Consider the following 288358-nt stretch of genomic DNA (forward strand, 5'->3'; position numbering starts at 1 on the left):
ATTGGCACCAAAGACGATTTTATCAGCTAGTTAAATGGGAAAAATGTAAAGGTTGAACAGGCAGACCGGTTATCCTGCTGCTGCCCCCCCGGGGTCAGACCGTACCAAATGAGATAGCTCGTCCACGGTGCAGTAAGGGTTAAAGCAGAGGCAGCTTCCCTTTTCCATTCTCGCACCCGCAACCTTCCTCCTGACTGTTCAGTCAAGGGCGTGCCAACAACTTGGCTCAAGCCACAGAAGAGACCCTCCACCTTCCCCACCCAACTTCCTTTCATTCCCGCACGAGCCGTCTTTCTGGCCTCTTTGAACGAGATTGTCTCAGTGAAGTCAAATTATGGGCTTCAAATCCCTAGGCGGTAGAGCTGGGTCGAGGCTGCCCAAACACATTTCACTTGGGACACTTAACAACCATCAAACACCAGGCTTCATTTCGCTTAGTCTATTGTAATTATAAACTAATAATGCGCAGTTACATTTTTACTTGTTAACTACGACCATACTTTATACCCCAATCATCAAGAATAATTTACAAAAGTACCTTTTTTTTCCCCTTGTACAAGAACATAAGAATTAGGAGCAGGAGTCGGCCATTCGGCCCCTCGAACCTGCTCCGCCATTCAATAAGATCATGGCTGATCTTCGACCTCAACTCCACTTTCCTGCCCGATCCCCATATCCCTTGATTCCCTTAGTGTATAAATCTTCTCCAAGTAATCCAGAGCACCACACATTTTGTATTGTCACCTAGAGTAAGACCTGCACCCCATCCCTAACCCTCCCCATGCCCCAGAGTCCACTCTAAGATTCTCGACCTCTTTCAAATTCCTCCATGGTCTCACCCCCCCTCCCAACCTAACGGCACCTCCTCCGGCCATATGCCCCTGCAGGCACCCTCCAATCCTCTGACACCGCCTTACTTCTTATGCCTCGCTCCCTCTGCCCCATTTACAGACACTCCTTCATGTCAGCCGTGTTTCAGTGGGTATCACTCTCTCGCCTCTGAGTCAGAAGGTCATGGGTTCAAGCCCCACTCCAGAGATTTGAGCTCATAGTCCTGGCTGACACTCCCAGTGCAGTACTGAGGGAGCGCCGGACTGTCGGAGATGCCGTCTTTCGGATGAGACTTTAAATCGAGGCCCCGTCTGCTCTCTCGGGTGAAAGTAAAAGATCTCATGTCACTATTTCGAAGAAGAGCAGGGGGAGTTCGCCCCAGTGTCCTGGCCAATAGTTATCCCTCAACCAACATCACTAAAACAGATTATCTGGTCAGTTATCACATTGCTGTTTGTGGGAGCTTGCTGTGCTCAAATCGGCTGCCACGTTTTCCTACATTACCACAGTGACTACACTCCAAAAAGTGCTTCGCTGGCTGTTAAGTACTTTGGGGACGTCCTAAGATTGTGAAGGGCGCTATAGAAATGCAAGTTCTTCCTTTATTCTATCGTTTGGGCACTTGCTCAAACTCCCTTTGTCAGCATCGTTGACTGGTTACCCCCTCCCTGCCTTCACAAGCCTCCAGAGACCCTTTATTTGACTGTGTTTTCACCTCCTCCTAACCATTCTCTTTGCTTTATCCTTCCTACTCGATGCCCACTCATCCACTGTTCTGTAAAGTGCTCAGAGACATTCTACCTGAGCAGTACCGTTGGAATTTACGTTACTGTTGTATAAATCCCATGTTAATGTGATAATCTCTCCGTGTGAATTTGGGCAGGATAACCAGCTAGCAGATATTTTACACCATAGGAGCATAGGAACAGGAGGAGGCCATTCAGCCCCTCGAGCCTGTTCCGCCATTCAATGAGACCATGGCTGATCTGCGACCTAACTCCATATACCCGCCTTTGGTCCATATCCCTTAATACCTTTGGTTAACAAAAAGCATTCAATCTCAGATTTAAAATTAACAACTGTTCCACCATTCAATGAGATCATGGGTGATCTGCGACCTAACTCAACTTGGCCCATATCCCTTAATACCTTCGGTTAACAGAAATCTATCAATTTCAGATTTAAAATTAACAATTGATCCAGCATCAATCGCCGTTTGCGGAAGAGAGTTCCAAACTTCTACCACCCTTTGTGTGTAGAAGTGTTTCCTAACTTCACTCCGGAAAGGTCTGGCTCTAATTTTTAGACTATGTCCCCTAGTCCTAGAATCCCCAACCAGCGGAAATAGTTTCTCTCTATCGATCCTATCTGTTCCCCTTAATATCTTGAAAACTTCGATCAGATCACCCCTTAACCTTCTAAATTCTGGGGAATAATTTGTGTAATCTCCCCATGTAACTTAACCCTTGGAGTCTGGGTATCATTCTGGTAAACCTACGCTGCACTCCCTCCAAGGCCAGTACAGGTTGAGCGCCCCGAATCCGGCAACCTCGGGACTGAGGCCGAGCCGGTTTTCGGGTTTTTCCAGACTTCGGAACGTGTTTCCGATGTCCGAAGTCTGGAATGCCCAAGCCCAGGTTGCGATATTTCCGCACTTCGGACATCAGAAACACGTGCCGAGTCCGGAAATGCCTGGGCCCAAGTTGCGCTATTTTCGGTTTTTGATAAGCCTCCCTCAGGGTGGCCGGATTCCGGAACATTTTACGGATTCCGGACACCTGCCACCAATCGTCCCGGAGTCTGGATTCCGGATTTGGGACGCTCAACCTGTATATCCTTCCTAAGGTGTGGTGCCCAGAACTGCTCACGGTACTCCAGGTGTGGTCTAACCAGGGCTTTGTATAGCTGAAGCATAACTTCGACCAAATGTACATTTGGCTTCTTTCTGATCTCCTGATAAGACTTTCTTCCTAATAAGACCTGTTAGAGTATTGTATGCAGTATTGGTCTCCACACAATAGGAGGGATATTGAGGCTTTAGAGAAGGTCCAGCATGGATTCACTAAGATGCTGCCTTTTACATGGAAATACAAAGACGGAGAAAGAGTTGAAAGATTGGGTCTTTTTGATTAACACAATGGGCTGAATTTTGATACTGGAGGCATGATGGAGGCGGGACTACAACTTTCAAGGTTGTAGTCCCGTCTCCATCGAGTTGTGGCCAACCCACGCAATTTTCACTTGATTGACCTTGTTGAGCCTGCCCAGCGGGCTCAGCAGGCCAATTAAGGGCCACCAGGGAACAGGTGACGTCACAGATTGACATTTCATCTGTTGGCAGATGAAATATCAGCATTTGACAGCTCTTTGAAGCTGTCAAACACTGACATTCTGTACTCCAAGTTAATTCCTTCCTCTCAGGCTGATTTAGAGATCTCTCCAGAACAGAAAGCTGAATGCTGCAACTTTTGACAGCTCGCGGCCATTCTGCTTTCTGTGCCGGTGAGATGAGGGACTCCCGAGACCTGAAGGAAGGCTGTAAAGGTTAGTAGAACTTCTTTAAACACTTTACACACACCAAACACACTTACCTCTGCACTCATGCACCCATCACTCACCTGAACACCGGACATCTCGAACCCTCCAAGCCCTTCAGCCCGACGGTCCGCCTCGCTAACTTGGCGTGGTTTGGAGCCATCGGGAATCCCACACTTCAGCAATAAAAATAGGGATTAGGCTAAAAACTGCCTGTTAACTACCTGTTAACAGGCAGTTAATTGGCACTAATCCCCTTCCCGCCTCGGGGAGGCGGGTCCCAGCACGGGTCGGGTACCCGCCTCCTTTGAAACTGGCATGGAGGCGGGTTGGGGCAGGATGGGTTCATGCCCCCAGATTTTAAGATTTTAACCCCCCACACGCCTCCAATCCCGCCTCCACGGCCCAATGAAAATCCTGCCCAATGTACTTTATCGGGTAATATGACAGAAATATTTAAAATGATGAAAGGATGAGACAGGGTGGAAAGATGCATGTAGTTTCTAGTAGCTGAGGGGTCGCGAACGATGGGCCACAGATATAAGATTAAATCGAAGTGTTCAGCTAATTCAGCACAGACTGGATCACGTCTCAGACCTTTGCAGTCAGCATGACTCAGTGCACTTACTACCCACGCTCTTGGGACAGCTCCTGAAATTGACTTTCTACAAAACATCTAAAGCCAAGGTGCACCGAATTATGATAGCAAAATACTGCGGATGCTGGAAATCCGAAATAACAACAGAAAACGCTGGAAAAACTCAGCAGGCCAGGGCAACATCCGTGGAGAGAGAAACAGAGTCGACGTTTCAGGTCGAAACCCTTCTTCAGAACTGGAAAAAAGCAGGAAATGAAACAGATTAAAAGGCAAGTTTGGGGGCTGGGAAATGGGGGAAGGGATGAAAGAACAAAAAGGAAGGTCAGTGAGAGGTGAGGAGACATTAAGAGACATTCAAGGCGAGACGAGATGGTAATGGGACAGGTAAAGAGACAAAGGATGGCTCGAGATGAAGTGTGAAATGCGCTGGCAGAGTGAGAGACAGCTGCCATGTGGGAGAGAGAAATAAAGGAAAAGGCACAAACCAAAAGTGTGGATAAAAAATATATAAAAATATGATAGGGGCCGAGGTTATGATCTGAAATTGTTGAACTCGATGTTGAGTCTGGAAGTGCACCAGTTGAGAGGGATTCAGCCATGCAGTATGGGCCAGAGTCACATGTAGGCCAGGCCAGAGAGGGTTGGGCAGGTTCCCTTCCCCTGAAGGACAGTACTGAACAATGGGGGCGATTTTGCCGGCGCTCAGGGGTCGGGATTGGAGGCGGGACTGCTGGCAAAATCGAAAAGATTGGCAGCGGGTCCTGAACCCGCTTCCAACCCGCCTCCAATCAATCTTCCCGGGAGTCAGGTCCCCGATTTGTGCAGGGGCCTGACTCCTAGCGGCAGGAAGAGGATTATAGCCACTTAACTGCTTATTAACAGGCAGTTAAGAGGCTTTTTCCAATTTTGACACTTCTACTGCGGGCTTCCCGACATCAGGAAACCCCGCCAGGGTAAGTGTGGCGTGCTGTGGGTCTACTGTAATGTTTGTGTATGGATGACAGCTGCAGAAGTGATGGGAAGTATCCAATGGGCCACTGGTGAGTTGCAGAGGTAAGAAAATGTTGGGAAAGTCATTTTTAATGTGTTTACAATTTTCTGTACGTGACAAGCTTTGAACTGTTTGTGCAGTCCCACCTCATTGGGAGAACCTCTCTCACCAGTGACAGATCGCTTCTGTAACCTCACCTGCAGCTGCCATCTGTTTTAGCCTAAGGAGAGGGTCAGTGGAGAGCCTGGGTGTAAGGGCTCACCTTTGTACAGTGATTGTCAGTGTTTGCAGCACCTCAATGCCGTCAAACACTGAAAAAATCATCTGTCAAAAAGATATGGTGGTGGCCCCTTTCAGAAAACCGGCAGATGACGCGTCATCAACTGACATCATCTGACACCGGCTTTCTCTTAATTGGCCGGCAAGTCTACAAGGCGGGCTTAACAAGACCAATTGGCGCAAAATAGCGTCTGTGCGTCGGACGTCGCTGGGGGCGGGACTAGAACCCGAAAGGCAGCAGTCCCACCCCCAACACAACTCTTCAGGTAAGATCCCGGCCATTGTGTTTTTTATGATGCTCCGACAGCTTTCACGATCCTTTCATCTGATGCCAGTCCACAAATGGCCAGATTTATTGAATTCGATTCACAGCTTGCCAAGAGGCGATCTGAGCTCATGACAACAGGATTGTCCGTCCAGGGCGGTAACAAAAATAATAATTCCGCACAGCGCAGCTTTTCAGTTTTTGAATAATCCCCGCTTCGTCCCAACCTTCAGTTCAGTTTCTTGAGCAGCAGCACGAGTGGCACAAGACAGGAAGCCACGTTAAGGCCTTGCCTTGGATCCCACTGCGGATTCGACCCGTTGCTTCCATAAGTGACCTTGTGCGGCCGTTTCTTTTTCCTTTTCCACCTTCGCTCCCACGCCCTCGCCGGTTTCTTTCTCGAGCTCCTTTCGCCCGCTTGCCGAATTTTGTGGCAAGGCACGGTGGGTTTAGGGGGAAGTCCAACAGGAAAGAAGGGCCTCCCCGCCAAGATGGTGCTTCTTTCGATCCAGTTAATGTAGCGCGAGAACCTTGTGAAAAGGGCGGTGTAGTTGCAGGAGTGTTTGCAGAAGCTCGCGGCCCCAGCTGCAATCCAAATCTTTGTGCGTTTGTCCTGACATTCAAGTGGGGCTCCGTAACCTCCCTAGAAAAAAAAGAGCTGAAACCAATATTACTGAGAAAGACAACAAAGAAAGGTTGCGATTACAGTGGAAACCTCTCTGGTGTTGACTCTATTGAGTACGATTCAACAGATTCCTGGGATGAGGGCGTTGTCCTGTGAGTAGAGATTGAGTAGATTGGGCCTATACTCTCTGGAATTTAGAAGAATGAGAGGCGATCTCATTGAAACATACAAGATTCTGAGAGGGATTGACAGGGTAGATGCTGAGAGGTTGTTTCCCCCTGGCTGGAGAGTCTAAAACTAGAGGGCATAGTCTCAGGATAAGGGGTCGGCCTTTTAGGACTGAGATGAGGAGGAATTTCTTCCCTCATCTTTGGAATTCTCTACCCTAAAGGGTTGTGGATGCTGAGTCATTGAGTATATTCAAGGCTGAGATAGATGGATTTTTGGACTCTAGGGGAATCAAGGGATATGGAGATCGGAGGGGAAAGTGGAGTTGAGGTCGATGATCAGCCATGATCTTATTGAATGGCGGAGCAGGCTCGAGGGGCCGTATGGCCTACCCCTGCTCCTAATTCTTATATTATGTAGATAACCTCCAATACCGCACACCTATGGTCATCCGGCACACGAGTCTACACAGTGAACACCGGCAAGATATCCAACTGTGTGGGGCAATACGAGTCCAATCCCATCCTTGCCCAACATGAATATGAATGCTCTTGAATTTTCCTCGATTATCTTGGGGATCAGTGAATATCTATGTCGAACTTTCCTTCAGGAGATCCATGGTAAGGAATAGTGTACATGGTCTGTGGAAGGAACGGGCTTTTCTTGTCCCATGCTTTTTTATGTTCTGTACCTAAGATGTTGACAAGTTCCTTTAACCCAACATTTGCTGGGCTGTCGTGAAAGTATGGTTGCTACAATCAGCCTCAGTGTCCCTGGGGTAGGTCTGAAAGAAAAGAAAATCAAATAGGGTATTAGCTCCTGATGGCTTCCCCTGCTGAAACATAGGACCAGGAGGAGGCCATTCAGCCCTTTGAGCCTATTCCACCAGTCAATGAGATCATGGCTGATCTGTGACCTAACTCCATGTACCCACTTTTCTTTTTATTCATTCACGGGATGAGGGCGTCGCCGGCAAGGCCAGCATTTACCGCCCATCCCTAATTGCGCTCGAGAAAGTGGTGGTGAGTGGTGTGGGCTGGAGTCACATATAGGCCAGACCAGGTAAGGACGGCAGATTTCCTTCCCTAAAGGACATTAGTGAACCAGATGGGTTTTTATGACAATCATGGTCACCATTAGTGATGATTTACGGGGGTGCTAAGTTTATAATATAAATAATAATGTTTGCTAACAGACATTACGGTAGTTTCATGGTCACCATTACGGACACTAGCTTTTCCTTATTCCAGATTTATTTAATTAACTGAATTTAAATTCCCCAGCTGCTGTGGTGGGATTTGGATCCCGTCTCTGGATCATTAGGCCAGGCCCCTGGATTACTAGCGCAGTGACATTACCACTACGCTACCGTACCCCGTTGTAACATAACCCCATATATCTATCTTTACCCCATATCCCTGAATACTTTTGGTTAACAGAGATCTATCAGCCTCAGATTTTAAATTAACAATTGACCCAGCATTAATTGTCGTTTGTGAAAGAAAGTACATGTGAATATCAAGTGCGGACAAGATTGGCCTCAGATGCCTCCACTAATTGCGCTCGAGAAAGTGGTGGTGAGTGGTGTGGGCTGGAGTCACATATAGGCCAGACCGGGTAAGGACGGCAGATTTCCTTCCCTAAAGGGCATTAGTGAACCAGGTGAACCCCATTTCTCAAATACCCTGCCAAAACTCCCTATCCTAGGCTCACACATACCAAATTGCCACTTGGATAAGGTACTACTGGGATCTGTAGCACGGTGATAATGAGAAAGAGGGTGTAGAAAAGGCTGCTTATATTGTCTGAGACTAAATGTGGAGTGCGCTGAGGGTCATGTTACAGAAAACTCTTGTTTAAACGGCATCTAAAATATCCGGAATTCTCTATTAACCGGCAAAATTCTCACTCCAAAAACAACACCTCAATAACCGGCAATGTTGCCGAGTCTGAGTCCGAGTCTCCCGCGGTGGCCGAGTTAGTCAGTGGGGGTAGTCCTCCAAACTGCCCCTGTAACAGGAGTCTGACTCTCCCGCGCTGCCGGTAGTCTCTTCTGATCCACCATTTTACAGGGGTACTGTGTCTCTCCCACGCTGCTGGTAGTCACTGCATTGCATTACCCTCAACTGGCAGTACTGTACTTAATCGAGCATCTTCCACCATCTATTTAACAGAACATTCTGTAGGTGAGTACCCAATTACTGTATACTGTGCATTTCTTGATTTTTTAATTTTTCTTTGTTAAAAATAACCTCGGTAGATAACCCTCTCCGTCACCCGCAATTTTTGATCAACCGGCAACACGCCGGTCCCGTCGGTGCCGGATACCAAAGAGTTTCCTGTATATGGAGGGTCCTTCCTGCAGCTCCCAGAGTTCATAGAATGACTTGCATCCGGGGGGGGGGGGGGGGGGGGGGGGGAAATAATCACCATGCAGAGAGACTGTTTCTTGTCAAGGTTCATCACGCAAATCACGTTCTTCCTCAGGGTTTCAGGGTAGAATTTCTCGCAAGTCGCCAGCTTCTCATAATCTACGTTCTGCTTTACCACGTGGTAAATTGGAGGCATGGGACCTCGAGCTGCACACACAAAGCAAACAGCGTCAAAAACCCGCAAGAAAATCCCCTGCGGTTAACCGAGAGCCCGACCTTTCGAAGCCGATGAGTTCAAACGAGGGAGAAGAAAAATCATAATGTTGTAATAATTATATTCTTAAGAACGAAGGATCTAATTTACACAAACATACATTTCATTGGCCCTGAATTCAGGCTGATTTTACACCGTCCCATTTTTCCGGTTCTCCCCCCCATACCTTTTTATAATTTACTTTTTCGCGGAATTAACTAGTGCCTTTTTCAATGGTGCAGGAAACTCTTTTTTATCCGGCACCGACGGGACCGGCGTGGTGCCAGTTTATCAAAAAGTCCGGATTACAGAGAGTTATAGTTAAAAGGTACGAGAGCTCCGTACACAGCAACAAATCCAGGCTTCCCTGTTGCTTAGCAACAGCTGCAAGCACCCCACCACAGACCAAGCGTCCCTGTTGCTTAGCAACAAGCGCAGAAACATCCGATTACACAGCCAAGAATCAAGAAACGGCCACTAATATGAAGAAAAACTTAACTGAACCTACTCCTGAATTTTGCCGGTTAACCGAGATTTCCGGTTGTTTGGGTGCCGGTAAATCGAGAGATTCCTGTATTCGATTTGGCATCGATTACCTCATCACCGCGTTGTTCTGATAACCGAGTCAAAACCTGATTGGCCATCGTGGTCTCCCGCGATGGGGCGTTGGGAGTATTAACTTATACCAGCAGGCAATGAGCTGCAGGGTTCATTTTTCACATTCTGCCCCGGTCCCCGGCCCGAGTGGTATTGTAGGGGGGAGAGGTGTCTCCGTATGTGTTGAGGTGAAGGAAATGGAGGGTGCGTAACCGAACCACTGTTCCTCTCACCTCCTCAAACACAACACTGGTGACCAATGTTCCCTTCAATTTTTTTATGTGGCTGTGTGGCCCCTTTAAGGGTCTGCGCGGCCCATTCAAAACACCGCGCCTGCGCAGTTTTTCCTATTTAAAAGCCGGTGAGCCGGCTGCGCTGGAGCGGCAGAGCGCCGCGCAGCCGTGCCGCTTAAAGGGGGCATTGCTGGTGGGTATGCTTATCTAGAAAGACCCCTCGTTGGAATAATGTACTGTCCACCAATGTCAGAAGGTTCAAGTCCCCACTCCAGAGGCTTGAGCACATAATCCAGGCTGACGCTCCGGTGCAGCGCCGAGGGAGTGCCGCACTGTTGGAGGTGCCGTCTTTCGGACGAGACGTTAAACCCAGGCCCCGTCTGCTTCTCCCAGTGGATGTTCAAAGCTGTAATGAGAAGACACTGGGTTGGTATTCTGGAAGGATGAGATCAAATGGCCCAAAGGGTCTTCTTTATCCAAATCTGCTTGGTTTGAAATTGTTCCCCTCATTTTTCAAGTGCACAACTTACTTTCCCCAAAAAACACATAGGAACAGGAGGAGGCCATTCAGCCCTTTGAGCCTGTTCCGCCATTCAATGAGATCATGGGTGGCCTGCATCTTAACTCCATCTACCCGCCTTGGTTCCATATCCCTTAATACCCTTGCCTAACAAAAGTCTATCCATCTCACTTTCGAAATGTTCAATTGACCCCCCTGGCCTCAACAGCTTTTTGGGGGAGAGAGTTCCGGATTTCCACCACCCTTTGTGTGGAGAAGTGCTTCCTGAGCGGCCTAGCTCTAATTTTAAGGTAATGCCCCCTTGTGTCAGGGGAAATAGTTTCTCACTCTCTACCCTATCAAAGCCTCTACTCGTCTTAAATAGATCAACTCAGGTGAGGCAGTGGCATACAGCAATACCGTTTCCTGCACATGATATGGCCTAGAAGGCACTGGGAGACAGGACATTCTGCTATTAAAAGACAGAGGGATGTTTGGTAGGAACATTACTACACACCACCATTGCGTATTTCCTGCACGTACAGCACTGGATGTGAGGAGAGCCTAAGATGCCAATGGTGTTTAAAAAAAAAATGTATTCGTGCATGGGATGTGGGCGTCGCTGGCAAGACCAGCGTTTATTGCCCATCCCTAATTAGAAACATAGAAGATAGGAGCAGGAGTAGGCCATTCGGCCCTTCGAGCCTGCTCCGCCATTCAATGAGATCATGGCTGATCGCCCAAACTCAGTATCCGGTCCCTGCTTTCTCCCCATACCCCTTGATCCCTTTAGCCTTAAGAAATATATCCAACTCCTTCTTGAATATATTTAATGAATTGGCCTCTACTGCCTTCTGTGGTAGAGAATTACACAGGTTCACCACTCTCTGGGTGAAGAAATTCCTCCTCATTTCTGTCCTAAAAGGCCTATCGCTTATCCTTAGACTGTGACCCCTGGTTCTGGATTCCCCAACCATCGGGAACATCCTCCCTGCATCTAGTCTGTCCAGCCCTGCCAGAATTTTATAAGTTTCAATGAGATCCCCTCTCATTCTTCTAAACTCCAGCGAGTACAAGCCCAATCGACCCAATCTCTCCTCATACATCATTCCTGCCATCCCAGGCATCAGCCTGGTGAATCTTCGCTGAACTCCTTCCATGGCAAGAATATCCTTCCTCAGATAAGGCGACCAAAACTGCACACAATACTCAAGATGTGGTCTCACCAAGGCCCTGTACAACTGCAGCAAGACATCCTTGTTCTTGTACTCAAACCCTCTCGCTATGAAGGCCAACATACCATTTGCCGCCTTAACCGCCTGCTGCACCTGCATGCTTACCTTCAGCGACTGGTGCACAAGCACACCCAGGTCTCGTTGCACTTCCCCTTCTCCCAATCTATTGCCATTCAGATAATAATCTACCTTCCTGTTTTTGACACCAAAGTGGATAACCTCACATTTATCCACGTTATATTGCATCTGCCATGCTTCTGCCCAATCACCCAACCTGTCCAAACCATCTGTAGTTTCTCGGCATCCTCCTCACAGCACACACGCCCACCCAGCTTTGTGTTGTCTGCAAATTTGGAGATATTACATCTAGTTCCCTTGTCTAGATCACTACTATATATTGTGAATAGCTGGGGTCCAAGGACCGATCCCTGCGGTACCCCACTAGTCACTGCCTGCCACTCGGAAAAAGACCTGTTTATTCCAACTCTTTGCTTTCTATCTGCCAACCAGTTCTCTATCCAAGTCAATACCTTGCCCCCAATCCCATGTGCCTTACCTTTACACGCTAATCTCTTATGCGGGACCTTATCGAAAGCCTTCTGAAAGTCCAAATACACTACATCCACTGGTTCTCCCTTATCTATTTTACTAGTTACATCTTTAAAAAATTCTAGTAGATTAGTCAAGCACAATTTACCTTTTGTAAATCCATGTTGACTTTGTCCGATCCTGTCACTGTTTTCCAAGTGCTCTGCTATTACATCTTTTATAATGGACTGTAGCATTTTCCCCACTACCGACATCAGGCTTACCGGTCTGTAATTCCCCGTTTTCTCTCTACCACCTTTTTAGAATAGTGGGGTAACATTAGCTGCCCTCCAATCCATGGGTACTGTTCCAGATTCCATCGAATGTTGGAAGATGATCAGCAATGCATCTACTATTTCTAGGGCCACTTCCTTAAGTACCCTAGGATGTAGATTATCAGGCCCTGGGGATTTATCGGCCTTCAATCCCATCAATTGAACTCATTATGAACTCATGTTCCTTACCAGATCATTGGTCCAGGCCTCTGGCTTACTAGTCCAGTAACATAACCACTATGCTACCTTATGGGTCTAAAAGATGGCACACAAACATAGACATCATTGAAAGAAAACTCAAATTAATTACCTACACTTTTCAGTTGCCATCCGGTAACCCAACAGTTTTCCACAGTGTCCATGGCAAAGTGACGGTCATCCGGGAGGCAGATTGGTGACACCAGATTGTTGAACATAAATGGCTCTCTCACCATAATGAGGGCAATATCGTTGTCTGGGATTTTAATCCCGGACAGGTCGTACATAAAAAATTCGTGCAAAATGATTTTGTGAACGTTATAAATAACTTGTACGTCGTCCAGCTGAAGAGTCCCAGCGATGATGGCCACATTTTGATACAGTTCCTCGGAGCTGTTGACCAATGAAATGAAATAGGGTTTCAGTACAGGATGTAATAGAACAGACCCCAGGCACTGGAAATCGGAAATAAGATGAAACGTGCTAGAGACCCACAGCAGGTCCATCGGCATCTGACTTTAACAATCTCAGACCAACACCGTTTCCCATCTACAGGAAACTCTTTGGTAACCGGCACCGACGTGTTGCCAGTTGATCAAAAATTCCGGATGACGGAGAGGGTTATCTACCGAGGTTATTTTTAACAAAGAAAAATAAAAAAAATCAAGAAATGTGCAGTATACAGTAATTGGGTACTCACCTACAGAATGTTGTGTTAAATGGATGGTGGAAGATGCTTGATTAAGTACAGTGCTGCCAGTTGAGGGTAATGCAATGCAATGACTACCAGCAGCGTGGGAGACACACAGTACCCCTGTAAAATGGCGGATCAGAAGAGACTACCGGCAGCGCGGGAGAGTCAGACTCCTGTTATTGAGGTGTTCTGACTTCCAACAGCGCCAAGAAGCCGAGTAGTGGCAGTTTGGAGAACTACCCCCACTGACTAACTCGGCCACCGCGGGAGACTTGGACTCGGACTCGGCAACATTGCCGGTTATTGAGGTGTTGTTTTCGGAGTGAGAATTTTGCCGGTTAATACCACTTCAGTCCCTTCCATTTGCGAGCGCTGTTTCTTCCTCTATGGTCGGCTTCTACCAGCGTAAGAGTTTAAATGAACATAAAAATATATTTTTTCAAACATTAACAAACCCACGCCATAAGGTAAGGTCATTTTTAGCCCCTTTTAAAACATTATAATTTATTTTTCAAAAAATTACATTTTTGTTTTAAATATTTAATTACATGGCATTTAAATATGTAATTTTTTGATTTATTTGATGTATTTTTTGGGGGGTATTCCCATTCATGCTTATGGGGTTTCCGTACAAAAAGAATCCCCTTAAGTATGAATGGGGATTCCACTTCTTTTATTCGTTGGGCCGGCCCACGTGATCCCAGGGGCGCTCGCGAACCACCTGCGCCCCTGGAGTACGCGGGCCTCTACCCGTGGGTAGCCGGAGGGGCCCAGGACCGCGAGTCTCCATTTTATTTGCGGATCGGAGGTATTTCCCCGCGGGAAGCCTCCGACCACAAATTCAGGGTCATTGTAATTAAAAAAAAAATTAGTTTATGGGAGTGGAGTCCATGCATCTTTTGGAAAAAACGTGAAGGTTTCCATTCATAGAAACATAGAAGATAGGAGCAGGAGTCGGCCATTCGGCCCCTCGAGCCTGCTCCGCCATTTAATGAGATCATGGCTGATCATCCAAATTCAGTACCCTGTCCCTGCTTTCTCCCCATATCCCTTGATCCCTTAAGGAATTGGCCTCAACTGTCTTCTGTGGTAGGGAATTCCACAGGTTCACCACTCTCTGGGTGAAGAAATTCCTCATCTCAGTCCTAAATGGCTTACCCCTTATCCTTAGACTGTGACCCCTGGTTCTGGACTCCCCGGCCATCGGGAACATCCTTCCTGCATCTAGTCTGTCCAGTCCTGTCAGAATTTCATATTCAAGCTGCAAGAACATTCACTGCATGGAGTGAAGAAGAGGCGCTTGAATGGTGGTGGAGAGCCTGGTGTTGCTGTTCCAGGTTACACCTCTGTAGCAGTCAGCGGGATGTCCATACCGCAGTAGTCATTTGGTAATAAATAAATGAGGCAATAAGCGTATAATGGACAAGTTGACAATCTTCACAGTAGCCAAAGAACTATGAAAGTCCCAAAATACGACGATACTTACAACATGAAAATGCAATGTGCGGTCGTCAGAACCCACCATCTGTCCAATATAATACCGCCGCATAAATACTTCCAGTTGAACTGCAATTGGACTTGCCATGGGAACTCTCCAGGACGCATCACTCTAGCATAGTTGTTTTCATACTTTATGCTTGGTACACCACAACCTGTAAAAATTTAGCAAAGATTTGATAGGTTCAGGACCCGAGCCATTGGGTCTTGTCGCCTTGTGTTCCCTTTATACGTTTTTTTTTCTCAGCCACAAAAATGTTCACAGCTACCACAATGGCTGAATTGTTGTGCACACTGACTGCCTAGTGTGAAACTAAGTTGCACAGACTTGGGAAGGTCCCAGCAGTATTAGTTAATCTGTCAGGATAGTGGTAGGGTTTCTACAACTAACACAAACTAGTGCCTCTAGGCAGGGGGGCAAGGAGGATGAGGGTTGTGGTGGTGGTGGGCGTTAGGGGAGCACAAGCAGTTTGGGTGTCAAACTCCCACCAGAAGGTCACTGTGGATGTCAAAAGGGAATCGGATTAGGCTTGGCCGCGATACCTGGTGTTGGTGTAATGTGATGGGCATGTTATTTGTACACAAGTACCACAGAGCCAAAGCACGCTCATTCTAAAGAGGAAACTGCTGCTCAATGTGAGAATATTTTCTTCAGAAAGAAAAGGTGGTCTCTTTTCACCTTCACAGCAAACTTGGGTAACAAGCATTGCAAGGGCAGCAGGGGTCATCTCCCCTTCACAATAAGTTCAAGTCTCGAAACACACTGCATCTACATTTCTGGGTTTTATTATTTTCAGCATGTTTTTTTGGAGGGGGTGGGTGGCTGGTTGATAACCACAGATAATTTGGCAGGCCTGATTAAACTGTGTGACTTGACCTGAAGGAATATTGGGCTTCATTTTGCTGCAGGTTGGAAAGGAATAGAAACATAAAAAAATAGGAGCAGGAGTCGGCCATGCGGCCCTTCGAGCCTGCTCTGCCATTCAATATCATGGCTGATCCTCTATCTCAATACCATATTCCCACTCTCTCCCCATACCCCTTGATGCCTTTTGTGTCTAGAAATCTATCTATCTCCTTCTTAAATATATTCAGTGACTTGGCCTCCACAGCCTTCTGTGGTAGAGAATTCCACAGGTTCACCACCCTCTGAGTGAAGACATTTCTCCTCATCTCTGTCCTAAATGTCCTATCCTACCCTGTATCCTGAGACTGTGACCCCCTCGTTCTAGACCAACACCCTCTCCCTGCATCCAGTCTGTCTAGCCCTGTCAGAATTTTATACGTTTCAATGAGGTCCCCTCTAATAGTATACCCTAGGCACAGAATAGAGAAACGGCGCAGGTTCAGGGCATAGTACTGCTCCAGAACCAGGGGTCACAATCTAAGGATAAGGGGTAAGCCATTTAGGACAGAGATCATCAAGGGATATGGGGAGAAAGCAGGGACAGGGTACTGAGTTTGGATGATCAGCCATGATCTCATTGAATGGCGTAACAGGCTCGAGGGGCTGAATGGCCTACTCCTGCTCCCAGCTGCTATGCAGCGAACTATAAGCCCCACCACACATTCTAAGCTGAAACAATCAGAACTCAGACTTACCAGAGTAGCACCAACAATCTAGCAGGTTCAAAATAAATATATAAATATAAGCTAATTTCATTCTTTTTTCATACCATTAACAAAAATACGTGGACAGCCATTTTGCAAACCACTGCACGATCTCCATTCCTCTATTGCAGTCCGATGTAACTGCTTATCCTACTGTGACATCACCGCTCTCCTTCATAGCATGAGGTCATTGTTTAGCAAGTAATAATAGCATGACCATTATTCTCCCCGCATTGTCATTGGCCTTTTGCACCTTTTTTGTGCACGGACATTACTGCAAGAAAAGAAATTAAATGGTGTTTGCTATGCATGTATCCCAAACTTAGGATTTGATTGTAGCACAAGTTTGAGGTTTATAGGATCCCTTTTATTTATTTTTTAAAAAGTCCGACATCATTAAAACACAAGGCAGGTAGAGAGAGATGGCCAAAGCTCACAATGTCGGCTGTGGCTCCACTGGCAGCACGCTCTGCCTCGGAGTCAGACCAGGAGGTTGCGGTGGGTTCAAGTTCCACTCACTCCAGAGGCTTGTGCAGTAATCTAAGGCCGACACTCCAGCGCAGTACTGAGGGGGCACTGCACTGCTGGAGGTGCCGTCTTTCGGACAAGATGTTAAGCAGAGGCATCTGCCCTTTCAGGTGGGACTTAGAAGATCCCACGGCACTGGTTGGGGAGTTCTCAAGTCAACCCAGACACACTTCGTGCAATCAGCATCTGGCTCTGCTCCTTTCTTCTCCCCCACCCCCGTCCTACCTAATTTTCTGGACACACAGCTCATGTCCAGTGTGTTTTATCTAGTGTTTCCTAGCCTGTAAACAATCGAATGCCAAAAGTAATTTAACTGGACCAGCCACATAAATACTGTGGCTACAAGAGCAGGTCAGAGGCTGGGTATTCTGCGGCGAGTGTCTCACCTCCTGACTTCCCAAAGCCTTTCCACCACCTACAAGGCACAAGTAACGAGTGTGATGGAATACTCTCCACTTGCCTGGATGAGTGCAGCTCCAACAACACGCAAGAAGCTTGATACCATCCAGGACAAAGCAGCCCGCTTGATTGGCACCCCATCTACCACCTTAAACATTCACTCCCTCCACCACCGGCGTACCGTGGCTGCAGTGTGTGGACCATCTACAAGATGCACTGCAGCAACTCGCCAAGGCTTCTTCGACAGCACCTCCCAAACCCGTGACCTCTACCACCTAGAAGGACAAGAGCAGCAGGCGCGTGGGAACACCACCACCTCCAAATCACACACCATTGACTTGGACAGACATCGCCGTTCCTTCATCGTAACTGGGTCGAAATCCTGGAACCCCCGCCTTAGTAGTACTGTGGGAGCACCTTTACCACACGGACTGCAGCGGTTCAAGAAGACGACTCACCCCCACCTTCTCAAGAGCAACAAATGCTGGCCTTGCCAGCGACACCCACATCTGTGAATACATTAAAAAAATTCTATAGTGCTCCTCGTGTAGAGATGTTTCAGGCCACTTTACAGAGCATCAGACAACAAATGGACACAGGACAAGACAGGAGAAAGGACAACAAGGAGTTTCAGGGTGGGAAGGGTCTTTTAGGTCCTCAAAGCAAGGAAGGAGGTGCTGAGAAAGGGAGCCCCAAACAACAGGGGCACAATGGCTGCCAAAAGTGGAGTGTGAGTGTAGAATGAGAAATAGGCCAGCATTATAGAATTCACAAAAAGATACACAGCCAAAGGAGGTTTTAAAATATGAGCTTTGCAAGAATATCCGATGCTCAAGGTGTGGTATGTGTATCGGAATGACTCCCATATGCCCGCATCCCTTGACCTGCTAGGTGGCGGAGGTCGCATTCCAGAGGCCACTAGACAAATTCCTTGCAGCACAAGAACGGAAGGCACAGGCGATTTCACACAAGTTGCTCTACTCCATCAATCATACTTTTCGGTTCACAATTCCTTTCCACAAGATACGAACATCCGAATTAGGAACAGGAGTCGGCCACTCGAGCCTGCTCCGCCGTTCAATAAGATCATGGCTAATCTGATTACTCCACATTCCCACCCACCCCCCAATAACTTTTCACCCCCTTGCTTACCAAGAATCTATCTACCTCGGCCTTAAAAATATTCAAAGACTCTGCTTCCACCACCCTCTGAAGAGTTCCAAAGACTCACGACCCTCTGTGAAAAAATTTCTCATCTGTCTTAAATGGGCGACCCCTTCTTGTTAAACAGTGACCCCGCGTTCTAGATTCTCCCACAAGAGGAAACATCCTCTCCCCATCCACCCTGTTCAGACCCCTTAGGATCTTATGTTTCAATCAAGTCACCTCTTACTCTTCTAAACTCCAGCGGATACAAGCCTAGCCTGTCCAACCTTTCCTCATAAGACAACCCGCCCATTCCAGGTATTAGTCTAGTAAACCTTCTCTGAACTGCTTCCAGCGCATTTACATCCTTCCTTAAATAAGGAGACCAATACTGTACAGTACTCCAGATATGGTCTCACCAATGCCCTGTATAGCTGAAGCATAACCTCCCTACTTTTGTATTCAATTCCCCTCGCAATAAACAGTAACATTCTACTAGCTTTCCTAATTACTTGCTGTACCTGCATAGTAACCTTTTGCGATTAATGCACTAGGACACCCAGATCCCTCTGCATCTCAGAGCTCTGCAATCTCTCACCATTTAGATGCTTCTTTTTTATTCTTCCTGCCAAAATGGACAACTTCACATTTTCCCACATTATACTCCATTTGCCAGATCTTTGCCCACTCACTTAACCTATCTATACCCCTTTGAGCAAGTTTTAAAGGCGTTGGCCATGGCTCAATGGCAGCACTCTTGCCTCGGAGTCAGAAGGTACCGGGTTCAACTCCCTCTCCAGAGACTAGAGAGTGCACAATCTCGGCTGACCCGAGGCCCCATCGGCCCTCTCAGGTGGGCGTAAAAGATCCCCTGGCACTATTCGAAGAAAGGCAGGGGAGATCTCCCCGGTGTCCTGGTCAATATTGATCCCTCAACCAACATCACTGAAACAGTATCTGGCCATCTATCTGCGGTTTGCAGATTTGCTGCTGCATTTCCATATACAGGAAACTTTCGATTAACCGGCCCCTAAATAACGAGAACGCTCTATCCACCGGCAAAATTCAGGAGTCGGTTCAGGTAACTTTTATTACTCCATTTGTTGCTGTGCAAGGGTGTGGCTGCAGCTGTTGCTAAGCTACAGAGACGCTTGCAACTTGTGGCCATTGTTCTGAAGCACAGGGTTTGTTGCTTTATACGGAGCTCTGAGCTCCGTATCTTTTACTATAGCGTTCGGTTATCCGGAATTGTTGATGAACCGGCACGACGTCGGTCCCGTCCGTGCCGGATACCAGAAAGTTTCCTGTATTACAACAGCGGCGACACTTCAAATGTAGTTAATTAGATATGGAGTGCTTGGAGACATCCTGAGGTCGTGAAACCACAATATAAATGCAAGGTATTTCTTAAAACAATTATAAATATATAACATACGGCAGATGAATTCAAGTAAGTAAATACCAAACAGGTACCTTCATTACATATATACAGATTACACACATATATACAACATAAACCATATGAGTTTATAGGACTTTAATTATTAAATGCACATACATACAAATATGATTCTGGCTACTACTACTAAAGAGGAAATATTTACATCAACTTTTGCCGTTTAGATAAATCATGAACACAATGCAATTAAACCCACTGAAATGGTCATCTACAGGCAGATTACATGGTGGGGCACAGAAGATTAATAGATCAGAGGATAGAGTTATCTAACCCCCTCCTCAATCAAGGTGTGTGATTAACTGCTCCATGGCAAGAGTGAGCATGTGATTATATATACACCCCCCCCCACTTCATAAAGGATGAGCGACCTCCGTTCAATTGGTGAAGGGGGAGGTCTAGGAACAGAAACCGCGGCCAATATTAAGGCTGTATTTATACCGTGTACACCACCGTAAAGTGGTAGTGGGACCACGGAGAGTGAAGTACTGATAGGCTTCAGTACATCCCCAAATCCAAATGGTGCGAGACAGCCTCTTGGGGAAGGAGGGGAGGGGTGGGGGGTGGGGAAGAAGAGTACCGCAGGACATGGCACTGTATGGAATACAAACACCAGTGCAGTGTGAAGCTGGAGCTTAAAAAGTGCACAGGGGTCCTGGTAAGCCTATAAACTCACTGCAGAACCCGTTTAATATGAGGAGAAAGTGGACCATCCTGCCTATCCTTTTGAGCATCCCCCTCAGAACAGTGGAGTCTGCGAGTCAGCACACGCGTGGAAGAGCTTCCCCCTTGGCGGGCAGAGCGCGATCTACAGCCAGACGGAGTACGGCCTGGGCATTGCCAGCCAGGCTTTGTATTCTACAGCTACTGGTGTTAAAATTGGCAGCTTAGTGTAAATGTACAGCCCCAAACAGAACAAAAAAACGCCACTAAAAATATTATCCCGTATTTGCCCAGTCACGAGAGATCTGCCTGTGTGTGTGTGTCTGGAGCTGTAAATGGTGTGCAAACCACACCAGGTGCTTACTACAGGGCCCGGCTTCTTAAATGCCCCCAATGTAAAACACATGTAAAACTCAGGTTTCGGGAGTTTCTTTAACTGCACTCTGAGCCCAGCGAGCATGCGTCACCCTCACTCAACATTCCTTTCAAAACTGGTGTGCGGGGGAGGGCAGGTGGGGAATTCTGCATTTCAAACGTACATTTTAACTAAACTGAATACAAATCATGAGCACACAGGTCAAGGCACAAATATTAAAACAGTAGCAGGCAAGATATCCTCAGGTGAATAGTTTAAACAAAGATTGGATTGTAATGCTATCCATGACCAGATGGATCCACCCAAAGTGTCTACATGTCATTTGCAAAAAACCCCACGAAATCTCAATGTAGACAGATGAATTAACACATGGTACGGGGTCTTCATTTAAACCAAATTTATAAACGTCTGATGCATTGAAAAAAATTAATTCAAAAAATTTCCCATATACAGTCTGGTGACAAACGAACTTGTGCACAGAGTGGCCGCAATGCATTTCGTTAGTGCAATAAAGCTTCAAAAGTGAACACATGCAATCTACACCGATACACTCGGAATTAAGAGCTGGCCTTGGGTCAAAGGGTGCTGTCGCTCTCCTGAGGGAGCTCCTGGGGGGGGGGGGGGGGGGGGGCGGAGTTCTTTTGAAAACGCTTTGCCAGATATAGTCTTGCGCTGCGACAGTCGCGACATCTCCTTTGGCGTGAAGTTCGGCAACAAGGGAGCTCGCCTTCCTGCCAGGCGAGAGAAAGAAAAAAAGCAAGGTTGTGCAACACCCCCGGCCGCTACGGCTGGTTTGAGAACACAAGACAGTTACTTATATCTCGGAGAAAATCTGGATTCAACTTTGAGGATAGGGGAAGAGCCACATTCTCTAGTCTAGCGAGCTTACTAACAAATAAACTCAAATTAAAATACTCCCAAAAGGCAAGCGTTCATTCTAGCAATAGAATTTCCTCCATTTCTCCACTAATAGTTGTCCTGAGGTAAGAAGTGTTCAGATGTAAAATATAAATGCTTTTAAAATATCATCTTTGGATATACTAGTGAGCATTACTAGGTTATATGATCTAGTAATTGATTCGGCATCTCTTATTTTACATAGATGGGATGCTGTGCTTTTGCCAGCTGCTACAATGCATGAGGCCATCCAGCGGTAGGATGGAGGTTCAAGCCATGATTCCAAAGACATTGAGCTCCTGGGTTCGGCAGTGCTAGTGGGGTGGTGGGAGGGGGACGGGAGAAGTTGCACCCTTCCCCCGCAGGGGAGGGAAGAGAAGGAAAAGTCGGAGAGCAAGTCAGTCGGGCCCCCCTCATGCATTTCCTTCAAGCGGTCTCCAGTGCAGCAGTACTGGCAGATGCCCTGCTCGTCGCAAAAGGGTCAGGGGAATGGCGAGGACCTGTTCGAAAAGGAGGGGAGGGAGGGGGGGAAAGACAATACACAAAAAAAAACTCCTGAATAGGTCACAGGGGACCCAACACTGCAACGTGCCATCAACACCAGAGTAAATCAGCATAATCTAACAGGCCGTCGATTTAAGGAGGGTTACTTGTGGTGGAAAATATTACAGACATGAAACGCGTTACGTAATAATCTGCAATATTATTTTTCTGGCCTCAGATCAACATCTGCTTATTGCGATTGCGATGTCCAAACTCAACATCTGTCCCATCGAGCCTTGATCTTAAAAACATCATTTTGTCCTAAATTTGATTTTTTATTATTTTAATTTTTTTTATTTTTAAATGTTAAACGGCGGTCACGTGTGCCTATATGAAAAAAAAAAATCAACGATGGGACGGCTGTAGGGTTGGTATTCTGCAAGGATCCGATCAAATGGATCTGAAGGGCCTTCTACATCTGAACCTATCGAATCTAAATAACTGAAAACACAAGTTTAAATTGCCTGTTCAGATTACAAAGAGGTGAAGTAAAAGATTATGCAACACACCACAAATATACAATCCTTTATGATTTGGTCCCTGCTTCCAGTTACAGAGAATGCAAAGTGCATTAAAATGTGTATACACGGGTAGTTCCATTGGTCAAGAGGCACGCTATGTAATTATACATTAATAGAAAGGTTTTTTAACCTTAGTTGTAACAGAAAACAACTAACCAGATGGCAAGTTGCTTACCAGCTTTGGTTAAGCTTAGCATCAAAGCACTTCACAAGCTAGTAGGTAGCATCAGTGCATCTTATCCTTCCACCTCTGATCGTTCATTGCCCCCTGGCTCTTTCCAACTCATTCCCTGCCCAATGGACCAGCTCCTCGTCTATACCAGAGGTGTGTGCTGTGGTTCTTCTCGGGATTAATTTCTGCTGGTCAAAAGGTTTTACTGACAATGGAGGAGGGGAGGGAAGTTAACTTCAACAGGTTTGTTATGATACAGAGGCATACAGACCAGGAAAAGGGGTGCGGTTCAATCCCTAGCCTGTGCCGAATCTGGCTGACCTCGGCTTGAATGAGAAGAGGGGGGTCGCTACAGCCAACCCTCAAGCGACCGTGGGCTAGGGAGGAAATAATAAGGCTGGGTCCTCAGTCCTAAAGAAAGACTTGTATTTCTATAGCGCCTTTCATGACCACCGGACGTCCCAAAGCGCTTTACAGCCAATGAAGTACTTTTTGAAGTGTAATCACTGTTGTAAGGCGAGGGTGCTGCCCACTGAGCCACGGCTAACATTAGGCCATGTGTTGAGGCCAATTGTAGCACCTCCAGCATGCTACCCAGGCGGAGGTCAGCAAACTGGATACAGGCCAGGCACTGACGGCTGCACCTCCCTGACCTGTATGCCTCAGCACCACAACAAACTTGTCAAAGTTAACTTGCCACTCGTTTAAAAAAAAAATGAACTGATTTTTGTTGGAAGGATGTATGACTGACACACACAACACACAGCACACAGCACACAGCACACAACACACAACACACAACACACAACACACAACACACAACACACCAGCAAGAATTGGCATCTTCAGGAGAGAAGGGGGGGGGGGGGGGGAAATAAGAACAAAAGTCCAATTCACGAAGTGGCAAGTAAACTAGCACTGATGGTACCCATGCGCGACAATTAAAAAAGGGATACAACTGTAAACTTCAATTTAAAAGATAAATAAATAATTACATCTAATTCCATGAGCTTAACAAAAAAAACAGTTGATTTAGAGTCACTCTTTCACTTTTCTGCGGGTTTAATCACAGTCGGAAAATTACAAGTTGTCGGAAGGGCTTGGGAACATCCAACTGTAGTTTCAGCTTTGAGCCTCCAGAGGCTTGTCCAAGTTCTTCAGGCTGTCCAGGAATTTTTCAGGAGTCAGGATGTGAGTGGAACCTAGGGAGGAGACAAAAGGCAGGCACTGTTGCTCTGGAGTTGATCAAACTATACAATGTTTTACCACCTATAGAAAGTTTTAGGTAAAGGAAAAAAAAACACATTAGCCCCACAAGCCATTAATAGATCAGCATGCCCCTACTAGGTTTGCATCGTATCCCTCAATCCCTCCTCTCCCGAATTCACCCAGTTGCTGTTGATCCATTGCCAGCATCCATTACAGTGGGATTCCCAAGTCATTTATTACCACTTGGTGAAACAGTTCCTTTCTTACGCTTAACGTCTTAAGTGTTTAACTTGTCTCTCCCATCAGGAATGCCGCTTCCATATTCTAAAATGGTTCCCGCAGGTTATTCCAAGTTCTCTCTGGATAAATTTAAACCATCTAGGATGTCCAACAACAACTTGCATTTATATAGCGCCTTTAACGTAGTAAAACGTCCCAAGGTGCTTCACAGGAGTATTTAAAGATGAAAAATTTGACACCGAGCTACAGGAGGATAAATTAGGGCAGGTGACCAAAAGCTTGGTCAAAGAGGTAGGTTTTAAGGAGCATCTTAAAAAGGAGGAAAGAGAGGTAGAGAGGTTTAGGCATGGAATTCCAGAGCTTAGGGCCTAGGCAACAGAAGGCACGGCCATCAAAGGTTGAGCGATTAATCGGGGATGCTCAAGAGGGCAGAATTAGAGGAGCGCAGATATCTCGGGGGGGGGGGGGGGGGGAGAAAGAGGCTGAAGGAGATTACAGAGGTAGGGAGGGGCGAGGCCATGGAGGGATTTGAAAACAAGGATGAGAATTTTGAAATCGGGCGCTGCTTAACCAGGAGCCAATGTAGGTCAGTGAGCACAGGGGAGGTGGGTGAACGGGACTTGGTGCGAGTTAGGACACGGGCAGCCGAGTTTTGGATGACCTCAAGTTTACGTAGAGTGGAATGTGGGACGCCAGCCAGGAGTGCGTTGGAATAGTCAAGTCAGTTAGTTATTCTGCACTCCTAACCCTACCAATGTTAAATCTTGCATGGTCGTATCTGCACGTATGATCAAGCGCTAAACAGTATTAAAATTAAAAGAAAAACTAAAGGGGGGGGGGGGGGTTTACCATTTTAAACAGGCTGCATATAGTGACAAGCCCCGGCCAGAATGGAGTGGATTGGGTAATTCCCCCATCAATCACTGCTGGCAGTGACTGGGATTGGTTTTATGCACATCATTTGTGTTATTTAACTATCCTCCACTCACTGCATTTTGCTGGAGAAATAATCCCGCTGTTATCGGGAGACTCTGCTGTAGTTTCGGAGGCTCTGTTTGCTGTCGTTTATAAATAAATTAGAACCACAACTCCCACAGCCCGCCTCCAACTCATTGGCCGACACAGCAGTGTCAATACAATAGCAAAATACTGCGGATGCTGGAAACCTGAAACAACTGAAAATACTGGAAACACTCAGCATCCAGGGAGAAAGAAACAGAGTTAACGTTTCAGGTCTAGACGTGAACTCTGTTTCTCTCTCCATAGCGGAGTCAATATTCGCTCCGCTTTAAACACTGTCCGATAGATTAGGTCAGAAGTCAAAAGGTTTGGCACGGGTGGGGGGGTTCAGTGAGTTTCCAATGGGGCCAACGATGGTTGGAACTCAGTAGAGAGAGAATAAGAGAGCGGTCAGACTTACCAATCAACACCTCCCATTTGTTGTCGGTGGCCTTTGTTACTTCGTATGCGCAGCGCATCTCGGACATGGAGATACCTCCGATGACAAAAACAATGAGCCGGGGCCCGGTTCGGTACTCTGTCGGAGTCTTGTTCTTGTGCCAATGACCAAAGCGGGCGCTTGAGGGAGCAACAAAAGTTCACCTTATTATAGTTAAAGCTAATGTGCTATTAACAAAAGGGTTGGAGAATCTCAGCATTGGAATACATGCAAACAACCTAATCTTCAGAAATGCAAGAATAAGCCATTACTTTGGGCTGCGGGCATTGCTGGCAAGGTTGGCATTTATTGCCCATCCCTAGTTGCCTGGAGTAATGATTTGATACAGCTGACTGGCATTGCTCGGCCACTTCAGAGAATCAACCACGTTGGTGTGGGACTGGAGTCACATCGGCTGGACCGAGTAAGGACCAATGTTCCCCATTACTTGTTTTTCCAATTTGAAACATAGAAACATAGAAGATAGGAGCAGGAGTAGGCCATTCGGCCCCTTGAGCCTGCTCCGCCATTTAATGAGATCATGGCTGATCATCCAAATTCAGTACCCTGTCCCTACTTTCTCCCCATATCCCTTTAGCCTCAAGAAATATATCTAACTCCTTCTTGAATATATTTAATGAATTGGCCTCAACTGCCTTGTGTGGTAGAGAATTCCACAGGTTCACCACTCTCTGGGTGAAGAAAGTCCTCCTCATCTCAGTCCTAAATAGCCTACCCCTTATCCTTAGACTGTGAGCCCTGGTTCTAGACTCCCCCGCCATCGGGAACATCCTTCCTGCATCTAGTCTGTCTAGTCCTGTTAGAATTTTATAAGTTTCAATGAGATCCCCTCTCATTCTTCTAAACTCCAGCGAGTATAAGCCCAATTGACCCAATCTCTCATGCGCCAAGCCTGCCATCCCAGTCTGGTGAATCTTCGCTGCACTCCCTCCAGGGCAAGAACATCCTTCCTCAGATAAGGCGACCAAAACTGCACACAATACTCAAGGTGCGGTCTCACCAAGGCACTGTACAACTGCAGCAAGGCATCCTTGCTCCTGTACTCGAATCCTCTCGCTACGAAGGCCAACATACCATTTGCGGCTCATGGGCTGCGCGGGACCCCTGGAGCGCTGTGCGGCCACGCAGCTCAAAAGGAACACTGGCAAGAGCGGCAGTTTACCTCCCCTGAAAGGACATTAGTGAACCAGCTGGGTTAGACGAGAATCGGATGCTTCATGCTCAGTTTTGGTGAGATCTGCTTTTAATTTACAGATTTTATAAAAATGTTATTTCAAATTTTCAAACTGCCAGGGTGGAATTTGAACTCGCGTACTCTGGATTATTTGTCCAGTCCGCTGCATTACGTACTCAAACATAATCACTACACTATCCATACCCTCTCTGTGGTGATTATTCTTTATGTTAGTAAGAAGTATTGTGATTGGTTGTTTGTTTCCTGCCTTGGGATATATGCTGTAATCTCATTGGTAGTTGATGTCATGTGATTTGTGGTGGCCATCTTAAATTCAGTTCTTTCTAGCTTTGGTTGGGACTGGGTGTGGAAAGATGTGCTACAGGATTTTAAAGTTAATAAAGCCTAGATTAGAAAGGCAAATCTATTCTTTATTTCACTCTCTAATATGTACAATGACTCTATGCAGCAGCGCCGCGACAGAAAGAACATGCCCATTTTCTTGTCTTCAATCAATGCAACAAATCCCACAAATGACTCGAGAGCTTCCAGCTCCAAGCAGGCTGGACGCAGGGAGCTCATCGTTCACGTACCTCACTGCTGTCTGAGCGGCTGTAGTTGGGGCAGGGTCTGACACAAACGGCCACTGCTTTTTGCAAAGCTTTTCTTCTGTGGCATCCTGTGAGAATTACAAGTCATTACGTGAAAAATACACGCCGTCGCAACACAATAGTTTCGGGTGGAGGCCCAATTTGCAAGGCGGAATAATTCATCTTGCAGACGAGCTGTTGCCAATACATAAACTACATTTATTAGTGTAACAATCAACATCACTAAAACAGGATGATCTGGTCATTATCACATTGCTGTTTGTGGGAGCTTGTTGTGAGCAAATTGGCTGCCGCAACTCCCAAATTACAACAGTGACTACACTCCAAAAGTACTTCATTGGCTGTAAAAGCGCTTTGAGACATCCGGTGGTTGTGAAAGGCGCTATATATCCAAGCCATCGTCCATACCTTCACCGAAGCGTACGAGAGCATGGGCCTTACACTAAACATCCGTAAGACAAAGGTCCTCTACCAACCTGCCCCCGCCACACAGTACTGTCCCCCGATTATCAAAATCCACGACAAAGCCTTGGATAACGTGGACCACTTTCCATACCTCGGGAGCCTACTGTCAACAAGCGCAGACGTTGATGACGAAGTCCAACACTGCCTTCAGTGTGCCAGTGCAGCCTTCGGTCGCCTGAGGAAGAGAGTGTTTGAAGACCAGGACCGCAAACCCGGCACTAAGCTCATGGTCTACAGGGCAGCAGTGATACCCGCCCTGCTGTATGCCTCAGAGACATGGACCATGTACAGCAGGCACCTCAAAGCACTGGAGAGGTACCGCCAACGCTGCCTCCGCAAGATCCTGCAAATCCATCGGCAGGATAGGCACACCAATGTCGGTGTTCTTGCTCAGGCGAACATCCCCAGCATCGAAGCTTTGACCACGCTCGATCAGCTCCGATGGACGGGCCACATTGTCCGCATGCCTGATACGAGACTCCCAAAACAAGCGCTCTACTCGGAGCTCCGGCACGGCAAGAGAGCCCCAGGTGGGCCGAGGAAATGCTTCAAGGATACCCTCAAAGCCTCCCTGAAAAAGTGTAACATCCCCACCGACACCTGGGGATCCCTGGCCCAAGACCACACAAAGTGGAGGAGAAGCATCCGGGAAGGTGCCAAACACCTCAAGTCTCTTCACCGGGAGCAAGCGGAAGCCAAGCGCAGGCAGCGCACGTCAACCCAAGCACCCCACCCACACGCCCCTTCAACCACCGTCTGCCCCACCTGTGACAGAGACTGTAGGTCCCGCATTGGACTCATCAGTCACCTGAGAACTCATTCTTAATGTGGAAGCAAGTCATCCTCGGTTCCGAGGGACTGCCTAAGAAGGAAGATATAAATGCAAGACTTTCTTTTCTTTTAAGTGTGCTCCATATCCAACACACAGGGACATTATGAGCTGCCGCATCACTTTTGCCATCACCCATGGCCATTGAGTGTTTGACAGCTGCAACATACCCAAGAATCGTTTTATTCTCCATTTCATATTATACACAAGTTTAACACTGTATTCTCTACCTCTAATTTTGCTAGACACAAAAGAAATATACCCCATGCTTCTTGGTGAAACCCGAGGCATCAGCAAGGAATAAGATGGAAACACACTGCTCACTTTCCACCATCAGTGAATATACAGCAGCCACAAAGTAGCATACAGCTCCCCCTGCAAGTGGGAGGCCCACATTTAATCACACTTCAACCACCGTACCTCCATAATATCTTTGATGACTGGAGTCCACCTGGAGAGCTGGTAGGTGGATTCTGTTCGTAATTTTCTTTCTGGGTTTGGCTTCGAAGATGATCCGGTCTTAAAATGAAGTCCAAAAAAAATATAAGTACAAAATAACAACAGAAAATGTTGGAAAAACTCAGCGGGCCAGGCAACATCCGTGGAGAGAAAATAGAGTCAACGTTTCGGGTCAAAACCCTTTGTCAAGACTGAAAAAGCCACAGGAAATGAAACAAATTACAGGAAACTTTCTGGTACCCGGCACTGACGGGACTGAGCTGGTGCCGTTAGATCAAAATTGCTGTATAAACCAGCGGCAATGTTAAAACATAGAGCTTTTCAGCTCCATGAGAATCAACAAACCCTGTTGCTTAGCAACAGCTTCAAAACAGTCGGCTGCAGCTGCAAGTGTCTCTAGCTGAAGCTGTTGCTTAGCTACAGACCTTGCAGAGCCTGACTGGGGAAAGAAAAAGCAACGAGAAGTAAAAAAACTTATAGAAAACGGCTCCTGAATTTTGCCGGTAGAGAGAGCTTTCTGGACGAAAGTTTCCTGTAAAAGGCCAGTTTGGGGGCTGGGAGAGAACAAAAGGGAAGTGAAGAGACATTAAGAGGTATTCAAAACCAGACGAGATGGTGATAGGACTAGTGGAGACAAAAGACGGCTCTAGATTAGGTGTGAATTGCGCTGGCAGAGTGGGAGACAGCTGCCATGTGGGAGAGAAAAAAGGGGGGGGGGGGGGGTGGAAAAAGGCCAAAACAAAGGTGTGGATAAAAAATATAAGTAAAAATGTAATGGTGGCCGAGGTTATGATCTGAAATTGTTGAACTCGATATTGAGTCCGGAAGGCTGTAAAGTGCCTCATCGGAAGATGAGGTGCTGTTCCTCGAGCTTACGCTGAGCTTCTGTGGAACAATGCAAAAGCCCGAGTACGTTGAGGTCTGAGTGGGAATGGGGCAGTGAATTAAAATGACAGGCGACCAGAAACTCGGGTCATCCTTACGGACTGAACGGAGGTGTTCCGCAAAATATAAGTACAGGTTAACTTCTCTAATTTCAGATACCCAACATTTGGCCGTCTTTTCCCATTTTCAAAATCTCTCAACAGCCTGCCGATGGAGTTGGTCAACTTTACTTTGAAGGGGATACACCCAAGATGTTACCACACTTGCATTCCCCCTAACCTAGGTTTCTTTGCCTCTTCCAAATCAAAGCAGAACACGATGATCTTTTCTGGTCTTCGACTAGACTGCGCAAAACCCTGGCGCCCTGTCCGACTCAAGACCTGCATTCCAAATCCCAGATCCTATCCATCGCCAAATGTGCTCATGTCCATCTGGGCAGCATCACCCACCTCCATTCTTACCTCATACCCAAGTCAACAGATAACCTTATTCATGCTTTTAACACCTCTAACCTCATTTCCAATGCCCCACTCGCTGACCTCTCAACTTCCACAAATAACTGATGCGCTGTAAATTAACACCATCACAGTGAAGCTAGAATAGAAGAGTTTTTTATCTGCGGCACAACACTTGCAATCGCATTTTAAAAATGTCTACATTGTGGCTGAACTTGGGATGGAGCCAAGTAGGGAAATCAAATCTGGTGCGACCAGTTGAACATATTTCTAGGCCCATCTTTTGTTTCTTTACTTGTCCCATTATCGCCCCCTTTTGCCTCGCACCATCATCCCTTTCCTCATTTAATCTCTCCTGCCTTTCACCCCATCACAGACCTTCCCTTCTGTTCTTTCCTCCCCCCACACCTCTGCACTTGCTTAAAACCGGTTATATCTCTCGGTCATCGACCCGAAACGTTAACTCTCTCTCCCCCCACCCCCCACAGATGCTGCCTGGCCTGCTGAGTGTTTGCAGCATTTTCTGTTTCTAAGAACATATATTGTTATATAAACCCATATCGTATCATTTAGGAACACACTGGTTACAGCTAGACTGGGACGGTGATAATTTACAGTGCTTTACAGTTATTACATATATTGAACAAAAGCATGAGAAGTTAGTTTAAGAAAATGGAATATTACTCGCTAGGTTGTTGCACACATTTGAAGTGACCTAAAAACTGGACTGAGTCAATTCAGGTGATACATACCCCAGCAGTTACGATGGTCGTGCCCAAGTTCTGAACGTTTCGGATGATATTGCTGTCTTCCTGGATGTTTGCGTGCTGTATAAGCTTGGTGAGGTTCTCCTCCGTGATCCCTGAAATAACCAAGCACAGCAGAAAATGAGATAATATAAGTAACTTCTAATAATAAAGAAAATATTTCTTCTAACTTTCTCCCCGCTTAGCTCGTGACGGGTTACGCTTCCACAAGAACCAATAGCCCTCTGGTATCTCGCTCAACCGGCCATTCTTCATTTTGGTCCTACGATAGTGGACTTTGGCAGGCTGTTTGCATGTGGAACAATGCTCTCTTTAAGCTGCGTGGTTGCGCAGCGCTCTAGGGGTCCCGCGCAGCTGGTGAGCCGGCTTTTAAATTGGAAAAAACCACGCACGCATGGAATTTTGAATGGGCTGCGCGGCCTCCAAAAAAGAAATGACAATGAACATTAGTGTGGCAGACACCCCAACTGAGCTCGCACCTGTCCTTACCCAAACGGCCACACAACACTACTTTCCAGCAACAGTAACTGGACAGTGATCAGCAGCTAATGTTTTTCTCCTCCCAAGCGCACAAGGCTCTGAGGCCAACTGCAACCTTGGCCGAGGCTGGTTAACTCGGCACAGAGATCGAACTTTGTACCTTCCTGTGTGTGCTGCCGAGTAACCACATTACAGCAAGAGCAGGCCAGAGGCTGGGTATTCTGCAGCGAGTGTCTCACCTCCTGGCTCCCCAAAGCCTTTCCGCCATCTACAAGGCACAAGTCAGGAGCGTGATGGAATACTCTCCACTTGCCTGGATGAGTGCAGCTCCAACAACACTCAAGAAGTTCGACACCATCCAGGGCAAAGCAGCCCGCTTGATTGGCACCCCATCCACCACCTTAAACATTCACTCCCTCCACCACCAGCGCACCGTGGCTGCAGTGTGCACCATCTACAAGATGCACTGCAGCAACTCGCCAAGGCTTCTTCGACAGCACCTCGCAAACCCGCGACCTCTTCCACCTAGAAGGACAAGGGCAGCAGGCGCATGGGAACACCACCACCTCCAAGTTCCCCTCCAAGTCACACACCACCCTGACTTAGAAGTATACCGGCCGATCCTTCATCGTCGCTGGGTCAAAATCCTGGAACTCCCTCCCTAACAGCACCTGTGGGAGCACCTTCACCAGCAGCAGTTCAAGAAGGTGGCTCACCACTACCTTCTCAGGGGCAATTAGGGATGGGCAATAAATGCTGGCCTTGCCAGCGTCACCCACATCCCATAATCGAATAAAAAAGTGACTACACTTCAAAAGTACTGCATTGGCTGTAAAGTGCTTTGAGACGTCCGGTGGTCGTGAAAGGCGCTATATAAATGCAAGTCTTTCTTTTACCATACAACAAAGTTTGTGTTTAAAGAGACTTCGACTAGTCAAGTTTTTGAAGAAACGTTCTACTTCCAATGCTCCAAGCGCCACTTTACTCAAGCTATCAAACATTTGTCAAATTACTTCAGTTGCTCATGTTTTATTTAAAAATGCTTCTATAATAATTAAAAAGGTAAATGTTTGTGCTCAAGGTAAGGGATGATCATGCTACAGAAAGAAATGTTTTCCATTTCAGACAGCCAGTGTTAGCATCAAGCACTCCCAGATTAGGTATGGCTCAGCTTAATGTGTATGGGTCCACCTATTCTGCCCCAACATTGCGCCTCAGTCCCAACCTCAGAAGACCACCCATAATGTATCAAAGTGGCCTTTTTGCCCCATTTCCTACATCAACACTGTTGGAAAGACATATGAACATAAGGAATAGGAGCAGGAGTCGGCCATATGGCCCCTCGAGCCTGCTCCGCCATTCAATAAGATCATGGCTGATCTTCGACGACCGATCCCCATATCCCTCGAGTCCCTTAGTGTCCAAAAATCTATTGATCTCAGCCTTGAATATACTCAACGACTATTGCCAATTAGCAGAGAATTAGGGCCGGTTTTATGGTATAGGCTCATGCCCAGAGAGGATTTTGACTGCCCCAATCCCATTTCACACTGGACCTGCACAACCAGAAGAGGCTTTCATCCAGTCAGTCAGGATTTAAACCCACATTGCAGAGGGGAAGAGGCCAGTTCTAAGCCACCCAGTTCCCCGTCCCATTTCTTAAATTGTGTTGCGATTACACGGCAGTCGGCGTGAAGCCGAACCACCTCACTGAAGTGGTCTCGACACTTGCCAGAATGCTATGGGGTCAGCAACTCAACGACTTTACTTCAAAGTTATACGGCAGTTTTACACTGAGGCAACGCGGAGAGCTCATCACACCGATGCTAAAACTATAGTATGACTGGGCCACGCGTCCTGGTCTGTTGTGTGCCGGGGTGAAAACTGGTGACCACTATAAAAGGTGAGCATTGGGCAATGCACTCTGTTTAAATTAAATATAAAAATATGTGGTTTTGTGAAAGTTATACTGCACCGTGTTTGAGGAAGATGTACAGAAGGATAATCCTGATCTTGTCATAGGATTTGATGCTAGTATCCAGTAAAATCGGCACAATTATTTTCATGGGATCCTTGACCTTCTCTCCCTCGGAGTCAGTCCCCATGGCAAGGTCCTGTTTATAGGCCACAAGGTTATGTTATTAATCTGATGTACAAATATTCTTTACAATTACAGGTTTCTACACAGAACAATTACAAAGAAGACTAGTTTATCATATATCCCAGAAATGTCCAAATACAATGAGAGCTACTTCAAAAGGCATTGTCTAAAAAGACTTCAGGCACCGCTGCTACTGTCGCAGTGACCAAAGCTACTTAACGACCACAAATATTGACTCCAGGTTAGCACACACTCTCAACGTACTGACCTGCTCCACTTTACACATCTTATCAACTGAACCCTTGAAGTGCTTCATACAGTCTTCAACCAAGTGCAAGTGCGTGGAGTACTGGAAGGAAACACAAAGAAGGGACATTATCGCAAGGAGAGCTACACACCTCGACACGGGGGAGGGGGTTGCAAATAACGGAGCAATCAGCGAATGGCGGGCCTGCTCTACACAAAACAGGGGTACACCAATCCTTACCCTTAACTTAGAATGAAGTGGTTTAGAGGCAAACAGATCCTGACTAGTAGAAGTTCAATTGTAAAGAGAGTTTGAAGCTCTCGAGTGGCACTCTTCCTTCCTCCCCACCCACTGTTTAGTGCTCACTCACGGATTCACATTCTTCTCTACAGCACAGCCCCTAATCATAACTATGTGTGCTACTTCCTGGAGAGTCTGGTGTACATTTACTAAATTTAAAAGAGAGATGAAGGGGTTGTCTTATGAAGAAAGGTTGAGCAGGTTGGGCCTATACTCATTGGAGTTTAGAAGAATGAGAGGGGATCTTATTGAAACATATAAGATTCTGAAGGGGCTTGACAGGGTAGATGCGGAGAGGATGTTTCCCCTCATGGGGGAATCTAGAACTAGGGGGCAGAGTTTCAGAATAAAGGGGCACCCTTTTAGAACTAAGATGAGGAGAAATTTCTTCTCAGAGGGTTGTGAATCTTTGGAATTCTCTTCCCCAGAGAGCTGTGGAGGCGGAGTCATTGAATATATTCAAGGCGGAGATAGACAGATATTTGAAAGGTAAGGGAGTCGAGGGTTATGGGGAGCGGGCAGGGAAGTGGAGTTGAGGCCAAGATCAGATCAGCCATGATCTTATTGAATAGCGGAGCAGGCTCGAGGGGCCGAATCCTATTTCTTATGTTCTTATGATAGCTGGTGCAGCTTATTAAATATTTTAACTGGTTATTTTTCATTAAAGACTTCAGCTCTGCAGTGACAGATTGTTATTTGAACTACATATGCAGGTGCTCATTCATTGCCTACCCCTCCATATAGAGATAGAAAGCTAGTGGTACTCACTTTGCTGAGCTCCTTCTGGTATTGAGGCATCTTCTTTAGTATTTGAGAAAGATCCCGCAGATTAGCCTGAAAAAAAAGCAAAGTTCTTTGGGTCACTATTTTTTTACACCAATTCTCTCCCCTTCTCTTCTCAAGCTGTTTGCCTCTTGCTGAGGCACTCCAATAGCTCGAGGCCCAAGTAGCCAATCTTCACGGTGTGAGCCTAGACAGCAAGTGCCGGACTGCTCAGTCATATGGCTGGGTGGGCTTCTGCAGGCGGAATCGGATCCTGTCCAAGTCTGACAACCACTTTCCTGCGGGGATCATGGGTCGCGAGTGCAGCGGCGGCCGATTTCTCTCTCTTTCCACCCCCCCCCCCCCCCCATCCCCGTGGGTCCCGAGGCCAATGGAACCCCTCCCTCCCCCCTCCAGCTGAAGTCAGCTAACTAAGCAGAGATTGGGGAACTGAACCCATGACTTTCTGGTTTGACTCTGGACGGTGTACTTGCTCAGTGATCCGCCAGCTTGCTATAATTACACACAAATGTCCTTCAAGGTCAGTGACATAAGTCTTTCTTTTCATGAATGACTGATTCATGAAATAATACTGAGCGGCCTACGGGTGCCGCTGCCCAGGGAGTGTATAAATACTCGGGCACGGGCCCAGCTTATGCAGGACATTCTTAACAGGAACTAGTGAAGGACACAACTAGACCTCCATGTTGTAAAACAGTTGATTAAAGCTTTGTTTAACGCTTAGACCAAGTGCCTAGTAGTTTTCTTACGTCAATCAGTACATAGAAATAGGCACCGATGCTCAAGTGACTCACCTTGAGCCCAATGCAATTACTCCAGTAATTGCCCCTCTACTGAAAGAAAGCTAACATTTTTTTGGCGTTGTAATGCTGAAATTTACGCATCAGTCAGATATCCATAAAACAAGAGGGCATGAAAACAAATTCAATAATTAAAATGTGAAAAGTTAAAAACAGTACAATTTTAATTCCAAAATGGAATTTTGCACCATAGCATTTGTTTAAAGAGGGGTGTGTGTGAGTGCGTGTGGGGGGAGGGGGTTGCCAGGTTTATATTGGGCGCAATTGGACTCCGCATTCATTCACAACCAAAGGTCTGAATCCCACGGAGAGGCGTACTCAGACGTTGCAAAGTCAGTTCTCCGCTCTTCCAAGGCTTCTTCGGCAAACCCCAAACCCACCACCTAGAAGGACAAGGGCAGCGGGCGCACGGGAACACCACCAGCTCCAAGTTCCCCATCAAGAGTCACACCATCCTGACTTGGAAGTATATTGGCTGATCCTTCATCGTCGCTGGGTCAAAATCCTGGAACTCCCTCCCTAGCTGCACTCTGGGAGTACCTTCACCACACGGACTGCAGCGGTGGCTCACCACCACCTTCTCGAGGGCAATTAGGGATGGGCAATAAATGCTGGCCTTGCCAGCGACACCCACATCCCATGAACGAATAAAAGAAAAAATCCCAACGACCGTAGATAGAGGCTGCTGAAGCAGCGAAGAGTCAAGTCTCTTTTCACTTACTTATATTCAGTTGAATTTCCCCAATTTTAATGTCGAAAAGCCTGGGAGAATGGCCAAGACTAACAGAGCAAGACATCATCAGCACAGCTGAGAAGAGGAGGAGGAAGAAGTAAATCGAGAGTGTGTAGGTGAGGCAGGGAACAAGTTCCACAGTTTTGAGGTCCTGGTAAAGAATGAGTTAGTGCAATGATCTTTATTCAACACAGTGAAGATGAAACGTTCAAGTTATGAGGAAAGCCAGGAGAAATTTGGGTTTTCATTTGGAAAGGAGGTATCAGAAGATAATTAAGGGAATGAAAAAGATCATTCCAAGATATTATTTAAAATCTACTGCAAGAGCAAGAGACACTGGTTCAAATCAGTACACGGTAAATTTAAGATAGATGTCAGGACGATCTTCACAAAGAGTGATCGATATATGGAATGGACTTCTGGATAGAATAGTGGAAGCAAAAATTCCTGAACAACAAACAATTAGATGTTGCAACGGGGTTTTGGGTGGTGGGCGGGGGAAATGTAGGGTCTTTCTGGATGAATGAAAAAAAAATAGGCCGAACGGCCTTCCTCATCCATAATTAGCTTGTGATCTTATGTAGGGGGGAGGAATTTTATAACTTCTCAATACTAAAGCTACAGATACTGTAATTGTTCATGTAGTGATGTTGCGCTGAGCAGGCAACAACAACTTGTATTTATATAGCGCCTTTAATGTAGTAAAATGTCCCACGGCGCTGCACAGGAGTATTTTAAGACAAAAAATGACACCGATCCACATAAGGATAAATTAGGGCAGGTGACCAAAAGCTTGGTCAAAGAGGTAGGTTTGAAGGAGCGTTTTAAAGGAGGAGAGGGGCGCTGAGAGGTTTAGGCAGGGAATTCCAGAGCTTAGGGCCTAGGCAACAGAAGGCACGGCCGCCAATGGTTGAGCGATTATAATCAGGGATGCTCAAGAGGGCAGAATTAGAGGAGTGCAGATATCTCAGGGGGGTTGTGGGGCTGAAGGAGATTACAGAGATAGGGAGGGGCGAGGCCATGGAGGGATTTGAAAACCAGGATGAGAATTTTGAAATTGAGGCGCTGCTTAAACGGGAGCCGATGTAGGTCAGCGAGCACAGGGGAGATGGGCGAACGGGACTTGGTGCGAGTTAGGACATGGGCAGCTGAGTTCTGGATGACCTCAAGTTTACGTAGGGTGGAATGTGGGAGGCCAGTCAGACGACCAGGCAGAGAGAAATGGGTCTGGCAGCAGTGTCACTTTGACCGTGGGTAGAATGTCACAGGACAAATATCACGGCACGTGCAGTCAGGACACTGGCGTGTCAACACCTGTTGTCCAGCGCTGCCGCCTCCATTATTCCAGTAACGAGCTTTCTTTGCTTGGTGAAAACAAGAAACCCCAAAACATTTCGACGCGGCCGATTGCTTCATGATGTCACCACATTCAGATGCTGCGGTGACGCGTCTGAACAGAAACATATCTGACTGCACGTGGATGGGCGGTCATCAGGGTCAATACTGCAGTGTCAATAATCAGGCTTTAAAAAAAAAATGCAGAGTAATGTTGAGACAGTAAAGAATTAAGTTTAAAATTAGATACTCTTCTGCATAGATTATAAGAGTTTGAAAGGTGTAAAAAAAAAGCCCAGTCAGTCAAAAAAGGGACTGTAGCTCATACATAAAATACACCCCACAAAAGTAGGCCATTTGGCCCAACTGGTCTGTGCTGCTATTTATACTCCACACGAGTCTCCGCCCACTCCACCTACCTCATTCTCAGCCTTTCAGCATATCTTTCTATTCCCTTTTCTCTCATGTACAGATGCAAGAGTTTTCACTATGGGTGGCTCCTTTCTTTCTGTCGCTGCTGTTGCCTGCTTTGTGTGTTACTACCTTAAAACCTAACTGCTCCCACCTTACCAGTCCCCTCAACAAAAAGGTGAAAGAGGGATTTTAAAATTGGATTTGCATTTCTGAAACGGTGTTTGCGCAGGTGTGAACGTTCAAGAAAATGGCTGCTCACCTTATCAGTCGTCAACCTTTTGCTTTCACAGAATGTCTTTAATAACTCGGTTACTTCTCTATATGTTAGGAGGAAAAAAAACAAACAAGGCAGACATAAGCGTGTGGGCTCCTGCATGGAAATAAGCAATCTACTCATCAGGACAACAGAATAGGGTTAAATGCCGCACTTATATTCTAAGCCTCGGCTAATAAAGGCAAATATAAGAGCACGGAGGTCATGCTTGAACTGTATAAAACACTAGTTAGGCCACAGCTAGAATACTGTGTGCAGTTCTGGTCACCACATTACAGGAAGGATGTGACTGCACTAGAGGGTACAGAGGAGATTTACAAGGATGTTGCCTGGGCTGGGGAATTTTAGCTATGAGGAAAGATCGGATAGGCTGGGGTTGTTCCCTTTGGAACAGAGGAGACTGAGGGGAGACCTAATTGAGGTGTATAAAATTGAGAGGCCCAGATAGCGTGGATAGGAAGGACCTATTTCCCTTAGCGGAGGGGTCGATAACCAGGGAGTATAGATTTAAAGATATTGGTAGGAGGTTGGAGGTTTAGAGGGGAGTTGAGGAGAAATGTTTTCACCCAGAGGGTGGTGGGGGTCTGGAACTCACTGCCTGAAAGGGTGGTAGAGGCAGAAACCCTCATCACATTTAAAAAGTACTCGGATATGCACTTGAAGTGCCGTAACCTACAGGGCTATGGACCAAGAGCTGGAAAGTGGGATTAGGATGGATAGCTCTTTGTCGGCCGGCACGGACACGATGGGCCGAATGGCCTCCTTCTGTGCTGTAAATTTCTGTGATACCAATGGCCCAGCCTGGCTACAAATCAAACTCTCAGGAGAGCGCTTTGTACACGTGCATTTATATGAGGCATTGAGCTGTAACATTTTTAATTTACTCAGCATAACAGGGCATCGACAATCAAAACAGTATAAAATGCCCACCGTTTTAGAAGTGCTCAGTGGATGCAGTGTAAGCAGTCTGCAATAATCTGTTACCACATTGTATACAGAATAGATCTGGAGTATCTTTCAATCCTCCAACTCTGGCCTTCTGTGCATTCCATCTTTCTCTTCACCTCAGCACTAGTGGCAGAGCCTATTCTCTGGACCCTACTCACTCAGAGTCCTCCTCTTCTCTAAACCTGTGTGCTTTGTCCCTGCCTTTAAAAGCCTTCTTACAGCCTAGCTATCGGTCATTTAATTCTCCCATTATGGCTATTTTTAAATAACGCTGGAGCGTCTAGTTAGCTTCTCTCTACATTAAAGCGGTTTTATAATTAAAAGTTCTTGACGTTTATATTAATTTATGCATAATGGCACCACCCATGATCTGCCAAAATGGAGGGGTCCCCACCTCGGAGTGAAGGGTTATAGGGAAGTGGCTTTGAGCCCAAGATCAGCCATGATCTTATTGAATGGCAGAGCAGGCTCGAGGGGCCGAGTGGCCTATTCCTGCTCCTATTGCTTATGTTTCTCAGAATAATCACGAGTCCTCAAAGTTTGACCTTTCATGTACAGGAAACTTTGGTTTATCCGGAAGTTGTATGTCCGGAAACCTTGATCTAACGGCAGAAATCAGCAGCCGTTTTGGTTAGGTTTTTTTTCCTTCTCCTAGCATTTTTTTCCTTAACAGTCAGGCTCTGGAAAGCGTCTCTGTAGCTTAGCAACAGCTTCAGAGACGCTTCCAAGGTACGGGCCGAGTGTTTACAAGCTGTTGCTAAGCAACAGTGTTTGTTGTCAGATACGGAGATGAAAACCTCCGTATCCTTCAACATTAGCGCTGGTCTATCCGGAAGTTTTGATAGATCGGCAGCAGCTCGGTCCCGTCGGTGCCGGATATCGAGAAGTTTCCTGTATTAGGCATGGGAAAGGCAGCAAGTGCAATACAAATTACAGAAGAGACATTATGTAGTTTTATTCACCAAAGGAAGGTGATGATACACAGACGACACAGGAAGGTGCCAATCAAAATGTCCGCCACAAGGCTTTGTCCTGGGAAATTGTGGTGAATAATCAAAATGGGGGATAAGCTGAGGTTGCACTGCAATTGGAGATTGAGGATTCCCTGGCGCAAACCGAATTTTTGCGTGACTGATCTGATCGGTGATCGAAAAATAAAGCATTAGGCTAAATTTAAGAATCTGAATTAAGGATTCAATGACAACCTCCTGTACTTCCCAACTTAATAACAAACTATTCCCCCTCCCCCCCCATTCCTCCATGCCAGTGAACACCAGGAGGCACACAAAGGAGAAGACCCGCCTTTCAGTGTGTTCATGTGTAGAATTAATGAATTGCGATTTGATTGCCAATTCTTTTACCATTGTATTCTCCATGGGGAGAGCAACTCTAAATGGGCGAGCATAATTAGGCTACGTGAATTAGGTTACAGTTTCGCTGGTGCGAGCCGACAGATGTAGAAAACCTCTTTACTACAATTATTTTTTTACACACTGGAGGAGTGTGCTAATTGCAGGTAATTACTACTTGCTACTCTAGGTTACATTCTCTGGAGGCTAAAGGAGACGGTTGCTGTGTGCAGAAAATCTGATTGGTTGACATCAGATATTGTCAGGACTAGGCTGGAAACAATGATAATGCTTGCAAATCTGCTATCCCGAGCCGAAGAAATACACATCTTGTTCTAAACGTTTTATAACCATCACACTTTTCACCCGAGAATGAAAAGACAGACAGACTTGAAACAACTTACATTTCTATAGCGCCTTTCATGACCTCAGGATGTCCCAAAGCACTTTACAGCCAATGAAGTACTTTTGAAGCGTAGTCACGGTTGCAATGTAGGAAACGCGGCAGCCAATTTGCTCACAGCAAGCTCCCACAAACAGCAATGTGATAATAACCAGATACAGGAAACTCTTTTATCCGGCACCGACGTGCTGCCGGTTGATCAAAAAGTCCGGATTACAGAGAGGTATACTTACCAAGGTATGAGAGCCCCGTACACGGCCACAGATCCAGGCGTCCCTGTTGCATGGCAACAGGTGCAGGAACCCCGGTTACACGGCCACAGATCCAGGCGTCCCCGTTGCATGGCAACAGGTGCAGGAACCCCGGTTACACGGCCACCAATATGAAGTAAAACTTACCCGAATCTACTCCTGAATTTTGCCGGTTAAGAGAGATTTCCGGTTATTTAGGTGCCAGTAAAAAAAAAAGTTTCCTGTAATCTGTTTAGTGATGTTGGCTGTGGCGATAAATATTGGCCAGAACACCAGGTAGAAATCCCCTGCGCTTCTTCAAAATAATGCCATGGGATCTTTTACGTCCACCCGAGAGCACAGATGGGGCCTCGGTTTAACCGAAAGTTCATCCGAAAGACAGCGCAGCACTCCCCTCAGTTGTGCCCTGGAGTGGCAGCCTGGATTTTGTGCTCAAGTCTCAGGAGTGTGGTTTGAACCCACAAACCTTCTGGCTCAGAGGCGAGAGAGAGCGCTACCCACTGAGCCACGGCTGGCGCCTGAAGATAAATGTGTCAATTTGCTCATTAACACACACTTACTTGGAGACGTCAGCAATGTGCAGGTGACGCAGCTTCAGCCAGAGCTCATCATCCTCGTCAAGAAGGGTATCTTTAACTCGCGACTCTGCAACGCCCGCGGTTTCGTACCTGAGGAACAAAGCGACAAGGTCTCTAAACATGTATCCAAGAATACAGTGAAGAAATTGTAAGTTGGGTCCCCCTCGAAGATCCATTTCATTCTCTTGCTTTCCCACCTCCCACCCAACAAAATCGCTCTTCAATAGCATCTCTGCTATTCTTACGTTTGAAATACTAAAATCAGTAACTAAAGCCGAAAGAAATTTTAGTTTACAAAGGAGTCCTGAATAGCTACCATCAACAGTCCTGACAAAAGCTACGACCTCTAAAATCTACAATGAGCTGGGAATAAAATGTCTCCCAGGATCTCGAGTGGAATTCCCGAATACTGTGGAAAGATTTCTCTTTTTGTAGCCTGGTTTTAAATACTCGGCTCAAATTGGTCTTTACTGTAGACCAATCATCCTCAATTTTTTACAGAGATCTTTTACAACATCCGTTACAACTCTTAACATATTGTGCCACAGAAACAGGCTAATAATGGAAGGCTTTGGATCAAGAGTGAATGTGATCTTTTTCTTGAAGGTGTTAAAAAAAAAAAAAATGCAAACAAAAAACTTACGAATAAATATCTTGATCAATCGGAAGCAGATCATAGGCCATTGCCTGGAGGGTCAGCTCATGCAGGATCGGTGACACAGGATCATAGCCCCGGTCAACTATCAGCAGTTGCGAACGCGCTTTTTCAGGGCCCTGGACAAAAGATTTCAGTATGAGTGAACTATAAAGTAGACGCAAGATTAAGGCCCATTTTGATTCATCTATTCAAAACAGAATATGCAATGGCATGAAGCCAAAATGTTATTACATAAACGTGTCCTTATGGTTTGCAAACAGAGAAGGGATGTTAGGATCAGAGTTATTGATATCATAAGTACATAAGAAATAGGAGCAGGCGTAGGCCATTCAGCCCGTCGAGCCTGCTCCGCCATTCAACAAGATCACGGCTGATCTTCTACCTCAACTCCACCTCCCCGCACTATCCCCATATCCCTCGATTCCAAAAAATTTAATCGACCTCCGTCTTGAATATACTCAACGACTGAGCATCCACAGCTCTCTGGGGTCGAGAATTCCAAAAGATTCACCACCCTGAGTGAAAAAAGTTCTCATCTCAGTCCTAAATGGCCAAACTCTTATTCTGAGACAGTGACCCCGTGTTCTAGATTCCCCAGCCAGGGGAAACATTTTCTCAGCATTAACCCTGTCAAGCCCCTTAAGATTATTTATATGTTTCAATTAGATCACCTCTCATTCTTCTAAAATCTAGGGAATATAGGCCCAGTCTACTCAATCTCACCTCATAGGACAATCCCCTCATCCCAGGAACCAGTCTAGTGAACCTTCGCTGCACTCCCTCTATGGCAAGTATGTCTTTCCTTAGGTAAGGAGACCAGAGCTGTACACAGTACTCCAGGTGTGGTCTCACCAATGCCCTCTATAATTGTAGTAAGACTTCTTTACTCTTGTACTCTAATCCCTTTGTAACAAAAGCTAACATATCTGCTCACGATGCGGTCTCCTCTACATTGGGGAGACCAAACGCAGATTGGGTGACCGTTTTGCGGAACACCTCCGTTCAGTCCGTAAGGGTGACCCCGAGCTTCCGGTCGCCTGTCATTTTAATTCACCGCTCCATTCCCACTCAGACCTCACCGTCCTTGGCCTCTTGCATTGTTCCACGGAAGCTCAGCGTAAGCTCGAGGAACAGCACCTCATCTTCTGATTAGGCACTTTGCAGCCTTCCGGACTCAATATCGAGTTCAACAATTTCAGATCATAACCTCGGCCTCTATTACATTTTTACTTATATATTTCTTTTCCACCCCTTTGTTTTGGGTCTTCCCTTCACCCCCCCCCTTTCCTTTTTTTTCTCTCTCCCACATGGCAGCTGTCTCTCATCCTGCCAGTACACGTCACACCTAATCTGAGCCGTCTTTGTCTCCTCTGTCCTATTACCATCTCGTCTGGTTTTGAATACCTCTTAACGTCTCTTTACTTCTCTTTTGTTCTATCACAGCCCTGACTTCGATCTATTTTATTTCCTCTCCAGTTTTGAAAAAGGGTTCACCCGAAACGTCGACTTTTAATTTCTCTCCACGGATGTTGCCTGGCCTGCTGAGTTTTTCCAGCATTTTCTGTTGTTATTTCGAACATATCATTTGCTTTCCTAATTGCGTGCTGTACCTGCGAGTTAACTTTCTGTGATTCATGTACAAAGACACCCAGGTCCCTCTGAGTGCAAACATTTCCCAGTCTCTCACCATTCAAAAAATATTCTGCTTTTTTGTTTTTCCTACCAAAGTGAATAATTTCACACTTCCCCACGTTGTATTCCATTTGCCGTGTCCTTGCCCAGTCAGCCTGTCTATATCTCTCTGCAGCCTCTTTGCGTCCTCCTCACAGCTTACTTTCCCACCTAACCTTGTATCATCAGCAAACTTGAATGCGTTACACTCAGTCCCTTCTTCTGTCATTGATAGAGATTGCAAATACAGGTAGACTACCTTTTATCCGAACTTCCGAAAACCGAAACCCTCTAAAAACCGAAGGTTTTTTCGTTCAGCGTAAGTCGTGCGCACGACATGACCAGAGTGGCGCACGACCCCGACCCCGACTCCCGCCGACCCCTGCGGACCCCCGCCAACGACCCCCGCCGACCCACCCCCGACAAATTTCCCAGTCTTATAAAATACCTTCCGAAATCCGAAATTTTCCGAAAACCGAAACACGGCTGGTCCCGAGGTTTTCGGATAAAGGATAGTCTACCTGTACTTGAACAAATTAGTATTGAGGGAGGAGGTACTAGTGGCATGCAAACTAATCACTTAATTCATTATTTCAAATGCCCTCCCACCCACCCTCGTGTTGTACAGCTCGAGTCACTAACCAAGTTTGAATGGAAAAAGTTTATAATTGAAGTGTTGGGTGTTTTGACACAGTTTGAGTGGGCACAGTTTCACAGGCTCAACATTACACCTGACTGAAATCCTGGCGGCAGCATGATCAGTAGCAGAGGAGAAGTTGGGACTGTTCTCCTTGGAAGAGAGATGGTTAAGAGGTGACCTAATAGGAGGTTTTCAAGATGATGAGGGGTTTTGAGAAGAGTAAATGGGGAAAAAATATTCCCTCTGGCGAGGGGGTCAATAACTAGAGGTCGCAGAATCAAAATCATTGGAAAAAGATCTCGAGAGGAGATGAGGAGAATTTTTTTCCCTACTCAGTTGTTAGGATCTGAAACACTCTACCTGAAAAGGTGGTGGAAGCCGATACCATAAATAATTTTTACAACAGTTGGACGGGTACTGGAGGATGAGGAACTTAGAGGGTTACGGACAAAGAGCGGAGGTGTGGGACCGAGCGCGACTGCGCTTTCAAAGAGCCGGCACAGGCACAACAGGCCGAATGGCCTCCTGCTGCACTGTAAGCGTCTATGATTCTTTAAGAGGACAACTGGGGAACGATTCCTTTAAACTAAGACTCCACTGCAAATAGGACCGCACCCACAAGATTGCACTAGGGAATGCCATTAAACAAAATGGAAAAGCAGTCGAGGAAAATAAGTGTCACTTTACAAGGAGAGCTGTATAGAATACAAGTGGATATGCAAGCAATGATCAAGATGGGGCTCAGTAAAACAAAGAAATCTCTAATGTCCGGATTTTTGTAGAGTCAATATTACTACAGCAGAGGACCATTTGTGGTAGACTACTGACTGCCCTTATGGGTTGGAGAAGTGACTGATTTTTGCAATGCTCAAAACTTGCAGGTGGAGGGAGCTATTGCACAGCAAGTCATCTCTGCAACCATAGAGGGAAAAGTCGAATCACTACCTCATACTCTGCAATTTATTTAATCACCTTTACTCCCGTTTAAACTACATTAATTTGTGACCTCAGCAGGCAAGAGTCGGTTTCTTCTAAAGTGGAAGATTGGGAAAATATAAAGATATTGGTTGTGCTTCCCAAAAGCACCAAGGCGTGGCTTTTAGCCTATGGTAGAGTAGCAATAAATGTAAAGCAGTATGTGAAAATGTTTCAGGAACATTTCTAACAAACATCTTTACCAGATTGCAAACACCAAATCCAAGGAATGTTTATTTGGAAATACCAGAATCTGTGGAAGGAGGTAATACCAGACTATTCAGCCTGCGTAAACTGGATGTTAAATTTAGCAGAGAATGGACTGTGGAAGTAAGTTACACGTAATGACAATTGGGTTAGAAAACATATTTAAAGCGCAAACTGAAATACAGGAAACTTTGGTTTATCCGGAGGTTAACTGTCCAGAATGCTCGAGCCACCGGCAAAAATCAGGAGCCGTTTCGTTAGGTTTTTTTTCTTTTCATTGCTTTTATTTCACCAGTCAGGCTCTGCAAGGTCTCGCTGAAGCTGTTGCTAAGCTACAGAGACGCTTGCAAGGTACGGCCGACTGTTTAGAAGCTGTTGGGTTTGTTGCCAGATACGGAGCTCGAGCTCTGTATGTTTTAACATTAGCGCTGGTTTGTCCGGCAGTTTCGATGGGACGGCAACAGCTCGGTCCCGTCGGTGCCGGATAGCACAAAGTTTCCTGTAGATGGAATCTCATGGTGCTGTGCCCTTATATATTTCAAATAAAGTATAGTTCTGGGTAGGTACACAACTTTTTTCCCCCAGGTAAGATCAGATTGGGACCGGAACGCAACACGACCTCCAGGTATGTAGTTTGCCCTGTGGCAGATTCCAGTTAATAGCATTAAATTACCAGCCTAACAAACATGTACTGAAGGCTTCACAGACACAAAATTGAAGATTTACATCAGCTGCCTCCGCCAGTCTGAACCGATTCTTCTGCTTCATATCGTACCTCACGTTCACCTCCCTCAGGTGGAAGCCTGCACTCTGAACCAAGATCAGTGTAAAACGTTCGGTACTGGCCAGATTCAGGAATTCAGTAAAACCCCATTATTGTCAATGTGAACGACATTTTCCCTCTCCTCTCCATCTACCATGCCAAGCTTATGTTGGAACACCAGATGGAGCCAAGTGCACAATTTATTATAAAGCTGTACAAGTTTTAATAAATACAGGTTTGTAAAGATAGGGGTTTCTTTGAGGATTAAAAAAAAATGTACAGTAACGTGCAACTACATTAACAATGTGCACTTGTAATTCAACTAATATGGGAATATTCCAACCCCCCCCCCCCCACCCCCGGCCACCCAACATTTTACCGTCCTCAAGATGTTGATTCCCTCACTGGGGATAGTTTCATAGTTTACAGATGTTCTACTGTACTTCAATCACGACACCATTATTCGTTTGTGAGCCTCAAACAGCCAGTGCTGCCAGGCTATTTAGGAAAGTAAGACTTGCACTGCTAAAGTGCCTTTCACGACCGCAGGACGTCCCAAAGCGCTTTCCAGCCAATGAAGTATTTTTGAAGTGTAGTCACTGTTGTAATGTAGGAAACAGGTTATCCATATTTTCGCAGAGGAGGCTCCCACAAACAGCAATGAGCTAAATCACCAGATAATCTGTTTATGTTTTTGGAAATATTGGCTCGGCACCGGGGTAAAATCCCCTGCTCTTCTTCAAAATAGCGCCTTATGACCCTTTAAATCCACCTAGAGAGGGCAGATGGAGTCTCGGTTTAACGCCTCATCCAAAAGATGGCATCTCCGACAGTGCAGCGCTCCCTCAGTACTGCACATCCTCAGTACTGCATGGAGCATCAGCCTAGATTTTGTGCTCAAGTCTCTGGAGTGGGACTCGAACCCACGATCTTCTGACTCAGAGGCAAGACTGCTACCCACTGAACTAAGGCAGACACCTATAACTGGGAGGCTATCACAGCCAAACTATCCTCAATGCAATTCCAGTAAAGAGGAGGAAAAAGGATGTGGAGGAGGAAAAAGGATGGGGGGGGGGGGGAAGGGAGGGGCTGCTGTACGATCAGGCACAGGAGCTCTGACGCGTTTTCCCTTCTCTGACCCAGGGGTGCTGCTGCCAACTGTACCACCATCCCTGCCCCCCCCCCCCCTGAAAATTTATACTGTTACCAGTTTTTAATCTCCATCATTAAAAAAATGCAAGAACTGGGGCAACAAAAGAATGGAAGGGGGTTGTAATACTCTATAGTTTAACCTTTATTAATGAACAGGAACTACAAATATTAGGAATTTGGGGAGGTGGAAAACTCTTTAAAGTAAACTCCTCTGCAGTGTGCAGCCTACAATTCAGCCTGAATATAAAGACCTTTAACAGGAGCTGCTGAGGTACAGATGACCGAACAAACTCTATGAGGGAATTACGGATTCTCCGAGGAGACATTCCCAGGGACACAGACATGGAATTCTTCAGATCATGCGAAAAAAAGGCACAGAACAAATAAAACTTGAAAAATAGTTCTCATGTAAGAACATAAGAAATAGGAGCAGGAGTCGGCCATTTGGCCCCTCGAGCCTGCTCCGCCATTCAATAAGGTCATGGCTGATCTGATCTTGGCTTCAGCGCCAATTTCCCGCCCGCTCCCCATAACCCTTGACTCCCCTGTAGCTCACATATCTGTCTCTCTCCGCCTTGAATATATTCAGTGACTCCGCCTCCACAGCTCTCTGGGGTAGAGAATTTCAAAGATTCACGACCCTCAGAAGAAATTCCTCCTCACCTCCGCTTTAAATGGGCGACCCCTTATTCTGAAACTGTGCCCCCTAGTTCTAGATTCCCCCACGAGGGGAAACATCCTCCCTGCCAATCCCCCTCAGAATCTTGTGTTTCAATAAGATCACCTCTCATTCTTCTAAAGGAAGCGGCTGAGATGAAAGAAACCATTCCTAAAGCATTCTAAGTGAGATGGGTGAAAAGCACAAACTGCATTAAGCTAACAAGATTTAGTTTGAACACATAACTTCAAAAACTTAAAAGTAAAACAGAAAGATGCAAGCTATTCCTGCTACCAGAAACATCTTTTCATTAAAAAAAAAAATATGAACAGATGCTGCATCAACACTTCACCTCACTCCCTTCAATTTGCCCACAAAAACAGCTGTGACTATACTTCGATTAACTTGTTGCCCTTTTAGCAGTTTGGGACAGCCTGCGGATGGGAAAGATGCTATATAAATGCAAGTTTTTCCTTGCAATGCAAATCTCACCGATATTGTACATTTTATTATTGGAGCCACTGTCCCCTTGCGGGAACATCATGTCTCCCCTCTCCCATATATATATTGATCTGTCTCCCCTCTCCTATATATATTGATGATGATCTGTCTCCCCTCTCCCATATATTGATCTGTCTCCCCTCTCCCATATATTGATCTGTCTCCCCTCTCCCATATATTGATCCGTCTCTCAATGCTTCAACTTCTACTTTGAGACTGGTGAAAAAGCTTTCAAATAAGCTGAAAAAATAAATTACATTCATGCCAGCAGAATATATATATATTTTTAAGTAGCACAGCACATTTAAAGAAATAGGTGTCTCCAATTTTGCTAGCATTTCTTTGCAATTTCTTGCCCAATCTGAGAGACACAAATCAGTACAGTGCGCGCCTGTCAGTTTTACAATTTGCTAACATTTGCGAGAGCGAGTTTTTGCAGCATGTATTATGTATATGCCACTTTCATTTAAAGTAGCACGGCATGTAGAAAGCTACTACCAAGAACCGGCTCGGTCTCTGTTGGGAAACCCCCCCCCCCCCAGCGACACACGGCAACGCTCACAGAAATAAATGCACGGTTATTTACCCTTGGCTGAAATGTAGTGACTGTTCATATTCTGGAAGAAAATAACAGGAAACTGGAGGTGGAGAAGGAAGGGACAGAAGGAAAGAGAGAAAGGAAAACAAGAGTTTAAAAAAAAAAGTAAGAAAGTAATGCAGATGCATAAACCGAGCCTCTGTCCAGTCATGTTCACTTCATACAGACTTTCCCAGCGAGCGCTCATTTTTAATCATCACATTTATACATCGCCTTGTCCGCTGTGTTACAAGGGCATTTCTACTTTCTAAAAATTACTAGCTTATCTCTTGTGGTGTTGCTCACAGGTAGTCTGGGATCTGGAGCATGATTGCGGTGTTTAGCGGTTAACTTAGTCGAACATTGCTTAAGTGCTCTCCAATGTTCCCTTTAAGCGGCACGGCACTCTAGGGGCCCCACGCACCCGGTGAGCTGGCTTTTAAATTGGGAAAAAAAAACGTGCACGCGTGGACTTTTAAATGGGCCGCTCAGCGCCACCCCCCCCCCCCCCAACAAAAAATTATGGGAAACAATAGTGTTCTCTCTCTGGGCAAATCTGGGTGATTGAAGCGGACCTGTAATCATAACTACTTGCACCTTTCAGGTTCCAGGTCAATGTCCTGGCTTTCTTTATTTTTTAAGTAAAGACGATTCTCCAGCTGTAACGAGCTCTTAATAATATTCACCCTTCCTTTTCATTTATGTTTATATTTTAAAAAATGGAATACTTAAAAAAAAAAATCTCCGCAGGAAGATAGGGGGTTGGGTCAAACTGGTTCATCATCAAAATGGCCAATTATTCGTCACGTTTAAAGATTTTGCAGCAACAGCTGTGAATGGGGAAAACCCACAATCAGTAAATGTTCATGAAGAAAGAATCAGAGTCCAACAGCAGTGGGAGGAGTATAAAAAAAAAATCAAACACTCCCGACTACCGGAGGGCGCGGACTCTTGTTGGGTTACGTTTCCCAGGTGAAAGCCCTCCGCTAAGTGGCCATTCTCCATTTGGGAGACAGGCGAGTACCGACAGACTATTCAACCACCGAGGGCATCATATCGCAACCCAATCCTGTTGCCGCCTAATGCCCATAGGTTTCGAACAGGTATTTCTGGAAAGCAATCAGTAGCCAGAGCCTTGGCTGATTTCCCTCCTCCTTGGGGAGAGGGTACTTTAAACTCAGCACTTTGAAGGAGACAGGGGAAGGAGGAGATATATACTTCGAGGTACCAGACATTTCCATTTTAATTCTGCTTCACCCTCCTTATCCAGGTATTTTAATTTCTGGGAACTTTTCCCACTGAAACCAGCCAGTGGATGCAGGTCAAATCTCACGGGCACTGGGCACAACTGCCCACGGTGGCAAGTGGGAGTTGGGAAAAACTCAGCACTGCCTTTGCAAAGGCTGTGGAATTTAGCATCACAGATCATGACGAAGCGATCTGGTAATTCCAACCTCTGCTCGTTTTAAAATTCTGTCGATTTATTTAAAAACAAAAATCGCAAGCGCCAGTAACATTCGAGGGAAAAGGCACTGGCGCAGAGCAGCTGCTGAACGTGCGTAGGTGACGAGAATAGCGAGTTACAAACAGAGCTCAAAAGCAAAAAAAAATAATTGCTTTGGCCTCTTGAGTCAATAGCTTTATAATGCTAGTTCAGCTCCTGCACACCGGGGGCACAGCAATGCCCTCTCAGCAAGCTGCTCCATTATGGTTATTGAGAATCCCCTCGAGATGTGACTTTTCAGTGCCTTGTTTTCCCCTACAACCACCCCTCCGCTATTCAATGCCAGCAATGAGGCATCTCCCAGCCACAGAAGAGACGCGCTTCATCATGCGCAGCTTTTAAAAGAACTTCAAAAAAGAAAAATAGACCGAAACATACCAAGGAGGAGGATTTAATTTATAAGCAATGATTTTAAAAGCCCACAGCCTCCAAAAAAAGATAAACGGTTGATGCATCAGCAGAAGGACTACTCAAGTAGAAAGCCACACTTTAAAGACTAATTCTGAAGCATTCTTTCAAACCTGACATTTGCACTGCTGTGTCGTCAGCGGGAATGACACTTGTCCCCACCCGTGCTGTTGACTTTTCAAATAATTTCATGCAAAAAGGCAGAAAGCGAAAATTAAAATGACAGAGTGGATGATAATCAGTTGCATACATCAATGAGATTACTCACCTCCCCCATGCTGGGATTATCAGCTTTGTATGCGTTGAGTTTGTCATGAATTAGATTCGCCAGTGTCGAATTGATTTCTGGGCCCCTAAAAACACGACAAAATTAGAAAAAGGTCAAATTCACACCTCAAGTGACGTGCTTTTTCCACGTTTTAGAAGCGAGTGACTGTGAAAAGGGGGGGGGGGGGCGGAAAAGGGGTAACGTTAGACCCGAACCCTTCAGTTAGTCAAAAATGGAGTGGAATTCAGAAGGCTATAGTACTTTTGTCACACAACATTGTTAAATGTCAATATTCCATCCCCAGTATTTAACTTGGGAAATAACTGTTCCAATTTTTAGTGCACTCAAGCAAAGGAATATCGTTCCCGAGAAATAATTTTGACATGACAAGACAGTAAACACGCCCAAGCTAAAACAGAGCAAGGTCAAGTGTAAAGCTTTCTCTGCTCTTCCAACCTTTAGAGCGCATCCCCTCCCACCCCTCCCCCACTGATTGCATCGGTGCACATTTTTCAATTTCCCCCACACTGCCTGTCTTCCTGCGCATGATTTATTTACCAATTTACTTGGAAAGCCTTTGTACTGTCAGCTTGCAGCTACCAGAAGCTGGCTAACGACTCAATTCACAACAGAGCTCGAGCGGAGACTGTCGCTGCAGCAGTCTTGGCTCGATTTGAAGGTAGGTCCCAAAAGAAGAAAGGACACTGCATAAAATTCACTGCCCTAACAAGCTCCTCAAATTGTGGTTTGTTATTGTAAAGATATACTATTTAAAAAAAAAAGCATATTTGTTGGGAGCAAATGAAATCCCATTGTATTTATATTTCATGCTCCCATAAACGAATATTAAAAACAATTATTTTTAGGTTAGGAAGCTAGGACTGCTCAACAGGAGAGAGACTACAACTACTACACGATCAAGTAGCATTTATATAGCAGCCGTAACACAGAAAACTTTTCCAGAGCACTAGAAGCACGAGGGAAATGGATACCTAGCCAAAGGAGGAGAGGTTAGATGGGGTGACCAAAAGCTTGGTCAAAGAACTGGTGTTTAAGGAGTGCCTTAAAAGGAGGAGGGTGGAGAGGGAATTTCAGAGAGTGGCTGAAGGCACAACCACCGATTGTGGGGCAAGGGTGTGGTGGGGGCAGGTGAATGCACAAAGCCAAAGTTAGAGAAACAGATGAATTCGGGGGGGGGGGGGGGGGTGCTGGTGGAAGGGCTAGAGAAGGTTAGAGGCAGGAAGGGGTGAAGCTATCAAAAGATTTAAAGACGTGAAGAATTTTTAATTCGAGGCACTGGAGGGCTAGAAGCCAATATAGGTGAGCAAGAAGGGAGCGAGTAGGCTTGGTGTGGGGTAGGATTTGAGCAGTCGAATTTCAGATGAGCTGTAATTTATGGAGGTGGGTGGATGAGAGGCTGGACAGAGGGTACTGGAGTAGTCGAGCCTGAAGGCGATGTAGCTACGTATGAGGGTCTCGGCGAAGCTAGAGCAGGTGGTGATATGGAGGTGGAAGTAGGTGGTCTTTGTAATGAAGCTGATACGGGGTCAGCTCAGAACTAGTTTCCTTATTTCCTACATCAGCTGCAGTTAACAAAACCTATTGTAATTCAGGCTGATAAAGCATCCTGGGGCTTAACCTGAAGCCTCTGCACTGTGAAATAATAGTACACACCATTATAGCAGTAACTGATGTGCCAACATCTATCATGGAACTGCCATCATCCAGCATAATGCAGGGCACTACTGGCAAATAATTGGGAGCCTGGATAATTGAGGGAGGACTGGAAATACTCCTGGTCAAATGGTTCTTTAAGTTTAAGTTTACCTCCAAAAACATTTTCAAAAGTAAATCTTCCAAGGTAAGTTATCAAATATGAAATAACAACAGAAAATGCTGGAAAAACTCAGCAGGTCAGGCAACATCCGTGGAGAGAAATTTGAGTTGACGTTTTGGGTTGGACCCTTCTTCAAAACTGGAAAGAAAAGAAACTAGATCGGAGGCAGGGCTGCGATCAGACAAAAGAATAAAAGAAACAAAAGAAGTAAAAGAGATTAGAAGCTAGACGAGACGGTGATAGGCTGGGATTAGGTGTAAAGTGTACTGGCAGGGCAAAAGATAGCTGCCAGGTGTGAGAGAGAAACAAAAAGGGGGGGGGGGGGGGGGGGGAAAGGAGTGGAACAATTACAAGAGAAAATGAAATGGGGGCCGAGCTTATGATCTGAAATTGTTGAACTCGATATTGAGTCCGGAAGGCTGCAGACTGCCTAATCGGAAGCTCGTAAGATCATAAGCTCGGCCCCCATTTCATTTTCTCTTGTAATTGTTCCACTCCTTTCCCCCCCCCCCCCATTCCTTTTGTTTCTCTCTCACACCTGGCAGCTATCTTTTGCCCTGCCAGTACACTTTACACCTAATCCCAGCCTATCACCATCTCGTCTAGCTTCTAATCTCTTTTACTTCTTTTGTTTCTTTTATTCTTTTGTCCGATCGCAGCCCTGCCTCCGATCTAGTTTCTTTTCTTTCCAGTTTTGAAGAAGGGTCCAACCCGAAACGTCAACTCAAATTTCTCTCCACGGATGTTGCCTGACCTGCTGAGTTTTTCCAGCATTTTCTGTTGTTATTTCGGATTTCCAACATCTGCAGTATTTTGTTATCAAATATGAAACCTGACCCCCCCGACACTATAATGGCGCTGCCAATTTTTCTAGTCAAGTTACTGAATTAATTGTCTTCTACTCCTAGAAAATTCATTCTGTCCCAGAACATCAAAATTGTGCTTCATCTGACCTCCATCAATATCCCCTTCCTCGTACAATCTACAGGCTTTTTAAATCTGAACTCAGTGTAACCTAATCATCCCTTCTCGATCTACCTCATCATCTCTCCTGCTCTTTTCAACCTTTGTGATAGGAACAGGAGGAGGCCATTCAGCCCCTCAAGCCTGTTCCGCCATTCAATTAGAGCATGACTGATCTGTATCTTAACTCCAACTACCTGCCTTGGTTCCATATCCTTCAATACAAAAACCCATCAAGCACAGTTTTGAAATTTTCAATTGACCCCCGAGCTCAACAGCTTTTTTTGGGGGGTGGGGTGGGGGGGGAAAAAAGAGAGAAAGAGTTCCAGATTTCCATTGGCCTTTCACAGAATCACAGAAACCCCACAGTGCAGATAGAGGCCATTTCGGCCCATCGAGCCTGCACCGACACATATCCCACCCGATCCCTGTAACCCCTACACCAACACATATCCCACCCTATCCCCGTAACCCCACGTATTTAATCCCCCTAACGCTAAGGGTCAATTTATCATAGCCAATCAACCTAACCCGCACATCTTTGGACTGTGGGAGGAAACCGGAGCACCCGGAGGAAACCCACACAAACACGGGGAGAATGTGCAAACTCCACACAGACAGTCGCCCGAGGCCGGGGCCTTTGTGTGAAGATGTCCTGAGCTATGGGCCTTGTCTCGTCACTTGGGTTCGTCAATTAAAAGGAGAAACGGTACACTGACAACATCGGGACTTGCGAACAGACTTACTTTCTGTATCTCACAGCTGGATACTCCTTCAGTGTTTCACATAACGTTGCTATCTGCTCAGCCAGATCCTCGATGAGAGTATTGTTGCCGTTTGCGGTGTGAGAGCTGAAGAAGTGGTGGAACGAATCGGTAGAATCCAGCGAGAACACCTTTATGGAGATCACACACACAGAACATGGATCAGTCACTGCGCAGCTGTCTGGGGGCCCCGCGCAGCCGGCTCACGCGTGGGGGGGAAAAAAAAACGCGCGTGCGTGGAAATTTGAAGGGGGCTGCGCACCCTCCCAAAGTTAAAAGCGCTGTCAAAATTGTGCTGATCAACTTTATGAAAAAAAACTTATTGGCCCAGAAATTCAGGCCGGGGGCTTCCCGCGGGTGCAAGCCTCCGACCTGCACTTACCTAGCGCGCCGGCCGTTGTGCAGTGGGCCCGCGTGGGATTCCGATCCTGGGCCTCCTCCAACTGCCAGCGCGCAGTGTTTGCGTATCCCAGGGGCGCAGTTAGTTCGAAGCGTCCCCTGGGATCACGTGGGCCATGGGGAGCCAATGGTAGCAGGGAATCTGTATTCATAGATTTGACAGGAAGAGCCGTCAAATCTATGAATACAATTCAGCCCCAAAACAATGGAAGTGGTGGAAGCGGAGACACTCAATGTTTTCAAGGGGAGACTGGATAGGCACTTGAGGGAAATAAACTTGCAGGGCTACGGGGATAGAGCGGGGAATGGGACTGACTGGATCGCTCTACAGAGAGCCGGCACGGACTCGATGGGCTGAGTGGCCTCCTTCTGTGCCGTTATGACTATGAGAGGGAACATTGAATGCCATAGGCAAGGACTCTCTGTGAACCAAGTGGAGTTTTATTCAAGAAAAATGTGACGCATGCCAGAACACGACATTTTGCGCTTCTTTTAAATGAAAATTAAAGCCAAAAAAAATACTTACATTTGTGCAGAGCCTCAGAAATACACATTCATTTTCTCAGGGTCTTATTTTAATAACATGCTATTACAGTAATAAAGCTGTTCAGGAAATGAGATTCATCATGTCAAAGGGCACATGTTTGATGACCACTTAAAAAAAAAAAAAAACGGGTTGTCCCCACGGGTGAGTACGCGCTGGGTACTCACGCGTAGGCCCAACGAAAGTGCCGGTTTCGTGCACGCACTGCACATGCGCGGGAAACCGGAACTTCCGTTCCCTTAAAGGATGGGGTTCACAGGTCGAACGCGTGCGCTGGAGAGGCAGCGCGTGCGCCTGGAACTTCCGTTTTTTTTTTTTTTTTTTTTTTGCAGGTTTTCCCGGGAGGGCAAGTCTCCAGGAGCTACGCTTTTAAAAAGCAGGCGCAAGGCCTGCTTTTAACAAGGTAAGTGGTGAATTAAGTTAAATTAAAAAAATTTTTCCCCCACAGGTTTATTATTTTTAAATACTTTAAAGGTAAGTTTATTTTTAGCCCCGTTAGAAACTGTAATTCATTTTTTCAAAAATGTTAATTATTGTTTAAAAGTTATTTTATGTAATTTATAGTTATTTTAAAAATGTGAGTTAAAAAAAAATGTATTTGAAGTTTTAGTGATGTTTTGGGGCTGAATTGTATTCATAGATTTGACGGGTCTTCCTGTCAAATCTATGAACACAGATTCCCTGCTACCATTGGCTCTCCATGGCCCACGTGATCCCAGGGGACGCTGCGAACTAACTGCGCCCCTGGGATACGCAAGCACTGCGCGCCAGCAGCTGGAGGCGGCCCAGGATCGGAATCCCACGCGGGCCCACAGCTCAACGGCCGGCGCGCTAGGTAAGTGCAGGTCGGAGGCTTGCACCCGCGGGAAGCCCCCGGCCCGAATTTCTGGGCCATTAAGTTTTTTTTCATAAAGTTGATCAGCACAATTTTGACAGCGCTTTTAACTTTGTTACAAAAGAACCTGAAAACGCACTTCTTAATCAGAAAGCAATGCCAGATTTTTAAATTTACCTTGAATTGAAAAGGCATTTGCATCATTAGTGTGGTAAATGGCGAGTGCCACTCAGCCATACTTCTTGCAGCATCACAAAGGCTGTACAAGGTTCAAACGATGCATTGTTAAAGCAGGGGTGCTGCAATTACTCACTTGGGATTCGAGAGGAAGAAAAGACGCGTGGATTTCTTTGAGGGTTTTGACGACTTTTGTGCATCGTGATTTTCCAAGCTCGGTAAACAGCGACTCGGGGCAGGCTGAGGAGAGCACAAATTGGGATTGAAACCAAACCAAACATAAATGATCAATGCCCAGTGACGTAAGAAAACTACTAGGCACTTGGTCTAAGCGTTAAACAAAGCTTTAATCAACTGTTTTACAACATGGAGGTCTAGTTGTGTCCTTCACTAGTTCCTGTTAAGAATGTCCTGCGCAAGCTGGGCCCGTGCCCGAGTATTTATACTCTCCCTGGACAGCGCCACCCGTAGGCCGCTCAGTATTATTTCCTAAGTCTTGCTTTCATGAATGACTGATTCATGTCACCCAGCTAACTTTTTAGATAGATCAACTGTCCTTGCAACAGTTGACTTATTAGAAGATAATGGCCAGTTGCAGAGAGTACACAATGATGCTAGCTCTACCAAACTATTAAACATGAAAATGTACAAAAACATGGGCATCCTACTTTAAAAGTTACATTTTGTCACACTTTAAAATAAGTTCTGCCTTCTTTAGCTTTATCTTCTCTCCGCCACCCACTCCACCTCACCAACAGAGCCCCTCTCTCTGTGCTATGTACAATCCCAGAATGAGACGCCAGTGCCAATTCCACCTTTATGTCAGGAGTTAAGGAAAATGTTTGGGCGAATCATTCCTGGATCTTTCCTCTTGTGGGTGAAGATCTGTTGGCTTAACCAAGAGCGCCTATTTCCACCTCCGTTACATCGCCTGTCTTCGCCCCGCCTCAGCTCATCTGCTGAATCCCTCATCCAAGCCTTTCATAGAATCATAGAAATTTACAGCACAGGAGGCCGCCATTTGGCCCATCTTGTCCATGCCGGCCGACAAAGAGCTATCCACCCTAATCCCACTTTCCAGCTCTTGGTCCGTAGCCTTGTAGGTTACAGCATTTCAAGTGCATATCCAAGTACTTTTTAAATGTGAGGGGGGTCTCTGCCTCTACCACCCTTTGTTACCTCTAGACTTGACTATTCCAACGCACTCCTGGCTGGCCTCCCACATTCCACCCTACATAAACTTGAGGTCATCCAAAACTTGGCTGTCCGTGTCCTAACTCGCACCAAGTCCCTTTCGTCCATCACCCGTGCTCGCTGACCTACATTGGTTCCTGGTTAAGCAACGTCTCGATTTTAAAATTCTCATTCTTGTTTTCAAATCCCTCCATGGCCCTCGCCCCTTCCTATCTCTGTAATCTCCTCTAGCCCCACAACCCCCAGAGATCTCTGCGCTCCTCTAATTCTAGCCTCGAGCATCCCTGATTTTAATCGCTCCACCATTGGCGGCCGTGCCTTCAGCTGCCTGGGCCCCGAGCTCTGGAACTCTCTCCCTAAACCTCTCTGCCTCTCTCTCCTCCTTTAAGACGCTCCTTAAAACCTACCTTTTTGACCAAGCTTCTCATTATGCGGCTCGGTGTCAAATTTTGTGAAGCTCCTTGGGATGTTATACAGGAAACTGAGTTATCCGGAGGCGAACCGTCCGGCAAGCTCGAGCCACCGGCAAAAATCAGGAGCCGTTTTTTATTCTTTCGTTTCTTTTCTTTGCTTTTTTTGAACAGTCAAGCTCTGCAAGGTCTGTAGCTAAGCACCAGCTTCAGCTAGGGACGCTACAGAGATGCTTGTCGACTGTTTAGTGGTGGTTGCTAAACAACAGGGTTTGTTGATTCATACGGAGATGAAAATCTCCGTATGTTTCAACATTAACTTGAGTGTCCGGCAGTTGAGGGAACGGCAGCAGCTCGGTCCCGTCGGTGCCGGATAGCATAAAGTTTCCTGTACTATGTTAAAGATGCTATATAAATGCAAGTTGTTGTTGGTGGAAAAGTAGGACCTTAAATGCCTCGTGGCACTGCACACCGTGCCAAAATGTGCGGTCACCTACGTTTTTTTCCAATTTCTAATCTCCCCCATATAAAATATTCAAGCAGGAGAACTTGAAACAAACACAGTACTTGCGGTCTTCGGCAAGGCGAAAAAAAAAAACAGATGACATGCAATTTTTAGTGTGTACAAAGGTAACGCACGGTAGTCTAACTGGAGAATTCTGCACCTCCATGAAGGCCTGGAGAGAAGCAAGCTGGCCCAAACAGGTACCGTGTAATGGGAAAATGTCAGCACTCAAAGCAGCATCAGGCTGGATACTGTACATGAAGCTGGCCGATTCTTAATTACAAGGGGTACAAAGAATACATTTTATATCATAGGAGTTTTAGCACAGAACGAGACTGTCCAGCCAAGCCCACCTTTACAGGTGGCAGCACTTGAACAGAAACCATCTACTTGAATCCCATACCCCTACCTTTCCCCCCTCTTTGCCATTTACAGGAAACTCTCGATTTACCGGCACCTAAATAACCGGAAATCTCTGTTAACCGGCAAAATTCAGGAGTAGGTTCAGGTAAGTTTTACTTCATATTAGTGGCCGTTCCTGGATCTGTGGCCGTGTAACCTGGGTTCCTGCACCTGTTGCTATGCAACAGGGACGCTTGGTCTGCGGCCGGGGTTTCTGCACCTGCTGCTATGCAACAGGGACACCTGGATCCGTGGCCGTGTACGGGGCTCTCGTACCTTTTAACTATACCTCTCTGTAAGCTGGACTTATTGATAAACCGGCACCACGGCAGAGCGGGGTATACAAGTCCCCAGAGACCAGGTAAGGCCTCACAGCGTCGGCGGGAATCCTGAGCGAGGTATAAAAGTCCCCAGAGACCAGGTAAGGCCTCACAGCGTCAGCGGAAATCCTGAGCGAGGTATAAAAGTCCCCAGAGACCAGGTAAGGCCTCACAGCGTCAGCGGGAATCCTGAGCGGGGTATAAAAGTCCCCAGAGACCAGGTAAGGCCTCAGTGCTTCGGCGGGAATCCTGAGCGGCAGAGCGGGGTATAAAAGTCCCCAGAGACCAGGTAAGGCCTCAGTGCTTCGGCGGGAATCCTGAGCGGCAGAGCGGGGTATAAAAGTCCCCAGAGACCAGGTAAGGCGTACCAGTCTCTGAACTCGGAGGGAAGGAGAGAGGTAAAAAGTAATCCAAGTGTGACGTCACCAGAAAGCGGGTGAGTGATTGGTTGGTGAGTATTTCTCCCTTTTAAGCTTCAATCTCTTTGGTTTATAGTTTCTAAGGTGTGATATACACCATCTAGAATCGGGGCAGAGGATATTTAAGAATAATATTAATAAATTTAATTAATTACATAGAATGGGAGATCAGGCGATGTGTTGCTGCTGCAATATGTGGGAGCTGGTGAACACCATTGATGCTCACGGTGATCACATTTGCAGTAAGTGTTGGCTGCTCGAGGAACTCCGGCTCCGTGTTGAAGAACTGGAGACCGAGCTTCAAACACTGAGACACATCAGGGAGGGGGAGAGTTACCTGGACTCTGTGTATCACGAGGTAGTCACACCAATTAGATTAATTAATTCAGATGTAGTCCGTGGCCAGGGTCAGGATGGTGTGACTAGAAGTGAGGCAGGTACGAGGATCCAGGAGGTAGTGTTGGAGGAGCCGCAGCCCTTGCACTTGTCCAACAGGTTCGAGGCTCTTACTCCCTGTGGGGACAGGAGCAGGGACTGCAGGGAGGATGAGCAACCTGGCCACAGCACCGTGGAGCAGGGGGCCATTCAAGTGGGGGGAGTTAAAAGAAATGTTGTAGTGGTAGGGGATAGTATCGTTAGGGGGATAGATAGAGTTCTTTGCAGCCGAGAGCAAGAGTCCCGAAGGCTGTGTTGCCTGCCCGGTGCCAGGGTTAAGGACATCTCCTCTGGACTGGAGAGAAACTTGGAGTGGGAGGGGGAGGATCCAGTTGTCGTGGTCCATGTTGGTACCAACGACATAGATAGGACAAGGAAGGAGGTTCTGCTGAGGGAGTTTGAGCAGCTAGGGGCCAAATTAAAAAGCAGAACCACAAGGGTAATAATCTCTGGATTATTACCTGAGCCACGAGCGAATTTGGCTAGGACAAAATGCGTGGCTCAAAGACTGGTGTGGGAGAAATGGGTTTTGCTTCCTGGGACACTGGCACCAGTACTGGGGCAGGAGGGAGCTGTTCCGTTGGGACGGGCTTCACTTGGCCAGTGCTGGGACTAGAGTCCTGGCGGATCATATAACTAGGGCTGTAGAGAGGGCTTTAAACTAACTAGTTGGGGGGGGGGGGGGGGAGGTTCCTAGAGAGCAAATAATAAAAATGACAACAGAGAAGGTAATAGACTTAGGTAGCAGTGGGGAAATTAAAAACCAGAGCGTGTCAGGAAGGGGCAGAAGGTATGGAGTAAAAGGTAAAAGTAATAAAAAGGGCAAAAGCAGGAACTAAGTGTCACAAAACATCTTTGAAAGTTCTCTATCTGCATGCACGTAGCATTCGTAACAAAATAGATGAGTTAATGGCACAAATAACTACATATGGGTATGATCTTGTGGCCATTACAGAAACATGGCTGCAGGGTGACAATGCCTGGGAATTAAACATACCAGGTTATTTAACAATCAGGAAGGACAGGCAGGAAGGAAGGGGAGGTGGGGTGGCTATGTTAATAAAGGAAGGAATCACTGTAATACAGAGAAATGATATTGGGTCAAAAGATCAGGATAATGAAACAGTTTGGGTGGAGGTAAGGAATAATAAAGGGGAAAAAAACACTAGTGGGCGTAGTCTATAGGCCTCCGAACAGTGGCAACTCTGTTGGACGGAGTATCAATCAGGAAATAGTTGAGGCTTGTAATAAGGGAATATTTATAATTATGGGGGATTTCAACTATCATATTAATTGGACAAATCAAATTGGGCAGAGCAGCCTTGAGGATGAGTTCATTGCGTGTATTAGGGATGGGTTTCTTGAGCAGTATGTAACTGAACCGACCAGGGGGCAAGCAACCTTAGATCTGGTCCTGTGTAACGAGACGGGATTAATTAAAAATGTCCTAGTAAAGGATCCCCTTGGAATGAGTGACCATAACATGGTTGAATTCCATATTCAATTAGAGGGTGAGAAGGTTGGATCTCAAACAAGCGTGCTAAGCTTGAATAAAGGAGACTATGAAGGTATGAGAGCGGAATTGAGTAGAGTGGATTGGGAAAATAGATTAAAGGGTAAGACGATACATGATCAGTGGTGTACATTCAAGGAGTTATTTTACAACTTCCAAAAAAAATATATTCCACTGAGAAGAAAAGGGTGTAAAAGAAAAGACAGCCATCCGTGGCTAAGTAAAGAAATTAAGGATAGTATTCGACTAAAAACAAGGGCATATAAGGTAGCCAAATCTAGTGGGAGGATAGAGGATTGGGAAAACTTTAAAAGACAGCAAAAAATAACAAAAAGATTGATTAAGAAAGGGAAGATAGATTATGAAAGTAAATTAGCAAAAAATATAAAAAAAGATAGTAAGAGTTTTTATAGTTATATAAAAAGAAAAAGGGTGGCTAAAGTAAATGTTGGTCCCTTAGAGGATGAGACCGGGAAATTAATGGTGGGAAATAGAGATGGCAAAAACACTGAATGAATATTTTACATCAGTCTTTACAGTAGAAGACACTAAGAATATCCCAACACTGGACAAACAGGGGGCTAAAGGGGGGGGGGGGGAGGAGCTAAACACGATCAAAATCACTAAGGAAGTGGTACTCGGTAAAATAATGGGACTCAAGGCGGATAAATCACCTGGACCTGATGGCTTACATCCTAGGGTCTTGAGGGAAGTGGCGGTAGGGATTGTGGATGCATTGGTAATAATTTTCCAAAACTCCCTGGACTCGGCAAAGGTCCCGGCAGACTGGAAAACTGCTAATGTAACACCCTTATTTAAAAAGGGCAGTAGACAGAAGGCTGGAAACTATAGACCGGTTAGCCTAACATCTGTGGTAGGTAAAATTTTGGAGTCCATTATTAAGGAGACAGTAACAGGACATTTGGATAATCATAATTTAATAGGACAAAGTCAGCATGGTTTTATGAAGGGGAAGTAATGTTTGACAAATTTGCTGGAGTTCTTTGAGGAAGTAACGTATAGGGTGGATAAAGGGGAACCAGTGGACGTAGTGTATTTAGACTTCTAAAAGGCATTTGACAAGGTGCCACACAAAAGATTATTGCTTAAGATAAAAAATCACGGGATTGGGGGTAATATTCTGGCATGGATAGAGGATTGGCTATCTAACAGAAGGCAGAGAGTTGGGATAAATGGTTCATTCTCAGACTGGCAATCAGTAACTAGTGGTGTTCCGCAGGGGTCAGTGCTGGGTCCCCAACTCTTTACAATCTATATTAACGATTTGGAGGAGGGGACCAAGTGTAACATATCAAAGTTTGCAGATGATACTAAGATGGGAGGGAAAGTAGTGAGTGAGGAGGACATAAAAAACCTTCAAGGGGACATAGACAGGCTAAGTAAGTGGGCAGAGATTTGGCAGATGGAATACAATACTGGAAAGTGTGAGGTTATGCAATTTGGCAGGAAAAATCGTAGAGCAAGTTATTATCTTAATGGCAAGAAACTGGAAAGTACTGAAGTACAAAGGGATCTGGGGGTCCTGGTGCACGAAACTCAAAAGGTTAGTATGCAGGTGCAGCAAGTGATTAAGAAGGCCAATGGAATGTTGGCTTTCATTGCTAGGGGGATAGAATATAAAAAATAGGGAGGTATTGCTTCAGTTGTACAAGGTATTGGTGAGGCCGCACCTGGAATACTGCGTACAGTTTTGGTGTCCATACTTAAGAAAGGACATACTTGCTCTCGAGTCAGTACAAAGAAGGTTCACTCGGTTAATCCCGGGGATGAGGGGATGGACATATGAGGAGAGGTTGAGTAGATTGGGACTCTACTTATTGGAGTTCAGAAGAATGAGAGGCGATCTTATTGAAACATATAAGATTGTGAAGGGGTCGGATCGGGTGGATGCGGGGAGGATGTTCCCGATGATGGGTGAAACTAGAACTCGGGGCATAGTCTTAGAATAAGGGGCTGCTCTTTCAAAACTGAGATGAGAAGGAACTACTTCACTCAGAGGGTGGTAGGTCCATGGAATATGCTGCCCCAAAAAGCTGTAGAAGCTACATCATTACATAAATTTAAAACAGAAATAGACAGTTTCCTAGAAGTAAAGGGAATTAAGGGTTACAGGGAGCAGGCAGGAATTTGGACATGAGTCTAGGTTCGGATCGGTCATGGCCCTGTGGGTAGCGGAGCGGGCCCAGGGGCCGTGTAGCCTGATCCTGCTCCTATTTCGTGTGTCTAATTCTGTTAGATTCAGGAGATGGTTCTGTGATAGTGGATTGGCGGTTAGGATCAGATCAGCCATGATCTTATTGAATGGCGGAGCAGGCTCGAGGGGCCGATTGGCCTACTCCTGCTCCTATTTCTTATGTTCTTATGCCGGTCCCGTCGGTGCCGGATAAAAAAGAGTTTCCTGTATATTCTTCCTCTTCAAATACTTATCCAATTCCCTTATAAATGATGTTAGTCTCTGCCTCAACTGCCACTTATGGTAAGCATTCCAATTTCTAATAGCCCTATAATATAAATTAAACTATAGAATATACATTGAATGGATCTCAAAATCATGCAGCAACATGGAAAACATGCGTGTCTTATCAAAAAGGGCCCAACCTTGTAAAAAATAAAGAGAGAGCAGCATTCGGAACGGCACAGGTTGTCCCAGTACTCCAGCGTGATGAGAGACATCCCACCAACACACATTTCCCGGTTGCTATTTGCTCAGGCGATTAGGGAAAGGAACAAAACCAGTAACTAACACTTACTGTCAATGAAGAATACGTGGGCTGCTTTGTACATAAATGTCGGCGTGTCTTTGAAGTCATTAATCAGGGCACGCACAGACTGGAAGAAAAAAAATTAAAATAAATAGCACCCAGGACTGAAAGAAACCCAGAAACACGCATGCATGCATACTTGGCTCATGTTGTAACTTACAACTCCTGCACATGTAATGGGAAACAATTCCACTGTTGATCGTGCAGCATAAGGCACTGTAGCTAGTGGTTACAGTACTAGGCCAGCAACCCAGAGCTTAGGATTTAATTCCACTTATCTTTCAGTTCGGAACCCGAAATATTAAACTTATCTTTCCCCTAAACAGATGTGGACTGACCTCTGGATTTCCAGCATTTTTGGCTTTTATTTCAGAGTGTTGGCATTTGCAGTTTGCTCTTTTTACCCGTACTGCAAGATAAGTGATCTGCTAACCGGGACTGAAATAAAGCCGGGGGGGGGTGGAAAGAGCTGGCCAGAGAAAGGAAACAGCAGCTAGGAATCACGAATCAGGAATGCCGACTCCTCTTGGAGAGGAAATAATAAGTTGAATGCCCAGCACGGCTTGCGACAACCCAAAACGCTTGGAGCTGGAAGCAGCCCTGAATTCTCATCCTTGTTTTCAAATCCATCCATGGCCTCGCCCCTTCCTATCTCTGTAGTCTCCTTCAGCACCACAACACCCCCCACCGAGATATCTGCCCTCTTGAGCATCCCTGATTATAATCGCTCAACCTTTGGTGGCCGTGCCTTCTGTTGCCTGGGCCCTAAGCTCTGGAATTCCCTGCCTAAACCTCTCCGCCTCGCTACCTCTCTTTCCTCCTTTAAGACGCTCCTTAAAACCTACCTCTTTGACCAAGCTTTTGGTCACCTGCCCTAATTTACCCTTATGTGGCTCGGTGTTAAATTTTTTGTCTTAAAATACTCCTGTGCAGCGCCTTGGGACGTTTTACTACATTAAAGGCGCTATATAAATACAAGTTGTTGTTGTTGAATCCCCAGTAAATCTGACTACACCAAACACTTGGCCAAGACGTCACCCTCTCATTTAAAAATCAGTTGCAAGGTTTGCTATAGAAGTGTAGAGGCTTCCCAGTCAGGCGATCATGATTTAAACCCAGTCTGGTTAATCACTTACAAGGCATTTTTACATTGTTTATGGGATGCATGCAGCATAAAGAACCAACTCCTCATCACTGACCCAACACCCTGGCTTCGACCTCCCTCGAAGACAGTGGGCAGTGCTCAACCGAATCCCCACAGGCACGGACGGTGCAGCCGCCTGCTCCACCAGTGGAAGGTGAGGGACGACCCGAAGTGTGACTGTGACCATGGAACACATCGCGTCAACCTGCCCACTGAGATCTGCTGCGGGAGGCAGCTCATTTCTCCTCTCACCAGGAGGCCATCGAATGGACAGCCAAACTAGACATCCCATCATAAGTTTTTCCCGTCAAACAAAAGTAGTAGTTTACACTGTTGCCTTGGCAGGGATGGGTCCTGGGAGTGCAATGTCTCCCCCTCGCTCCCATTTTTAGATTTGGTCTGAGAACTGGCCCCCGTCAGTCCAGCTAGGTCCATGGAGGAGACAGTTCTACTGGAGGCAAATACAGAGACCCAGGAAAAGTGGATCTCCACTGCAACCAGAACAAGGTAGGGCAGGCAATTTACACTGGGAAGTACCAGCGAAGGTGCAAGACCCACCATTGGAAGTTGACAACATCACAGTATAAAAATAAACTCGCTGGACAGGTTTTTAATCAGCTCCCAGTAAAGATCACAAAGCAAGATTGTTGTACACAGTGCAAAAAATGAAAAACTAGCAGGGCTGGTACATACCTTGCAAAATTACACTTCTAGTCAGTTAATCTGCACCGCACCATTAGTGGGAGTACAGAACCAATAAAGTGCACCCAGGCCTTCAAGCCTGGTCCTGTCAGAGAAGTGCGCACAATTTGCACTGATTAGCTCCACCCCAATTACTTGAGGGCATTGAAGAGCTGATAATGGTTCTTTTACACTGAGGGACACTGTGGAGGCAGGAATATAATATTCCTGCTGGCGATGGCATTCACTAACAAAAAGCAGGGGACATCTGGAGACTAGATGGTGTCAGAGACCCACAGTTTCACGGGCCCCACAAGCTGCAGGGAGACAGATTTCTATTGCCTCCTACCCACGACCGACATGTTTCGACGACTCAGAGCTGAAACGAAGGACAGGTAAAAGATGGGAGCACATCGCACGGGTCTACCGCTGAACACCGGTTACATGGGACACGCAACTGAAAGATAGAAACCGCTGGAAACTTTCACGAAAGGCGGCCATCAAGTTTCTTTGAGCCTGATCAAGCGAGAGCTCCAAGAAATCAAATACTGCAATCTACATTATTCAGACTTGACTTGCTGCATTCCTAAAATCCCAACTGGTCTGTAAGCCATACTGTTCTGTGGAGTATTTGATTCTCTGCAACTACATTTAACCTTCAATCTGTTCATAGCCAGATATTTGACCATCGCTTTTCCAAGAAACAAAGCTAAATCGGCAGATTAACTACTTCTGATGCGGCAAATTCCACATACAAGTGTGCAGGACAAACACCATTAAGCCTATTTTTATATTGCGCAAGGCCCATGATAATGGAGTTGGCTCCGGATATGCAGGTCCCACACAACCAGCAGCAACCCGAGAGCAATCACACCAGAATCTGCTAAAACTAGGGAGGCCTGTCTTTACGGGTCTCTCCAACAATACCAAAGCAGATTTACTACCAATACAAATTGCATTTATTTAGCGCCTTTAAGAACATAATAGGAGCAGCAGTAGGCCATTCGGCCCTTCGTGCTGGCTCTGCCATTCAATACGATCATGGCTGATCTTCCACATCAACTGCACCTTCCCGCTCTATCCCCAGATTCCCTTAGTATCCAAAGTTCTATCGATCTCTGCTTTGAATATACTCAACAACTGAGCGCTCACTGGGGTCGAGAATTCCAAAGATTCTCAACCCTTTTTGAGTGAAGAAATTTCTCCTCATCCCAGTCCTAAATGGCCGACCCTTTATTCTGAGGCTCTGACCCCTGGTTCTAGACTCCGCACCCAGGGGGGACATCCTTAACGTAGGAAAACATCTCGAGGCACGTCGAAGCAGCATAATTAGACAAAAGTCGACATTGCGCCAAAGGAGATATTAGGAGGGGTGACTAAACGATTGGTCAGAAGGGTCTTAAAGGAAGAGAGGAGGTAGAGGGGGGATGCGATTTAGGGAGGGAATAGCATCACATGGGGCCAGTCTCCAGTTTCGCTTGTAGAGTGTGTCAACTTTCTAGTCTGGGATTACCAGGTTAATTTAATAGCAAAATACTGCGGATGCTGGAAATCTGAAATAACAGAAAATGCTGGAAATACTCAGCAGGCCAGGCAGCATCCGTGGAGAGAGAAACAGTCAACGTTTCAGAACTGGAAATAGTTGGAGATGTAACAGACATTAAGCAGGCGCAGAGACGGGGGGGGGGGGGGGGGGGGGTTAGGAGGGGAGGAAGGAATTGAAAGAACATCCTGTACTTTTGTAAGAGGCAGGAAAGATAAAATGTTGCAAATGGGAATGGCAAAAATCATACTGCATGAAAAATGGGGGCAGGGATAATTATCTGAAATTGTTGAACTCAATGTTGAGTCCGGCAGACTGTAAAGTGCCCAATCGAAAGATGAGGTGCTGTTCCTCGAGCTTACGTTGAGCTTCATTGGAACAATGCAATAGCCCGAGGACAGAGAGATCAGAGTGGGAGTGAAGCGGTGAATTAAAGTGACAGGCGACCGGAAGCTCAGGGTCACCCTTACGGACTGAACGGAGGTGTTCCGCAAAGCGGTCGCCCAATCTGCGTTTGGTCTCCCCAATGTAGAGGAGACCGCATCGTGAGCAGCGAATATAGTATATTAAATTGCAAGAAGTACAAGTAAATTGCTGTTTCACCTGGAAGGGGTGTTTGGGGCCCTGGACAGTGGGAAGGGAGGAGGTGAAAGGGCATGTGTTGCATCTCCTGCGCTTGCACGGGAAGGTGCCAGGTGAAGGAGCAGGGCTGTTGGGGGTGATTGAGGAGTGGACCAGGGTGTCGCGGAGGGAGCGGTCCCTTCGGAATGCTGAAAGCGGAGGTGAGGGGAAGACGTGTTTGGTGGTGGGATCACGTTGGAGGCGGCAGAAATGGCGGAGGATGATCCGTTGAATGTGGAGGCTGGTGGGGTGAAAGGTGAGGACAAGGGGAACCCTATCATGGTTCTGGGAGGGAGGGGCAGGGGTGAGAGCAGAAGTGTGGGAAATAGAACGGACACGGTCAAGGGCCATGTCAACCACGGTAGAGGGGAATCCTCGGTTGAGGAAAAAGGAAGACATGTCAGAAGCACTGGTGTGGAAGGTGGCATCGTCAGAACAGACGCAGCGGAGACGGAGAAACTGGGAGAATGGAATAGAGTCCTTACAGGAAGCGGGGTGGGAGGAAGTGTAGTCCAGGTAGCTGTGGGAGTCGGTGGGCTTGTAGTGGATGTTTGTTGAAAGCCGATCGCCAGAAATGGAGACGGAGAAGTCAAGGATACCTGGTTATAGCCACCAACTGCAGCCCGGGTGGTCCTTCCTCTGGCTACTAAACAGGTAACAGAAGTGGCTCACATAACAATACATCATTTATAACCAGGGCTACAGATAAGGTTGGATTGCCCTGTATGTTGGAATGTTATCCTTTTCACTTCTGAAATTTTGGTTTAAAAAGGGGTTTAGGGACGCCACTCTTACAGCCCCATCATGTTTAAATAGTTGGACAGCAACATAAAATAAACCTTTGTGCACTTTTTCCCTACACTTGCACTGCCAGTTACCTCTGTTCTTTGTATTTTTACTCTGATGGTGGTGATTGCATTCTAAGCAGTGGGGGGGGTGGGGGGAGGTGAAACAACCCAAAAATAGAGGTAAAATGTTAGGTGGATATGGAGTTATGAAGGCAGGCTGTGAGATACAGCCTTCTCACACCCATCGTGTTCTGTTCTGTGCGCACACAGTTGAGACAGGTAATGATATCAGAATCGCACGACACACACAGCAAGGCTGGGAATTGATGCCGAGCTGGTTACATGGACTGCATTGTTGTGCCATTTTGCACTGCACTGCTGAATCAGGTTTCCCATTTGGCGGGACGAGAGAGAAAATGGCAATCTAACGGCAGAATGCAAGTCCTACGAAAATCTCAGGTCTGCATCGGCATCAGTTCAACAGATGTCGGGTCATTTAAGTTTGGGAGTGCCGCAGAAAGGGGACAGAACTGGACTTTGGCAGTTCTTCAACAAGGCAAAAGCTACTGTAGAGAATGGGAAGGAGCCCTAAATTAGTATCCACAGAGCAGGCACGAAACAATGCACGTGCTCAAGAACAGGGGTCCGGGGGAGAAATGTACATCACACAGCCTAGCATACTACCCTGTTTCAAGACCTACGTTTAATTTTTATTTTGTGTTTTATTACTTTGAAGAACCCCAAGTAATCATGCTGCAGCACAGAACCGAATAAGGGCGGCCTTCGTACCTCCAGCTGCACCAAGTTACAGGAAACTTTGTGCTATCCGGCACCGACGGGACCGAGCTGTTGCCGTCCCATCAAAACTGCCGGACAAACCAGCGCTAATGTTGAAACATACGGAGATTTTGAGCTCCGTATCTGGCAACAAACCCTGTTGCTTAGCAACAGCTTCTAAACAGTCGGCCGTACCTTGCAAGCGTCTCTGTAGCTTCGCAACAGTTTCAGCGAGACCTTGCAGAGCCTGACTGGTGAAAAAAAAGCAATGAAAAGAAAAAAAAACTAATGAAACGGCTCCTGATTTTTGCCGGTGGCTCGAGCATTCCGGGCAGTTAACCTCCGGATAAACCAAAGTTTCCTGTACAACTGAGGAGGCACGATTCCCCCCTGCACTGATGGCGAAACACTGCCAGCAAACAAACAGCTGCTGCTGTTGCTAACACAGCTGGACGTTGCCAGCCTCCACTTTATCCCCTTGGCCATAGATGAGCTCGGTCAGCCTGCCTGCCCATGACCAACCATCTTTTGAGATATATTCCAAACTAGCAGGGAAGGCCCCACCGCCTTCGCACTGCCTCAGCTCATCCGCTGCTGAAACCCTCATTCACGCCTTTGTTACCTCGAGACTCGATTATTCCAATGCCCTCTCCTGGCCAGCCTCCCACTTTGCACCCTCCGTAAACTTCAGCTCATCCAAAGCTCTGCTGCCCGTATCCTAACTCGCACCGAGTCCCGTTCACCCATCGTCCTGTGCTCGCGGACCTACGCTATCTCCCGGTCTGGCAACACCTAGATTAAAAAATTCTCATCCTGGTTTTCAAATCCCTCCTTGGCCTTGCCCCTCCCTATCTCGGCAACTTCCTCCAGCCCTACAACCCTCCGAGATCATGGTGGTCTGATTCTGGACTCTTGCGCACCCCGATTTTCTTCGCCCCACCACTGGCGGCCGTACCTTCAGCTGCCTAGGCCAAAATCTCTGGCATTCCCTCCCTAAACCTCTTCACCTCCCTCCTCCTTTAAGATACTCCTCAAAACCTCTCTCTTTGCTGTCCTAATATATTGGCCCAGAAATTCGGGTCTCCACGGGTGAGTACGCATGGGGTACTCACCCATAAGCCCAATGGAAGTGCCGGTTTCGTGCATGCGCTGCACATGCGCGGGAAACCGGCACTTCCGTTCCCCTGAAAGAAGGGGTTTAGAAGTCGAACGCGTGCGCAGGAGAGGCAGCGCGTGCACATTGAACTTACGTTTTTTTTTGCAGGTTTTCCCGGGAAGGTAAGTCTCCAGAAGTTAGACATTTAAAAAGCAGTGGCAAGGCCTGCTTTTCACAAGGTAAGTGGTGAATTAATTAAAATTAAAACATTTTTTCCACAGGTTTATTATTTTTAAATACTTTAAAGAAAGGTAAGTTTATTTTTAGCCCTGTTAGAAAATAAAATTATTTTTTTCAAAAATTTAAATTAATTTAAAATAGTTATTTCATGTAATTTATAGTTTATTTTATAAATGTGATTTAAAAAAAAAATTATTTGAAGATTTAGTGATGTTTTGGGGCTTATAGTATTTATAAGTTTGACAGGTCTTTCTGTCAAACTTATGAATAGAAACATAGAAGATAGGAGCAGGAGTAGGCCATTCGGCCCTTCGAGCCTGCTCCGCCATTCAATGAGATCATGGCTGATCATTCAAATTCAGTACCCTGTCCCTGCCTTCTCCCCATATCCCTTGATCCCTTTAGCCTTAAGAAATATATCCAACTCTTTCTTGAATATATTTAATGAACTGGCCTCCACTGCCCTCTGTGGCAGAGAATTCCACAGGTTCACCACTCTCTCGGTGAAGAAATTCCTCCTCATTTCAGTCCTAAATGTCCTACCCCTTATCCTTAGACTATGACCCCTGGTTCTGGACTCCACGACCATTGGGAACATCCTTCCAGCATCTAGTCTGTCCAGGCCTGACAGAATTTTATAGGTTTCAATGAGATCCCCTCTCAATCTTCTAAACTCCAGTGAGTATAAGCCCAATCGACACAATCTCTCCTCATACGTCATTCCTGCCATCCCAGGTATCAGCCTGGTGAATCTTCGCTGCACTCCTTCCATGGCAAGAACGTCCTTCCTCAGATAATGCGACCAAAACTGCACACAGTACTCAAGGTGCGGTCTCACCAAGGCCCTGTACAACTGTAGCAAGACATCCTTGTTCCTGTACTTCAACCCTCTTGCTACGAAGGCCAACATACCATTTGCCTTCTTAACCGCCTGCTGCACCTGCATGCTTACCTTCAGCGACTGGTGCACAAGAACACCCAGGTCTCTTTGCACTTCCCCTTCTCCCAATCTATTGCCATTCAAATAATAATGTGCCTTCCTGTTTTTGCTACCAAAGTGGATAACCTCACATTTATCCACATTATAGTGCATTTGCCATGTTTCTGCCCAATCATCCAACCTGTCCAAATCGTACTGGAGTTTCACAACACCCTCCTCACAGCTTTGTGTCGTCTGCAAAATTTGGAGATATTACATCCAATTCCCTCGTCCAGATCATTAATATATATTGTGAACAGCTGGGGTCCTAGGACCGATCCTTGCGGTACCCCACTAGTCACTGCCTGCCACTCGGAAAACGACCCGACCAGTTTTCTATCCAAGTCAATACCTTGCCCCCAATCCCATGTGCCTTAATTTTGCACGCTAATCTCTTATGCGGGACCTTATCGAAAGCCTTCTGAAAGTCCAAATACACCACATCCACTGGTTCTCCCTTATCTATTTTACCAGTTACATCCTCAAAAAATTCCAGTAATTAGTCAAGCATGATTTACCTTTTGTAAATCCATGTTGACTTTGTCCGATCCTGTCACCGCTTTCCAAGTGCTCTGCTATTACATCTTTTATAATGGACTCTAGCATTTTCCCCACTACCGATGTCAGGCTTACCGGTCTATAATTCCCCGCTTTTTCTCTACCACCTTTTTTGAATAGTGGGGTAACATTAGCTACCCTCCAATACATGGGTACTGTTCCAGAGTCTATCGAGTTCTGGAAGATGAACAGCAATGCATCTACTATTTCTAGGGCCACTTCCTTAAGTACCCTGGGATGTAGATTATCAGGCCCTGGGGATTTATCGGCCTTCAGTCCCATCAATTTTCCTAACACCATTTCCCTACAAATACTGATTTCTTTCAGTTCCACCCTTTCATCAGACCCTATGTTCCCCGGCATCTCTGGGAGGTTATTTGTGTCCTCCTTTGTGAAGACAGAACCAAAATATGTATTTAGTTGGTCTGCCATTTCTTTGTTCCCCATTATAAATTCCCCCGATTCTGACTGCAAGGGACCTACGCTTGACTTCACCAATCTTTTTCTCTTCACATATCTATAAAAGCTTTTACAGTCAGTTTTTATGTTCCCTGAAAGCTTACTCTCATATTCTATTTTCCCTTTCTTAATTAATCCCTTTGTCCTCCTTTGTTGACTCCTGAACTGCTCCCAATTCTCAGGATTATTGCTTTTTCTGGCCAATTTGTAAGTCCTCTCCTTGGATCTTATGCTATCCCTAATTTCCCTTGTTAGCCACAGTTGAGTCACCTTTTTTGTTTTATTTTTATGCCAAACTGGGATGAACAACTTCTGTAGTTCATCCATTCGGTCTTTGAATGTTTGCCATTGCCTATCCACCGTCACCCCTTTGAGTGCCATTCTCCAATCAATCCTACCCAACTCGCTCCTCAGACCATCGTAGTTTCCTTTATTTAAATTGAGGACCCTTGTTTCTGAGTCAACTACTTCATTCGCCATCTTAATGAAAAATTCGATCATATTACGATCGCTCCGACCCAAGGGGCCTCGTACAACAAGATTGCTAATTAATGAAGCATTCCCTGGCTCTCCATGGCCGTGATCCCAGGGGACGCTTCGAACTAACTGCGCCCCTGGGATACGCAAGCGCTGCGCGCCGGCAGTTGGAGGCGGCCCAGGATCGCAATTCCACGCGGGCCCACAGCACAACAGCCGGCATGGTAGGCAAGTGCAGGTCGGGGGCTTACACCCGCAGGAAGCCCCCGGCCTGAATTTCTGGGCCCTTATGTGGATCAGTGTCAAATTTTGTGACGTACCTTGGTACATTTTACCATGTTAAAGGCACCATATAAATGTAAGCTGTTGTTGTGCATGCGCTGTTATCAGCATTGCTGGTGGTGCTATGGAATTTGCCTCTCAATAGAAATGGCGCAGGTTCCACAGCAGCAGCAGCCAACACAAACAGAATCTCTTTTACTTGAATAGTTGCAGTACAAATTAAACCTAGTATTAGATGCCCTCAATCCAGTTACTAGGAGACCAGTGTGGCTTTTCTTCAATTGGGGTGGAGATGAATTCTTAGGTAATGTAGGAGATCTGCACTGCAATAAATCTGCACCACACCCAGTATCAAAATGAAGATTACCGAGCACATTGACAAACACAACCCATAATGGGCCCAGTGGCGATACTGAAACAGTGTCTATACTTGCAATTTGCATTCAGCACATGCCTTTTCTGATGGTGTAATCAAATAGATGGCTTCCAAACTGGGAATTGGCTCCCGCCGCTTATTGATATCTTCAACAACTGGAACAAAAGAGATCAATGTGGTAACGGGGCTTCACGCATCGCTGTATGTTAATTAACACTGCAGTAGACAGGAGACAGACATATTAATCTGCTATGCAAAAATATCATGCAAGTTGTGAAAGCCCTGTACAATAGGGTGACCATATTTTCTAAACCAAACCGGGGACACACTGGGTTGGATCACAGCAAAGTAGCCAGGACGGAAATTGTAGGTTGCGCAGTGTAGCGAGGCAACATTTAAAAATTTTTTTTTTTATAAAAACAGTTGAACATATGCACTACAAATGCAAAACAAATGTGCATATAATTACCGCGGATGTGACGTCACACTATTGAAGCACATTCAGACACCGCTTATAAATAATACAACGACACTGTTCAGTCCATTGACCTGAAACTGTGATTCTGTCCAACGGTATATGATGCATATATCCCATTGATTGTGGCTCCAATCTATTCGGTGATGAGTTTCGTGAAGCGCGGACAGTGTTTGCCCGGGGATGTATGGTCACCCTACTGTACAACACTATAGGCAAGGGACAGATCACTCAATCCAACTAGGGATGGAATTTTTAAATCAATCATTCACAGCAACGTAACATTTATTTCTGCAAAAAACTGATCCTGATATTTTTCTCTGCACATTGGCTTTAATAAATGCATACAATACACTTAGAGCCTTGTTCAAAATAAGGCAGAGAGGAAAAGATCAGGATTAATTACATCTTTCCAGGGCTTTTTTTTGATACCCATACAAGATCCTAAATTGAAAACTGCAGTCATCTATATTAATATTTTCATCAAACTTAATTTAACAATTCCGCTACTTTTTAAGCACAAATTCTTACACTGCACTCCCAAACCGGCAGAAATCCTGCTTTCCCATTTCCCACCATGATTGCTTTCTCTCTATCCAATTATTGCCAGCACCACTGATTGTTTGATATTTAAAACAAAAAACATTTTTTCAGGATTTGGTGACTTGCCACAAAAAAAAATGGAAACCAGCAGCCTGCCTACAACATACGGAGGGGATTCGTTCCCTATAAATCAGGACCACTGGATTATGGTGGCTGAATAACAAGCTTAGATTGTTATTACGTGGGATTCTAGCATTGTCACCAGCGTTCTACGATTCCTCCCGCGAATGCCTTGATACGGCCATTTCATTATCTCTTACACCGATGCCAATAATGCTCTTCACAACACACAAAGAAGCATTCTGCAGGAGGACAGCATGTCTTTTTGTCTCACAGAAGCTCAACCCAATTACAGGAAACTCTTGATTTACCAGCACCCAAACAACCGGAAATCTCGGTTAACCGGCAAAATTCAGGAGTAGGTTCAGTTAAGTTTTTCTTCATATTAGTGGCCGTTTCTTGATTCTTGGCTGTGTAATCGGGGGGTTCCTGCACTTGTTGCTAAGCAACAGGGACGCTTGATCTGTGGCCGGGCTTCTTGCACCTGTTGCTAAGCAACAGGGAAGCCTGGATTTGTTGCTGTGTACGGAGCTCTCGTACCTTTTAACTATAACTCTCTGTAATCCGGACTTTTTGATAAACCGGCACCACGCCGGTCCCAGATAAAAATAAGAGTTTCCTGTAGTCACTTGCAGACGCTTCCCAGGCAGGCTGCTTTATTCACTTAAAACTACATCTCCGTGCTTATCTTGCAACGTAAAAGATGGCTAAGGAAATGCCGAACATGAGCTTCTCCTGCTGAGGTATTTCCAAGTTTATATTGGAGACTCCTCTACAGCTCCAGTGACGTGTCCTTCAGGTCAAACGCGATCAACTCCCGAAGCGCCCCATGATTGCAGGAGCTCCCTTTCCAATCCACGGGTCTGTGCGTTCTACATTTCATTAGTCTACGGCCGCCCGCCAATACCCTCCCCCCGGGTAGGAATTCAAACAAATGGCCCTGTTGAAGCTCAGTTTTACTTACTGGTTATGCCTTCCGCCATAATGTCCGACATCTTGCAGCAGGAAGACAAGATCTTCATGCTCAGGTGATCTACAAGCAGCACCTAGTAAAGGTCGAGACAAAGTTGCATCAAATTGAATTTTTATACTGTACTGTAGGTTCCTTTGGGAAATCTGGGTGAAGGACCAAGGCTGATGGAGTTGGAGAGAAAAAAATCAAAAAGTAATGTTAGGTGATGCCAAAGTCGGGTGTTCAAAAAACCTGTAGTTAAAATGTTTTAAGTGCAGGACAATGGGACATGGGCAACCTTCCCTGCAATTTTTTTTACCGGGCCGCGCAGCACCCCTGGAGCGGCCGGGCAGGACCCCTGGAGCGGCCGGGCAGCACCCCTGGAGCGGCCGGGCAGGACCCCTGGAGCGGCCGGGCAGGACCCCTGGAGCGGCCGGGCAGGACCCCTGGAGCGGCCGGGCAGGACCCCTGGAGCGGCCGGGCAGGACCCCTGGAGCGGCCGGGCAGGACCCCTGGAGCGGCCGCGCAGGACCCCTGGAGCGGCCGCGCAGGACCCCTGGAGCGGCCGGGCAGGACCCCTGGAGCGGCCGGGCAGCACCCCTGGAGCGGCCGGGCAGCACCCCTGGAGCGGCCGGGCAGGACCCCTGGAGCGGCCGGGCAGGACCCCTGGAGCGGCCGGGCAGGACCCCTGGAGCGGCCGGGCAAGACCCCTGGAGCGGCCGGGCAGCACCCCTGGAGCGGCCGGGCAGGACCCCTGGAGCGGCCGGGCAGGACCCCTGGAGCGGCCGGGCAGCACCCCTGGAGCGGCCGGGCAGCACCCCTGGAGCGGCCGGGCAGCACCCCTGGAGCGGCCGGGCAGCACCCCTGGAGCGGCCGGGCAGCACCCCTGGAGCGGCCGGGCAGCACCCCTGGAGCGGCCGGGCAGGACCCCTGGAGCGGCCGGGCAGGACCCCTGGAGCGGCCGGGCAGGACCCCTGGAACGGCCGGGCAGGACCCCTGGAACGGCCGGGCAGCTTACAGGGATCATTAGACATGGGTTCAAACTGGCAAAGGACAAAATAAACATCATGAATCAGTTTACACGGTGATTAATCTTTGGAATGGTCTTCTGCGTAGGGTAGCAAGGGAAAGCCCCTGATGTTTTTATCCCCGGTATGCTGCCTTACGCCAAACATTTTATTATCCTTTCCTTAAAAAGGAGTCCTTCCTAAAATCAGTTTTAAAATTACTTTCAACTAATTTAATTTGATATTCTCTGTCCTGCTGGCCCAACTCGACTTCAAAGTAATTTTCTGAGGTTACCTTGCCTACATCAGTTAATATTTTATATGCTTCATTAAGTTCCCCCCTTAACTCTTTTCTCCCCCCCCCCCCAGTCTGGGCTGTAAAGATTCAGCTCCTCTCATCTTTCCAAACAAGTTCCTGATCGTTTTCAAATACTGCACGATCACCAGCTTATGCACGAGGAATCGCCAGAGTGAACTCCAATCACCAAGATCAGCGAGAATGAGGGAGGTCATTTGGTCCATTTAGTTTATTCTTCCAATAAAACCTACAGTCCTCATCACATCAGGGGTTTTCCCTCGCTACCCTACACAGACCATTTCAAAAATTAATCAGTGTAAACTGCTTCATAATGTTTATTTTGTCCTTTGCTAGCTTGTACCCATGTTCCATTGTCCTACACTTAAAAGCTTAACTTAAAAAAAGTGTAACGGATTTAATTTTTCTATTCCACTTAGTATTTATCGAACCTCTAGCGTCCCCCCTCATTTATCTCCTCGCGAGGCTGAAGAATGAGAGGTTTTCTTGCGTGTCCTCATTAATTAGTCTGCTGGCACTAGAGTTTAGGGTGGGTGAGGGGGCTCCTCTGCACCAATTCCTGGGCTTGGAGGCTTCCTTTGTATCATGCTGATCAGAACACACTACAATTTCAGCAGTGATACAAAAGCAAAATACTGCGGATGCTGGAAATCTGAAATAAAAACAGAAAATGCTGGAAATACTCAGCAGGTCAGGCAGCATCTGTGGAGAGAGAAAGAGAGTCAACGTTTCAGGTCGATCATCGACCTGAAACGTTAACTCTGTTTCTCTCTCCACAGATGCTGCCTTACCTGCTGAGTATTTCCAGCTTTCTCTGTTTTTATTTCACAATTTCAGCAGCATTGCCTCAGACATAGACCTAGCAGTGTAGCTCAGCATGTATCGCCTTACCGAGTACTGTCTGCATTGATTGGGTAAGCCAAGTACACCTGCCTAGTTCAAAACAATCCATTGAGTGAGTGTTTCCCATTCTTTCTTCTAACACGTAATACCTTGCAACTGTCCACGTTGAATTTTATCTACTTCAATTCTGCCCGCTTGCAATTTTGCCCGGGTCCTCCTGGGGTTTCTGGGCTCCCTAACTAGGACCTGGTCCTTTCTCTGCTAAGCAACTCATCTACATCCAGTTTTTTTTCTTACACCATGGACGCCTTAAGCTTATGCAGCAGCATTTCAAGCAGAACATGATCACAAGCTTTTCACAGAAACCCCGCAGTGCAGATAGAGGCCATTTCAGCCCATCGAGCCTGCACCGACACATATCCCACCCTATCCCCGTAACCCCATGTATTTAATCCTCCTAACGCTAAGGGTCAATTTATCATAGCCAATCAACCTAACCCGCACATCTTTGGACTGTGGGAGGAAACCGGAGCACCCGGAGGAAACCCACGCAAACACGGGGAGAATGTGCAAACTCCACACAGACAGTCACCCGAGGCCGGATTCGAACCCGGGTCTCTGGCGCTGTGAGGCAACAGTGCTAACCACTATGCCACCGTGCTTTTGGATGTGCAAGTACCATAAATCATTAGGGTTTAAACATTCTGTATGGCACACCAAGGGAGTTCTCCCCAGTGTCCTGGGGCCAATATTTATCCCTCAATCAACATCACTAAACAGATTATCTGCTCATTATCACATTGCTGTTTGTGGGAGCTTGCTGTGCACAAATTGGCTGCCGCATTTCCTACATTGCAACAGTGGCTACGCTTCAAAAAGTACCTCATTGGCTGTAAAACGTTTTGGGACATCTGGTAGTTGCGAAAGGCGCTATAGAAATGCAACTTTCTTTTAAAAGTTTTTTTTAATAAAAACTGTCCTGCCACCTGTATGCAACATTAAATAAATTTAAAACGGAGATAGACAGTTTCCTAGCTGATAAGGGAATTAGGGGTTACGGGGAGCAGGCAGGGAAGTGGACGCGAGTCTAGGTTCAGATCAGCCATGATCCTATTGAATGACGGAGCAGGCCCGAGGGGCCGTATGGCCTACTCCTGCTTCTTATGTATGTGCAAGCTAAGGGGGCATACATTTTATTTAACTTCAGCCACTAGCATTTATCAGATTAGAAAGTCCCCTTCTTCGGAGTAGAATTCAAGCTCATTCTCCAGAAGTAAAAAAAATAAAGAGGGGCTGACCACAGCCAGCACACTAACCCGTTTTGTCACCAAGAATCTCTTGGAAGGCTTTGCATTTTAAAAAAGAATGAACAAATTCAGTTATGTGGCGTATAATCCCAGTAGAAATGTTACTGTAATTCAAGGAGTGAATTTCCCAAAGGAAGGCATTGCAGGACTGCCACAGGAAAAGGCACTTTAAGGCAACTGCCTACCATCACCCACAAGGATTAACCCATTATTGTATCAGCTCCAAAATCTGTGGCATTTGAACCATCGGAGACGGCCAAAGACACAACAAAAACTGCTGGGTGAAGACAAACATTTTCCCATGCTGAAGTATTCACGCTATTCAGATCCAAACAGTGGTCACGTACCTTCCATTCTCCGTCCTTCTTCAGGTTCTTGATGACTCCAGTTAAAATTTCTGTGGAGAGAGAGAAGAAAAAACTCCAGTTAGGTTATGATAAAGTTGAGGTTATGGGTGACCGTTTATTTTGCTGACTTTACTTTGTCCTGCAACAGAGGACCTGCGAGATATAAAACAGAAAGAAACAAGGCAGGGCCCATGAGCAGTTAATGTCAAAATATAAAAATAGCAAGTTGCACAAATAGATTGAACAACAGGAGACCCGGCGAGAACCGCTGACCCAAAGAAACTAATGTGCAAAAAAAAAACAACAAATTGTAAACTAGGTGCACTCAAGTTTATCTGAAAAAGTAAATATTTCTCCAATAGTTATTACTTGAAACTCAGTAATTGGCAAGACTATGGCTGGATGTATGTAGCATGTGTGCGCACTATAATCCGTATTACACACATGGTGGAGCCTCCGAGGGTTCTTGCTAGCTTCAGTACATTGATCTGTCATATAGAGCTACAAGAGAGCCCCAGGTGTGCAGAGGAAACGCTTCAAGGACACCCTCAAAGCCTCTTTGGAAAAGTGCAACATCCCCACCGACACCTGGGAATCCCTGGCCCAAGACCCCACAAAGTGGAGGAGAAGCATCCGGGAAGGCGCCGAACACAGAGTCTCTCCGCCGGGAGCAAGCGGAAGCCAAGCGCAGGCAGCGCAAGTCAACCCAAGCACCCCACCCACCCACCCCTTCAACCACCGTCTGCCCCACCTGTGACAGAGACTGTAGGTCCCGCATTGGACTCATCAGTCACCTGAGAACTCATTTTTAGTGTGGAAGCAAGTCATCCTCGAGTCCGAGGGGCTGCCCGAGAGAAGAGGAGCTGTAATGCTACATAAATCATCGGGACGTTACCATTTATTCACACTTGCGAGTTTAATATACAAAGGCTAATTTAGCAACTAAAAGGGTAATGAAGGAGGAAGCATTGCAGCCAAGTGGTCAATTGAGGGCAAAATGTTATTTTCAAAATACAGGATGAATTTCTCTCTCTTTTCAGTGTGGAGAGATACAGGCTAAACCTTCTTACTCTGTCTCAACATGCCCACCGAAATGACCCACTACTACTAACCACCCACATTCAGCGTTTCCACTTTCCAGATCAGCTTTCTTGGCGATCTGAATTCAGGCTAATCTTGTGCAAGTTGGTTTTACACTGCGAACAGTTTGGGAGCCTGTCCAAGCCTATTTATGCTTGTGTTTTTATTCTAGGTATTTTTTCTTGGCTACAGGGTCACTGGCCACTTCCACAAGTGGGCCTCCTATTCCTTACAAATCAAAGTGCACCTTTACCTGCCCAATGCCCACGGAAATGTAGTGGAATGGAGAACCCTGCACACTGCATCCGGCTCACTGGAGTACATCATGTGCCATGTGATCTTGGGTAGTTAGAAGAATATACACCATCAGACTGTACCCGCAGGCTATAAACCGCCAGACCAATTTAGTGAACGTTAGCAGAAAAGGGAACATCACAAACAGGATAGTTACAGTATTTACAAACAACAAACACGTCTCCTGCGCTAACCCTCAAAATTAAATTGACTCGTCAAATGCGGTGCTTTACTTATGTGGCAATTGCCACCATGGAGGCTTCCGACTTGCCACGTACCCCTGATTGTTCCAGAATGTCTTCCATCTTGGAGCTATATTTTGGGCAGTATTGCTCCAAGTTCTTTCGAAGAGACAGAATGGACGTTAAAATGGTATTTCTCCCGACCTTTTGGTGGTCAGATAGTCACAAAATTCAAAACTCTGTTTGCCCAAACATCGCTGCCAAAACACGCATAGAAACATAGAAGATAGGAGCAAGAGTAGGCCATTCGGCCCTTCGAGCCTGCTCCGCCATTCAATGAGATCATGGCTGATCATCCAAATTCAGTACCCTGTCCTTGCCTTCTCCCCATATCCCTTGATCCCTTTAGCCTTAAGAAATATATCCAACTCTTTCTTGAATATATTTAATGAACTGGCCTCCACCGCCCTCTGTGGCAGAGAATTCCACAGGTTCACCACTCTCTCGGTGAAGAAATTCCTCCTCATTTCAGTCCTAAATGTCCTACCCCTTATCCTTAGACTATGACCCCTGGTTCTGGACTCCCCGGCCATCAGAAACATCCTTCCTGCATCTAGTCTGTCCAGGCCTGACAGAATTTTATAGGTTTCGATGAGATCCCCTCTCAATCTTCTAAACCCCAGTGAGTATAAGCCCAATCGACACAATCTCTCCTCATACGTCATTCCTGCCATCCCAGGTATCAGCCTGGTGAATCTTCGCTGCACTCCCTCCATGGCAAGAACGTCCTTCCTCAGGTAAGGCGACCAAAACTGCACGCAATACTCAAGGTGTGGTCTCACCAAGGCCCTGTACAACTGCAGCAAGACATCCTTGTTCTTGTACTCGAACCCTCTTGCTACGAAGGCCAACACACCATTTGCCTTCTTAACCGCCTGCTGCACCTGCATGCTTACCTTCAGCGACTGGTGCACAAGAACACCCAGGTCTCTTTGCACTTCCCCTTCTCCCAATCTATTGCCATTCAAATAATAATCTGCCTTCCTGTTTTTGCCACCAAAGTGGATAACCTCACATTTATCCACATTATAGTGCATTTGCCATGTTTCTGCCCAATCACCCAACCTGTCCAAATCGTACTGGAGTTTCACGACATCCTCCTCACAGCAAACCCTCCCACCCAGCTTTGTGTCGTCTGCAAATTTGGAGATATTACATTCAATTCCTTCGTCCAGATCATTAATATATATTGTGAACAGCTGGGGTCCTAGGACCGATCCTTGCGGTACCCCACTAGTCACTGCCTGCCACTCAGAAAACGACCCGTTTATTCCAACTCTTTGCTTTCTGTCCGCCAACCAGTTCTCTATCCAAGTCAATACCTTGCCCCCAATCCTATGTGCCTTAATTTTGCACGCTAATCTCTTATGCGGGACCTTATCGAAAGCCTTCTGAAAGTCCAAATACACCACATCCACTGGTTCTCCCTTATCTATTTTACCAGTTACATCCTCAAAAAATTCCAGTAGATTAGTCAAGCATGATTTACCTTTTGTAAATCCATGTTGACTTTGTCCGATCCAGTCACTGCTTTCCAAGTGCTCTGCTATTACATCTTTTATAATGGACTCTAGCATTTTCCCCACTACCGATATCAAGCTTACCAGTCTATAATTCCCCGCCTTTTCTCTACCACCTTTTTTGAATAGTGGGGTAACATTAGCTACCCGCCAATCCATGGGTACCGTTCCAGAGTCTATCGAGTTCTGGAAGATGACCAGCAATGCATCTACTATCTCTAGGGCCACTTCCTTAAGTACCCTAGGATGTAGATTATCAGGCCCTGGGGATTTATCAGCCTTCAGTCCCATCAATTTTCCTAACACCATTTCCCTACAAATACTGATTTCTTTCAGTTCCACCCTTTCATCAGACCCTATGTTCCCCGGCATCTCTGGGAGGTTATTTGTGTCCTCCTTTGTGAAGACAGAACCAAAATATGTATTTAGTTGGTCTGCCATTTCTTTGTTCCCCATTATAAATTCCCCCGATTCTGACTGCAAGGGACCTACGCTTGACTTCACCAATCTTTTTCTCTGCACATATCTATAAAAGCTTTTAAACAACCCCATAGGATGCTTGTATTTGAATTATAAATGGCTTGACCCATTGATTAGTGCCAAACACGTTGAACAACCTGTTAAAATGGGTTGCTGGGCAAGAAACATAGCAACAATTAACTTGCGACTTACTGAACTCGGCTATGCCACTGCCTCTGCCTTCCCTGGAGACGTGCAGTCAGTCCGGGTTGTGTATTCTATGCCGCCTGCGGCAACAGCTAGCAGTAGCCAAGTGCACCGCGTTGTGCTGTGACCCACAAGTAAATAACCCGCCGGAGATAAAAATGCACCAAGAACAGTCAAAGGCAATCCTGAATGACTCCATGCCAGTCGGAGGCAGCAAAACCCGACTTGGGAGGTAGGGTCAGTGGGTGCCCCCAACTGCAAATTAGCAATGGCAGAAAAGGTAAGGGCCTGCCATCAGCAGCACTTGCACGGTGTCTGCTAGTTTGATTCAGGGCACAGGTAGACTGAGCTTAGGCACTTCCATACGGGTCAGCCATGTATTATTGCCTTTCCCCCCATCCCAAATCAGGATAGGTGTGGGGTTAGAATGACAATCACAGTTGTTCCACCAGTCCCAACTCTACCTTCAGTATAAAAAAAGACTTGCATTTATACGGCGCCTTTCACAACCTCAGGACGTCCCAAAGCTTTTTACAGCCAATGAAGTACTTTTGAAGAGTAGTCACTCTAGGAAACGCAGTAGCCAATTTGCGCACAGCAAGCTCCCACGGACAGCAACGTGATAATGACCGGATATTTTAGTGATGTTGATTGAGGGGTAAATATTGGCCAGGACACCGGGGAGAACTCCCCTGCTCTTCTTCGAAATAGTGCCATGGGTTCTTTTACATCCACCCGAGAGAGCAGTCAGGCCTCGGTTTAACATCTCATCTGAAAGGCGGCACCTCCGACAGTGCGGCACTCCCTCAGCACTGCACTGGAGTGTCAGCCTAGATTTTTGTGCTCAAGTCTCTGGAGTGGGAACTGACCCCACAACCTTCTGACTCCGAGGTGAGGGTGCTGCCCACTGAGCCACAGCTGATACGGCATAAGAGATGGGTCTGAAACGATGGGGCTGCTTCCACTGAAGGTGGTTTACTCGATACAAAAAGGGCAAAACAAAAGTTTTTCATCCCGCTGGTCTGTATTGGTCCCAGAAATAGATTTCGCAGATCACTGGAAGTACAACACAGGAGACTATTTGGCTTATCGTGCCCATGCAGATAGTTCCAGCTCCTTGACTGCCCGTTCCCCATTTATATGCTTCCTTTTCAAATAATTAGCCAATTCCCTTCGAAGTGATGTTAGAATCGCCACCTAAGCAGCCACATGGTAAAGCAATAATCCTCTGTGTAAAAAAAATCTTCGTTTAATTTCCCCCTTTGTTCATCTAATGATAATTCTGGTGCTTTTTTCATATCTTTAAGCTCTCAATCCTGGTATTATTTTGGTAATAAAAAGGGGAAGCTAAGTAAGTACATGAGGGAGAAAGGAATAGAAGGATATGCAGATATCATCTACAAGATACGCTGCAGCAACTCGCCGAGGCTTCTTCAGCAGCACCTCCCAAACCCGCGACTTCTTCCACCTAGAAGGACAAGGGCAGCAGGCGCATGGGAACACCACCACCTCCAACCTCCTCTCCAAGTCACACACCATCCTGACTTGGAAATATATCGGCCGTTCCTTCATCGTCGCTGGGTCAGAATCCTGGAACTCCCTCCCTAACAGCGCTGTGGGAGCACCTTCACCACACGGACTGCAGCTCACCATCACCTTCTCAAGGGCAACTAGGGATGGGCAATAAATGCTGGCCTTACCAGCGACGCCCACATCCCATAAGCAAATAAAAAAAAGATCGGGTTAGATGAAGCAGGGCACGAGCAGCAGAAACCTGTGTAGACCTGTGGGCCCAATGGCCTGTTTCCACACTGCAAGTTTCTATGAGTTTTCACCATATCCTCTCCAAGGCTCTGCTTTCCTTCCTGTAACACAGACAACAACCCGCCTCCTCTGCAGATGCTCCACATTTCAACAGTTCCATTAAAAGATGATGGTGTCAGACTGTCTTAAATACAGGCAGATTATCAGTATTAAGATGCAATTATCCAGATGCGTACTGGAAATGCCTGACATTTTAAAACTGTTGCTCATACCAGAGCAATCTTCAGCAATCACAGAAACATTCAAGTGATTAAGGTAATTGTGCCAGTTACCACAGGAATGTAACCATAGTGTGCTGGAACTGAAAATATCTGTCAGTATCAGTAGAGTGAGAACTGTAAGCCTAAAAAGCTCAATTTCAACACCCAACTACAGGAAACTCTTTTTTATCCGGCACCGATGGGGTGCCGGTTGGGCAAAAAGTCTGGATTACAGAGAGGTATACTTACCAAGGTAAGAGTGCCCCGGTTGCGCGGCCACGGGGGCAGGAGCCCCGGTTGCGCGGCCACTAATATATAGTAAAACTTACCTGAACCTACTCCTGAATTTTGCCAGTTAAGAGAGAGTTTCCTGTAGTTCAGTTTAGTACATTAGGAACCTAGCCAAGTGCATTGGAAAGTTATTTTGCCCTGCCTAGATTAGGGAAGAATTTGCCTCAAGCTGCTCTTATACTGTCAAAGACCAGTCCGAGTGGCACTGACTTCCAACACACGGCCCTCACACAGCTAGCTAACTCCCAAAAGTAACCTTGCCAGGGACTTGCTGAGCAGGAAACACCTGTTTAAAAACGCAGATTCACCAAGGCTAGCGGCTGGGAAATTTCTCAGGTTTGCAGACGGTTGCACAAAGGCCCACGTGTCGCGGACCAGCGGCAGGTCCTGGCAGCAGATAAAAGCAACTTTTCGGTGCAGATACAACTCGCCTTGTGTCGAGCCAGCAGGGAGTGCAGTTTAGGCACTACAGTTGGCCTCAATATCCCTGGGTGGGGAATGAAATCAGTTCGGATTCCCACTCCCGATATCTATCCAGCGCTCTTGGTCGAACTACGCCAGCGCATGGGAATTGTTTGCAAGGATCGCAGGAGGCTCGGCTGCAACACTTTCCAAATAGCCTACTGTTGGAAGATGCCTCCAACCTTAGCGTTTTCATGGGCTGCTTAGGTGAATAACCATGACGGCCTGTATATATAATAGGCCACGTTTTAAAAGTGAAATCATTGTTCCCATTAATTTGCATATGTATTAAGTGTAGGTCCCAACAATTCAAGGTATTCCGACTGCAGACTTGCCCACCAATGAAGCAATATTGGCAAGACCAACCTTTTCAATCCTCCTGGTCCACAAAACTCAAAAAACAGGACAAACTAGCTGGGAAGAACTAGAAGACCAGGTTTGCTTGGGCTTCATGGGTTGGACAGCTCTGGCCTACCGAGACTCACGAGCTAGGCCCACACAGGACGAATGGCCAGTGGATGACATTGGATTACATCGGATATATGGCCTAGAAACAGGTCATTTGGCCCAACCAGTCCATGCCGGCGTTTATGCTCCACTCGAGCCTCCTCCCGTCTTTCCTCATCTAACTCTATCAGCGTAACCCTCTATTCCCTTCTCCCTCATCTGCTTGTCCAGCCTCCCCTTAAATGTATCTATACTATTCGCTTCAACCTCTCCCTGTGGGAGCGAGTTCCACATTCTCACCACTCTCTGGGTAAAGACGTTTCTCCTGAATTCCCTATTGGATTTCTTGGTGACTATCTTATATTGATGGCCTCTAGTTATGCTCTTCCCCACAAGTGGAAACATTCTCTCTGTATCCACTCTCTCAAAACCTTTCATAATTTTATAGACCTCTATTAGGTCACCCTTCAGCCTTCTTTTTTCAAGAGAAAAGAGACCCAGCCTGTTCATCCTTTCCTGGTTATGTATACCCTCGCATTTCTGGTATCATCCTTGTAAATCTTCTCTGCACTCCCTCCAGTGCCTCTATATCCTTTTTATAATATGGCGACCAGAATTGTACACAGTCCCAAAGGGATTTTCAGCCAATGAAGTACTTTTGAAGTGTAGTCACTGTTGTAATGTGGGAAATGTGGCAGCCAATTTGCACACAGCAAGCTCCCACAAACAGCAATGTGATAATGACCCGATAATCTGTTTTAGTGAGGTTGATTTAGGGATAAATAAATATTGGCCAGAAGAACAGGAAGAGCTCCCCATCTCTTCTTCAAAATAGTGCCATGGGACCTTTTACATCTACCCGAGAGGGCAGACGGGGCCTCAGTTGAACGTCTCATCTGAAAGATGGCACCTCCCTCAGCACTGCACTGGAGTGTCAGCCTAGATTGTGTGCTCAAGTCTCTGGAGTGGGACTTGAACCCACAACCATCTGACTCAAAGGCGAGGCTGCTGCCAACTGAGCCACGACTGACACGTTAACACCCCCTTAAAAGTAACGGGTACTGACCTATACCACCACCCGACACCTTAAAAAAGATTGCTCCCAAAATTGTAACCTCACTATTTCAGAAATAAAAGTACACATCCTCCAGTGACCTCCTGTTTTAAAAACACAACTGTGGGTTAATTATTAAGGGGAAGAAAAAAAAGATGACAAATGATTAGCAGGACATTAGCATTAAGCCCTGAATACCAGCAAAAGGCTTTAAAAACAGCATTAGTGCTACAAAAACAACTTTAGCAGCACACACCCAAGATATGTGGCACGCAGCCACGTCAGAACCCGCTGACTTGGACGTGCTAATGCGGCTAAACTTACTGTTGCAACTTCCTGTGCCATGTGACCACAGTCCAAGAGGCTAACATACTCAGGATGTTAACTGCACACAAGTGCAGATCTGTGGAAGCGCATGAATCAATATTCACTTAGGCTAAACGTCCTTTAATTAGCAGAGCATTTCACCGAGTCCAACTGACCCTTTGTTTCTCAAATCAAAGACGAGACTCCTGCGTAGTCCAGGTACTGTACGTCATTAGTAATCCCAAATAAACATTGTCACAATGGACTATTGTCCTGTTTCTCTTACATCAAAGTCCCTGAACACATTTCAAATCACCCGGATCCAATTTAATTCTCCGCTCCACTCCTACTCTGTCCTCGGCCTCCTACACGGTTCCAATGAAGTTCAACGTAAGCCCGAGGAACAACACCTCGCCTTTCGATTACACTCTGGACTCAACATGGAGTTCAACTATTTCAGTTCATAACCTCTGTCCCCATTTTTTCGGACGGCAGCTGTTGACGAATCTGCTATTCCCGTTTACGCCTCTTCGAGACCCACCTTTTGTTTCTTTACTTGTTCCATTCCCATCTCCTTTTGCCTTGCACCATCCTCCCTTTTGTCATTTAATCTCTCCTGCCTTCCACCCTATCACAGACCTTCCCTTGTGTTCTTTCCCCCCCTCCCTGCCTCTGCACTTGCTTAAAGCCGGTTATATCGCCAACTTTTTCCAGTTCGGACAACAAGTCATTGACCCGAAATGTTAACTATTTCTCGGTCTACAGATGCTGCCTGACCTGCTGAATGTTCACAGTATTTTCTGTTTTTATTTCAGATTTCTAGCATCCACAGTATTTTGCTTTTGTCCAATTGTTTGTGAACTTGTTTATTTTTTCCAAAGTTTATAGAATCATAGACTAGCACAGCAGGAGGCCATTCGGCCCATCGAGTCTGCGCCGGCTCTTTCGAAGAGCAATCCAGTCAGTCCCACTCCCCCGCTCTTTCCCCATATCCCTGCAATTTTTTCTCCTTCAAGTATTTATCCAATTCCCTTTTGAAGGCGACTATTGAATCTGTATCCACCGCCCCATCAGGCAGCGCGTTCCAAATCCTAACCACTCGTTGAGTAAAAGAGTTTCTCCTCATGTCGCCTCTGGTTCTTTTGCCAATCACCTTAAATCTGTGCCCTCTGGTGATCGACCCTTCAGCCATTGGAAACAGTTTCTCTTTATTTACTCTATCTAAACCCTTCATGATTTTAAACACCTCCATCAAATCTCCTCTTCTCTACTCCAAGGAGAACACACCCAGCTTCTCCAGTCTATCCACGTAACTGTATTCCCTTCTCCCCTTCACGTTTCAACCTTGGTGACGCCTTATACTCCAGTATATTATACAATAGCCTTGGCTATTGATCTAGGTTTCCCAGTTAAAGAAACACATTAGGCAGCAAACCCAAAACACCTCACTGGATGAGTGAAAGTCAAAATTATTAGGTGTCAGTCTTGGCTCGGAGTCAGAAGGTTGTGGGTTCAAGTCCCATTCCAGAGACTTGAACACATACGGTGGCATAGTGGTTAGCACTGTTGCCTCACAGCGCCAGGGACCCGGGTTCGAATCCGGCCTCGGGCGACTGTCTGTGTGGAGTTTGCACATTCTCCCCGTGTTTGCGTGGGTTTACTCCGGGTGCTCCGGTTTCCTCCCACAGTCCAAAGATGTGCGGGTTAGGTTGATTGGCTATGATAAATTGACCCTTAGTGTTAGGGGGATTAAATACGTGGGGTTACGGGGATAGGGTGGGATATGTGTTGGTGTAGGGGTTACGGGGATCGGGTGGGATATGTGTCGGTGCAGGCTCAATGGGCCGAAATGGCCTCTATCTGCACTGTGTGGTTTCTGTGATTTCTGTGATAATCCAGGCTGACACGCCAGTGCAGTGCTGAGGGAGTGCAACAGGACCAGGGTAGTAGTTATGTGGAACAGATGCCATCAAAAGCAGCAATTGCCATGCCAATCAACTTCTTTAAAGAGGTGCCGTCTTTCAGAGGAGATGTTAAACCGAGGACATTTCTGCCCTCTTGTGTGGACACGAAAGATCCCATGGCACTATTTTGAAGAAGCGCAGAAGAATTCTCCCTGGTGTCCTGGCCAAGTTATCCCTCCACCAACACCTAAAACAGATTATCTGGTCATCATCCCACCGCTGTCCACGGGATCCTGCTGTGCGCAAGATGCCCGCTATATCTCCCAAATTACAACAGTACCTACACTTCAAAAGTATTTCATTGGTTGGAAAGCGCTTTGGGGCTTTGAAGTGGTGAAAGGTGCTATCTTTCTATTCCAGTTACATAGTACACCTGGTTCCTAATAGATCAGAAAGCACTGAATAAAAAAGAATCATATCTCATATTATAGCACTATATCACATCAGCAAGTTATTTCAAAGATCTCACAATGGATTACTTTTTGAGTCAAGTGACAATTAAGTGGGCAAACGAGGCAGCCATTGAGTACTGGCCGTGTCCAACATACAAATAGCGATATAACAACAGAAAATGCTGGAAAAACTCAGCAGGCCAGGCAACATCCGTGGAGAGAAATTAGAGTCGACGTTTCGGGTCGAAACCCTTTTTCAAAACTGGAAAGGAAATGAAATAGATCGAAGGCAGGGCTGCGATAGAACAAAAGTAGTAAAGAGACATTAAGAGGTATTCAAAACCAGACGAGATGGTAATAGGACAGTGGAGACAAAAGATGGCTCAGATTAGGTGTGAAGTGTACTGGCAGGATGAGAGACAGCTGCCATGTAGGAGAGAGAGGGGAAAAAAAAGGGGCGGGAGGGAAAACCCAAAACAAAGGGGTGGAAAAAAAATATAAGTAAAATGTAATAGGGGCCGAGGTTATGATCTGAAATTGTTGAACTCGATATGGAGTCCGGAAGGCTGCAAAGTGCCTGGCCTGCTGAGTTTTTCCAGCATTTTCTGTTGTTATTTCGGATTTCCAGCATCTGCAGTATTTTGCTATCATACAAATAGCGACTGACTAGTTAATCTTTTTTGATGGTATGAGATAGAACAAATAAAAAAAGACAAATCGCATTCATTTTATGGCTCAACGTGGGTGCCAGTTCCGACGGAGGTTATCAAATTAATAACTTGCCGTTGGGTTTGATGAGGTGAGCTGGTTGATAAGGAGACAGAAGGTTGACGTGTTAAAGGACAATCTTTAACATTTGAATATTTCTCTCTTAAAATTAGCACTCTGACCCAGGATAAAAGGCAGACACCATCAATTAACCCGCTTACTGTTGAAAATAGACCGATTACACTGCCTGGCCTAGCTCGAAGGTGTACAGTCCAGAATGCCCCAGGTTAGAGTCCCAGTGCAGCGTTACTGGATTTCATCTGGGCAGCAGTTGAAAAAAAAAAGTCCTCGTTCTTGATTGCTGCGATTTTCAGTGGTCGCTGCTGCAAAGTGTTTGTGAGCCTGTCCAATGAGAACAGGATCAGGTTTGGTTAGAAGGTCCTCTATGGTCAAGTCACACACTGATGCCCACCGTTTGGGCTCACAAATGAAGACTGGTTGTTTGGGGCAAGGAACTGTACTCCAGATACTGTCTACTTTTTCGGGGGGGGGGGGAAATTGAAGGGACCAAAATTCAATTTAACGTGGTACCGTCAAAGTGAAACTGAATGCAATACCAAAGATGCAGTGTTACTTGAAAACCGCACGCCGTCTAATAGTAGAGGTACCCAAATTTAGTATCTACAGGAAACTTTTTTTTATCCGGCACCGACGGGGTGCCGGTTCATCAAAAATTCCAGATAATCGAAAGCTACAGTAAAAGATACGGAGCTGAGAGCTCCGTATAAAGCAACAAACCCTGTTGCTTAGCAACAGGTTCAGAACAATGGCCACAAGTTCCAAGCGTCTCTGTAGCTTAGCAACAGCTGCAGCCACACCCTTACACAGCAACAGATCGAGGAAGGCAAGTAATAAAACTTACCTGAACCTACTCCTGAATTTTGCCGGTTAACCGAGATTTGTTATTTAGGTGCCGGTAAATCGACAGTTTCCTGTAATTATTTTAACCAATTGAATGTTACATTTAAAGTCTCACCATCTGCACAATGTACAAAATAAAGCCCACATACAGCAATAAAGGGTGAAGGAAGGGGAGTAGTAATAACATGGTTTAGATGAGCACGACAGTGAGGGAGAAGCTGAATTCAGTATCGGCACGGACACAGTCATTAAGATGCTTCAATTATTTGCATAATACCAACAGCATCAGCTGTGACTCAGTGGGTAGCACTCGCTCGCCTCAGAGTCAGAGGGTTGTGGGTTCAAGTCCCATTCCCTGAGCACAAAAATCCAGGCCGACACTCCAGTGTAGTACTGAGGGAGTGCTGCACTGTCAGGGGTGCCGTCTTTCGGATGAGACGTTAAACCGAGGCCCCGTCTGCTCTCTCAGGTGGATGCAAGAGACCCCATGGCACTATTTGGAAGAAGAGCAGGGGAGTTCTCCCCGGTGTCCTGGGGCCAATATTTATCCCTCAATCAACATCACTAAAAACAGATGATCTGGTCATTATCACATTGCTGCTTGTGGGAGCTTGCTGTGTGCAAATTGGCTGCCGCGTTTCCTACATTACAACAGTGAATCCCCCCACTTCAAAAAAGTACTTCATTGGCTGTAAAGCGCTTTGGGACGTCCGGTGGCCGTGCAAGGCGCTGTTGAAATGCAAGTCTATCTTTTTCTTTTTAATTCAACTCCCTTGCAGTGTTGGGCTCCGCAACATCCCCAAGCCCATTTCCCTAATAAAATCGTCAACGAAGCAAACATAAAAGTAGCTGTAAACCACATTAGATTCACTGCAATTCTTTTAGAACAGTCTCAACTGCTTCACACACAAGCAATACCAGCGGTTCCTTGGATACTGGATTTGTGAAGCTGGTGGTTCTTAGTAGGGACCCTGGGTGGCAACTCTTCTTGTATCCCATCTGCATCTAACCTGGTGATCAGCAACTCCTCGAATGAGAGAGAGTAGGTAGGCTAAGGCATAATAATAATGATATACAGGAAACTCTTTTTTTTAAAATCCGGCATCGACGGGACCGGCGTGGTGCCGGTTTATCAAAAAGTCCGGATTACAGAGAGGTATAGTAAAAGTTACGAGAGCCCCGTACACAGCAACAGATGCAGGCTTCCCTGTTGCTTAGCAACAGGTGCAGGAACCCCAGCCACAAGATCCAGGCATCCCTGTTGCTTAGCAACAGGTTCAGGAACCCCGGTTACACGGCCACAGATCCAGGAACGGCCACTAATGTGAAGTAAAACTTACCTGAACCTACTCCTGCATTTTGCCGGTTAACAGAGATTTCCGGTTATTTAGGTGCCAGTAAATCGAGAGTTTCCTGTACTGGGTGTGGAAGCCTCCCCCCACCTCCGACTACACCCAGCTCATCAACCCAGTTGTCGAGAAGACCTCACTATAATTTCACTAATACCCTGTCTGCACTATATCCTTATGTTACATTCAAGTTGAGATGAACGGAGTGCGATCTCTTGTGGTTTATACAGTTTCTGTCCAGGTAGCAGCAGGAATGAGAACATCTGCACGATACTCTGGTTTTAATAGAAATGGTAGGAAATTATACCAGCCCAATTCAAACCGCCTGCCTCCAAGTACAGGCTGACTCCCGATTTTCAGCAAAATGATGTTTTGACTTTGAATTACAGCCATCCATAACAGTACCCCTTATAACAGATTCCAGTTTTTGCAAACTCCAACAGGGCGGATATGGAAAACAACACAAAAGCAACCATTCTGCCCGTGCAAGCCCAGACAAAATGTGTTGGCGGGACAGTCAGTCATGGGGGTCAACACAGCAAAGCTCAATCCTGTCCTCACCTGACATCCAGGGGCCGATTTTCCTGATCTTTCCCCCCCCTGGATCGCCCATTCCCCAGGTGCAAAGGTCAGGTGCGGGAGGAGGGGGGGGGGGGGGGGGAAGAAAGAAAGTAGAGATCAGCCATGACGCCCCCGTTACGTTTCTAGTTCTGGCGCTCCTGGCTGGAGGCAGAGCTGGGTCGAAAGGTCTGTCCACGAAACGCAGGTGAAGTGGGAGAGGACGATCCTGGCTTCCTCCCTCTTTCTCCTGTTGTTGCACCAATGGGGCTTCTAAATGCAGCGGCTGCTGGGCTACTCCTGGAACACCCAGTACCCCTCGTGACAGAATCCAACTTCTGCAGGCGCCAATGGGGTGGGTATGGAAAACATACAACACAAAAGCAACTACTCAGCAACCAGTCATGTGCAAGCCATACTGGAGGGTGTGAAGAGCAGTCCAAAAGCAAGTTTTACCATTTTAATCTATTTACCAAGCAAATCTTCAGGCTTTGGGGGAGGAGAGGGGGCTTTCTTGCTGCTGCTCTGTACCTAGGATTATCGAGGCCAAGTACAGCCCCATAGCTAATGTCAAACTTAGACCAGCGAACTCAGGTCAGATGAGGGGTCAAGCCTGGGGCCTTCTGATCTGTACAATGTAGTCACACTTATTTTTAAATTATATAAACTACCACCAGTAGCTTTAGTGCGACTGCACAGAAATAAAAGTTATGCTGGTTACCCAGTTATTTTTAGATCATATTTTTTTTAAGGGGATTCCTCACCCAGATCCTAGACGCTGAAATACTTTTCAAAAAGGACTACCATCGAAAGGGAAATTATCGTAACTGAGCGAAGAGCTGTTGATGCTGGTTACAACAGCAGCTAACGTAGTGTAAATCTGAAAATACTTCTATTTTTACATTAATATAAAATAAAACTCATACTACCTCACAGCACGGTGGCATAGTGGTTAGCACTGTTGCCTCACAGCACCAGGGACCCGGGTTCAAATCTGGCCTCGGGCGACTGTCTGTGTGGAGTTTGCACATTCTCCCTGTGTCTGCGTGGGTTTCCTCCGGGTGCTCCGGTTTCCTCCCACAGTCCAAAGATGTGCGGGTTAGGTTGATTTGGCTATGATAAATTGACCCTTAGTGTTAGGGGATTAAATACGTGGGGTTACGGGGATAGGGTGGGATATGTGTCGGTGCAGGCTCGATGGGCCGAAATGGCCTCTATCTGCATTGTAGATTCTGTGAAATCCAACTCTAAGCTCTAAAATCAGAAAGAGCGAGTTACAATATTAAGCCTTAATTCTGTCATGGTTGTTCTCCCAGGGACGCAGGGAGAGGCTGACAAGTGGCAAGAATGCATACAATGCAGAACAGCCGCTTTCAAGAATGCAGGTCTTGGCAAGGTTTTTAAATTCTTTTTTTTTTATGGGATGTGGGCGTCGCTGGCAAAGCCAGCATTTATTGCCCATCCCTAATTGCCCTCGAGAAGGTGGTGGTGAACCGCTGCAGTCCCGTGTGGTGAAGGTACTCCCACAGTGCTGTTAGGGACGGAGTTCCAGGATTTTGACCCAGCGACGATGAAGGAACGGCCGATATACTACCAAGTCAGGATGGTGTGTGACTTGGAGGGGAACTTGGAGCTGGTGGTGTTCCCCATGCGCCTGCTGCCCTTGTCCTTCTAGGTGGTAGAGATCGCAGGTTTGGGTGGTGCTGCCGAAGAAGCCTTGGCGAGTTGCTGCAGTACATCTAGTAGATGGTCCACACTGCAGCCACGGTGCGCCGGTGGTGGAGGGAGTGAATGTTTAAGGTGGTGGATGGGGTGATCAAGCGGGCTGCTTTGTCCTGGATGGTGTCGAGCTTCGAGTGTTGTTGGAGCTGCACTCATCCAGGCAAGTGGAGAGTTTTCCATCACATTCCTGACTTGTGCCTGAGGCTGCGTTAAACAAAAGTAGAAAAATACTTCGACTGGCAAAAATATCAATTAAAACACCGTACTACTCGAAGGCACTTGCCTCGCCCGAGTTTAGCAAGCTCCGCCAGCCCTACATACCAGCGCCTATACACCAATCGCCTATGGCTTTCTTTACGTTTGTCCACACTCGCTGCTCCACCATTGATAGCAAAGCTTCATGTGGGCTCTGCACTGGAACTCTCGCCCTAAACTCCTTCGCCTTGCTACATCTCACTTTCAAACGCTTCCTCAAACTACTACCTCTTTGGCAGTTACTTGCCTGAATATATCTATTACTGCTCATCTATAGAACGTTTACTAAATAAACGCATGGAACTGGTCTTGTAGTGTAGCATTTTGTTCCCTCCACTCCATTTCCCTGCAGCATGTTACCAACTGGACCATTAGGGAGGCTGAAAATAAAATTAACAGGTCATTTCTACCAGCTCTAGAACATAAGAGGAGTAGGCCATTCGGCCCTTCGAGCCGGTTTCCCCTGTTCAATAAGATCAGGGCTGATCTTCCACCTCAACTCCACCTTCCCACACTATCCCCATATCTCTTGGTTCCCTTAGTCTCCAAGTCTATCGATCTTGGTCTTGAGTATGCTCAATGACTCCGCACCCACAGCTCCGAGTGAAGAAATTTCTCCTCATCTCAGTCCTTATTCTGAGGATGCAGGAAGGATGTTCCCGATGGCGGGGGAGTCCAGAACCAGGGGTCACAGTCTAAAGATAAGGGGTAAACCATTTAGGACAGAGATGAGGAGGAATTTCTTCACCCAGAGAGTGGTGAACCTGTGGAATTCTCTACCACAGAAGGCAGTAGAGACCAATTCATTAAATATATTCAAGAAGGAGTTGGATATATTTCTTGAGGCTAAAGGGATCAAGGGGTATGGGGAGAAAGCAGGGACAGGGTACTGAATTTGGATGATCAGCCATGATCTCATTAAATGGCGGAGCAGGCTCGAGGGGCCGAATGGCCTACTCCTGCTCCTATCTTCTATGAGACTGTGTCCCCTGGTTCTAGGCTCCACCAGCCAGGGGAAACAACCTCCCAGCATCCACCCCGTCAAGACCCTTAAGAATTTTATACATTTCAATGAAATCACCTCTCATTTTTCTAAACTCTAGGGAATATAGGCCTAGTCTACTCAATCTCTCCTCATAGGACAATCCCCCCCCCAAACACAGGAATCAGTCTAGTGAACCGTTGTTGCCCTCTCTAGTCATACTCAAACTCCTTAGCACTCAGCAAGCAGAAGTAAGGATAGGTCGCCTGATCAATTGCTTGGCTTGGGGAAGGGGAGACAATTCAAGATTTCTGCGATTTACATGTTGAATCTTTACCTGTAAGAACATCACAAATGCAAACATTTAGCAATGGTGTCTTTTACAGTTCATTGCACACCACTATTACCAAGATCTTAGTGACAACATTGATGGTAATTGGCTTGATGAGTGGAAGAGCTAAACGTGATATTTTCAGGAAGTTGGGAAGACTTTATTACGTTAAAATCTTGTCACAAGAATGGTAGACACCATTGGAAGGCTGCAAGATATTTAAGCTTTAATGAAGATGCCAGATATTACTGTACCAACAATGAATGTTATTATAACAGAGACATGGGTTAAACATTACAATAAAATAGCAGACAAAGCAATTTCAAGTAACGTGTTACAACTGCATCGTAATATTGCAGTGCAATATCTAGGCTTTAGCACTCACTATGATCTAGAAAAGTGAAAAAACCCCACAAATGGCCATGTCCATGTTGGACTGAAATAAAGTGTCTTAGCTCTGTAATATGTGACAGGGGCAGCATACCGCAGGGATAAACTAATTGATACTGCTTAATGTTGTGGATTCCATCTTCACAAATTGTCATAACTGAATTTAAAAATAAAATCAGGTTCATTTTTCTTCCCTGCTCATTCATTGCAAAGCAACAAGGGGAAACAATGTCAAATGTACAATAGTACCCAATTGATCGACTCACTAAAGAGTCAACCGGTATGTAGACAGCGCTGTTGAATAGAACTGACCCGGCCAGTTATTTTGCACAAATGATTGGCGTTGGAATGGTCACAGAATCTTTAGCATCTCTAAACTGCGTTCCAGCGACTTGAATTACTATCTTGCGAAGAAGTGAAGAAACAGGAAACAGATTTCTGTGACAAGATTTTAATGTAAAACCATCTCTGCAACTTCCTGAAAATATCATTATCATCTCTCCCACAAGTTAAGTCAGTGTTTTCACCAAGATCTTCGTAATGATGGTGAAATGTTCATAAAACACCCACTCGAACTGCAAAAAAAACACCACGTAGGACATCGGTGAACATAAGAAACAGGAGCAGGAATAGGCCATTGGCCCCTCGAGCCTGCTCCGCCATTCAATGAGATCATGGCTGATCTTGGGCTCAAAGCCACTTCCCCGCCCGCTCCCCGCAAGACTTTGTCTGAAACATTGAGCTCCAGAGAACATGAGTGTGAAATATTGGTGGTGACGGGCAATGTTCCCTCCAATATTGTTTTTGGGCGCGCAATCCCATTCGAAATTTCACACACGCGCGAAATCTCCCATTCAAAAGCCAGTAAGCGGCTTGCACGGGACCACCAGGCAGCTGTGCGGCCATGCAGCTTACCGGGAACGTCGGTGACAGGTCTGCCGCTGGTACCGGTGGTAGCAAAGGGAGTCATCTGAAGTGATAAATTGAGTAGCACACAACAGCCAGACTACACAACATTAAAGCATATTCGTTTAAGTGGGATTTTTCCGATAGCACATCAAAGACAAAGACACCAAAGTGCCAACTTGGGTCATTTATTGAAGCAGGAGGATCCCGAATTGGGTGATGATACTAACCGCTATGCAATTGCAAGACCCCAGCTTGTAGGGTTTTTGATTACATTTCCAGCACTACAACACTCCTATTACTCTGCTTTTTAGAAACATAGAAGATAGGAGGAGTCGGCCATTCGGCCCCTCGAGCCTGCTCCGCCATTCAATGCGATCATGGCTGATCATCCAAATTCAGTACCCTGTCCCTGCTTTCTCCCCATATCCCTTTAGCCTTAAGAAATATATCTAACTCCTTCTTGAATATATTTAATGAATTCGCCTCAACTGCCTTGTGTGGTAGAGAATTCCACAGGTTCACCACTCCCTGGGTGAAGAAATTCCTCATCTCAGTCCTAAATGGCTTACCCCTTATCCTTAGACTGTGACCCCTGGTTCTGGACTCCCCCGCCATCAGGAACATCCTTCCTGCATCTAGTCTGTCTAGTCCTGTTAGAATTTTATAAGTTTCAATGAGATCCCCTCTCATTCTTCTAAACTCCAGCGAGTACAAGCCCAATCGATCCAATCTCTCCTCATACGTCATCCCTGCCATCCCAGGTATCAGTCTGGTGAATCTTTGCTGCACTCCCTCCATGGCAAGATCATTCTTCCTCAGATAAGGCGACCAAAACTGCACACAATACTCAAGATGTGGTCTCACCAAGGCCCTGTACAACTACAGCAAGACATCCTTGTTCCTGTACTCGAACCCTCTCGCTACGAAGGCCAACATACCATTTGCGGCTCACGGGCTGCGTGGGTTTTAGGTCAGCTTATGATTCCTATTTTTTTTCCCTCTGCCCGTGAGAGATCTTCTCCCCTTCTCTCAGGGCTAAGAAGGTGCCTAGTTTTACGTTAAATCGATCTCCTGTTTCTTCACTTCTGAGAGTGGAGAGATAGCAAATCAAGTCCCTGAAACACAGTTTGGGGATGCTGATTACCGTGCCATCATCTTCCTTCTGTGCAAGATAAATGACCCTTACAAAATTGCTTTGACATTTTTCATGCGTAAAATGTCAGATGCTATCCTGAAGAAGGGCATCGTGAAACACCCAGCCGTACATGGTCATCAGAGGAAATCAGAATAGATTTGGTAGGTGGCGGTGGAAGGGACTGCAACTGACAAATCTGTTTGCGCATGTGGATAAAAGGGAACTCTATCGATACGGTTTATCTTGGCTTTAGCACGGCTTTTGAAACAGTACTGCATAGCAGATTGGTCTATAGGAAGAAAAGCAGAGAATAGCTGGCCAGTAAACAAAATGGACTCATAACTGGCTGCAAAGAGGCAGATGATGGCCATTCATGCAGCTGCACTGAAGTGTTGGGAAGTGTCGAGTGAGGTGCCTGAAGGATTAGTGCTGGGACTGCTGTTCAAGCTATATACCAATGACTTTGAAGTAGAGTTAAGAGACAAAACCGTTACCATTTGTCAATGAGAAATGGGGGACGGGTTTCACACAATTGGGAGCAGGCTGATCAGGTGCAGAGAAATCTAGATAGATTGGGAAGTTGGGCTGAGAAATGGCACTGGTGATGAAAAATAAACAGTAGAACGACAGTTAGCCTACAGGGATACATCACAGGAATTTAAAAAAAAGAGATATCATAAAACACAGAGGGAGGTCATGCGGCACATCGAGTCTGTGCTGGTGAACAGAGTTTTAAAACCATCTATGGGACCTACACTGGCTCCCGGACCAGTAACACCTCAATTTTAAAATTCTCACCCTTGTTTTCAAATCACTCCATGGCCTCGCCCCTTCCCGAGCTCTGTAACCTCCTCCAGCCCTACAACCCTCCACAAGCTCTGCGCTCCTCTAATTCTGGCCTCTTGAACATCCCTGGTTTTAAACCGCTCCACCGCTGGCGGCCGTGCTGGGCCCCAAGCGCGAATTCCCTCCCTGAACCTCTCCGCCTCTTGCTCCTCCTAAGCTACCTCTTTGACCAAGCTTTTGGTCACCTGTCCTAATATCTCGTGTGTCAAATTTTGTTTGCCAACGCTCCTGTGAAGTGCCTCGGGGTGGTTCACTTGGTTAAAGGCGCTATATAAATGCGAGAAGTTGTTGTTCTAATCTGCACAACAATAAATAAGGCAAACAGGGCATGGAATAGAACACAAATCACAGTACTGTACATGATACTGTACTGGGCATTAAATCGCTCCCATCAGGAGGAACGTGTTCATTTCTGGTTACCATATTACAGGAAGGACGTTATACCAGAAAAGATGCATAGAACTGCTCACCCTGCTACCTTCCAACCTGGCCAAAGCCCCATACAGCCTGGCCCACCGGTCCTGTCCACGGCCAACTACAGCACAACTGGAAAGCCAATCCCTGCAATAACTACCAAGTAAACTGGAGAACTTGAGTGGGAAGAGATCAGGAACAGGGCTGGCGTGGACGGAACTTTTCCTAAAGCGTTTTCCCACCTGACATTCAGTTTGCCCTGATGCTGGAGTCGAGGCTGGGTTGCTAATTTACATTGCAAAGTGTAATAACGATTTAAAACTGAAACCTTTATTTTCCAAAAGAGCCATTTGTTGCCCTTTCTGAGTCTCTACACTTAGCCGATTAAAAATTTTAAACTATAAAACAAAATGTCGAACAAGGTTATGATGCATGCCATCAAAATATGGGAAAGAGTGAATAGGAAAGGGAAAACTGGAAAAAGCGAAAGAAAAGGGTGTTCACAGGTAAAGTGTTTAAAATTTGTGTCAAAATTGCATTACAGGTATTTGATTTAGTGCGTTAAGATTAATATTAATTAAACTACTCCTAAAGCTTCAGAAGCTTTACTATATTACTGCATCGGCATCACAGCATGCAAAGTAGAAAAAGAAATCAGTTGGCCTGGGTAGTTTCCTTGCACCTCTGCAGATTGCCTAAGGCTGCAATTATACGGTATTACCACCTGAGGCCAGTAACTGCAGGGTACCAAGTTCAGGTGACAAGGTCCCGTTATACTGTGGGCTGTCTGTAGCTAGGAATCATACTCTGCCTGCCAGGTGACAGCTCTGCAGGTGTGTGCTAGTATGTCATAGTCATAACGGCACAGAAGGAGGCCATTCGGCCCATCGAGTCCGTGCCGGCTCTCTGCGGAGCAATCCAGTCAGTCCCATTCCCCCGCTCTATCCCCGTAGCCCTGCAAGTTTATTTCCCTCAAGTGCCTATCCAGTCTCCCCTTGAAAACATTGAGTGTCTCCGCTTCCACCACTTCCGTCGGCAGCGAGTTCCAGGTCCTCACCACTCGCTGCGTAAAAAAGTTTTTCCTCACATCCCCCCTGTATCTCTTGCCCAAAACCTTAAATCTGTGTCCCCTAGTCCTTGTACCATCAACTGGTGGGAACAGCCTTTCCCTGTCTAGCCTATCCAAACCAGTCATAATCTTGTACACCTCTACCAAATCACCCCTCAACCTCCTTTGCTCTAATGAAAACAAATCCAGCTTCTCCAACCTGTCCTTGTGGCTAAGATCCCCCATCCCCGGAACCATTCTGGTAAATCTCCTCTGCATCCTCTCAAGGGCCTTCACATCCTTCCTAAAGTGTGGTGACCAGAACTGGACGCAATACTCCAGTTGTGGCCTAACCAGCGCTTTATAAAGGTTCAGCATAACTTCTCTACATAGAAGATAGGAGGAGTCGGCCATTCGGCCCCTCGAGCCTGCTCCGCCATTCAATGCGATCATGGCTGATCATCCAAATTCAGTACCCTGTCCCTGCTTTCTCCCCATATCCCTTTAGCCTTAAGAAATATATCTAACTCCTTCTTGAATATATTTAATGAATTCGCCTCAACTGCCTTGTGTGGTAGAGAATTCCACAGGTTCACCACTCCCTGGGTGAAGAAATTCCTCATCTCAGTCCTAAATGGCTTACCCCTTATCCTTAGACTGTGACCCCTGGTTCTGGACTCCCCCGCCATCAGGAACATCCTTCCTGCATCTAGTCTGTCTAGTCCTGTTAGAATTTTATAAGTTTCAATGAGATCCCCTCTCATTCTTCTAAACTCCAGCGAGTACAAGCCCAATCGATCCAATCTCTCCTCATACGTCATCCCTGCCATCCCAGGTATCAGTCTGGTGAATCTTTGCTGCACTCCCTCCATGGCAAGATCATTCTTCCTCAGATAAGGCGACCAAAACTGCACACAATACTCAAGATGTGGTCTCACCAAGGCCCTGTACAACTACAGCAAGACATCCTTGTTCCTGTACTCGAACCCTCTCGCTACGAAGGCCAACATACCATTTGCGGCTCACGGGCTGCGTGGGTTTTAGGTCAGCTTATGATTCCTATTTTTTTTCCCTCTGCCCGTGAGAGATCTTCTCCCCTTCTCTCAGGGCTAAGAAGGTGCCTAGTTTTACGTTAAATCGATCTCCTGTTTCTTCACTTCTGAGAGTGGAGAGATAGCAAATCAAGTCCCTGAAACACAGTTTGGGGATGCTGATTACCGTGCCATCATCTTCCTTCTGTGCAAGATAAATGACCCTTACAAAATTGCTTTGACATTTTTCATGCGTAAAATGTCAGATGCTATCCTGAAGAAGGGCATCGTGAAACACCCAGCCGTACATGGTCATCAGAGGAAATCAGAATAGATTTGGTAGGTGGCGGTGGAAGGGACTGCAACTGACAAATCTGTTTGCGCATGTGGATAAAAGGGAACTCTATCGATACGGTTTATCTTGGCTTTAGCACGGCTTTTGAAACAGTACTGCATAGCAGATTGGTCTATAGGAAGAAAAGCAGAGAATAGCTGGCCAGTAAACAAAATGGACTCATAACTGGCTGCAAAGAGGCAGATGATGGCCATTCATGCAGCTGCACTGAAGTGTTGGGAAGTGTCGAGTGAGGTGCCTGAAGGATTAGTGCTGGGACTGCTGTTCAAGCTATATACCAATGACTTTGAAGTAGAGTTAAGAGACAAAACCGTTACCATTTGTCAATGAGAAATGGGGGACGGGTTTCACACAATTGGGAGCAGGCTGATCAGGTGCAGAGAAATCTAGATAGATTGGGAAGTTGGGCTGAGAAATGGCACTGGTGATGAAAAATAAACAGTAGAACGACAGTTAGCCTACAGGGATACATCACAGGAATTTAAAAAAAAGAGATATCATAAAACACAGAGGGAGGTCATGCGGCACATCGAGTCTGTGCTGGTGAACAGAGTTTTAAAACCATCTATGGGACCTACACTGGCTCCCGGACCAGTAACACCTCAATTTTAAAATTCTCACCCTTGTTTTCAAATCACTCCATGGCCTCGCCCCTTCCCGAGCTCTGTAACCTCCTCCAGCCCTACAACCCTCCACAAGCTCTGCGCTCCTCTAATTCTGGCCTCTTGAACATCCCTGGTTTTAAACCGCTCCACCGCTGGCGGCCGTGCTGGGCCCCAAGCGCGAATTCCCTCCCTGAACCTCTCCGCCTCTTGCTCCTCCTAAGCTACCTCTTTGACCAAGCTTTTGGTCACCTGTCCTAATATCTCGTGTGTCAAATTTTGTTTGCCAACGCTCCTGTGAAGTGCCTCGGGGTGGTTCACTTGGTTAAAGGCGCTATATAAATGCGAGAAGTTGTTGTTCTAATCTGCACAACAATAAATAAGGCAAACAGGGCATGGAATAGAACACAAATCACAGTACTGTACATGATACTGTACTGGGCATTAAATCGCTCCCATCAGGAGGAACGTGTTCATTTCTGGTTACCATATTACAGGAAGGACGTTATACCAGAAAAGATGCATAGAACTGCTCACCCTGCTACCTTCCAACCTGGCCAAAGCCCCATACAGCCTGGCCCACCGGTCCTGTCCACGGCCAACTACAGCACAACTGGAAAGCCAATCCCTGCAATAACTACCAAGTAAACTGGAGAACTTGAGTGGGAAGAGATCAGGAACAGGGCTGGCGTGGACGGAACTTTTCCTAAAGCGTTTTCCCACCTGACATTCAGTTTGCCCTGATGCTGGAGTCGAGGCTGGGTTGCTAATTTACATTGCAAAGTGTAATAACGATTTAAAACTGAAACCTTTATTTTCCAAAAGAGCCATTTGTTGCCCTTTCTGAGTCTCTACACTTAGCCGATTAAAAATTTTAAACTATAAAACAAAATGTCGAACAAGGTTATGATGCATGCCATCAAAATATGGGAAAGAGTGAATAGGAAAGGGAAAACTGGAAAAAGCGAAAGAAAAGGGTGTTCACAGGTAAAGTGTTTAAAATTTGTGTCAAAATTGCATTACAGGTATTTGATTTAGTGCGTTAAGATTAATATTAATTAAACTACTCCTAAAGCTTCAGAAGCTTTACTATATTACTGCATCGGCATCACAGCATGCAAAGTAGAAAAAGAAATCAGTTGGCCTGGGTAGTTTCCTTGCACCTCTGCAGATTGCCTAAGGCTGCAATTATACGGTATTACCACCTGAGGCCAGTAACTGCAGGGTACCAAGTTCAGGTGACAAGGTCCCGTTATACTGTGGGCTGTCTGTAGCTAGGAATCATACTCTGCCTGCCAGGTGACAGCTCTGCAGGTGTGTGCTAGTATGTCATAGTCATAACGGCACAGAAGGAGGCCATTCGGCCCATCGAGTCCGTGCCGGCTCTCTGCGGAGCAATCCAGTCAGTCCCATTCCCCCGCTCTATCCCCGTAGCCCTGCAAGTTTATTTCCCTCAAGTGCCTATCCAGTCTCCCCTTGAAAACATTGAGTGTCTCCGCTTCCACCACTTCCGTCGGCAGCGAGTTCCAGGTCCTCACCACTCGCTGCGTAAAAAAGTTTTTCCTCACATCCCCCCTGTATCTCTTGCCCAAAACCTTAAATCTGTGTCCCCTAGTCCTTGTACCATCAACTGGTGGGAACAGCCTTTCCCTGTCTAGCCTATCCAAACCAGTCATAATCTTGTACACCTCTACCAAATCACCCCTCAACCTCCTTTGCTCTAATGAAAACAAATCCAGCTTCTCCAACCTGTCCTTGTGGCTAAGATCCCCCATCCCCGGAACCATTCTGGTAAATCTCCTCTGCATCCTCTCAAGGGCCTTCACATCCTTCCTAAAGTGTGGTGACCAGAACTGGACGCAATACTCCAGTTGTGGCCTAACCAGCGCTTTATAAAGGTTCAGCATAATTTCTCTACTTTTCTACTCAATACCTCTATTTATGAAACCCAAGATCCCATATGCTTTGTTAACCACTCTCTCAATATGTCCTGCCACCTTCAGGGACCTATGCACATTAACTCCCAGGTCCCTCTGTCCCTGCACACTCTTTAAAACTGTGCCATTAAGTGTATATTGCCTCTCCCTTGTGTGTGAACACATACTCCGCTCTCTGACCTGTATTGAATTTTTGAAAGCGTGGGTAGGACTGTCTGCTTAATGTGGAGTCTGGAGTAAGTTTATAAAATGCTTAGGAGGTCCTTAAATGTCTGAGCACTTGTTTAACATACTCCAGGAGGTGCAAGACCAAGTGGTGCAGGATAATCTCCCTCAGGGATCATACATCACTTCACTTTAGTGCATTCAGGACCCGACTTGGAGTTGTACTGCCACTTTCACTTCAAGGGTGCTTTGAATTGATCGATAAGTGGCTGTTCGACCGCACCTGAAGATGCTTAATGCCTACGGATAAAAGTTTCACAATAATGTGAAGTATAGGGCCACTATATCTTTTTTGAACAGTTCACTTTATGAAGAGCGCACTTAAGGAGGGGGGAGAAGCAAATGACAGTTCTTTGGGAAACTCTTGTTAATCACATCTTCAACATGATTGGTTAAAGCATTTCCCTCCTTGCCAGAACACACCAACCGATGGTACAAAGATAGCACTGGTGCTACCTGTGATTCATGTGTGGAGACACATCTCAGAAGGTGGTAGGCAAAGGTGATACATGCCAAGCTGAAAGGAGGAAAGGAAAAAGAGGGGTGGGAGCAAGAGGAAAGAGCATGGTCAAATAGAAGGATCTTAAGGTGACTTTAGAAGGCAAGGAAGGGGTCGGGTGTCAATAAAAGGTCCCAGGGGAGTTCCAGAGGGCAGGGGATAATGGCTAAAGGACGTTCTGCCAATGCCACAGAGGAAAGCACATGGAATGAAACGTAACCTGGTGTCTGAGGAGCGAAGAGCGCATGAAGGAGTGCATGGCTGGAGGAGATCACCGAGGTAGGGCTGGATGAGTTCGCACCAAGGTCGGGTGGGATGAGGTCAAGGACTGATGTGAAAGGACAAGGATCTTAATGTCAATTTGCTGAGCGAGGACGAGCTAGCAGAGTCTGGTGAGGACGGCAGGCCCGAGGCACCATATTTGCATGAGTTGTAGTTTGTGGAGGCTGGCAATCCCTCAGGGAACTGTTTCAGCCTTCAGACATCAAGGGTTTTGAAGCACCTAATCCCATGATGCAATCATACCAAACACTCAGAAGGCTTGGGCACTCAACAAAAAAGTGTGCAGTCCAAAATAAAATAAAAAAAGTGTGCATTTAATAAGCAATGTAAGCATGCTGAAATTATTACATCAGTAATCTTACCATACACGGGTACGATAGTGTAGAGGACGAGCAATGCAGGGGTCGCGGGTTCAAATCCCACCTTCGCAAGCTGCGAAACTGTATTTAATAAAATCTGGTCTAATCCTTCAGGGAAGAGAACCTGCTCACACGTGACTCTATTCCACAGTACATGGCTGACTCCATGCCCTCTGAAGTGGCCTAACCAAGTCACTCATTTGTGCTTATGATGGGCAATAAATCAGCCTCGCCAGCCAGTGTCATCCGCATCACGAGAACAAATAAAGCCCTTGGCCTGGGCTGCTTGAAAAACTGCAGCATCACCAGCAGCAAATATTCACCCACCTCCAGCTTTACATTTTCTTCTGTGCTATTTTCTTGTGCATAAAACATATACATCACTTTTCCAAAAACACACTGTTTTAGTCCTTCATTTTCTAGCTTCGCAAATAAAAAAAATGTTCTTACAAAAGCAACAGTGACTAGAACAAGAAATGAATCAGCTGTAAAGCACTTTGGGATGTCTGGAAAGGTGCTATATAAATGCAAGTCTTTCTTCTATTTCTCTTTCCTCCACCCCCACCTCCCCCGCAACTTCTTTCTATCGGAAAACTGCTAATGTAACACCCTTATTTAAGAAGGGAAGTAGACAAAAAGCTGGAAACTATAGACCAGTTAGCCTAACATCTGTGGTTGGCAAAATGTTTGGAGTCCATTATTAAGGAAACAGTAACAGAGCATTTGGATAAACATAATTTAATAGGACAGAGTCAGCATGGTTTTACGAAGGGGAAGTCATGTTTGACAAATTTGCTCGAATTCTTTGAGGATGTAACATACAGGGTGGATAAAGGGGAACCAGTGAATGTAGTGTATTTGGACTTCCAAAAGGCATTTGACAAGGTGCCACACAAAAGATTACTGATCAAGATAAAAAAAATTAAAAAAAAAATCACAGGATTGGGGGTAATATACTGGCATGGGTGGAAGATTGGCTATCTAACAGAAAACAAAGAGTTGGGATAAATGGTTCGTTCTCAGACTGGCAATCAGTAACTAGTGGTGTTCTGCAGGGGTCAGTGCTGGGACCCCAACTCTTTACAATCTATATTAACGATTTGGAGGAAGGGACCGAGTGCAACATATCCAAGTTTGCTGATGATACAAAGATGGGAGGGAAAGCAGACATAAAAAACCTGCAAAAGGACATAGACAGGCTAAGTGAGTGGGCAGAGATTTGGCAGATGCAATATAATGTTGGAAAGTGTGAGGTTATGCACTTTGGCAGAAAAAATCAAAGAGCAAGTTATTATCTAAATGGAGAGAAACTGCAAAGTGCTACAGTACAAAGGGATCTGGGGGTCCTGGTGCATGAAACACAAAAAGTTAGTATGCAGGTGCAGCAGGTGATCAGGAAGGCCAATGGAATCTTGGCTTTTATTGCAAGGGGGATGGAGTATAAAAACAGGGAAGTCTTGCTGCAGTTACACAGGGTATTGGTGAGGCCACACCTGGAATACTGCGTACAGTTTTGGTTTCCATATTTAAGAAAAGATATACTTGCTCTCGAGGCGGTTCAGAGAAGGTTCACTCGGTTGATTCCAGAGATGAGGGGGTTGACGTATGAGGAAAGGTTGAGTAGGTTGGGACTCTACTCATTGGAGTTCAGAAGAATGAGGGGGCGATCTTATCGAAACATAAGATTGTGAGGGGGCTTGATCGGGTGGATGTGGGGATGATGTTTCCACTGATGGGTGAGACTAGAACTAGGGGGCATAATCTTAGAATAAGGGGCTGCCCTTTCAAAACTGAGATGAGGAGAAACTTCTTCACTCAGAGGGTAGTAAATCTATGGAATTTGCTACCCCAGAGAGCTGTGGAAGCTGCAACATTAAATAAATTTAAAATGGAGATAGACATTTTCCTAGCAGATAAGGGAATTAGGGGTTACGGGGAGAGGGCAGGGAAGTGGACGGGAGTCTAGATTCAGATCAGCCATGATCCTATTGAATGGCGGAGCAGGCCCGAGGGGCCGTATGGCCTACTCCTGCTCCTATTTCTTATGTCTTATGTTCTTATAACTACTGAATTTCCCCCCCCTACATGTTCTGCTCAAAACAATTTTCTTTGCCGTGTCTGAATGGCACCAGCTCCCTTTTGTAACTGGTTAGATTACAGCAGTTTATTGCGATTGCAGGTCACAGGAAGCTTACAATTGCCATTTGAATGTAGAGGATGCTAAAAGTTTCCCGGCACGCAGCTAATGTTTTTCAATGTCACAAACTGGTCACACATGGTCAAGACAAGGTCTTGCGTTGGACCTCAAAACCAAGCATCAAAGTCTCTGACCTCACAATCACATATCGGGAGTGATCCTGACTGAGCAGCAACACCAGCCGTTGTCGGGCTCTCCTGCTGGCAATTAATTACAGTAGCTATACCACTAACCAAGGCGTCGACTACGCTCAGATGAACTTGTCTGAAACCATCCACAGGTGTCAGCTTGTGGAGTTGAACACATTCTACGCAAAACTGAAGGAACAGCCAATCCACAAACAAAATACAACAGCAGGAGAGTCAAGTTCGCCCACTCCAAATAGCTCAAACCAAGATGTGAACCAACAGATCTGGCAGCTTTTGTCAAAGACGGAGCCAAAATGACAGAGCAGCGATCAAGCAGTAAAAACGGGGCATAAGGATAATTCAAGCCATAATTGTTCATTTTAACCACACACACAGCAGAAAAGTTTCACCAACGTTAAATCACCGCTATTGAATACAGGAAACCATTTCAACTGGCTTCACGAGAAAGCATTTTGTGTAATGAGTACCATTACAAAACTTCCATTACTAGTTTGAAACAACTGTACTGTATCAAACAAACGTACCAAGCTTTCTTTATAAATATAGTCGGCTTTGTGGTGTTGGGCTCAGTGATGTTTAACCCTTGAATGATTGAGTTTACTGCCACTGACTCACCTCGTCAGACATTTGGTTCATTTGAGATGCTGAATGGCTGCTCACTTTTCACAACATAGTTTGACTTGGTTGCTCCAACCAGGTGAAACTACACTGTTCAATCTCCTGAATTGTTTAGGGAGTCCTTTGCAGTAGATTTTTTCCCTATTTTTTTTTTTTTTTAAAAAGCTAGGTTCTTAAGTACATTCACATTCTACGTAACTGTTATACATACATTGATTAAAAATCAGCTCCCTTCTAAATCAGAGACTATATTAAACTTACATACGCCTAGATTTATATGAAACATGCATGATGAGAGGCACGGTTATTTAAGCACAAATACATTAAAGGAAAAACATCTAAAAACAATTTATCTTTTACACGTCTTTATTAGTATTGCGATTTTTAAAATAAGATTTCAGTAATAAAGCTGCTCGACATTGGAGTAGCAATAAGCCCGAGGAACAGCATCTCATCTTTCGATTAGGCACTTTACAACCTTCCGGACTCAACACTGAGTTCAATCATTTCAGACTATAACCTCTGTCCCATTTTTTCGGATGGCAGCTGTTCCGATATTCCCGTTTACACCTCCTCTAGAGCCATCTTTTGTTTCTTTGCTTGTCCCATTACCATCTCCTTTTGCCTCGCACCATCACTCCTTTTATCATTTAATCTCTCCTGCCCTCCACCCCATCACCGATCTTCCCTTTTGTTCTTTCCTCCCCTCCCTCCCTCTGAATTTGCTTAAAACCGGTTATATCTCCAACTTTTTTCAGTTCGGACAAAAGGTCATCGACCTGAAACGTTAACTGTTTCTCTCTCCACGGATGTTGCCTGACCTGCTGAGTGTTTCCAGCATTTTCTGTTTTTGTTACTAGGAGGACTTGTTTCATCACCCAAAAAAAGCCAACCCACAATAAAACAGAATCCTTTGGATCTGCCAACTGGGTAACAGTTAGAGAAAATAAAGATACACACACACTTTGGCTGTGGTTTTTACTAAGCTTACATCAGGAGGGCACCTTATCCTTTCCACTGTGGCCCCCAAAAGACCAATGCCTCCTTTACCCTTGTGAATCAGAATGTTCTTAAAAGAAATTAACATCTAAATTTGTATTTCACAAGTTCTGCTAAAACAGGAAACTTCTTGAGCGATGTTAGACCAACAGCTCCGATAGACCAAATAATCAAATAAATTATCAGGAACTACAGTAGAGCAACTCAAACACCTTCCTCTTTTTAAAAAAAAAAATCCCTTTAGCCTCAATTCATGGTGTGCGCACATAATTTTTTTAAATCCACTAAGTCACAGAATCACAGAAACCCCACAGTGCAGATAGAGGCCATTTTGGCCCATCGAGCCTGCACCGACACATATCCCACCCGATCCCCGTAACCCCTACATCAACACATATCCCACCCTATCCCCGTAACCCCACGTATTTAATCCCCCTAACGCTAAGGGTCAATTTATCATAGCCAATCAACCTAACCCGCACATCTTTGGACTGTGGGAGGAAACCGGAGCACCCGGAGGAAACCCACGCAAACACGGGGAGAATGTGCAAACTCCACACAGACAGTCACCCGAGGCCGAAGTCATAGGGTATGTGTGTAAAAAAAAACTTTACGAGTACAGAATTCCAGCACCACACCCCTTGAGCTGTTTTAAAGCCCACCAATTGTTGCCTCCAGTCAGATCCAGCACCACACCCCCTGAGCTTAGTTTTAAAGCCCACCAATTGTTGTCTCCCGTCAGATCCAGCACCACACCCCTTGAGCTTAGTTTTAAAGCCCACCAATTGTTGTCTCCCGTCAGATCCAGCACCACACCCCTTGAGCTTAGTTTTAAAGCCCACCAATTGTTGCCTCCAGTCAGATCCAGCACCACACCCCTTGAGCTTAGTTTTAAAGCCCACCAATTGTTGCCTCCAGTCAGCTCCCAACCCTCAAAACAGGCAGGGCGATAGGAAGCACTGCGCAGAGCTTTGACCGACAGCGCCAACAGCCAATCAGGAGAGGAGGGCGGGCCAATCAGGAGAGAGGAGGGGGCGGGACCTGCCCTGTCAGAATCGGCCCGTTGTCCCTGGGACGCTAAAGAAACAACGGCGTCAGGGTTTTGTTTTTTGGACTCCTTCTGTACCTGGAAGAAAAGTATTTCGACCGGCGTAGAAAAGAATAAACAAAAGAGAGAAGGATAAACGCCAACGAAAAGCTTACTTTCCCCGACCACCGCCTTCAGCCCCATCGGCGCCATTTTGATCTCTCTGGCGGAGCCGTGCGTCACTTCCCCTTATTACGTAATCGCGCGGGGTGGGGGCTAAGCCTATGACGTCACCGCCCAGTTAAAGGTGACGTCATGTTCATCCTGCTGGGATGGTTGTGACGTATTCCTGCCAGCCTTAAACCTGGCCCTGGAGGCACTGCAGAGGGTGCAGAGCAGATTTGCAAGGAGTGAAACCAGAAATGCAAGGGTTATACCTGTGGAAAGAAAGACTTGCATTCATGTAGCGCCTTTCATGACAACTGGACGTCCCAAAGCGCTTTACAGCCAATGAAGTGCTTTTTGAAGTGTGGTCGCTGTTGTAATGTAGGAAACGCGGCCGCCAATTTCGCACAGCAAGCTCCCACAAACGGCACTGTGATAATGACCAGATAATCTGTTTTAGTGATGTGGATTGAGGATAAATATTGGCCCCAGGACATAAGAACATAAGAAATAAGATCAGGAGTAGGCCATATGGCCCCTCGAGCCTGCTTCACCATTCAATAAGATCATGGCTGATCATTGACCTCAACTCCACTTTCCCGTCTGATCTCCATACCCCTTGATTCCCCTAGAGTCCAAAAAATCTATCTATCTCAGCCTTGAATATACTCAACGACTCAGCATTCACAGCCCTCTGGGGCAGAGAATTCCAAAGATTCACAACGCTTTGAATGAAGAAATTCCTCCTCATCTCAGCCTTAAATGGCCGACCCCTTATCCTGAGACTATGCCCCCTACTTCTAGACACTCCAGCCAGGGGGAAACAACCTCTCAGAGTCTACTCTGTCAATCCCCTTCAGAATCTTGTATGTTTCAATGAGAGGACACCAGGGGTAACTCCCCTGCTCTTCTTTGAAATAGTGGCCATGGGATCTTTTACGTCCACCTGAGAGGGCAGATGGGTCCTCGGTTTAACGTCTCATCCGAAAGGCGGCACCTCCGACAGTGCAGCACTCCCTCAGTACTGGCACTGGGAGTGTCAGCCTAGATTATTGTGCTCAAGTCTCTATCAGCAAAGGATGTACAGGCTGGGTCTCTTTTCTCTTGAAAAGAAAAGGCTGAGGGGTGACCAAATAGAGGTCTTTACAATTCTGAAAGGTTTTGATAGAGTCCCAGCTTGTGGGGAAGAGCAAAACTAGAGGCCATCAATATAAGATAGTCACCAAGAAACCCAATAGGGAATTCAGGAGAAACGTCTTTACCCAGAGAGTGGTGAGAATGTGGAACTCGCTACCACAGGGAGTGGTTGAAGCGAATAGCATAAACTTGAACCCACAACCTTCATGAACTTAGAGGTGAGTGTGCTACCCACTGAGCCACAGCTGACACTAGTAACATCCTTAAACATACACTCAGGAATTTTTGAAGTGTAGTCACTGTTTATTTGTAGGTAAATAAGGCAGCAAGATCCCAGAAACAACAATGAGATTATGACCAGATCATTTTTTTTTGGTTGAGGGATGAATGTTGCCTAGTTGCCGGGGTATGGTAGCGTAGTGGTCATGTTACTGGACCAGTAATCCAGAGGCCTGGACTAATGATCCGGAGACAAGTATTCACAATCCCAACACGGCAGCCGGGGAATTTAAATTCAGTTCATTAAATAAATCTGGAATAAAAAGCTAGTATCAGTAATGGTGACCATGAAACGACCGGATTGTCATTAAAAAAAACCCATCTGGTTCACTAATGTCCTTTAGGGAAGGAAATCTACCACCCTTACCCGGTCTGGCTTATATGTGACTCCAGACCCCACAGCAATGTGGTTCACTCTTAGCTGCCCACAGCTCACCACCATCTTTTTAAGAGCTATTAGGGATGGACAATAAATGCTGGCTTTGCCAGCGACGCCCACATCCAGTGAATGAATAAACTTAAAACATTGGCTATTTTTAAGGGCCTTGGTATCTCTCTCTCTCTAAGTTTAACACACTATACTTCATTATTCATACTTTAGCCTCCAAACATTAAAAGGAGGTATACTCAGTCCTGATATTGGGTGGTAAATGGGAGTGTGCTATTCCACGTTTGACGCCCAATATCAGTACACTTCAAATCACGGGCTACAATACCATGTATTTTTTTATTCATTTATGGGATGTGGGCGCTGCTGGCAATGCCAGCATTTATTGCCCATCCCTAGTTGCCCTTGTTGTAGGAAAAATGATTCCTCGGAAACTAGACTTTGAGTAAGAGAGACAACTTTATTAAATGACAGAGCTCTGGGAGAAGAGTCTGCAACCACGCGGTCTGCGAGAGCACCTTCTCCCCGACTGTAGTACGTGCCGAGCTTATATACAATTCCAAGAAGTTGGTTTTAGATCATTTACATTCATCCAATCAATTCGTTTATTAGCGCATTTCGTTATTTTCCTCCAGTCAGGAGTTTACACACTTGTGTTGCCAATTCTGCCTCTTCAGGTCTTCGTTCCGTCTTGTTCCCTGGCGGAATGTGATTAGTTCGATAATAGGATACAAGTGATTAGTTCGATGATAGGATACCAGTGAACCTTGTTAGTCCTCAGTGATCCAATTAGTCCCAGTCAGGACACGAGATGAACTTTGTTCCAGCCATGCGTAAGCGTGGCATGTCTCACTGTGCAGTGATTCAATTAGTCCCAGTCAGCGAATTTGTTGTTTGTGTCTTTTCCAGCAAAATCTTGTCCAGCAATCTTGTCCAGCAAAATTTTATTCTAACACCCTTGAGAAGGTGGTGGTGAGCCACCTTCTTGAACCGCTGCAGTCCGTGTGGTGAAGGTGCTCCCACAGTGCTGTTAGGGAGGGAGTTCCAGGATTTTGAACCAGCGACGATGAAGGAATGGCCGATATACTTCTAACTCAGGATGGTGTGTGACTTGGAGGGGACTTGGAGGTGGTGGTGTTCCCATGCACCTGCTGCCCTTGTCCTTCTAAGTGGAAGAGGTCGCGGGTTTTGGAGGTGCTGCCGAAGAAGCCTTGGCGAGTTGCTGCAGTGCATCTTGTAGATGGTACACACTGCAGCCACGGTGCACCGGTGGTGGAGGGAGTGAATGTTTAAGGTGGTGGATGGGGTGCCAATCAAGCGGGCTGCTTTGTCCTGGGTGGTGTCGAGCTTCTTGAGTGTTGTTGGAGCTACACTCATCCAGGCAAGTGGAGAGTATTCCATCACACTCCTGACTTGTGCCTTGTAGATGGTGGAAAGGCTTTGGGGAGTCAGGAGGTGAGACACTCGCCGCAGAATACCCAGCCTCTGACCTGCTCTTGGTGCCCCTGTATTTATGTGGCTGGTCCAGTTAAGTTTCTGGTTAATGGTGACCCCCAGGATGTTGATGGTGGGGGATTCGGCGATGGTAATGTCAGTTCAACCAGATGATTTAATTGTGACAGCCTGCTCTCTCTCACTACCTGCTGTGACATATATGTCTGGCAACAGAAATTCTTGATAAAAACTGGATTAAATCTGCCTGGCAATTATTTTGAATGACAGGCGTTTAGGTCAAAAAACAGTTTGGGTTTGGGCCAATGTTGATAAACAATTTGAACTTTGTTTTCATGATTTAAACCTTACACTGCTAACAGTTAAGCATTGAAAACAGTGATTTTCAGCTCATGTTATAGTAATACAGAGAGCTCTATTATTGTACTATTAGCTTTATAATACCCCCAAAAATATTTAAAGACTATTTTTAACTTATTTCCCACTTTTTCTTCATGTCCCACTCCAGGGAATTGAGCACAACAATGTAGGCTGACACTCCCAGTGCCAGTGCTGAGGGAGTGCTGCACCGTCAGAGGTACCGCCTTTCGGATGAGACGTTAAAACCGAAGCCCCGTCTGCCCTCTCGGGTGGACACAAAAGATCCCGCGGCACTATTTTGAAGAAGAGCAGGGGAGTCCTGGGCCAATATTTATCAATCAATCAACATCACTAAAACACATTATCTTGTCGTTATCACATTGCTGTTTGTGGGATCTTGCTGTGCGCCAATTGGCTACCGCGTTTTCTACAATACAACAGTGACTACGCTTCAAAAAGCACTTCATTGGCTGTAAAGCGCTTTGGGACGTCCGGTGCTTGTCAAAGGCGCTATATAAATGCAAGTCCCGGCACGGACTCAATGGGCCGAATGGCCTCCTTCAGTGCCGTTATGACTCTATCACTAAGTCTTTTTGACTTTCTTTTCTATAAATTTCAGTAAATGCCACCGCCAACAAGGGGTATGACATGTAGTCCAGCAGCTGTGCCCTCCTGTGACACGACGGACCAAAATATTGTCACGTGTGAAAGGAGAGGAGGGGTTAAGGCTGCCTGGCTGTCTCCTGTGGTGAATATAACAGATGAAGCTTCCTGCGTTTTGACACGTGTTAGGTGCAAGTTGACAGCACAGGCATATGGCTTGTGACCAGAAATCGCACGCCTGGGCCTTGTAAAACACAAACACCTCTGATGGATATTTAATATCTTGTGTCGGGTGCGGTAACGGTAGTGTTTGTGTTGCTGGTCTAATAATCCAGAGAACATGAGTTCAAACCCCACCATCACAGTTTGAGAATTTGAATTAGTTTTTTAAATCAAATCTAGAAATAAAAAGCTGGCATCAGTAAATGTGAGCATGAAGCTGTCGGACTGTCGCATAAACCCAACTGGTTCACTAAAGCGTCTTTCGGATGAGACGTTAAACCGAGGCCCCGTCTGCCCTCTCAGGTGGATGTAAAAAATCCTGCGGCACTATTTCGAAGAAAAGCAGGGGGGAGTTCGCCCCGGTGTCCGGGGCTAATATTTATCCCTCAACCAACATCACTACAGCAGATTATCTGGCCAGTATCACATTGCTGTTTGTGGGAGCTTGCTGTGTGCAAATTGGCTGCCACGTTTCCCACATTACAACAGTGACTCCACTTCAAAAAAAAGTTACTTCATTGACTGTAAAGTGCTTTGAGACGTCCGGTGGTCGTGAAAGGCGCTATAGAAATTTTCTTATGCGGAGGAAAACCTGCTGCCCTTACTCGGTCGGGTCTATATGTGACTCCATTCCCACACCAACGTGGTGTCTGAACTGCCCTCTGAAGTGGTCTAGCGATCCGCTTAGTTTTATCAAACTGCTACAAAGAAGGACTGCAGCGGTTCAAGAAGGACCACTATCACCTTCTCAGAGCATCTAGGGATGGGCAATAAATGCCGGCCTTGCCAGTGATGCCCATGTCCCAAAAATGAAGAATAATTAAAAATATAAAACAACAACAGAAAATGCTGGAAATACTCAGCGGGTCAGGCAGCTTCGTGGAGAGAGAAACAGAGTTAACGTTTCAGGTCCGTGACCCTTCGTCAGAACTGGTTTAAGTGAGTGTGGGGTAGAGAAAGGGAGGAGGGGAGGAAGGAATAAAGGGAAGGTCTGTGATAGGATGGAAGGCAGGAGAGATTAAAGGACAAAAGGGATGATGGTGCGAGGCAAAAGGAGATGGTAATGGGACAAGTTAAGAAGCAAAAGATGACTAGATGAGGTGTAAATGGCGATGGCAGAATCAACTGCTGCCGTGTGAGAGAAAAAAGAAAACATGGGGGCCGAGGTTACCGTCTGAAATCGTTGAACTCGAGGTTGAGTCCAGAGGGCTGTAAAGTGCCTAATCGAAAGATGAGCTGCTGTTCCTCGAGCTTGCGTTGAGCTTCAGTGGGACAATGTAAGAGGCCGAGGACAGAGAGATCAGAGTGGGAGTGAAGCGGTGAATTAAAGTGACAGGCGACCGGAAACTCAGGGTCACCCTTACGGACTGAATGGAGGTGTTTTGCAAAGCGGTCACCCAATCTGCGTTTGGTCTCCCCAGTGTAGAGGAGACCGCATCGTGAGCAGCGAATACAGTATATTAAATTGCAAGAAGTACAAGTAAATTGCTGTTTCACCTGGAAGGAATGTTTGGGGCCCTGGACAGTGGGAAGGGAGGAGGTAAAAGGGCAGGTGTTGCATCTCCTGCACTTGCACGGGAAGGTGCCGTGGGAAAGGGAAGGGGTGATAGAGGAGTGGACCAGCATGTCGCGGAGGGAGCGGTCCCTTCGGAATGCTGAAAGGGGGGGAGGGGAAGATGTGTTTGGTGGTGGGATCACGCTGGAGGTGGCGGAAATGGCAGAGGATGATATGTTGAATGTGGAGGCTGGTGGGGTGAAAGGTGGGGACAAGGGGAACCCTATCGTGGTTCCGGGAGGGAGGGGAAGGGATGAGAGCAGAAGTGCGGGAAATGGAATGGACACGGTCGAGGGCCGTGTCAACCACGGTAGAGGGGAATCCTCGGTTGAGGAAAAAGGAAGACATGTCGGAAGCACTGGTATGGAAGGTGGCATCGTCGGAGCAGATGTGGCGGATGTTGTTCCAGATTTCCACCATCCGCAGTATTTTGCTATTGAATAAAAAAATAGAATTGTGCTCACGCATTTGTTGGAGCATCCTCTACTGACACAGCCTGTTTAGCAGTTGCACGTGACATTATAAAGCAATAGTTATATATTGGTGCCATTACTTATAGTGAAAAGGACTGCAGTGGCTGGAACCCATTCTTGTCACCCATTACTCTTCTCTACAGGAGCATATAGGGGAAGATTACCTCAGATAGTTTAATTGCAATGGGGTTACGGCCTTGCTAATCAAAATGCGAAAACTTGACCATTTCGTCGCTGGTGAGGCAATGACCTCTTTTGCATCCTTCACATTATAGCACTGGTTCTTGTCGTGGTCGTCCACTTTGGGCCTAAAAAGGATAGAGCAGAGTACTTTCTAAATGGTGAAAAGCTCAAAACAGTGGAGGTCCAAAGAGACTCGGGGGGCCCAGGTACATTGATCATTAAAATGTCATGAACACGTACAGAAAATAGTCAAAGGCTAATGGAATGCTGGCCTTTATATCTAGAGGACTTCAATACAAGGGGGTAGAAGTTATGCTCCAGCTGTACAAAACCCTGGTTAGACCACACCTGGAGCACTGAGAGCAGTTCTGGGCACCACACCTTAGGAAGGATATACTGGCCTTGGAGGGAGTGCAGCGTAGGTTTACCAGAATGACTCCCAGGGTTAAATTACAAAGAGAGATTACACAAACTAGGGTTGTATTCCCTAGAATTTAGAGGGTTAAGGGGTGATTAGTTTATATGTCCTCTCCTCATTCTTTCTACCAAAATGTATCGCTTCGCACTTTTCTGCGTTAAATTTCATCTGCCATGTGTCCGCCCATTCCACCAGTCTGTCTCTGTCTTCCTGAAGTCTATCACTTTCCTCCTCACTGTTCACTATACTTCCAAGTTTTGTGTCATTTGCAAATTTTGAAATTGTGTCCTGTACACCCACGTCCAAGTCATTAATATATATCAAGAAAAGCAGTGGTCCTAGAACCGTCCCCTGGGGAACACCACTGTATACCTTCCTCCAGTGCAAAAAACAACCGTTCACCACTACTCTCTGTTTCCTGTCACTTAACCAATTTCGTATCCATGCTGCCACTGTCCCTTTTATTCCATGGGTTTCAACTTTGCTGGCAAGCCTATTATGTGGCACTTCGTCGAACGCCTTTTGAAAATCCATGTACACCACGTCAACCGCATTACCCTCATCAACCCTCTCTGTTACCTCATCAAAAAACTCGATCAAGTTGGTTAAACATGATTTGCCTTTAACAAATCCGTGTTGGCTTTCCTTAATTAATCCACACTTCTCCAAGTGACTGTTAATTTTGTCGCTGATTATTGTTTCTAAAAGCTTCCCCACTACCGAGGTTAAACTGACTGACCTGTAGTTGCTGGGTTTATCTTTAGAAACATAGAAACATAGAAGATAGGAGCAGGAGTAGGCTATTCGGCCCCTCGAGCCTGCTCCGCCATTCAATGAGATCATGGCTGATCATCCAAATTCAGTACCCGGTCCCTGCCTTCTCCCCATATCCCTTGATCCCTTTAGCCTTAAGAAATATATCCAACTCCTTCTTGAATATATTTAATGAATTGGCCTCAACTGCCTTCTGTGGTAGAGAATTCCACAGGTTCACCACTCTCTGGGTGAAGAAATTCCTCATTTCTGTCCTAAATGGCTTACCCCCCTTATCCTTAGACTGTGACCCCTGGTTCTGGACTCCCCGACCATCGGGAACATCTTCCCTGCAACTAGTCTGTCCAGTCCTGCCAGAATTTTATAAGTTTCAATGAGATCCCCTCTCATTTTTCTAAACTCCAGCGAGTATAAGCCCAATCGACCCAATCTCTCTTCATTCGTCATTCCTGCCATCCCAGGTACCCGTTTACTATTTATATGCCCGTAGAAAACTTTTGGATTACCTTTTATGTTGACTTTAAATCTGAGATTGCTAGCTTTTTGTGAACCAAAGGTATTAAGGGATGTGGAGCCAAGGCAGGTGTATGGAGTTAGGTCGCAGATCAGCCACGGTCTCAGTGAATGGCGGAACAGGCTCGAGGGACTGAATGGCCTCCTCCAATTCCTATGTTTCAGACCGTTAAACAATTATACATCTGCCCACCAGAGGGAGCAGAGTCCTGGAGGTAATGATACAAAAAAATCATTTGGTAAAGTTCTGGTTGAGGGAAAAAAAAGCGTCAATAAGTTTGAACACGCTGATGATTAAAGATCCACAAGCATTGATCTTGTAAAAGGAGTGATTTTAGTTAAACATTAGTCAAATCCAACTGTACATAAACACGAGGAAAGCTCGAGGAACAGCACCTCATCTTTCGATTAGGCACTCTACATCCTTCTGGACTCAACATCGAGTTCAACAATTTCAGATCATAACCTCGGCCCCTATCACATATATATATATATTTTTTTTATCCACACTTTTTGTTTGGCCCTTTTCTTCTTCCCTCCCACGTGGCAGCTGTCCTTCATTCTGCCAGCGCAATTCACACCCCATCTAGAGCCATCCTTTATTCCTTAACCTGTCCCATTACCATCTCCTCTCACCTTGAATATCTCTTAATGTCTCTCAATGTCTCTCAATCTCTCCGGCTTTCTATCCTATCACTGACCTTCCCTTTTGTTCTTTCATCCCCTCCCCCTTTTCCCAGCCCCTAAACCTGCTTTCCATTTCCTGCTTTTTTCCAGTTCTGACGAAAGGTCATCGACCTGAAACGTTAACTCTGTTTCTCTCTCCACGGATGCTGCCTGACCTGCTGAGTTTTTCCAGCGTTTTCTGTTGTTATTTCAGATTTCCAGCATCCGCAGTATTTTGCTATTGGACATAAACACAACTAAGAAACAAAAGTGTTCGAAGCCAATGAATAAAAAGCACTATGTTTTATTTGATGCCACCATCCCGCACTATCCCCATTTCTCGCCCAGGCCAACATCCCCAGCATCGAAGCTTTGACCACGCTCGATCAGCTCCGATGGACGGGCCACATTGTCCGCATGCCCAATACGAGACTCCCAAGACAAGCGCTCTACTCGGAGCTCCGACACAGCAAGAGGGCCCCAGGTAGGCAGAGGAAACGCTTCAAGGACACCCTTAAAGCCTCCTTGGGAAAAGTACAACATCCCCACCGACACCTGGGAATCCCTGGCCCAAAACCGCACAAAGTGGAGGAGAAGCATCCGGGATGTTCTTTAACCGCGGGTTACGATGTCGCCTGGACTTGCTCAAACCAAACATAAGACGAGATGTTGAGAATAAGCAATTCCAGCACATCAATGAAAGGCCAACCAGGAGCTTCAAGATAGGGCAACCAGTCTTGGCCCGCGACTACCGAACAGAAAAAAGCCAGCCAGGAACGATATGCACACAGCAGGGACCACTAATGTACACAGTGGACGTTGGAGAGAGCATCGTGAGACGCCATGCTGACCAGATTCTAGAGTCACAGGAACAAGTCAAACCCATACCACGAGCATGCGCACCTGGTGATGAACCCAAAGTACAGATTGCGTCTACCTCAGAAGCAGTGGTATTGGAAGCTGACGAACCAACCAATGACAATGAGCCAGAATCGACTCCGCCGCAAGAACAGGATACTCGAGAAAGGCGCTATCCAGACAGGATCAGGAAGCCTCCTCAAAGACTGAATTTATAAATGATTACTTTCAGCTGATGTATATAGTACAAAGAAAATTGTAATTGTAATTAGTTATTATTCAATTGTTAAATGAATGTTATGTACTGTTTATCTAAAAGGGGAGGAATTGTTGTGTATGTACCTTTAAGAGAGAACTGCTTTTATGCTGTAGTACCGGCAGTGACCACACCTGTATATAAAGCAGTAGCAGGCTTCTGTACTTTCAGTTCTAGCATACCCTCTGTTCAGTAAACACCTCTTATTATCGTTCTCCTGCAGCCCGAAAACATAACTAAAACTTCAAATAAATTTAAAAAAACACATTTTTAAAATAACTATAAATTACATAAAATAACTATTTTAAACAATATTAACATTTTTGAAAAAATTAATTACAGTTTCTAACGGGGCTAAAAATAAACTTACCTTTCTTTAAAGTATTTAAAAATAATAAACCTGTGGAAAAAATGTTTTAATTTTATTTAATTCGCCACTTACCTTGTTAAAAGCAGGCCTTGCGCCTGCTTTTTAAAAGTGTAACTGCTGGAGACTTAACCCTCCCGGAGAAACCTGGAAAAAAATCGGAAATCCAGGCGCACGCGCTGCCTCTCCGACGCACGCGTTCCACCTCTCAACCCCTTCTTTCAGGGGAACGGAAGCGCCGGTTTCCTGCGCATGCGCAGTGCGTGCATGAAACCGGCACTTTCGTTGGGCCTACGGGTGAGTACCCAGCGCGTACTCACCCGTGGGGACCCGAATTTCAGGCCCATTGTCAAGCTGGGTTTAGCGGGAGAATCAAACAGGGAGATGATAAAATGTCAACCGAGCAGTCGCCACTGCTTATACACAGATCCCAGCAGATGGCGCTACAGACTCTGCTGTATGAGACACTCATTAGTGAAGCTGGTGGCCGGGCACAGTTAAACCAAAGGCATTAGAGACCTCTTCTCTTGAAAGGACAGTGGCATGCTTTTGCAGTTGTACAGGGCCTTGGTGAGACCACATCTTGGGGGAGAAATTCAGTAGGTTGCGCCACCCGTTAACGCCTTAAGAGGGCGCTAAGTGGGTCGCAAGCCAACTGGCGCCCGGGCGCGGCACTGCCCACGCCTCCCGCTAAATTCCGCAGGATGCTAGTGGTGGCGCTAACTGTTAGCGCTGCACCGCTGCCGACGACGTCATCGGTGTGCGCAGTGCCCCGCTGACGCCCCGGCCGCGATATTCGGCAGCGCCCCCTGATTTACCGCCGGACGCTATGTCCGACCGGTTCAGGGGGGCCTACCTGCGGCCGGGGAGGCGCAAATTAAAGGCGAGGTGCTGGGCGGCCATTTTGTTGTTGGCCACCTGCCTGTGCTCCCGTCCCCGGCCTCCTGAACCCCCCATCCCCCGTGGAGTGCCGGCTGCGTTCCAAGAGCCCGGCACTTCTCTTCGGTGCCGGGCTCTTTTGCCTGCACTCCCGATCCCCGGGGGCCCAGCTGGGCCCCAGATCGCACTGCACAAGGCCCCTCCCCTTTAAGAAGGGGAGGAAGGCCTGCAATACCGCAGCGCGACGTGCCACAGCGTGTGGCGCTGCGGCACGTAGCGCCACGATATTCACTCACAGCGCCCCAAGAGGGATGCGGGGCACCTCCAGTAGCGCCACGCTTCCCTTTGGGGCGCAACAGCTCAATTTCCGGTGCGGGGGTGCGAATGTTTCCAGGGCGCTACTTTTAGCGCCCTGGCGAGGCTGGCGCCCCAAATGGGGCTATACTCAATTTCTCCCCCCTTGAGTATTGTGTGCAGTTTTGGTCGCCTTATCTGAGGAAGGATGTTCTTGCCATGGAGGGAGTTCAGCGAAGATTCACCAGGCTGATACCTGGGATGGCAGGAATGACGTATGAGGAGAGATTGGGTCGATTGGGCTTGTACTCGCTGGAGTTTAGAAGACTGAGGGGATCTCACTGAAACTTATAAAATTCTAACAGGACTAGACAGACTAGATGCAGGAAGGATGTTCCCGATGGCGGGGGAGTCCAGAACCAGGGGTCACAGTCTAAGGATAAGGGGTAAGCCATTTAGGACAGAGATGAGGAGGAATTTCTTCACCCAGAGAGTGGTGAACCTGTGGAATTCTCTACCACAGAAGGCAGTTGAGGCCAATTCATTAAATATATTCAAGAAGGAGTTACATATATTTCTTAAGGCTAAAGGGATCAAGGGATATGGGGAGAAAGCAGGGACAGGGTACTGAGTTTGGATGATCAGCCATGATCGCATTGAATGGCGGAGCAGGCTCGAGGAGCCGAATGGCCTACTCCTGCTCCTATCTTCTATGTTTCTATGTTTCACCATGAATAATGATTGATCGCTTGACATAAAAGAGAATGGACAGGTCTGTAAGCAAGAGTCACTGATACCCAATTACATTGCAAAGCTACTTGAAAGATATATGTACGATAGCAAAATACTGCGGATGCTGGAAATCCGAAATAACAACAGAAAACGCTGGAAAAACTCAGCAGGCCAGGGCAACATCTGTGGAGAGAGAAACAGAGTGAACTTTTTGGGTCGAAGACCCTTCGTCAGAACTGAGAAAAAAGCAGGAAATGAAACAGATTAAAAAGCAAGTTTGGGGGCTGGGAAATGGGGGAGGGGATGAAAGAACAAAAGGGAAGGTCTGGGAGGTGAAGAGACATTAAGAGATATTCAAGGCGAGACGAGATGGTAATAGGACAGGTAAAGAAACAAAGGATGGCTCTAGATGAAGTGGAATGAAGATGTAATTTGTCTTCATCCCGGTTACACAGCGGGACTTTCGAAGACGGATGGGATAAGCTCGGGATCTTCAGCTTTTGAAAGGAGGCGTGACTGAGAGAACCTTCTAGGAGCGTTACAGATACTAATAGTGGATGGAAAAAGGAAATCCGTTAGGATGTTTTCAGATAGGCCATGGCAACAGGACAAGAGGGCCCAGGTCCAAGGTGGTGAAGGGGAAGTTTCGGGCAGAGGTCAGGAAGTAGACTGATGGTGATCAATATCTTGAATGAGCTACCAGGGAAAGAGGCAAAAGTCAGGACATTGCACTCATTCAAGAAACAGGCAGTGATGAGAAGACAGGAGGGTCGCTGTTCTGGAACATAACAACAAAACAACAACAACTTGTATTTATACAGCGCCTTGTTAAAGGCGCTTCACAGGGGTATTATAAGACAAAAAAAAAATGACACTGAGCCAGATAAGGAGAAATTAGGGCAGGTGACCAAAAGCTTGGTCAAAGAGGTAGGTTTTAAGGAGCGTCTTAAAGGAGGAAAGAGAGGTAGCGAGGCGGAGAGGTTTAGGCAGGGAATTCCAGAGCTTAGGGCCCAGGCAGCTGAAGGCACGGCCACCAATGGCTGTGTGATTATAATCAGGGATGCTCAAGAGGCCAGAATTAGAGGAGCGCAGAGATCTCGGGGGGGTTGTGGGGCTGGAGGAGATTACAGAGATAGGGAGGGGTGAGGCCATGGAGGGATTTGAAAACAAGGATGAGAATTTTGAAATCGAGGCATTGCTTAACCTGGAGCCAATGTAGGTCAGCGAGCACATTGATAAGAACATAAGAATTAGGAGCAGGAGTCGGCCACACGGCCCCTCGAGCCTGCTCCGCCATTCAATAAGATCATGGCTGATCTTTGACATCAACTCCACTTTTCGCCTGATCCCCATATCCCTTGATTCCCCTAGAGTCCAGAAATCTATCTCCCTCGGCCTTGAATATACTCAACGATTCAGCATCCACAGCCCTCTGGGGTAGAGAATTCTGAAGATTCACAACCCTCTGAGTGAAGAAATTCCTCCTCATCTCAGTCTTAAATGGCCGACCCCTTATCCTGAGACTGTGACCCCTAGTTCTAGACCCTCCAGCCAGGGGAAACATCCTCTCAGCATCTACCCTGTCAATCCCCCTCAGAATCTTATATGTTTCAATGAGATCACCTCTCATTCTTCTAAACTCCAGTGAGTATCGGCCCAATCTACTCAATGTCTCTTCTTAGGACAACTCATTGGAAGGAAGAAGTCAAACAGAAGTGAAGGCCTTCTTGGTCCCAACCTATCTTGTGATCTGGTGAGCTGAGAAACGATCCTGGAGGCATATCTGCTTCCAAGATACAATCATGACTTTCTGGCTAAAGTCCCTCCACAGTGGTTTTGACTTTGTTGGTCTATGATACACTCAGCGGGCAGGATTTTCATTGGGCCGTGGAGGCGGGATTGGAGGCGTGTGGGGGGTTAAAATCTCGATATCGGGGGGGCACAAACCCATCCCGCCCCCAACCCACCTCCATGCCAGTTTCAAAGGAATCGGATACCCGACCTGTGCTGGGAGCCGCCTCCCCGAGGCGGGAAGGGGATTAGTGCCAATTAACTGCCTGTCAACAGGTAGTTAACAGGCAGTTTTTAGCCTAATCCCTATTTTTATTGCTGAAGTGTGGGATTCCCGACGGCTCCAAACCACGCCAAGTTAGTGAGGCGCGCTGTCGGGTTGTAGGTCTTGGAGGGTTCGAGATGTCCGGTGTTCAGGTGAGTGATGGGTGCATGAGTGCAGAGGTAAATGTGTTTGGTGTGTGTAAAGTGTTTAAAGAAGTTTTACTTACCTTTACTTACTTTTACAGCCTCCCTTCCTTCAGGTCTCGGGAGTCCCTCATCTCACCGGCACAGAAAGCAGAATGACCGCGAGCTGTCAAAATCAAATCAAATCAAATCAACTTTTATTGTCATTGTTAGTGCACAAGTGCAGTACAACGAAATGTAGGCTTGCGGCTCCCGAGAGTGTACATTTAGATTAAGACATTTAAACATTCGACATACATTTGGCTTGCAATACATTAACATTACCATAATAAAGTGCACTGGCAGATGTGCAGGCTTTAGAGTTTATTTGTGGAGTTCAGTAGGATGACAGCCCTGGGAAAGAAGCTGTTCCTAAATCTGGTCGTACGGGTGCGAATGCATCTGTAGCGTCTCCCAGATGGCAGGAGGGCGAACAGACTGTGGCTGGGGTGGGTAGGGTCTTTGATGATGGACCGTGACCTCCGTAGACAGCGTTTCTGGTATATGTGCTCTATGGTCGTCAGCATTCAACTTTCTGTTCTGGAGAGATCTCTAAATCAGCCTGAGAGGAAGGAATTAACTTAGTGTACAGATTGTCAGTGTTTGACAGCTTCAAAGAGCTGTCAAACGCTGATATTTCATCTGTCAAAAGTGCTTGACAGATGAAATGTTAATCAGTGACATCACCTGTTGCCGGGTGGCCCTCAATTGGCCTGCTGAGCCCGCTGGGCAGGCTCAACAAGGTCAATCAGGGGAAAATCACGTGGGTTGGCCACAACTCGATGGAGGCGGGACTACAACCCCAAAGTTGTAGTCCCGCCTCCTACACGCCTCCAGTATCAAAATCCAGCCCAGCTTGTCTGCAGCCAGAAACAAATGGCAGTCAATGACAACTTGCCCCACTGGAGGTGGCCGTTAATGTTTGTAGATAAAGTGAAATCACTTCATTCATGAGGTGTTGTCGGTGCCTCAGGAGTCACGTCCCCCATCGTGTTCATACCACGCAGACCCCGACAGTGGTGGTCTTCCCGGTGGTCAAGGTGAACGAGGCTTATGTAAAGCAATTTGCAGTTGATAACCAGGATGTTTTAAGACTTATATTCTGGTCGCAAGGGCTCTAAGAAGCAAAGATAGAAACATAGAAGATAGGAGCAGGAGTAGGCCATTCGGCCCCTCGAGCCTGCTCCGCCATTCAATGCGATCATGGCTGATCATCCAAATTCAGTACCCTGTCCCTGCCTTCTCCCCATATCCCTTGATCCCTTTAGCCTTAAGAAATATATCTAACTCCTTTTTGAATATATTTAATGAATTGGCCTCAACTGCCTTGTGTGGTAGAGAATTCCACAGGTTCACCACTCTCTGGGTGAAGAAATTCCTCCTCATCTCTGTCCTAAATGGCTTACCCCTTATCCTTAGACTGTGACCCCTGGTTCTGGACTCCCCTGCCATCGGGAACGTCCTTCCTGCATCTAGTCTGTCTAGTCCTGTCAGAATTTTATAAGTTTCAATGAGATCCCCTCTCATTCTTCTAAACTCCAGTGAGTATAAGCCCAATCGACACAATCTCTCCTCATACGTCATTTCTGCCATCCCAGGTATCAGCCTGGTGAATCTTCGCTGAACTCCTTCCATGGCAAGAACATCCTTCTTCAGATAAGGCGACCAAAACTGCACACAATACTCAAGATGTGGTCTCACCAAGGCCCTGTACAACTGCAGCAAGACATCCTTGTTCCTGTACTCAAACCCTCTCGCTACGAAGGCCAACATATCATTTGCCTTCTTAACCGCCTGCTGCACCTGCATGCTTACCTTCAGCGACTGGTGCACAAGGACAGAATCATAAAGCACAGAAGGAGGCCATTCGGACTGTCGCGCCTGCGCCAGCTCTTTGAAAGAACTGTCCAATTAATCCGACTCGCCCAGCCCTTTCCCCATAGCCCTGCAATTTTTTGAGGAAGAAGTATGAATCTCAGACTAGGATCAGCCATGATCATATTGAATGGCGGAGCAGGCTCGAGGGGCCGAATGGCCTACTCCTGCTCCTATTTTTCTATGTTTCAGGAAATTTAACTTACCAAAGATCACTCTGATTCAAATTGATTGGGATCTCTTAAGGGACTCGAATATATATGGGTAATTTGGAGCCAGTACTGCAGTATGAGAGGTCCTGCTTAGCGGACCAGCTGAGAATAGATAGGGCATATGCCACGTTATCTCGAGATACTTCTTCAAAATGACTACAGTGCTCCTTTAAACTCACCCGACACTGGGGAAACCCAGAATGGAGACAGCACATAAAGGGCTGGGAGGAAGACAGATGGTGGTACTGTTTGTGAGAGGTGGGATTGTCCAGCGAGGAGGCTCGTTCATGGACTGGGCCTCCCAGATTAATTTGTTCTTGCCGCCAACCACGTTGGTGTGCGACTGGAGTCACATAGAGGCCAGACCGCCTCAAAGGGCAAGGGCGGCAGGCACATGGGAACACCACCACCTGCAAGTTCCCCTCCAAGTCACACACCATCCTGACTTGGAAATATATCGGCCGTTCCTTCATCGTCGCTGGGTCAAAATCCTGGAACTCCCTCCCTAACAGCACTGTAGCAGTACCTTCACCACACGGACTGCAGCGGTTCAAGGCGGCGGCTCACCACCACCTTCTCAAGGGCAACTAGGGATGGGCAATAAATGCTGGCCCTGCCAGCGACGCCCACATCCCATGAACGAATAAAAAAATAGACCGGGTAAGGAGGGCAGGTATTTACAACAATCTGATAGCTCAATAGTCACTTTTACTGATAGCAGCTTTTTAATTTTAGATTTATTTTTAAAACTGAATTCAAATTCCCAAGCTGGGACTTGAACTCACGTCCGCCTGGGTTATTAGTCCAGGCCTCTGGATTGCTGGTCCAATAACATCTTCCGATTAGGCACTTTACAGCCTTCCAGACTCAATATCGAGTTCAACAATTTCAGATCATAACCTCGGGCCCCCATTACATTTTTACTTATATTTTTTATCCACACCTTTGTTTTGGCCCTTCCCCCTTTTTGTTTCTCTCCCACATGTCAGCTGTCTCCCATTCTGCCAGCGCATTTCACACCTAATCTAGAGCCGTTTTTTGTCTCCACTAGTCCGATCACCATCTCGTCTGGTTTTGAATACCTCTTAATGTCTCTTCACTTCTCTTTTGTTCTCTCATCCCCATTGAGTATTGTGTGCAGTTTTGGTCGCCTTATCTGAGGAAGGATGTTCTTGCCATGGAAGGAGTTCAGCGAAGATTCACCAGGCTGATACCTGGGATGGCAGGAATGACGTATGAGGAGAGATTGGGTCGATTGAGCTTATACTCGCTGGAGTTTAGGAGAATGAGAGGCGTTCTCATTGAAACTTATAAAATTCTAACAGGACTGGACAGACTAGATGCAGGAAGGATGTTCCCGATGGCGGGGGAGTCCAGAACCAGGGGTCACAGTCTAAGGATAAGGGGTAAGCCATTTAGGACAGAGATGAGGAGGAATTTCTTCACCCAGAGAGTGGTGAACCTGTGGAATTCTCTACCACAGAAGGCAGTGGAGGCCAGTTCATTAAATATATTCAAGAAGGAGTTGGATATATTTCTTGAGGCTAAAAGGATCAAGGGATATGGGGAGAAGGCAGGGACAGGGTACTGAATTTGGATGATCAGCCATGATCGCATTGAATGGCGGAGCAGGCTCGAGGGGCCGAATGGCCGACTCCTGCTCCTATCTCCTATGTTTCTATGTTTCTATTTCCCAGCCCCCAAACTGGCCTTTTAATCTGTTTCATTTGCTGTGCTTTTTCAGTCCTGACGAAGGGTTTCGACCCGAAACGTTGACTCTATTTCTCTCTCTCCACGGATGTTGCCTGGCCTGCTGAGTTTTTCCAGCATTTTCTGTTCTTATTTCAGTAACATTGCCACCTACCCTGTATTAATAGCAGACTGTAGAAACGAGCCTCTTTTACTGATGACGTCCTTGGTTAGGATATTCAAAAGTGCTGCCGATGGTCCTTAATAAAGAGCTTGCGCATCCTCCAGCAGCATTAGCACTCTCTGCTGCAACGAATCGGTGTAAATAAGTCATCTGCTGCATGTTTGGAATTCTGATGAAGCTTCAGCAGACAATTAATTTCACAGCAATTAAGCAGGTGGTGCCGCACTACGGCGTCGCGGTGTATGAATCACCTGTTTGATTGCCTCCCTGTAGCGCGATCCAATTTTGTCGTATAATGATCGATTTACACAAAAGAAATACCCTTTTGGCAGCTGGCTGAGGTTTGGTTGGAACCATTTGTTTACAAAGAAGAATGAAAAAATCAACATGCAAATTGTGCTAGTCCCCCTGTGAACCCATTTGGTGCTCACTGCAATCAAAATTGAAATGGAGGAGCAGATTATTGATTTGAGCGTATCTACAGGGAACGCTGGCAAACAGGAAACACAAGGAACTCTGTGAGATCCTACGTTACATTCAACATGTAAGATACTGAGGGGGCTCGACAAGGTAGGTGCAGAGAGGATGCTTTCCCTCGTGGGGAAATCTGGAACTCGGGGGCACAGTTTCAGAATAAAGGGTCGCCCTTTTAGAACTGAGATGAGGAGGAATTTCTTCTCCCAGAGGGTCGTAAATCTGTGGAATTCTCTGCCCCAGAGAGCCGTGGAGGCTGGGTCATTAAATACATTTAAGATGGAGATAGACAGATTTTTGCAAGATAAGGGAGTGAAGGGTTATGTGGAGCGGGCAGGAAAGTGGCTTTGAGCCCAAGATCAGCCATGATCTTATTGAACATAGAAACATAGAAGATAGGAGCAGGAGTAGGCCATTCGGCCCCTTGAGCCTGTTCCGCCATTTAACGAGCTCATGGCTGATCATCCAAATTCAGTACCCTGTCCCTGCTTTCTCCCCATATCCCTTGATCCCGTTAGCCTTAAGAAATATATCCAACTCCTTCTTGAATATATTTAATAAGTTGGCCTCAACTGCCTTCTGTGGCAGAGAATTCCACAGGTTCACCACTCTCTGGGTGAAGAAATTCCTCCTCATCTCAGTCCTAAATGGCTTACCCCTTATCCTTAGACTGTGACCCCTGGTTCTGGACTCCCCCGCCATCGGGAACATCCTTCCTGCATCTAGTCCATCTAGTCCTGTTAGAATGTTATAAGTTTCAATGAGATCCCCTCTCATTCTTCTGAACTCTAGCGAAAATAAGCCTAATCGACTCAATCTCTCTTCATACGTCATTCCTGCCATCCCAGGTATCAGTCTGGTGAATCTTCGCTGCACTTCCTCCATGGCAAGAACATCCTTCCTCAGATAAGGCGACCAAAACTGCACACAATACTCAAGGTGTGGTCTCACCAAGGCCCTGTACAACTGCAGCAAGGCATCCTTGCTCCTGTACTCAAATCCTCTCGCTATGAAGGCCAACATAACATTTGCCTTCTTAACCGCCTGCTGCACCTGCATGCTTACCTTCAGTGACTGGTGCACAAGGACACCCAGGTCTCGTTGCACTTCCCCTTTTCCCAATCTATTGCCATTCAGATAATAATCTGTCTTCCTGTTTTTGCCACCAAAGTGGATAATCTCGCACTTATCCACATTATACTGCATCTGCCATGCATCTGCCCAATCACCCAACCTGTCCAAATCATACTGAAGTTTCTCTGCATCCTCCTCACAGCACACACGCCCACCCAGCTTTGTGTCGTCTGCAAACTTGGAGATATTATATCTAGCTCCCTCGTCTAGATCATTAATATATATTGTGAATAGCTGGGGTCCTAGCACCGATCCCTGTGGTACACCACTAGTCACTGCCTGCCACTCAGAAAAAGACCCGTTTATTCCAACTCTTTGCTTCCTGTCTGCCAACCAGTTCTCTATCCAAGTCAGTACCTTACCCCCAATCCCATGTGCTTTAACTTTGCATGCCAATCTCTTATGCAGGACCTTATCGAAAGCCTTCTGAATGTCCAAATACGCCACATCCACTGGTTCTCCCTTATCCATTCTACCAGTTACATCCTCAAAAAATTCCAGTAGATTAATCAAGCATGATTTACCTTTTGTAAATCCATGTTGACTTTGTCCGATCCTGTCACTGTTTTCCAAGTGCTCTGCTATTACATCTTTTATAATGGACTCTAGCATTTTCCCCACTACCGATGTCAGGCTTACCGGTCTATAATTCCCCGTTTTCTCTCTACCACCTTTTTTAAATAGCGGGTGTCATGAATCTCATCATTCTTGAAGAAATAACTCATGAAGTAATACTGGGCGGCCAGCTGGTGGTGCCGTCCAAGGAGTATAAATACTCGGGCGTGAGCCCAGCTTGCTCAGGATGTTTCTGCTACCAGGAACTAATGATGTAACTAGAAATCTCATGGTTTTGAAACAGTTGATGAAAGCCTTGTTTTATACGCAAACCAAGTGCTTAGTAGTGGGGTAACATTAGCTACCCTCCAATCCATGGGAACTATTCCAGAGTCTATAGAATTTTGGAAGATGACCAGCAATGCATCTATTATTTCTAGGGCCATTTCCTTAAGTACCCTAGGATGTAGATTATCAGGCCCTGGAGATTTATCGGCCTTCAATCCCGTCAATTTCCCTAACACCATTTCCCTACAAATACTGATTTCTTTCAGTTCCTCCCTTTCATTGGACAATATGTTCCCCGAAATCTCTGGGAGGTTATTTGTGTCCTCCTTTGTGAAGACAGAACCAAAGTATGTATTTAATTGGTCAGCCATTTCTTTGTTCCCCATTATAAATCCCCCTGATTCTGACTGCAAGCGACCTGCCTATCTGGTCATTATCACATTGCTGTTTGTGGGAGCTTGCTGTGCGCAAATTGGCTGCTGCGTTTCCTACATTACAACAGCGACTCCACTTCAAAAAGTACTTCATTGGCTGTAAGGTGCTTTGAGACGCCCTGAGGTGGTCGTGAAAGGCGCTATAGAAATGCAAGTCTTTCTTGCTACATCGGCTGCAAGCCCAAGTTCCCGAACCGACAGCATGGTAGATCTACTGAAACGCTCTTTCGGTAGGGGGCAGGTGTCCAACTTTGAACAGGGGAATGTAGGACGAGTGCATTAAGTGTTTGTCCAGGAACAACCACGATGCCTAAGCTGCATTGCTCAACTGCTCGCTGGATAAGATCACCGTGCCATCAGTGGGTCGCTAAATTCTTCGCCGTACAAAAAAAAAGCTTGCGTCCAGACGGTGAAAGTTTGGCTCACTTTTATTTTGTTATTCTTAACAAGAAAGGTAGCCCCTTGCCTTTGATCCTTCTGATACTTCACTGCGACTGTGGAGCATTTGCTCAGGCGAGTTTAGACTAAATGGGAGCGCTCTTTCAAAGAGCCGGCACAGGCACGATGGGCCGAACGGCCTCCTTCTGTGCTGCAAGATTCAACGATCGTGAAGCATCCCTGTTTAGCAACACACAATTAGGAGAAGTTCTGCACTGTTACGCTGCACAGCCTTTCCTTCCCCCTGTATTTAATTACATGTAAACTTAATTAAATGTTGTTGCAGAGTTTGATTTTTGAACTGTTCCCACTCTTGCCTTGAATGGTTGCTGATAATTGTACAATCCCAATGAATTTTTTTACCCTCTGGTAATTTAATTGATATGCAACACCTGGATCCTCTCAGAGACTTTATTTGTCTGCATCATTTTAAATAATGACACTTTCCAACTGAATAGATATTTAAATTAAACCCAATTAAAGTTTACACTTCAAGTAGTTTTTAGACAGTCAAATATTTTCCTCGTCGACAATCAACATTTTAGGGCTTGGTTCCTGATACATCTGTTGCACAGTATTAAAGAATTCATTTTTAATATTATTAAATTTTAATTTTTAAAATCTCTCACAACCATTTACTACCTGTAGGAATGAGAAGCGGCAGGTTTCATTGGTAATTAATGTGCAAATGCAGCAATTCATGAAACTCACGGGGAGGTTGAGGGCGAGCTGCCGTTTTCACAAGGCCAGCAGCAGAGCGGTGCAATTTGTGGCGATTCGCAAATCATGGGGTATCTCTTCCTCACCACAAGTTGCTGGCTGATTTACGCATTAACAGCTGTGACGCAGTGGGTAGCACCCTCACCTCTGAGTCATGAAGGTTGTGGGTTCAAGTCCCACTCCAGAGACTTGAACACAAAAGTCCAGGCTGACACTCCAGTGCAGTACTGAGGGAGCACTGCACTGTCGGAGGTGCATTTGCACATTAATTACCAATTAAACTCGCCGTGGAAAGACAGGGCTAGAACCTAACAGTGTAAGCACCTTCTTAATGACGAGATTTATGTTCCCTCAATGCCACTCAACTCCTCCGCCCCAGAAAGGGAACAATTTAACTGTGGAGTAAATTGTTATGAGAGATTTTAAAATTTAAATTTTTTTTAAATTCTTACTTTTCCTTTCTGTCTCCTCCCCCTCTCTCTCTCTCTCTTAATCCGATCTTCCTTTCCCTCTCTTTATTTCTCTTTCTGTACCTGATTTGACTCTAATTCACCCTAATTTCCTTCTCCGTCATTCAAACATGAACCTACACTTTCTCTCAGGAGTCACTGGAGATTATATTGGGCAGGAAAACACTGGAATCAATTAGAAACCCTGGATACTGCATTCTGGAGAAGGACTAGAAGTAAAACTGATACCTGGGATGGCAGGAATGACGTATGAAGAGAGATTGGGTCGATTAGGCTTATATTCGCTAGAGTTTAGAAGAATGAGAGGGGATCTCATTGAAACTTATAAAATTCTAACAGGACTAGACAGACTAGATGCAGGAAGGATGTTCCTGATGGCGGGGGAGTCCAGAACCAGGGGTCACAGTCTAAGGATAAGGGGTAAGCCATTTAGGACAGAGATGAGGAGGAATTTCTTCACCCAGAGAGTGGTGAACCTGTGGAATTCTCTACCACAGAAGGCAGTTGAGGCCAATTCATTAAATATATTCAAGAAGGAGTTAGGTATATTTCTTAAGGCTAAAGGGATCAAGGGATATGGGGAGAAGGCAGGGACAGGGTACTGAATTTGGATGATCAGCCATGATCGCATTAAATGGCGGAACAGGCTCGAGGGGCCGAATGGCCTACTCCTGTTCCTATCTTCTATGTTTCTATGTTAAATGCCTCCCTAAGCCATAAATATCTTGTGATAGCAATGAGGAGTGGGTACCCTACCCTGTGAGCTCAAAGTTAGAAAATAACCTCTTATGATTGAGCCACTGAGATGCGGTTTTATTCAGAGAGCGTGCTAGTGTAATATCTTAAATGCAATGACTAAAGTGTGACAGGAAGTAAGTATTATACTACATAACTATTGCTGGAAATCCTGGAGAGATGTATGTTGGACATCTTGGGGAGTTAAGGGTCAACAGTGAAGCTTCTTTGTATCTTAAAGCAACAGGCTTTCCAGGCTGACCTTGAAAGTTGTCTTCTGATAGGTAAAGTGCTTGAGTAAGGAAATAAGTGTTGGTAATAAAATGTAGCTTTAGTTTTAGGGTAATAAAACCGGGGTAGCAAATCCATATTAAGAGGTCTTGTCTAAGGGAAGTCGATCTGAAGTAAACAAACTACAACTGTTTACACGAGTAGTCGGTTTTCAAAGGGTTTGGGAATAGATACATCATACAGTCTTATCTATGACATTTTTCTTTGGTGTAGTCAAAATATATGGTGTATAAAAGATCATGGTTTTCTCGGAGTGTGCTTGAAAGATACAGAAACTGGGAAAAAGCCACTCTCTGTACACAGTTAAAGGCCGGTCACCTTCTACAGTGTGTCAATAAAGTCTGTTACGTATACTCCACTACAAAGCCTCGTGCTTACTCGAAACGTGTGGTTGTGAACCAGTTGAGAAAGGAGGTTGACTGCTCACAACTATCAGCAAGACTTTTAATATATTATAGTGGGATGTCTAATACATTATAACTGGAGAATGCTGACAATACTGTAAACTGCATCGAGTTTGTTTACAATTAATTGACTGAAAATTGAATGGTTCATGCCTGTTATGGGTTCAAAAGCGCAAATAAAAATAAAAATCAGCAAGTGCACTTCAAGTCAGTTAGTATCTGCTTAATGATCTATTCATCCTACTTGGCTCGAGATAACCCTTCAGGACAATGCCCTCATGGACACACCGCAGGAAGCTAACCAGTGCTCTGTGTCGGTAAGCTGCACGGCTTTAGATGGTTAAGCCCTGCAAATGCTTGGTGGCCATTGATGTAAGAAAACTCACTACGCACTTGGTTCGAGTATAAAGCAAGGCTTTAATCAACTTGTTTCAGAACATGGAGGTCTAGTTGTACTTCACTAGTTCCTTGTCTTACAAAATGTCCCTGGTAAGCTGGTCCCACGCCCGAGTATTTATACTCCTTGGATGGCACCACCAGCTGGCCGTCCAGTGTAATTTCATGAGTCGTTTCTTCATGATGGTGAGATTTAGAACAGCCACTAAGCCTTGGCTGTTGCCAATCTGCGCCTAAGCTCGCTGGAGATGGTTAAGTGGGAGGAGAGAGTGTGCATTCCATATCAAAACAGAAACTTGACCTGAGATACTGGGACTATTTCCACTGAAGCAGAGAGGGCTAAGAGGAGAGTTTTGTTTTTTAAGCTATGAAAGGTTTTGATAAAGTGATTAGAGAAAGACTATTTCCCCCCTGATTGAGGAGACAGTGATGATTCCTCACTAAGAGAGGTGGGAGTGGGGTTAGGAAATATTTTTTTAGAGGGAGAATTGGTAGAACACGGAATGCTTTGCCACAGGGCATGGTTGAGGCAGTGACCGCTGTACCTTTTAAGGGAACGGTTGATAAACATTTGAAGCAGAGCTATGAGAGGAGAGTGGGGCGGTGGGATTGTTTTGGATTGCTGTAGAAAAGAGTCAGCACAGACATGATAGGCCGAATGGCCTCCTTCCGTAAAGCTTTGTGACTCTGTGAAGACATTTCTTTCAGACAACGGATTGTAACAAGTCTACCTCAGGCAACGCAAGTATGTAAATGTGATCTATGCGGGCCATACCCCCAATAGCTTTGTATTAGAAAGGAATATTTCCGCGCATGTGTTAATTCTCAGACGACCTTTGCATGCGTACTTTATTTATTATTCCTCTGGGGATTTCTTTCTCTCATCGATCCTATTTACAAATTAGCAATCTTACACGGAAGCCTCAAAGGTGTGGGAAATGGAGATGTGACACTGATGGGCACAGTATGTCCCTTTATTCTGAACTTAGGGATAAGGCATATTAATGAGGGCGAAACTGCTCAGGTCTGCATAATTAATAACCACCAACAAAATTTGCAGGAAGGAGCATTTTCCAAGAATATGACTTTATTTGCAGGTCATTAGTTATAGAAAAGCTAGTGCTCTGCAAAAAGAGAAAATCTTCCTTCCCGCCCCACCATGACTTATGAGGCCAACTAGCAAGAACCTTACTTGGTACCTTGGCTCAGACTGATAGCTGGGCTGGGGTACCTTTGTGTTGTCACTGAATGACAAAGTGGGAAAGTGTTCAGTTCCTCAGCACTGACATCCTTCATCTTAATGAATGCAACTGATTGATTTCTGGAGGGTCCAAAGAACCTTTGACTCATAGAAATACAGAAGATAGGAGCAGGAGTCGGCCATTCGGCCCCTCGAGCCTGCTCCGCCATTCAATGAGATCATGGCTGATCATCCAAATTCAGTACCCTCTTCCTGCCTTCTCCCCATATCCCTTGATCCCTTTAGCCTTAAGAAATATATCTAACTCCTTCTTGAATATATTTAATGAATTGGCCTCCACTGCCTTCTGTGGTAGAGAATTCCACAGGTTCACCAGACTCCCAGCTCCCCTTGACACATTCTCAGAAAGGAGAATCAATACCCTTTCTGTGCTGATTCTGCCCCCTGCCAACCTCCTCCGCACTGTCCAAGACCTGTGCCTTGACCGCGAAATTGGTCAAAGCACTAAATCCCACGTTCTCTAAACCCTGTTGAAAGATTTAACCTCATTTTCAGTTCTGCCATCCCCCGCCTTGCGACCTCCAAATAAACCAAAGCCAAGTAAGGACCTTTGGTGAACCCAAGGCATAATTAGTATTGCAGAGAGTGGTATCTGCCAGCTACATCAGCAATTAATCATTCAGTAAATAGCAAATTAATTTAATGTAGTTGACAGTAGTGCTGTAAAATTCTAGGTGCATTAGATATAGTAAATCATGTTCTTGTCCCAAGCCCATTAAACATAGATGTCAGGCAGCGAATGACTAAGTGATTAGGCTTTAACTTCTAGCTAACCTTAAACATTGACTTCACAAAAAATGCAGCTGGCTGATAACAATGTGGAAAAGGTCAAAGTCATTGCTTGACTTGGTCAAACCAATGAGGAGTGTTTGGTCACTCTCACTGAAATCCTTCTTTTCCTCTGCTGTAATAGTGTCTTTTATCAACATTACTATTCCTCCTCCTTTCCCAATTTCCCTGTCCTTTCTGAGGATCCTACAGCCTAGAATATTTAGCTCCTAGTCAGTGGGCAGAGATTTGGCAGATGGAATACAATACTGGAAAGTGTGAGGTTATGCACTTTGGCAGGAAAAATCATAGAGCAAGTTATTATCTTAATGGCAAGAAACTGGAAAGTACTGAAGTACAAAGGGATCTGGGGGTCCTGGTACACAAAACTCAAAAGGTTAGTATGCAGGTACAGCAAGTGATTAAGAAGGCCAATGGAATGTTGGCTTTCATTGCTAGGGGGATAGAATATAAAAATAGGGAGGTATTGCTTCAGTTGTACAAGGTATTGGTGAGACCGCACCTGGAATACTGCGTACAGTTTTGGTGTCCATACTTAAGAAAGGACATACTTGCTCTCGAGTCAGTACAAAGAAGGTTCACTCGGTTAATCCCGGGGATGAGGGGATGGACATATGAGGGGAGGTTGAGTAGATTGGGACTCTACTCATTGGAGTTCAGAAGAATGAGAGGCGATCTTATTGAAACATATAAGATTGTGAAGGGGTTGGATCGGGTGGATGCGGGGAGGATGTTCCCGATGATGGGTGAAACTAGAACTAGGGGGCATAGTCTTAGAATAAGGGGCTGCTCTTTCAAAACTGAGATGAGGAGGAACTTCTTCACTCAGAGGGTGGTAGGTCCATGGAATATGCTGCCCCAAAAAGCTGTAGAAGCTACATCATTACATAAATTTAAAACAGAAATAGACAGTTTCCTAGAAGTAAAGGGAATTAAGGGTTACGGGGAGCGGGCAGGAATTTGGACATGAGTCTAGGTTCGGATCGGTCATGGCCCTGTGGGTAGCGGAGCAGGCCCAGGGGCCGTGTAGCCTGATCCTGCTCCTATTTCGTGTGTCTAATTCTGTTAGATTCAGGAGATGGTTCTGTGATAGTGGATTGGCGGTTAGGATCAGATCAGCCATGATCTTATTGAATGGTGGAGCAGGCTCGAGGGGCCGATTGGCCTACTCCTGCTCCTATTTCTTATGTTCTTATGCCCAGCTTGTAGCCAGGGGCGCGATCTTGCCAGCCCTGGGGAGGCGGGTATGGAGGCGGGACTGCCGGGAAAATGGCAGAATTTGAGGGCGGGTGCTCATCCCGCCCCCGTGCCAGCTTCCCAGGAGGCGGGTAGCCGACCCGCGCCAGGTCTCGTCTCCTTGGAGGCGGGAAGGGATTACAGCCACTTAACTGCCTGTTAACAGGCAGAAAATAGGATTATCCCCTTTCTCGCCCACACAAGTGCGGGCTTCCCGAAGGCTCCGAAACCCGCCAGGGTCACCGAGGCGAGTCGTGGGTCTGCGGGGGTCGGAGGGGTCCAAAAGTGCGCTGTGAAGGTTAAGTGATAGGTGCAAGTGTGGAGAGGTGAGTATGTGAGGTAAGTGCAAAGTGTTAGAAAAAGTTTACTTGCCTTTGTTTCTTCCTGCAGGCTTCAAGAGTTGGGGATGCGAAGAGTCTCGCACCTCCGCGGTAGAGATGACAGATGGCCGTTGTATTCTCCAATGCCGCAACCATCTGATTTCTACAAAAGAAAGAGGTTTGATAAGGCCTTGAATTCAAGAACTCATCAAACTACAGAGAATGTCAGTGTTTGACAGCTTCACAGATCTGTCAAACGATGACAATTCATCTGTCAAAAAATTCAACATACCCTTCTATTCCTTTCTCCCTCATGTACTTATCTAACTTCCCCTTAAATGTATCTATGCAATTCCCTGTGGTAGCGAGTTCCACATTCTAACCACTCTCTGAGTAAAGAAGTTTCTCCTGAATTCTCTACTGGATTTATTAGTGACGATCTTATATTTATGGCCCCTAGTTCTGGTCTCGCCCGCAAGTGGAAACATCTTCCCTATGTCTACCTTATATGTTTGGTGTCAAAGAAGATCTCAAACCTAAAGGGTTGCAAATATAATTGAACTTTGTAATTTGTTCCTTTATATTCTCTCGCGCCATTATCCCTTTGCACCTGTCCTATATTCCTGAATCTTGGTAGATTGGTTTGGTCCAAGTAATGAAATTACCACAGGAACCTTTATTTTTTAATTCAATCTCAATCTGCAACGTAGTGAATACAGTAGATTTTCTTTAAAATAATGAATAAAGTGGAATTTTAAGAAAAATGACAACAAGTTATTCATTTGGCTTTGTTGATAACATGGATAGAGCAAATCAAATACTGTATTGTAGGAACGGAGGTTCCTAACAAAAAGACTGAGTTCGACTCAGGCAATTAAAATAACGAACTTTAATGGAACAAAACAGGTTTTAACTAGAAACTGCTGGAATACATTGAATACAGGTCTGCTCTGCTTGAAGGCTCCACGAGGACTGATCCTCTGGTCCCCAAGCTGACGTCATGACGTCATCACGTTCTTCCCGCCATTGGGGGATCACGTGACGAACGGCATGATGTCATCACGTTGAAACCGCGCTGTAAAGGTAACTAGACATAGTACAGTTAAACAGTGTAATTAAAGGTACAGGCACAGGCTGTAACTACATTGCTGTTAAAAGAATTATGTACAACCGCTCTGAGTCCTTTGGTGGCTCCGCCACAGTATGGCACATCATTCTGTGCCGCTTTGTTGGGATGTGGCAACACAGGCAAGGCTACATTTACTGTCCATTCCTAGTTTCCCTGCGAAGGTGAGGGTGGGTCACTGAACTGCTGTGGTGATGGCTCTCCTGCAATGCTCTTCTGTAACAATTCTGACCCAGCAACAGTGATGTACGTCCAGGTCAGGATGGTGGGCGACTTGCAGGGAAATCTGAGGGTGATTGTGTTCCCACAACGTTGCTGCTCTTGTGCTTTTTGGTGGCAGTGTTCGCAGGAGAGGGAGGCGCTGTTGAAGTAATCTCGGTGAGTTACTGCAATGCATCCTGCAGATCGTACACACTGCAGCCATGGTGCATCGGAGGGGGAGGGGGTGGATACCGAGTCCAGCGTTAGGGGCACCAATTAAGTGAACTGGATGGTGTCGAGCCTCATGAGTATTGTTGCAGCTGCACACATCCAGGCAAGTGAGAATATTCCATCAAACTCCTGACTTGAGTCTTGTAGATCGTGGAGAGGCTTGGAGTCAAGAAGTGAGCCACCCATCGCAGATTAGCTAGCCTCTGCCCTTTTCTTCTAGCCATGGCATTGATATGGCTGGTCCAGTTCAGTTTAGGTCAATGGTGACCCCCCCCAGGATGATGGGTTTTCTCTTTGACCCCACTGGCCAGTTTTGCTCGGGCTCCTTGGTGCCATATTCGGTCAAATGCTACTTTGATGTCGCGGGCATGCTACTCTCACCTCTCCATAAGAACATAAGAAATAGGAGCAGGAGTAGGCCAATCGGCCCCTCGAGCCTGCTCCGCCATTCAATAAGATCATGGCTGATCTGATCCTAACCTCAAATCTTCTATCACTCTCCATCCACCCGAACCCATGTGATCTCCAGGGAGAGGCGAAAAACCAGATAAAAAACCCAATGGCCAATTTGGGAGAAAAAAATCTGGGAAATTCCTCTCCGACCCATCTAGGCGATCGAAACTCGTCCAGGAGATCACTCTGTCCCTGTATTTTCTACAGTACTTACCTTCTGTAAAGGCGATCTCCACCCCAGCCAGGAACAGGAATAAAACCATCTCCTGAAATCTAACACAGAATTAGAACACAGTAGGAGCAGAACCAGGCTACACGGCCCCTGGGCCCACTCCACTACCCACAGGGCCATGACCATTCCGAACCTAGACTCATGTCCAATTTCCTGCCCGCTCCCCGTAACCCTTAATTCCCTTTACTTCTAGGAAACTATCTATTTCTGTTTTAAATTTATTTAATGATGTAGCTTCCACAGCTTTCTGGGGCAGCAAATTCCACAAACCTACCACCCTCTGAGTGAAGAAGTTTCTCCTCATCTCAGTTTTGAATGAGCAGCCCCTTATTCTAAGATTATGCCCCCTAGTTCTAGTTTCACCCATCATTGGGAACATCCTCACTGCATCCACCCGATCAAGCCCCCTCACAATCTTATATGTTTCAATAAGATCGCCTCTCATTCTTCTGAACTCCAATGAGTAGAGTCCCAATCTACTCAACCTCTCCTCATATGTCCATCCCCTCATCCCCGGGATTAACCGAGTGAACCTTCTTTGTACTGACTCGAGAGCAAGTATGTCTTTTCTTAAGTATGGACACCAAAACTGTATGCAGTATTCCAGGTGCGGTCTTACCAATACCTTGTACAACTGCAGCAATACCTCCCTGTTTTTATATTCTATCCCCCTAGCAATAAAAGCCAACATTCCATTGGCCTTCTTGATCATTTGCTGCACCTGCATACTAACCTTTTGAGTTTCGTGCACCAGGACCCCCAGATCCCTTTGTACTTCAGTACTTTCCAGTTTCTTGCCATTAAGATAATAACTTGCTCTACGATTTTTCCTGCCAAAGTGCATAACCTCACACTTTCCAGTCTTGTATTCCATCTGGCATTCAGCTCTTGCGTTCATGTCTGGATCAAGGCTGCGATGAGATCTGGAGCTGAGAGGTTCGTTGGAAAGCAACCAGCCAGGGTAGCATAGCAGATGTGTAGTGACAGATGGAGATTTTGGAGTTTTGCTTGGGTCAGGGAGAAATGTTGCTTTTTCTCAGGAGAGCGGTAGAGTCCAGGAAAGGGTAGATTGTACGCGGTCTGTGGAAGGAACGGGCTTGGTGGGAAAATGGCCATTTTCTTGTTCAGCCTTTTCACCCTGCTTATAAGATAAATTTATGATAAGCCATCAGAGTGAAGATTGTACATAATTTGATGAACAAATTGCCTTAACTCACTCTGCATTGTCATATGTAGCAGTATCAGCGTTTACACTATGTCATGTGCAGTGTTACAAAAGGAACAGTGGATCTCCTGAAAATGGCAGTGAATTAAGGTGCATGATAAGTCCTTCATTCTGGAGCATTATAGGCAATAATAATGATCAGTTAGACAGTGAAAGTGTGGCTTTCCTACCACTGCTCAATTGTCACCTTTTACCTATTGACTTATGCAATTGGAGAGAGTCTTGAGCACACCTTTAAATAAATTCTAATTATTTAATACAAAAAGAAAATACTGCAGATGCTGGAAATCAGCCAATGAAGTACTTTTGAAGTGTAGTCAATGTTGTAATGTAGGAAATGTGGCAGCCAATCTACACACAGCAAGCTCCCACAAACAGCAATGTGATAAATGACCAGATAATCTGTTGTAGTGATGTTGGTATACTCAACGACTCAGCATCCACAGCCCTCTAGGGTAGAGAATTCCAAAGATTCACAACCCTCCGTGAAGAAATTTTTCCTCATCTCAGTCCTAAGTGACCGACCTCTTATCCTGAGACTGTGACCTCTAGTTCTAGACTCTCCAGTTCTGACGAAAGGTCATCGACCTGAAACGTTAACTCTGTTTCTCTCTTCACAGATGCTGCCTGACCTGCTGAGTGTTTCCAGCATTCTGTTTTTATTTTATATAAGTTATTGTTGATGTTGTTGCCCTCACTTGTATTTGTGGCAGTCAGGATTGCATTGCAAGTAAGAAGATGCGTTCCTGCCTGATGTATTTCATGCAGGTGCTGTATAATGTATGGCAGCTAGTCTAATTTACAGATGGCCAGGGAACTTTAGCACTTTAGATCTCACCTGGAGAAAAAGGAAGCACTGGACGGCACAGCTTGTCAAATCACTGACCTCTGCTACCAGGTTTCAAATAAGACTCAAAACAGGTGGAATAAAGTCACCAGACGTCCCTGTCCCAGTTTTAGTACATTGGAGCAAAGTTTAATTGAAAGAAAGACTTACATTTCTATAGCGCCTTTCGCGACCTCAGGACGCTCCAAAGCGCTTTACAGCCAATGAAGTACTTTTTAAAGTGGAGTCACTGCTGTAACGCAGCAGCCAATTTGCGCACAGCAAGCTCCCACAAACAGCAATGTGATAATGGCCAGATAATTTGTTTTTAGCAATGTTGATTGAGGGATAAATACTGGCCCCGGGACACCGGGGAGAACGCCCCCGCTGCTCATCTTTGAAATAGTGGCCGTGGGATCTTTTACGTCCACTTGAGAGAGCAGACGGGGACCTCGGGGTTAATGCCTCATCCGAAAGATGTTAAGACGTTGGAAATTACAGTCGAACAAAACTACTGTAATATTGAACAGTCTTAAGGTGGTCACGCCACAATGTATGCTCTATGGTGCTAATTTGATCGTACCTTCCTGAGACGTCGATGTCCTAAAGTCAGTCCTGAGGTGAAGTATGTTACCAGATGTCACTGCAGTAACGTATGCCACAACGGCTGCATGAATGCTTAGCAGAATTTACATCAGGTTCCTCTGTCTACTATATTCAATAAAGGGAGTAACCCACTTACTTAGCAAACAAAATAACAGCTAAATTAATTTGGAGTGATGCATTAAGCATTGATATGATAATTTGGCATGATTTAATTTACTGCCCAATACATGCAAAGTGGGTGTGCCACGATCGTTAATGCTAGAATCTCTGGGAAATAGAAAGAAAACATTTTAACCTGGCACCATAGAGATCCTGAAATTGAACAACTAGAGATTGTAATTTAAAAAAAACCCGGCAGTTGTGGCAGTATTCATGTTCCAGTAACATCTCTTTGGAGCATTGGTGAACGTTTGCTCAACATCCTGTATGGCAGGTAAGCTATTCCAGTGTGCTGTTTTGGGCTTCCTTTTTGAAGTAGTGAATTCAAGGAGACATTTTACCCTGAAAAGCCAAGCGTTCTAAATTGAAAGATAAAGAAAGAACTTGCATTTCTCCAGCGCCTTTCATGACCTCAGCACGTCCCAAAGCTCTTTACAGCCAATGAAGTACTTTTTTTGAAGTGGAGTCGCTGTTGTATTATAGGAAACGCGGCAGCCAATTTGTGCACATCAAGCTCTCTCAAACAGCAATGTGATAATGAGCAGATAATCTGTTTTTAGTGATGTTGATTGAGGGATAAATATTGGCCCCGGGACACCGGGGAGAACTCCCCCTGCTCTTCTTCGAAATAGTGCCCGCGGGGTCTTTTCCGTCCACCTGAGAGGGCAGACGGGGCCTCGGTTTAACGTCTCCTCCGAAAGACGTCACCTGCACTCCACTGGAGTGTCAAGCCTAGGTTTTTGCGCTCAAGTCTCTGGAGTGTGACTTGAACCCACAACCTTCTGACTCAGAGGTGAGAAAGTGCTGCCCACTGAGCCATGGCTGTTGGCTAGGCCTACATTTGCCAATATTGATATGACCATGCGTTGGGATTGCATGAATTGTCTGACCATCCTGTATTATAGCTTGCGGCTTAATACCTTAATGAGTTTTTAATTATTCCAGTTGATTATAACCTAAGCAAAATATAACATGGTCTCACTGTGAATCTTGTGTCATAGCAAAAGAAGTGAGCAATTATCAGTGCTCGCCAAACAATTTGTTGCTCATTTTCTACCTGATGGTTCTTCTATCTCAAGAGTCCTATTTTTTAATTGCTTAACTTCTGTTCCTATTTGGCTCTTTACTCGTGGCACTAACTAACGTAGAAATACAGTTCCAAGGAAACCTGCATAATTTAACTGTTTCCTAACAACAATTACTGTGTTCCCGTGTCGACAGGAATTCCTGTATTTTTACAGGAAGGACCGGCTGCATACAGATACAGCGGGAAAAATAAATTGGTAAAATGAGAGAAAATTGCTCCCATATGTTAGGAACAGTATTGTTAGTTCTAATGGCCTTTTCCAATTCCTAGAAGCTCTTATGCCCACATGTGCCTTGGTGTCCCATTCATCACAGATCACAGAAACCCCACAGTGCAGATAGAGGCCATTTTGGCCCATCGAGCCTGCACCGACAAATATCCCACCCGATCCCCGTAACCCCTACACCAACACATATCCCACCCTATCCCCGTAACCCCACGTATTTAATCCCCCTAACACTAAGGGCCAATTTATCATAGCCAATCATCCTAACCCGCACATCTTTGGACTGTGGGAGGAAACCGGAGCACCCGGAGGAAACCCACGCAAACACGGGGAGAATGTGCAAACTCCACACAGACAGTCACCCGAGGCCGGATTCGAACCCGGGTCCCTGGCGCTGTGAGGCAACAGTGCTAACCACTATGCCACCGTGCTGCCCTCATTCATAGGCTGCATTAAGAGATTAATGATGAGAGAATCAAGGTGTGTGATACAGAACAAGGGAAATAGGTGTATCTTCCATGGGATGTAACAAGGGATCACCAAATTCTTCAATGTTCAAGGCCTATAATGAAGAAGCACCTGTGGCTTAATGAGGTAACCAACTCTCCACTTGCCTGGATGAGTGCAGCTCCGACAACACTCAAGGAACTCGACACCATCCAGGACAAAGCAGCCCGCTTGATTGGCACCCCATCCACCACCTTAAACATTCACTCCCTCCACCACCGGCGCACCGTGGCTGCAGTGTGTACCATCTACAAGATGCACTGCAGCAACTCGCCAAGGCTTCTTCGGCAGCACCTCCCAAACCCGCGACCTCTTCCACCTAGAAGGACAAGGGCAGCAGGCGCATGGGGAACACCACCACCTCCAAGTTCCCCTCCAAGTCATACACTATCCTGGCTTGGTAGTATATCGGCCGTTCCTTCATCGTCGCTGGGGTCGAAATCCTGGAACTCCGTCCCGAACAGCAGTTTGGGAGCACCTTCACCACACGGACTGCAGTGGTTCAAGAAGGCGGCTCACCACCACCTTCTCAAGGGCAACTAGGGATGGGCAATAAATGCTGGCTTTGCCAGCGACGCCCACATCCCATAAATGAATAAAAAGAAACAGTTATTCACCACAAATATTACTTTAAGACTTTTGTTCACATGGTTTCCTTTACTTGTGGGAGCAGGAGGAAATATATAGCCTACGGAATGTATCTGCCCACGACACGGGGACGCTGAAACTATAACCAGTGTCCCCGGGAATGAGAATTACCTGTCAATATCGTTTTGATTTAAGCTGTTGCATCTTGGATTCTCCAAGTCCAAAGGGGAAGCCCGTGGCTGTATCATTCAACTCCCAATGTAACTGGTTTTCCTCCCATTATCAGGCATTAAAGCTGTACCCACTTTACTGGCCAGCAGAGACTTAGATGCATTGTTACTTTCCCGCACTCTCCAGATTCAATGGGCTGGATTTTGCCAGCCCTGGGGAGGCGGGTTTGGAGGCGGGACAGCCGGGAAAATGGCAGAATTTGGGGGCGGGTACCCAACCCGCCTCCATGCCATCTTGCCAGGGCACGGGTAGCCGACCCCCGCCGGGTCCCGCCTCCTCGAGGCAGGAAGGAGATTAATGCCAATTAACTGCCCGTTAACAGGTCGTTAACAGGCAATTTTTTGGCTAATCCCTATTTTGAGCCCTGAAGTGTGGGCTTCCCGACGGCTCCGAACCGCGCCAGGGTCAGCGAGGCGGGCTGTTTGTCTGTGGGGGTCAGAGGGGCCGAGATGTCCGGTGTGCAGGTGAGTAATGGGTGCACGTGTGCAGAGGTAAGTGTGTGAGGTGTGTGTAAAGTGTTTTAATAAGTTTTACTTACCTTTACTTCTTACTGCAGGCTTCCTCCCTTCAGGTCTCGGGAGTCCCTCAGCTCACCGGCACAGAAAGCAGAATGGCCGCTGAACTGTCAAAAGCTGCAGCATTCTGCTTTCTGGTCTGGAAGGCTTTCTAATTGAGTCTTGAGTAAAGACACAACTTAGAAGACAGATTGTCAGTGATTGACAGCTTCACAGAGCTGTCAAATGATGACAATTCATCTATCAAAAGCTCTTGACAGACGAAACGGCACTCGCTGATGTCACCAGTAACCAGATGTCCCTTAATTGGCCTGGTAAGCCCGCTGGGCAGGCTTAACAAGGTCGATCAAGGGAAAATAGCATGGATTGGCCACAAGTCGATGGAGGCAGAACTAAAACCCAGCAAGTGGGAGTCCCGCCTCCAAAAGCTCCCCATTGACAAAAATCCAGCCCAATGGGTGCTTGTCCAGAAACGCGTAAGAACATATCCATACGGCTGCTCGAGCCTGCTCCACCATTCAATAAGATCATGGCTGTATAGTGCAAAGTGCAGCTGGCAACACCAACCGCACTTTCAGGTAAACTTACAGAATTGCCCTCTCCTGTGTAAGTATAGGTGTACTCTGGTAAATAGCCATAGTAAGCTTTTAAAATATATATCCACATATTAGTACTCATTCGGCTATGGCAATGCAAGGTCAGGCCTGGATGGGTGGAGATATCACCTCATTAACCGTCCACGAGAAGAAATCCCCCATGGCACTATTTCGAAGAAGAGCAGGGGAGTTCTCCCCGGTGTCCTGGGCCAATACTTATCCCTCAAGCAACTTCTAAAAAAAGACGATCTGGGTCATTATCACATTGCTGTTTGTGGGAGCTTGCTGTGCGCAAATTGGCTGCCGCGCTACCCACATTACAACAGTGACTGCACTTCACAAAGTACTTCATTGGCTGTAAGGTGCTTTGGGACATCCGGTGGTTGTGAAAAGCGCTGTAGAAATCCAAGTCTATCTTTTCTTTTACATTTATTCAACACAAGGTTTTGAAGCTTATATCCAATCGGAAATTTAGAGAACTACTTCATGGTTTTCTCAGTCTAGCTTTGAAATGACCTAGTCCTTTCTTGAATAATATCAAATTAAAAAAATTATTTAATTCCTCTGAATATTGTTTCAACGTCTTCTTCAAGGGTCACCCATAATTTAAAAGAAAGAAGAAACCTTTTGTTCTTCTAATGCCTGCTCTCATCTGTACTTCTTCTTAGGCAGTCCCTCGGAACCGAGGATGACTTGCTTCCACATTACAAATGAGTTCTCAGGTGACTGATGAGTCCGATGTGGGACCTACAGTCTCTGTCACAGGTGGGGCAGACGGTGGTTGAAGGGGCGGGTGGGTGGGGTGCTTGGGTTGATGTGCGCTCCTTGCGCTTGGCTTCCGCTTGCTCCCGGCGAAGAGACTCGAGGTGTTCGGCGCCTTCCCGGATGCTTCTCCTCCACTTTGTGCGGTCTTGGGCCAGGGATTCCCAGGTGTCGGTGGTGGGGATGTTACACTTTTTCCAAGGAGGCTTTGAGGGTGTCCTTGAAGCGTTTCCTCTGCCAACCTGGGGCGCTCTTGCCGTGTCGGAGCTCCGAGTAGAGCGCTTGTTTTGGGAGTCTCGTATCGGGCATGCGGACGATGTGACCCGTCCATCGGGGCTGATCGAGCGCGGTCAAAGCTTCGATGCTGGGGATGTTGGCCTAAGCAACACTGACGTTGGTGCGCCTATCCTGCCAGTGGATTTGCAGTGCAAATGGTGGATAATTCAAGTTAACTTTATCAATTCAACTTTTTTATGCTTCAAAATGCAGGTGAGTAGGGAATTGGCCATGAATTATGCAACGGGAGTCCAATTAAGTGGCTTTGAAGTCATACATAGCGAACACAAAGCTGGAGACTTTCTGAACATAAAGGAGAATCCATAAATTTCAAATCTTTGTTTCATTTTTGGCCAATTACGCTCATGTTTCATCTAAAGCTATAGCAAAATACTGCGGATGCTGGAAATCCGAAATAACAACAGAAAACGCTGGAAAAACTCAGAAATACCCGAGTCAACGTTTCGGGTCGAAACCCTTCTACAGAACCAGTTCTCTCCACGGATGTTGCCTGGCCTGCTGAGTTTTTCCAGCATTTTCTATTGTTATTTCATCTAAAGCTTGCTGAGTACTGTAGAATAAGCCTGGTCCTATTTTCATCTGACGTCTGCACATGTTGCACTTTGCAGTAAATCGTAGCTGATTGCTCCCCTTCTTGGCCTAAGACAGTCCTTGATAATGACAACACGATTATGATTTAGGTTATTCTGTGTTACGTTTTGTGCAGCTTTTAGTTTGAAGGGACCATTTGTATTTGCATTGTATTAGTGGTGCCCTCCTCGTTTAGCGGGGGGGGGGGGGGGCTATTGTAGTGCTGCCTTTGTCCTGTTGGCACTGGTCCTGTACAAAACACTCCCCGAACAGATATGGTGGACTTGGATGTGCTATACATGGACTTTCAGAAAGCCTTTGACTGAATCTGCAATATATCTGGGGCCCCCCTTCATGGCATTGAAATCAGGAACTCTCTCCCCTAAAAAGCTGTTGAGGCTGGGGGGGTCAATTGAAAATATCAAAACTGAGATTGATAGATTTTCTGACGAAAGGTCATCGACCTGAAACGTTAACTCTGTTTCTCTCTCTCTTCACAGATGCTGCCTGACCTGCTGAGTGTCTCCAGCATTTCCTGTTTTTATTTCAGATTTCCAGCATCTGCAGTATTTTCTTTCTGTGTTGATAGATTTTTGTTCAGCAAGGGTGTTATAAATCTCATCATCATCAAGAAACTACTCATGAAATAACGCCGGACGGCCAGCTGGTGGCGCCGTCCGAGGAGTATAAATACTCGGGTGTGGGCCCAGCTTGTTCAGGGACATTTTGTAAGACAAGGAACTAGTGAAGTACAACTAGACCTCCATGTTCTGAAACAAGTTGATTAAAGCCTTGCTTTATACTCAAACCAAGTGCGTAGTGAGTTTTATTACGTCAAAGGGTATTAAAGGATATGGAAACCAAGGCGGGTAGATGAAGATACAGATCAGCTATGATCTGATTGAATGGTGGAACAGGCTCGAGGGGCTGAATGGTCTACTCCTGTTCCTGTGTTCCCTCCTCCGTTTCCTACATTGCAACAGTGACTACACCAAAGGTGTAAAGCCCTTTGGGGCATTTTGAGGTTTGAAAGGCACTATAGAAATGCAAGCTCTTTATTTTTTCTTTGTATACGGGGTAATGCAAGACTCAGGTAAGTCCTCAGTGATTCTTGAAGCGTTCGTCAGCTAAATGGGCTGGAAGGAGTTAATGCCGCAGAACGTGTGAGAGCGCTTAACTAATGCGGTCAACTAAAATGGTAAGAGTGTTGGAACATTCTGCGTTAATGACTGTCTACTGATGTTGAACCGGCTCCTTCACACTGCAGGTTTTAGTAACCTCTCCTACAGATACCGCTTGCAATGTCACCGGTAATTGCATAAACAAAATTTACCCTGAAAAACGACTAAAAATACGAATGCATTATGTACTTAATTGTAAAACAAAAGGAAAAATACTGCGGATGCTGGAAATCTGAAATAGGAAACAGAAAATGCTGGACACACTCAGCAGGTCAGGCAGCATCCGTGGAGAGAGAAACAGAGTTAACGGGCAGGATTTTCATTGGGCCATGGAGGCGGGATTGGAGGCGTGTGGGGGGTTAAAATCTCGAAATCGGGGGGCACGAACCCATTCCGTCCCCAATCCGCCTCCATGCCAGTTTCAAAGGAGGCGGATACCCGACCTGTGCTGGGACCCGCCTCCCCGAGGTGGGAAGGGGATTTGTGCCAATTAACTGCCTGTTAACAGGTAGTTAACAGGCAGTTTTTAGCCTAATCCCTATTTTTATTGCTGAAGTGTGGGATTCCCGACGGCTCCAAACCACGCCAAGTTTGCGAGGCGGGCCGTCGGGCTGAAGGGCTTGGAGGGTTCGAAATGTCCGGTGTTCAGGTGAGTGATGGGTGCATGAGTTCAGAGGTAAGTGTGTTTGCTGTGTGTAAAGTGTTTAAAGAAGTTCTACTAACCTTTACTTACCTTTACAGCCTTCCTTCCTTCAAGTCTCGGGAGTCCCTCATCTCACCGGCACAGAAAGCAGAATGGCCGCGAGCTGTCAAAAGTTGCAGCATTCAGCTTTCTGTTCTGGAGAGATCTCTAAATCAGCCTGAGAGGAAGGAATTAACTTGGAGTACAGATTGTCAGCTTCAAACAGCTGTCAAACGCTGATATTTCATCTGTCAAAAGCTTTTGACAGATGAAATGTCAATCTGTGACATCACCTGTTGCCGGGTGGCCCTTAATTGGCCTACTGAGCCCGCTGGGCAGGCTCAACAAGGTCAATCAGGTGAAAATCGCATGGGTTGGCCACAACTCGATGGAGGCAGGACTACAACCCCGAAAGTTGTAGTCCCGCCTCCTACACGCCTCCAGTATCAAAATCCAGCCCAACGTTTCAGGTCGATGACCCTTCGTCAGAACTGGGAAAAGTTGGAGATGTAACAGATCTTAAGCAAGTGCAGAGGCTGGGAAAGGGGGGAGGGGAGGAAAGAACAAAAGGGAAGGTCTGCGAGGAGAGATTAAATGACAAAAGGGATGACGATGCGAGGCAAAAGGAGATGTTAATGGGATAAGTAAAGAAGCAAAAGATGGGTCTCGAAGAGGTGTTAATGGGAATAGCAGAATCATCATGACTAAACTATCATTCTTTTTGCAGTTGAAGTTTATTTTTAAAGTACCGGTGGTGAAATTCTCTCGTAACTTTACTAGTTGACAATCAGGCAGAGAGAGAAGTTAGCTCTTGATAAAGATTTTTGTTCAAATGTTATGAGCATGGCTGATCTTCACATTGAGCCTAGACAGTGATTGCTGCTCGGCTAGTCGATACTGGGGCATCTCTGCCAAGCCGATGCAGTCCTCACTGTCATAAAATCTTACAGCGCAGAAGGAGGCCATTCGGCTCATCGTGCCTGTGCCCGTCATAGGCTTTCCCTAATTTATTTAATCTGCACTGTGCAAATCGTTGCGTCAGCTGTGAACCTGCGGGCAGTTCCCCGAGCTATCTCGCTCCCCTTGCAGGAATGGTGAGAGTGATACCACTGAGCCAAGGCTGACATGTATATAGGTAAATACGGCAGCTAATTTACACACGGCAAGGCCCCACAAGCAGCAAATGAATGAATGGACAGATCATTTTTTTTAGTGATGTTGGTTGAGGGAAGAATGTTGGCTAGAATAAGAACATAAGAAATAGGAGCAGGAGTAGGCCAATCGGCCCCTCGAGCCTGCTCCGCCATTCAATAAGATCATGGCTGATCTGATCCTAACCGCCAATCTACTATCACAGAACCATCTCCTGAATCTAACAGAATTAGACATACGAAATAGGAGCAGGATCAGGCTACATGGCCCCTGGGCCCGCTCCGCTACCCACAGGGTCATGACCGATCCGAACCTAGACTCATGTCCAAATTCCTGCCTGCTCCCCATAACCCTTTACTTCTAGGAAACTGTCTATTTCTGTTTTAAATTTATGTAATGATGTTCTTTTTTATTTGGTGCGGACAGCCTTTCCTTGCCTCTAATAGGGTGAGTGCAGCTCCAACAACACTCAAGAAGCTCGACACCATCCAGGACAAAGCAGCCCGTTTGATTGGCACCCCATCCACCACCTTGAACATTCACTCCCTCCACCACCGGCGCACCGTGGCTGCAGTGTGTACCATCTACAAGATGCACTGCAGCAACTCGCCAAGGCTTCTTCGACAGCACCTCCCAAACCCGCGACCTCTTCCACCTAGAAGGACAAGGGCAGCAGGCGCATGGGAACACCACCACCTCCAAGTTCCCCTCCAAGTCACACACCATCCTGACTTGGAAGTATATCGGCCGATCCTTCATCGTCGCTGGGTCAAAATCCTGGAACTCCCTCCCTAACAGCACTGTGGGAGCACCTTCACCACATGGACGGCAGCAGTTCACCACAATCTTCTCAAGGGCAATTAGGGATGGGCAATATATGCTCGGCCTTGCCCAAATCCCATAAGCAAATAAAAAAGAAAAGTGCTCTTCCCATTGAAACGTCTAAAATTCTTAGAGACCTTGACCGGGTCGATGCTGAGAAGCTGTTTCCCCTGGCTGGAGAATCCAGAACTAGGGCGTCACAGTCTAAGGATAAGGGGTCGGCCATTTAGGACTGAGATGAGGAGGGTCTCCAGAAAGCGGAACTCTTCCCCCCGCAGAGGCCCTTCTCCAGGGCAGGCGACCGATCTGTCGAGAGCATTCTTGACAGATCGGAAATGCCGGTTTTCAGCGCGCGCTTCGCATGCCTGAAACTGGCATTTCCGCTGTCCCTACGGGTGGATACACGGTGCGTACACACCCGTAGGGATCGGAATATCCAGGCCATGATTCCAGATTTAAAATATTCACAGCTGGCTGAAGATTGGATTCATTGAATAATTTTGTGTTTATGGTAAATGACACTTGTGAATACAAACACTTAAACAACTGTTGTAAATTTCTTCACTCAGAGGGCGGTGAATCTTTGGAATTCTCTACCCCAGAGGGCTGTGGGCACCCTGTCGTTGAGTATATTCAAGATGCAGATCAATAGATTTTTGGGCACTAAGGGAATCAAGGGATATGGGGATAGGGCGAGAAGGTGGAGTTGAGGTCGAAGATCAGCCATGATCTTATTGAATGGCGGAGCAGGCTCGAGGGGCCGTGTGGCCGACTCCTGCTCCTATATCTTATGTTAACCCATCTGCTTGAGGAGGATGGGGGGGGGGAAGGGGGGAGAAATACACTGAGGATGCAAGAATTACGAAGCATAAAAGAGCCCGTGTGCTTCTTCCGACATAGATTTTGCTCCAAATACATAATCTGCTTTATGTTAAGAGATATTCTCTTGGTAGACAAGATTGATTGATGGTCATTGGAAAACGAATGTACTGAATTTTAATTGACTACTATGCTCAGCTGCAGGACACAGCACTAATGAAGCTTACAACAGATTTTGCTTATTGTGGCGCACTCCACCAGCCAAAGCTCTCGTCTGAGACCTACCAATGGTAATTGTTTTGCACATAGCCCCATTCATTCTCCAGTGGCCAGAGACCACTTGGTAAATACTAACGATGCACAGCCCCAAACCAGTGCTGTTCAACCTTTTGTTGCACAGATTTAATGGGCATCGAAAACAACAGCTAAACAATGTCACTGAAGTAGCAAAGGTTTGCGCAACAACAATAATTCTAATTAAAATTATTAAACACAATCCGGATTTACAACAGTTGTTTAAGTGTTTGTATTCACAAGTGTCATTTTCCATAAACACAAAATTATTCAATTAATCCAATCTTCAGCCAGCTGTGACTATTTTAAATCTGGAATCTTGGGCTGGATATTCCAATCCCTACGGGTGTGTACGCGCCATGTACCCACCCGTAGGGACATCGGAAATGCCGGTTTCAGGCATGCGAAGCGCGCGCGGAAAACTGGCATTTCCGATCTGTCTAGAATGCTCTCAACAGATTGGACGCCTGCCCTGGAGAAGGGCCTCTGCGGGGGGAGAGTTCCGCTTTCTGGAGACCCTCCGCCCGCTGAAAACCCTTAGAAATCTTACGCCTGGTAAAAGCGTAAGAGTTGAAAAAAGTTAAAAAAAAAAATTTCACTCATTTATCATTTAAAAATACTTTAAAAAAGGTAAGTTTATTTTTAGCCTCGTAAAAAACTTAAATTATTTATAAATTTTTGTTTAAAATATTTAATTTATTGTAATTTCAACTAATTTTAAAAATGACATTTAAAAAAATGTTTATTTAATGTTTTAAAGTGTTTTTGGGGTGATCTCCATTCACATATTTGACTGGTCTATCTGTCAAGTGTATGAAGGGAGATTCCCTTCTTTGATTGGCTCCCCATGGCCCACGTGATCCCAGGGACGCTTGCGAACCGCCTGCGCCCCTGGGATACGTGGGCCCTGCGCACTTGGAGTTGGAGAGGCCCAGGAGCGGAACTATACGCACCTCGGGAGCCCTCAGGTAAGTTCGTAGATTTTTTTCCCAGATCGGAGGCCTCCGTGCGCGGGAAGCCTCCGATCGGAATATACGGCCCCTTACATCTATGATAATAATATCTACATATTCTCAGTTGATGAACACAATGAATAATGTCTTCTTAGGATTCAACACAAGGCAGTAATCTCCTACTCTAGAATACATATCTAGGATGGGAGTGCTGCATTTATGGAGGCATGGTCTTTCGGATGTGACATCAAACCATCCTACATATCCCAGGGGCGCAGGCGGTTCGCGAGCGTCCCTGGGATCACGTGGGCCATGGGGAGCCAATCAAAGAAGGGAATCTCCCTTCATACACTTGACAGATAGACCTGTCAAATATATGAATGGAGATCACCCCAAAAACACTTTAAAACATTAAATAAATGTTTAAAAAAATCACAATTTTAAAATTAGTTGAAATTACAATAAATTAATTATTAAAGATCCCATGGCACTATTTCGAAGAAGAGTAGGAGAGTTCTCCCTCGTGTCCTGGCCAATATTTATCCCTCAACCAACATCACTAAAACAGATTATCTGGTCACATGCCTCGTTGTTGTGCGTAATTTTGGCTGCCACATTTCCTATATTACAACAGTGACTACACTTCAGAAGTACTTCATTGTAAAGTGCTGAGGTTATGAAAGGTGCTTTATAAGTGCAATTTCTTTCTTAATTTCTTTTAAATTTCATTCTTTACATGACAATAGTGACAACACTTCAAAAGCAATCGACTGACTGTAAAGCACTTCTGGGTATGTGAAAGGCACTTGATAAATGCAAGTTCTTTTATTCTAATTTGTCCTATTTCCATCCCTTAGTCTTCCCATCCTTCTGAAATCCACAAGCTTTTAAAACCCATAGAATCTTACAGCGCAGGAGGCCATTCGGCCCATTGTACCTGTGCTGGCTCTTTGCAAGAACTTATCCTGGTTCTCTCAACAGAAAAAGAGCTCAAGGGGCTGACATCGTTGCTGCAATGGAAACACAGTTGTGCCGTGCCTTACATGATTTCTGCATTAGGTCCCCTTTTTTAATGGCACGGATTTTGCAGTCAGCAGCGAAGTGATGCCGCTTGCCTCTGACCTCGAAGAAAGCTGCCCAGGCGTGGATTTTGTAATGTATGTACCTTTAAGGGGGAGAACTACTTTTTACAGCTCCTGTATCCTGTAGTACCGGCAGTGACCACACCTGTCTATAAACCCTGAGTAGTGATCTGTACAGTCAGTTACAGTTTGAACCCTCATTCAGTAAACACCTGTTGATCGTTCCCTGCAGTCTTTGTCTGATTATTGAAGGACACAACATTAAGATACCCGGATCTAACATTGGTGACGAGAAAGATTCGAACCTACCTGCAACTCTGCATCACCTCCCAGGGATTCGCTCCTGGAGAATAGTGGAAGGCGGTCGAGTCCAGAAGCACGGGCATCGCAGGGGAGGCTGTCGAGAGCCAGGCTTGGCTTTCCAGCCACGGTGGTCCAGCGAAATGGGCTGGCAACAGGTACTGCGCAGAACCTTCCCGGACAGCGGCGGCTAGAGCCGACCGAGTGGCACAGAAAAAGGCCGAGCAGCGTCGATGGGGGAGAGAGAGAGGGCAGAGCGCATGGGGCGCAGCCGGTGTTCAAGGGCCGAGCAGCGTCAACGAGAGAGAGCAGAGCGCAGCCGGTGTTCAGGACCGAGCGGCGTCAACGGGGGAGAGAGGCGAGAGAGAGCAGAGCGCAGCCGGTGTTCAAGGGCCAAGCAGCGTCAATGGGGGAGAGAGGCGCGCAGGAAAACGCGAGGCATTGCCATTGCCACGAGGACCGCAGAGCACGGCATTGGCAGCAGCGCAGGAGCAGCACACGAAACCCACAGGGCGTCGCCATTTGCCAGGAGGACCGCCGAGAGCGGCGTTGGCAGCAGCGCGGGAGACACCATTTTAAGCCGCAGTGGGGAAGAAAGGAAAGCACGGGAGACGCCATTTTAAGCCAGTCTAACCACACCCAAAAATGCCGAAGAGTGGCAGTATCACAGCGTTCGACAATGAAGTCGAAGATTGGACGACATATGTCGAACGCATAGAAGTATACTGCAAGGCGAATGAAGTGCCAGATGACAAGAAAGTGCTGGTATTGTTGAATTCAATGGGTGCAAAAACATATGGCTTACTACGAAACCTAGTAACCCCAGAGAAGCCAGTAGAAAAGGATTTTGAAAACATAGTGTCAATCCTACAGGACCACTTAAACCCCACACCGCTGCTGATAGCAGAAAGATTTAAGTTTCACAAAAGGAACCAGCATAAAGATGAAAGTAATGCTGAGTATTTAACAGAACTGCGCAAGCTATCGAAACACTGCCAGTTTGGAACGGGACTAGCAGATACTTTAAGGGACAAGTTTGTGTGTGGGCTTCAAAGTGAAGGAACCCAGAAACGGCTTCTATCAGAAAAGGATCTTACGCTGGACAAGGCTTTCAGCATGGCAGTATCACACAAAGCAGCCGCATGGGGCGCTTCAGAGATACAACGGAGACCGCAAGAATATGGCACAAATGAAATGTCATACGGAACAATGAAGTGCTATCGCTGCGGCAGAACAACACACGACCATAATGATTGCTGGTTCAAGGACAAAGTGTGCAGACAGTGTGGAAAAGTAGGACACATAGCAAGATTCTGCAGGTCGGGAAAGAAAACCAGCAGCAAGAAATCTCCACAGGAGAAGTACAAGAAGGTACATAAGGTGACGGAGAGTAGTTCAGACGAACAGAAGAGTGATACAGACTCCGGAAGCAAGGAGCTGGGTTGTCTGAAACTACATAATGTGATCAAAACGGAGGATCACCAAACTATCTGGGTCATGCTCAAGATAGCAGGAGTCCAAGTGAAAATGGAATTGGGCACAGGATCAGCCCTAACAGTCATAAACCGAAGGGACTACAAGCGGCTATTCTCACATATACCCTTGAGAGATACAAAGATTGTCTTGAAGACGTACACGGGGCAAAAAGTCTACCCCAAAGGAAAAATAAGGGTGAACGTTATATATAACGGCAAGGAAACACCAAAAATGGACCTATATGTATTGCCAGATGGAGGACCACCACTACTAGGACGTGAATGGATCCGGAAGATACAGCTAGATTGGCATTCCATACAAGCACTGACTGTAGATGCCAAAAAGGATGACGACGTCACACCTGGACGACTGTCAAAAATGCTAACTGACGCACAAGAAGTGTTCCAGCAGGCACTCGGAACACTAAAAGGCATAACAGCGACGATCAAAATAGAGGAAAATGCAAGCCCAAAGTTTTTTAAGGCCAGACCGGTACCTTATGCGATCCGCCCAGCCGTCGAAGCAGAGCTGGAAGGTTTGGAACGTTCAGGAGTACTGTCCAAAGTGGACTGGAGCGAGTGGGCTACACCCATCATTTCTGTAATGAAGAGGTCGTTGAGTAATACGCCTGGGGAACCAAAGAAGGTTCGCATCTGTGGGGACTTAAAGGTGACAGTGAACCCAGTCCTTCACACTGTACAATATCCGCTTCCGCGGATTGAAGATATTTTCGCCTCGCTATCTGGAGGAAAACGCTTCACTAAGATTGATCTGGCCCAGGCGTACCTGCAAATGGAGGTAGAAGAAGCCTCGAAACAGTACCTCACGATCAACACTCATAAAGGTCTCTACCAGTACAACCGGCTGGTGTTCGGGGTAGCATCAGCTCCGGCTATTTGGCAAAGGGCAATGGAACAAGTCCTGCAAGGGATTCCAGGGACCCAGTGTTATTTGGACGACATCCTGGTCACGGGCAAAAATGACAGTGATCACCTCGCCAACCTGGAGCAGGTGCTCACTAGATTGAAGGAATATGGGTTCCGAGCTAATCGCCACAAATGTGAGTTTTTCCAGGAGCAGACCTCGTATTGTGGCCACGTTATTGATAAAGAGGGGTTACATAAGTCCCTTGAAAAGATTGAGGCAGTAGCCAAGGCTCCAGCACCGGAAAATGTGTCACAACTGAGGTCGTTCCTCGGGCTGGTGAACTACTACCATAAGTTCTTGCTGAATTTGTCTACCGTACTACACCCACTGAACACCCTACTGCAAACGGGGGTACCATGGAAGTGGAGTGATGAATGTAAACGAGCTTTCCAGAAGAGCAAAGCATTGATCACATCGAAAGAGGTGTTGGCTCATTTCAACCCAGCACTACCAATTTGGTTGGCGTGTGATGCATCACCCTATGGCATTGGAGCGGTGCTGTCGCACAAATTCCCGGACAGCTCGGAGAGGCCAGTAGCCTTTGCGTCTCGGTCACTAACCTCAGCCGAGCGTAACTACGCCCAGATTGACAGGGAGGCCCTCAGCCTAGTGTGGGGAGTGAAAAAGTTCAATCACTATCTGCACGGGCAGAAGTTCATCTTGCTGACTGACCACCAACCACTTGTCTCCATCTTTAATCCAAAGAAGGGCGTTCCGGTGATGACTGCGCAACGGCTACAAAGATGGTCCCTTTTTCTAGGGGCGCACCAATATGATATCGAGTATCAGGGCACGAAACAGCATGGAAACGCTGATGGGCTATCACGCCCGCCACTGCCTACTGTGGAGGAAGCACCAGCAGTGGATCCTGTCGAAATATTTCATTCGACTATAATTGAATGCTTGCCAGTAACTAACGCTGGTATAGAGAAGGGGACCCGAAATGACCCGACACTCTCTCGGGTATATGATTTGACGGTGAAGGGATGGCCAGCACATGGCGACTCACTGTCGCCAGCATTCTCATCCAGAAGAGAACAGCTGTCAGTATGCCAGGGGACCTTGATGTGTGGATCCCGAGTGGTAATTCCACCCAAGTTAAGGGAGAGAGTGCTCAATGAACTTCACGAAGGTCATCTGGGAGGGGTGAAAATGAAAAGCCTTGCTAGGGCTTATGTGTGGTGGCTGGGGATCGATCAGCAAATCGAGGACCTGACAAAGAGCTGCTCAGGATGCCAGAAGGTCCAAAATGCACCACCACATGCCCCTCTACACCCATGGGAGTGGCCCTCATCTCCATGGCAACGGGTGTATATTGATTTTGCTGGTCCATTCATGGACTCAATGTTTTTAATAGCCGTGGATGCGCACTCAAAATGGCCTGAGGTGATCAAAATGTCCTCCACCACCACGGAGAAAACTATTGCAGTCCTACGGACCATTTTTGCCAGGAACGGCTTGCCAGAGCAGATTTGCTCTGATAACGGACCACAGTTTGTGTCCGAAGAGTTTCGAAGATTTATGAAAAGGAATGGGGTAAGGCATTACACATCCGCCCCGTATCATCCAGCCACAAATGGATTGGCTGAGAGGTTCGTACAAACCTTTAAAAAAGCAGTAAAGGCCATGTGCGATGACAACATTCCACTGCAGCATAAGGTGGACAATTTCCTGTTAGCCTACAGAAATGCGACACATGCAGTCACCAACCAGGCCCCGGCCATGATGTTCTTTAACCGAAGGTTGAGATCTCGTCTGGATTTGCTCAGACCAAATGTACGAAGAGATGTTGAGAATAAGCAATTCCAGCACATCAATGAGAAGCCGACAAGGAGCTTCAATGTAGGGCAACCAGTCTTGGCCCGCGACTACCGAACAGAGAAATGGCAACCAGGAACGATATGCACACGGCAGGGGCCACTAATGTACACAGTGGATGTTGGGGAGAACATTGTGAGACGCCATGCTGACCAGATCCTAGAGTCACAGGAACGAGTCAACCCCATGTCTCGGCCATACGTACCTGGTGAGGAACCCGACGTACAGGTCGCATCTACCTCAGAAACAATAGCATTGGAAGCTGATGAATCAACTGACGACAGGGTGTTAGAATCGCCTCCGCACCAAGAGTGAGACACTCGGGAAAGGCGTTATCCAGAAAGAATCAGGAAGCCTCCCCAAAGACTGAATTTATGAATAGACTATTTCCAGTTAATGTTGCATGTTAAAAGTGTTAATTGTAATTAGTTTGATATTTAATTGTTAAATGAGTGTTATGGTACTGTTAATCTAAAAGGGGAGGAATTGTAATGTATGTACCTTTAACGGGGAGAACTACTTTTTACAGCTCCTGTATCCTGTAGTACCGGCAGTGACCACACCTGTATATAAACCCTGAGTAGTGCTCTGTACAGTCAGTTGCAGTTTGAACCCTCATTCAGTAAACACCTGTTGATCATTCCCTGCAGTCTTTGTCTGATTATTGAAGGACACAACATTAAGATACCCGGATCTAACATTGGCGACGAGAAAGATTCGAAACTACCTGCAACTCTGCATCACCTCCCAGGGATTCGCTCCTGGAGAACAGTGGAAGGAGGTCGAGTCCAGAAGCAGTTTGAACCCTCATTCAGTAAACACCTGTTGATCGTTCCCTGCAGTCTTTGTCTGATTATTGAAGGACACAACATTAAGATACCTGGATCTAACAGATTTCACCTTTTACGACGTTAATTTCATTCTGGCGCCACCTATAGGACATCCAGCAACAGTGCTGTCATCAAGCACACTAAGCAGCCAATCACATTGAAGAATTCTCACAGACCGCAAACCAGGAAGTAAAAAGCACTGATTATCCTTCACTTTTTAATCATTTTACCGAGAGCGAAATAAAAATTGGGGCATACACATGGGATTATGGTAGAAGCTGAAATATCATAAACTTTAAAAAACAATTTTTATTATTTTAAAAATCTATGTAATTTTTTATCATAATGGAGAAATTTGACATTCCGCAAATATAAAGTTAATTTTTCAGGGCCAGAGAGGTTGTTCAACAGTAATTATGAGTTAGTATGCCATTAAAAACCCATTCAACAAGGCTTAACTTTTTGGGGGGTTTTACAGCGAGATTAGCGCGTAAAAAGTGGAAGTTCACATCACTTCAAGTGATTTCTAAGATTTCCATCTGCGAAGACTTCAATAGCGCACCCTACGGAGGAGCAGGGTATCGCTGACAGCAACTTCTGGATTTCCGCATTTAACTGCGCATGTGTGGATGTTAGAAGTTGCTGTCAATTTTGCAGAGTAACGACGGTGAATGAAAAATCAACATTTCATTGTGCAGTACACACGTCTGCTGCATATATGACAAATAAAATTGAATTGAATTGAATTGAATTGAATGCTGACAGCTTCGCCGTCGTTACAACCGCAAATTCCGGGGCCAATATGCTTTAAAGGTGACTGTAATTAGCTTTATTCCAAATAGAACTTTTCTGGGCTTGGTAAGGAAATAAGACCATGCACAGATCTGTATCCAGATGGCTATTGGTTTAGGACAGCCTTTTGCTGAAGTGCTGCTTTACTGTCTATCTATCTCTGGATCTGATGCTAACAGCGTGGTCCATTTTATCATAAATCCTAGGGGGGTAGAAATTCATTATAGCCCAATTTGGGGGGCTAACTTTTAAAAGTTGAGAAAATTAACGCCAGGCGCTAATGCTTCTAAACTTAAAAAAAAAAATTGGTTTTGCGCTCCAGGAAGGAAGTGGAGCGCTAAATCAAGCATCCACTTCCTTCTTGGAGCGCAGTCAGCAGCAGGCGGGGTGGAGGCCAGCAGCGCTGCCCACTGGGCCGTGCAGCGCCGCCGCGTTCAAAGGTTCCTTCCCTCCCTTAAAGGGAAGGGACATCGCTGCCGGCTCTGCAATTTTAAAAAGTACCTGACTGGACCACCAAGGCAGCCGCGATGCCGTGCGGTGGGGCCGGAGCTCAAGCAGAGTGCCGGGCCGATCGATCGCGGGCAGGAATCCGCAGAAAAACTTGGAACAAGGTAGGTTTTTTTTTAAACTTACCTCGGCCACCTTGCCTTTAATCATCGCCCTCCGAAGTGTTTTCGACCGGCGCCTCTGCAGGGGAGCGGAAGTCAATTTCGGGTCCGGGGCGATGCACACGGCGATGACGTCACAATCTCCGGGCGCAAGGCCATAGCGCCGCCTCAAAACTCCCGAATACGGCGGGAGTCGATGTCAGCGCTGCGCCCGGTAGCGCCTCCCAGCACCCAATTTCGCCCCCCCCTAGGTTTTTAAACTGGGGTCTTCGTATCAGAGGGTCAGAGGATCGCAGGGAAGCTGGCATACCATGAGCAGCCAAGAATTCTATCGTCTAGGTGTATTTTCGCTGTATTTGACTTACTAGCACTTTATTTCCGTTCCTGTAATTCTAACAAATGTTTGTTACAACACTAGCCCAACAATATAGTTATGATGGCGGTCCCTGGGAAATTCAGTATCTGCAGGGGAGAGTGGCCTCGGATCAATCAGTATTTGTAAAGGTCCTCCTGCACAGAGAAGTTTGAAAACCACTATCGTATGTAAATATCAAGCCGTGATGCTTGTGCCGGCAGATTAACCAGCGTCAGGTAACCACTGCAAACATGTATTGCGACAACCAGCAGCTGTACATTGGGAAATAAGCAGTTCAGTCCAGCCTCGTCTGAAAACCAGTAACTGTCATTTCCATGTAAGGGAAATGTTTGCTGAGCCTTTAACAGAGAGGTTGTGCCAATAACTAATGCGATGTTTTATTCACTGTTTTAAATGAGACATTGGCATAAAACGTCAGTGCTCTTGTCTAAGTGTATATCATTATAAAGGACAATACACCGTCACTTAACAGGCTGAGGAAAACGCTGCCCAGCAGAGACAATGGTCATTAATTTGATATTCTAGCCACCTACATAGTTAGTAGAGAAATTAGAATTAATGTAACAGCCTCTTGTGCCATTTAATTTAGGAAGTGTCAATCAGCACCTTTATCAGAAAGGATAAAAACAGTAATTACACCTCCTTAAAATGCAAACCCCTTTTAGCAAAACCAAAATGTTTTATCTCCAGCTAAAACGTTTGTTGCTGTCTTCTCATTATCATTTTTTATAACCTAGCTTCCAATTCAGAGTGTAAGTGAAAATAATAGTAATATAGTTATGTGCTTGAACTATAGATTTCTTTTTTGTTTCCCTGAATCTGATTTTGCCATTTCCATTTGCAATATTTTATCTTTCCTGCCTCTTACATAAGCACAGAATATTCCTTCAATTCCTTCCTCCCCTCCCCCCACCTCTGCACCTGCTTAATATGTTACATCGCCAGCATTTTCCAGTTCTGATGAAGGGTCCCAGACCTGATTCTCTCTCCACAGATGCTGCCTGGCCTGCTGAGAGTTTCCAACGTTTTCTGTTGTTATTTCAGATTTCCAGCATCCGCAGTATTTTGCTATTATATCTACATTTCCCTGATCGATTATGCTCATTAACTACATGCCTTTATTAACAAAATGCATTTGTCATTATATAGACCAGTTCTTTCACTTCTCCACCCCCTTCTTAAAAGGTAATGCCTTATGGTGAGGTAGTTCCAAAAAATGGCATTAGCCGTTGTTCACTTGCGGTTCATACTCTTCCACGATTTTCTGCAATTGCATGTGTGTATACAGGAAACTCTTTCTTATCCGGCACCGGCGTGGTGCCGGTTTATCAAAAAGTCCGGATTATAGAGAGGTATAGTTAAAAGGTACGAGAGCCCCGTACATGGCCACAGATCCAGGCGTCTTTGTTGCATAGCAACAGGTGCAGGAACCCTGGTTACACAGCCACAGATCCAGGAACGGCCACTAATATGAAGTAAAACTTACCTGAACCTACTCCTGAATTTTGCCAGTTAACAGAGATTTCCGGTTATTGAGGTGCCGGTAAATCGAGAGTTTCCTGTATATAGGAACTTTTCTTTTCAATTTAAGACTGTTATATTTATCTTAACTCTTTACTGAGATTGGTTCTTTGTTTTCTGTCTTTCTTTCCTGTTTCTCCTGGTTGTGCCTTCAGCTGCCTTGGCCCCAAGCTCTGGAATTCCCTTAAACCTCTCCACCCTCCTTTACGACGCTCCTTAAAACCTAGCTCCTTGATCAAGCTTTAGTCCACCTGTCCTAATATCTCCTTACGCAGCTCGGTGTCAAATTTTGTTTGATGACGTTCCTGTGCCGCACCTTGAGACGTTTTACTATGTTAAAGGCGCTGTATAAATGCAAGTTGTTGCTGCCACTGCCAATGTTCTCTCTTTTAATTCTGAAGGTATTGACTCCAGCTAGGATATTGGCTGTCCCATGGCTCATCCTCTGGCCGTGGGTGCGGATACTGACTCTTGGCAAGTTATTCAATTATGATTTTTCTTTCTCTCTAGCGTCACCCGAGCTGAGATCAAACTAACTAATTGCAGCTTAGTGTCGAAGTCCTTTGGTCCGTACAGCTCGGCTACTTGGAGCTTTTATCAAACGAATCATCTGGAACAACTTTCTATTTCTGTGAAATATTTCGGCGTTACTTCTTTCATCCTTTTCTTTCTCTCGCTGAAATAAGGCTTTTTGGACTCCAGCAATTTTGTGTAGTGAGGTGAGCCACAATTGCTATGAATCACCAACTGACAGCCCATCACAAGATTCGTCCTTGAAATAGAATTATTAATCCTCGCAGCCTGTATTCAGAAAAGCTTACCGTTTTACATTTCTGAATATTTTCAGAAGTTCTGTCGCAACTATGTTGAAGTGGGGCATCGGCGCCCTTCAGGAATTAAGGGGTTGTGGCGGAGCCACTAAGGGACTCCGATCAATTGTATATACAGGAAATTTTGTGCTATCCGGAGATGAGCGATCCGGCAATCTGGAGCCACCGGCAAAAATCAGCAGCCGTTTTTTATTCTTTTTGTTTGTTTTTTTTGCTTTGTTTGAACAGTCAAGCTGTGCAAGGTCTGTAGCTATAGCAACAGCTTCAGCTACAGAGCTTGCAGGCCACACCCGAGTGTTTAGAAGCTGTTGCTAAGCAAGTGTTTGTTGTCAAATACGGAGATAAGAATCTCCGTATCTCTCAACATTAACTCTGGAGAGTACAGCAGTTTTGAGGCAACGGCAGCAGCTCGGTCCCGTGGGTGCCGGATAGCACAAAGTTTCCTGTAATCCCCTTTAATAATGTTAGCTACAGCCTGAGTCTGTATCTTTGTTTTCACTGTTTACATGTACAGAGCGCGATCACTTTAATAGCGCGGGTAAACGCGATGACGTCACGCCGTTCATCACGTGATCCCCACCAGCGGGAAAAAGTGATGATGTCATGACATCAGCCACGGGACCGCCCAAGCAGTCCTCGTGGAGCCTCCGAACTGGCTAGACCTATATTCGATGTTCTCCTGTAATTATCCGTTAAACTCTGTTAGTTTTCATTAAACCTTGTTTATTTGATCGCCTGAGTGGACCTCAGTCTTTTGATAGGAACTAGACATTCCTACAGGGTTAACAATGCAGCTTGCACACTAGAAGTGGTTGAGACAGAGACCGGCTGAGACAGCTCAGTCATGCTGACTACAAGGTCTCGGTGCTTTTGCAAGATTAGATGAAATTAGCTCAGAAGCACCATCTATGATTAACCACAAACTATGGAACCTAGAGCTAAATAAAACCACGAGGCACAGCGAGACAGAAATGCAGACATGTGGTTTTACTAAAGGTTACAAAATTATAACAGGTGAGAGCATAAAGATCATGTGACAATAAATATAGGCGAACGGTTGTGTGACGCGAGATTGGCTAATTCCCTATCAGCAACTGTGCACGCGGGCCTTAGGCCAATTAAAACAGTGTAACGGGATTGTGCACGAGGTTGCGTTTGTATGATTAGGTGTATAAAAGATTGCTTAAAATTTGTAACAGTGGAGAAGTCTCCTGGTGCACCAGTCGAGATTGTTTCCCCACCGGTGTAATAAAGACCATTTGAATAACGATCTAAAACCTTGTGTCGAGTGTTGGTTTAAAATACTCCACAACAATGCAAATGAGCACAACTCTCACTGGTAGAAGCCGCAAGGTGCATCGCTCTTAGTGAAGGGATCCCAGCCCAAAGCAAGCATTTTTTATTTATTCGTTTATGGGATTTGGGCGTCGCTGGCGAGGCCAGCATTTATTGCCCATCCCTAGTTGCCCTCGAGGGTGGTGTTGAGCCGCCTTCTTGAACCGCTGCAGTCCGTGTGGTGACGGTGCTCCCACAGTGCTGTTAGGGAGGGAGTTCCAGAATTTTGACCCAGCGACGATGAAGTAACGGCCGATATACTTCAAAGTCAGGATGGTGTGTGACTTGGAGGGGAACTTGGAGGTGGTGGTGTTCCCATGCGCCTGCTGCCCTTGTCCTTCTAGGTGGAAGAGGTCGCGGGTTTGGGAGGTGCTGCCGAAGAAGCCTTGGCGAGTTGCTGCAGAGCACCTCGAGTAAAATATTCTCTTCAGTTGTAGAAATTGTATTTTTTTTTAAATCAACTTATTCCTATGGTACACGTCAATCAGACTTGCCTTGGAACTAGTGAAATGCCAGGCAATGTGGCGGTCTAAATGATGAATCAACATCAAACTGATCCAGGAGGCAGGACTAAGTTAACAGAAAAACTCTGTCGGAAGCTCGTAGGAACAGGACGAGGCCATTTAGCCCCTCGAGCCTGTTCCGCCATTCAACGAGATCAGCAAAGGACAACCACCAGTCAACGTCTGCTTTCCCCGGCCCAGGTTAACTCCTGCTTACCACAAACAAGGTCCTCAACCCATCAATGTGCAATGACGCCACTGCATGCGCGGACATGACCATGAGGCTAACGTACCGCAGCAAACTCCATAAAAGCACCATGCGGTCAAAAGCAAAAGTGATGGGCAGGTTATATTTAAAATTCTGTAAAACAATAGTTTCCTGTATCGCAGCTACTCATTAATTTTACTGTGTAAAAAAAAAACTTACGTGGATCAGGTTACCACATAAAAATGACTTTTATATAATAATAATCAACTGCTAATAAAGCTTCTCAGAGAAGAGAGAAAAATGGTTTTGCAAAGTTCCAACAGCTTGGATTAATTGCGGATCTGGTGATAAGTGCAGGCAGCTTGTGCAGCATTGCCCTGAGTTACCGCTCCTGAGTTTTCGGGGTTTCTAGGAGACGCAGCAGCTTCTGTTCTCGCTTTTCCCTCATTCGTTCCTTGAAGTCCTCCAGTTCTTTCCGCTGCAATCAGAAAAAGAAAAGCAGCATCAGAATCAGCTCCGAGGCCGGGCGGCGCTTGAAAGAGGTATGGGTATGGGTGTGGGGGTGTGTGTATTAACATAGAAGATAGGAGCAGGTGTAGGCCATTCGGCCCCTCGAGCCTGCTCCGCCATTCAATGAGATCATGGCTGATAATCCAAACTCAGTACCCTGTCCCTGCCTTCTCCCCATATCCCTTGATCCCTTTAGCCTTAAGAAATATATCCAACTCCTTCTTGAATATATTTAATGAATTGGCCTCCACTGCCTTCTGTGGTAGAGAATTCCACAGGTTCACCACTCTCTGGGTGAAGAAATTCCTCCTCATCTCAGTCCTAAATGGCTTACCCCTTATCCTTAGACTGTGACCCCTGGTTCTGGACTCCCCCGCCATCAGGAACATCCTTCCTGCATCAAGTCTGTCCAGTCCTGTTAGAATTTTATAAGTTTCAATGAGATCCCCTCTCATTCTTCCAAACTCCAGCGAGTATAAGCCCAATCGACCCAATCTCTCCTCATACGTCATTCCTGCCATCCCAGGTATCAGTCTGGTGAATCTTCGCTGCACTCCCTCCATGGCAAGAACATCCTTCCTCAGATAAGGCGACCAAAACTGCACACAATACGCAAGGTGTGGTCTCACCAAGGCCCTGTACAACTGCAGCAAGACATCCTTGTTCCTGTACTCAAACCCTCTCGCTATTAAAAATATGGACTACCCCTTGTGGATGAAGTGACAAGCACCTTTAGGCACTTTAAATAAAATATTGTTGCGGCACTGAAGATCAGTGCATCTCTCAAAGCAACGCTGCAATATCGCAGCAACAAGCGTTCTAATTTACCTACAAAAGGTCAACAATGTCAATCTAAGGTGGATACTTGCTGCCCTTTCTCCAGCGATAATGAAAATAAGTGAATGCCAGAGGATGTGAGACAGGAAATTACTTTTGTAACATGTAGAGCATTCTTCTGCAGCTTGAAGTTTTTCTTGGAAAAGTCATTGGAAGAGCCATTGTGTTGATGTTAGGAAAGTTATGGACCAATTTCCAGTTTATGGCTTTTCAAAAGACAACGACTCCCTGTTACCTCTCCAAAGTCCCACTCCAGTCCAGACTTGATCATTGCTCCTTTATCCGAGGAAGCTCTTCTAGGATCATTCTGAAGGAACAAGGGCTTGATGTCTGGGGCTACTTTTCCTCCCATGAACCTCCAATTTGTCTCAACGTCCCAACCTTTCTTATCTCTGTTTTATTGATCCGAGTAAGATTATTTCACCTTTGAACTTTTTTCTCATTCTCCTAAGCTCCAAATGCGCTCTTCATCTTGCTGCATCCTCATGGTTTTGAAACCAATACTCATTACACCATTCCTCAAATCTCCTTATTTCCATCGGTTTGCCTTTCTTCCTACAGTCTACAAGCTTTTACAAAGTTACAAAGTATTTACAGCGCAGAAACAGGCCATTCAATCCAACTGGTCCATGCCGGTGTTTAGTTTGTTTTATTTGTTTGTGGGATCAGGGCGTCGCTGGCAAGGCCAGCATTTATTGCCCATCCCTAATTGCCCCTTGAGAAGGTGGTGGTGAGCCGCCTTCTTGAACCGCTGCAGTCCGTGTGGTGATGGTACTCCCACAGTGCTGCTAGGGAGGGAGTTCCAGGATTATACCTACCAGGAAAGATGGAACGGGCTGGGGCTCTTTTCTCTAGAAAAAAGACTGCGGGGTGACCTGATAGAGGTCTTTAAGATTATGAAAGGGTTTGATAGGGTAGACGTAAAGAAGTTGTTTTCACTTGTGGGGGAGACCAGAACTAGGGACCATAAATAGAAGATAGTCACTAATAAATCCAATAGGGAATTCAGGAGAAACTTCTTTACCCAGAGAGTGGTTAGAAGGTGAAACCCACTACCAAGAGGAGTAGTTGAGGCGAATAGCATCGATGTATTTAGGGGGATGCTAGATAAACACGAGGGAGAAAGGAATAGAAGGACAAAAGCAAAATACTGCGGATGATGGAAATCTGAAATAAAAACAGAAAATGCTGGAAATACTCAGCAGGCCAGGCAGCATCTGTGGAGAGAGAAACAGAGTTAACGTTTCAGGTCGATGACCCTTCGTCAGAACTGGAAAAAGCTGGAGATGGGACAGGTTTTTAAGCAGGTGTAGGGGCCGGGAAAGGGGGGAGGGGAGGAAAGAACAAAAGGGAAGGTCTGTGATAGGGTGGAAGGCAGGAGAGAGATTAAAAGACAAAAGAGATGATGGTGCGAGGCAAAAGGAGATGGTAATGGGACAAGTTAAGAAACAAAAGATGGCTCTAGATGAGGTGTAAATGGCAATGGCATTCCACCTGCCTTCCAGCCTATCACAGACCTTCCCTTTTGTTCTTTCCTCCCCTCCCCCCTTTCCCAGCCCCCACACTTGCTTAAAAACCTGTTCCATCTCCAGCTTTTTCCAGTTCGGACGAAGGGTCATCGACCCGAAACGTTAACTTTGTTTCTCTCTCCACAGATGCTGCCTGACCTAAGGAATAGAAGGATATGTTACTGGGATTAGATGAAGGAGGGGCGGAGATGGCTCGTGTGGAGCATAAACACCGACATGGACCCGATGGGCCTAATGACCTGTTGCTGCGCTGTAAATACTATGGCCTGGATATTCCGATCCCTATGGGTGGGTACGAGCTGCGTACACACCCGTAGGGACATCGGAAATGCCGGTTTCAGGCATGCACAGCGCATGCGCTGAAAACCGGCATTTCCGATCCATCAAGAATGGCCTCGACAGGTCGGACGCCTGCCCCGGAGAAGGGCCTCTGTGGGGGGGGAGAGTTTCGCTTTCTGCAGAACCTCTGCCCGCAGAAAACACTTACAATTCTTACGCCTGGTAAAACCAAGATAAGAGTTGAAAAAAGTAAAAAAAAAACAATTTTTTTCAGTCATTTATCATTTAAAAATACTTTTAAAAAAGCTAAGTTTATCTTTAGTCCCGTAAAAAAACTTTAATTATTGTTTTCAATTCTGCAGCTGTTGAAGGTCAATGCCAAGCAGCGACCTTTCTCATGCAAAATGCCAAGCATAATCAAAAAGTTCAACTGCCGTTGTAAATGTGAAAAGCACCTAATGAGAAAGTGGACCGAAATGTTCACTATTCATTTATAACCGGGCGAGCACACGGTCCATAACATTGATGCAACACAGTCAGGAGCGCAGATACTTACCCGCATCTTCTCGTCTGGTGGATAGATCTCTCTCTGAAAAATACAAAGCGAAAATGGTGCTCAAGAGTACCGAAGGCACATTACAAAGTTATAATTAAATAACAACTTGTATTCTTAAAGTGCCCCTCACAAAAAAAGAATCCCCCATTGTCAGCTGTGGCTCAGTGGGCAGCACCCTCGCCCCTGAGTCAGAAGGTTGTGGGTTCAAGTCCCACTCCAGGGACTTGAGCACATAAAGCGAGGCTGACACTCCCAGTGCAGTGCTGAGGGAGCGCCGCACTGTCGGAGGTGCCGTCTTTCGGATGAGACGTTAAACCGGGGCCCCCGTCTGCCCTCACAGGTGGATGTAAAAGATCCCCCGGCCACTATTTCGAAGAAGAGCAGGGGAGTTCTCCCCGGCGTCCTGGGGCCAATATTTATCCCTCAAAGCAACATCACTAAAAATGGATTATCTGGTCATTATCACATTGCTGTTTGTGGGGCAATGCTGTGCGCAAATTGGCTGCTGCGTTTCCTACATTACAACAGTGACTACACTCCAAAAGTACTTCATTGGCTGTAAAGTGCTTTGAGATGTCTGGTGGTCGTGAAAAGCGCTATATAAATGCAAGTTTTCTTCTTCTTCGTTGCTTTACAAGGCACGGAGTACAAATCCCAGCAGCCGGCTGGAGTGGGTGGTGGGGAGAATTATAAGTAGAAGTGAAAATGAGTGAACTCATGATTTGTGCTACTTCCTTTTTGCAGAAACTTTATATCCCAAGCTCCGGAATTCCCTCTCTAAACCTCTTCACCTCTCACTCCTCCTTTAGGGTGCTGCTTAAAGCCTCTTCGATTAAGCTTTTGGTCACCTGCCCTAATGTCTCCTTCTTTAACGGTGTCAATGTTTGTCTGATTGCAACTCCTGTGAAGCACCTTGGGACGTTTCACTACATTAAAAGGCACTACATAAATGCAAGTTGTTGATGCTGTAATATGGCGCCAGAATACACCGGCCGCTTGCCACGTTCTCATACATTGGGGAGAGCAAACACAGATTGGGTGACCACTTTGCTGAACACCTCCGTTCAGCCCGCGAGCGTGACCCCGATCTTCCGGTCACTGGCCACTTTAATTCCCCATCCCACTCTGACCAATATAACATTGAAACTTATAAAATTCTAACAGGACTAGACAGACTAGATGCAGGAAGGATGTTCCCGATGGCGGGGGAGTCCAGAACCAGGGGTCACAGTCTAAGGATAAGGGGTAAGCCATTTAGGACAGAGATGAGGAGGAATTTCTTCACCCAGAGAGTGGTGAACCTGTGGAATTCTCTACCACACAAGGCAGTTGAGGCCAATTCATTAAATATATTCAAGAAGGAGTTAGATATATTTCTTAAGGCTAAAGGAATCAAGGGACATGGGGAGAAAGCAGGGACAGGGTACTGAATTTGGATGATCAGCCATGATCTCATTAAATGGCGGAGCAGGCTCGAGGGGCCGAATGGCTGACTCCTGCTCCTAGTTTCTATGTTTCCTACACTGCTCCAATGCAGCACAATGCAAGCTTGAGGAACAGCACCTCATCTTTGGATTAGGCATGTTACAGCCTTCCGGCCTCAACACGAGCTCAACAACTGTAGATTATAACCACCGCTCCCATTTTCTCTGACAGCAGGCGCTGGTAATGGTTCTGCTTTTTACACCTTCTTTGGACTCAGGTTTCGTCTCTTTACCATTACAACAACAACAACTTGAATTTAAACAGCGCCTTTAACGTAGTAAAACGTCCCAAGGCGCTTCACAGGAGCGATTATCAAACAAAATTTGACACCGAGCCACATAAGGAGATATTAGGGCAGGTGACCAAAAGCTTGGCCAAAGAGGTAGGTTTTAAGGAGCGTCTTAAAGGATTAGAGAGGCGGAGAGGTTTAGGGAGGGAATTTCCAGAGCTTAGGGCCCAGGCAACAGAAGGCACGGCCGCCAATGGTGGAGCGATTAAAATCGGGAATGCGGAAGAGGCCAGAATTGGAGGAGCGCAGAGATCTTTGGGGGGGGGGGGGGGGGGGTGGTGGTTGTAGGGCTGGAGGAGGTAGGGAGGGGCGAGGCCATGGAGGGGTTTGAAAAGAAGGGTGATAATTTTAAAATCGCCACCCCCGTTTGCCATGCATCATCATCCCTTTTGCCGTTTAATCACTCCTAACCGCCACACTATCACAGATCTTTCCCTTTGTTCTTTTTTCCCCTCCCATCCCCCCTTTTTACCTGGCTCTGCACTTGATTATAAACTGTTAAATCGCTAACCTCTTCCCGTTCTGATGAAAGGTCATCGAGCTGAAACGTTAACTCTGTTTCTCTCTCCACAGATGCTGCCTGACCTGCTGAGTGTTTACAGCATTTTCTGGTTTTTATTACAGATTGCCAGCAGCCGCAGTATCTTGCTTTCCGTTTGTTAAATGTCATTTGCTGTTGCTTCTTTACAACTTGCTTAATGGTGTATGCAGCTGTAATTAGGGATCATAAAACTAGTTTCTCCAGCTATGTCACCAGAGCAAATAAAAAAAAATTATCTTGAAAGTGCTAGTTGGTGAGATTCCCTGTTTAAAAGGAATCTGCTGCTTTTGTCAGATACTTTGTACAGGAAGCTTTCTGGTATCCGGCACTGACGGGACCGAGCTGGTGCCGTACCATCAAAACTGCCGTAGAAACCAGCGCTAATGTTAAAACATACGGCGCTTTTGAGCTCCGTGTGAATCAACAAACTCTGTTGCTTAGCAACAGCTTCAAAACAGTCAGCTGCAGCTTAAAAGCGTCTCTGTAGCTAAGCAACAGCTTCAGCGAGACCTTGCAGAGCCTGACTGGAAAAAAAAAAGCAACGAGAAGTAAAAAAACTTATAGGAAACGGCTCCTGAATTTTGCCGGTAGATAGAGCTTTCCGGACATTTAACCGCCGGTTAAACGAAAGTTTCCTGTATGTGTTGTCAGTTGTGGCATAAGAAGTTTTATTGTTCCTCCCGCCCTTTGTAGGAAAGAAACTCCTTGCTTTACCACCCTAATGAAACCAGAAACAGGGATCCATGGATGTAAACATACATTCTACCATTTTGCAGTGCTTCATGTTCAAACACCACGGGGCTAGAAATTTGTTATAGCCAAGAAGTGGGCAGTGTTCCGACTAAAAATGGTTAAGTAGTGCCAGTAGAAAATTGTCTAGGCTGCACGCAAAATTCATCCTCACTCCTCACTAAACTGATTGCAGTCATAATGCTAGTCTAAAAGCTCAAGCTCATTGGCGTTATACTGAAAAGATGGATCAATATTGAGGCAGGTTTTTGTCACTACTTAAAGGGGAGGTTCATTGATGCTGCAGCACCTCCTCATTTTCAGCATTGTTGGGTGTGCAGCTGCCTCAAAAACCATAAGGAGGTCAAGGAGAAGGAGCACTTCTTTACAAATCCTGATGGCAGATCTCTGCCCCAGGGCGAGAGCCTGGAGGTTTTCCGAGGAAGCTTTGGAGGCATTGGTTTTAGCGGTGGAGAGAGGCGGGCGGTCCTATACCCATCAGTGGTGGATAAAGTTTTAGAAACAATAATCAAGGAAAAAATTAACGGGTACTTGGAGAGGTTTAAGCTAATTAAGGAGAGCCGACACGGATTTGTAAAAGGCAGATCGTGTTTGACTAATCTAATTGAATTTTTTGATGAAGTAACAGGGAGGATTGATGAAGGGAATACGATGGATGTTGTCTACATAGATTTTTGGAAGGCGTTTGACAAAGTATCACATAGAAGGCTGATTAACAAAATTGAGGCTCATGGAATAGGTGGGTCAGTGGCAGCTTGGATAAGGAATTGGCTTAAGGACAGAAAACAGCGAGTTGTGGTAAATGGCTGTTTTTCAGACTGGAGATGGTAGACAGTGGTGTTCCCCAAGGGTCACTGCTGGGGCCACTACTTTCTTTGAGATATATATGTATATAAATGACTTGGATATTGGAATACAGAGTAGAATTTCTAAATTTGCAGAGGACACCAAACTTGGGGATGTGGCAAACAGTGAAGATGATACTAATCGACTGCAACAGGACATAGATAGGCTAGCAGAATGGGCAGGCAAGTGGCAGATGGAATTTAATACGGAGGAGTGTGAGGTGATGCATTCTGGCAGAAGGAAGACAGAGAGGCAATATACACTTAATGGCACAGTTTTAAAGAGTGTGCAGGGACAGATGGACCTGGGAGCTAATGTGCATAGGTCCCTGATGGTGGTGGGACATATTGAGAGAGTGGTTAACAAAGCATATGGGATCGCGGGCTTCATAAATAGAGGTATTGAGTACAAAAGTAGAGAAGTTATGCTGAACCTTTATAAAGCGCAGGTTAGGCCACAACTGGAGTATTGCGTCCAGTTCTGGTCACCACACTTTAGGAAGGATGTGAAGGCCCTTGAGAGGATGCAGAGGAGATTTACCAGTATGGTTCCGGGGATGGGGCATCTTAGCTACAAAGGACAGGTTGGAGAAGCTGGATTTGTTTTCATTAGAGCAAAGGAGGTTGAGGGGTGATTTGATTGAGGTGTACAAGATTATGACAGGTTTGGATAGGTTAGACAGAGAAAGACTGTCCCCATTAGTTGATGGTACAAGGACTAGGGGACACAAATTGAAGGTTTTGGGCAAGAGATACAGGGGGATGTGAGGAAAAACTTTTTTACGCAGTGAGTGGTGATGACCTGGAACTCGCTGCCGACGGAAGTGGTGGAAGCGGAGACACTCAATGTTTTCAAGGGGAGACTGGATAGACACTTGAGGGAAATAAACTTGCAGGGCTACGGGGAGAGAGCGGGGGAATGGGACTGACTGGATTGCTCTGCAGAGAGCTGGCGTGGACTCGATGGGCCGAATGGCCTCCTTCTGTGCCGTTATGACTCTATGACCCCCAGCTGGCAAGAGGCCCTCGCCACAAGTCTGCCAGACTATGTGGAGGGAGGTGGCACACCACGTCACGGGCAGCACTGTGCTCGTGTCCCCGGATCATTAGCTCAGGCCTCTGGATTTGGATTAAAAGTCCAGGAACATAACCACTATGTTACCGTTCTCGCTACGTTTCAATTTCATCTTGTGAACAACTACAAAAGGCAGCCCGTAACTCACTGACCTTTCTTTTGACCACATATTCCTCAAAGTACTCTGCTTGATTGGATATCCAAAACACTGTCACAGGGAATGACAGGTAAAGGAACATCTGATGAAAAGAAAATGTCAAAATCAGAGGTTGATAAAATCAATTAAACATTTTTACTGCTTCATCTACAAAAGACTTGCCCACATTTGAATAAACGCACAAGTCTCACATTGGTGCTTGAGAAATCAAGAAGAAACATAGAAGGTAGGAGCAGGAGTAGGCCATTCGGCCCCTCGAGCCTACTCCGCCATTCAATGCGATCATGGCTGATCATCCAAATTCAGTACCCTGTCCCTGCTTTCTCCCCATATCCCTTGATCCCTTTAGCCCCATATCCCTTGATCCCTTTAGCCTCAAGAAATATATCCAACTCCTTCTTGAATATATTTAATGAATTGGCCTCTACTGCCTTCTGTGGTAGAGAATTCCACAGGTTCACCACTCTCTGGGTGAAGAAATTCCTCCTCATCTCAGTCCTAAATGGCTTACCCCTTATCTTTAGACTGTGACCCCTGGTTCTGGACTCCCCACCATCGGGAACATCCTTCCTGCAGGGATTTATTGCAGCAGTTTATCAGTGAATCGACTCAAGCAATGAATTACTTTGAACGCATTATAGACAGAAAATATAGCTAACTGGCACCAGTAATGTCTCACGAGTAAGAGAGATGAATCGGTTTTATTTTTGGACAATGTTAGCCTGGACACTGAATAATCCTATGGTTTGCACCTGCACTGGCAGATGGGGCCACAGATTGGCATCTCATCCAAAAGGAGGTCAGCTCCCAACAATGTATTACCTCCTCGACAATGAACTGGAGAGTCGGCCTGGATTGCACATTCAAGCCCTGGTGTGGGACGCAAATCTTCGTCCTTCTGAGCCAGATGCAAAAATGCTCGTCAGTTTTAATCAAGTTGACAGAAATCAGCCCCCATGTACCAGATTTTATAGCCAACTCCAATGCTGAGAATTACACAGCTATATTGCAATTTTTCAAAATTCATTCATAGGATGTGGGCGTCGCTGGCAAGGCCCAGCATTTATTGCCCATCCCTAGTTGCCCTTGAGAAAGTGGTGGTGAGCCGCCTTCTTGAACCGCTGCAGTCCGTGTGGTGAAGGTGCTCCCACAGTGCTGTTAGGGAGGGAGTTCCAGGATTTTGACCCAGCGACGATGAAGGAACGGCCGATATATTTCCAAGTCAGGACGGTGTGTGACTTGGAGGGGAACTTGGAGGTGGTGGTGTTCCCATGCGCCTGCTGCCCTTGTCCTTCTCGGTGCTAGAGGTCACGGTTTTGGGAGGTGCTGTCGAAGAAGCCTTGGCGAGTTGCTGCAGAGCATCTCAAGTAAGATATTCTCTCTTCAGTTGTAGAAATTGTGTTTTTAAAAAAAAAAATCAATTTATTCCTATGCCAGATGGTAAGAAATTAAGAAATCAAACCACATGTAGACAAGTTGGAACTGAGTTCATCATACAGCAAGTAATAGATTAGGAATTGCAAACGGTCTCACCCAACGGTGCGAGTTGATAGTGACTGCTAAAATAATCCTGTGTGTTTTTTTTTCTATTACAGGAAACTTTGTGCTATCCGGCACCGACGGGACCGAACTGTTGCCGTCCCATCAAAACTGCCGGACAAACCAGTGCTAATGTTAAAACATACGGAGCTTTTGAGCTCCGTATCTAGCAACAAACCCTGTTGCAGCTTCTAAACGGTCGGCCGTAGCTTGCAAGCGTCTCTGTGGCTAAGCAACAGCTTTAGCTAGACCTTGCAGAGCCTGACTGGTGAAAAAAAGCAACGAAAAGAAAAAAAACTTACTGAACCGACTCCTGATTTTTGCCGGTGGACAGTTAACCTCTGGATAAACCAAAGTTTCCTATTATTGGGTACTCGTCGCAACATGATTCAAAGTACCTCTAGCAGGGGCAGCGTGTAGTGGAGACGTAAAAAAAAACAGGACAAATAAATGGAAAAAAAAATCACACGAGAGAGAAATGATCAAAAAGACAAGACAAGAGGAAAGGCAAAGATGAAAAATTAAATACGACTGAAAGCAACGGAATAGAGTCACTTTGTCTAGGTTAGTGGCAAAAGTTCACCAAAAAACATCATCTCTCTTAAATACTTCATCAATGCTTCACATTCTCTGTTAGATTTATTGAAGTTCACCTAGGAAACGAAATATGTAGCTCCTGTGATTACAGCAAGCTACTAGTCATCGAACAATATCAAAAACAAAACAATTTTCTGGCCAGGGTTAACATTTTGTCACCCCTTTGAAGTTCATGTTTGTGACGAAAGACAGCAACATCCAAGCAGCTATCAAGGAGGCTTACAGACAGAACAATGTGACCAGCTTTGCACTCTACAGGCACAAGCATTAAAAAACCACCGTACATTTCGTTATAGCAAACCATGCTTTGTTTCTTGACACAGAATGTACAGCATAGAAACAGGCCATTCGTCCCAACTGGTCTATGCCGGTGTTTATGCTCCACACGAGCCGCCTCCTCCCACCCCTCTTCATCTCACCCTATCATAACCCTCTATTCCTTTCTCCCTCATGTGTTTTTCTAGCTTCCCCTTAAATGTATCTATACTATTCGCCTCAACCACTCCCTGTGGTAGCGAGTTCCACATTCTACCCACTCTCTGGGTGAAGAAGTTTCTCCTGAATTCCCTACTGGATTTATTAGTGACTATCTTCTATTTACGATCCCTAGTTCTGGTCTCCCCCACAAGTGGAAACAACTTCTCTATGTCTACCCTATCAAACCCTTTCATAATCTTAAAGACCTCGATCTTAAATGTTAACCTTCAGTATTCTCTTTTCTAGAGAAAAAAGAGCCCAGCTTGTTCACCCTGATAGGTATAAGCTCTCAGTTCTGGTATCATCCTGTGAAATATTTTTCCACCTTCTTCAGTGTCTCCTTTTTAAAATAAGGAGACCAGAACTGTGCCCAGTACTCCCAAGTGTGGTCTAACCAGGGTTCTATATAAGTTCAGAAAATGCTGGAGATACTCAGCAGGTCAGGCAGCATCTGTGAAGAGAGAAACAGAGTTAACGTTTCAGGTTGATGACCTTTCTGACCTGAAACGTTCACTCTGTTTCTCTCTTCACAGATGCTGCCTGACCTGCTGAGTATCTCCAGCATTTTCTGGTTTTATTTCAGATTTCCAGCATCCGCGGTATTTTCGTTTTCTATACAAGTTCTCTGCTTTTCAATTCTATCCCTCTAGAAATGAACCCGTGTGCTTAGTTTTAAGGCTTTTTTATGGCCTTATTAACCTGCGTCGCTACTTTTATAGTGATTTGTGTATCTGTACCCCGAGATCCCTTTGCTACTCTGTCCTATTTCATAGAGAATCATAGAACGTATGACTCTTATTTTCTAAGGTGTATGCAGCCTCCTTATTCCTCCTACCAAAAGACACCACCTCACACATAACTATATTGAAATTCATTTGCCAATTGCACGCCCATTCTGCAAGTTTATTAATGTCTTCTTGTATTTTGTCACAATCTTCCTCAGTATTAACTGTATCCCCCTATTTGGTGAAATATATAGAAATGACCTGGATATTGGAATACAGAGTAGAATTTCTAAATTTGCCGATGACACCAAACTTGGGGGTGTGGCAAACAGTGAGGATGATACCAATCGACTGCAGCAGGACATAGAAAGGCTAGCAGAATGGGCAGACAAGTGGCAGATGGAATTTAATGCAGAGAAGTGTGAGGTGATGCATTTTGGCAGAAGGAACAGGGAGAGGCAATATACACTTAATGGCACAATTTTAAAGAGTGTGCAGGGACAGAGGGACCTGGGAGTTAATGTGCATAGGTCCCTGAAGGTGGCAGCACATATTGAGAGTGGTTAGCAAAGAATATGGGATCTTGGGCTTCATAAATAGAGGTATTGAGTACAAAAGTAGAGAAGTTATGCTGAACCTTTATAAAGCGCTGGTTAGGCCACAATTGGAGTATTGCATCCAGTTCTGGTCACCACACTTTAGGAAGGATGTGAAGGCCCTTGCGAGGGTGCAGAGGAGATTTACCAGAATGGTTCCGGGGATGGGGGATCTTAGCTACAAGGACAGGTTGGAGAAGCTGGATTTGTTTTCATTAGAGCAGGAGGTTGAGGGGTGATTTGATTGAGGTGTACAAGATTATGATGGGTCTGGATAGGCTAGATGAGGAAAGGCTGTTCCCACTAGTTGATGGTACAAGGACTAGGGGACACAGATTTAAGGTTTTGGGCAAGAGATACAGGGGGGATGTGAGAAAAACCTTTTTTACGCAGCGAGTGGTGATGACCTGGAACTCGCTGCCGACGGAAGTGGTGGAAGCGGAGACACTCAATGTTTTCAAGGGGAGACTGGATAGGCACTTGAGGGAAATAAACTTGCAGGGCTACGGGGATAGAGCGGGGGAATGGGACTGACTGGATTGCTCTACAGAGAGCCGGCATGGACTCGATGGGCCGAATGGCCTCCTTCTCTGCTGTTATGACTCTATGACTCATCTGCAAATTTTGAAATTGCACTTCCGATGCCCGAGTCCAAATAGTGAACAAGTGGTCCCAGCATCGATCCTTCTGGAACAACACTTTCCATCTTTTGCTAGTCTGAGTAACTACGCTTAACCCCTACTCTGTTTTGTAGACAGCTTGTTATCCATTCCACTACTTACCCCCTGACTTCACATGCTCTGACCTTAGTCAAGAGTCTACTATGAAGGCCTTTTGAAAATCCAAATATATTACATCTACTACCTTATCTGTGTCTACTTTTTCTGTTACTTCTTCAAAGAATTCAATAAGGTTAGTCAAGAACGACCTTCCCTTTTCAAATCCGTGCTAACTACTCTATTATATTTTCGGTTGGTAGATGTTTTTCTATTACATCTTTGAGTAAGGATTCCATTACCTTTCCTACCATCGACGTTAAGCTAACTGATCTATATTTCCCCAGACTTGTTCTATCTCCCTTTTTAAATAGAGGAATCATATTATCAGTCCGCCAGTCCTCTGGCATTATTCCCTTTTCTAATGAACTTTTATATATACATAAAAATAGTGCCTCTGCTATCTCTTCCCTAACTTCTTTAATATGCGCAGATGCAATCCATCCGGACCAGGGGTTTTATCTTCTCTAAGTTTAATTCGTTTTTCAATTATCTCTCCCCTCTCTATCTTAAAATGTCTTTATATTTTTTTTGATCTCTTCTTTTAATGTCATGCCCACCTTGTTAGTCTCCCTGGTACAGGAAACTTTTTTTTTATCCGGCACGGACGGGACTGACGTGGTGCCGGTTCATCAAAAATTCCGGATAACCGAACACTATAGAGCTCCGTATAAAGCAACAAACCCTGTTGCTTAGCAACAGCTTCAGAACAATGGGCACAAGTTCCAAGCGTCTCTGTAGCTTAGCAACAGCTGCAGCCACACCCTTGCACAGCAACAAATGGAGTAAAAAAAAGTAATAAAAGTTACCTGAACCTACTCCTGAATTTTGCCGGTTAACCGAGATTTCCGGTTATTTAGGTGCCGGTAAATCGAAAGTTTCCTGTAAATACTGAAGCAAAGTAACTATTCAATATTTCTGCCATTTCGCTGTCATTCTGCTTCAATACTTATTCAGCCAGACGGGTTCATCGCAGAACTCAGACGGGTTCTGACGAAAGGTCATCGACCTGAAGCGTTGACTCTGTTTCTCTCTCCACAGATGCTGCCTGACCTGCTGAGTATTTCCAGCATTTTATGCTTTTATGTCAGATTTCCAGCATCTGCAGTATTTTGTTTTTGGGTTCATCTCTTTAGATGAACTTGGTTTTAACCCTGAAGTGTCAGCTGTGGCTCAGTGGGCAGCACTCTCGTCTCTTGAGTCAGAAGGTTGTGGGTTCAAGTCCTACTCCAGAAGCTTTTGCACAAAAATCTAGGCTGACACTCCAGTGCGGTGCTGAGGGAGCGCTGCACTGTCGGAGGTGCTGCCTTCCAGATGAGATGTTAAACCGAGGCCCCGTCTGCCCTCTCAGGTGGATGTAAAAGATCCCACGGCACTATTTTGAAGAGGAGCAGGGGGAGTTCTCCCCAGTGTCCTGGGGCCAATATTTATCCCTCAATCAACATCACTAAAACAGATGATCTGGTCATTATTTCATTGCTGTTTGTGGGAGCTTGCTGTGCACAAATTGGCTGCTGCATCTCTTACATTACAAGTGACTACACTTCAAAAAGTACTTTATTGGCTGTAAACGCTTTGGGATGTCCAGTGGTTGTAAAAGGTGCTATATAAATGCACGTCTTGCTTTATTTCTTTAAAGTACCATAGCAAGAAAGAACAAAAACAAATTACAGGAAACTTTCGTTTAACCGGAGGTTAAAAGTCCGGAAAGCTCTATCTACCGGCAAAATTCAGGAGCCGTTTTCTATAAGTTTTTTTTACTTCTCGTTGCTTTTTTTTTTCCCAGTCAGGCTCTGCAAGGTCTGTAGCTAAGCAACAGCTTCAGCTAGAGACGCTTGCAGCTGCAGCCGACTGTTTTGAAGCTGTTGCTAAGCAACAGGGTTTGTTGATTCACACGGAGCTGAAAAGCTCCATGTTTTAACATTAGCGCTGGTTTATACGGCAGTTTTGATCTAACGGCACCAGCTCGGTCCCGTCAGTGCCGGATACCAGAAAGTTTCCTGTACATAAATAGCACCACAAATAAAAGGTTTCATTTTAGCCATAGCAGTGCTTTAAGACTTTGTATCACTGCACCCATATTCCCTCCTTAGAGTCTGGTTTTATTTGTATATAGAATCACAGTATGGTTACTGCACAGAAGGAGGCTATTCGGCCCATCGAGCCTATGGCGGCTCATTGCAAGGGCACTTCAGCTAGTCCCACTCCCTCACCCTTTCCCCGTAGCCCTGCAAATTTTTTTTCTTCAGGCAATTTTGAAAGCCACAATTGAATCTGCCTCCACCACCCTTTCAGGAAGCGCATTCCAGATCATAACCACTCGCTGTGTAAAAAAGTTTTTCCTCATGTCGCCTTTGGCTCTTTTGCCAATCACCTTAAATCTGTGTCCTCTGGTTCTCGACCCTTCCGCTAATGGGAACAGTTTCTCTCTATCTTCTCTGTCCAGACTCATGATTTTGAACACCTCAACCGAATCTCCTCTCAACCTCCTCTGCTCTATTTCCTCCTTCTCTTTCACCCACCCCCTCTCCCATTGCCCAGAATTATTGCTGCCGCCCTGGGAACCGTCTAACAAGGCTGACATGACATTAGAGGAAGAAAAAGACGTGCTTTTCTATAGCGCCTTTCACGACCACTAGACAACCTTTCATCAGAACTGACGAAGGGTCACAGACCTGAAACGTTAACTCTGTTTCTCTCTCCACAGATGCTGCCCGACTTGCCGTGCATTTCCCAGCATTTTCTGGTTTTATTTCAGATTTCCAGCATCCGCAGTGCATTTGTAAGGGGGGGGGGGGGGGGGGGGAGAACTCTTGTTCGAAATGGGTGGCCGCGGGATCGTTTTACATCCGCCCTCAGCCCGGGTTTTAATGTCTCGGCTGAATGACGGCACCGCCGACAGTGCGGCACTCCACGGGGAGGGTCAGCCTGGATTTGTGTGCTCAAGTCTCCAGAGTGAGGATTCGAACCCACAAACCTTAAGACTTCAGAGGCCAGAGCGTGACCCACTGAGACAGCTCAAAGAAAGGAAGAAAAGACTTGCATTTCTATAGCGCCTTCCACAACCACCGGACATCTCAAAGCGCTTTACAGCTAATGAAGTACTTTTTGAAGTGCAGTTGCTGTTGTAATGTGGGAAACGCAGCAGCCAATTTGTGAACAGCAAGCTCCCACAAACAGCAACATGATAATGGCCAGATAATCTGTTTTAGTGACGTGGATTGAGGGAGAAGTATTGGTCCAGGACACCGGTGGAACATAAGAAGTAGGAGCAGGAGTAGGCCATACGGCCCCTCGGGCCTGCTCCGCCATTCAATAGGATCATGGCTGATCCGAACCTAGACTCACGTCCACTTCCCAGCCCGCTCCCCGTAACCCCTAATTCCCTTATCAGCTAGGAAACTGTCGATCTCCGTTTTAAATTTATTTAATGTCGCAGCTTCCACAGCTCTCTGGGGTAGCAAATTCTATAGATTTACTACCCTCTGAGTGAAGAAGTTTCTCCTCATCTCAGTTTTGAAAGGGCAGCCCCTTATTCTAAGATTATGCCCCCTAGTTCTAGTCTCACCCATCAGTGGAAACATCCTCCCCGCATCCACCCGATCAATCCCCCTCACAATCTTATATGTTTCGATAAGATCGCCTTTCATTCTTCTGAATTCCAATGAGTAGAGGCCCAACCTACTCAACCTTTCCTCATACGTCAACCCCCTCATCTCCGGGATCAACCGAGTGAACCTTCTCTGAACTGCCTCGAGAGCAAGTATATCTTTTCTTAAATATGGAAACCAAAACTGTACGCAGTATTCCAGGTGTGGCCTCACCAGTACCCTGTATAAATGAAGCAAGACTTCCCTGCTTTTATACTCCATCCCCCTTGCAATAAAAGCCAAGATTCCATTGGCCTTCCTGATCACCTGCATACTAACCTTCTGTGCTTCATGCACCAGGACGCCCAGATCCCTTTGTACTGTAGCACTTTGCAGTTTCTCTCCATTTAGATAATAACTTGCTCTTTGATTTTTTTCTGCCAAAGTGCATAACCTCACACTTTCCAACATTATATTCCATCTGCCAAATTTCTGCCCACTCACTTAGCCTGTCTATGTCCTTTTGCAGGTTTTTTATGTCCTCCTCACTCACTGCTTTCCCTCCCATCTTTGTATCGTCGGCAAACTTGGATACGTTGCACTCGGTCCCTTCCTCCAAATCGTTAATATAGATTGTAAAGAGTTGGGGTCCCAGCACTGACCCCTGCGGAACACCACTAGTCACTGGTTGCCAACCCGAGAATGAACCATTTATCCCAACTCTCCGTTTTCTGTTAGATAGCCAATCTTCCACCCATGCCAGTATATTACCCCCAATCCCGTGATTTTTTATCTTGTGCAGTAATCTTTTGTGTGGCACCTTGTCAAATACCTTTTGGAAGTCCAAATACACATCCACTGGTTCCCCTTTATCCACCGTTTGTTACGTCCTCAAAGAATTCGAGCAAATTTGTCAAACATGACTTCCCCTTCATAAAACCATGCTGACTCTGTCCTATTAAATTATGTTTATCCAAATGTCCTGTTACTGCTTCCTTAATAATGGACTCCAACATTTTACCAACCACAGATGTTAGGCTAACTGGTCTATAGTTTCCAGCCTTTTGTCTACTTCCCTTTTTAAATAAGGGCGTTACATTAGCAGTTTTCCAATCTGCTGGGACCTTTCCTGAATCCAGGGAGTTTTGGAAAATTACCACTAATGCATCCACAATCCCTACCGCTACTTCTCTCAAGACCCTAGGATGCAAGCCATCAGGTCCAGGGGATTTATCCGCCTTAAGTCCCATTATCTTACCGAGTACCACCTCCTTAGTGATTTTAAACGTATTTAACTCCTCCCCCCCCATAGCCCCCTGTTTGTCCAGTGTTGGGATATTTTTAGTGTCCTCTACTGTAAAGACTGATACAAAATATTTGTTCAGCGTTTTTGCCATCTCCATGTTCCCCACCACTAATTTCCCGGTCTCGTCCTCTAAGGGACCAACATTCACTTTAGTCACCCTTTTTCTTTTTATATGGAGAACTCCATGAAGGGAGTGCAGCGAAGATTCACCAGGCTGATACCTGGGATGGCAGGAATGACGTATGAGGAGAGATTGGGTCGATTGGGCTTATATTCGCTGGAGTTTAGAAGAACGAGAGGGGATCTCATTGAAACTTATAAAATTCTAACAGGACTGGACAGACTGGATGCAGGAAGGATGTTCCCGATGGTCGGGGAGTCCAGAACCAGGGGTCACAGTCTAAGGATAAGGGGTAAGCCATTTAGGGCTGAGATGAGGAGGAATTTCTTCACCCAGAGAGTGGTGAACCTGTGGAATTCTCTACCACAGAAGGCAGTGGAGGCCAATTCATTAAATATATTCAAGAAGGAGTTGGATATATTTCTTAAGGCTAAAGGGATCAAGGGATATGGGGAGAAGGCAGAGACAGGGTACTGAGTTTCGATGATCAGCCATGATCTCATTGAATGGCGGAGCAGGCTCGAGGGGCCGAATGGCCTACTCCTGCTCCTATCTTCTATGTTTCTATGTTTCACTGGCATAGTTGAGTGGAGAAAGGTTCCTAACAATGGCGAAACAGGCAATTGATGATAATAACAGGCAATTTTGGGACATTCATCTTTATTCTACAAAAGTACAATGTAGACATCTTCCCAGAGGTTTAGTTTCCCTGCAGCTACACAGCATCGCAGGCAATGCAGGCAGCCTGCTGCTTGTGCCCTTTGTGTAATGTCATGCAAATTTAAATAACATCGCTGAACCCTCCCAGTACTGAAAGGGACAAGGTACTGAGTTTGGATGATCAGCCACGATCTCATTAAATGGCGGAGCCGGCTCGAGGGGCCGAATGGCCTACTCCTATCTTCTATGTTTCCTCTGCTCTTCTTCGAAATAGTGGCCTCGGGATCTTTTACGTCCACCCAAGAGAGCAGACAGGGCCTCGGTTTAACGTCTCATCCGAAAGTCGGTACCACCGACAGTGCGGCACTCCCTCAGCGCCGCACTGGGAGTGTCAGCCTAGATTTTTGTGCTCAAGTCTCTGGAGTGGAACTTGAACCCACAACCTTCTGACTCAGAGGCGAGACAGAGACAGCTAGCCACTGGCTGACACTGACATATAGAAAAGATATAAAGACATTTTAAATTTATCTTTTTTGTTGTTGTCTCCTGCCATTCCAGCGTGGCCTTATATCACCTCCCGGCCCAGGAGCTCCCTCCCGCCCCCGGTATTTACCCGGAATATCTCCAGCTTCACTCCGCCCATCTTCGGCTCTTTTCCCCTGGCGTCGAGTCCGGCCCGGCCGCTCCAGCAACGGCCGCTGCCACTGGCTGCGACGCTCAGCCAATCGGCGTGGGCGGCTGCGCAACCCCCGCCCAGCGTTGAAGGCGGCGCCTGATAGGCTCAGCGCTGTAACCAGGGAGACCGAAGGCCCCGCCCCCCTCCCGCCACTCACTCAGACAGACAGGGAGATGCGGAGTGGCTGCATCTTTCGCATTGGTCTAGCAATCCTCATGCACCACCTCCTCCCCACCCCACTAATATCAAATTGTGCAATTGAATTCAATAAATCTTTATAAAGTAAAAAAAAGACTTGCATTTATAAAGAGAGATTTGCATTTATAACTTGCATTGATAAAGAGGGACTTCCATTTATAATTGCATTTATAAAGAGAGACTTCATATATTTAAGAAGGAGATAGATTTCTAGACACAAAAGAGGGGTATGGGGAGAGAGTGGGAATATGGTATTGAGATAGAGGATCAGCCATGATCATATTGAATGGTGGAGCAGGCTCGAAGGGCCGAATGGCCGACTCCTATTTTTCTACTTGCACTTATAAAGAGGGACTTTTTAAAAATTTGTTTATGGGATCAGGGCATCGCTGGCAATGCCAGCATTTATTGCCCATCCTTAGTTGCCCCTTGAGAAGGTGGTGGTGAGCCGCCTTCTTGAACCGCTGCAGTCCGTGTGGTGACGGTGCTCCCACAGTGCTGTTCGGGAGGGAGTTCCAGGATTTTGACCCAGCGATGATGCAGGAACGATGATATGCTTCCAAGTCAGGATGGTGTGTGACTTGGAGGGGAACTTGGAGGTGGTGGTGTTCCCATGCACCTGCTGCCCCTGTCCTTCTAGGTGGAAGAGGTCGCGGGTTTGGGACGTGCTGTCGAAGAAGCCTTGGCGAGTTGCTGCAGTGCATCTTGTAGATGGTACACACTGCAGCCACGGTACGCCGGTGGTGGAGGGAGTGAATGTTTAAGGTGGTGGATGGGGTGCCAATCAAACGGGCTGCTTTGTCCTGAATGGTGTCGAGCTTCTTGAGTGTTGTTGCAGCTGCACTCATCCAGGCAAGTGGAGAGTATTTCATCACATTCCTTACTTGTGCCTTGTAGATGGTGGAAAGGCTTTGGGGAGTCAGGAGGTGAGACACTCGCCGCAGAATACCCAGCCTCTGACCTGCTCTTGTTGCCTCTGTATGTGGCTGGTCCAGTTATGTTTCTGGTCAATGGTGACCCCCACTATGTTGATGATGGGGGATTCGGTGATGGTAATGCCGTTGAATGTCAAGGGGAGGTAGTTGGACTCTCGCTTGTTGGAGATAGTGATTGCCTGGCACTTCTGTGGTGCAAATGTTACCTACCACTTATCAGCCCAAGCCTGAACGTCGTCCAGGTCTTGTTGCATGTGGCCATGGATTGCTTCATTATCTGAGAAGTTGTGAATGGCGCTGAACACTGTGCAGTCATCAGTGAACATCCCCATTTCTGACCTTATGTTGGAGGGAAGGTCATTGATGAAGCAGCTGAAAATGGTTGGGACTAGGACACTGCCCTGAGGAACTCCTGCAGCGATGTCCTGGGGTTGTGATGATTGACCTTCAATCACCACAACCATCTTCCTTTGTGCTAGGTATGACTCCAGCCAGTGGAGAGTTTCCCCCCCGATTCCCATTGACTTCAGTTTTACTAGGGCTCCTTGATGCCACACTCGGCCAAATGCTGCCTTGCTGTCAAGGGCAGTCACTCTCACCTCACCTCTGGAATTCAGCTCCTTTGTCCATGTTTAGACCAAGGCTGTAATGAGGTCAGGAGCGAGTGGTCTTGGCGGAACCCAAACTGGGCATCAGTGAGCAGGTTATTGGTGAGTAAGTGCCTCCTGATAGCACTGTCGATAACACCTTCCATCACTTTGCTGATGATTGCATTTATAAAGAAAGACTTGCCTTTCTACAGCGCCTTTCATGACCACCAGACATCCCAAAGCGCTTCACAGCCAATGAAGCGCAGTCACTGTTGTAATCTAGGAAACCCAACGGCCAATTTGCGCACAGCAAGCTCCCACGAACAGCAATGTGATAATGACCCAGATCATCTGTTTTTTTTAGTGATGTTGATTGAGGGATAAATATTGTCCCAGAACACCCGGGGATAACCCGCCTGCTCTTAGGAACATAGAACAGGTGGAGGCCATTCGGCCCCTCGAGCCTGTTCCTCCATTCAATGAGATCATGGGTGATCTGCGACCTAACTCCACTTGGCCCATATCCCTTAATACCTTCTGTTAACAAAAATCTATCAATCTCAGATTTAAAATTAACAATTGATCCAGCATCAATTGCCATTTGCGGAAGAGAGCTCCAAACTTCTACCACCCTTTGTGTGTAGAAGTGTTTCCTAATTTCACTCCTGAAAGGTCTGGCTCTAAATTTTAGACTATGCCCCCAGTCCTAGACTCCCCAACCAGCGGAAATAGTTTCTCTCTATCTACCATATCTGTTCCTCTTAATATCCTGAAAATTTTGATCAAATCACCCCTTAACTTTCTAAATTCCAGGGAATACAACCCTAATTTGTGTAATCTCTCCTCGTAACTTAACCCTTGAAGTCCGGGTATCATTCTGGTAAACCTACGCTGCACTCCCTCCAAGGCCAATATATCCTTACTAAGGTGTGGTGCCCAGAACTGCTCACAGTGCTCCAGGTGTGGTCTAACCAGGGCTTTGTACAGCTGCAGCATAACTTCTACCCCCTTGTATTCTAGTCCTCGAGATATAAAGGCCAGCATTCCATTAACCTTTTTGATTATTTTCTGTACCTGTTCATGACATTTTAATGACCGATGTACCTGGGCCCCCAAGTCTCTTTGGACCTCCACTGTTTTTAGACTTTCACCATTTAGAAAGTACCCTGTTCGATCCTTTTTAGGTCCAAAGTGGATGACCTCACATTTGCTTACATTGAAATCCATTTGCCACAGTTTTGCCCATTCACTTAATCTATCAATATCCCTTTGTAATTTTATGCTTTCATCTACACTGCCTACAATGCCGCCTATCTTTGTGTCACTAGCAAATTTGGATATATGACTTTTTATGCCATCACCTAAGTCGTTAATAAATATTGTGAATAATTGAGGTCCCAACACAGATCCCTGCGGGACACCACTCGTCACATCCTGCCAATTTGAGTACCTACCTATTATCCCTACTGCCTGTCTCCTGCCGCTCAGCCAATTTCCTAAACAGGTTAATAATTTGCCCTCAATTCCGTGGGCTTCTACCTTAGTTAACAGTCTCTTATGCGAGACTTTATCAAATGTCTTCTGGAAGTCCATATAAATAACATCCATAGACATTCCCCTGTCCATTACTTTAGTCACCTCCTCAAAAAATTCAATCAGGTTTGTCAGGTATGACCTACCTTTCACAAATCCATGCTGGCTCTCTCTGATCAACTGAAAATTTTCGAGGTGTTCAGTCACCCTATCCTTAATTATAGACTCTAGCAATTTCCCCAAAACAGATGTCAGGCTAACTGGCCTATAATTCCATTCTCGCCATTCTTAAATATACGCAATTTTCCGATCTAATGGAACGATTACAGGGCATTGGCGGAGAACTCCCCTGCTCTTCTATCGAAATAGCGCCGTGGGATCTTTTAAATCCACCTGAAAGAGCAGACGGGGCCTCGGTTTAACATCTCATCCAAAAGACAGCACCTCCAACAGTGCAGCACTCCACTGAAGTGTCAGCCTAGATTATGGACTCAAGTCTCATGGAGTGGGACTATGAACCCACAACCGTCTGACCCAGAGGCGAGGGTGCTGCCCACTGAGCCACGGCTGACACGTAATTAGCAAAAGAACCAGTGGGGCAGATGAGGAAAAACATTTTTACGCAGCAAGTTGTTGTGATCTGGAATGCATTGCCTGAAAGGATGGGGGAAGCAGATTCAATCGTGACTTTCAATAGGGAATTTGATAAATACTTGAAGGGCGAACATTTGCAGGGCTGTGGGGAAAGAGCAGGGGGGAGTGGGACTAATTGGAGAGCTCTTTCAAAGAGCCGGCACAGGCACGATGGGCCGAATGGCCTCCATCTGTGCTGTCTCATTCTACGATTCTATGACATCTGTTAAATTGTGTGCTAGCACTAGAGAATGAGCACAAAAGGCTGGTGGATTGTTCCAATAAAGCCAACCTGTTTTTTCAGGGAAGGGAACCCGCCACCCTTAGCCTGCCTAGCCTACACCTGACTCCAATCTCGCACGATGTCTCAACCGTGGCACAATTGGTACCACTCTTGTCTCTCAAGGTTGTGGGTTGGGACTTCCTGAGAACATAAGATGTAGGAGTAGGAGTCGGTCATTCGGCCCCTCGAGCCTGCTCCGCCATTCAATAAGATCATGGCTGATCTGATCTTAGCCTCAACTCCACTTCCTTGACTGCTCCCCATAACCCTTGACTCCCTTATCGTTCAAAAATCTGTCTATCTCCACCTTAAATATATTCAATGACCAAAGAATAAATATATTCTGAGGTAGTGAAACTTTATATTGCCCTCCCTCTCTGAAGTTGCTGAGTTGTTTAAGGTATGTTCCACAGTTGGCAACTTATAGCTTGCTTAAGCAACCATTGTGTGTGTGGGGGGTGGGGAGGAGAGATGAGAGGGATGTGTTCTCATCCCAGTTTTGTTTGGCTTTGCTTCATTCCCATTCCCCGTCTTTGCGATGCCGCAAGTGGCTATTCTTTACATCCGACCCTTGACAGAGAGTGTTGACGGGCTATTCAACCACACAAACTTCACAATTCTGTCCTCGCTCGGTGTCCACAGGTGCATCTTTTCCATTTGGGTGACTGGATAGTGACCAGGAGCGCTATTTTCCTGCCACAGACCCTGGACCTAGGCACTGAAGCCAGTTGTAGCCCCGCATTTGCTCAGGGCTGGTTAAGAGCAGTGACCTCAACATAGTCTTGTAATCGAACCTGGGACCCTCTGATCTATTTGTCTCCGAAACACCCCAGGCACAACATTTAGCCATCAGGCATCGAGGGGGTGGGGTTGGTGGGGGTGGTGGTGCGGGGGCGGTGTGGAGCTGGAACTGGAACAGCGAGGCACCATTTACTGCTACCTTGTCACATGCAGCTGGTGCAATTGCATTTTCACAGTACAAGGCTGTTCTTTCACAATGACAACAGGTTCAAGCTAGCAGAAAGCAATTTTCGGACTGCTACCAGGAAGCTCTTCCAGCCACTGAGCGATCAAGGTGTTGAATGGTAAGGCAAGGGAGGGCAAAAACACTGGAATCACTTGAGAGATGCTGTGCTCGGATGTCTCTTAAGTTCATTTCGGGTGTACGAGCTAAGATGGAAGGGACGGGCTTCCTAGTCTATATCTGTCTTGTGATCTTGTTGAATATCTGCAGTCGGTAAATGCGAACGCATTCTCTGATCGGACAAGTGCCCTCTAATCAAAAACGAGAGGGGAAAAAGAGCCTCTTATTTACCTCTATAGCTGTGGCTCAGTGGGCAGCACTCTCTCGCCTCTGAGTCAGAAGGTTGTGGGTTCATAGTCCCCACTCCAGAGACTTGAGCATAAAAATCTAGGCCGACACTCCCAGTGCAGTGCTGAGGGAGCTGCCTTTCGGATGAGATGTTAAACCCACGCCCCCGTCTGCTCTCTCAGGTGGACGTAAAAAATCCCACGGCACTATTTTGAAGAAGAGCAGGAGGAGTTCTCCCCCAGTGTCCGAGCCAAAGTTTATCCCTCAACCCACATAACAAAAACAGATGATCTGGTCATTATCACATTGCTGTTTGTGGGAGCTTGCTGTGCGCACATTACAACAGTGACTCCATTTCAAAAGTACTTAATTGCCTGTAAAGCGCTTTGAGACGTCCGGTGGTCGCGAAAGGCGCTATATAAATGCAAGTCTTTCTTTTTTTTCCTTTTCTTCGAAATTCCAGACACATTGATAAACACACACATGAATAATGGGTGGCATCCTTATCTGAGGAAGGATGTTCTTGCCATGGAGGGAGTGCAGCGAAGATTCACCAGACTGATACCTGGGATGGCAGGAATGACGTATGAGGAGAGATTGGGTCGATTAGGCTTATACTCGCTGGAGTTTAGAAGAATGAGAGGGGATCTCATTGAAACTTATAAAATTCTAACAGGACTAGACAGACTAGATGCAGGAAGGATGTTCCCGATGGGGGGGGGGGGGGGTGTCCAGAACCAGGGGTCACAGTCTAAGGATAAGGGGTAAGTCATTTAGGACAGAGATGAGGAGGAATTTCTTCACCCAGAGAGTGGTGAACCTGTGGAATTCTCTACCACAGAAGGCAGTTGAGGTCAATTCATTAAATATATTCAAGAAGGAGTTGGATATATTTCTTAAGGCTAAAGGGATCAAGGGATATGGGGAGAAGGCAGGGACAGGGTACTGAATTTGGATGATCAGCCATGATCGCATTGAATGGCGGAGCAGGCTCGAGGGGCCGAATGGCCTACTCCTGCTCCTATCTTCTATGTTTCTATGTTTCACTGGCATAGTTGAGTGGAGAAAGGTTCCTAACAATGGCGAAACAGGCAATTGATGATAATAACAGGCAATCTTGGGACATTCATCTTTATTCTACAAAAGTACTATGCAGACATCTTCCCAGAGGTTTAGTTTCCCTGCAGCTACACAGCATCGCAGGCAATGCAGGCAGCCTGCTGCTTGTGCCCTTTGCGTAATGTCATGCAAATTTAAATAACATCGCTGAAACCTCCCAGTACTGAATGTTCTTTTAATGCTGACATGTTTTCCATTCACATCTACGTGATCTGAGTCCTTTGTCTGCAACATAATACATAATTTCAATTTGCATAAAAGCTTCCAATATCACAATCGACAGTGCCAATGAAAGAAGTTCCAACCTGCAAACCCCGAATGTCTTTATTTCAAAACAGACCGAGTGGTTTCCACATTCAACGGATCATCCTCCGCCATTTCCGCCAGCTCCAAAGTGATCCCACCACCAAACGCATCTTCCCCTCCCCTCCCCTTTCAGCATTCCCTCGGGACCGCTCCCTCCGAGACACCCTAGTCCACTCCTCTATCGCCCCCAACAGCCCTTCCCCTTCGCCTGGCACCTTCCCGTGCAAGCACAGGAGATGTAACACCTGCCCCTTATACCTCCCCCCTTCCCACTGTCCAGGGCCCCAAACACCCCTTCCAGGTGAAACAGCGATTTACTTGTACTTCTTGCAATCTAGTATACCGTACTCGCTGTTCATGATGCGGTCTCCTCTACATTGGGGAGACTAAACGCAGATTGGGTGGCCGCTTTGCGGAACACCTCCATTCAGTCCGTAAGGGTGACCCCGAGCTTCCAGTTGCAGGACCCGTTTGTAATATTGGGCTGGCCTGACTCGCCACATGATAAACTCGCTCAGCAAGTTATGGCGCTAACAGGCAGCAAGGACCCTTCAGCAGTGCTCTTTAAAGGGCTCATCCACTACATACAGGTTAGTTGCTGGTTTGTCGTTTTAGGCTCTTCTGGTCGTTTTCGGGCCTGTTTCCTGACCTACAAAAGTTAATTCTGAGAAGGAGTTTTTGCTGGCGCGACCCTACTCTTGACTGCCTTCAAAGCAGTTTTACTGCAGTCATGGGTGGTCCGGTAGAGTGGCCTTGGGGGCTGGAGGATGAGCGGGGGAGCATCCAAGAAGACAGGAGAGAGCAGGAGAAGCTGAGAGAAGAGGGAGGAGCAGGGCAGGGTGCAGGAGTCCGTACCGGCGACGGGGCCGCAGGGCTCACTTCTGCTGCCTAGACTCTGAGGAGCAAAATATGAGGCAGCTTCGCTGCTCAAAGGAGGCTATACACCGAAATAACAACAGAAAACGCTGGAAAAACTCAGCAGGCCAGGCAACATCCGTGGAGACATAAACAGAGTTAACGTTTCAGGTTGAAACCCTTCGTCAGAACTGAGAAAAAAGCAGGAAATGAAACAGATTAAAAAGCAAGTTTGGGGGCTGGGAAATGGGGGAGGGGATAAAAGAACAAAAGGGAAGGTCTGAGAGGTGAAGAGACATTAAAAGATATTCAAGGCGAGACGAGATGGTAATAGGGCAGATTAAGAAACAAAAGATGGCTCTAGCTCTGCGGAACGCCTCCGTTCAGTCCGTAAGGGTGACCCCGAGCTCCCGGTGGCCTGTCACTTTAATTCACCGCTCCATTCCCACTCAGACCTCACCGTCCGCGGCCTCTTGCATTGTTCCACGGAAGCTCAGCGTAAACTCGAGGAACAGCACCTCATCTTCCGATTAGGCACTTTACAGCCTTCCGGACTCAATATCGAGTTCAACAATTTCAGATCATAATCTCGGCCCCTATTATATTTTATATATTTTTTATCCACACTTTTGGTTTGTGCCTTTTCTTTTTCTCTCTCCCACATGGCAGCTGTCTCTCATTCTGCCAGCGCATTTCACACTTCATCTAGAGCCATCCTTTGTCTCTTTACCTGTCCTATTACCATCTCATCTCGCCTTGAATATCTCTTAATGTCTCTTCACCTCTCCCAGACCTTCCCTTTTGTTCTTTCATCCCCTCCCCCATTTTCCAGCCCCCCAACTTGCTTTTTAATGTTTCATTTCCTGCTTTTTTCTCAGTTCTGAAGAAGGGTTTCGACCTGAAACATTGACTCTGTTTCTCTCTCCACGGATGTTGCCTGGCCTGCTGAGTTTTTCCAGTGTTTTCTGTTGTTATTTCAGATTTGCAGCATCCGCAGTATTTTGCTATTGTATTCTTTTAGATGCTGATCACTATTCCACCTGATCGTTCCCACTGGACAGCGGGAGGTGCAGAATAATTTAAACGGTTATTTATATGTAATGCGTTTGACTCTTTTTCTCTGGTACAAAATTACAGCCAGCAAATTGGAGCCAACTTATCAATAGTTAATGATTTCCAGTATAAAATAACTACAGAAATGATCTTCTTCTTAGGCAGTCCCTCGGAACCGAGGATGACTTGCTTCCACATTAAAAATGAGTTCTCAGGTGACTGATGAGTCCAGTGCGGGACCTACAGTCTCTGTCACAGGTGGGGCAGACGGTGGTTGAAGGGGCGGGTGGGTGGGGTGCTTGGGTTGACATGCGCTCCTTGCACTGCCTGTGCTTGGCTTCCGCTTGCTCCTGGCGCAGAGACTCGAGGTGTTCGGCGCCTTCCCGGATGCTTCTCCTCCACTTTGTGCGGTCTTGGGCCAGGGATTCCCAGGTGTTGGTGGTGGGGATGTTACACTTTTTCAAGGAGGCTTTGAGGGTGTCCTTGAAGCGTTTCCTCTGCACACCTGGGGCTCTCTTGCCGTGCCGGAGCTCTGAGTAGAGCGATTGTTTTGGGAGTCTCGTACCGGGCATGCGGACAATGTGGCCCGTCCATCGGAGCTGATTGAGCGTGGGCAAAGCTTCGATGCTGGGGGATTTCGGCCTGAGCGAGAACACTGACGTTGGTGCGCCTATCCTGCCAATGGATTTGCAGGATATGTTTGTGCTGAACACAGACCTTAAAAGGTAATGGTCTTCAAAAATGGAATGTTGTGGCTTATTTCCCTCGAAACATCAAGCTTGCATCATTATTTTCTCCACTAAACCTCTGCAACAGTGGTTTGTGTTTTCAGCGAGCTCTTGCTGGTATAATAATCTAAACTCTGGACTTTTTCAAAACCCAGAACTTTCGCCACCTGACTTGTATAATATTGCGGCTGCAATATTTCAGTGAGCGAGTGGTCAGTCTATGGAACAGGCTGTCTCCCTATGGAGATGGAGGAAGCAGTTAGTGTTTTGCAGTGGGGTAAGAGTTAAGCTGACATCGCTGGCGGTTTCACTGAATGGTGTAATAAAGACCATCTTTTTCTAAGTTGCTGAATTGGCAGTGGAGATAACATAGCCGGACATGGAACCATAAGAGGCCTAAGAGGATGTAAGTTCTGTTCTGGCAGGAAAGTAAAACAATGAAAGAGGCTGAGAGAGGCAGGAAAGGAGGACAATGAGTCAGAAGTACAATGTTGGTGAGACCCCCATCTGGCATAAACAAAGGTCATAGGTGCAACAACAGCTTGGGGGATAATGGACATATACTTTTCCGATATAAAGGCGGTACTTTAATGTAACGCGGTATAGGCAACCAATCAGTGAAGATGCATGCGGACCAAGATCCAATCAGCTGGCAGGAATTAATTTAACATGAGGTGGCCATACTTATTGTAATGTATAAAAATGTAGTGTTTCCTAACAATTTGGAAAGGTCTGGCTAAGACAGGGCAGACTGTTTCCCCACCGGTGCAATAAAGACAACTTGACTATCGATCTGAAACCTTGTGTTGAGTGTTGGTTTAAAATACTCCACAACAGTGTTGATTTGTTCAAATGCAATTTAGACAAATTTCTTCCAGAAAATAACTTTTGGGGATTTAGTATATGAGACATGACATACACTGTTTTACAAATGTAAGGCATGACGTGGGGTGAGTGTAGCAGGCTTGGGAGTTACAGGTGACGTTGGTCCTATTGTTCCCAATGCTCACCACTACTGGGGTTCTCCTCAACTCATGTCTGGGTCTATTCTAGACCAATTGATAGAGATTGATCGCTATAATTAGTCAACAATGCTGTTATTGTTGTATCCTGCAAAAAATCCAGGATGGCTGAAGGAGATCTAGATAGAGCTTGGTCTTTTTTTGTCTAGCAACTCCTATGGTTCTAATGCCAGCCATGGCTCAGTTGGTAGCACTCCTGCCTCTGGGTCAGAAGGTTGCGGGTTCATAGTCCCACTCCAGAGACTTGAGCACAAAGCGCTAGGCTGACACTCCAGTGCAGTGTCGGAGGGCAGTACTGAGGGAGTGCTGCACTGTCGGAGGGGCAGTACTGAGGGAGCGCCGCACTGTCGGAGGGGCAGTACTGAGGGAGTGCCGCACTGTCAGAGGGGCAGTACTGAGGGAGCGCCGCACTGTCGGAGGGGCAGTACTGAGGGAGCGCCGCACTGTCGGAGGGGCAATACTGAGGGAGCGCCGCACTGTCGGAGGGGCAGTACTGAGGGAGCGCCGCACTGTCGGAGGGGCAGTACTGAGGGAGCGCCGCACTGTCGGAGGGGCAGTACTGAGGGAGCGCCGCACTGTCGGAGGGGCAGTACTGAGGGAGCGCCGCACTGTCGGAGGGGCAGTACTGAGGGAGCGCCGCACTGTCGGAGGGGCAGTACTGAGGGAGTGCCGCACTGTCGGAGGGGCAGTACTGTGGGAGCGCCGCACTGTCGGAGGGGCAGTACTGAGGGAGCGCCGCACTGTCGGAGGGGCAGTACTGAGGGAGCGCCGCACTGTCGGAGGGGCAGTACTGAGGGAGCGCCGCACTGTCGGAGGGGCAGTACTGAGGGAGCGCCGCACTGTCGGAGGGGCAGTACTGAGGGACCGCCGCACTGTCGGACGGGCAGTACTGAGGAGCGCCGCACTGTCGGAGGGGCAGTACTGAGGGAGCGCCGCACTGTCGGAGGGGCAGTACTGAGGGACCGCCGCACTGTCGGACGAGCAGTACTGAGGGAGCGCCGCACTGTCAGAGGTGCCGTCGTTCAGATGAGACGTTAAACCGAGGCCCCGTCTGCCCTCTCGGGTGGATGTAAAAGATCCCGTGGGCACTATTTCGAAGAAGAGCAGGGGAGTTCTCCCGGTGTCCTGGGGCCAATAGTTATCCCTCAGCCAACATCACTAAAACAGATTATCTGGTCATTATCACATCGCCGTTTGTGGGAGCTTGCTGTGCGCAAAATGGTTGCCGCGTTTCCCACATTACAACAGTGACTACACTTCAAAAATACTTCATTGGCTGTAAAGCTCTAATCAACAACAACAACAACGTATATTTATATAGCGCCTTTAACGTAGTAAAACGTCCCAAGGCGCTGCACAGGAGTATTTTAAGACAAAAAATTTGACACCGATCCACATAAGGATAAATTAGGGCAGGTGACCAAATGCTTGGTCAAAGAGGTAGGTTTTTAAGGAGCGTCTTAAGGAGGAAAGAGAGGTAGCGAGGCGGACAGGTTTAGGCAGGGAATTCCAGAGCTCCGGGCCCAGGCAACAGAAGGCACGGCCACCAATAGTGGAGCGATTATAATCAGGGATACTCAAGAGGGCAGAATTAGAGGAGCGCAGATATCTCGGGGAGGGGGGTGGTTGTGGGACTGGAGGCGATTACAGAGATAGGGAGGGACGAGGCCATGGAGGGTTACTCTATAATCACTCAGAACATGTGATAAAATAAGCAACAGTGCTAACATTTCAAGTGCAAAACTTCACTTATCACAGGTAGATGAGGCTGTTATCAGGGGGAAGAAAGAGGAGGCTATTAAATGCACGTGAATGTATAGCATTCTTCTCTCCTCTGCAATGAAAACTGAGGGGCACCTCTCTGCTCGCACCGACAATTAGAATTTGCTGGAGAAACCATTTCATTGATTGGCATCTTCTAACTGCTAGATCTCCAAATGCCATCATCATAATGGGGGGGCGCTCCTGGGGTGATGCGATGTCTCGAGAGTCACCCCCATTATCTCACAATCCAGCGTCTTTTCCTTAATCTGATTTCCTCTGAGCTCAGTTTATCCATTTACAATTTTCTATACTTCAAAATTGTCATCTGATTTACAGAATTGAAGGTTTCAGACTCTTACCCAGTGCCTTTCAAAATCAGGTTAGAAGTAGGTGGGTTTTCACTGTTATTAGTTAAAATGATAGGGGAGGTGTCATCAAGAACAGAGCAGCTTCCTCCAAATGCAACCCAATTCACAGGGCATGCAGCAATGCATCCCCTCTGTTAATACTATTCCAGCACGTCTCCTTTTATACCACATCCCATTCACCCAGAAAAAGCTGAACTGTCTCCGACTGCCACGCAGAGCTAAGCAAACATGCAAAGCTTTAACGGGAGGACAGAGAATAACCAAGTTATACAAAGCCAGCAAAACCCCAGGATCTCATCCGGGGCTGTGATGGGTGTTCTGTGCTTGCTTGCGGAACCCCTGTCAGAGGGTACAAAATGAACCAGGCATCCGCCTCCTAATTGCTGTCCAGTGGTCCCAGATGAAAGTGTGGATATCAGTTGAACATTAAATGTGCCTCAACAGCGGTGCCCTCCGCAGTCAAATAGTCTTCCAGCACTCCCTGACTGGGCTCAGGCAGAAAGAACGATCATGTTGGTGACCAGTGTCTGTGAAATGACACGACAACAGTGCTTTCAGGAGAGGCGTATGGGTGGGGAGGAAAATTATGGGAAAAAAAGCGTGAGAGATAAAAAGACAGACCTACAAGGAGCAAGACTGTGAGCGTACAGAGAAGAGCAGTTTACGGAAACTTAACTGGACCAGCCACATGAATACTGTGGCAACAAGAGCAGGTCAGAGGCTGGGTATTCTGCAGGGAGTGTCTCACCTCCTGACTCCCCAAAGCCTTTCCACCATCTACAAGGCACAAGTCAGGAGTGTGATGGAATACTCTCCACTTGCCTGGATGAGTGCAGCTCCAACAACACTCAAGAAGCTCAACACCATCCAGGACAAAGCAGCCCGCTTGATTGGCACCCCATCCACCACCTTAAACATTCACTCCCTCCACCACCGGCGCACCGTGGCTGCAGTGTGTACCATCTACAAGATGCACTGCAGCAACTCACCAAGGATTCTTTGGCAGCACCTCCCAAACCCGCGACCTCTTCCACCTAGAAGGACAAAAGGGCAGCAGGCGCATGGGAACACCACCACCTCCAAGTTCCCCTCCAGTCACACACCATCCTGACTTAGAAGTATATTGCTGATCCTTCATCGTCGCTGGGTCAAAATCCTGGAACTCCCTCCCTAACAGCACTGTGGGAGCACCTTCACCACACGGACTGCAGTGGCTCAAGAAGGCAGCTCACCACCACCTTCTCCAGGACAACTAGGAATGGGCAATAAATGCTGGCCTTGCCAGCAACGCCCACATCCCGTGAATGAACAAAATAAAAAGATGATTGCAAGGAGGGTGGAGGCACTTGAGGAGAACCAGGATTCCATTGGACAGTAACCTGGCTCTCTGGCCGAGCACAGCTGACAGATGGTTGCAAGCTCATTATCGATTGTTCAAGGAGTTAGTTAGCAATACTCAGGCAGAGCAGCTTGTCAATTTGGGAAATCATCCTGACAGATCTACAGAATCCCTGCCCCCCACCCCCCCCCACCACCCCACCACCAGCCTTCAGGAAACTGTTGGACACGGTTGTTCACTGGAGACACAGGATGACCTTTCACTTGAAACAGTTCAAACATATCATGCTTGCTGTTCACAACAGCATCTTCAGCCATATAGTTCAAGGTCTTAACCTTTCTGAAGCCCTTTGTGTCTCACTCTACAGATAACATCTCTCACTAATATCCAGGCTGACACTCCGGCGCAGTACTGAGGGAGTGCCGCACTGTCAGAGGTACCGTCTTTCAGATGAGACGTTAAACCCAAGCCCCGTCTGCTCTTTCGGGTGGACATAAAAGATCCCACAGCCACTATTTCGAAGAAGAGTAGGGGAATTATCCCGGGTGTCCTGGGCCAATATTTATCCCTCAATCAAAATCGCAGAAAACAGAATATCTGGTCGTTATCACATTGCTGTTTGTGGGAGCTTGCTGTGCGCAAATTGGCTGTCGCGTTTCCTACGTTTCAACAGTGACTACGCTTTATTGGCTGTAAAACACTTTGGGACGTCCAGTGGTCATGAAAGGCGCTATAGAAATGCAAGTCTTTGGGGGAAAAACTCAGTTGGTAGCGCCACCCGTTGGCGCCTTACGAGGGCGCTAAGCGGGGTGAAAAGCAACTAGCGCCCGGGCGCGGCGATATCTGCGTCTCTTGTGAAATTGACCGGACATTTTGCGGTGGCGCTAAACACTACCGCCACGATCCCCTGCGCCGGCAGATCGTGACGTCAGTCGAGTGTGTAATGCCCCGGACCGGATATTGAGTGGCGCCCCCTGCCTTACCGCCTGCCGCTAGCAACGACAGGTTGAGGGGAGCGTTTTGCAGTCAGGAACGGACTGGGGGAGTGCTATTTAAAGGCGACCGCTTCCTGCCTTTTTTTGTCGGTGACATTTTTGCACCACGCATTCTGAGAGAGAGAGAGAGAGAGAGAGAGAGAGACTTCTGGAGAGATTCAACGCTGTGTGAGGGGGTTTTGGGTACTGAGCAGCACTTTGCAGGTTGGTTTTGATTTGCCCTTCCTTGTATCGATTTAGACGAGACTACGGGGGCTGCACTCTGAGCTCTTTCCCTGATTCTCTCCATTGTTCTTTCCAGCAGATTTGATGTACAGGTCTCTCCAGGCCGAGATTCAAGGCTGCAATGAGCAGGATGTGGATGGAGAGTGTTGTGTATGTAACCTGTTCCACCTTAAGAGAGCTTAAGCCTGTTCCACCTTAAGAGATGTACTACTTCCTCAGGCTGCTGTAGACGTAATACCGGGGGTGAACACACCGGTATATAAGCACTGTGCAGTAATCTTGTATTCAGTATAGTCCCTACCTCCAACCAGTAAAGACCTGTTTTTATTGTTACTCATTAGTCTGTTTTAATTAACGAAATAATTCACAGACTTAACACTGGCGACGAGTCAGGTTCTTACCCTGTGGCAGTTATTCCACGGCGGTTGAAGAGAGGTTTCAAACCTCACCACTCACCACCCCACTGGAAGCGACAGGCATTAGGACCCTGAAGCCTCCATCAGCTTGTGAACTGGAGTAGAAGGCAGGACTGGGGAAGAGAGAGGTATAGGGCGATAGCGATCGGCAGATAAGGGCCGGGCCGCTTTCAAGTGCGAGGCGCAGCTGGGCCATCGATCGCATCCGCTGATAAGGGCCGCACTTGGGGGCTGAAGGGAGACGGCGTCGGGGGACGGGTGAAGACCGCCAAGCGCGGGAAAACCGCCATTTTGTGGGCGGAGGACGACGGCAAGAGCGGGAAGCCGCCATCTTTGATAACAAGTAAAGAAAATAAAATCTGAGAAATTGCAAATCTACAATGCCTAAACACGGGAATATTAGCACCTTTGATAGTGACCTCGAAGATTGGGCCATATATGTTGAAAGAGTAAAAAATTATTGTAAGGCCAATAAAATTTGTGACCAAGATAAAGCTCTAACATTATTAAATTTAATGGGTGCGAAGACATACGGGCAATTGAAACACCTGTTATCACCAGATGAACCGGCGGATAAGACGTTCGATGAGATTGTTACTGTCCTGAAAGATCATCTAAACCCCACGCCGCTGATGCTAGCGGAACGATTTAAATTTTACGACAGAAGGCAGCTACAGCATGAAAGCAATGCTGAATATTTGCTGGAATTGCGTAAATTAGCAAAATATTGCCAGTTTGGAACGGGACTGACAGAGGCACTTCGAGACAAATTTGTGTGTGGTTTATTTAAACAGGATACACAAAAGCGACTGCTCGAGGAGAATGAGCTGACGCTTGAGAAGGCGGTCACTATGGCAGCAGCACACGAAGCCGCAGCGAGAGGCACGGCAGTAATGCAGCTACGGTCACCGGAGCTCAGTGCACACAAATTGGGTGTGAGTTCTGGCAAATGTTATCATTGTGGAAAGACAACGCATGATCAGAACCAGTGTTGGTTTAAAAACCAAGAATGTAGAACTTGTGGTAGGCTTGGACATATAGCTAGAGTATGCAGGTCAGCGAAGAAGACCAGCAACAAGAAGTCACCGCAAGGGAAATACGCAAAGGTACACAAGGTGGCCGAACAGGAGTCCGATTCAGACGCAAGCAGTATTGAACTGGCTAGCTTAAGGGTACTCAACGTTGGTAAGGGTGCAGACCTCCAGACAATTTGGGTTACTCTTCAGATAGAAGGAGTCCAAGTAAAAATGGAATTGGACACTGGATCGGCATTGTCGGTCATGAATAAGAAAGATTACAGAAGGTTATTCCAACATATTCCCCTACAGGATACGGAGATTATATTGACAACCTACACGGGGCAGAGAGTGTACCCCATCGGGACAATAAAGGTTGCAGTGGCCAACAAGGGCGAAGGAAGTCAAATAATGGACTTATATGTGCTACCGGAGGGAGGTCCACCACTACTAGGCCGGGAGTGGTTTAGAAACATAAATATGGACTGGCATTCGCTAAAAGCCATAAAGAGTGAGAACTCGGTGCAGATAATCAGCCCAGACTCTAGAACTGATGATGGTAAGACCAACCCATGTGCAAAAGACAAAGTTTCAGCACAGAATTCCACTGAGCAACAACAACATAGTTTAACAGAGAATTCTGAGTCTGTCAAGTCTACTGATATGCACATTTTTGAGGGACACTGGGCTCGAACTCAACTCCATTTCAAACTACAACAGCAATTAGAACAAATGATTCGCCGTTTTGAGCAAGAGATGAATGAAATAAAAAAGTTCTTTGTTACAGAGTGGGAGAATCTGGAAAGTCAACAGAAGCAACTGATGGAGAAAATGGAGCAGGAGCACACCAACCATCTGCGCGAGGAGGCCGAACGAATCAAAGCTGATTCAGGTTCTGAAGGTGCGTGCCATAATCTGGTGTCAGAAGAGTTAACGGTCAGCCAACTCCTTCATATGCTGAGGGACAAGACTCTGAAATGGGAAAAACTTGAACACGAGCTGCGATCTTCAAAGGAAAAGGGTTCGGAGCTCTCAAAAGTCATTGAGATGGCTGATGTGATGACACAGACTGAAACGACTGCAACAGAGCAGCCATTGGATGCCAAAAGTACGCTGACTCACGTCAATGTAGAACAACAGACCGCTGAAACAGCTGCTCCGGTAGAGGGATTGAATAGTCCGATCAATCAATCTCCAAAGGAAGTTGAAGTATTAAAATCACAAATGAGGTCACTAGTAAACGACTTGCTGAAAGCCCAGAAAAAGCTGGATGCAGAGGTACACATGAAGAAGTCTCTTCAGGAAAGATGTCTGGATTTGGAACAAGAGCTGGCTAACGTCCAGCTGGGTATGGAGGAAATAGACGACCCTCTCACTGGTCTAGCTCAGGACGACACCGAATATTACCATGACCTGGTGGACGACACCGAATATTACGATGTCCTGTCCTGCCCAGCTTGTAACTTCGACTCCCAAAGTGCAGAAATCATGGAGGAGCACCAAAAGTCTACGGAACATCGGGAGAAGCTGGCTCTACGACGGAAACAGGAGGACGAGAAGGAGGAACTGCGCATGCAGCTGGCAGCTGTGGCAGCTGACAATGGAGCCCAGAGAGTCTCCAAGAAGCAGAAAAGGAAAAGTAAAAACAGAAGATGACCCATCTGAACCATTATCACCTCTACCAGATCACACACGTGGTCCCTCCGAACGGAGCCAAATCAGTTCGGAAGTTCAAGCTGTTAAATCCATGAAAGGACTATTGAATGAGTAACGTGAACCGACTACACCACAGAGATTGAATCTGTGAACTGTTTTCCGCAGAGACTGAATCTGTGATATGTTACGTTAAACATGAAGTTATATATGTATATATGTTATTACGTTATGTTAAATGGGGGGGATGACTATAAAGCTAAGAAGGGAGGAGTGTTGTGTATGTAACCTGTTCCACCTTAAGAGAGCTTAAGCCTGTTCCACCTTAAGAGATGTACTACTTTCTCAGGCTGCTGTAGACGTAATACCGGGGGTGAACACACCGGTATATAAGCACTGTGCAGTAATCTTGTATTCAGTATAGTCCCTACCTCCAACCAGTAAAGACCTGTTTTTATTGTTACTCATTAGTCTGTTTTAATTAACGAAATAATTCACAGACTTAACAGAGAGCAAGATCAACCCTCCCCTTTAAGATAAAAACAGAAAATGCAGGAGAAACTCAGCAGGTCAAGCAGCACCTGTGAAGAGAGAAACAGATTTAACGTTTCAGGTTGATGACCATTCGTCAGAACTCCCCTTTAAGAATTGGCCGGCGCCAGTGTGTCTGTGTTCCATTGCTGACTGAAATCACATGAGCTTTGCCGGCGCTGTGAGGTAGCGCCTCGCTCCTCAGCCTTAGCGCCTTAAGAGAGGTGTGTAGTGCCTGATTTAGCGCTCCAATCACCTCCAGGGGCGATAAAAGCCAAGTTTGCCATCTGAGGCGATAATTAACGTCAGGCGTTAAACTTTGCGCACCGCCAATAATAGCGCTCCAAATGGGGCGATACCGAATTTCTCCCCCTTTCTTTCTTTGAAAATGTAGAATGAACTGTATTAAAACTAATGGAAGGGAGGTGCCTATCACAAAAACATGGAATGGAATATGTCCAACTGTAGGAATAGGTGTATTCCTAACAAATAACGGAGCTTGACTCGGAAGAACAACAAACAGGATTTTAATGTTGATGAAATACAGCAAACAACGAAGATCGATGCAGGAGGGTTGTGGAACAGGTCTTTCCCCAGTGGGGACGCCACAAGGACTGACTAGGCAGTCCGGAGGTTTGTGCGATGACGTCATCGCGTTTGCGCCGGGACGTCATCGTGTTGCTCGCGTTTCCCGCGCTTGGGGCGTCACGTGACTCGCGTGATGACGTTATCACGTTTACCCGGCACCCGGCATTGGAGCTGGCCGTTGCGGCCGAAGTCGCGGGAGCGGGAGGCTGAGCTAGGCCGGCGATTGCCGTGGGAGCGGGAAACTGAGCTGGGCCGGCGATTGCCGCAGGAGCGGGAGGCCGAGCTGGGCCGGCGATTGCCGCGGGAGCGGGAGGCCGAGCTAGGCCGGCGATTGTCGCGGGAGCAGGAGGCCGAGCTGGGCCGGTGATTGCCGCAGGAGCGGGAGGCCGAGCTAGGCCGGTGATTGTCGCGGGAGCAGGAGGCCGAGCTGGGCCGGCTCGCGTTTGGGTGAGTCACGTGATGCGCAACGTGACGTCATTGCGTTAGGCCGCGTTCTTAAAGGGGCAACGGCCCGAACAGGTAAACTATATATATATACATGGTTAAGTTAAAGGGAATTGTGTACAATAAGTAAGGGACACTCGGTGGTACCGCTACATAACCACATTAAAGCTTTTGTCAGTGGGAAAGATGAAGACCAGACAGAGGGATGATCTCAATTGAGCTAGCCTGCTGCAGTACATGGTCATTCAGAGCAGAGATAAAGTGCTATTGTTAATATCTAATGCGCCTTAATTTTGAGTTGCGCGGTTTTGACACAATTACAATTTCCATGTACAGTGCAAGAATTATTAAGCATCCTACATGGAAAAGTGCGCTCCACAACTTTTATTTCAAGAGCATGTGTCAAAATATTGAGGCTTTGCAAAAAATGTGATATTCGAACTTAAAAGCCAATTGGCTGATTTCTCTTGTGCCTCGCCACCAAGCAGTAGGAAAGCCACTTAAAAAAAAAACCCCATGAATGCTGGGCGAGTTCGGAATCCTGGCTGACGCTCCAGTGCGGTACTGAGGGACTGCGGCATGGTTGGAGGTGCTGTTTTTGGGGGATGGGACACCAAACCAAGGGCCAGTATGCCTGTCCCAGCAGTTAAAGATCCCACCGAACCACTCAAAGGCAGGAAATTCTCTAGGAACATGGGAACAGGAGGAGGCCATTCAGCCCCTCAAGCCTGTTCTGCCATTCAATGTGATCTAACTCCATGGGCTAAAAATTGAGTAGCGCCCCATTAAGGGCGCTTATTTCGCCTTTTAGCGCCCCGGAAGAATTAGCACCCCCGCACCGGAAATTGAGTGGTTGTGCCCCAAGAGTGAAGCGGGGCGCTACTGGAAGCGCCGCGCATCCCTCTAGGGGCGCTGCGAGTCAATATCGCGGCGCTACGTGCCGCAGCAACTCGCCGCGGTATTGCAGGCCTTCCTCCCCTTCTTAAAGGGGAGGGGGCCTTGTGCAGCGGGACCCGGGAGGGGTGGGGCGGGTTCAGGAGGCTGGGGATGGGAGCGCAGGCAGGTGCCTGCAGCAAAAATGGCCACCTCGCACCTCGTCTTTAAATTGCGCCTCCCCGGCCGCAGGTAGGCCCCCCGACCCCATCGGACATAGCGTCCAGCAGTAAGTCGGGGGCGCTCCTGAAGATCGCGGCCGGGACGCGAGCGGGGTGCTGCACGCGGCGATGACGTCATCGCCGGCAGCGCAGCACCGCGGGGCACTATTGGTTAGTGCCGCCGCTAACCTCCCACTGAATTTTGCGGGAGGCGTGGGCGGCGCCGCGTCCAGGCGCTAGTTGCATTGTGCCCTGTTAGCGGCGCTAACGGGAGGTGCAAAGCAACCGAATTTTTACCCCCATATACCCGCCTTTGGCCCATATCCTTTAATACCTTTGGTTAACAAAAAGCTATCAATCTCAGATTTAAAATTAACAATTGATCTAGCATCAATTGCCGTTTGTGGAAGAGAGTTCCAAACTTCTACCACCCTTTGTGTGTAGAAGTGTTTCCTAATTTCATTCCTGAAAGGTCTGGCTCTAATTTTTAGACTCTGCCCCCTAGTCCTAGACTCCCCAACCAGCAGAAATAGTTTCTCTCTTTCGACCCTATCTGTTCCCCTTAATATCTTGATCAAATCAGCCGTTTAGTCTTCTAAATTCCAGGAGTACGGCCCTAATTTGTGTAATCTCTCCTCGTAATTTAACCCTTGAAGTCCGGGTATCATTCTGGTAAACCTACGCTGCACTCCCTCCAAGGCCAATATATCCTTCCTAAGGTGTGGTGCCCAGAACTGCTCACAGTGCTCCAGGTGTGGTCGAACCAGGGTTTTGTACAGCTGTAACCATTTGTATGGTAATTGCTAACATTTCTCCCTCAACTAACATCATCAAAACCAGATTCATTTCATTGCTGTTTGTGCAATGTTGTTGATGTGTAGTTTGTTCATAGCATACATCTTGGCCCCTTTGTTTCCAAATGTACAATTTATTACCATTTGCAGTGGTTTTTAAGCATTTTGAGGTGACTTGCACTGAATAAGGCAGTTTGATACCATTAATACAATAGCAAAATACTACTGCGGATGCTGGAAATCTGAAATAACAACAGAAAATGCTGGAGACACTCAGTGGGTCAGACAGCACTGAGGAGAGAGAGAAACAGAGTTAACGTTTCCGGTCGAGGGCCCTTCGTCAGAACTGGAAAAAGTTAGAGAAGAGAGATTTTTAAGCAGGGGCGGGGAGGAGGAGAGGAAAGAACAAAGGGAAGGTCTGTGATAGGCTGGAAGGCAGGAGAGATTGAATGACAAAAGGGATGATGGTGCGAGGCACAAAGAGAGGTAATGGGACAAGTTAAGAAACAAAAGATGACTCTAGATGAGGTGTGAATGGCGATGGCAGAATCATCGACAGCTGCCATGTGAGAAAACAATGGGGAAAATAAAATATGGGGGCTGAGGTTATAGTCTGAAATTGTTGAACTCGATGTTGAATCCGGAAGGCTGTAAAGTGCCGAATCGAAAGATGAGGTGCTGTTCCTCGAGCTTACGTTGAGCTTTGTTGGAACAGTGTAAGAGGCCGAGGACGGTGAGGTCAGAGTGGGAGTGGAGCGGAGAATTAAAGTGATAGGCGACCGGCCTATCACAGACCTTCCCTTTGTTCTTTCCTCATCTCCTCCCTGCCCCTGCTTAAAAATCTCTCTTCTCTAACCGCTTCCAGTTCTGACGAAGGGTCCTCGACCCGAAACGTTAACTCTGTTTCTCTCTCCTCGATGGTGCCTGGCCTGCTGAGTGTCTCCAGCATTTTCTGTTGTTATTTTAGTTTGATCCCAACAGAGCAGTGGTGTTGGGAGTCCAGCCTGTGATTAGAGGTCCCATAGTTCACATTGAGAACTCTCTAAATGCAATGGACAATAGTGCGGGAAGGAGGAACAAGAGCAGGAAAAATAAACAGATGGAGTGAGAGAAGGACAAATCAGCAGTGAAGGTACAGGCGGGAGAGGAACAAGTGATGGAAATGATCGAGAGCAGCACGAGAGACAAGTGTGGAGAAGGCCAAGTACTTTAGGGATTCTGTGTGGTGGCAGTAACCATTGAGAGAAGTGGGGTGGAGAGTGTGGTGTATGTAACTTGTTCCACCTTAAGAGAACTTAAGCCTGTTCCACCTTAAGAGATGTACTACTTTCTCTGGCTGCTGTATACGTAATACCGGGGGTGACCACCGGTATATAAGTACCGTGTAGTGATATTGCTGTTAGTATAGCCCTGACCTCCAACTAGTAAAGACCTGTTGAAACGTTATTCTTGTAGTCTGTGTCAGTAATTAATCTTAAATACAACTAGAACACACAGACTTAACAGTGGCGACGAGTCCGATTCTTACCCTGCGGCAGTTTATATCCATGGCGGCTTCGTCCACAGAACGGGCGTCGAAGAGAGGCATCCACCCTCATCACCCTGCTGGAAGACACGTCGCGCGGCAGGCATCGAGTACCCGGAGTGCAGAAGATATCCTGAACTCGAAGCCTCCATCAGCGACAGTCAGCTATCTTCCTTCTACCTCGGTGGTGGGTAAGCCGGTCAGCGACGTGAGCAGAAAGTCGGCCGCGTTGGCTGTACAGACGGGGAGGGAAGACGGAGGAATAAGGGCGGTGAGATCGATCGCGACCGGAGATAAGGGCCGGGCCGCATTCGGGCCAAAAGGCGCAGTGCGGGGACATCGATCGTGGCTAGTGATAAGGGCCGGGCCGCATTCGGGCCAAAAAGGCGCAGCGTCTGGGGCGACTGAAGGCGTGAGAGCCGCGGTGAAGGCGAACGCAGCCGGTGCTAATAACCGGGCTTCAAGAAGGGCTGCGAGGCGCGACATCGGGGAAGCGCGAATGCCCGAGGGAGCCGCGGTGAAGCGGAGACAGCGTCGGGGGAGTTACTAACCGCTGGGAAAGGGGAGCAGCAGCGGCACGCCAAACGCCATTGCAGCCAGCGGGTGAAGAAGGCGAGCGCGGGAAAGACCGCCAAGCGCGGGTAACCGCCATTTTGTAGGCGGAGGACGAAGACAAGAGCGGGAAGCCGCCATCTTGGAAAAAGGGAAATCACTAAAAAAAATTGCAACGATGCCTAAACATGGGAACATTAATACCTTTGATAGCGACATCGAAGATTGGGCCACGTATGTAGAACGCATACAAAATTATTGTAAAGCAAATAAAATCCCAGATGATGAGAAAGCACTAACTTTATTAAACTTAATGGGTGCGAAGACATACGGGCAATTGAAACACCTTTTATCACCAGATGAACCGGCGGAGAAGACGTTCGAGGAGATTGTTACTGTCCTGAGAAATCATCTAAACCCCACGCCGCTGATGCTAGCGGAACAATTTAAATTTTACAGCAGAAAGCAGCTGAAAGATGAAAGCAATGCTGAATATTTAATGGAATTGCGTAAGCTAGCAAAGTACTGTCAGTTTGGAACGGGACTAACAGATGCGCTAAGAGATAAATTTGTGTGTGGATTATTAAAAGAAGATACACAAAAGCGACTGCTCGAGGAGAATGAGCTGACGCTTGAGAAAGCGGTCACTATGGCAGCATCACACGAAGCCGCAGCGAGAGGCACGGCAGCAATGCAGCTACGGTCACCGGAACTCAGTACAAATCAATTTGTGTTGAGCACTGTAAAATGTTATCGTTGTGGAAAGACAACGCACGATCAGAACCAGTGTTGGTTTAAAAACCAAGAATGCAGAACGTGTGGCAGGCTTGGCCACATAGCTAAAGTATGCCGGTCAGGAAAGAAGACCAGCAACAAAAAGTCACCGCAAGGAAAATACATAAAGGTACACAAGGTGACAAAGAACAGTTCGAACGAACAGAAGTCAGATTCAGATGCCAGCAGTAATGAACTGGGTAGCTTAAGAGTACACAACGTTGGTAAGGATGCAGATCTCCAGACAATTTGGGTCACTCTTCAGATAGCAGGAGTCCAAGTAAAGATGGAATTGGACACTGGATCGGCATTGACGGTCATGAATAAGAAAGATTACAAAAGGTTATTCCAACATATTCCCCTACGGGATACGGAGATTATATTGAAAACATACACGGGGCAAAGGGTGTACCCCATCGGAAAGATAGAGGTAAAAGTGGTCCACAAGGGCAAAGAAAGCCAAGTAATGGACTTATATGTGCTACCTGAAGGAGGTCCACCACTACTGGGACGGGACTGGATAAGGAAAATGAATATGGACGGGCACTCCTTAAAGGCACTAACGGTAGATTCCGGGGAAACAGATGTCAAACCTAAACGATTGTCCAGAATATTGGATGATGCTAAAGAGGTGTTCCAGCAGGGACTGGGAACACTGAGAGGAATTACAGCAAACATCAAGATTGAAGAACATGCACACCCAAAATTTTTCAAAGCCAGACCGGTACCCTATGCAATACAACCTGCTGTAGAAGCGGAACTGGAAGCGCTAGAACGTTCAGGTGTACTGTCTAAGGTAGATTGGAGTGAGTGGGCTACGCCCATTGTTCCCGTTATGAAACGTCCTTCGAGCAACAAGCCAGGAGAACCAGGGAGGGTTCGCATCTGTGGAGACTTCAAGATCACCGTTAATCCGGTGCTTCACACGGTGCAGTATCCGCTTCCGCGGATTGAGGATATTTTTGCTTCGTTGTCTGGCGGGAAACACTTCACCAAGATAGACCTGGCGCAGGCGTACTTGCAGATGGAGGTTGAAGAAGAGTCACGCCAGTACCTCACGATCAACACGCATAGAGGTTTGTACCGGTATAATAGGCTGGTTTTTGGAGTGGCATCGGCTCCAGCAATTTGGCAGAGGGCCATGGAGCAGGTATTACAGGGAATTCCAGGCACACAATGTTACCTGGACGATATTCTGATTACAGGAGATGGTGATGAAGGACACCTCGCAAACTTGGAACTGGTGCTCAACAGACTGAAAGAGTATGGACTTCGAGTTAATCGGCAGAAATGTGAGTTCTTTCTGAAGCGGATCTCGTACTGTGGTCATGTCATTGACCGGGAGGGGCTTCATAAGTCTCCTGACAAGATAGAGGCAGTTGTAAAGGCTCCCGCTCCGGATAATGTCTCTCAGTTGAGGTCGTTTCTAGGATTGATTAACTATTACCATAAGTTTCTACCGAATCTATCCACGGTACTGCACCCGCTGAACGCTCTTTTACAGAAGGGGGTACCATGGGAATGGAGCGAAAACTGTAAGAAGGCATTTCGCAAAAGCAAAGAATCGATCACCTCAGAGGAAGTGTTGGCTCACTTCAACCCGACACTGCCTATTCGGTTGGCTTGTGATGTTTCTCCATATGGTATTGGGGCAGTACTCTCACACAAGTTGCCAAATGGCACGGAAAGGCCAGTCGCGTTTGCATCCAGATCATTGACCTCCGCTGAGCGCAACTATGCGCAGATCGATAGGGAGGCTCTCAGCCTTGTATGGGGAGTGAAGAAGTTTAATCATTACCTGCAGGGCCAAAAATTCACACTTCTGACAGACCATCAGCCGTTGGTATCCATTTTTAACCCTAAGAAGGGTGTTTCGGTGATGACAGCACAGAGACTCCAGAGATGGTCCCTTTTCCTAGGGGCACATCAATATCAAATAGAATTCAAAGGTACAAAGCAGCATGGCAATGCTGATGGGCTGTCGCGCCTGCCACTACCTGAAGAAGAAGAGACGACGAAAGTTGACCCTGTTGAGTTATTTCATTCGACCATCATCGAGTGTTTACCAGTCACCAATGCAAGTATTGAAAGAGAAACCAGGAATGACCCGACACTGCCCCGAGTCTACGAGGTGACAGTGAAGGGATGGCCAACACATGGTGATCCTCTGTTACCGGCATTCTCGGCAAGGCGAGACCAGCTGTCCGTCTGCCATGGTACTTTGATGTACGGGACAAGAGTGATTATTCCTCCCAAGTTAAGGGAAAGAGTTCTAAAGGAACTGCATGAAGGTCATCTGGGGGGAGTTAAGATGAAAAGTCTTGCTAGGGCTTATGTATGGTGGCCGGGTATTGACCAACAGATAGAGGAGTTGACGAAAAGCTGCGCTGGGTGCCAAAAAGTGCAAAATGCACCTCCGATCGCACCGCTACACCCATGGGAATGGCCTTCAGCCCCATGGCAACGCGTACATATTGACTTTGCTGGTCCATTCATGGACTCCATGTTCCTAATTGTGGTGGACGCACATTCCAAATGGCCAGAAGTGATCAAGATGAATACCAGTACTTCAGAAAAGACAATTGCGGTGTTAAGAACAATATTCGCAAGGAACGGATTGCCAGAACAGATATGTTCGGACAACGGACCACAGTTCGTGTCGGAAGAATTCCAAAAATTCTTAAAGAAGAATGGGGTGAAACATTATACCTCTGCCCCATATCATCCGGCGACAAACGGGTTGGCCGAGAGATTTGTCCAAACATTCAAAAAGGCAATAAAGGCCATGAACGATGATCAGATTCCGCTACAACACAAGGTGGACAATTTCCTAATGGCATATCGAAACGCCGCTCATGCAGTGACTAACCAAAGTCCTGCCATGATGTTTTATAACAGGAGGTTGCGGTCCAGGTTGGACTTGTTAAAACCAAATGTGCGGAGGGAAGTGGAAAACAAACAGTTCCGGCATATTAATAACAAGACCACTCGAAGTTTCGACGTAGGACAACCAGTGTTGGCAAGGGACTATGGAAACGAAAAATGGCAGTCCGGAACAATTCGGGCCAGACAAGGACCTCTGATGTACACAGTAGATATTGGTAACAATGTGATAAGGCGTCATGCGGATCAACTGGTAGAATCGAGAGCAAGGGTCGAACCCATGGTTGCGACAGAGACAACTGTGGAAGACGTTAATGAACCTGAAGCATCTACCTCGGCAGGGAATGTACCTGATGATGACGTCCAATACATAGGAAACCAACTAGAGGAGTCACCTCAGCAACAAGAATCAGAGACCACTGAAAGGCGTTATCCAACCCGAATCAGAAGGCCTCCTGAGAGACTGAACCTTTGAACTGTTTATACCTGAAGTTATATATATGTATATATGTTATTATGTTATGTTAAATGGGGATATGACTGTTAAGCTAAAAGGGGAGGATTGTGGTGTATGTAACCTGTTCCACCTTAAGAGAACTTAAGCCTGTTCCACCTTAAGAGATGTACTACTTTCTCTGGCTGCTGTATACGTAATACCAGTGGTGACCACCGGTATATAAGTACCGTGTAGTGATATTGCTGTTAGTATAGCCCTGACCTCCAACTAGTAAAGACCTGTTGAAACGTTATTCTTGTAGTCTGTGTCAGTAATTAATCTTAAATACAACTAGAACACACAGACTTAACAGAGAGGATCTGCTCCCCTCTACCCCGCTAGCTCTACTTCGGATGGGCCTGATACGAATGTTTTGTTTTTTCGCAGAATAGTTACACTGTAGGAATTAACGAATTCCGACGAATAACGGAGATCGACACAAGAGAACAATTGAACAGGTCTTTACTCAACGGAGATACCACGAGGACTGCCCGGGCAGCCCCGTGGTTTGCGACGTGACGTCATCGCATTTGCCCGTGTTTTCCCGCGCTTTTAAAGGGGCCACTCCCCGTACATGCCAACTCCATATACAAAACACAGTAATGCCTAACACAATGGTACAGGTTTAGGCTGGTGTTAGAACATCGTTAAAGAGAATTATATACAGTTAGCCAGAGTCATTCAGTGGTTCTGCCACAACACAATGTTTCTGAGCTGTCGGAAGATGGGGACTTTATTCAAAATTTAAAAGGACATGTTTTGTGTGTGAATGTTAAACAAGCTGCAATCAAGCCAAATGAGCTGTCATTTATTGGGTAAAGTGGAGGAGATGCGAGTGTTTATGAAGAACAAAATGTAGAGAGATTGGATCATTATGATGCAGGTGGAACAAAGGCTCAAGCAGGAGGGGAGCAGCTGTTCAATCTAAAGTTTTGAGTCTTCTATTAAACACTGTTGACAGAAATTGATTTCAGTAAAGACATTATTGTAAAGTCTGTGGGTTGTATAGCGAAGTAATACACAGACTACAAGAGTAACTTAAACAGGACTTTACTATTCGAAGGTCAGGGCGAATCTGCCCAATAAATTCTGCCACAGCACTTATATACCGGTGTGGTCACCGTCGGTATTACAGTATACAGCAGCCAGGATAAAGTAGTGCCACACCTAAAATAGTTCTCTTAAGGGTGGATGGTTACATACAATAGTTCTCTTAAAGGTAGAACAGTTACATACACTACAATCCTCCCTTTTTAGCTTACAACATACTTATTCCCCATTAACATAACATCATAACATATCCAACTTCATGTTACAACAGTTCACAGAGGTAGTCTCTGCGGAAACAGTTCACAGATTCAGTCTCTGCGGAAAACAGTTCACAGATTCAGTCTCTGATCTTCTTGACTCGGTCCGGACCACGCCTCCGTGGTGTAGTCGGGTCACCTTGCTAGAGGGACTCATCCCATAGTCCTTCCCTAGACTTAACAGCTTTACTTCCATCACTTCTGAACCAGCATTGCTGACTTTTTTAAAACAAACAAAAAACAGTTGGATTGCCTTGGGAAATTTTCCTACTTTCCAACTGATTTGGCTCCGTTCGGGGGACCACGTATGTGATCGGGTAGAGGTAATAATGGTTCAGATGGTTATCATCTTCTGCTTCGTCTTTTCCTTTTTTGCTTCTTGGAGACTCTCGGGGCTCCATTGTCAGCTGCCAGCTGTAACGCCACCATCTCCCTATGTTCCTTAGACTTTAAGTGATTCATCCTGATTTCGGCACTTTGGGAGTTCTCGGCACAAGCTGGGCAGACCAGGTCCTCGTAATATTCAGTGTCACTCAACAGATCATGGTAATATTCGGTGTCGTCCTGAGCTAGGCCAGCGAGAGGGTCTTCTATTTCCTCCTTACCCAGCTGGACGTTAGCCGACTTTTGTTCCAAATCCCGACATCTGTCCTGAAGAGACTTCATCATGCGTTCAGATTCATCCCGCTTTTTCTGGGCTTCCTGCAAGTCTTTTACTAATGACCTCATTTGTGATTTCAATACTTCAACTTCATTCGGAGATTGATTGATCGGACTATTCAATCCCTCTACTGAAGTAGCTGTTTCAGTATTCTGTTGTTCTACATTGCCGTGCGTCAGGGTACTTTTGGCATCCAAGGGCTGTTCTGCTGCAGACTTCTCAGTCTGGGTTGCCACCTCAGCTCTTCCAATGACTTTTGAGAGCTCCCTTCCCTTTGAAGATTGAGGCTCGTATTTAAGTTTTTCCCATTTTAGAGTTTAATCCCTCAGCATATGAATGAGTTGGCTGACTGTTAACTCTTCTGCCATCATCTCTTTTCCATTAACTACAGGGCTGTTTATAACCTTGCCCTGGAGGAGTTGGCTGACTGTTAACTCTTCTGTCCTCATCCCTTTTCCATTAGCTGCAGGGCTGTTTAGAACCTTGTCCTGGGGCTCATTTGCTGCTTCTACTTCGCCATCATCCGCAGCCCCCATCATTCGAATTTCCACCAATGAATCGTCCGGTGATGCTGCACCCAACTTCAGTAGGAGCTCGGAAGTCATGTCGACCAACTCAGCTTTTTCTGCCTGCAACCTGCTAACCAGCGCCTTCAGTTGCGGCACATCTTGTTCCACCGGATTGGAGCACGCCCCTTCAGAAGCCGAATCAGCTTTGATTCGTTTGGCCTCCTCGTGCAGACGGTTTGTGTGCTCCTGCTCCCTTTTCTTCCCCAGCTGCTTCTGTTGTCTTTCCAGATTCTCCCATTCGGTATCATAGAACTTTTTCATTGCTTTCATCTCTTGCTCGAGACGGCAATTCAATTGTTCTAATTGCTGTCGTAATCTGAAATAAGTTTGCGTTCGAGCTCGATGTTCCTCAGTAATATATATGTCTGTAACTTGAACAGACTCAGAATTCTCTGTCAAGCTATGTTGTTGTTGTTCAGAGGAATTCTGTTCTGAAGCTTTGTTCTCCTCTGGAGCATAAGCCTTTAGGCCCACATTCGTTCTACCAACCTTAGTCAGCAAGTTCATTTTAGACTTGTCTTTCATGCTTGGGCTGGTCTTATCGTCATCCGTTTCAGAGTCTGAGCTGATTGTCTGCCCCGAGTCCTCACTCGTTATTGCTTTGAGGTAGTGCCATTCCATGTCTATTTTCTTGATCCACTCCCGTCCTAGAAGTGGTGGTCCTCCCTCAGGTAGTACGTATAAGTCCATTCCGGGGTGTTCTTTGCCCCTGTCTCTCACCTTGACTCTTATCTTTCCCATGGGGTATACTTTATGCCCCGTGTATGTCTGCAATACGAACTTGGTATCTCTCAAGGGTATATGTGAGAATAGCCGGTTGTAATCCCTTCGATTTATGACTGATAGGGCTGATCCAGTGTCCAATTCCATTCTCACTTGGACTCCGGCTATTTTTAGCATGACCCAGATAGTTTGTAGGTTAGCTTCCTTACTCACATTATGAATTCTCAGACTACCCAGTTCCTGGCCGCTTGGGTCTGAATCCGAATTCTGTTCATCTGAACTCTTCTCAACCACCTTGTGTACTTTGTTGTACTTTTCCTGTGATGGCTTTTTTTTTTGGTTGTTCGCCTTCTTCCCTGACCGGCATACTTTGGCTATGTGACCCAGTTTGCCACATTTCCTACAGTCCTGGTTTTTAAACCAGCATTGGTTCTGGTCGTGTGTTGTCTTCCCACAACGATAACATTTCGTTGCACCCGAAGTAATTTGATCCACACTGAGGACCGCTGCCTTCAGCTGCATTTTCGCTGTTCCTTTCGCTGCGGCTTCGTGTGATGCTGCAATAAGGACAGCCCTATCCAGTGTAAGGTCGTTCTCTTCGAGCAGTCGCTTTTGCGTTCCTTCCTTCGACAACCCGCACACGAACTTGTCTCGCAATGCCTCTGTCAGATTTCCTCCAAACTGGCAGTATTTCGCTAGCCTACGCAGTTCGACCAAGTATTCCGCGTTGCTTTCCTCTTTCCGTTGCGTTCTCGCATAAAATTTGAATCGTTCCGCCAACATCAGCGGTGTGGGGTTCAAGTGATCCTTCAGAACAGCAACAATATTATCAAAGGTTGGATCCGCCGGTTTAACTGGTGCTAGAAGATGCTTCAATAGCCCGTATGTCTTCGCCCCCATCGAGTTTAGCAAGGTTATAGCTTTATCATCATCCTCTATTTTATTGGCCTCACAATATATCTCAATGCGTTCTACATACGTGGCCCAATCTTCTACCTCGGAATCGAAATCGTTGATGTTACCACGCTTAGGCATCTTCACCTCCCTGATAAACAACAACGAAATATTTCTTTAACTCTTTTTTTTTTCCAAGATGGCGGTTTCCCCGCGCTTATCTTCTTTCCCCCGCCCCTTTCAAAATGGCGGTTCCCGCTTCTGTCTTTCTCCGCCTACTGGCGGCTTCCCGCGGTTTCCCGCGCTTATCTTCTTTCCCCGCCCACTTTCAAGATGGCGGTTCCCGCTTTTCTTCCCCTGGCGGGAGGGGTAAGCTTTTCCCTCGGGCGACGGCCGCTGGCTTTCGGGGTTCACAGCCTGCTCTTCGGCTTCAGCGCGTTCCCTTCTCTCGGCCGGGCAACCGGCTCTGGGTACAACCCGTTGATGGCGAACGGTCTCAGCCGCTGGCTGGATCTCGCTCAGTCTCCCTCGCTCGGGCTCTGTCTCTCCGGTGCTGGGTACAACCCGTTGACGGCGAACAGTTTCAGCCGCTGGGCTGGATCTCGCTCAGTCTTCCTCGGGCTCTGTCTCTCCCGCTCGCGCGGCTCTCGCTCACTCCCTCTCGGGCTCTGTCTCTCCCGTTCGCGTGGCTCTCGCTCGGGCTCTGTCTCTCCCACTCGCGCGGCTCTCAATCGCGCCTCCCAGCCCTCTCGCAGTCCGGTGCTTCCCTCCCCGGCTGCGGCTGAGTTCTCCGCGATTTATTTATTTTATCTCTTCCCGCGCCTTACGATCCCGGTCGCAGCGCTTCGTGGCCTCGGTCACTGTCCGACCTTTTTCACCCAATCACTCCTCCCAGCCTCTCGCAGTCCGGTGCTTCCTCCCTGGCTGCGGCTGCGTTCTCCGCGGTTTATTTATTTTTATCTCTTCCCGCGCCTTACGATCCGGTCGCAGCGCTTCGTGGCCTCAGTCACTGTCTGGCCTTTTTCACTCCAATCGCGCCTCCCAGCTTCTCGCAGTCCGGTGCTTTCCTCCCCGGCTGTGGCTGAGTTCTCCGTGGCTTATTTATGTTTATATCTTCCCGCGCCTTACGATCCCGGTCGCAGCGCCTCGTGGTCGCGGTATTTGTCCGGCCTTTTTCGCCGTCGTGGTCTAGTCGTCTCACGACGCTCCCCAGCCCGCTTGTACCGCGGCTTCTGCTCCACGCTGCACCAGTCTCAGCGCCTCTGGGCCCGACTTCTGTCCGGCTCCTTTCCCCCTCGACCGTGGTCGAGTGCACCGCCCTTATCCTCCGTTTATTTGTTTCTATTTTCCCTTTACTCACAGTCACCGTGGCCGACTTGCTTCTCGTGTTGATCGGCTCACTCACCACCGTGGCAGAAGGGACAATCCGTGCCTGTTGCTGATGGAAGACTTCGTGTTTGAAATCTTCCTCCTTTCTTGGTCTGCAGACTCGAGTTTTCTCTCAGCAAAACGACGAGGGCGGGTGCCTCTTCTCGACGCTCGTTTACTTCTTCAGAAGTATTGTTGCCGCAGGGTAAGATCGAACTCGTCGCCACTGTAAAGCCTGTGGGTTGTATAGCGAAGTAATACACAGACTACAAGAGTAACTTAAACAGGACTTTACTATTCGAAGGTCAGGGCGAATCTGCCCAATAAATTCTGCCACAGCACTTATATACCGGTGTGGTCACCGTCGGTATTACAGTATACAGCAGCCAGGATAAAGTAGTGCCACACCTAAAATAGTTCTCTTAAGGGTGGACGGTTACATACAATAGTTCTCTTAAAGGTAGAACAGTTACATACACTACAATTATACCAATCTAATAATGGCCCTACGTGATCCTATATAATCGCTTTGAGACAAATCCTGGCTTGTGAGTTATTTGTTTTCACTCAATATAGCAAAATTGGGAGCAAGGTTTTACCTCGTGAGTAAATTGACCCTTATTAGGCTTCACTCCGAACCCATATGCGTTAGTTTTCTGTATGTTCCGAACCCATATGCGTTAGTTTTCTGTATGTTCCGAACCCATATGCGCTAGTTTTCTGTATGTTCCGAACCCATATGCGCTAGTTTTCTGTATGTTCCAAACCCATATGCGTTAGTTTTCTGTGTGTTCCGAACCCATATGCGCTAGTTTCCTGTATGTTCCGAACCCATATGCGCTAGTTTTCTGTATGTTCCGAACCCATATGCGCTAGTTTTCTGTATGTTCCGAACACACATGCGTTAGTTTTCTGTATGTTCCGAACCTATATGCATTAGTTTTCTGTATGTTCCGAACCCATATGCATTAGTTTTCTGTATGTTCCGAACCCATATGTGCTAGTTTTCTGTATGTTCCGAACCCATATGCACTAGGTTTCTGTATGCAGAGTCTTATCCTGGATAGGCTCATCAGGGACTCAACCCATCAGAAGCATGCTTGGGCAGAACTGGAAGGATTCCCCCGGCTTGCCCCCTCCACCTCCCCTTTGCAGTTACTTTTAACTTCTCAAAGGCAAACTGGCCAAAAAAAAACGTTGTTGGAAGTCTAGGGTACAGGGGAAGTGTGGGTGCGAATATCTGACAAAAGCGTGAGGATTTTTTTTGACATTTTTGTTCTTTGTATGTGGGTGACACCGACTCGGACGCATTTATTGCCCATCCCTGGCTGGCAACTGAGAAGGTGATGATGGCCCTTCTTGAAACACGTGAAGGTCTAGGGGCATGGTGATTGTTTTTACAACTGAGTGGAGAGGGCATTGAGAGTCAACCACATGGCGTCACACGCAGGCCAGAGCAGTAGGTTTTAAATTCCAGTATACAATTCCGAGCCTTAATTAATGGCCCGTATTTTCCGATGCCTACGGGTTGTGTACGTGCTGTGTACACACCCTTAGGGACATCGGAAATGCCGGTTTCAGGCATGCCAACCGTATGCGCTGAAAACCGGCATTTCCGATCTGTCAAGAATCCTCTTGACAGATTGGACGCCTGCCCTGGAGAAGGGCCTCTGCGGGGAGGGGGGAGTTCTGCTTTCTGGAGACCTTCCGCCCGCAGAAAACCCTTAGAAATCTTACGCCTGGTAAAAGCGTAAGGCCTGTTTTTACCAGCATAAGAGTTGAAAAAGAAGTAAAAATTTTTTTTCACTCATTTATAATTTAAAAATACTTTTTAAAAAGGTAGGTTTATTTTTAGCCCCGTAAAAAACTTTAATTTTCAAAAAATTAAACTTTTGATTAAAATATTATATTTAATGTAATTTTAACTAATTTTAAAAACGTGATTTAAAAAAAATAATGATTTAATGTTTTACAGTGTTTTTGGGGTGATCTCCATTCATATATTTGACGGGTCTATCTGTCAAGTGTATGAAGGGGGATTCCCTTCTCCTATTGGCTCCCCATGGCCCACGTCATCCCAGGGACGCTTGCGAGCCGCCTGCGCCCCTGGGATACGTGGACCTCTACGCCCCTCGGGAGCCCTCAGGTAAGCTCGGAGATTTCTTTCCGATGGGAGGCATCCCCACGCACAGGAAGCCTCCGATCGGAAATTAGGGGCCAATATTTATAACTTAATCTAAAAATAAGGTGGCAATTGTGCTGTCATAGGGGAGCAGAGGGTGAAGAGTTTCCAAGTTAAGGCTTTGTGCTTTTTAGAGGGAAGCAAAAATCAGTGTTTGAGTCCCAAGACAGCACTCTCTGGTGGGAGGAGGTTCGTGTGGAGCATAAACACTGGCATTGACCAGTTGGGCCGAAGGGCCTGTTTCTGTGCTCTACATTTTTTTAATCCTCTCTATCTCTCATTTCATCTGTACAACACATCTCACTATCTCTCTATATCTGACGTAAGAAAACTACTAGGCACTTGGTCTGAGTATTAAACAAGGTTTTAATCAACTGTTTTACAACATGGAGATCTAGTTGTGTCCTTCACTAGTTCCTGTTAAAGAATGTCCTGAGCAAGCTGGGCCTGTGCCCGAGTATTTATACTCTCCCTGGACAGCGCCACCAGCAGGCCGCCCAGTATTACTTCATCAGTCATTTCCACATGAATGACAAGATTCATGTCATTATCTATATTTAATATTTAAAATATTGCATAAGGTGCACTATTCCTGTCCACAAATCTTTCCATCATTCTTTCCATGCTCTTCTTTTGCTATTTACCATTGTGAGTCGCGAGCCAACATTCAGTCTTCCGCTGCCAACTCTTGCGATGCAGCTGCAGGTTGTGGCCACTAGTTGGACCTCCGGAGCGAGTCTGGCCCGGCTCCAGTGACATGATCGGCCCCCAAAATGTGCGGTCGGGGGCTTCCCCGCGCGGGCGGACGCCTCCGGCCTGTAAAAAAAATCTACGCATTTACCTGGTGGCCCGGGAGGTAGGGAGACTCGCAATCCTGGGCCTCTCCGGGTACGCGTGGGCAGAGGCCCCCCCCGTATCCCAGGGACGCAGGTGGTTCGCAGGCGCCCCTGGGATCACGTGGGCCAGCCCAACCAATAAAAGAAGGGAATCTCCATTCATACTTATGGGAGTTCCGTACATACGAAAACCTCATAAGTATAAATGGGGATCACTTAAAAGATACACAAACACATGAAATAATTTTTTTTTAAATTACATATTTAAAATTAATTAATATGCCATTTAATTAAATATTTTAAACAAAAATTTAATTTTTGAATTAAAAAAACAAAACTGCTTTAACAGGGCTAAAAATAAACTTACCTTATTGGACCGGGTTTTTAATATTGGCCCAGAAATTCGGGTCGGGAGGCTTCTCGCGGGTGTAAGCCCCCGACCTGCACTTACCTAGCGCGCCGGCCGTTGTGCTGTAGGCCCGCATGGGATTCCGATCCTGGGCCTCCTCCAACTGCCGGCACGCAGTGCTTGCGTATCTCAGGGGCGCAGTTAGTTCGAAGCGTCCCCTGGGATCACGTGGGCCATGGGGAGCCAATCGGAGCAGGGAATGCTTCATTCATAAGTTTGACAGGAAGGCCTGTCAAACCTATAAATACTGTAAGCCCCAAATCATCACTAAATCTTCAAATAATTTTTTTTTTTAAATCACATTTTTAAAATAACTATAAATTACATGAAATAACTATTTTAAACAATAATTTAAATTTTTGAAAAAATTAATTAAATTTTCTAACGGGGCTAAAAATAAACTTACCTTTCTTTAAAGTATTTAAAAATAATAAACCTGTGGAAAAAATGTTTTAATTTTAATTAATTCACCACTTACCTTGTTAAAAGCAGGCCTTGCGCCTGCTTTTTACATGTGTATCTGCTGGAGACTTATCCTCCCGGAGAAACCTGGAAAAAAACGGAAGTTCCAGGCGTACGCGCTGCCTCTCCGGCGCACACGTTCGACCTCTGAACCCCTTCCTTTAAGGGAATGGAAGTTCTGGTTTCCCGTGCACGCGCAGTGCATGCACAAAACCGGCACTTCCATTGGGCCTATGGATGGGTACCCAGCGCGTACTCACCCGTGGGGACCCGAATTTCTGGGCCATTAATGTATAAATGAGCAATAAAATTTTATTTTTCTATTTTTAAAAAACTCTTATGCTGGTAGGGCGTGTGAATTCCACGGCCTTTCAGCGGGCGGAAGTTGGGCAAATAGCGCAACTCTCCGCCCGCGGAGGCCCGTCTCCCGGGGATGTGGAGGATTTGTCCAGAGGATTCTTGACAGATCGCAAGTGCCGGGTTTCAGCGCATGAGCTTCACGCGCCTGAACCTGGAACTTGCGCGGCCCCCTACAGGCGGGGACACACCTCATAGGCACCAGCAGGGGTCGCAAAATACGGCCCTTTGTGTATGTGTATATAACAACAACAACAACTTGTGTTTAAATAGCACCTTTAACATAGTAAAACGTCCCAAGGCGCTGCACAGGAGTATTAAAAGACAAAATATTTGACACCGAGCCACATAAGGATAAATTAGGGCAGGTGACCAAAAGCTTGGTCAAAGAGGTTGGTTTTAAGGAGTGTCTTAAAGGAGGAAAGAGAGGTAGCGATGCGGAGAGGTTTAGGGAGGGAATTCCAGAGCTTAGGGCCCGGGCAACTGAAGGCACGGCCACCAATGGTTGAGCGATTATAATCAGGGATGCTCAAGAGGGCAGAATTAGAGGAGCGCAGATATCTCGGGGATTGTGGGGCTGAAGGAGATTACAGAGATAGGGAGGGGCGAGGCCATGGAGGGATTTGAAAACAAGGATGAGAATTTTGAAATCGAGGCGCTGCTTAACCGGGAGCCAATGTAGGTCAGTGAGCACAGGGGGCGATGGGTGAACGGGACTTGGTGCGAGTTAGGACACGGGCAGCCGAGTTTTGGATGACTTCAAGTTTATGTAGGGTGGGATGTGGGAGGCCAGCCAGGAGTGCGTTGGAATAGGCAAGTCTAGAGGTAACACAGGCATGGACGAGGGTTTCAGCAGCGGATGAGCTGAGGCAGGGGCGGAGACGGGAGATGTTACGGAGGTGGAAGTAGGGGGTCTTTGTTATGCTGCGGATATGTGGTCGGAAGCTCAGTTCAGGGTCAAATATGACACCAAGGTTGCGAACAGTGTGGTTCAGCCTCAGACAGATATTATATAGATATATAAATATAGAGAGAGACAGAAATCTACAACTGACCGTGGGAAACGTTGTGGGTGATTCAGTGGTCCGAGAATAAATTTGGTAACCAGGCTGGATGCCAGAAGAAAATGAAGCTAACCATCCAATTGCGCAGATGCTCGGCCCCTAGGAGCCAGTTAGCAGCGGGTTAGGCTGAGGTTTGGCACCAGGCCCCCTGCCTACCGGTTCAACTGAGACACGATTCACGGCCCAGTGCCGAGCACAAACAAACTTTAAAGTAATTTGAAGAGGGAAGCAGGGGGGAGTCCGGGCAGCCTGGACGACTAAAAGTCACCCAAGTCGATATGGCAACCAGTGCATTCCGGGCGCGTCAGGTGACGACGCGAAATTTGGAGGGTCTAATGCATATTTCACACCAGAGAAACAGGCAGAGGTGGGATGCACTTCTCCCCCATTGGGCGCGATCCTGCCAGCCCTGGGGAGGCGGGTTTGGAGGCGGGACTGCCGGGAAAATGGCAGAATCTGGGGGGGCGGGTGCCCATCCCGCCCCCAACCCGCCATCTTGCCAGGAGGCGGGTAGCCGACCCGCGCCGGGTCCCGTCTCCTGGAGGCGGGAAGGGGATTACAGCCACTTAACTGCCTGTTACCAGGTAGTTAACAGGCAGACAAGAGGATTATCCCCATTTTTCCAACAGAGGCGCGGGCTTCCCGACGTCGGGAAACCCCGCCAGGGTCACCGAGGCGAGCAGTGGGTCTGCGGGAGTCGGAGGGGTGCAAAAGTGTGCTGGGAAGGTAAGTGATGGGTGCAAGTGTGGAGAGGTGAGTATGTGAGATGAGTGAAAAGTGATAGGAAATGTTTACTTACCTTTGTTCCTTCCTGCAGGCTTCAATCGTTGGGGATGCAGAGAGTCTCGCATCTCACCGGCAGAGATGACAGATGGCCGCTACATTCTCCAATGCAGCAACCATCTAATTTCTGCTAAATAAAGAGGTTTGATGAGGTCTTGAATACAAGGACTCATCAAACTGCAGAGAATGTCAGAGTTTGACAGCTTCACAGAGCTGTCAAACGATGACAATTCATCTGTCAAAAATTTTTGACAGATGAAACGTCATAGGCTGACGTTCTCTGTAACCGGCTTCCCCTTAATTAGCCTGCTGAGCCCGCTGGGTGGACTTAGCAAGGTCAATCAAGAGAAAATAGCGTGGGTTGGCCACAAGTCGATGGAGGCGGGACAACGACCTGACAAGCAGCAGCCCCGCCTCCAACGGGCCCCCATTGCCAAAATCGCCCCCACTGAGTCCAAATTATAGGACACTGTGGGGATGTGAGAGTACAACCTTAAAAATAAAAGTCCCTATCTTGCTGGGCGATGGTTCCATGGGTGCAGGGCACACTCCAGTAATTTAGCCACGTGGGGGTAGCCTTCATGCGCAAGTATCCACCGGCTATTTGACCACGGGGGGCATCACAGCCACGTCCAATCTAATTTGTTGGAAGCAGGATTTCCTTGATCGTGATTAAGAGTAGGAGCCCTGGCTTATTTTTTCCTTCCTTAACCCAGGAGCATGATGGCATGAGGAGAAATGTCTTCACTCAGAGGGTGGTGAACCTGTGGAGTTCGCTACCGCAGAAGGCTGTGGAGACCAGAGGGTTGACTTTCAGTGTGCCGTGAGGCGGGCTTTTAGGCGTGTGGGGGGCTAAAATCCCGAATTCGGGCATCCCGACACAATCCTGCCCAAAACCCGCCTCCACGTAAGTTTCAAAGGAGGCGGGTACCCGCCCCGCACTGGGACCCGCCGACCCGAGGCGGGAAGGGATTAGTGCCAATTAACTGCCTGTTAACAGGTAGTTAACAGGCAGTTTTTAGCCTAATCCCTATTTTGAAGGGTGTCGTGTGGGATTCCCGACGGTTCCAAACCACGCCAAGTTAGAGGAGGCGGGCCGTCGGGTTGAAGGAGGGGTTGAGATGTCGGTGTTCAGGTGAGTGATGGGTGCATGAGTGCAAAGGTAAGTGTGTTTGGTGTGTCTAAAGTGTGTAAAGAAGTTTAAATTACCTGTACTTACCTTTTCAGCCTTCCTTCCTCTAGGCGTCGGGAGTCCATCATTCAGCCGGCACAGAAAGCAGAACGGCCGCGATCTGTCAAAAGTGACAGCCTGCAGCTTTCAGTGCCGGTGAGATTTCTAACTGAGTCTGCGTAGAAGGACTCAGGTTAGAAGTAAGACTGTCAGTGTTGGACAGCTTCAAACAGCTGTGAAACACTGATATTTCATCTGTCAACACTTCTTGACAGATGAAATTTCAGTCTGTGACGTCACCTGTTGCCGGGTGGCCCTTAATTGGCCTGCTGAGCCCGCTGGGTGGGCTCAACAAGGTCAATCAAGTGAAAATCGCGTGGATTGGCCGCATCTCGATGGAGGCGGGACTACAACCCGAAAGTTGTAGTCCCGCCTCTTTCCCGACTTCTGAATGAAAATCCAGCCCCAAGTCACTGAATATATTTAAGAAGGAGATAGATAGATTTCTAGACACAAAAGGCGTCAAGGGGTATGGGGAGAGAGCGGGAATATGGTATTGAGATAGAGGATCAGCCATGATCATATTGAATGGCGGAGCAGGCTCGGGGGGCCGAATGGCCGACTCCTGCTCCTATTTTTCTATGCTTCTGTGACCTCTAACCCTGCTCTGGCTGAAATCAGCCAACTCAGCAGCGACCCGGGGCCGTCCGGCTCTGCGCGGCCGAGAGACACGCACCGAGTAAACTTTCTAAAACTACCGGTGCGAGCTTATTCACCGTTTCCCGTCTCCACCCCAGGTTTCCATTCTTACTGCAACGGCATAAACATCTGCCATTAACTCCGAAAACGGGGAAAGGATATCAATCGCTGCTAAACAAATGTTTGGAATTCGAAGCTTGGCCATTTTATCGCTAGAGCTGTGGACTAGGAGTGCCAGTTAATGATGGCAAATAATTTTAATGCATCTTCTAGGGCACTAATAGACTCGTCTAATGAATGTATCCACCTAGCTGATCACACTGGTGATAAAGGCGGGCGATATATGTAATGGACTGCTGGTAAGATTTAAAAAATATATGTATTTCTCTCAATAAATGTCATAGTTTTGCGAGTTTTATTGCCTGTGATTCATTTCATTAATTATAGCTATCATGGAGACAGCGTCAAGGAGGGAATTGACCTATGCTCTGGTACAAACACGTGTTGATTTCACAAAGTGGCTGTGGATGAACCTCTATTTCCACATAGCTAAGCATGGAAGATCTCAATTGAAATTTGGAGGAGTCTGAAGGTCACATTAGCGAACTATTAGGAGCAAGTCATAGAATCAGAGAATAGTACAGCATGGAAGGAGGCCATTCGGCCCATCGAACCTGCGCCGGCTCTTTCGAAGAGCATTCCAGTTAGTTCCACTCCCCCTGCTCTTTCCCCACATCCCTGCAATTGTTTCTCCTTCGCGTATTTATCCAATTCCCTTTTGAAGGCTGCTATTGAATCTCCCTCCACCGTCCTATCAGGCAGCGCGTTCCAAATCCTAACCACTCGCTGCGTAAAATAGTTTCTCCTCATGTCGCCTCTGGTTCTTTTGCCAGTCATCTTAAATAAGTGGATACCCTAGGGCTCTTCGGCCTAAAGTAAATGTCCCAGAGGAGACCTTATAGATGTATTTAACATACTTAAGATACCCTATCACAGGCCTTCCCTTTTGCTCTTTCCTCCCCTCCCCCACCATTTCCCTGCCTCTGTACTCGCTTAAAACCCGTCACGTCTCTAACCTTTTCCAGTTCTGACGAAAGGTCAGCGACCTGAAACTTTGTTAACTTTCTTTCTCTCTCCACAGATGAGCATAAGAACATAAGAAATAGGAGCAGGAGTCGGCCATTTGGCCCCTCGAGCCTGCTCCTCCATTCAATAAGATCGACTGATCTTCTGCCTCATCTCCACTTTCCTGCACTATCCCCATATCCCTCGATTACCTTAATATTCAAAAATCTATCGATCTCTGTCTTGAATATACTCAATGACTGAGCCTCCACAGCCCTCTGGGGTAGAGAATTCCAAAGATTCACCACCCTCTGAGTGAAGAAATTTCTCCTCATATCAGTCCTAAATGGCCGACCCCTTATTCTGAGACTGTGACCCCTGGTTCTAGACTCCCCAGCCTGGGGAAACATCCTCCCTGCATCTACCCTGTCAAGCCCTGTAAGAATTTTGTATGTTTCAATGAGATCACATCTCATTCTTCTGAACTCTAGAGAATATAGGCCTAGTCTACTCAATCTCTCCTCACAGGACAAGCCCCCCATCCCAGGAATCAGTCTGGTGAACCTTCGTTGCACTCCTTCTATGGCAAGTATATCCTTCCTTAGGTAAGGAGACCAAAACTGTACACAATACTCCAGGTGTGGTCTCACCAGGGCCCTATGATGCTGCATGACCCGCTGAGTATTTCCAGCATTTTCTATTTCTATTTCAGATAAAGAAAGTAATGCACTCAAATGTCCCAAGGCAGCAAGACAAGATGAAACATAGAAACATAGAAGATAGGAGCAGGAGTAGGCCATTCGGCCCCTCGAGCCTGTTCCGCCATTTAATGAGATCATGGCTGATCATCCAAATTCAGTACCCTGTCCCTGCTTTCTCCCCATACCCCTTGATCCCTTTAGCCTTAAGAAATATATCTAACTCCTTCTTGAATATAATTAATGAATTGGTCTCAACTGCCTTCTGTGGTAGAGAATTCCACAGGTTCACCACTCTCTGGGTGAAGAAATTCCTCCTCATCTCAGTCCTAAATGGCTTACCCCTTATCCTTAGACTGTGAGCCCTGGTTCTGGACTCCCCCGCCATCGGGAACATCCTTCCTGCATCTAGTCTGTCTAGTCCTGTTAGAATTTTATAAGTTTCAATGAGATCCCCTCTCATTCTTCTAAACTCTAGTGAATATAAGCCTAATCGACCCAATCTCTCCTCATACATCATTCCTGCCATCCCAGGTATCAGCCTAATGAATCTTCGCTGCACTCTCTCCATGGCAAGAACATCCTTCCTCAGATAAGGTGATCAAAACTGCGCACAATACTCAAGGTGTGGTCTCACCAAGGCCCTGTACGACTGCAGCAAGACATCCTTGCTCCTGTACTCGAATCCTCTCGCTATGAAGGCCAACATACCATTTGCCTTCTTAACCGCCTGCTGCACCTGCATGCTTACCTTCAGCGACTGGTGCACAAGGACACCCAGGTCTCGTTGCACTTCCCCTTTTCCCAATCTATTGCCGTTCAGATAATAATCTGTCTTCCTGTGACACAGACTCAGGGTCGTGAAGAGAAAATTTAGGACAGAGGTTAGGAAATAAATAAATAAAGACTTGCATTTATATAGCGCCTTTCACAACCTCAGGACGTCCCAAAGCACTTTACAGCCAATGTTAAATGAAGACAGCCTTGGATTGTAGTTGAACCAAGATTCAATCAGTTAACTGGTTTGATGTCCTTCCACTGCTGTCTTTTGGGGCAGTTCCACGCCTTGATTTTCTTTTTACCCTTTGAATTTTCTTTCTTCCCCTCCTCAAGTTGTGGGCTCGTGCAGGGTCCTGGTTCTACAGGCACTGACTGCTCTAGGGTACCGAGCCCAAGTGACCATTTCTCATGTCTGAGCCCGGCTGGTCAATGTTGACACGCTACTCAACTGGACGGGGAGGCATCATACGATTGCAAAATACTGCAGATGCTGGAAATCCGAAATAACAACAGAAAATGCTGGAAAAACTCAGCAGGCCAGGCAACATCCGTGGAGAGAAAATAGAGTCAACGTTTCGGGTGAACCCTTTGTCAAGACTAAAGAAGCACAGGAAATGAAATAGATTAAGAGGCCAGGCTGGGAGAGAACAAAAGAGAAGTGAAGAGACACTAAGAGGTATTCAAAACGAGACGAGATGGTGATCGGACTAGTGGAGACAAAAGACAGCTCTCAATTAGGCGTGAAATGCGCTGGCAGAATGGGAGACAGCTGCCATGTGGGAGAGAGAAAAAAAAGAAAGGGGGGCGGGGGGAAAGGCCAAAACAAAGATGTGGATAAAAAATATAAGTAAAAATGTAATAGGGGCCGAGGTTATGATCTGAAATTGTTGAACTCGATATGACGTATGAGGAGAGATTGGGTCGATTGGGCTTGTACTCGCTGGAGTTTAGAAGAATGAGAGGGGATCTCATTGAAACTTATAAAATTCTGGCAGGACTGGACAGACTGGATGCAGGAAGGATGTTCCCGATGGTCGGGGAGTCCAGAACCAGGGGTCACAGTCTAAGGATAAGGGGTAAGCCTTTTAGGACAGAAATGAGGAGGAATTTCTTCACCCAGAGAGTGGTGAACCTGTGGAATTCTCTACCACAGAAGGCAGTAGAGGCCAATTTATTAAATATATTCAAGAAGGAGTTGGATATATTTCTTAAGGCTAAAGGGATCAAGGGGTATGGGGAGAAAGCAGGGACCGGGTACTGAACTTGGATGATCAGCCATGATCTCATTGAATGGCGGAGCAGGCTCGAGGGGCCGAATGGCCTACTCCTGCTCCTATCTTCTATGTTTCTATGTTTCTATGATATTGAGTCCAGAAGGCTGTAAAGTGCCTAATCGGAAAATGAGGTGCTATTCCTCGAGTTTACGGTGAGCTTCCGTGGAACAATGCAAGAGGCCGAGGACGGTGAGGAGGCATCATAGTTGAGTGCTATCCTGGTCTCACCCAATAGTCACACGCATGCACTTTCCTGCAAGGCCCACTGGATAGTGATCAGGAACAGAAACCTAGGCTGAATTGCAGCACTCCGACTTCAGCCCTCTCAAATGCTTTATTTTAAAACACAATTTTACCTGAATTGGCCCAGATATGGGAGCTAGTGACAACATGAACTCCAAGGTTCATGGTCTGGCAGGGTTGTCCCGTACTCAGAGGAGCTGCTTTATATGGCGTACAGGAAGGCCATCGAGGCTAACGCCTCAAAGTCTTTTTATTCGTTCCTAGGTTGTGGGCGTCGCTGGCAAGGCCGGCATTTATTGCCCATCCCTAATTGCCCTTGAGAAGGTAGTGGTGAGCCGCCTTCTTGAACTGCTGCAGTCCGTGTGGTGAAGGTATTCCCACAGTGCTGTTAGGGAGGGAGTTCCCGGATTTTGATCCAGTGACGATGAAGGATCGGCGATATACTTCCAAGTCAGGATGGTGTGTGACTTGGAGGGGAACTTGGAGGTGGTGGTGTTCCCATGCGCCTGCTGCCCTTGTCCTTCTAGGTGGTAGAGGTCGCGGGTTTGGGAGGTGCTGCCGAAGAAACCTTGGTGAGTTGCTGCGGTGCATCTTGTAGATGGTACACACTGCAGCCACGGTACGCCAGTGGTGGAGGGAGTGAATGTTTAAGGTGGTGGATGGGGTGCCAATCAAACGGGCTGCTTTGTCCTGGATGGTGTCGAGCTTCTTGAGTGTTGATGGAACTGCACTCATCCAGGCAAGTGGAGAGTATTCCATCACACTCCTTACTTGTGCCTTGTAGATGGTGGAAAGGCTTTGGGGAGTCAGGAGGTGAGACACTCGCCGCTGAATACCCAGCCTCTGACCTGCTCTTGTAGCCACATTATTTATGTGGCTGGCCCAGTTAAGTTTCTGGTCAATCGTGACCCCCAGGATGTTGACCCCCATTAAGGATGATGATATCATCCATAATACCTTAAAAGGCAAACAAAAACAATCAAAAATAAACAAAACAAAAGGACTGCAAATGTGAAACAAAAACAGAAAAGAGGGGGACGGTAGCATAGTGGTAATGTTACTGGACCAGTAATCCAGAGGCCTGGACTGAGATCCGGTGACATGAGTTCTTGGGCTGGATTTTCATTGAGGAGGCGGGACTATAACTTTCGGGGTTGTAGTCCCGCCTCCATCGAGTTCTAGCCAACCCACGCGATTTTGACTTGATTGACCTTGTTAAGCCCGCCCAGTGGGCTCAGCAGGCCAATTAAGGGCCACCCGGCAACAGGTGACGTCACAGATTGATATTTCATCTGTCAAGATCTTTTGACAGATGAAATATCAGCGTTTGACAGCTGTTTGAAGCTGTCAAACACTGACAATCTGTACTCCAAGTTAATTCCTTCCTCTCAGGATGATTTAGAGATCTCTCCGGAACAGAAAGCTGAATGCTGCAATTTTTGACAGATCGCGGCCATTCTGCTTTCTGTGCCAGTGAGATGAGGGACTCCCGAGACCTGAAGGAAGGAAGGCTATAAAGGTAAGTAAAGGCAAGTAAAACTTCTTTAAACACTTTAAACACACCAAACACACTTACCTCTGCACTCATGCACCCATCACTCACTTGAACACCGGGCATCTCGAACCCTCCGAGCCCTTCAGCCCGACGGCCCGCCTCGCTAACTTGGCGTGGTTTGGAGCTGTCGGGAATCCCACACTTCAAGAATGAAAATAGGGATTAGGCTAAAAACTGCCTGTTAACTACCTGTTAACAGGCAGTTAATTGGCACTAACCCCCTTCCCGCCTCGGGGAGGCTGGTCCCAGTGCCGCCTTTGAAATGGGCATGGAGGCGGGTTGGGGGCGGGATGGGTTCGTGCCCCCCGATTTCGGGATTTTAACCCCCCACACGCCTCCAATCCCGCCTCTGCGGCCCAATGAAAATCCTGCCCCAAATCTCCACCACGACAACTGAGGAATTTAAATTCAATTAAATAAATCTGGAATAAAAAGCTAGTGTCAGTAATGGTGACCATGAAACTGCTGGATTGTTGTAAAAACCCATCTGGTTCACTGATGTCCTTTAGGGAAGGAAATCTGCCACCCTTACCCGGTCTGGCCGGTACGTGACTCCAGACCCACAGCAATGTGGTTGATTCTTATATGCTCTCTGAAATGGCCGAGCAAGCCTCTCCGTTGTAGACCACCACCTTCTCAAGGGCAATTCGGGATGGACAATAAATGCTGACAATGCCCACATCCTGTGAATTAATTTTAAAAAAAGGTGGAAAGACAAAACAGTCAGCATCTGTTTTGGAGAATTCTTCAAATGAATGTGCCCACCAGACTGAGCACGCCTGTGGCAAATGCTAGGAGTATAGGTAATTGAATGTTAGCAAGGTTTGAAAAGAAATCACATCTCAATAAAAGCCATACTGCAATCTAATTCGTTAATGATGGCTATTATGGAGACAACTTCAAGGAGGGAATTGAGGCTGACCTACTTTCTTCCAGAAGCACACATTGATTATCCGGAGAGTGGCTGTGATGAGACTTCCATTTCCACCCCGCTAAGCGTCAGCAATCTATCCACTCAATTGCATTTTAGAGGAGTTTGAAGGCCACATTAACGATGATCTATTAGGAACACAAGGAGATTTCAATTTGTTAGGATTCGCGGTCTCCACTTGAAATGTTAACCCATCTTTTTCCCGTTGCACCTGTTTCCAGTGTTTTTTTTAAAAGGCCATATTGCTTGGGATTTTCGCCCCCCATTGATTCTATTGGGATTAGAGCCATGGGCTGGATTTTGTCAGTGGGGAGCTTTTGGAGGCGGGACTCCCACTTGTTGGGTTTTAGTCCCGCCTCCATCGACTTGTGGCCAACCCACGCTACTTTCCCTTGATTGACCTTGTTAAGCCCGCCCCCAGCGGGCTCAGCAGGCCAATTAAGGGAAAGCCAGTTACAGGTGACGTCAGCGAGTGACGTTTCATCTGTCAAGAGCTTTTGACAGATGAAATGTCAGCATTTGACGGCTCTGTGAAGCTGTCAAACACTGACAATCTGTCTTCTAAGTTGTGTCTTTACTCAGAAGGCTGCAGCTTTTGACAGTTCAGCGGCCATTCTGCTTTCTGTGCCGGTGAGCTGAGGGACTCCCGAGACCTGAAGGGAGGAAACCTGCAGGAAGAAGTAAAGGTAAGTAAAACTAATTAAAACACTTTACACACACCTCACACACTTACCTCTGCACACGTGCACCCATTACTCACCTGCACACCGGACATCTCGGCCCCTCCGAACCCCGCAGACCCACGGCCCGCCTCGCTGACCCTGGCGAGGTTCGGAGCTGCCGGGAAGCCCACACTTCAGGGCTAAAAATAGGGATTAGCCAAAAAACTGCCTGTTAACTACCTGTTAACAGGCAGTTAATTGGCATTAATCCCCTTCCCACCTTGAGGTGGTGGGACTCGGCGTTGGTTGGCTACCCGCCTCCTGGCAAGATGGCATGGAGGCGGGTTGGGGGCAGGATGGACACCCGCCCCCAAATTCTGCCATTTTCCTGGCAGACCCGCCTCCAAACCCGCCTCCCCAGGGCTGGCAAAATCCAGCCCACAGAGTCCTCGAGTTATACAGCACAGAAAGAGGCCCTTCGGCCCATCGTGTCTGCACCGGCCATCAAGCCCTGTCTATTCTAATCCCAGTTTCCAGCACTTGGTCCGTAGCCTTGCGTGCTATGGCATTTCAAGTGCTCATCTAAATGCTTCTTGAATGTGGAGGGTTCCTGCCTCGACCACCCTTTCAGGCAGTGAGTTCCAGATTTCAACTGCCCTCTGGTGAAAAAGATTTTCCTCAAATCCCCTCTAAACCTCCTGCCCCTTACCTTGAAACTATGCCCCCTTGTTATTGACCCCTCTACTAAGGGGAAAAGTTCCTTTCTATCTACCCTATCTATGCCCCTCATAATTTTGTACACCTTAATCAGGTCCCCCCTCAGCCTTCTCTGCTATAAGGAAAACAACCCCAGCCTGTCCAGTCTCTCTTCATAGCTGAAGCGCTCCAGCCCAGGTAACATCCTGGTGAATCTCCTCTCCACCCTCTCCAATGCAATCACATCCTTCCTATAGTGTGGCGACCAGAACTGCACACAGTATTCCAGCTGTGGCCTAACTAGCGTTTTGTACAGCTCCATCATAACCTCCCTGCTCTTATATTCTATGTCTCGGCTAATGAAGGCAAGTATCCCATATGCCTTTTTAACCACCTGATCTACCTGTCCTGCTGCCTTCAGCGACCTATGTACATGCACACCAAGGTCCCTCTGATCCTCTGCCCTTTCTAGGATCCTACCATTCATTGTGTATTCTTGTTGTAAGTGGAGGGAAGAGCCAGTGAGGAAGAGGTGAGAATCCCTAATTAATATCGGTATGCGCAATAGATTCGGTGCTGTTAACCTTAACTTGCTGTATTGTGATGGGACATAGTGAGAGACTTTATTTGCAACGTTTAAGTCCTGCAGGACGGGATTTGGCAAATACGATGTGTTACTCAGCTGTCTGATTTTAGTACTGTAAATGATCCAATCTTTGGTAATTGCTGTACCTTTTACAGAGAGTGGTTTAAAACTGTCGAGCTCTTATATAACAGCAATGCAAACGACCTCCTATCATCAGCTGTCAGGAGGGGAGCAGTTTGAAACATCTTGAGGATGTGAAAGAAAGAATTTGCATTGATATAGCGCCTTTCACGACCGCAGGACGTCCCAAAGCGCTTTACAGCCAATGAAGTACTTTTTGAAGTGGAGTCACTGTTGTAATGTGGGAAACGCGGCAGCCAATTTGCGCACAGCAAGCTCCCACAAACAGCAATGTGATAATGACCAGATAATCTGTTTTTAGTGATGTTGGTTGAGGGATAAATATTGGTCAGGGCACCGGGGAGAACTCCCCCTACTCTTCTTCGAAATATGGCCATGGGATCTTTTACATCCACCCGAGAGAGCAGACGGGGCCTCGGTCTAACGTCTCATCCGAAAGACGGTACCTCTGACAGTGCGGCACTCCCTCAGCGCTGCACTGGAGTGTCAGTCTAGATTTTAGTAAGAGATGTTATCTGTAGTGTGAGACACAAAGGGCTTCAGAAAGGTTGAAAGACCTTGAACTATATGGCTGAAGATGCTGTTGTGAACAGCAAGCATGATATGTTTGAACTGTTTCAAGTGAAAGGTCATCCTGTATCTCCAGTGAACAACCGTGTCCAACAGTTTCCTGAAGGCTGATGGTGGGGTGGTGGGGCGGGCGGGGGCGAGCAGGGATTCTGTAGATCTGTCAGGGTGATTTCACAAATTGACAAGCTGCTCTGCCTGAGTATTGCTAACTAACTCCTTGAACACTCGAGAATGAGCTTGCAACCATCTGTCAGCTGTGCTCACTGGGAGTGTCAGCCTAGATTTTTGTGCTCAAGCCTCTGGCGTGGGACTCGAACCCACAACCTTCTCGACTCAGAGGCAAGAAGGGCTATCCACTGTGTCACGGCTGAAATGTTCTTTATAAATGTTTAGTACCCGATGAAAGCCAGTTGAGACAGTGAACAGCATTTGCTCCATTGGTTATGAATCAAGGGTGAAGCGGATGTAATGATCAATAACATGTCATTCTATAGTGGACACTAGGTGGAGCCATAGAGCTGTGTAGAGCTGTATATAGCTGTATGTATAAGACTACACTACCCAGCTGTATGTGTTTAAGACTACATTACCCATGAGGCACTGGCTACCCACAAGGCAACAGTCAAGATGGAAGCCTCTACAGATACTGTACCTAGTCCACATGTGCTCAATAAAAGTGTCTAGCAAAAGCTAGCTGTGTTCATAATAAGAATGTCTATTTATTAATGAACATAAGATGGTACCAGGATGGTGAAGATCTGCTGAAAATTGTGAAAAGTGACATGGAGAATTTGAAGCCACCAGAGCGTTTGAAACTCACAGGAAAAATCGACTACAATTGGCAGACTTTTAAACAACAATTCGAACTCTACATTGCAGCCATCGGATTCGGTACGAAGCCAGAGGCAAGGAAGATAGCATTGCTGCTTACGGTTGCAGGCCCACAGGCGATAGAGGTATTTAATACATTTGTATTTAATCCAGAGGAGAACAGAGGAAAATTAGACGATGTGCTACAGAAATTTGATGCACATTGCTCTCCTAAAAACACAAGAGACTATACAAGAGCAGATTGATGACAATGCCGCAACTGCATCTTGTCATTCACCACCAGAACAATCTCATGAAGACACATCAGGCTTACCCGTGTTGAGAAGATCCACACGTGAAGTAAAAGAGCCTGATAGACTTAATCTTTGAGTACAATGTAAAGCTTTGAAAATGTGTTGACTGTTTTGAAAATGTTTATGTTTATAGAGCACTAACAAAAGTGTTACTGATACTATCTTTATTGTTTTCTTGAAAGTTGATTGATATTGATTTTGTTAAACCTCAAAGAAAGGGGGATGTAATGATCAATAACATGTCATTCTATAGTGGACACTAGGTGGAGCCGTAGAGCTGTGTAGAGCTGTATATATAAGACTACACTACCCAGCTGTATGTGTTTAAGACTACATTACCCATGAGGCACTAGGCTACCCACAAGGCAACAGTCAAGATGGAAGCCTCTACAGATACTGTACCTAGTCCACATGTGCTCAATAAAAGTGTCTAGCAAAAGCTAGCTGTGTTCATAATAAGAATGTCTATTTATTGATGAACATAACAGCGGAGAGACGGTTCCAGGTAATTCATCAGGAGGTGTCTATGATGGAACGACCATCGGCCACCATTTGGGATTGAAGCCCCTTGATAGCCGCAGATTATGCCTCATGTTTTGCCCAATCTAACAGCGGCAGGCGTGCTGCAGGCAGGGGGAAATATTAGGGCATACCTCAATCAAGGAACAAATGGTTCCCATCTGTATTTCATCTTGTGGCTTTCCCTATTAATCTCGCACCAATGGCCAACACAGAACAGTCTGCTTCCTGTCTGACTAAATAGAATAATCTGCTATCTTGAACTGAGTGGCTCCGAAAAACTTCAAGACAACAAATGACTCCTGTTTAGATTAAATGCTGAGACTGCAGACCTGAGGTATTTAATCGTGTACGTACTGTCCTCCACAGCCCCACACTCTACAAAGGCACATACAGGCATTCATATCTCGCCTAGCAGCCAAGGTGATGGAAAGAGCCACTCTGCTAAGGAGGTAGAAAGCCGAAAACCAGACCGCTGGGTAGAAACAAATAATCTTCAAAGGATTCTATTACCAACCAAGCAAAACCGTCTTGACTTCCATTTAAATGGATTACATCGGATATACGGCACAGAAACAGGCCATTCGGCCCAACCAGTCCATGCCGGTGTTTATGCTCCACTTGAGCCTCCTCCTGTCTTTCCTCATCTAACACTATCAGCATAACCCTCTGTTCACTTCTCCCTTGTATGCTTGTCTGACTTCTGGAAGTGTGAAAAGCACTATATAAATGCATCTGTCCTTCCTTCCTTTCTCCCTGCCTTCCTTCCTCCATTCCTCCCTCCCTTCCTTCTTCCTTCCCCCCTTCCTTCCACCCTCCCTCCCTCCTTTCCTTCCTTCCTCCCTCCCTCCCTTCTTTCCTTCCTTCCTTCATTTCTTCCTTCCTTCTTTCCTTCCAGCGATACCCCAACCCCTAGGAATATGTGTGTGTGGATGTAGACAGGATTGGGTTAGGCTGGAAGAACGGCACTCTGGTGCAGTACTCACAGAAAGAATGGCCACTTGGGTGACGTGCTTGAGGGCTGTGTACCTCAGTGCGTGCCAACACCTGCAGGATAGTTAGGGAGGGGAAGAGGAAGATGCTCATCAGCAACAACTTTTCCCATGACTTACGTTTACCGAACTCTAGAGACCAATTAAGGTGGACGACAAATGCTTATTTCCATATAAGTCCCGTCTCAGTTCAGACAATGGATTGGGAGAAGGGGAAGTGCAACGAGACCTGGGTGTTATTGTGCACCAGTCGCTGAAGGTAAGCATGCAGGTGCAGCAGGCGGTTAAGAAGGCAAATGGTATGTTGGCCTTCGTAGCGAGAGGGTTTGAGTACAGGAACAAGGATGTCTTGCTGCAGTTGTACAGGGCCTTGGTGAGACCACATCTTGAGTATTGTGTAATAGCAAAATACTGCGGATGCTGGAAATCTGAAATAACAACAGAAAATGCTGGAAATACTCAGCAGGCCAGGCAGCATCCGTGGAGAGAGGAACAGAGTTAACGTTTCAGGTCTGGGGGGGTTAGGAGGGGAGGAAGGAATAGAAAGAACACCTTACAAAAGCACAGGGTGTTCTTTCTATTCCTTCCTCCCCTCCTAACCACCCCCACCCCCGTCTCTGCACCTGCTTAATATCTGTTACATCTCCAGCTTTTTCCAGTTCTGATGAAGGGTCCCAGACCTGAAACGTTAACTCTGTTTCTCTCTCCACGGATGCTGCCTGGCCTGCTGAGTATTTCCAGCATTTTCTGTTGTTATTTCTTGAGTATTGTGTGCAGTTTTGGTCGCCTTATCTGAGGAAGGATGTTCTTGCCATGGAAGGAGTTCAGCGAAGATTCACCAGGCTGATACCTGGGATAGCAGGAATGACGTATGAGGAGAGATTGGGTCGATTGGGCTTATACTCGCTGGAGTTTAGAAGAATGAGAGGGGATCTCATTGAAACTTATAAAATTCTGACAGGACTGGACAGACTAGATGCAGGAAGGATGTTCCCGATGGTCGGGGAGTCCAGAACCAGGAGTCACAGTCTAAGGATAAGGGGTAAGCCATTTAGGACAGAAATGAGGAGGAATTTCTTCACCCAGAGAGTGGTGAACCTGTGGAATTCTCTACCACAGAAGGCGGTAAAGGCCAATTCATTAAATATATTCAAGAAGGAGTTGGATATATTTCTTAAGGCTAAAGGGATCAAGGGATATGGGGAGAAAGCAGGGACAGGGTACTGAATTTGGATGATCAGCCATGACCGCATTGAATGGCAGAGCAGGCTCGAGGGGCCGAATGGCCTACTCCTGCTCCTATCTTCTATGTTTCTATGTTTCAGCTGAAAACATGACTGCAAATCCCTCCTCTATGCTCAGATCATTCTCATTTCCACAGTAAATGTTTCTCCCTTTCAAAAAAAAATACAACAAAAGAAGGATGTGCTCACAATCGGAGATGAACCCTTGGGCTCACCCATTACAGTTCAGTGAGGATGAATGAACCACTTAATTGTTCGTGTTTTTTAGCTAAGCAACGGGCTCTGAAGACACTGTTGCAGGAGAAACCAATTCAGCAAATGAAGGACCCGATACAGTGCTGACAGAATAGATTAGAAAAGAAGATTAGTTGGAACGGCAGAAATTGAGTAAAAGAGAATACGTTATTTATAGATGCAGACAAAGACACTCATTACAGGCAATGTGTGAAGGGCAGAATTATCCACTTACATGGTGCTCACACTTAACTTGGTGCAAATTCAGTGCACTTACGTGGGGAAGTATAGTCTAACTTTAATCTTTATTACGAGCATTAGTCATCGAGGTGCAGATTCTTCACCGCCTGCCTGTGTTCAAACTATGTGTCGTTGAAGATAGGACTTAGTACGAAGAGTAAAGGTCAAATAGCCAAATATTCTTTCTCTAAGATCACAAATAAAGAATGGCCACATGGACCCGCTCCGGATTATTATCCAGTGACTCTTGCTAGAAAGTGGGTGGGTGAGGATGGGACCAGTCTTGGTTGTGATGCCCCCACGGTCGAACAGCCTTTCTGTCTAAGATCACAAATAAAGAATGGCCACTTGGACTAGCATCTGGTGTACCCATGGAACTGTAGGGTTTTTACTGGGCTCCAAAGGTAAGATCAACCAAGACTGGATCACTTTAGAATGGTTTTAAAACACTCCAAATATGTCCCCTATCATTGCCCATCCCGAGCTGCCCTCAAAAAGTGACAGTGTGCTCCAGGAGTCAAGTGTGGGACTTGAGTCAAGCGTAGGTTCCTGTGGTGTATGTAACCTGTTCCACCTTAAGAGAACTTAAGCCTGTTCCACCTTAAGAGATGTACTACTTTCTCTGGCTGCTGTATACGTAATACCGGTGGTGACCACCGGTATGTAAGCACTGTGTAGTAAGATGTATTTCAGATAGTCCTGACCTCCAACCAGTAAAGCCCTGTTGAACTTTAATCTTGTAGCCTGTGTGTTATTAATTACAACTAGAACACACAGACTTTACAGTGGCAACGAGTCAGATTCTTACCCTGCGGCAGTTATATCCACGGCGGCTTCGTCCACTGAACGGACGTCGAAGAGAGGTTTCCACCCTCATCACCCTGCTGGAAGACACGTCGCGCGGCAGACATCGAGAAACCGGAGTGCAGAAGACACCCTGAACTCGAAGCCTCCATCAGCGGCTGTCAGCTATCTTCTTTCTACCTCGGTAGTGGGTAAGCCGGGCAGCGACGCGACCAGAAAATCGGCCACGTTGGCTGTACAGACGGGGAGGGAAGACGGAGGAATAAGGGCGGTGAGATCGATCGCGACCGGAGATAAGGGCCGGGCCGCATTCGGGCCGAAAGGCGCAGCGCGGGGACATCGATCGCGGCTGGTGATAAGGGCCGGGCCGCATTCGGGCTAAAAAGCGCAGCGTCTGGGGGCAACTGAAGGCGCGAGAGCCGCGGTGAAGCGGAGACAGCGTCGGGGGAAGGGTGAAGACCGCCAAGCGCGGGAAAATCGCCATTTTGTAGGCGGAGGACGAAGAAAAGAGCGCGGAGCCGCCATCTTGGATAAAAATTAAAAGAAATTAAATTGCAACGATGCCTAAACATGGGAACATTAATACCTTTGATAGCGACATCGAAGATTGGGCTATGTATGTAGAACGCATACAAAATTATTGTAAAGCAAATAAAATCCCAGATGCAGAGAAAGCACTAACATTATTAAACTTAATGGGTGCGAAGACATACGGGCAATTGAAGCACCTTGTACCACCAGATGAACCGGCGGATAAGACGTTCGAGGAGATTGTTACTGTCCTGAAAAATCACCTAAACCCCACGCCGCTGATGCTAGCGGAACAATTTAAATTTTACAGCAGAAGGCAGCTGAAGGATGAAAGCAATGCTGAATATTTAATGGAATTGCGTAAGCTAGCAAAGTACTGTCAATTCGGAACGAGATTGACAGAGGCGCTACGAGATAAATTTGTGTGTGGTTTATTAAAAGAAGATACACAAAAGCGATTGCTCGAGGAGAATGAGCTGACGCTTGAGAAAGCGGTCACTATGGCAGCAGCACACGAAGCCGCAGCGAGAGGCACGGCAGTAATGCAGCTACAGTCACCGGAACTCAGTACAAATAAATTGGGTTTGAGTACTGTAAAATGTTATCGTTGCGGAAAGACAACGCACGATCAGAACCAGTGTTGGTTTAAAAACCAAGAATGCAGAACGTGTGGCAGGCTTGGACACATAGCTAAAGTATGCCGGTCAGGAAAGAAGACCAGCAACAAAAAGTCACCGCAAGGAAAATACATAAAGGTACACAAGGTGACAAAGAACAGTTCGACTGAACAGAAGTCAGATTCAGACGCTAGCAGTAATGAACTGGGTAGCTTAAGAGTACACAACGTTGGTAAGGATGCAGATCTCCAGACAATTTGGGTCACCCTTCAGATAGCAGGAGTCCAAGTAAAGATGGAATTGGACACTGGATCGGCATTGACGGTCATGAATAAGAAAGATTACAAAAGGTTATTCCAACATATTCCCCTACGGGATACGGAGATTATATTGAAAACCTACACGGGGCAAAGAGTGTACCCCGTCGGAAAGATAGAGGTAAAAGTGGTCCACAAGGGCGAAGAAAGCCAAGTAATGGACTTATATGTGCTACCTGAAGGAGGTCCACCACTACTGGGACGGGAGTGGATTAGGAAAATGAATATGGACTGGCACTCCTTGAAGGCACTAATGGTAGATTCCGGGGAAACAGATGTCAAACCTAAACGATTGTCCAGAATATTGGATGATGCTAAAGAGGTGTTCCAGCAGGGACTGGGAACACTGAGAGGAATTACGGCAAACATCAAGATTGATGAACATGCACAACCAAATTTTTTTTAAGCCAGACCTGTACCCTATGCAATACGACCTACTGTAGAAGCGGAACTGGAAGCGCTAGAACGTTCAGGTGTACTGTCTAAGGTAGATTGGAGTGAGTGGGCTACGCCCATTGTTCCCGTTATGAAACGCCCTTCGAGCAACAAGCCAGGAGAACCAGGGAAGGTTCGCATCTGTGGAGATTTCAAAATCACCGTTAATCCGATGCTTCACACGGTGCAGTATCCGCTTCCGCGGATTGAGGATATTTTTGCTTCGTTGTCTGGAGGGAAACACTTCACCAAGATAGACCTGGCGCAGGCGTACTTGCAGATGGAGGTTGAAGAAGAGTCACGCCAATACCTCACGATCAACACGCATAGAGGTTTGTACCGGTACAATAGACTGGTTTTTGGAGTGGCATCGGCTCCAGCAATTTGGCAGAGGGCCATGGAGCAGGTATTACAGGGGATTCCAGGCAAACAATGTTACCTGGACGATATTCTGATTACAGGTGATGGTGATGAAGAACACCTCGCAAACTTGGAACTGGTGCTCAACAGACTGAAAGAGTATGGACTTAGAGTTAATCGGCAGAAATGTGAGTTCTTCCAGAAGCGGATCTCGTACTGTGGTCATGTCATTGACCGGGAGGGGCTTCATAAGTCTCCTGACAAGATAGAGGCAGTTGTAAAGGCTCCCGCTCCGGATAATGTCTCTCAGTTGAGGTCGTTTCTAGGATTGATTAACTATTACCATAAATTTCTACCAAATCTATCCACGGTACTGCACCCGCTAAACGCTCTTTTACAGAAGGGGGTACCATGGGAATGGAGCGAAAACTGTAAGAAGGCATTTCGCAAAAGCAAAGAATTGATCACCTCAGAGGAAGTGTCGGCTCACTTCAACCCGACACTGCCTATTCGGTTGGCTTGTGATGCTTCTCCATATGGTATTGGGGCAGTACTCTCACACAAGTTGCCAAATGGCACGGAAAGGCCAGTCGCGTTTGCATCCAGATCATTGACCTCCGCTGAGCGCAACTATGCGCAGATCGATAGGGAGGCTCTCAGCCTTGTATGGGGAGTGAAGAAGTTTAATCATTACCTGCAGGGCCAAAAATTCACACTTCTGACAGACCATCAGCCGTTGGTATCCATTTTTAACCCTAAGAAGGGTGTTTCAGTGATGACAGCACAGCGTCTCCAGAGATGGTCCCTTTTCCTAGGGGCACATCAATATCAAATAGAATTCAAAGGTACGAAGCAGCATGGCAATGCTGATGGGCTGTCGTGCCTGCCACTACCTGAAGAAGAAGAAACGACGAAAGTTGACCCTGTTGAGTTATTTCATTCGACCATCATCGAGTGTTTACCAGTCACCAATGCAAGTATTGAAAGAGAAACCAGGAACGACCCGACACTGTCCAGAGTCTACGAGGTGACAGTGAAAGGATGGCCAACACGTGGTGATCCTCTGTTACCGGCATTCTCGGCAAGGCGAGACCAGCTGTCCGTCTGCCATGGTACTTTGATGTACGGGACAAGAGTGATTATTCCTCCCAATTTAAGGGAAAGAGTTCTAAAAGAACTGCATGAAGGTCATCTGGGGGGAGTTAAGGTGAAAAGTCTTGCTAGGGCTTATGTATGGTGGCCGGGTATTGACCAACAGATAGAGGAGTTGACGAAAAGCTGCGCTGGGTGCCAAAAAGTGCAAAATGCACCTCCGATCGCACCACTACACCCATGGGAATGGCCTTCAGCCCCATGGCAACGTGTACATATTGACTTTGCTGGTCCATTCATGAACTCCATGTTCCTAATTGCGGTGGACACACATTCCAAATGGCCAGAAGTGATCAAGATGAATACCACTACTTCAGAAAAGACAATTGCAGTGTTAAGAACAATAGTCGCAAGGAACGGATTGCCAGAACAGATCTGTTCAGACAACGGACCACAGTTCATGTCGGAAGAATTCCAAAAATTCTTAAAGAAGAATGGGGTGAAACATTATACCTCTGCCCCTATCACCCGGCGACAAACGGGTTGGCCGAGAGATTTGTCCAAACATTCAAAAAGGCAATAAAGGCCATGAACGATGATCAGATTCCGCTACAGCACAAGGTGGACAATTTCCTAATGGCGTATCGAAACGCCGCTCATGCAGTGACTAACCAAAGTCCTGCCATGATGTTTTATAACAGAAGGTTGCGGTCCAGGTTGGACTTGTTAAAACCAAATGTGCGGAGGGAAGTGGAAAACAAACAGTTCCGGCATATTAATAACAAGTCCACTCGAAGTTTCGAAGTAGGACAACCAGTGTTGGCAAGGGGCTATGGAAACGAAAAATGGCAGCCCGGAACAATTCGGGCCAGACAAGGACCTCTGATGTACACAGTAGATATTGGTAACAATGTGATAAGGCGTCATGCGGATCAACTGGTAGAATCAAGAGCAAGAGTCGAACGCATGGTTGCGACAGAGACAACTGTGGAAGACGTTAATGAACCTGAAGCATCTACCTCGGCAGGGACTGTACCTGATGATGACGTCCAATACATAGGGAACCAACAAGCAGTCACCTCAGCAACAAGAATCAGAGACCACTGAAAGGCGTTATCCAGACCGAGTCAGAAGGCCTCCTGAGAGACTGAACCTTTGAACTGTTTATACCTGAAGTTATATATGTATATGTGTTATGATGTTATGTTAAATGGGGATATGACTATTAAGCTAAAAAGGGAGGATTGTGGTGTATGTAACCTGTTCCACCTTAAGAGAACTTAAGCCTGTTCCACCTTAAGAGATGTACTACTTTCTCTGGCTGCTGTATACGTAATACCGCTGGTGACCACCGGTATATAAGCACTGTGTAGTAAGATGTATTTCAGATAGTCCTGACCTCCAACCAGTAAAGACCTGTTGAACTTTAATCTTGTAGCCTGTGTGTTATTAATTACAACTAGAACACACAGACTTTACAGTTCCCTTCCCTGAAGAACATTAGCGAACCAGGGCACAATCTTTCATGCCTGTTCACAAATTAATTCAATTTAACACAACTTGCTGTGGTGGGATTTGAACTCAAAGCATCATAACCTTAACCACATATACCATCAGTGGCAACTTGGACGAGGTACTGGGGCTGACTGGCATCCAAGGAGGTGTAGTTCAGCATGAGCTAAGTGTAGTTCAGCATGAGCTAATATCTTCCCAAACCTAGCTGCATTTCAGTCTCTCTGTAGTCTGGGCAAAGCACTCATTTGGAGAAATTATTTAAAATATTTTTTTTATTCATTCACCCGATGTGGGTGTTACTAGCAAGGCCAGCATTTATTGCCCATCCCTAGTCACCCTTGAGAAGGTGGTGGTGAGCCACCTTCTTAAACCGCTGCAGTCCGTGTGGTGAAGGTGCTCCCACAGTGCTGTTAGGGAGGGAGTTCCAGGTTTTGACCCAGCGACGATGAAGGATCGGCCGATATATTTCCAAGTCAGGATGGTGTGTGACTTGGAGGGGAACTTGGAGGTGGTGGTGTTCCCATGCGCCCGCTGCCCTTGTTCTTCTAGTTGGAAGAGGTCGCGGGTTTGGGTGGTGCTGCCGAAGAAGCCTTGGCGAGTTGCCGCAGTGCATCTTGTAGATGGTCCTCACTGCAGCCATAGTGCGCCGGTGGTAGAGGGAGTGAATGTTTAAGTTGGTGGATGGGGCACCAATCAAGCGGGCTGCGTTGTCCTGGATGGTGTCGAGCTTCTCGAGTGTTGTTGGAGCTGCACTCATCCAGGCAAGTGGAGAGTATTCCATCTCACTCCTGACATCCCCACTTCCATTACAGTGAGTGCTCGATCGATCTTCAAAAGATTTTACCAGAAGCTTGTTGAGATACCGCGGCAAACGTGGGAGTCGAGACCAGAGCTAGTAAAACACAACTGCTTTTATTCTACCTCATGGCAAAGAGAACTGGAAAAGCCCGCGCATCCACTTAAATACTTCCCAGACAGGAAGTGCTCCCGGCAGCCTGTCCCTGCGGGAAACAAGTTGCTGGAGGAAAGGGCCCCCGGCTGGGGGCGTCTGCTTAAACTGTCCGTGCCGCCGTGAGCGGATTATGTCCAGTGGTGGCATGTCGCCACAGAGCTCCCCCCAGAATCCGCTTAGGAGGAGTGGACGAGTCGTGACGGTGGTCTGATGGTTCTGCCGCAGCGGCTCTGAGTGGTCGCCGGTCTAGTTGGTGGGGCCGGGCGGTTCGCCGCTGGCTGTGCTGGCTTGCTGGTGGGACGGCCTCTAGTTGGAGGCCGGGCCACGGGGACCTGTTCCCCTGGTTCTGTGTGTGCTGGTTTGAGCCGGTCGATGGAGACTGTGTCGACCCTGTCGCCGAGTCGCAGCTTGAAGACCTTGTCCCCGGTTTGTAGCACCTCGTACGGTCCGTCGTACGGGGGTCGCAGGGGCCCGCAGTGCGCGTTGTGTCGCACGAAGACGAAGCGCGCCTGCTGTAAATTTGGCGGGACATGAGGTGCGAGTTCGCCGTGTCAGTTGACCGGAAGTGGGGCGAACTGCTGAGCGGAAGAGAAAGAGTTGAGCCGCTGCTGTTCGGCCGGCCAAGGCGTGGTAGCCTCCGGAAGGAATTCGCCTGGGACGCGCAGCGGTTGTCCGTAGACTAACTCCGCTGCCGAGGACTGGAGGTCTTCCTTGACCGCGGTGCGTAGGCCTAGTAGCACCCACGGTAGGCGGTCAGTCCAGGTACTGTCCTGCAGGCCGGCGCGGAGTGAGGCCTTGAGTGACCTGTGGAAACGTTCACAAAGCCCGTTGGCCTGCGGGTGGTACGCCGTGGTTCGGTGGAGCGTCACCCCGAGGTTGCGTGCTGTGGCCGTCCAGAGTTCGGAGGTGAACTGGGCGCCTCTGTCGGAGGTTATGTCGGTCGGTACGCCGATCCTCGCAACCCAGGTGTTAACGAACGCCCTGGCGATGTCGGCTGTGGTGGTGGAGGTCAGCGGCACTGCCTCAGGCCAGCGTGTGTAGCGGTCGACCATCATGAGGAGATAAGTTTGGCCTTGCGATGGCGGCAGGGGGCCGACGATGTCGACCTGTACGTGGTCGAAGCGGCGGCTGGGTACCTCGAAGTCTCCCAGGGGTGCTTTTGTGTGCAGCTGTACCTTAGCCCGTTGGCAGGCGAGGCAGGAGGTGGCCCAAGTCCGAACATCTCTGCTGAGGCCACGCCAGACGAAACGCTGGGAGTGGAGTTTGACGGATGCGCGGGAACCCGGGTGGGAGAGCCCGTGGAGCGCGTCGAAGATGCGGCGGCGCCAGGTTTCAGGGACGACCGGCCTGGGTTGGCCGAGTGAGACATCGCAAGTGACTGCCGTGGCTTCGGGCCCGTGCGCGACCTTGACTAGGCGTAGCCCTGGCAGGCTGGTAGCCGCCGAGAGGAGGTCTGGGTCCGTGAGCTGGGCCGCTGCTAGTTGCGCGTAGTCGACCGCGAGGTGATTCGCGCAGATGGCGGGACGGGAAAGGCAGTCGGCGACAACGTTGTCTCTACCGGAGACGTGCTGGATGGCCGTAGTAAACTCGGACATGGCCGCGAGCTGGCGTTGCTGCCTAGCGGACCAGGGTTCGGTGTGCTTGGCCATCGCGTATGTGAGCGGCTTGTGGTCCACGTACGTGGTGAAGGGGCGGCCTTCCAGGAGGAACCTGAAATGGCGGACCGACAGGTGGAGCGCGAGAAGCTCGCGGTCGAAAGTGGAGTATTTGACCTCCGGGGGGCGCAGTTGGCGGCTGTAGAAGGCAAGTGGCTGCCACGCGCCATTGACCCACTGCTCGAACACGGCGCCGACCGCGTGGTCGGAGGCGTCGGTGGTGAGCGCGACCCGGGCATCGGCCCTCGGGTACGCGAGCAGGGTGGCGTCGGCGAGTGCGTTTTTGGTGGCGTCGAAGGCGGCTGACGTGTCAGTGGTCCAGGCTACGTCCATCTTGCCGGATTTACCTCAGGGGGAGTCGTATAGGGGCTTCATGAGGGCTGCCGCTCTGGGGATGAACCTGTTGTAGAAGTTCACCATCCCGAGGAACTCCTGGAGGCCCTTGATGGTTGTGGGGCGGGGGAATTGCTGGACGGCCTGCACCTTGTTGGGCAGGGGGACGGCCCCAGCAGGGGTGATGTGGTGACCGAGAAAATCGATCTCGGTTAGGCCGAATTGGCACTTCGCCGGGCTGAGGATGAGCCCGTGTTGGGCTAGGCGCCCGAACAAGATGCGAAGGTGTTCGAGGTGTTCCTGTTTGGAGGAGCTGGCCACGAGAATGTCGTCTAGATAGATGAATAGGAAGTTTAAGTCCCGGAGGACTGAGTCCATCAGGCGCTGGAAAGCCTGGGCTGCATTCTTGAGGCCGAAGGGCATCCTCAGGAACTCGAACAGGCCGAATGGGGTGATGACGGCCGTTTTGGGGATGTCCGCGGTGTGTACGGGGACTTGGTGGTAACCGCGCACCAGGTCGACTTTGGAAAAGACGGTTCGTCCGGCCAGTCGGGCCGAGAAGTCCTGGATGTGTGGCACCGGGTATCGGTCGGGGGTGGTGGCGTCGTTAAGGCGGCGGTAGACCCCGCAAGGGCGCCAGCCTCCGCCGGGCTTGGGGGCGATGTGGAGGGGCGAGGCCCAAGGGCTGCTGGAGCGGCGGATGATGCCGAGTTGTTCCATGGTGGTGAACTCGGCCCGCGCGATTTCCAGCTTGGCCGGGTTGAGTCTGCGGGTGTGGACAGAAACTGGGGGGCCGGTGGTGGGGATATAGTGCTCCACACCGTGTTTGGCGGCTGTGGCCGAAAAGGTCGGGTTAGTGAGGGCGGGAAACTCGGCTAGGAGTGCCGAGTAGTCGTCCGTGTCTCTGGCGAGGCAGTAGGTCGTCAGGCCGGCCGAACGGGCCGGGGTAAATGCGCCGGGGATGGGGGCCATAGTGTTGATGTCGACGAGGCGGTGCCTCGGAATGTCGACAAGGAGGCCGTGGGCGCGTAGGAAGTCTGCGCCGATGAGTGGGCAGAGGACCTTGGCTGTGAGGAACTCCCAGCGGTAGCGGCGGCCCGCGAGGTCGAGCGTGACCATGCGGGTGCCATATGTGCGATTGTCAGAGCCGTTGGCTGCGGCCAGCGTGATACCCCGTGTGCCGCGTTGGATTTCGAGAGCGGAGGCGGGGGTGATGCTGTGCTGGGCCCCTGTGTCGCACAGAAATCGGCGGTTGGTTCTGTCGTCGGTGACGTACTGTAGAGGCCCCTTTTGCCCCGCGGCCATCGCGGGGGCCGGTGCGGCAGGGGGTTTGAAAGTACACGGTGGCGTGCAGCGTTGGGCCCTAGCACCAAAACGGGTGTGGTAGTAGCAGTGACCCGGAGTGGTAGGGCGGTCGGGCCTAGTGGGCCGGGACGACCGCGTGGTCGTTGCCGTGAGGTCGGGCGCGACGTCGCGAGCGGACTGTGCAGAGAGCAGCCGGTCGGCCTTTTCGGCTATGTCATTCAGGTCCGTGGAGCCAGACTCCACAATGAGCGGGCGGATGCTGGCGGGGAGCTGCCGAATGAAAAGCGTGCGAAAGAGGGCGCCGGGGTTTTTGTCGTCCGAGAGGGACAGCATGTGGGAAAGCAGGTCTGATGGTGAAGCGTCACCAAGGCCGGGGAGGTCAAGGAGTTGGCAGTGGCGCTGGTAAGAGGACGTTTGAAATTTTTTAAGGAGCGCAGCCTTCAGATGTTCGTACTTGCCGTCCGGTGGTGGATTCTGCAGCGCTGCCCAAATCTTGGGAACTGTGGCGTAGGTGAGAGCGGAGACGAGGTAGTCGTACTTTGTGGCGTCGACTGTAATGTGTTTCAGCCGGAATCTGGACTCAGCTTGAACGAACCAGGCTTCGGCCAGGTTCTCCCAAAAGTCCGGTAATTTAACCGTGACTGCGTTTGTATCCGCCATGCTAGCTTAGGATTCGTCCTGAGCGTCGGGGTCATCAGTTTTGAGATACCACGGCAAACGTGGGAGTCGAGACCAGAGCTAGTAAAACACAACTGCTTTTATTCTACCTCATGGCAAAGAGAACTGGAAAAGCCCGCGCATCCACTTAAATACTTCCCAGACAGGAAGTGCTCCCGGCAGCCTGTCCCTGCGGGAAACAAGTTGCTGGAGGAAAGGGCCCCCGGCTGGGGGCGTCTGCTTAAACTGTCCGTGCCGCCGTGAGTGGATTATGTCCAGTGGTGGCATGTCGCCACAAGCTCATCGCTACGGCCATGAGCATTTATTTGTCACCTATGTCAGCTCTGTTGTACTGAGACCTCTATTTAATTTTGTAAGTTTCTGCACTGAAACAGATTCCCAGTAGCTCTGTTTCGAATTCTCAATGAGGTTCTTTCTAGATGTAATCAGCTATTTCAATTACTGCAGACACGGACTTCAATTTAAATCTGATCTGAACTTGTTCTGTGTTCTTTTCATTCCATTTTAATCTTGCAAACCAGCTGCAGTTCATTTGCCCTCCAGATTGCTCCCACCATCTCCTAATGGTCCTGGCTCCTGCGAGGATATGTTTGTGTGGGGACTGGATGGCCTCTGTTGGCTCAATCCAGTGCCAATCGTCCAGTGTTAGGGCGGAACAGTCAGCGTTGGTAGGTTCTTTGACGTCGGAGAGCATCAAACCTGAGCCTAAACCTGGCCTCATCCACCATCCACTCCAGCACGAGTTTCTGTAGAGAGTTTGGGGCTGGATTTTGAATGCGGAGGCGTGTAGGAGGCGGGACTACAACTTTCGGGGTTGTAGTCCCGCCTCCATCGAGTTGTGGCCAACCCACGCGATTTTCACTTGATTGGCCTTGTTGAGCCTGCCCAGCGGGCTCAGCAGGCCAATTAAGGGCCACCCGGCAACAGGTGACGTCACAGATTGACATTTCATCTGTCAAGAGCTTTTGACAGATGAAATATCAGCGTTTGACAGCTGTTTGACAATCTGTACTCCAAGTTAATTCCTTCCTCTCAGGCTGATTTAGAGATCTCTCCAGAACAGAACGCTGAATGCTGCAACTTTTGACAGCTCGCGGCCATTCTGCTTTCTGTGCCGGTGAGATGAGGGAGTCCCGAGAGCTGAAGGAAGGAAGGCTGTAAAGGTAAGTAAAGGTTAGTAGAACTTCTATAAACACTTTACACACACCAAACACACTTACCTCTGCACTCATGCACCCATCACTCACCTGAACACCAGACATCTTGACCCCTCCAAGCCCTTCAGCCCGACGGTCCGCCTCGCTAACTTGGCGTGGTTTGGAGCCGTCGGGAATCCCACACTTCAGCAATAAAAATAGGGATTAGGCTAAAAACTGCCTGTTTACTACCTGTTAACAGGCAGTTAATTGACACTAATCCTCTTCCCGCCTCGGGGAGGCAGGTCCCAGCACAGGTCGAGTATCCGCCTCCTTTGAAACTGGCATGGAGGCGGGTTGGGGGCAGGATGGGTTCGTGCCTCCCCCCCCTGATTTCGAGATTTTAACCCCCCACACGCCTCCAATCCCACCTTCACGGCCCAATGAAAATCCTGCCCTCTGAGTTGATTTCCTTGCTTCCCCCCGACCCAGCTCCATCTAGGCCAAGGACATGAAGCCAATTATACAGGACGCCAACCATTGCCAGCCAAAGTCAACAAACAGACCAGGGAGTGAACCTGAGGAGCTGTCTATCATTAAAACAATGGGTCAAACTTTTAATATCTCATCAGTAACTCTGGAAGGACTTCTAATTTAAATACAATAGCAAAATACTGCGGATGCTGGAAATCTGAAACAACAACAGAAAATGCTGGAAACACTCAGCAGGTCAGGCAGTCTCCATGGAGAGAGAAACAGAGTTAACGTTTCAGGTCCGTAACCCTTCGTCAGAACTGGAAAAAATTAGAGATGTAACAGGTTTTAAGCAAGTGCAGGGGCCGGGAAAGTGGAGGGGAGGAAAGAACACAAGGGAAGGTCTGTGATAGGATGGAAGGCGGGAGAGATTAAATCCAAAAAGAAAATACTGCAGATGCTGGAAATCTGAAATAAAAACAGAAAATGCTGGAGATACTCAGCAGGCCAGGCAGCATCTGTGAAGAGAGAAACAGGGTTAACGGTTCAGATTGATGACCTTTCGTCAGAACTGGAAAAAAACAGGAAATGGAACCTGCTTTTTTCCAGTTCTGAAGAAGGGTTTCGACCTGAAACGTTAACTCTGTTTCTCTCTCTACGGATGCTGCCTGACCTGCTGAGTGTTTCCAGTATTTTCTGTTATAGGAGAGATAAAATGTTGCAAATGGGGATGCTGCCTGAAAAAATGGGGGCAGGGGTTACGGTCTGAAATTGTCGAACTCGATGTTGAGTCCGGAAGGCTGTAAAGTGCCTAATCGAAAGATCAGGTGCTGTTCCTCCAGCTTACGTTGAACTTCGTTGGAACAGTGTAAGAGTCCGAGGACGGAGAGGTCTGAGTGGGAGTGGAGCGGAGAATTAAAGTGACAGGCGACCGGAAGCTCGGGGTCACGCTTGCGGACTGAGCGGAGGTGTTCCGCAAAGCGGTCGCCCAATCTGCGTTTTGCTTCATCCAATGTTCGTGCCTTTTATCATGAATGTTTTTGCCTTGTTAGGTGACAGCTTTACCTCAGTGGGTAGCACTCTCGCCTCCGAGTCAGAAGGCAGAGGGGGTAACTTTGACGTTGATAGTGAATCGGCATCCTCTTTGACATCTCTGCCAGTTTTTATTCCCATTTCTCTCGTGAGAACATATTCAGGGCGAGCAATAAAAGGAAGGCCAGAGAGAGGGAGAGTGCACCAACAAAATACACGGTATGCAAAGAAACCTGGGATGGAATATACCGCAACCCTGCTTCACTGGCAGGGCCTAGCACACTGCACAGCTTATCGGGAACTTGCAAGTGCGCTGCACGCCATTTTCTGATGAGCGGCCCTTTGTGTCCAGGCCCCGCCGCTGTCATAGGGTCTCGTGACATTTCGGCCTTAGTATCGGAGATGCGGGCACCCCTATGTATGACCATGAATCTGTAGCCCAGTATCAGTCGACGACTTCTGTGGGGGGGGGGGGGGGGGGAATTGGAGGAAAAACGTCCGTTTGAGGTTGGAGAGGAATTTCACTGGATTGTTTTGGTATATTTGCCTCTTCCGGGAGATTTGTCTCATCGGGACTGGCCTATGGTTGTGCTTGTCTGCTTTGTGGGGACCCCTGTAAATACTGGCAGACTTCCAGAGACTCCATGATCCAACTCCTGAAATCCAGTATCTCCCAATAGAGAGTATTGTGACCACTGCAGAAAACACTTTTATTCATGTGCAGTAACAGAAACCAAGTGCTAGTGAGCCAACCATTGCGGAACAAACACAAGAATAGAGAAACATAGAAACCTAGAAGATAGGAGCAGGAGTAGGCCATTCGGCCCCTCGAGCCTGCTCCGCCATTCAATGCGATCATGGCTGATCATCCAAATTCAGTACCCGGTCCCTGCTTTCTCCCCATATCCCTTGATCCCTTTAGCCTTAAGAAATATATCCAACTCCTTCTTGAATATATTGAATGAATTGGCCTCTACTGCCTTCTGTGGTAGAGAATTCCACAGGTTCACCACCCTCTGGGTGAAGAAATTCCTCCTCATTTCTGTCCTAAAAGGCCTACCCCTTATCCTTAGACTGTGACCCCTGGTTCTGGGCTCCCCGACCATCGCAAACATCCTCCCTGCATCTAGTCTGTCCAGTCCTGTCAGAATTTTATAAGTTTCAATGAGATCCCCTCTCATTCTTCTAAACTCCAGCGAGTACAAGCCCAATCGACCCAATCCCTCCTCATACGTCATTCCTGCTATCCCAGGTATCAGCCTGGTGAATCTTCGCTGAACTCCTTCCATGGCAAGAACATCCTTCCTCAGATAAGGCGACCAAAACTGCACACAATACTCAAGATGTGGTCTCACCAAGGCCCTGTACAACTGCAGCAAGACATCCTTGTTCCTGTACTCAAACCCTCTCGCTACGAAGGCCAACATACCATTTGCCTTCTTAACCGCCTGCTGCACCTGCATGCTTACCTTCAGCGACTGGTGCACAAGGACACCCAGGTCTCGTTGCACTTCCCCTTCTCCCAATCTATTGCCATTCAGATAATAATCTGCCTTCCTGTTTTTGCCACCAAAGTGGATAACCTCACATTTATCCACCTTGAGATGCTGTGCTCACAGGGCGTGGCATGTGATGTAAGAAAACTACTAGGCACTTGGTCTAAGCGTTAAACAAAGCTTTACTCAACTGTTTTACAACATGGAGGTCTAGTTGTGTCCTTCACTAGTTCCTGTTAAGAATGTCCTGCGCAAGCTGGGCCTGTGCCCGAGTATTTACACTCTCCCTGGACAGCGCCACCCGCAGGCCGCTCAGTATTATTTCATAAGTCTTTCTTTCATGAATGGCTGATCCATGTCAGCATGTGCCCAATGTGGACGGATAGAAATCTGCTGACCTCGTGGAGCCCCTGCATTCTCCTCGTGGACCCCAAAGTTCCAGACCCACAGTTTGAAACTATAAGAACGTAAGAGGATAGGAACAGCCATAGGAATAGGAACATTCAGCCCCTCCATCTTATTCCACCATTCAATTGGATCAAGGCTGACCTGTACCTGAACTCAGTATCCCTTGATACCCTTACCCAGCAAAAATATATCAAACTCAGTCTCGGAAAATTTCATTTGACCCAGCAGCCACAGTCTCTTGGGGGGGGGAGAGAGTTCCAGATTTCCACTACCCTTTGTGTGAAAAAAATGCTTCTTGATTTCAGTCTTAAATAGTGTAGTTCTAAATTTTAAGATTATGCCCCTCTTGTTCTGGATTCCCCCACCAGTTTCTCTATCTACCCTATCAAATAATTTTAAAGGCCTTGATTAGATCACCCACCTCAACCTTCTAAACTCAAGGCAAAACAAACCAAATCTATGCAACCTGCCTTCATAATTTAACCCTTAAAGCCCTGGTATCATTCTGGTGAATCTGCGCTGGACCCCCCCTTCTAAACACCTGTAACCTACGGCGACAAATTGAAGGAAATTAGTTGGACATGCTGAATGGCTCTTTGTTCATTTTGTACATCCTCTTGTTCTTATAATTCTGAAAGCCAGTGGGCTACCAGCTTTCTCCGTGCTGGCGTTGGGCTCTTAACTTTTTATTTGTTCATGGGATGTGGGCGTCGCGGGCAAGGCCGGCATTTATTGCCCATCCCTAGTTGCCCTTGAGAAGGTGGTGGTGAGCCGCCTTTTTGACTGCTGCAGTCCGTGTGGTGAAGGTGCTCCCACAGTGCTGTTAGGGAGGGAGTTCCAGGATTTTGACCCAGCGACGATGAAGGATCGGCGATATACTTCCAAGTCAGGATGGTGTGTAACTTGGAGGGGAACTTGGAGGTGGTGGTGTTCCCATGTGCCTGCTGCCCTTGTCCTTCTCGGTGGAAGAGGTCGTGGGTTTGGGAGGTGCTGCCGAAGAAGCCTTGGCGAGTTGCTGCAGTGCATCTTGTAGATGGTACACACTGCAGCCACGGTGCGCCGGTGGTGGAGGGAGTGAATGTTTAAGGCGGTGGATGAGGTGCCAATCAAGCAGGCTGCTTTGTCCTGGATGGTGTCGAGCTTCTATCAAGAAAAAGAAGTAAGAAATTCTGGAACTGTGCAAGAGACCAATCAGCCCAGTTCTGATGAAGACAATACAGTAGAAACAGACGATGATTAACAGCGTCTGTTAATTCTTTTGATTATACTCAGAATTCTAAAACAATTATTCTACCTGTAAAGATTTGATCACACAGCAGTGGTTAGCAGCACGGTCAAACTCCACAATCCCAATTCCAATACTGTCAAACCTCAACATCTTTCTCCCCCCCAACCCCCACCCCATACAGTTCTGCCAAACCACAAACCCTGTCAAGCCCTGTAAGAATTTTGTATGTTTCAATGAGATCACTGTGATGAAATATTCCATTCATCACTCATCAGTATTTCTCTGCCTGTGACTGTGGTTGGTTTCAGTTTCATTTCCATTGTATTGTACTGTGTGTAGGGCTCCGCCCATACCTGGCTCCTATGTAAGCTGGCCCAGCCTGCAGCACATCCAGTACGGCAGACCTCTGGATGGAAGATACATTCTCCTCTGTGTGTTACCTTCTAAGTCAATAAAAGCCTTGTTTTGTTTCGCTAACATCGAGTCTCGGATTTATTGAGGCACATCAATCACCTCTCATTCTTCTAAACTGTAGGGAATATAGGCCTAGTCTACTCAATCTCTCCTCATAGGACAATCCCCCAGGACACCAGGGATAACTCCCCTGCTCTTCTACAAAATAGCACCTTGGGATCTTTTACGTCAACCTGAGAAAGCAGACGGGGCCTTGGTTTAACATCTCATCTGAAAGATGGCACCTCCGACACTGCAGCGCTCCCTCAGTACTGCACTGGGATGACAGCCAAGCTTTATGTGCACAAGTCCCTAGAGTGAGACTTGAACCCACAACCTTCATGACTTAGAAGGTGAGTGTGCTACCCACTGAGCCACAGCTAACAGGAGCTTTAATTGGCCTTCGTCAGGCAGGGTGAGATGGGCGCAAAATAAAGGCGGCTTTGGTTGCAATACCTCCTTTTCCCATGGAAAAAGTGCCCGCTGAATCCCGCTGCCTGGGTTCACACAGGGAGAATGACCACTCGAATGAGCTGGCAGAGGGCTGTTGGTTCCAGTGGGCCTGTAACCAGTGGCGACCTGAAGAAAAACTTTTTTTACACACGTGGTTAGGATTTGGAATCCACTACCTGGCCTTGTTTTATTCCAGTCCCTGATGAATATTTTCTCAACAATACGTGCATTTCTACAGCACTTTCACAGTGAGACACCTCGGATCCCTCTGAATAATGAATTGCCTATTGACTATCCATGATATGTTGGCAGTCAATAGACAGCCTGTTTGGAAACTGGCAACCTTAAATAATTGAATAGTTATGCAACAAATTCAGACTTTAATTTGCTTACTCCATTTTAGAATCAGCATGTACCGACAGCATAGCTCTGTTCTTATTTATTCATTATTAATTATGGAATATAGTATTCATATTTATGAGAGGGATTTCCAACATAAGTCAGTGCCTTTAGGAGAAGAGGGGTGATGGTGGTGGGGTGGAGAAGGAAAGAAGACAATCCTACGTAGAAAGAACTATTGGCCCAGAACTTGGTGTCGGGGGCTTGCCGCGCATGCAAGCCCTCGATGTGCGCTCACCCTGCGCGCCGACATCTGAAACCTGGCCCGCAGTGGATTTCCTTTCAGTGGCCAGGTTCTGATGTCGGCGCGCTGTGCTAACCTGACCCAGCGGCGTAGTTAGTGCGATGTGCCGGCTGGGATCAGGTGAGCACTGTTCAGCCAATCAGGGGAGGGGAAACTTCATTCATAAGTTTGAGAGTAAGAACTGTCAAACTCATGAGAAGTACTGCACCCCAAAACACTACTTAAACTTTAAATAACATTTTAAAAAACATCCCAATCATTAAATTAAGTATAAATAAGTTAAAAAAAATAATTTAAACAATAATTTTTTTTTTTGAAAAAAATAAATTTTTAATAAAAAGGGTCTAAAACTAAACTTACCTTATTGTAGATTCTTTAAAATAATAAACCTGTGGAAATTTTTTTTCTAAATTGCACTAAAACACCACTTACCTGTAAAAATAAATACTTACGTGTGCTTTTTACAAGCGTTCAGACCGGAGGCCTTTACACATGCGCAAATCCCCCAAAACAGAGGAAATCCAAGGCGCACGCGCTGCCCCCTACAGCGCACGCGCTAGCCTCTTCAACTCTTGGGTTAGAGGAGAGGAAATGCCGGTTTTCAGCGCATGCGCTGTGCATGCTGAAAACCGGCATTTCCTCCGGCCAGACGCGTGAGTACCCCTTCCGTACTCACGCGTTTGGGGAGGAATTACTGCCCCATTAATTCTGATTGTGTGGCTGGTGTTCAGGCCTGGCAGTGTACTTGTCCACTTTGGGAGCTCCTTTGTTAGTCTGAGCTACAGTCAAATCTAATTGGTTGACAGCACAGAAACATAGAAAAATAGGAGGAGTAGGCCGTTCGGCCCTTCGAGCCTGCTCCGCCATTCAATATGATCATGGCTGATCCTCTATCTCAATACCATATTCCCCCTCTCCCCATACCCCTTGATGCCTTTTGTGTCTAGAAATCTATCTATCTCCTTCTTAAATATATTCAGTGACTTGGCCTTCACAGCCTTCTGTGGTAGAGAATTCCACAGGTTCACCACCCTCTGAGTGAAGAAATCTCTCTTCATCTCAGTCCTAAATGTCCTACCCTGTATCCTGAGAAGATGGCATTGAGGCTCCACAGAAACATCACTAAATATTGGTGTAAATACTACTGTTTGCTATTTGAGGTTTATCTACTTTTTCCCCTTCTAATTACATGTGAACTTTATCAAAATCTATTTCTATATATTGACTTTTTGGGGGATTTTCTCCGTATTTATAATATGTATTTCTCTCCATAAGTGTCACCTCGGCTTAGCACTCTTGCCTATGATTTATGATGATTGGCAAAAGAACCAGAGGTGACATGAGGAAAAGCCCTTTTACACAACGAGTGGTTAGGATTTGGAATGCGCTGCCTGATAGGGTGGCGGAGGGAGATTCAATAGTAGCCTTCAAAAGGGAATTGGATGAATACTTGAAGGAGAAACAATTTGCAGGGATATGGGGAAAGAGTGGGGGAGTGGGACTAACTGGATTGCTCTTCGAAAGAGCCGGCGCAGACTCGATGGGCCGAATGGCCTCCTTCCATGCTGTGCTAGTCTATGATTCTATGATATGATTCTATGAGTAAGAAGGTTCTGAGTTCAAGTCCCAGTGCAGAACTTGAGCAGATAGATAGTATTAAATAATATACAGCACAAAAACAGAGGCCCCAGCCTGGTCAATCTGTCGTGATTGTTGTAACCTCTCAGTTCTGGTATCATTTTTGTAAATCTTTTTTGCACAGTCATTAGTGTCTCTATATTCTTTTTGGAATTTGGAGACCAGAACTGAGCACAGCACTCTACACGTGATCTAACTAAGGTGCTATATAAATTTAACATAACTTCTCGGCTTTTGAATTCTATCTCTCTAGAAATGATCCCCAGTGCTATGTTTGCGTTGCATATGGCTTTGTTAACCTGCTACTGTTGCTACTTCTAATGATTTGTGAATCTGTACTAGATCCCTGTGCTCCTCTGCCCCATTTAGACTCATTCTCCAATGTTTAGGTGGCCTCCTTATTCCTTCTACCAAAACGCACCACCTCACACTTACATAGAATCTACAGCACAGAAACAGGCTGACATAAATCAGTCATTCATGAAAGAAAGACTTATGAAATAATACTGAGCGGCCTGCGGGTGGCGCTGTCCAGGGAGAGTATAAATACTCGGGCACGGGCCCAGCTTGCGCAGGACATTCTTAACAGGAACTAGCGAAGGACACAACTAGACCTCCATGTTGTAAAACAGTTGATTAAAGCTTTGTTTAACGCTTAGACCAAGTGCCTAGTAGTTTTCTTATGTCACAGGCCATTCGGCCCAACTCTATGCTGGTGTTTGTGTTCCACACAAGCCTCCTCCCGCTCCTCTTCCACTAACCCTACCAACATATCCTTCTATTCCTTTCTCCCTCATGTACTTGTCCCTTAAATGCATTTATGCTATTTGCCTCAACTACTCCCTGTGGTAGAAAAATCCACATTCTCACCGCTCTCTGGTTAAAGAAGTTTCTCCTGAATTCCCTATTGGATTTATTAGTGACTATCTTATATTTATGATCCCTAGTTTTGGTCTCCCCCACAAGTGGAGACATCTTCACTATATTGACCCTATAAAACCCCTTCATAATCTTAACATAGAAACATAGGAGCAGGAGTCGGCCATTTGGCCCTTCGAGCCTGCTCCGCCATTCAATATGATCATGGCTGACCCTCTATCTCAATACCATATTCCCCCTCTCTTCCCATACCCCTTGATGCCTTTTGTGTCTAGAAATCTATCTATTGCCTACTTAAATATATTCAGTGACTTGGCCTCCACAGCCTTCTGTGGTAGAGAATTCCACAGGTTCACCACCCTCAGTGAAGAAATTTCTCCTCATCTCAGTCCTAAATGTCCTACCCCATATCCTTAGACTGTGACTCCTCGTTCTAGACCCCCCAGCCAGGAGAAACATCCTCCCTGCATCCAGTCTGTCTAGCCCGTTCAGAATTTTATACGTTTCAATGAGATCCCCTCGCATCCTTCTAAACCTTAAGTCCCTCAATTAGGTCACCCCTCAGCCTTGACCTTTGCGAGAGAAAAGAGATCCAGCCTGTTCAATCACAGCAGTGTTTACACAGGCAAACTCCATTATATAAGTGGACATAGGAATTTAAATGGGGAACAGTTGACAGAAGTGTGACAAGAAATGCGATGACAGGAAGTCAAATTCTGCAGACATGAGGTGCAAACAGGCAAGATTCTGTTAAAGTCAGTTAGATGTGTCTGAAGCTAGCAATGACATTAAGTATTGCTAACTGCCACAGTCAGTATTTAGCTCAGAATACAAAAGCCACTGCAGGTAAGATCCATCCATGGTTTTCACAATCAGCTGGAGAGATGGGACATTGTTCCTGTGCAAGCTCAATAAGTATAGATGTTCTTCAACTAGAAATACTCACCACAACAGCTTGCTTTGTTCTACGAATTGTCAATTAAATTGAGCTGGGTTTTACAGCGAGGTGACAAGTAGTTTTGTATCATGACACTGCTGATCAAACCATTCTCTATATTCATTAAATGATCAAACCACTCTATATTCATTAACTGATCAAACCACTCTCTATAATCATTAACTGAACAAACCATTCTCTATAATCATGAACTGAACAAACCACTCTCTATAATCATTAACTGAACAAATCATTCTCTATATTCATTAACTGAACAAACCACTCTCTATAATCATTAACTGATCAAACCACTCTCTATAATCATTAACTGATCAAACCACTCTCTATAATCATTAACTGATCAAATCACTCTCTATATTCATTAACTGATCAAATCACTCTCTATATTCATTAACTGATCAAATCACTCTCTATAATCATTAACTGATCAAATCACTCTCTATATTCATTAACTGATCAAATCACTATATTCATTAACTGATCAAATCACTCTCTATAATCATTAACTGAACAAACCATTCTCTATATTCATTAACTGATCAAACCACTCTCTATATTCATTAACTGATCAAACCACTCTCTATAATCATTAACTGAACAAATCATTCTCTATATTCATTAACTGAACAAACCACTCTCTATATTCATGAACTGATCAAACCATTCTCTATATTCATTAACTGATCAAACCACTCTCTATAATCATTAACTGATCAAATCACTCTATATTCATTAACTGATCAAATCACTCTCTATAATCATTAACTGAACAAATCACTATATTCATTAACTGATCAAACCATTCTCAAAATTCATTAACTGATCAAACCACTCTCTATATTCATTAACTGATCAAACCACTCTCTATATTCATTAACTGATCAAATCACTCTCTATATTCATTAACTGATCAAACCTCTCTATATTCATTAACTGATCAAATCACTCTCTATATTCATTAACTGATCAAACCACTCTCTATATTCATTAACTGATCAAATCACTCTCTATATTCATTAACTGATCAAACCACTCTATATTCATTAACTGATCAAACCACTCTCTATAATCATTAACTGATCAAATCACTCTCTATATTCATTAACTGATCAAATCACTCTCTATAATCATTAACTGATCAAATCACTCTCTATAATCATTAACTGATCAAACCACTCTATATTCATTAACTGATCAAACCACTCTCTATAATCATTAACTGATCAAACCACTCTCTATATTCATCAATTGATCAAATCACTCTCTATAATCATTAACTGATCAAACCTCTCTCTATAATCATTAACTGATCAAATCACTCTATATTCATTAACTGAACAAACCACTCTCTATAATCATTAACTGAACAAACCACTCTATATTCATTAACTGATCAAATCACTCTCTATAATCATTAACTGAACAAACCACTCTCTATATTCATTAACTGATCAAACCTCTCTATATTCATTAACTGATCAAACCATTGTCTATATTCATTAACTGATCAAACCGCTCTCTATATTCATTAACTGAACAAACCACTCTCTGATGTAAGAAAAAGGAGACTTACCATCAAGTAACTTTAAAGTAAGCTTTAAGTAACTTATAAACACACTATATACAAGAGAGGTCTTTACCATGCCTCTGGTAGAAGCCTCTTACAATACTGAGCAGACCAGTAGTTATACCAGTCCAACAGGAAGTGACATTTACAGGAAGTGAGGTATGTACACAGTTCATAGTTCATAGTTCATAGTTCACAGGAAGTGATGACATAACTTCCCGGATGTTATCATTTTTATCACATTCTTCCCTCCTGCAGGATTAGGAGGCTGTGGTCTACCTTTTGGTCCGCAGCCGCCGAACAAGGAAGAGTCGCACCCGTTTGGATTCCCGTCGTAGAGGGTCGCTGGTCCGCTTACATGCGGTTGGCCATTGGTCAGAGTCTGTGTGGCCTCGATTGCCCTGTGAAGGGTCGGGGCGATCATGGCTTCGAGTACGAGCCCCAATAGGTTCAAAGTCGGACTGCCTCTGTTCAGAGGGAGGTGCAGAGCTGGTCTGTGGCGGATCAGTACTTTCATGCGCGGTACTGGGAGGGTCGCAACCTTGAGCACGGGGTTCTACCGGCACCAAGCTAGTTGGTGTCCGATCAGGATCCTGGAGAGGGGTACCCGATAGGTCCCAAGAGTTTCCTGGTGAAATGCCATCACCCGATGTCCCACTAGGTCCTGGTGGGCAGGGAGCCAGATCCCGTAATGATACGGTAGATTCTCGGCCGTCGGAATATCGTATGTTTGCATAGGTGGGGTTGGCATCGGTTAGTTCGACCTCATCTACAAGAGGGTCATTTTTAGACGTCCGAACATATCTTCGGAGTAATACAGGTCCAGGAGTAGTTAGCCATGATGGGAGTGATGTCCCATGAGATGAGCGACGCTGGAATCCAAAGAACCGCTCATGAGGTGTAGTATTTGTGGCTGTAGAAAGCAGGGACCGTATAGAGTGCAATGCATCCGGAAGCACTGTTTCCCATTGCTGGTCTGGTAGGCCCCGAGATCTTAAAGCGAGACGTACGGAATTCCAGATGATACCGTTATACCTCTCTACCTGCCCATTTCCGATGGGATGGTATGGTGTTGTTTTGCTTGTAGCAATTCCCCGTTCTGAGAGGTAGTCCTTGAGTTCCCTTGACATAAAGGATGGACCCCGATCTGAGTGAATATAAGCCGGCATGCCACAGAGAGAAAATACCTGCTCAAGGCAGCAGATTACTGTGGACGCCAGCATATTGGAGCAGGGGAAGGCAAACGGAAAACGTGAATATTCGTCGATCATGGTGAGCAAATATGTGTTCCGAGTTGAAGAGGGCACTGGGCCCTTAAAATCGATGCTAAGTCGTTGCATCGGTTGGGTTGCATGTATGAGTATAGCATCTGAGGGGCGGAAGAACTGAGGTTTTAATTCCGCACAAAGCCGGCATTCTGAGCATATTTTCTTTACATCTCCAGTGGAAAAAGGGAGATTCCGTGATCGTACGAAATGTAGCATGCGCGTAACGCCAGGATGACACAAACCATTGTGGACATCCATGAGAGTGGAGGATGACATAGTGGAGCAGAATGCCCGTGTGAGGGTGTCCGGGGCCACATTCTCCTTGCCAGGCCGATAGAGAATGGTATAACCAAAAGAGGCCAGTTCCATCCTCCAAAGTTGTATTTTATTATTCTTAATTTTGGTTCGTTTTCGATTATCGAGCATGAAGGCGACTGATCGTTGGTCCGTGATCAACGTAAAGTGCTGGCGAGCTAGAAAATGGTTCCACTTCCGTACTGCCTCTATGATGGCTGTGGCTTCTTTCTCAACCGGAGGATAATGTAGCTCGGCACCTTGTAAGGTCCTGGACATAAATGCTACAGGACGACCTTCCTGATTCAGAGTAGCCGAGATCGCCACCTCCGAGGCATCACATTCAACCACGAAAGGGAGATTCTCATCAATGGAGTGAAGAGCCGCTTTCTCCAACTGTTTTTTGAGAAGGTTAAAGGCTGCAACAGCCGCTGTTCCCAGTGGAAATGATCTAGCATGCAGCAAGGGTTGGATTTCGTCCGAAAAATGAGGAATCCATTTAGCGTAGTATGCAAACAGACCGAGAGCCCGACGTAAAGAAGCCGGATTCTTAGGTGACGGGAGCTCTTGGAGCGGGCGAAGTCTTTCTGGGTCTGGCTTAATGATACCATTGCCTACGCAGTAGCCAAGGATGTTGATGGTCGGTTGCGACTCAACAGATTTGGATTCATTCAGGGTCAAATTACGGCGATGGAGGGCATCCCGAAATTTTTGGAGGTTGGAGTCGTGTTCCTGTTGATCGTGACCTGCAATGGTAATGTTATCAAGATAGGGAAAAGTGTCCCTTAGGTTTTCCTGCTTAACCAGGCCATCCATTGCCCGTTGAAAGACAGCCACTCCATTAGTAACCCCGAATGGGAGGCGACGAAATTGGTACAGCCGTCCATTAGCCTCAAAGGCTGTGTACTGCTTATCTGAGACCTTCAAGGGTAACTGATGATAGGCACTTTTTAAATCGTAAGTTGAGAACACTTTGTATTCGGCCAGTTTATTAACCATATCATCAATGCGTGGCAATGGGTAGGCGTCCAAGTCGGTATATTGATTGATGGTTTGCGAATAATCGATGCATAGTCGCTGTTTGTGAGGTTTTAGAGGGTTCTTGACAATGACGACTTGAGCCCGCCAGGGCGACGAACATGGTTCAATGATATCCTCTGCTAGAAGTCGAGAGATTTCAGCCGCAATAAAAGATTGGTCTTCCTGATTAAAGCGCCGCGATTTCGTTATTATCGGTTGGCATTGAGGCGGAATACTGGCAAATAATGAGGGTTCATTAAGTGAAGCTGCTGATAATGCACAAAATGGTAATTTAGATGGTATATTAGAAATAGTAAGTCCGGGTTTGGATCCACCAAACTCAATGGTGAGTTTCTTATGCTGTTTTTGGAAGTCCAGCCCTAAGAGGAGATCACTACATAAGTCTTTGAGCACCGAAAGTCGGGTGGAGGGATACATACGACCATGAAGTGTCATATCAACAACACAAAAGCCGGAGATTCTGGTATTAAGTGATGACTGGGCCATCGCAATTGCCTGGTCCGATGGGAAGACATGTAGTTTCAATTTCGCAACAATCTGTTCCTTAATGAAACTATCAGTACTTCCTGAGTCAATTAAGGCATCTAAGGTATGCCCTTTAATTGAAATTTTTGTGGCTGCCTGAGACAGGTTCTGTGGGCAAGCAGCTGTAATTGGTGTCGTTGCACAGAGAGTGGCTAAAACTCTCGGTGTGCTTCTTCGGGAGAGAGCTCGAGAGGAAGCTTGATAGGTCCTAGCTGGAGCATCTTGATAGGCCCTAATTGGGGCAGTTCGGTAGGCCTTAGCTGGATTGGCCCTCGTAGAGGCCCTTGATAGGCAAACTTTAGCAAAGTGTCCTTTTTTCCCGCAATAACTGCAGATTGCATTGCGAGCAGGGCAGGTTTTCCTAGGGTGAAAAGCATCTCCACAAAAGAAGCATTCCTTCCTAGATTGCCAAGAGGCTGCTAAAGTGGGGTCGTCCTCCTCTTCTTCATCAGAATTATCAGAATTAGATTCCCCCATGATAGGGTTCACCTGAGACCGCTTGAATTGTCTGGTTGCAGCTACAGCAGCAGATCGAGATCTGGGCAGCTGATAGAGGTCTGCATTTCTCTTTGCCAAATCCAGTGAACAAGCTAGGTCAAAAGCTTTTTGTAGCTCAAGTGTTTTACTTTCTAGTAGACGCTGGCGTATAAATGGAGAGGCAATCCCGCAGATGAAAGCATCACGAATCATTTCTTGGCGGTACAGTTCAGCTGAGGCTGCCTGAAAGTTACAATCTACGCTGAGCCTGCGAAGTTCTTGCAGGAATTCGTCAATTGATTCCCCTGGCCCTTGTCGGGCTGTGGCCAGTAGATGTCTAGCATAGACCTCATTTGGGGTCTTCGCATACAGTTTCTTAAGTGCCCGAATCACCTCTTCGTAACTATCCCAGTCATCAACATATTCGAACACTTTTGGGGTCACATAATTGACAAGTATCTTCAATTTAGCAGGAGCATCCACTTTACATTCATCCAGAAAATTCTCAAAAGTACGATACCAATGCTTCCATACCCTGCCAGCTGCTGGTGTATTCGGGTCCAAGTCCAGACGAATAGGTCTAAGGATTTTCTCCATGATGGGTGGTTCCCTGGATCCTTAACTTCCGAGTTTGTCTGAAGGTCTAGTATTTGTCAGTGTAAATACTAAGTTACTTAAATTGATGTAAGAAAAAGGAGACTTACCATCAAGTAACTTTAAAGTAAGCTTTAAGTAACTTATAAACACACTATATACAAGAGAGGTCTTTACCATGCCTCTGGTAGAAGCCTCTTACAATACTGAACAGACCAGTATTTATACCAGTCCAACAGGAAGTGACATTTACAGGAAGTGAGGTATGTACACAGTTCATAGTTCATAGTTCATAGTTCACAGGAAGTGATGACATAACTTCCCGGATGTTATCATTTTTATCACACTCTCTATATTCATTAACTGATCAAACCATTCTCTATATTCATTAACTGATCAAATCACTCTCTATAATCATTAACTGATCAAACCACTCTCTATATTCATTAACTGATCAAATCACTCTCTCTATTCATTAACTGATCAAACCACTCTCTATATTCATTAACTGATCAAACCATTCTCTATATTCATTAACTGATCAAATCACTCTCTATAATCATTAACTGATCAAACCATTCTCTATATTCATTAACTGATCAAATCACTCTCTATAATCATTAACTGATCAAACCACTCTCTATATTCATTAACTGATCAAACCGCTCTCTATATTCATTAACTGATCAAATCACTCTCTATATTCATTAACTGATCAAATCACTCTCTATATTCATTAACTGATCAAATCACTCTCTATATTCATTAACTGAACAAATCACTCTCTATATTCATTAACTGATCAAACCTCTCTCTATATTCATTAACTGATCAAATCACTCTCTATATTCATTAACTGATCAAACCATTCTCTATATTCATTAACTGATCAAACCATTCTCTATATTCATTAACTGATCAAACCACTCTCTATATTCATTAACTGATCAAACCATTCTCTATATTCATTAACTGATCAAATCACTCTCTATATTCATTAACTGATCAAACCATTCTCTATATTCATTAACTGATCAAACCATTCTCTATATTCATTAACTGATCAAACCGCTCTCTATATTCATTAACTGATCAAACCATTCTCTATATTCATTAACTGATCAAATCACTCTCTATATTCATTAACTGAACAAATCACTCTCTATATTCATTAACTGAACAAACCACTCTCTATATTCATTAACTGATCAAACCGCTCTCTATATTCATTAACTGATCAAACCATTCTCTATATTCATTAACTGATCAAATCACTCTCTATATTCATTAACTGATCAAATCACTCTCTATAATCATTAACTGATCAAATCACTCTCTATGTTCATTAACTGATCAAACCACTCTCTATATTCATTAACTGATCAAATCACTCTCTGTATTCATTAACTGATCAAATCACTCTCTATATTCATTAACTGAACAAATCACTCTCGATATTCATTAACTGATCAAACCTCTCTCTATATTCATTAACTGATCAAACCATTCTCTATATTCATTAACTGATCAAACCATTCTCTATATTCATTAACTGATCAAACCACTCTCTATATTCATTAACTGATCAAACCATTCTCTATATTCATTAACTGATCAAACCATTCTCTATATTCATTAACTGATCAAACCATTCTCTATATTCATTAACTGATCAAATCACTCTCTATATTCATTAACTGAACAAATCACTCTCTATATTCATTAACTGATCAAACCATTCTCTATATTCATTAACTGATCAAATCACTCTCTATATTCATTAACTGATCAAACCATTCTCTATAATCATTAACTGATCAAACCACTCTCTATATTCATTAACTGAACAAACCTCTCTCTATATTCATTAACTGATCAAACCACTCTCTATATTCATTAACTGATCAAACCGCTCTCTATATTCATTAACTGATCAAACCACTCTCTATATTCATTAACTGATCAAACCACTCTCTATAATCATTAACTGATCAAACCACTCTCTATATTCATTAACTGATCAAACCGCTCTCTATATTCATTAACTGATCAAATCACTCTCTATAATCATTAACTGATCAAATCACTCTCTATATTCATTAACTGATCAAACCACTCTCTATAATCATTAACTGATCAAATCACTCTCTATATTCATTAACTGATCAAATCACTCTCTATAATCATTAACTGATCAAATCACTCTCTATAATCATTAACTGATCAAACCGCTCTCTATATTCATTAACTGATCAAATCACTCTCTATATTCATTAACTGATCAAATCACTCTCTATATTCATTAACTGATCAAATCACTCTCTATAATCATTAACTGATCAAATCACTCTCTGTAATCATTAACTGATCAAATCACTCTCTATATTCATTAACTGATTGAACCGCTCTCTATATTCATTAACTGATCAAATCACTCTCTATATTCATTAACTGATCAAATCACTCTCTATATTCATTAACTGATCAAATCACTCTCTATATTCATTAACTGATCAAATCACTCTCTATATTCATTAACTGATCAAATCACTCTCTATATTCATTAACTGATTGAACCGCTCTCTATATTCATTAACTGATCAAACCACTCTCTATATTCATTAACTGATCAAACCACTCTCTATATTCATTAACTGATCAAACCATTCTCTATATTCATTAACTGATCAAACCATTCTCTATATTCATTAACTGATCAAATCACTCTCTATATTCATTAACTGATCAAACCACTCTCTATATTCATTAACTGATCAAACCGCTCTCTATATTCATTAACTGATCAAACCACTCTCTATATTCATTAACTGATCAAATCACTCTCTATATTCATTAACTGATCAAATCACTCTCTATATTCATTAACTGATCAAATCACTCTCTATATTCATTAACTGATCAAACCACTCTCTATATTCATTAACTGATCAAATCACTCTCTATATTCATTAACTGATCAAACCGCTCTCTATATTCATTAACTGATCAAACCACTCTCTATATTCATTAACTGATCAAACCACTCTCTATAATCATTAACTGATCAAACCGCTCTCTATATTCATTAACTGATCAAACCACTCTCTATATTCATTAACTGATCAAACCACTCTCTATAATCATTAACTGATCAAATCACTCTCTATATTCATTAACTGATCAAACCACTCTCTATATTCATTAACTGATCAAATCACTCTCTATATTCATTAACTGAACAAATCACTCTCTATAATCATTAACTGATCAAATCACTCTCTATATTCATTAACTGATCAAACCATTCTCTATATTCATTAACTGATCAAACCACCCACTATATTCATTAACTGATCAAACCACTCTCTATATTCATTAACTGATCAAATCACTCTCTATATTCATTAACTGATCAAACCACTCTCTATATTCATTAACTGATCAAATCACTCTCTATATTCATTAACTGATCAAATCATTCTCTATATTCATTAACTGATCAAATCACTCTCTATATTCATTAACTGATCAAATCACTCTCTATATTCATTAACTGATCAAATCATTCTCTATATTCATTAACTGATCAAATCACTCTCTATATTCATTAACTGAACAAATCACTCTCTATATTCATTAACTGATCAAATCACTCTCTATATTCATTAACTGATCAAATCACTCTCTATAATCATTAACTGATCAAATCACTCTCTATAATCATTAACTGATCAAATCACTCTCTATATTCATTAACTGATCAAATCACTCTCTATATTCATTAACTGATCAAATCACTCTCTATATTCATTAACTGATCAAATCACTCTCTATATTCATTAACTGATCAAACCATTCTCTATATTCATTAACTGATCAAACCACTCTCTATAATCATTAACTGATCAAACCACTCTCTGTATTCATTAACTGATTGAACCGCTCTCTATAATCATTAACTGATCAAATCACTCTCTATGTTCATTAACTGATTGAACCACTCTCTATATTCATTAAAGTGGTGGAGCAGCATCCGGGAAGGCGCCGAACACCTCGAGTCTCTTCGCCGGGAGCAAGCGGAAGCCAAGTGCGGGCAGCGCAAGGAGCGCACGTCAACCCAAGCACCCCACCCACCCCCTTCAACCACCGCCTGCCCCACCTGTGACAGAGACTGTCGGTCCCACATTGGACTCATCAGTCACCTGAGAACTTTCGCACAATGTCAAAATGACCCCCATGTCTTTTTGATCTGTTTTTCCAAGATACATGGTAATGGGTTTCAATAAGCTACTGTTGGGGAATGGATGGTGCTGTGGGTTAGACACTGAACCTTTTTCCTGGGAATCTGCCCTTCAGTCATGTCCAGACTGATGGCTGAAAACTTCTTTGTCTGCCAGAAGTAAAGGTCCTAACTGAAATAAGTGTCAGTAGGGCCCTGGAGCATGCACTGTTTCCCATTCCATTAACTAACCATAGCTAATGGAATAGACAGTGGACACAGAGATGCCACCCTCAGCTCAGAGACTGGAGAATAGTTGGTGTAGTAAATGAAAAAAATAGTTCGCACAAGTCCAGTAAGGGATGCTCTTTTGAGGTTAGAGTTTGTTGTCCTCCCACAGACCATGTACAAATGGCCCTATCGTGGACTATACCCTATTTCTGTCATTTCTTGAGGGTAGCTTCTGCAGTTTTTCTCCAGCTCTCTAAAAGGTAATTGGATGAAATTTCCAGAATACCTTTCTAATCTTAGAACCTCTATTGGTCTTTGAGCGCTTCCCGTCGAGAATTCTTGGACTGAAGGCTGTTAATGATACAAGTCAAAAATATGATGGTGGGGAATTGTGATTAAAGCTGACCTGAAGGGATAATTACAGTCCCAGTCCCTTTCGGGCTACCCCAGATCAGGCGTATTCCCCAGACGTTCACTTTCATCTAATGTTAGAGGTAGCCGAATCCTAAAGATGCTTAATTGGGCCTAAAGGTCCAGACTATCTCTCCCTAAAGGAAAGGAACAGCCTGAAGATGTTACCGTCCTCCAGGTAGCACTTTTAATAAGTTTAGCTAGACTGTAACCTTTCGGATATTATGAGGGTCCGGAAAACTCCCCCAGAATTCTGCAACTCCTCACTAAAGAGTGTACAGAGATTGAGTTCGCGAGTTTGATACAGAAGTACTATGTGAGACAATTCTAAAAAAATATAGATTTATTAAAGTACCGACATGTAATTACAGTAGGTGTTTCAATCGCGACATTAACAGTTCCAAATACAAAAAGCTTACAATTCTTATTATCAGAGATCCTTATTCTCAAATCTTAACTTTGTTACATTTTTACATTTCACAGAAATCACAGAAATCACAGAAACCTCACAGTACAGATAGAGGCCATTTCGGCCCATCGAGCCTGCACCGACACATGTCCCACCCGATCCCCGTAACCCCTACACCAACACATATCCCACCCTATCCCCGTAACCCCACGTATTTAATCCCCCTAACACTAAGGGTCAATTTTTATCATGGCCAATCAACCTAACCCCGCACATCTTTGGACTGTGGGAGGAAACCGGAGCACCCGGAGAAAACCCACGCAAACACGGGGAGAATGTGCAAACTCCACACAGACATTTCTTAGTCTTATTCCAGGATATCCACCAAAATCAAATACAAGTACCTTGATCCCCGAGATACAAAGAGTTGAAGACTTACAGAGCTTGCCTCTGAAGCCTGAGAATCGCTTTGCCCCTTCAAGTGAATCTGTCTTTCCATTTGAAAGTCCAATTTTTATACCCTTTTCCAGTGGTATATCCTTTGAAGTTTTCTGCTGATGTAAGCTAATTATCCCTAGTCATTTTTCTGTTGACCCCCTTCTATTCTTACAGTTCGTTCAGCTTGTAGCATTAAGAATTATGTCTCCTGTGTAGTTGTCTCAAGCTTAACACAAAAACAATGTGATGTGCATCTATTTGATGTCATTCTTATGAAGGTTTCTGTTTGTATCTTTTGCATTTAGAGCACTTCAGCTGGTTGCACCATTGTCTTCTTTCCAAGCTGCAGACTTTCTGGAACCTTTAACCTTCTGCTTCAATAAGGCTATTTTCTCAGTGTCAACAACTTATCTTATCTCACTATCCTGTATGCTTTTCACAGCTTTAGATTGTTGAGGCTTTCAGATTTCCAAGCCCAGGGCGTCATGTTTTAATAAAGTCAGAATTCTATTCATGGGATGGTGTATTTTTCTGAATATGGCATATTCCTTCACAGTCCAACCCTGAGCTGTGGGTGGTAGTTTAAGGTTGAGATGCTTAGTTAGGTGGAGTTGCCCACTAACTCTGTCAGTCTCAAGGAAACTTGTTACATACATGTACCGGAAGTCTTGAGATAGCATAGTCAAGTTGAAGCTTCAGTTCAACTGTGTTTTGATATTTTTGGTGTCAATCTTGTCCGGTAGTGGAACTTTAATAACCAATTCATGACACTGATGATATCGTCCATGGAATTATTTCCTCCCCCTTGTCAGGCAATTTATAACCTCTTGTATGAACTAATGGCCCTGAATTTCCGATCGGAGGCTTCTTGTGGGTGGATGCATCCGATCAGAAAAAAATCTACGCACTTACCTGCTGGTTCTGTAGGTCCCGAGGTTTGTGATCTGGGGCCGCTCGTCTTCGAAATGCGTAGAGGCCCAGGAATCCCAGGGGCGCATGTGGTTCGCAAGCCCCCCTGGGATCACGGGGCCAGGCAAACCAACGAAAGAAGGGAATCCCCCTTCATCCTTTTGACAGGCCCGTATGCACGGAACTGTCAAATATATGAATGGGGATCACATTTAAACACACACTAAAACATTAAATTACATATTTAAAATGAATGCCATTTAATTAAATATTTTAAACAAAAATTTTATGTTTTGAAAAAAATAATTAAATGCTTTTACAGGGTTAAAAATAAGCTTGCCTTTTTGAAGAGTATTTTTAATTTATAAATTAGTGATCAAATTTTATTTTTCTATTTAAAAAAAAAACTCTTATGCTGGTAAAAGCAAGCCTTACGCAGGCTTTGACCAGGCGTAGGAATTTGACAGGATTTCAGTGGGCGGAGGTTGTGCAGAAAGCGGAACTCTCCACCCGCGGAGGTCCTTCTCCCGGGCAGGCGGAGGATCTGTCAAGAGGATTCTCGACCGATCGCAAGCGCCGGGTTTTAGCGCATGCGCTTCGCACGCCTGAAACCGGCACTTGCGCGGCTCCTACGGGCGTGGGGCACAGCTCGTACACACCCGGTAGGGGGGGTGTCGGAAAATCCTTCCCAATAGTGTCAACTTATTTTAACTCTTCACACAGCACATGATGGATTATTTTGAAAGCTGTAAATCACAGAGCTAATTATTGTTAGCAGCTCCCTGTTATGTTGGGAGAAGGTTTGAGGCTGAGGAGCTCCTTGGGCTTATTCTTCACAGATGGGACTTTAAGATTGAGTAGATTGGGCCGATACTCTCTGGAGTTTTAAAGAATGAGAGGTGATCTCATTGAAACATACAAGTTTCTGAGGGGGATTGACAGGGTAGATGCTGAGAGGTTGTTTCCCCTGGTTGGAGAGTCCAGAATGAGGGGTCGGCCATTTAAGACTGAGACAAGAAGGAATTTCTTCACTCAGAGGGTTGTGAATCTTTGGAATTCGCTACCACAAAAGGCTGTGGATGCTGAATCGTTGAGTATATTCACAGCTGAGATCGATAGATTTTTGGACTCTAGGGGAATCAAGGGATATGGAGATTGGGCGGGAAAGTGGAGTTGAGGTCGAAGATCAGCCATGATCTTATTGAATGGCGGAGCAGGCTCGAGGGGCCGTATGGCCGACTCCTGCTCCTAATTCTTATGTTCTTATGTTCTTAAGATGGTCCCAAGTCAACTACGGAGAGTTCGCCCGGGCTAGATTTGTAAACACAGCTGTATGTGATGGCTTTATTGGTGCTCGAGGCCAACCGATGTCACCTTGCTAGAGAATATTGCATGACAATGAATACAGTACACTTCTGTTTTTTTTTAAAAAGTGAGAAGTTTTGTAACTTAAGCTAACTAACATCATGCTTTCGGCTTTATCCTTTTCATTCCGGGAATTGATAGAGCCTCTGCTTGACACTCTGCCAGCCATATCTGCCTGTAGCAAATCTTTCTTCAATGAAAAATAGAACATATTGGTCTGCAGATGAGAGAGAGAGTTAGGCAGCAATTCAAACACACTGTGTGGCAATCACAAACCTCAAACTAGATTACCCAGCCACAAAAACCTTACCAGGCTTAATAATAAATCACATTACAACAGTTACATAAAATTGTGTTCAATAGATGTATTGATAAGTTGATTGTTCTCAGTGCGAGTGACTGAATCTAAAATTTGATTGAATACTTAGTTCTCCAATATAAATGTAAATGTAAATTTGTTATGACAGGAAGATTATGTTAGTGGAGATTCAGAACTAAATCCCAGCCGCAAAACTTGTGCTATTTGAAATTAATTTTGAAAACTTTTGTTTTTTTTTGTAGCATTGCTCCACTAAAAATATCAAACAAATGATAAAATTAGAGCCGGAGAAACATTTAATTTTAAAGTGGCGTAAAGTGGCCTGAGGTATGGTAGCATAGTGGTCATATTACTGGATTAGTAATCCTTAGTAGGCCGGGACTAATGATCTGTGCGACGTGAGTTCAAATCCCACCACGGCAGTTAGGGAATTTGAATTTAGTTAATTAAATAAATCTGGAATAAAAAAAAAGTCTAGTGTCAGTAATGGTGACCATGAAACTATTGGATTGCCGTAAAATTCCACCTGGTTCTCTAATGTCTTTCAGGGAAGGAAATCTGCCGTCCTTACCCGGTCTGGCCTGTATGTGACTCCAGACCCACAGCAATGTGGTTGACTCTGAAATGGTGGCTCACCACCACCTTCTCGAGGAATGGGCAATAAATGCCGGCCTTGCCAGTGACGTCCACATCCCAGGAACGAATAAAAACAAAATTGATAGTGGAGGTGACTGAGATGAGAAGCAATCAAATCAAAAGAAAAGCACCTTTTTTAAAAAATTCATTGATGGGATGTGGGCGTCGCTGGCTGGCTAGGCCTGCATTTAGTTCCCATCCCTAATTGCCCATGAGAATATGGTGGTGAGCCGCCTTCTTGAACTGTTGCAGTCCATATGGTGTAGGTACACCCACAATGCTGTTAGGAAGGGAGTTCCAGGATTTTGGCCCAGCGACAGTGAAGGAATGGCGATACAGGTCCAAGTCAGGATGGTGTGTGGCTTGGAGGGGAACTTGTAGGTGGTGATGTTCCCATGCGTCTGCTGCCCTTGTCCTTCTAAGTGGTAGAGGTCGCGGGTTTGGAAGGTGCTGTTGAAGGAGCTTTGGCGAGTTGCTGCAGTGCATCTTGTAGATGGTACACACTGCAGCCACAGTGCGCCGGTGGTGGAGGGAGTGAATGTTGAAGGTGGTGGATGGAGTGCCAATCAAGCGGGCTGCTTTATCCTGAATGGTGTCGAGCTTCTTGAGTGTTGTTGGAGCTGCACTCATCCAGGCAAGTGGAGAGTATTCCATCACACTCCTGACTTGTGCCTTGTAGATGGTGGAAAGGCTTTGGGGAGTCAGGAGGTGAGACACTCGCCGCAGAATTCCCAGCCTCTGGCCTGCTCTTGCAGCCACAGTATTTATATGGCTGGTCCAGTTCAGTTTCTGATCAATGGTAACCCCCAGGATGTTGATAGTGGGGGATTCAGCGATGGTAATGCCATTGAATGTCAAGGGGAGATGGTTAGAGTCTCGCTTGTTGGAGATGGTCATTGCCTGGCACTTGTGTGGTGCGAATGTTACTTGTCACTTGTCAGCCCAAGTCTGAATGTTGTCCAGGTCCTGCTACATATGGACATGGACTGCGTCAGTATCTGACGAGTCTCGAATGGTGCTGAACAGTGTGCAATCATCAGCGAACATCCCCACTTCTGACCTTATGATGGAGGGAAGGTCATTGATGAAACAGCTGAAGATGGTTGGGCCTAGGACACTGCCCTGAGGAACTCCTGCAGTGATGTCATGTGATTGAGATGAATGACCTCCTATAAAGTGGTACACTCCGACAAACCTTTCGCATTAGATTTTGTTTAATTTTTAATTGGTTTGATTTTGATTACTCCCTCACCTCACCCCGATGCTTGTAGATTTCGGTGCAATCTACTCTTAATTTAACATCACTTCATTCAAAGTACAGATGAGTCCAATCATGTACTCATCCAACATCCACTTTCCGAAATGAGTCGCTGAATAGTGATCAGGAGTAGGAACCCTGGCTGATTTTCTTTCCCCCCCTCTCTAGCCCAGGAGTGCTGAGGCCAATTGAAACACCCAACTACTGCATTGACTGAGATGTGTTAACTCAACAAAGATCATGGATTAGATTTGGAACCTTCTACTGTGAATGGACAAGTACTAAAGTGTAGTGCTCTCACCTATTATGCCATTGGGGGAACCGCAGTTGTCCTAAGTAAGGAGTTCAGAGCATCTCCAGCACCCTCACAAGATCAAGGTTCAAGCCCCACTTGATCACATGCTCTTCCAGGTTGGCACTTGACCACATGCTCTAGGTTGGCACTTGACCACATGCTCTTCTAGGTTGGCACTTGACCACATGCTCTTCTAGGTTGGCACTTGACCACATGCTCTAGGTTGGCACTTGACCACATGCTCTAGGTTGGCACTTGACCACATGCTCTAGGTTGGCACTTGACCACATGCTCTAGGTTGGCACTTGACCACATGCTCTAGGTTGACACTTGACCACATGTTCTAGGTTGGCACTTGACCACATGCTCTAGGTTGACACTTCGGTGAGAGAGTGCTACATTGTTGGAGGTGCCATTTTTTGGGATGAGATGCTAAACCGAGTCTGCCTATTCAGCTGGATGTCAAAGCTCCCATGGCACAATTGGAAGAGGAGCAATGGAGTTCTCCTGCTGCCCTAGCCAACATTTATCCCTCAATCAAACAGATTAACTGGTCATTTATCGCAGCGCTGTTTGCGGGACCTTGCTGTGCCAAAATTAGCTGGCATGTTTGCCTACAAGACAACAGTGACTACACTTCAGAAGCAATTCATTGGCTGTGGAGCGCTTCGGGACCTGCTGAGGGCATGAAAGGTGCTACATAAATGCAAATGTATTTGTTTCTTTTTTGTTTGCCGTTCTGGAAGAGTAGACGGTAAAGTTTGAATTCAAGCATTGACGTAATAAAACTCACTACACACTTGGTTCGAGTATAAAGCAAGGCTTTAATCAACTTGTTTCAAAACATGGAGGTCTAGTTGTCCGTCACTAGTTCCTGTCTTGCAAGCTGGGCCCACGCCCGAGTATTTATACTCCTTGGACGGCGCCACCAGCTGGCCGCCCAGTGTTATTTCATGAGTCGTTTCTTCATGATGATGAGATTTATAACAAGCATGGGGTTGGATTTTCATTCAGCAGTTGGGAAGGAGGCGGGACTACAACTTCCGGCCAATCCACGCGATTTTCCCTTGATTGACCTTGTTGAGCCAGCGGGCTCAGCAGGCCAATTAAGGGCCACCCGGCAACAGGTGACGTCACAGGCTGAAATTTCATCTGTCAGGACGTTTTGACAGATGAAATATCAGTGTTTCACAGCTGTTTGAAGCTGTCAAACACTGACAGTCTGACTTCTAACCTGAGTCCTTCTACACAGACTCAGTTAGAACTCTCCCCGGCACTGAAAGCTGCAGGCTGTCACTTTTGACAGCTCGCGGCCATTCTGCTTTCAGTGCCGGCTGAGTGATGGACTCCCGAAGCCTAGAGGAAGAAAGGCTGTAGAGGTAAGTACAGGTAATTTAAACCTCTTTAGACACTTTAGACACACCAAACACCAAATACCTTTGCACTCATGCACCCATCACTCACCTGAACACCGACATCGCGACCCCTCCAAGTCCTTCAACCCGACGGCCCGCCTGCTCTAACCTGGCGTGGTTTGGAGCTGTCGGGAATCCCACAAGACACCCTTCAAAATAGGGATTAGGCTAAAAACTGCCTGTTAACTACTGTTAACAGGGAGTTAATTGGCACTAATCCCTTCCCGCCTCGGGTCGGCGGGTTCCAGTGCGGGGCGGGTACCCACCTCCTTTGAAACTTATGTGGAGGCAGGTGTTGGGCGGGGTGGGTTCGGGACCCCTGAATTCGGGATTTTTGCCCCCCGCACGCCTAAAAGCCCGCCTCACGGCACACTGAAAATCCAGCCCATCGTGTCTGAAAGTAAAGCCTTAACCTTGTTTGGCCTCCACAAGATGGGCAGGGGTCAGGGAGGGGGGGGGGGGGGAGGGCGGGGAGGTGGTGGGGGGGACCTTGATGTCAAACAAAATAAGTAAAAAAATTAACCCAAATTATTACTGCAAAATAAATATCCAGTCGCCTGAAAGTGTTGCTAAAGCCAACAAAATGTTAAAACTTGACCAATTACATTAAATGAAGGCTGAAGAAGGTTAAGAATGACTATCCTCACTACTTGGTAAGCAAGGAGGACGACAGGAGCTTGTGTCCATTAGTAATGGGAGTAAGTATGTACTGATCTCCCAGCAGTGCTCTGAATGTACATACAGGAAACTCTCGATTTACCGGCACCTAAATAACCGGAAATCTCTGTTAACCGGCAAAATTCAGGAGTAGGTTCAGGTAAGTTTTACTTCATATTAGTGGCCGTTCCTGGATCTGTGGCCGTGTAACCGGGGTTCCTGCACCTGTTGCTATGCAACAGGGACGCCTGGATCTTGTGGCCGGGGTTCCTGCACATGTTGCTATGCAACAGGGACGCCTGGATCTGTGGCTGTGTATGGGGCTCTCGTATCTTTTACTATATCTCTCTGTAATCCGGACTTTTTGATAAACCGGCACCACGCCGGTCCCGTCGGTGCCGGATAAAAAAGAGTTTCCTGTACTTCCCATTGTATGATATACCCAGAAAGGACTCTCTACCGAATAGGCAGGAATCGATTGTCAGAACTGCATCTGTCAGAAGCGCTGCAGGTATAAATCAATGCCGTACTTCTCGATTATCCTGCACATACCAGTTAGTGGTAGGCTTGCTGCATTAATGATTGTTACTTTTAAACTGTGGTGGCTGCTCTATCAACTCTCTCCAATCCTGGACAGGATTTATGAAAAAGACTCCGTATCTGATTAGTGATCTTTCTCTCACCGATTCTAGGTTGCAATCTTTCTTGCATTTGTTTTATTGATGTTGCTACGGTTATAGCCCCTCTGAACTTGATTTGAGGCAAAGTCTGTTTCCCCCGAGCCATTCTGCACGCCCTATGAACTTTATATGTGTCAGTTTTGCTCATGTGGTTGGACTCTTGGCAGCATTGTGTCTCTGAGGTTGGAGGCCTTGGGTTCAAGCCCCCACTAAAGGGCTTGAGCACATCATCTAACCCAACACTTCAGTGCAGTACTGCATTGTCAGAGGTCCTGCCTTTCAGAAGAGCTGTTAAGCCGAGAGCCCATGTGTTTGTTCCAATTGTTCAGGTGGATGAAATAGGTAGGTTCTAAGGAACATCTTAAAGGAGGAGAGCGAGGTAGAGAAGTGGAGAGGTTTCGGGAGGGAATTCCAGAGCTTACAGCCCAGGCAGCTGAAGGCACGGCCACCAATGGTTGAGCGATTAAAATCGGGGATGCTCAAGAGGCCAGAATTGGAGGAGCACAGAGATCTCGGAGGGTTGTAGGGCTGGAGGAGGTTACAGAAATAGGGAGGGGCGAGGCCATGGAGGGATTGGAAAACAAGGATGACAATTTTAAAATCGAGTCATTGCTTAACCTGGAGCTAATGTAGGTCAGCGAGCACAGGGGGCGATGGGCGAACGGGACTTGGTGCGAGTTAGGACACGGGCAGCCGGGTTTTGGATCACCTCAAGTTT

At 46.4% G+C, this 288358-nt stretch overlaps 2 protein-coding genes and 1 long non-coding RNA gene across 6 annotated transcripts; 1 reads left to right on the top strand and 2 right to left on the bottom strand.

The window, feature by feature from the left end:
• Window positions 1-19939: 19939 nt before the first annotated feature.
• LOC147097666 (syntaxin-binding protein 2-like) lies at window positions 19940-168739 on the bottom strand. Of its 4 annotated transcripts, XM_085971663.1 has the most exons (20): window positions 167514-168739; window positions 165986-166107; window positions 82008-82057; window positions 78200-78281; window positions 76176-76252; window positions 66065-66143; window positions 58232-58335; window positions 56123-56271; window positions 52577-52661; window positions 43238-43368; window positions 42577-42684; window positions 39051-39108; window positions 35495-35560; window positions 34448-34528; window positions 34054-34192; window positions 31584-31693; window positions 29453-29551; window positions 27721-27806; window positions 25915-26072; window positions 19940-24247 (listed from the first exon to the last, which is right to left on the bottom strand). In XM_085971663.1, exons 4-20 carry the CDS (start codon window positions 78255-78257, stop codon window positions 24168-24170), a joined length of 1668 nt encoding a protein of 555 aa, XP_085827789.1. In that variant the 5' UTR covers window positions 78258-78281; window positions 82008-82057; window positions 165986-166107; window positions 167514-168739; the 3' UTR covers window positions 19940-24167. The 4 variants fall into 4 exon arrangements, with proteins under 4 accessions (XP_085827789.1, XP_085827788.1, XP_085827790.1 ...); XM_085971662.1 differs by lacking the exon at window positions 167514-168739 and having other exon boundaries at window positions 165986-167238; XM_085971664.1 differs by lacking the exons at window positions 165986-166107; window positions 167514-168739 and adding an exon at window positions 161047-161066.
• LOC147097667 (uncharacterized) lies at window positions 167246-171492 on the top strand. Its single transcript, XR_015074328.1, has 2 exons — window positions 167246-167491; window positions 169896-171492. It is a non-coding gene; the product is annotated as an uncharacterized LOC147097667 (long non-coding RNA).
• A 998-nt stretch (window positions 171493-172490) lies between these two features.
• On the bottom strand, window positions 172491-192236 carry pet100 (PET100 cytochrome c oxidase chaperone). The gene is made up of 4 exons (XM_085971665.1): window positions 192115-192236; window positions 181110-181196; window positions 175973-176005; window positions 172491-172739 (listed from the first exon to the last, which is right to left on the bottom strand). Exons 1-4 carry the CDS (start codon window positions 192142-192144, stop codon window positions 172644-172646), a joined length of 246 nt encoding a protein of 81 aa, XP_085827791.1. The 5' UTR covers window positions 192145-192236; the 3' UTR covers window positions 172491-172643.
• Between the last annotated feature and the right edge of the window lie 96122 nt (window positions 192237-288358).

This window comes from Somniosus microcephalus, chromosome 31, assembly GCF_052327205.1.
Source record: "Somniosus microcephalus isolate GS21.2 chromosome 31, FLI_Smic_1.0, whole genome shotgun sequence".
Taxonomy (NCBI): domain Eukaryota; kingdom Metazoa; phylum Chordata; class Chondrichthyes; order Squaliformes; family Somniosidae; genus Somniosus; species Somniosus microcephalus.

Coding starts and splice junctions, on each gene's coding strand:
- LOC147097666 (XM_085971661.1), bottom strand. CDS start 114,810: ATGGCGCCGATGGGGCTGAAGGCGGTGGTCGGGGAAA. Junction 35,561..39,050: donor AAAGGTTGACGACTGATAAG/GTGAGCAGCCAT, acceptor CTTTTTTTTCAG/GCTAATCTGCGGGATCTTTC. Junction 34,529..35,494: donor ACCAGAAGGAGCTCAGCAAA/GTGAGTACCACT, acceptor GTTTCCTTCCAG/TACTCCACGCACTTGCACTT.
- pet100 (XM_085971665.1), bottom strand. CDS start 192,144: ATGGGCGGAGTGAAGCTGGAGATATTCCGG. Junction 176,006..181,109: donor AATATGTGGTCAAAAGAAAG/GTCAGTGAGTTA, acceptor TGTATTTTTCAG/AGAGAGATCTATCCACCAGA. Junction 172,740..175,972: donor CACCAGACGAGAAGATGCGG/GTAAGTATCTGC, acceptor TTCTGATTGCAG/CGGAAAGAACTGGAGGACTT.